The 256,587-nt window shown below is 54.8% G+C and overlaps 7 protein-coding genes, 1 long non-coding RNA gene and 1 other non-coding gene across 24 annotated transcripts; 6 read left to right on the forward strand and 3 right to left on the reverse strand.

Annotated features, from left to right (window-relative positions):
* Positions 1-1,591: 1,591 nt before the first annotated feature.
* CSNK1E (casein kinase 1 epsilon) lies at positions 1,592-33,193 on the forward strand. Of its 7 annotated transcripts, XM_090272432.1 has the most exons (12): positions 10,210-10,409; positions 13,741-13,828; positions 22,117-22,227; positions 22,358-22,506; positions 23,897-24,125; positions 24,756-24,926; positions 26,669-26,817; positions 29,940-30,000; positions 30,767-30,959; positions 31,066-31,205; positions 31,839-31,902; positions 32,784-33,193. In XM_090272432.1, exons 2-11 carry the CDS (start codon positions 13,753-13,755, stop codon positions 31,853-31,855), a joined length of 1,296 nt encoding a protein of 431 aa, XP_090128558.1. In that variant the 5' UTR covers positions 10,210-10,409; positions 13,741-13,752; the 3' UTR covers positions 31,856-31,902; positions 32,784-33,193. The 7 variants fall into 7 exon arrangements, with proteins under 7 accessions (XP_090128556.1, XP_090128555.1, XP_090128561.1 ...); XM_090272433.1 differs by lacking the exon at positions 29,940-30,000 and having other exon boundaries at positions 10,211-10,409; XM_090272434.1 differs by lacking the exons at positions 29,940-30,000; positions 30,767-30,959; positions 31,066-31,205; positions 31,839-31,902; positions 32,784-33,193 and adding exons at positions 27,405-27,508; positions 27,607-27,999 and having other exon boundaries at positions 10,209-10,409.
* Positions 33,194-44,155: 10,962 nt separating this feature from the next.
* Positions 44,156-89,060, forward strand: TMEM184B (transmembrane protein 184B). 2 transcript variants are annotated; one of them, XM_090272438.1, is made up of 10 exons: positions 44,156-44,285; positions 67,070-67,319; positions 68,805-68,970; positions 80,363-80,453; positions 80,988-81,063; positions 83,765-83,856; positions 84,736-84,905; positions 85,342-85,536; positions 87,451-87,471; positions 88,354-89,060. In XM_090272438.1, exons 2-10 carry the CDS (start codon positions 67,128-67,130, stop codon positions 88,593-88,595), a joined length of 1,245 nt encoding a protein of 414 aa, XP_090128564.1. In that variant the 5' UTR covers positions 44,156-44,285; positions 67,070-67,127; the 3' UTR covers positions 88,596-89,060. The 2 variants fall into 2 exon arrangements, with proteins under 2 accessions (XP_090128564.1, XP_090128563.1); XM_090272437.1 differs by lacking the exons at positions 44,156-44,285; positions 87,451-87,471 and having other exon boundaries at positions 67,074-67,319.
* A 3,225-nt stretch (positions 89,061-92,285) lies between these two features.
* MAFF (MAF bZIP transcription factor F) lies at positions 92,286-102,947 on the reverse strand. 2 transcript variants are annotated; one of them, XM_090272439.1, is made up of 3 exons: positions 102,665-102,947; positions 94,513-94,578; positions 92,286-93,948 (listed from the first exon to the last, which is right to left on the reverse strand). In XM_090272439.1, the coding sequence occupies exons 2-3, from the start codon at positions 94,546-94,548 to the stop codon at positions 93,508-93,510; spliced, it is 477 nt and encodes a 158-aa protein (XP_090128565.1). In that variant the 5' UTR covers positions 94,549-94,578; positions 102,665-102,947; the 3' UTR covers positions 92,286-93,507. The 2 variants fall into 2 exon arrangements, with proteins under 2 accessions (XP_090128565.1, XP_090128566.1); XM_090272440.1 differs by lacking the exon at positions 102,665-102,947 and adding an exon at positions 102,597-102,653.
* Positions 102,948-113,941: 10,994 nt separating this feature from the next.
* On the forward strand, positions 113,942-160,902 carry PLA2G6 (phospholipase A2 group VI). Of its 5 annotated transcripts, none has more exons than XM_090272441.1 (17): positions 113,942-114,042; positions 123,513-123,771; positions 137,212-137,427; positions 138,463-138,646; positions 140,095-140,282; positions 141,456-141,552; positions 142,678-142,860; positions 146,690-146,798; positions 148,010-148,171; positions 149,874-149,952; positions 151,989-152,152; positions 152,378-152,528; positions 157,451-157,587; positions 157,990-158,144; positions 159,204-159,371; positions 159,887-159,960; positions 160,123-160,902. In XM_090272441.1, exons 2-17 carry the CDS (start codon positions 123,563-123,565, stop codon positions 160,265-160,267), a joined length of 2,421 nt encoding a protein of 806 aa, XP_090128567.1. In that variant the 5' UTR covers positions 113,942-114,042; positions 123,513-123,562; the 3' UTR covers positions 160,268-160,902. The 5 variants fall into 5 exon arrangements, with proteins under 5 accessions (XP_090128567.1, XP_090128570.1, XP_090128571.1 ...); XM_090272442.1 differs by lacking the exon at positions 113,942-114,042 and adding an exon at positions 114,076-114,154; XM_090272443.1 differs by lacking the exon at positions 113,942-114,042 and adding an exon at positions 117,097-117,289.
* On the reverse strand, positions 118,843-120,707 carry LOC150011032 (uncharacterized). Its single transcript, XR_016510633.1, has 3 exons — positions 120,392-120,707; positions 119,399-119,530; positions 118,843-119,055 (listed from the first exon to the last, which is right to left on the reverse strand). It is a non-coding gene; the product is annotated as an uncharacterized LOC150011032 (long non-coding RNA).
* Positions 160,903-161,352: 450 nt separating the features above from the next.
* Positions 161,353-189,143, forward strand: BAIAP2L2 (BAR/IMD domain containing adaptor protein 2 like 2). Its single transcript, XM_090272446.1, has 14 exons — positions 161,353-161,857; positions 162,984-163,059; positions 163,582-163,668; positions 164,139-164,200; positions 176,664-176,735; positions 176,961-177,077; positions 177,912-178,058; positions 183,797-183,952; positions 184,297-184,435; positions 184,598-184,835; positions 186,982-187,410; positions 187,681-187,888; positions 188,427-188,470; positions 188,659-189,143. The coding sequence occupies exons 1-14, from the start codon at positions 161,807-161,809 to the stop codon at positions 188,732-188,734; spliced, it is 1,902 nt and encodes a 633-aa protein (XP_090128572.1). The 5' UTR covers positions 161,353-161,806; the 3' UTR covers positions 188,735-189,143.
* On the forward strand, positions 174,263-174,398 carry LOC150011034 (small nucleolar RNA SNORA21). Its single transcript, XR_016511008.1, has one exon. It is a non-coding gene; the product is annotated as a small nucleolar RNA SNORA21 (small nucleolar RNA).
* A 1,988-nt stretch (positions 189,144-191,131) lies between the features above and the next one.
* SLC16A8 (solute carrier family 16 member 8) lies at positions 191,132-195,430 on the forward strand. The gene is made up of 4 exons (XM_090275328.1): positions 191,132-191,345; positions 192,052-192,195; positions 192,400-193,233; positions 195,114-195,430. Exons 1-4 carry the CDS (start codon positions 191,132-191,134, stop codon positions 195,428-195,430), a joined length of 1,509 nt encoding a protein of 502 aa, XP_090131454.1.
* Positions 195,431-197,587: 2,157 nt separating this feature from the next.
* On the reverse strand, positions 197,588-211,887 carry PICK1 (protein interacting with PRKCA 1). Of its 4 annotated transcripts, none has more exons than XM_090272450.1 (13): positions 211,652-211,887; positions 211,253-211,350; positions 210,068-210,179; positions 208,092-208,220; positions 205,849-205,915; positions 204,650-204,739; positions 202,318-202,371; positions 201,813-201,875; positions 200,968-201,101; positions 200,539-200,631; positions 199,653-199,703; positions 198,931-199,075; positions 197,588-198,439 (listed from the first exon to the last, which is right to left on the reverse strand). In XM_090272450.1, the coding sequence occupies exons 2-13, from the start codon at positions 211,291-211,293 to the stop codon at positions 198,171-198,173; spliced, it is 1,248 nt and encodes a 415-aa protein (XP_090128576.1). In that variant the 5' UTR covers positions 211,294-211,350; positions 211,652-211,887; the 3' UTR covers positions 197,588-198,170. The 4 variants fall into 4 exon arrangements, with proteins under 4 accessions (XP_090128576.1, XP_090128573.1, XP_090128574.1 ...); XM_090272447.1 differs by having other exon boundaries at positions 211,599-211,887; XM_090272448.1 differs by having other exon boundaries at positions 211,491-211,887.
* Between the last annotated feature and the right edge of the window lie 44,700 nt (positions 211,888-256,587).

The raw sequence follows: 256,587 nt of genomic DNA on the forward strand, positions 1-256,587 counted from the left end.
ATAAGCCTATTGGATAAAGATGCAGGGAACACGGAGGATAAAAAGCCTCTGAGTGCCCCGACCCAGAAATAACCATGAACATTTTCTTTCCAGGCTCTTTCCCATGCAAAAAAATTGTGTTTTAGGGGCAGTCAGTGCTGACAAGAGAAGACTTGTCTTTGGGTGGTGACCACACAATACAATATACAGACGAAGTATTATGGAATTGTACACTTGAAACCTCTGTGATTTTCTTAACCAGTGTCACGCCAATCAATTCCACAAGAACTTCAGAAAAATTGTGTTTTGCTTTTAAGTACAACTGTAATCCTGCTGTCACCACATATTTGTATCCTGCTTTTATTCTCTTAATATTTTAACATAGTTCCTCATATTATAAGCTGTTTGTAAACACAGCTTTTAAAGGTTGCGTAATATCCCGTCGTGTGATTGTGCTGGTCACCACCACTACCTCATCCCCCACTCCCTCCCCCACCCACTCCTCTCCCTCCCATGGGGTGCTGGACTTTATACTAGTTCCAATTTTCACCATTTTTAAAGAATTCCACGATGAACACGTATTCTGAATTATTTCCTTAGGATAGATTTCCAGAAATGGAATTCCAGGGTCCAACGGTGAGCACATTTTTAAAGCTCTTGGCTAGATGGAACCTAACTGCCTTTTCAAAGAAGGAGGGCCCTTTATTTTTGCCAACACCAGCAATGAAGATCTTTTTTAAAAATTCTTATTTATTCAGTTTTAGAGAGGGGAAAGGAGGGAGAAAGAGAGGCAGAGAAACATCAACCAATTGCCTTCGTACGCCCCCAACTGGGGACCTGGCCCGCAACCCTGGCATGTGCCCTGACTGGGAACCGAACCTGAGGCCTTCCAATTCGCAGGCTGGTGCTAGGTCCACTGAGCCACAGCAGCCAGGGTTCAACGCAGATCTTTGCTAAATATAAACAACCTCGGATAATCCAAAGATGGAAACAGTTTCCTGACTGTAGGTGTCAGGTGCCGGGGTAACTTTCCCCGACCACTCAGGGCTGGAATCTCACTCACCTCTTGGCCACCCTCCCCCCACCCCCCACCCCGGGTTTTCTCAGCAGAAGAAGTGGGACGTTTGTTCTGTGAGAAGTACTGGGACTGAGGTACAGAGAAGAAAACACTCGGAGAACCAGAAGCTCCCTCTGTCCCTGGGATCATCCCTGACCCCAGGTGATTTGAGCCTGGAATCCCCGAACCCAACGGAACTATGTAAACTGGGGTAGAGGTTGCGGGGTGGGGGTGGTCGGGATCCCAGCTCTTTCACGGCTTCTCAAAGGGGCCCTCGCCCTAGAAGAGTAGGACCTCCCGGCTCAGCCCGCCCACCCCCGAGGGCAGCCCTTGGAGGCTCCCTTTGGCGGGCACGGCTGATGGCTCGGCGCCCGGCTCCCGTCGGGCATGCGTGTCGGGTGAAGTGTCCCCAGCATCTCACCCCGCAAGCACGAGAACCACGAACCCCCGCGGGCCAGGAAGCCGAGGCGTGGCCTGGAAGCCGGGGGCGGGGTTGGGACGGTGACGTCACGGCACCGCCCCGTCGGCGGGTTCCCTCCTCCCAGTGCGCGGCGCCCCGGCCGAGTCCTCACCTGGACGGACAGGTGTGCGCGTCTCACGTCGGAGGCCGGCCGCGAGTGGCAGGTGAGCATCAGCAGGAACCCTGTCGGGGGGCTGGGAGGAGGGTCCGGGGTGGGGGGGTCCTCACTCGACGGAGAGAGGCAGCCTGGTTGAAGCAGAGTGGTCAAAGGGAAGGAGCTGACGTGGGTCTGTGGGGGTACCGGATGCTCCCCAAACTCCTACCACGTCCATGGTTACAGTCAGATTGTTCTGAAAGCGTAGACTTTGGAGGATTTGAAGGATGGGAAGTGAAAGAGGAAGAAAACAGCAGGTTTCCAGTTATTTCAACCACAAATTTATTATTTTTTTACATATCTTTTCTTCGTTGTAAAAGTTATAAGCACTGATTGACTATTTGGCAAATGGAGGAAAGTAGGAAAGAGATCAGAGATCAGCCATGGTATTTCCTTTCAGTCTCTTCTATGCAGAATCATTTTAGTATAATTTTATCGTAGCGTATTTACAATTTGGGGGACTTGCTTTTCCCTCCCCATATTGTGTCGTAAACATTCTCTCGTGTTGCTCTTAGTCACTGTGTATGTGTAATCGTTATTTTTATGGCTGCATAATGTTCATTCGAGGGATGGGCCATATTGGGCACCACTCCGAACACTTGGAGGAGGGATTCAGGGATGAAGACAGGGAGGTGTAACAGGAAAAACGTGGGCTCTGGGCCTCGCGGGCCGAGACTGCCTCCTGCAGCAGTGGGATCTTGGAAGAGAACTTTGCTCTCTCTAAGCACCGGCTTTCACATCTGGGAAATGGCCACGTAAAGTGACTTCCCCCCGGTGTTCTGAGGATTAAGTGAGCTAATTTATATACAAAGTACTCCCCCTACTCCCCATGATTCTGGCAGAGAAAGGGTCTCTTCTCCCTGGTCACGCTGACTTCTTAGTGATCTGTTCTGGGTCTCGGTCTCCTGCGGCAGACGCTGCCCACTAGGGCAGGGCCCACCCCCTGGCCAGGCCAGGCCAGGCCGGCTCTGCACCCTGTCACCAAATTAGTGGTCATTGCATCTACATTCGGGTGCCAGGCTCTGGGCTATGAGCTTCATGTACATCTATCTCTCTTCAAACCTCCGGAGGTGGGTGTTACTGCCACCCTCATTGCTGAGATGAGGAAGCTGAGGGTTAGGAAGCTTCTCCTAACTTGCCCCACCACAGAGCCCAGAAGCAGCTGATAAAGGATTTAAACCCAGCTCGTTGAAGCAGAGTCTCTAACACCATTACCTCTCAAGTAAGAACTTATTGCAGGGCTAGATCCTCACCTCCCATCTGTAAAAATATTTTTGAGCATGCATTTTTGTATTCCAATGTTTTACTGTGCTAATGTGTGCATTATACAACGTATATCACAATGGGATGTTTGGGAGATTAAGATTAAAAACTAAGAATACAAGTTCTGATTTTTCCCCCCACATCCAGTGGATCACTTAGTTACCTTCCTGAGTACAAGCATCTACTTTGGAGACAGCTCCCTTAGTGGTCACCAGAATCCCCTGGGTGTTTCTAGAGTGAGTGAGCAGGCTCATGGTGTCCTGAAGGTCAAGAGGACGCATTGAGTGGGGGCCTCAGATATGTGGGCAGGTCCCAGCTGGCACACACTGAGGAACACAAAGGCAGACTAAGGCTCATGCCCAAGGCAGGGTGAGGCTCCAGGGTGGGTCTGGAAGGGTAAATTGGAGTCTTTCAGAACCCTCATGAACATTAGGTCAGATTCTCTTAAACTCACTCAGCATCGGGTTTCTACCTGTAGAACAGGTGGAGTGATCTGCAGCTCACAGGACTGCTGTAGAATTAAACAAGATCCCGTCCGTGGTTAGTGCCTGGCGCAGCAGCTGGCACACCAATAAACGCTCGCTTGCTAGTTCTCTGCCTTCTTCCCTTCCACGTGCAAAACTCAAAGTTGTTCCGAGCAAAACCAGTAGATCGGTCCCACATTCAGGTACTTGGGATTGGAGACCTTGCCTGCCTCCGCCTTCCTCCCCAGGGTGTCACTTGACTGGTCTCCCCAGAGTGGCCCTCTCCCCCAAAACATCTGAGGTTCCTCCCATAGCGCACTCCCTCAGGCTGTTCTTCCCAGCCTTCCATGTTCCAAATCTGCCCACCTTCAAACTCTGCCTCTGTCCTCTACCAGCTCCCCCATTTCTCTATAGAAGCAGCTGAGGGGCAGTCTGGTTAGAAGGGGGTGCAGGGACTTATCTGGATGCTGCGTTTGTGTAGTGCTTCATGTAAGGTTAAGAGGACCCCATGCCTGGCTGGTGTGGCTCAGTGGATTGAGTACCAGCCTGTGGACCGAAGTGTCACTGGTTCGATTCCCAGTCAGGGCACACGCCTAGGTTGCAGGTGTGTGAGAGGCAACCACACAGCGATGTTTCTCTCCCTCTTTTTATCCCTCCCTTCCTCACTCTCTAAAAATAAATAAAGTCTTTAAAAAGAAGAAGAAGACCCCAGTCATGCATGAGACAGAATGTCCTGGGGAGGGAGAGAAGGATGGCTTGCCACCCCTTGATCCTTTCAATGACCCCAGTTTACATGGGTCTGTCCATGGCACTCACTGTCTAGCATGTTCTCTTTATCATTATTAGTCCATCTGTGTGTGTGTGTGTGTGTGTGTGTGTGTGTGTATTCAGCCTCCCCACGTTGATCAGCACCTCCTGGCAAGCAGGGTCCAGAGTGGATCTCTCAGGCCCTTCAAGGAGCTGGCATCAGGAAATGTTTGTGGGCAGACACGTGACGTGGTGAGAAGGTGATGAATTGCACCAACTATGCTGAGTTCAGAGGTGGCTGTTGTGGGAATTGGGATTATTAGCCGTGGTAATCACCTTCATTCCCGTGGCCCAGCTAATGAGTGGTTGTGTCTTGGGAATGGCATTCCGTGGATTCCCACAGGATGCAAGGAGCAAGTGTTGGAGAGTTGACAGTGGGGCAAATAGGGAAGCTGTGCCCAGGAGAGGGGTCAGGTGAGCCTAGAGGGGCAACAAGGTGACAGACCAAGTTGAAGGAAGGAAGTGGTGGGCGGGGGAGGGTATTGGAGGCAGGGTGATATGGCCCTTTGCTGATGCTGGGGTATGTTTAGTGCTCCCGGAGCCTGTGGAGCATGTAACAGGTGTTCCTACCTCCTCTGGGAGTTGATTTCATGTAAGAAGACCAGCAGCATAGGGACTGCTGATGGAGGGGCTGCCCCAGTGCGGGGGTGGGGGGTGGGGGGGGCTCTGAGAGCCCACTGTGAATCCCTGAGACCCAGTGGTGGGCGGGGGAGGAGCCACGGGCCTATCCCTGAGCGATGGAAAGTACAACACCCTGCCTCTGCCCCCAAGGCCACACACCCAAAGCAGAATTAGTTAATTGTACCAATTGGGCACCCACAGGACCACTTATAGAAGGGTTTCTTTCTCTTAGAGCTTATGTTCAAGAGCATTAAAAATAAACAAGTTAATGTTTTGAGCCTATAATAAGTGCCACAAAGGAAATAGGGCAGGGCTATCCAGCAATGGGGAAGGGGGCCCACAAGATTGTGTGGTCAAGGAAGGCCTCTGTGAGGAGGTGACTTCTGAGTTGTGACTTGAACCATCCATAGGAGGCAGCCATTGAAGAACTGGGAGGAGGTAACTCTAGGCAGAAGGAACAGCAAGTGCAAAGGCCCTGAGGTCTGATGAAATGAAAGAAGACTGGGAGGAAGCAAGGTGCGAGATGAGGTCTGAGAGGCAGGTAAGAGCCAGGTCATTGCAGCGAAAGAATATGGATTTCACACAAAGGACAGAGGAAGCCATGCTAGTGTGTTTTCAGTAGCAGAGTGATGTGATCTCACCAATGGACAGGCCTCTGTCGTATCTAAGGGAAGGTAAACACACCGGAGGTGGCTGGGCTCTGAATGCAGCTGGGAGGCAGAGCTGATGGGAAGTGAACATGTTTTGAATATGGGGGTGGGGGTGGGGGGAGAACTCTTTCCCCCTGAACCTAGATGTGTGTGACCTTAGGATCTTTCTCAACCGAGTACCTAGATATGGAATGTATGGGCCATTCCCCATCCAGTCCAGCTCTCAGTTTACAGATGTGGAGGCTGAAGAAAGAGCTTGGGCGGTCTCCTTATCCAGCCCCCCAAAGAGGGGCTGTGAATCCTCCAAGTCCCTGCAGAGATTCAGTGGCTGGGCTGGCGCTCCAATGCGGCCTCCTGGCCCCTGGTCCAGGTCCTTGCTACCCTGCCCTGCTGCCTCTCCGCTGAAGATGGAGGAGGAGGGAGGACCCACTGCTGGGGAATTATCTGACCAGATGTGACAGTATGGCGAGGTCACCCGGGAGAGAAAGCAGCAGAGCCTGGAGAGGCTGGGGCACTGCTGGGAGACAGGGCAGTGCCCTGGGGACACACAGAGGGGGGTGGGGCATCATGGAAGGGTCTGGGGGCATGGAGCTGAGCCCTCCCCATGCACGGAGGATGCACCAGGGCGGCATCTTCAGGCTGGCAGACTGGGGAGGGCCCCTCAGAGCAGAGCCAATGTGGGCCACGAGTAGAAGCTGAGAAGAGGAAGACCCCAGAGCAACTTCCTGCAGGCGCCTCCTAGAGCCAAGGCCATGGGAAAGACAGAGGGTGAGCAAGGCCAGCTGCTCCCCTGGGCCGCGCAGGTCTGTGTACTTCCAACCCACTCCCCCTTGAAGGGACTGGTAGAGGCTCCTGCAGGGGAGGGTAAAGCAAGGAAAGAAGAGGCTGGAGATGCAGCCTGTGGTGCTAGAAAGACTCAAGTCAGGTGGCCCAGATTCCACTTCCTGTCTGCTGCTCAGGCTAGGAATAGTATCGACATCTTCCTCTTCCTCGGGGCTTCTTCTGGGCTAGGCTGTTTTTGCGGGGATGACCTCTGTATTATCCCCACTTACAAATGAGGCTCAGGGTTTAAGGAGCTCCCCTGGGGTCACACAGTTAAACAGTGGGGGAGTCAGCATTCGAAGGTAGCTTCTTCACCACCATGGGCTCCTGTCTCAGGCTCCTGCTGTGACCTTGAGCAAGGCTCCCTGGGTCTCAGTCTCCCTGCCTGTAAGATGATGCAGTTGGACTGAAGGAGCCCCGTGGGCCCTTGTGGCTCTCAGCTGGGGCCCAGAATTGCTTCTCCAGAGAGGGGCTCGGGAGCCTGATGGAGGGGGATGGAGACTTTCTTAGAACTGTTCTCCACGAGCCTGGGCGCCATGGTTCAGTGCACCGTCTCTGCCAGGCCACTACCTTCACTGAGGTGGATGTGAGAGTTGAATGAGTCAAGGCAAGTAACGTGTCTCTTAGAGGGCCTGGCACATAGTAGGTGCTCAATAAAATGGTAGTTGTTAATGTTTTGTCAGAGAGAGTGGAGGCTGTCCCTTCACAGTTCATCCATTCACTCATTCAGCAAATATCTGTTGAACACGCCCCATGTGCTGGACACTGTGCTTGAACTGGTGACACAGCGGTGCCCCCAAATAGCATTAGCTCCCTGCCTTCATAAAACTTACATTCTAGGGGGACACTCAGACCACAAAAAAAAAAAAAAAATATATATATATATATATATATATATATATATATATATATACATACATATTCAAATGAGTGCCATATAGAATATGCCAGACAACGTGATAAGTGCCAGGATAAAAATGAGGCAGAGAACTGGGGAGGCAGTGCCCTAGGGGCCTAGGGGGGTTGGAATCTTACATTAGGGGAATGAGAAGGCTTCCCCACAGCCTCAGGGACTAGATCATGTAGGGCTGGGTTAAGGACCTGATGTGCGTGCAGAACATGACGGTGCCCACAGTGACCGAAATCTTTCTCCCCATCACTGGCTTCATCTGTGATATCCTCTTGATGTGGCAATTCCAGGGCTGTCCTCGAGATCCCCAGCTCAGTGCTCTGGGGTGCCAGGGAAATAGGTACAGACAGGGGATTGGAAAAGTGCTTAGGGACTGTTCTGGATCCAATGCAGAGCAGCTAACACCCCCCCACCCCCGGGCAGGACCCATGCTGAGCTGAGACTTCCCTGACACCTATCTTTCCACTTACGATGGCATCTTCTAGGTGGGTGGGTGGGTGTGGAGGGTGGGGGTTAGGGGAACCCTAGCTGGCTACATCCTTGGGCTTTAAAGTGGGGGGCTGAGTCCCTGAAGGAATCATTGAGAAGCTAGTCTGGAGAGAAGTCAGGCCTAGAGGCTGCTTGAACTTGGTAAGATTTCTTTGTCTTAATTCCGCAGATGGCTTCTGTGTTTCTTCCTCGAGCTGAGCTGCAAAGCTCTTTAGAAGGACTCACAGGTTGGTTTTTGAGGGGAGTAGAAAGGAAGATAACTTGGGCCCACAACACCGCTAATCGGGGGTGGGGTTTGGGGAGCTCTCCCCAAGGGCGATGGTGGGTGGGGACAGCAGAAGAGAGCGGAGAAGCAGGTCTCTGTGGGGAGGAGTGAGCCTTAAGACTGGTTGGCCCAGGGAAGTGACCAGGATCTTCAGTTCAACCCAGGTGGTGGTAGTGGTTACAAGTTCTGGAATGGGGAGGCCAGTGACGAGATTGGGAGAGGAAGCTGATGGTTCCTGTGCGCACTTAGGCGAGCGCCATTAGGAGCCTCAGGTTCCCTCTCTGTAAAGAATGGAGTGGGGTTTAATCTGTTGTGGGTTGAGAGGATTAACTGAGAAAACCACCTCTCCCTATGCCAGGTGCTCAGTAGGTAGTGGAGAAGTACTAGTCTCTTCCAGACAGGGAGGGCCCATAACTGGGAAGCAGGACCCAGGTGGGGAGGTTGGGGTGCTGAGGATGGGGGGCACAGGGGTGCTCTGCACCCCTGCTCAGCATGCCAGGGTCTCTTGGCCCCGGGGCCCCAGGACACTGGAAGCGGAGACCCAGGATTCAGTGTCAGTGAGGGCAGGATGCAACATACGGCAAAGGGAAGGGCATTGGCAGAGGAGTGTGGTGGCTGGCCTCTAGGACAGGGTCACACTTGGGGACCTCCAGGGGATGAAGGGAGTCATAAATATGGGTAAAGCAAGCTGATGTGAGGAAACGAGATGGGACCCTTGGGCAGTGGCCAACGAGGGTGGCTGCTGCCAGGCCAGCTGAGTGCAGCCAGGGCCCAGTGTGAGTTTGGGCCCGGGGTTGCCAGTTCTCCCAGCGCTTCAAGAAAAGTAGAGAATATGGACCTGTGATATGACGTCTTTCTATCTTAAAACATTGGAAACCAATGAACAAAACAGAAGAAATGAGAGAAAACACCAGTCAGGCCAAGCAAAGCCCAGCACCTTGGCCAGTGCCCCTGCCCCTTGCTCTGGCAAAGGTGGCACTGAGGGCAGGTCCCCAGGGGACTGACTGCTGCCGACCTCTCCTGAGAGGCTTGTCCTCCCTCTCCTGTCCTTGGATATGAGCTCCTACTAGACTCAGCTTCCTGGGGACCACTGGGAGAACAAAGCCATCTTGCTGTGCTGTGTGGTCCCGGGCAAAACCCTTCCCCTCTCTGGGCCAGTTTCCTGCTCTGTGACAGACAGCCTGGTCTGTGGGGCTCCCACCAGTCTGGACAGTGTGTGACTAAGTCCCTCAGGCTCAAAGGAAGATGCGGTTATTATGGAAGTGACTCTTCCAGGGGGCCATGCTTCCGGGACTGGGAACAGTGCACAGTCACAATCGTGTGTGAATGGATGTGTGTCATGCTTTGGAGCTTTGCAGGGACCAGCATAAATACCATTGTTTTAGTAACTGTCCTGGGACCTTTCATGGCTACTCTGGAGGCCGGTGGGTAACCCGAATTAATTCTCCCAGAGCCCGGGAGGGAGGGTCCTGAGTCCCTCCCAGAACTCGGGACCCCGACTTAAGCGTTGGAGGCAAAGCAGTGTGTGGTGTCCTTCACTGAACAACTGAGAACCAAGAAGGGCTTGAGAGTCTGCTGTGTGCCCCTCACAGTTTGAGCTGCAGGAAGGGAGCGGAGGGGTAAGGAAAAGGTCTCTGCCTTTGATTTTCCCACGGGGGGAGAGTGTGGCTGAGCCCTGGCTACCTCTGTGGACCTTTTGTCAGCCTCATTCCATTTCTTGCTGTCCTGTCAAATCTTTCGCCCCAGAATCCGTCTGGCCTGTCTTGGCCACACTCAGAGCCCGAAGTACCCCAACTCTCTAAACATTGTCCTTTTGCAGTAACGCATATCCGCATATCCGTTGGCCTTTGGTAGGGCCACTGCTATGCTGTGAGAGGAGAAGAGAACCAGGCGGGGGGCCAGGGGGCGTGAGAAAGGTTTTGGGTCTAGAACACCCCAGCTTTTTGTGCGCCCTCCTCCCCACCCCACCCCGTTTTTTCAGGACGTCAGTGTCTGTGTGTGCTCTCTGGCCCCACCCGGAAGACCACGTTCCTGCTAGGCGCTCATCGCATGGTTGGGGGGCCGTGTTTCCCTCCTGTGCCCCCCCAGCGCCCCCAGGAGCGGAGGGCGCGGGCCCTTTAAATCCTCCGGGGCGGCAGCGGGCCGGGGATGACATCAGCGGGCGGGCCCGGGGCTCAATGGGAGCCGACGGGCGCGCGCCCGGGCAGGAGCGCGAGCCGGCGCGGGGGCGGGCGGGCTGGAGGGCCCGAGGAGGGAGGCGGCGGCGGCGACAGCCCAGTGCCAGAGCCCGGCCGGGGCTAAGCGGAGCGCAGCGGCGGCAGCTGCGGCGTTGGTGGCGGCGGCGCTGGGCCGGGAGAGGCTGGCACGCCGGGTGGCTCCGTGAATCCTCCGGCATCCGGCCCGGCGGGCCGCCCCCGCTCGCAGCAGCCCCCCGAGCAGCGGCCGGGCACCGGCGCCTGCCCAGCGGGGTAAATATTGGGGGACCGAGAGCTCGCAGAGGGGCTCAAACTCGGGGCGAAACGGGGCTCCCTCCGCCTCTTTGTTTTTGCGCGAGAGAGAAGGGAAGGGAGGGGAGGGGAGGGGAGGGCAGGGCGGACACCCGCTTGTTAGTGCTCGGGAACCGGCGGGGGGAGGGGGGCAGTCCAGGCGCCGCCCGCTCGGCCGGGAGAGGACAAAGGCGCGGCTGAGGCCGAGCAGGAGAAGGAGGAGGTGGAGGAGGAGGGTGGCTATTATTTTGCAGGCTTGCAAGGGGGAGCCCCCACCCCACGCCCCCGTCCGGCCTGCCTTCCCCCTTCCCCAGCTTGGACCGTTCAAGGCCCCAGCCAGAGGAGGTGGCCACCTGGGGTTGTGACTTGGGGACGTGGAGGGAGGGGGTCCGGTGCGGGGGGCACTGACACTGTTGATAGAGCTTATCCGCCAGACCCTGGGCTTCTGTCTGTTTCACCGGACAGTCAGTGCCTCCCCTTCTCTCAGGCTCCGCGCTCCAGACCTGGGGACCAGCAAGGCTGCGCCCGCAGGTTGGACGGGGGCGCTTGGGGGCCCTGAGATGAGGGGTATGTAGTCACCCAGCCACCGATTCTGTTTTCCTTTGTGGAGAAGCAAGAAAGGGGTGGGGGTTATTTGTCAGATCGGATTCTCCCATTTCTGCCTGTGAGAAATCCGTGTTTTGCGAGTCTCAGTGGAACAGAAAACTGCGCGCCTGGCTATCTCTGGAGAGAGGATTCCCGAGCTCCTCTTCACGCCCAGACTCGAAGTGGGGTGGGCCCTGTCCCCAACTTTCCTTTAGTTTTCTTGAGTATTTTACTCTTGGCGCAGCCTTCCTTGGGGAGAAGGGGATCCAGAGTATCTTAGTTGCAACCCCAAATGCCTGTGTTTGGGGCTCCTTCGCCTTCTGTCTAGGATGTTCCTCCGGTTTTTATTCTGATGGTCCAGTGACAGGCCCTGGCTGGGGCGGGGGACAGAGTGTAAAATAACTGTCCAAGTGTGTTACTTGGCAGGTTGTCTAATTATTGTAACTACTGAAACTCTGGAGTCTTCATGCTCACCTTAAAAAAAATTTTTTTTTTTAATTTAAATACTTTATTTCCCCTGCCCCTGCCCGCCATGGGAGAAGCAGCAAAGAACTGGAGAGCCTCTCCCATTCCCGACTCACTCCCTTCTCCTCTCCTCTTCGGGGAGGTGGTGCTCGGACAGGCTGGGCCCTCCCTGGGGTCTGGGCGGCCGGCACAGAGCGGTAGTGGCTCCTGCAGGGTCTGTGTTTGCACTTTCTCTTCTCTCGCCTGCAGGCAGCCCGGCGAGTGCAGAGGGGCCGGGGGTCATGTGCGGTGTATTTATGTAAGACACCCAGACGGAGGGCACGGGTATTTATATAACCCGATGTGGGTATTTATGTAATATAGGATGCGGGTGTATTTATGTTCCTTTCCGAACCTGAGGCTTTCCCGGCTGCCATGTGTGGTCTGAGTCGGTGTTGGCGGAGCACAGACTGGGGAGGGTGTTTGTGTGTGTACACACCCACGCCTCAACATCGCCGTCCCCCCCCCCCCGCCCCGCCCTGCAGCGGGGCTCATGGGGTGCGCCTGCTTGCTTTCTTTTTTGGAGCATACACATGGGATGGTGTGGATGTGAGGTGTGTGGCGCGTGGGTTTCCTGCGATTGTGGGGTGTGTGTGTACAGCTGGCAGCCCTGGCACCTCAGCTGCGACCTGCCAGGCATGTACGCAGAGGCCCTTGGTAAGGAGCCCAGAGTCGGGCCAGCCCTGGGGTGGCGGCTACTTCCTTGTGGCCACTGGGGAAAGGCTGTTGTGGGCTCCCTGGGAGCCAGGTGCCGGGGCTGGCAGTGTCTCCTGGGCAGGAGTTCTTGGCGCCTCGCCCCTGCCCGGTGCAGGGCTCCCGCCTGACCATCTGTGGGCTAGATCTCTCTCATCTCTCTTTCCTGGTGCGTCGGGGCTTTGGGGGCTAGCACTTGGCACAGGGAAGGGGCCGATCCTCTGTGCCTGGCACAGCTCCTCTTTGAAAAGCGTTGAAAAAATGTCCTTGCTTGTGAGGGTGCGAGGCCACCAGATGGGGAGGCAAGAACCCTTTGTGGGTCAGAGGTGAGGGGGCTGCTGCTGACTTGCTGGAGTGGGATGGGGTGGGGTGGGCAGGAGGCATCGCCTCTCTGGGCCTGAGTTTCTGGCCTGCAGATGAAGACCCCTCCTGATAGTTTTCTTGTAGACACTCCGAGATCTTAAGGGTCCTCCATCCCTTTCCCAGTTTCATAATCCACTGTTCCCTCTCCCCCGAGAGTGGAAACCGCTTCCTGGCTGTGGAGTTTCCTCCTCTGCTGGCCAGGAGCCCAGCACCCAGACCCCTGCCCCAGGCCAGAGCAGAGGGGTCTCTGCCAGGGACCCTGATCTCCCATGGGCTCAGACACCAGGTTGGGGCACAGGACAAAGGGAAGCTATTCAAATCACCACTTTCCCCCCCTCCCACCCCGCAAGGATTAGAAGCTGGAGGCCAAGAACGTGGGTTTGATCCCTTTGCTTGTTCAGTTGCCCTCTTAGATGATCCGCCTCAGGGTCCTAGTCTTGAAGGAGTCCAGTCCATCCAAAGAAGTATGTCCAGAGCAGCCTGTGTGAGGTTCTTGGTGTCGTGAGGTTGAGAGGGGGATGACGGTTCCTGCAGGGCACACTGCAGGCTGGCGAGGTCTGGCCTCTGGGAAGACCAGACCAGGCCGGGGAGGACTGGCCTCTTAATTCTTGGCACTAGGAGCCTGGGGTAGGGATGGGACCACGGCACTCTGTAATTTCTGAGTCCTAAAGGGGCTGAGGAGTTTCTTAAGGACCTTGTGTTCAACTTGTTCTTCCATCCCGGAAGGTTGGAGTTTGCGGATAGTTGCCATGGTAGCAACCCCAGGCTGGTCAGCTCCTGTACCCCCCTCCCCACCACCAGTTTTGTCCTGATTTCCCTTTTAGGGTCTTGTACCGTTGTGACTGGCCTGCCCCAGAGAGGCTCCCGTTGCAGGGTCCCAAACGAGGGTCCCCCAAAGTTTCCTCCCAGGCCTTGTCTCCAATTCCACCTTATGCCTGGCTCCGCTGACACCTGTTCTAAGCCTGCCTCAGCCATTGCCCACATGTGGAAGCTCTCGGGCCACCTGACACCTGGTTGCCCTCGGGCCAGGCGAGGCCAAATCCCTTCCTGGATAGTGGGAGGGAGAATGCTCGTCTCCCAGTTCCGTGTGGCTTTGCCTGGCCTTGGTGGGAGGGAAGGGACCAGCTCCCTGCTTCCCTGACCCCAGTGTTTCTGCTTCCCTCCGCAGTGAGAGTGAGTCATGGAGCTCCGTGTGGGGAATAAGTACCGCCTGGGCCGGAAGATCGGGAGCGGCTCCTTCGGAGATATCTACCTGGGTAAGTGTCCCTGGCTGCAGCTCAGTGGCGCTGGAGCCCCTGGGACGACTTTGGGGATACGGAGGAGGAAAGATGCTGGGATTCCAGGCTCTGAAGTTGGAACTTGGCTCTGGGGCTGCGGTGGCATGTCTTAGTCATTTTCTTTCAGGCCGCCCCCGCTGGGGATGGAAGCAGCGGGAGGGGACGAGGCAGGCTGAGGGGCTTCTCATACAGACAGGGCAGGGTTCCTGCTTGCTGCAGGCTGGGCAGAGGTGGGGTTTTTAGCTCTGGTTCCAGCTGTGGGAGCCCTGGGTCTCTAGCTGGGCGTGGGAAAGCTCGGGCTGAGTGAGCACCCCATCTCCTGTCTCCTGAGAGAAGGATGCTGGTAGGCAGAGAGGCCGGGGCTACTGCTTGCTTCAGCCCAGTGCCCGCCCTGTGGTCCGGCCTCTTGGAATTCAGCCCAGGCAGGCTTCGGAGTGACGCAGGCTCCCGAGTGACCTCGGGGGAGGCAGGGGTCTTCACTCGTAGGATCTCTTTCTCTCCGGATGTGCTTCCTGTTGAAAGTCTGAGTTTGCATTCATTTTGTTGTTTTAAACAAATCACTCACATCTCACCCCTGTCCTTGCCTGGGAGTAATAAAGAGACTCATGCCTTCCAATGCCACTTTCCAGCTTCCCACTGGGCATGGTCAGGAGGCAGGGCCCTTGCTTCACAGTTGCTGGTTTGCAGTGGAGGTTTTGTATTGGTGATAGTGACCTGGAGTTACTAGAGCAAGGTGGCCACCCCCTGGGTTTGTCCTCACTCCTGTCCCTGTGTCCTGTCCTGGGGGGAGGAGACCGACCAGTCAGTGTGCTGTGTTCATTGATTCAGAACTCTGGCGGGGCAGTCCCTGCCTTCTTGGGTATGAACTCTGCTAATCAGCGAGCCACCCCCTCGCCCACCAGAGGTGACAGGGAGGGGGTGTACACATTCTCTGAGCACATACTCTGTGCTGAGCAGGACCCTGTTTGAACGTGGTCTCCTGTCACAGCAGCTTCTAGAGATGGCACTGTGCTGTCCCCACTTTACACATCAAGAAACAGGAGCATTGTGGTCAAGTTGCCCCCCGCCCCCGCCAAGGTTTCTCTCAGGCACTAAGGAAGGCAACCTTTGTGCCTGCAGCCCTCCACGTGAGGGACAGAGCGTAGAAGATAGCACGTGGAAGGGGGACGACAGACAGACCTGGGTTCCAGGCCTGGCTTCGTGTGGCTGCTCTGGGCTCCAGTGTCCCTACCTAGAAGGTCTGTGTGATGATGATGCCTGGCTGACCAAGGGCTGTCATGAGGCAGAAATGACATGGCGTGTGGCATGGGAAAGCATCGTAAACTGGAGTGCCAGCCGGATGTGTCGCGTGTTGCCGAGCGCCTGGGAGCTCACCCTCCTGTAAACACCGTCGGAGCTCAGGGCAGACTGAAGGAGTGGTGCAGGCTGGGCTTGTTGGAAAGGGTTTTCTGAGACTCCCAGCTCCTCCAGGGACCGCAGGCATTAGGTTGTTTCCACCCTCTGTCCCTAGTGCCCAGCATGGGGCTTGCCCAGGGTGGGTGTTGAGTAAAGCTTCTCAAGTGGATGAATGAGGAAATGGTTGTCCTGTGCGAAGGAATATGAAGTGGCCTCCCTCAGGGCAGGCAGAAGGAGGTTGGGATTTGGGGGCAGGTCTAGGGGCAGGTCCCCCCAGTCTACTTCTCATTTGCTGTGTGGCCCAGGATAAGTCACTTTCCCTGAGCCTCATTACTCTCATGTATGAGATGGGGGTACCCACATCCTAACTGTTTGCGAAATTGGGCTGGGTATCAGGGATCCTCTTATCATGGAGGTTCTTGGGCTCGAGACTGAAGCCTGGAACCACCAGTTTGAGGCCAGAGGGCACAAAGCGGCAGCTTTGGGTACAGACACACACCTGCTCCTAGACAACACCCAGTGCAAGGCCTTCTTTTTATCAGAGGGAAACTGAGGCCCGGAGAGGGGGAAGGGTAGGCCAAGGTCACTCAGAAAGCTGGTGTCCTTGGTCCGTGTGGCAGGTCCTCCCTGGGGGCAAGACTTCCTGTTTATCTAGTAGTCATCTAGATAGTTCGTTTTAAAAACCAGGGCTCGTTTTATTCCCGTTGTGCAAGCTCTGAAGTAAATCCTGCCAGAGGGTGGGTGCTGGCATTTCCTTTACGAGCTGTCTGCCCTTGAGCCAGTGATGACCTCTGCCAGCCTTGGCCTCCCCATCTGTAAGATGGTGGTGTGAGGCCTCCCGAGTGGTGAGACGTAACGAGATCACAGTGTGCAAACCACTGCATGCACGTGGCCCAGCACTGGTGCTTTTTCTGTTGTGTTCCCGTCCCTTGGTCTGAGCTGGGTTTTGCTACTGTCAAGGCTCTGGGTCCTCTTGGGCCAAGGGGGAGGGAGGGAGCCAGGTCTGCTCTGGCTGCCCAGTCTTTGCCAGGTGCATGGGCCTCGGGGGCCCCAGTCTGACAGTGTCTGGCCAGCTCCTTCCTGGGCCCCTGACTTGTTGGCGTGGGGACAGTGGTGATTGTCGGGCTTCCCCAGCTGGCCTTGCTGGCTCCCTTTGTTCAAAGCTCTGGCCACATTCTTGTCACCAGTGCCAGCGCCAGGGCCTGATTCCAGATGGCCTCTGCAGGTGGGGCTGGGTGCGGCCTCCAGGCCCTGCTTTCCAGGACCGGTTGGAGGTGAAGGCACCGTAGGGGCTGCTGCAAGGTGCTCGGCTCCTCTTCAGGTCCGTTTCCCCGTCTCCCGGCAACATCGTAAGGGGACATCACAGAGTGGGGCCAGCCTTGTTAGGGCCCCACGTTGGCTGCACAAGGGCCAGAGCTGGCCAAGCCTGTGCCCACTCTGCCAACCCCTGGCCATGTGCCCTTGGGAACTTGAGGTCTTTTAGTCTCTGGTCCTTGTTTCTAAATGGGGAGGCAGTGGTGCTCCCCACCAGGTGGTTATGGGGGTACTTTGCCCTCCACCTCTAGTCCAGCCAGCTGCCTCATTGTGTCCACGTGTCTGTGTGGGTGTCTGAGCAAGCCCCGGTGCGAAGCTGGTCACCCCTCCCCACCTAGGACTTCCCGAGCACCCAGACCCTCCAGGGCTGGCCAAGTCAAGGCCTTCTCTGTGTCCAAGTTGGTTTTCCAGACTGGTCTGTCGCCCCCCACAGAGCCCCTGTGTCTGCCTGAGGGGCTGCCCTGCCGCCCCTGACCTGGCGTGTTTCACTTAGTCAGTGAGCCTTTGCTCCTCCCGCAGGCTGTGAGCTGAGCCCCTCCGGCGGGGCTGCCTTGGCTGGCCCAGGGCCCCGTGGGTGTCTGTTGCTTGAATGGATGAGATGCTAGGGGATAGGAACAGAGAAAAAAGCAGGGGCTTTGGGGCATGGTTTCAAATCCTGGCTCTGCCGCAACCAGTTCTGTGTGACCTCAGGCCAGTTAGTCAACCTCTCTGGGCCTCAGCTCAGCAGCTGTGAGGATTAAGGGAGAAAGAGAAGGGACTGGCAGTGTCTCAGTAGAAGTTAGAGACTGAAGCAGGTCCAGGAGTGGTGGGACACCACCCGAGGAGGCAGCTGTGACAGGTCTCCAGCACTTTGTGGGAGTCAGAAGATGGCCTCGCAGTCGGGCCCTTGTCCCGGAGAAGTTGCGTGGCATCTGACCTTTGGTGTTTCAGTTCCTACAAACAGTAGTGCTTGCAGGATGGCGAAAAGAGTTCAGGGCGATAAAGGGCTCCTACCCTCCCACTCCCCGCATGGAGGAGGGCGCCCTCCCCAGCACCCCTCCTCCCTGCACACAGCTGCTGAATCGTAATCGCTGAAGGCCCTGCCCCTGCCTGGGTGGGGCCACCATCAGCTGGGGTCTGCACAGTGGCAACAGCCTTGGGCCTCCCTCTAGTCCTCTCCAGTCCCTGCACTAGTGGGTCTCAGCGAGGGGGGAAGGGGATTTTGTCCCATGGGGGACATTTGACAAGGTCTGGAGACATTTTTGGCTGGTTCTACTCAAGCAGGGTTGCTTCTGCTGTCAGCTGGTGGCTAGAGGCCAGGGATGCCACTGAACACTCCCCAGGGCTCAGGGCCACCCCCACAGCAGACTGTCAGCAGTGTCGAGGCTGAGAAACCCTGGGATCAGGCATCTGCCCTTGGCCCCTGGAGTCTCAGGCTAAAGGCCGGGGTCTTCGCTCAGCATTTGAGACCCAATTTCTCCCCTGCTCCCCTCTTTCATTGTCATCTTCAGCTATAATTCAGGGTTCACTGCACCCCTCCCATCGGGCCTTTGCTCAGGCTGTGGTCGCTGTCTGGCACAGTCCTGATCAGGCGTCAGGATCCCTTGTAGCCTCCTGTCCAGCAACGCTCTCCTCTCTGCTCTTCCTTTCCGTCCACTGCCCGTGCTACACATGCCTGGGGCACCGGAGCTCATCTCTGAAGCCCAGGGGTTGGTACTGGTCATCCAACCTAATGTTTTGTGAGCACTTTACAGAGCGCCAGGCACGTGGCTAAGCCTCTTGACACTTCAGAAGATCCTAATGAGCTAGACATTGTCATCCCTGGTTTCGAGGTGGGGTGCCTGGTTAGGAGGTGGTGGAGCCCGCACCGTTAACCACTGTGCTCTCCTGCTCTCGTGCGGGCAGGGAGAGGGACATGGCCAGCCAGTGGACTGCAACCCTAGCTCCCCACCCTGCCACATCCTCACTGTCTCCTGGAAACGCGTGCGGCTCAGCCCCGTGATGAGTGTTGATGTGTCAAAAGCACTGTATAGTTTGCAAAGCCCTTTCTGGCCCATTGCTCACTGGACATAGTCATCTACTTCATTTTTTTTTAATCTGAATTTTATTTCATGTGGCTTAAAAATGAAAACACACGAAACCGAAAGCCCAAACACAAAAACATGTTAAGTGAAAGAAGCCAGTCGTAAAGACCACATATTGTATGATTCCATTTCTATGAGAGGTCCAGAATTAGGCCATCCCTAGAGACAGAAAGTAAATTAGTGGTTGCCTGGAGCTGGGCGGAGGGAGGGGGAGGTGCAGAGGGACTGTCTGCTAAGGGGTACGGGTGTTTTGGAGATGATGAAAATGTTCCAAAATTGATTGTGGTGTTGGTTGCACAATCTTGTGAATATACTAAAAACCACTGAATCGTACACGTCAAAGAAGTAATTGTATAGTGTGAATTGTATCTCCACAAAGGTGTAGAAAGAAATGATAGCGCATAACATAGTATCCAGTGAGATGCCCTTCCCTCCCCGCCCACCCAGATGGGTCCAGTTATTACTGGTTCTCGTGTTTCCTTCCAGTGTTTCTTTATGTAGCTACAACCACACAGAGATACATTTTATTTCCCCATCTTTTCTTTTTCTTTTTTTAAACCGAAAAGAGCATGTAGGATACAGTATTTTGTACTTTGCTTTTTCACTTCCTGTGTCTTTGAGATCTCTTCACTTCTGCACAGAGAGCTTCCTCATTCTCTCTCCATTGTATTCCATTTTATGGACGGGCCATTCTTTATTTAACCAGGCCCCAGAATGATGGACATTTGGGCAGTTTCCAAGCTTTTGCTGTTGCAAACAGCCTGCAGTGGATAGCCTGCTCCAGGCCTTGTATTGCACCGTCAAGAGTGCCCAGTAAACTCCAAAGTGGGAGCTGGGTGGTGCCAGGTTGCCTCCTGCGGGGATTTATGGGTTCTTGCTTGGACCACCTGGGGAGTATTGCCCACTGCCCTGCAGACCACAGCAGGCATACAGGTTGTCGGGGGGACGGGGGGGTAAGCAGGGCTTTTGCCAATCGTAGGTGATAAATGGATCATTTTGTATTTTGCTTACAAGGAAGCAGAGCATCTTTTCATATGAGTAAGCCATTTTTATATTAATGATTCTCTGTGGAGTGTCTGTCCAAATCCCGTACCCTCTTTGCTATTGGGTCTTTGGTCTTTTTCCTACCAATCTGTCGGAGCTGGTTATGCTATACTAGCCATGTAACAGTAGCTCTCTGCCGCTGAGAAGGGTTACAAGTATGTGTTTCTTAAGACTTTGTTTCTGTGTTTTTTGCCATGGAGAAGGGATTCCTTTTTTGGGAGGATTCCTTTTGGGGGAGGATTCCTTTTTTTTTTCTTTTAATGGCTTCCTGATTTTAAGTCGGATAAAAAGCCTTGCCTAATGCCAAAGTTAAAAGACCATCCTCCATTCTAACATTTTATTATTTTTAAAAATTTTGCATTATTTTTTTTTTTTAATTCAATGTTAAGTAAGACAAAAGAATACATATAAAATATGTGCATGGTGTCAGGCACCCTTCCCACCACCCCGTTGGGGGAGGACCTGCTGTCACCGTGTGAAGACCCCGGCAGTCCCCTGTGCTGTCCTCTGCTTTCCCTGCGCAGAGGTAACTGCTGTGGACGTTTTATTTTATTTTTTAAGATATTATGTATTTATTTTTATAGAGAAGGGAAGGGATGGAGAAAGAAAGGCAGGGAAACATCAGTGTGTGGTTGCCTCTCTCGTGCCCCCAACAGGGGACCTGGCCTGCAACCCAGGCCTGTGCCCTGACTGGGAATCGAACTGCAACCCTTTGGTTCACAAGCCGGCGCTCCATCTACTGAGCCGCACCAGCCAGGGCTGCTGTTGACATTTTAAACTATTCCCTTTGGTCACATGTTTATATCCCTAAACTATGAATATTTTTTGGTATTTTGAAATTGAGACAAACACATTCTTGTCTCTTCCTCTTTTTGAAAAATTGAGGTGAAATTCACCTAACATAAAATTAACCATTTTTAAAGTTTACATTTCAGTGCCATTTGATACATTCCAGTGTTGTGCAACCGCCATCTGAACCTGGTTCCAAAACATTTTTATCGCCCCCAAAGAAAACCCTGTACCTATTAGACAGGTGTACTCCCTACTTTCCCCTCCCCTAGCCCCTGGCATCCACCCACCTACCCCCTTTCTCTGTGGATTTGCCTATTCCAGACATTTCGTATAATGGAACCATGCAGTATTTTGTCCTTTTGTGTCAGACGTACTCACTCAGCATAATGTTTTTAAGGCTCATTGATGCCGGGGCGTGTGTTAGGACTTCATTCCTTTTAATGGCTGAATAATATTCCACTGCATGGATGGACACTGTTTTTGTTTTGTTTATTTTTTAATCTACACATCCTTTGATGGCCATCCGGGCTGTCACCACCTGTTGGCTCCGGTGAACGGCTCTGCTCCTTGCTTTCTTGTACTTGGTGTTGAGGTGGGGCAGCCACCTGGGTGCTGTGTGCAGCTGCCGTCCCTGCCTCGTCACTGCCCTGTGGCATTCCTCTGTACGACCGCGTCACCATTCAGCCGTTCTCCTGCTGACTGACGTTGGGGTTGTCATTGCTGCGTCCATTCTTGTCATGCCCTCCTGATGCTCAGGTGTCTGAAGAGCATGTACTTGGGAGCTGGCTGCTTGGTCCTGTTTGTTTTTTAACTAGATAAATGCCAACCTGCTTTCCGAAGGGGTTGCGCCAACACCCCTCCTTTTTTTTTTTAATACAAGCTTTGGGTCTGCCTGGGCTTCCTCCTGGTGTGTGGTGTGGGCCGCGGGGACTTCCCGCAGGCGGCTGACCAGCTGTTGGCAGGACATCTGTTGCACAGCCCACCCTGTCCCCTGATTTGAGGTGCCAACTTCACCTTCTCCTAAATTCTCCCAGGGGATGTGTCCTCTAGACTTTTGGTTTTGCCTGTTTGTGTGCTAAGTCCACACTGTTTTAGTTCCGGCAGCTACGGTCACAGCTGGTCCGCGAAGGAGATAGCCTTCCCACTAACCTACCCGTTACTATAGCTAAGGAAACTGAGGCAGGGCGCTGTTCCAGTTTGATATTCTGTGTCCGAGCCTGGCCCTGCCCCTCCTCTCCTCCACAGCCCAGTGCCCCGCTGGCCTCGCCTCTCTCCAGCTCAGCGGCCCCCACCCTTCAGGATAAGGTTCCCCTTATGTGATCTGTGAGCCTTCTGTAGCCTCGCCTGTCCCTGCTGGAATCTGGCCTTTCTGCTGCACTGGCCTGTGGTTCTGTGAAATGTCCCTCATCCCTCACCTCCTTCTCCTAGCACGGTCCTGCGGTCTGCTTGCCCCACCCACCCAAGCTGGGGAGGGGGGCCCTCTGTGCCCCACAGCGCCCTCTGCTTCCCTCGGTACAGAGCCGAGCCCCCCGCCACCCTTCCAGCCTTCCCCCGAGGGCCCTGGGCCAACCCCTCAGGTACAGACACGAGTTGGCGCTGGCTTAGAGCCGCCCGCCCAGCGGAGGGGACCCTGACCCTTGCTTCGCCCACCCCTGGCAGGTGCCAACATTGCTTCTGGTGAAGAAGTTGCCATCAAGCTCGAATGTGTGAAAACGAAGCACCCCCAGCTGCACATCGAGAGCAAGTTCTACAAGATGATGCAGGGAGGAGGTGAGGGCCCCGACGGGCCTGCTGGGGACGGGGCGGGGGGCGGGGGAGCGACGGGTGCAGGATGAGGCTCTGGAGGCCGGCCTGGGGTGGGGAAGGACCTCCCCTGACAGCCCCACTTCCTGGCCTGCAGTGGGAATTCCGTCCATCAAGTGGTGCGGGGCCGAGGGCGACTACAACGTGATGGTCATGGAGCTGCTGGGGCCCAGCCTCGAGGACCTCTTCAACTTCTGCTCCCGCAAGTTCAGCCTCAAGACGGTGCTGCTCCTGGCTGACCAGATGGTGAGTCCCCCTCCGACCCACCCCGGCGGGGGCTGCGGGCCCTGCCAGGCCCGTCCTTTCCCTTCCAGCCTCTGCCTCTCCGCTGTGCCGTGGTCCCCGGCTGCTAGCCCGGCCTCCTGCCTCTGGAGGGTGCCTCTGGGGGACACAGGGCAGGCCTGGTTCCTGGACCAGGGGGCTTCAGTACAGCTCCCCAGGCCCGATGTCAGACCTGCTCTGTTGGGCTCCAGGAGTGGGAAGGGCCTCGGACTCAGCCCCCTGGTGATTTTAAAGCCTGTGATCACACAGACCCAGGTCCTGTCCCACTGCGGTGACTGTAGGTGAGCCAAGGCTCTCCAAGCCTCAGTCACCTCAGGGGAGAGTCTCCCCTCTGCTGGGTCGTCGTGGGGCCACGTGGGATACTGTGTGGTGGCTAGGCCAGAGCCCACACCCACTGACCAGCAATCCTTAGTTCCTAAAGCCCTTTGTAAACTCAGGGAGGACAACTCGGAAAACATAAAAGCATAGACTTTGGAACCTGAAATGGTACGTGGGGACCTTGTTGCACAGGGGTCTGGGCCTGTGGCTGGCCTGTGGAACGTAAACGTGCTGCGATTTTAGGCTAAATGTGCTCAGAGGAGGGTGTGCAGGTTCTCGTAGGACACAAGACTGCAAAGGGTTAGGACATACGCAGCCATGCCAAACGGAACCTTGGATTTACAGAAGACTGAGGCTGAGACAGGGGCTGGCCTGCCAGAGGACCGATTGTGTGTGTATGTTAATTTAGGGGGGTTTTTTTGGTTTGTTTTTTAAAAAATTTTTCAAAGAAGGGCCTGTGTGTCTGCTTGATTTGGGTGTACTTTGGAAGCCAGGGGATAAATCCTGTCTTTTGTGCTTCATCTCTACCACTCTTGCCAAGTTTAGGCTTTATTGGTGCGCCCTCCTTTCTTTCCCTTTAATCTGGTTGCCGGAACAACCTCTGTAATGCCTCTCTGACTTTGGCTCCCCAAGTTTTGTGAGGGTGTGAAGCCAGGCAGGAAAAGCTTCTGGAGAGGCCTCGATGCCTTTCCAGGCTTTATTTCTAGGTCTTGCCACTAGCTTTCCCAGTACCCTGTTCTCTCTTCCTGACTCACAGCAGACTTAGTGAACTCATCCTTCAGAGTTCCTCTCTAATGACACTTCCTCCAGGAAGCCTTCCCTGACCTGCCCCTCTAATCACCTTACATAATGGCCGACATCTTTCTCCCCCTGCTCAGGGCAAGGACCACATATATGGTTTCCATCTTGACAGCTCCAGCCCTCAACCCCCGCATCGTCCAGGACCTGGCACACAGCACTTGGCGAAGGCGCTTCTAGGCTACCATTGCTCCTGGAATGATTGCTGAGTGACTTACTGTCCCCTCTCCTCCCCCAGATCAGCCGCATTGAGTACATCCACTCCAAGAACTTCATACACCGGGATGTCAAGCCCGACAACTTCCTCATGGGGCTGGGGAAGAAGGGCAACCTGGTGTATATCATCGATTTTGGCCTGGCCAAGAAGTACCGGGACGCCCGCACCCACCAGCACATCCCCTACCGGGAAAACAAGAACTTGACTGGCACTGCCCGCTACGCCTCCATCAACACCCACCTGGGCATCGGTGAGTGAGCGAGGCCCAGGGGCAATGTGCACCCATGGGCCCCTGGCCAGGATCCTGGCTTCCTGCAGCCTGGCCAGCCCCCCAGCTTGCCACAGAGTCAGGTGTTCCCCTTTCAGAGAAGAGCCACAGTGTGGCGAGCACACTCACATGCTTGACTTCGCTACAGCAGCCTTGGAGAGTGGACGAGGAAGTTCCCCCATTTTTATAGGGTGGGAAACACAGCTCATGGGGGTACCCCAGGTTGCTTAAGGTCGTGCGGCTCAGCAAGTGCCAAAGCTGGCTTTGACCCCAGCCCTATCTGATGCCATAGCTTGTGCCCTGTCCACAAGGTGGGCCAGGCAAGGACGCACCGGGGTGCCAACTACATGGCTGTCAAATGGATGAGTGCCTGCCCTGGGAAAACGAGACCTGGAGTGGGCGAGAGCGCTAAGCCTCTGGTTCCCTCTTTGCAGATGAGTCATCGAAGGCCCGTTTGTAGCAGGATGCAGGGAGCCAGTGTGCGATGGTGCTGGCTACACTGGGCGGGCTGTTGCCCCTCCGTCAGGGAGCGTGTCCTGGAGGAGGGGGTCCTGGCCCCCCTTGGCCAGGAGCCCAGGTGGCCCCTGCCCCTCACTTTGTCCCTCTGTGCAGAACAAAGCCGTCGAGATGACCTGGAGAGTCTGGGCTACGTGCTCATGTACTTCAACCTGGGCTCCCTGCCCTGGCAGGGCCTCAAAGCGGCCACCAAACGCCAGAAGTACGAGCGGATCAGTGAGAAGAAGATGTCAACGCCCATTGAGGTCCTGTGCAAAGGCTACCCCTGTGAGTACCCAGCCCGTGGGGAGGGTTAGCCGGGGATCCCTTTCTCGGGGGAAGGTGAGGCCGCGCAGTCCCTTGTAGGCTCCCCTGGCCCCTGACACCAGAACGTCAGCCACGGGCTCTCTGTCACAGCCTGGGCACAGCGGGACGCCTGGCTGTGAGGTACTCCGCGTTCCCCTACCCACTCTCCTGCCTCATTTCTCAGAGCTAAGTGTTAGGAAAAGTAGTCTTTCCTTCTCCTGAGTCTCCTGTACTTTCTCACGGCCACTTCACTTCTGACACTTGGGGCCACCAAATGTGTGGCTGTTTACCCCCCACCCAAGCAATTGTCTGCGATGCCAGCTGGGTGTCCTGTCGTTTAACTCAGTGCTGACACTGTCTACCTGGAGATGGAGTCAGGTCCCACAGGTTACAGCTCAGTCCTGCAAGGCTGTTCCTTCCACACTTTTCAGATACCAGTTGCAGGTCCTCCTGTGTTCTGATCGATTGGCTATAACTGAGGTTGCCATGACTCCCTCCCGAAGTTTGATTGATTTGCTAGAGCGGCTCACAGAACTCAGGGAGACACATCTACCACTTTATTAAAGAGTGTAATAAAGGGCACAGATGGGCAGCCTGATGGAGAGATGCACCGGGTGAGGTCTGGGAGGGTCCCAAGGGCAGGAGCTTCTGTCCCCGTGGAGTTGGGGTGTGTCACCCTCCTGGTGTGGATATGTTCACCCACCTGGAAGGTCTTCCAACCCAATGGAAGCTCATTTTACAGTCGTGGTTAATTATTAACTTCATTTCTAGCTCCTTTCCCTTCTCTAGAGAAGCTGTGGGGGGCTGAAAATTCCAAGCTTCTAATTATGGCTTGGTCTTTCTAATGCCCAGCCAGCCCCTACCAGGAGCCCACGCAGGGTCACCCCATTAGCTCAGAGTCATCTCATTAGAACAAGAGATGTTCCTAATGCCCTTACCACTTAGAATTTACAAGGTTTTGGGAGCCCTATATCAGGGGCGGAGTCAAAGGCCAAATATTAGAACAAGGGATATATATTTTTTTAAGGTTTTATTTATTTATTTTTAGAGAGGGGAAGAGAGGGAGAAAGGGAGAGAAACATCAGTGTGTGGTTGCCTCTCACACACCCCCATCCGGGGACCTGGCCTGCAGCCCAGGCATGTGCCCTGACTGGGAATCGAACCAGTGACCTTTTGGTTCGCAGGCCAGCACTCAGTCCACTGAGCCACACCAGCCAGGGCCAAGGGATATTCTTATCACATGGGAAATTACAAGGGTTGGAGGAGCTCAGGGGCAGGGACCAATATATATTTTCTGTTATCTTACAAAGGCCCCCTTCTCACCGCTGACTTTCAGAGGAGGAAGTGGAGGTCTTCCTCCCGTGGCTTAGGTCATGTTGAGGGTTTCCATCAGGCTCTTGACTGGCCTTTGAGTTTGTGGCAGCTAGAGTGCTTGCCCAGAGCAGGCGAGGAGCTGTGCACTGGGGTCCCACGGCACCAGCTTGCTGCAAGGGGACGCTCGCCCGTGTCCACAGGCCTTCGGTTCCCTCCTTCAGAGGCTCTGCTCCCAGGCGAGTCGTGGTTTCACAGCCATAGGGAGGACCCTGGTGCTGTTCTGCCTTGCTCTTGCCCTAGATTGAAAGTGTCTGTAGGGACAGTGGGTGGGTAGGACAGCTGCTGGCTGCCGGGGGCCCTGGGAGCGTGGGCCTCACAGTGGCCTGTTCTGTCCCTGGCACCCCCACCAGCTGAGTTCTCAACATACCTCAACTTCTGCCGCTCCCTGCGGTTCGACGACAAGCCTGACTACTCATACCTGCGCCAGCTCTTTCGGAACCTCTTCCACCGGCAGGGCTTCTCCTACGACTACGTCTTCGACTGGAACATGCTCAAATTCGTGAGTCACCTGGAGGCCAAGGCGGGCTTGGGGGACTGGATGGGGAAGGCCCTGACTCCAAAGGCCAGAGTGACCCTGTGGTGGGCGGGGCTCCCCAAAACCGGGAGCTATGAGCTGGACCGTGCGAGCGACCTCACTGGGGTGCCAGAGCCCCCTCACTGCCCCCACTCCTGCCTCATCAGTGCCGACAGCATGCACCGCCACGGTCAGCGGAGCCCAGGCAGGGCGCTGCTTCCCACCGGACCCAGGAGGACCTGGCGGGGCCTCCGGTCCCTCCTAGGCCCCCGCAGCCAGGCGTGGATGGCACTGGCGGCCCCCACTGTCATGATGGCTGCCTACACCATCCTGCTCTTACTGTTCTGCACGTCCCAGGCGGCTGCCTGCCCTGTGGCCCCTCTGGCCAGCCTGGACCCATTCAGTGTGGTTTCTTTCTTCCTGGTCATGGGACCCTGGGCCTTGCTAGGCGGCTATTCTGTCTCCCTCTTTTAAGAGACCTGGGGGTGGGCTGGGGCGAAGCAGTCGTCAGCTGTACCCGGAGCTCTGGAATCTGAAACTGTATGACTTGTTTCACGTCTCTTCTGGAAAAGGGGGCTTCCTCGAGCCAGGCTCAGCCCCGTGACAGCGAAGCTATTGCACTGCCCTACCCCCACCCCTGTCCCTGTGCTGGGCCCACGTACTCACCCGCATACTGGTAAGGATCCTCCGAGGCCTGGCCCTTCCAAGATTTACTACTTGGCTGGGTGAGCACAAGAGGCTGAGCCTCTGCTGTGCCTTCTCTGTCCCTTCCAGGTGCCCGGCGCCCCTGGGCACCCAGGACCCTCCAGACAGGCTGGTGGAAGAGGTGGAGGAGGTGGAGGAGCTGCCCCCCCAAAACTACTGGCCTTTGGTCTGGACCTCAGGGCCCCAGTTCTGATAACACCGGGTGTGCCTGAGCCCATCGGGGCCGTGACTGAGGAAGTGTTTGTTCCTTGGCTGGTGGGGTCAGTGGAGAGGGCATGGCGGAGGAGGACCTGCCAAGAGGTTCTTGGGGACGAATCGGCTGCCTGATGGACAGAGCCTGAAGGAAGGATGATGTTCACCGCGCTGGAGGGGCCTGGGCTTGGGCCCCGGGAGCAGCGCCAGCCAGATCCTGTCCGTGGCCTCTGTATTGAGCATAAACTCATTAAACGTCCCCCACCCACACCCCGCCCCTTCTGGTGTGCCTCTTCTTTCATCACGGTGCCCTCGGCCTGCTCGGCAACTCGGGGTGCCCCTCGTCTCTGGGTCTCAGACGGTGGCCTTGGACAGCTTCCCTAAGAAGTGGCACAGAGGCTGGGCAGAGAACAGGAGTTTGCGGGCCGGAGGACCCCACGGAAAGGGGTTGGAGTTGGCCACTGGGGCACCTTTTCACCCAGACCTTCTAGCCGGGATGTGGCCAAGGGCCCGGGGCCAGCTCTGCTCGCCACAGAGCACTGCTAAGGGGGTGTGGGCGCGGGGCCCTTGCTCATCGTGGAGAAAGTCGTTCCAGACTCTGCTGCTGGGCTGGGCTTGGCCCTTCTCTCAGGGCAGCTCCATACACGGGCTCTGCACTGTCCTAGCCTGTGTCATTCTAGATGGCAGCCACTGGCTCCGTGTGGCTGAATTTTAATTATTAAAATTAATCAGAGCTCAAAATATCATTTGTCAATTGCATTTGCTACATTTCAAGTTCTCAGGAGCTACAAGCAGCTGGCCAGTGGCTGCCATATCTGGCGAGGCCGACATGAACGTGCCCATCGTCACCAAGAGTTCTGCGGGACAGTGCTGCCCTCGGGGGCTCCTCACAGAGCCTCTCCTGGGACCGTCCAGCCGACAAGACTTCATCTCAAGCCAGACCGGGAGCTCCCTTCCCACCCATCACTGGCTCTGGAGTCAAGCTGAGCAGAGGGACTGACAGCTTTATCCTGCGCTGATCTCTGACTTGAAGGCCATCTGACTGGATCAGTGAGCGCCTTTAAACCCGTTATCGCTGTGGTGAGCTCGACCACCGCCAGGCACCCTCTGGCAGGACATCTGCAACACGAGATGGGGACCTAACATGCCTTTTACCGGGAAGCCAGGACCCTCCCGCACCGCCACCCCTGCAGGAAGCCTTTGTCAGCAGACGGGACGCCATGCCGGGCACTGCAGCCTAGACCGCTCTGCAGGAAGGATCCCATCCTTGACCGAGAGCTTCCCTCCTTGGAGCAGCCGCCCACATGATGCTCAGTATCAAGGCCGTGGAGTCGCTGGACACTGGGAGCCTGGGCTGCTGCTTGCAGCCACTGTTCCCACAGTCCAGCCAGCCGGCCAGGGAGAAACTTGACACAGCCAGGGACAGGGGTCTGCGCAGCACAGGCGGTGACTTTAATGTTTACCTTGTTTTCTTACGGGCAAATAAAAGCCACGGGACCTGCCTGGTATGTGTTCCTTGAGGCGTCGCTTGGGTTGATTAGAAACATGGAGAGGAGCTTGCCTTCTGCCTTGGGGCTGGCCTTGGCCTGAGCCCGCTGGGGTCACAAAGGGCAGGGGCTGTGCACTCTGAGTGAATCACGTTGCGTCCCCACCCAGGGAATGAGTTCTTACCTGCCAGCAGGAGGGTTCCCAAGTGGGTGCTACAGCTCGTCCTCAGCTTTTGCTGTGGTTCTGGCTGAGTTACTCTCTCTGCCAGCCTGTAACTGAGTGGGTGGGGCGCAGGGAGAGGCCTGGAGGCCCGGAGGTGGAGCCTTGGTGATTCCTGGCCTGCCTGCCTGGACAGGCTTGTGGGTGGGAGGACTGGGGATGTTCATTTCTAGACTGTCCTGTGAAGTCCTCTGGGGTTGCAGAGAGCAGAGCAGGCTGGGTGGCAAAGGCCTGAGTTCCCACTCAAGCTCTATCCTGAGCTGTGTGGCCCCAGGGAGGTCTTGAGGCCTCTCTGGGCCTCGGTTCCTCACCAGGATTCAGGGATCATTCTGATCCCCGGCTACTACCTCCCAGAGTTGCGTAAAGACCAGGGCCACCCCCACTTTCCAAAGACAGCAGGGCCTTCTCGGCCAGTTCCCTGGGAGACACACGGGGTTGCAGGAGCTCGCACCCCGTGGCCCATGAACGGGCCCCAACTTAGCCCACAGCTCTCTCCTCCACAGATGCGGCCTCCCTCATGCCAGTCCCCTGCCCTTCCCTGTGGACGACCGCAGGACCAACTAGGTAACGCGGCCAGGCGCTGTCCCCATGCCGAGCTCCTCTCTCTGGCTCTTTCCCTTTCCTCCTGCACTGGGGTGGCAGTGGCTGGATGGCAGAGCCTCTGGGGGCTCACACACCCCTTTTTGCCTCAGCCGGCCTGCTCGGTGTCTTTTTCCTCTGTGGGGCTTCTAGCCCATTCCTCCTCCAGCCTCCCGAGCTCCCATCCCAAGGCAGGCAGCGTCTGTGGTGGTGGCCCCCCCAGGGCCTGCCAGGAGCCATTGCCAGGGGCAGGGGACAGGCAGCTCTTTGGAAAGGTCCCCTCGCCGGGAGGCCTGGTTCAAGTCCTGGCCTGGCCCTGGCTAGCCCTGTAGCTCTCTCTGGGCCTCCGACATCTGCCCTGCTCTGCTCTGCTGGGAAACCCCGAGGAGCCGAGGCCTCTCTGGACACAGGGGTGCCCTTGGTCATCCTGAGGGCGTTAGCCTTCCCAGCCCTGACTGGCCCCATGAGCCCAGAATAGAGTGGCCTCCCTCCGCCTCCCACGTCCTGCTTCCTCCTTCCTCGGGGCAGTTGGTGGTTCTCCTCCTCTGTGCTGTGTGATCACAGGTTCTTTCCAGGCCTCTCGGGCTGCCTGCTCCGGGGAGGAGGTTGGACCGGAGGGTTTCTGCGGAGCCTCTTCCCCAACATGCCTCCCTGGCCCCCCTCCGCCTGCTCCGCCCTGCGGGGATGCCGGACCCCCGAGCACTCTGGCCCGCCTTCCCGGCTGACCAGGCCTCGCCCTGCATCCCCACAGGGTGCAGCCCGCAATCCGGAGGACGTGGACCGGGAACGGCGAGAGCACGAGCGCGAGGAGAGGATGGGGCCGCTCCGGGGGTCTGCAACTCGGGCCCTGCCCCCCGGCCCGCCCACGGGGGCCACCGCCAACCGGCTCCGCAGTGCTGCCGAGCCTGTGGCTTCTACCCCAGCCTCCCGCATCCAGCAAGCTGGTGAGCGGGGGATCGCGGGCGGTGGGCGGGCCCCGGGGCGGGGGACAGGGCCGCAGGGGCCCCGGACACTGAGGGCGGCTTTGCCTTGCCCTGCCTCACCCTCCAGGCAATACTTCTCCCAGAGCGATCTCACGGGTGGACAGAGAGAGGAAGGTGAGCATGAGGCTCCACCGGGGCGCTCCAGCCAACGTTTCGTCCTCCGACCTCACCGGGCGGCAAGAGGTCTCCCGGATTTCAGCCTCACAGGTGAGCTGCCCTCACTCCAGCCTTGCTGTGCCTTCCAGCCGAGCCAGAGACCCCAGGCATGGAGTCAGGCCCCGTGGTTCTGTTCCCCGCCTTGGAGCAAGCGCCTTCTGTTGAGCAGGGACTTGGCCTCATTTAATCCAACAAGGTCTGAGTAGCCCCACTGAGCAAAGTCAGAAGTAACTTGCCCGAGCAAGAGGTAGCGCTGGGATCCGGCCCGGGGTGGGCAGCAGGGGGCTCACAGGGGAGAGGCTCAGTCCCCGCCATTAGGAAGCCTTTGCAGGTCCCCGTTAGCACAGGATAAAGGGCTGGGCGGAGCCTGTTGGTGGCCCCACTCAGGCGCCACCTAGGAAAGTTGGGAAAGGGGAATCCTGGTTGCCTAAGGACGGTGTCCTGGCAGGGATGGGTGTCCGGCAGCCAGGCCAGACTCCTGTCCCAAGTGGCCTGGAGTGGCTGGTCTGCCTCTGAGCAATGCTTCTGCCTGCACAGCAGCGACATCCCAGGGTGGTTGAGATCACATGGCCCTTGGCTCCAGGCCTCAGTGGGGGTGGGGTGGAGTGCCACAGTGCGGAGAGACATGCCACATTGCCGATGCCACGGCTTTCCCCCTCCCCATCTCTCTGCCTTCCCTCTCAGACAAGCGTGCCATTTGACCATCTCGGGAAGTGAGGAGGCCACCATCGGACCAGTATTTGCTGAGGTGAGTTGATGTCTGCTGTAGGCACAGCCCCACCAGCTCTGAAAACGCCTGTGGCCGGGGGAGGGGACCAGTGTGTGTTGGGGGTGGGGAGCGGGGTGCAGGGAGAGCTGCCGGTGCGACCAGGGGCCCCAGAACCAAGGGTCTTCAAGGAGTTTAAAACCTCACAGGCTGCCTGTCTTTGGGTCAAGGCTCCTCTGAGCAGGCCTGGCACCCATCTGTTCGTTTCTGCTAGAGAGCCCTTTCTCTGTCCCTAGACTAGTCCCCACACCCTCTGTGCCTTAACATGTTCTGTGAAGTTGGTTCCTAGCAGAGACTGATCCTGAGTGTCTGCATTCTGACCTCCCTGGGGCACTAGACTTGTCTTAGCCTCTGGTCCGTTAAACTCTTAATTCATCAAAGCACTTAGAACAGAGCCACATACTCAGGAGTTTATCTGCCTTCAAAGAAGGCCCTTGGCCTTCACAAGCCCAGGAGCCGCCTTCTGACCAGCATGAGCCTCTTGGGCCTTCCATGGCTGCGTGAGGCCTTGAGGAGGTGTATAGCAGCTCTCCACTCTGGGTCTGGCGTGGGGAAGGGGCGTTGACAGATGGGTCTTTAGGGGTATGTGGGGGGAAGGTCTGAGCTCCCTGGGGAGCTTGGCCTCACACCCTCGGAAATTCATTGCACAGATAGAGCTGGACGCCTGCCTGTGGCATGTGTGTGGCTAGGTGACTACTCACCAAGTGGACAGAAGAGGGAGGGTGATTGTGTCCTTCCTGGGAAAATGGAGCACCTACTGTGTGCCCTAGAGGGGGACCAAGCCCAAAGACTCAGGAAGAAGACAGGAGCTGAAGGGGGTCTGGCAATGTGCCTCTAATTGGTCTTCTTTCTCTCATTTTTAGTGTCTTCACTGTATTTTCTTTTAAAAAAACAACCAAAAGATGGGGGGAAAAAACCACTCAAAAAAACAAAAAAGAAAAAACCCCAGCACAAAAGCGACGATGGATTTTTGTCTCTTTTCTTTTTCTTTTCCTTTCTTTCTTTCTTTCTTTTTTTTATTTTTGCCAATGGCAAGAAGATGAGATGCCCTCAGCACCGAGGATGGTGTCCCTTCGCATTTCCTGCTGCCTTCAGGCTGCCAAAGGCTCCCCAGACACGGAAGACTACCCCAGCTGGGTCCCCATCTCCCCCGACGCTGACATGACAGGGCTGGGAGGGGAACAGCGCAGCCTTGAGGGTCTTCCTGAGCCATCAGGAGGTGGCCTGAGGAGCTCAGGAGTGCTGTGGCCATTTGGTTGGTTGGGGGCAGGTCCCACCAGGTGTTCTTGAGCTTCAGAACCACAGGAGACAAGCACAGCCCCCACCCCCTGAGGTGACGGTGGCAGACTTTCTGTGTGGGCCTTCTCCAGTGTCCCCCTGAGCGTTTGACGTTTGAGTCTCTTTGCCTTTCCACAGGGACTTGAAGGGTTGGGTGGCAAGGTGGTGGGGGCCGAGGTTCCCTGTGCGTGTGTATGTCCGTGTGTGACCTGTATCTCCCAGGATAGCAGGGGCCTGCCCCACCTGTCCGGCTGAGTCTGTTCTCATCCCCCCTAACAGGGACGCAGGTGGGGAGCAACCTCTCCCTCAGGAAGGGTACCAGAGTGTCCTTGCCACCACCAGCTTCTCAGACTGTCGTTACCCTGTGACAGCCCTGTCCCCGTTTCCTGGAGACTCCTTCCAGAAAACATGGCTCCTGGTTATAAATGAATTCCTTGGTTCTGACCCTCCCCAAGGCCGCCTCTCCTGCGCATCCTGCCTCTCCAAGGGGAAGCCTGGGCAAAGGCTGGGCCTTGGGTTTATCCGTCCCTCCTAGTTAACATCCCTTTTTATTTTTGTTTGTTTTCTCCATGTGTGTATTTCCTAATTTATTTACCTCCATTTTCCCTTTTTTCTTTTTCTTTTTCTTTTTTTTTTTTAATTAAAGAGCAAAGCTTTTTATAACTTTGTAATTTAAAAAATTGAAAAAAAATACTGAAGAACTTTGGGGGGAATTTTGTACTTTTTTCCTGTGTAAATATTGGACTTTTATGAGCTTTATTGTGGTTGTTAATTTGAAGTAATAAAGTAGAAAAGGATAAAGCGACAGGGGCAGCCCTCGGTTCCCCTCTTTGCTCTGGGGTTTCTCCATCCGGGATTAAACCAATGCTTCGGAAACTATATACAAAGCGCCTGGGGGCAGCTTCTGACCCAGGAGGGCTGGGCTGGGGCCTGAGGGTCTGCATCCTAACAAGCTCGAGGCTCAGGAACACAGAATACGAGGTTTTGACGTTTCGAAAGGCTCTTCACAACATTATCTTATCCACACGAGAATTCTTATTAGGTGTGTTCATCTCTCTGCCTTCAGGTGGGAAAAGGTCAGAGATGGAATAATTTGGTCAAGGTCACACAGCTCTACTGGCAGAATCAGGATTTGAACCTCTTGCATTGACCAAGGGGCCTGGCAGGCGAGGGCACTGGAGTCAGGTTTTAATGGTGCCTGTGCCCCAGGTGACCTTGGGTGGTTCCTTCAAGCCTTGTTGAAGGGGCAGCCCTCAGCCAGGAGGGCTGTGAGAGCTTCCCTGGGACATCCTGCACCCTTGGGCATAGCTCAAAACCCCTATAGTCAAGGTCCCTTCCGTGCTGGCATTTGAAGACCCTATGACCCACAGCCTGGCCCAGGCCTTGTAAAGGGTCTCCTCTTGGCCCTCCAGGCGAGGTTTAGGCAAAGGCAGGTTTTTATTCACATCCTTCAGGGACAGGGACATGTTACTAAGTCCCAGGAAGACCTTCCCAGGGTGGTGGTGATAAGAGTCTGATCCCAAATCCCTCCAGACCTCACATCAAACACTTGAGTGTGAAATTACCAACTTTCCCCCCCTTAGGATATATCTCACTAAGGAGGTGCTGTCAGAGTACAGTGCCCAGAAGTAACTTGAAATCCTTCTTTTCTCTGCGTGGTCTTTATTGGTTTTAATTAATGCGTTCGTGCTTCCCCCTTTTTGGTTTAATTTTATTTTTTGGAGATTACATGTACAAAAACAAAACTATAAAAAAGTTATCAGAATCACTAGCCCTGGCTGGTGAGGCTCAGTTGATTGGAGCGAGTTGCTGGTTCGATTCCTGGTGGGGGCACATGCCTAGGTTGAGGGTTCAGCTCCTGGTTGGGGTGTGTGTTTCTCTCTCTCTCCTTTTCTCTCTCTCAATGAGTACGCCAAACAGTCACCAGGAAATGTTGCCCAGGCTGGAAGGGCAAGCATGCCACTTGGTGAGTCATTTCCATTCATGCAACAAACATTGGTTGAGCTCGCGTGGTTGCCAGGGCTGCCAGCTGCTGGGCTGACGTGGGGAGGCGTTCAGGGGTGAGCAGTGGGGAGCACAGGGTTGGAGACCAGAGGGCCACCTTGGCCGCTCTCTGACTTGACCATTGTCTGGGTCTCAGTTTTCTCCTCTGTACAGTGGGGGTAATGATATCTGCTTCAGAGAGTAGTAGGCTGATTTAATTACGAGCTCACTATACCTGGACCTGTTCCCAAGCCTGTGCTCATAAAAATCCTGAGGCAGGGGTATCATGATGCCCATTTTATTTAAAAATTTTTATTTTTAGAGGGGAAAGGAGAGAGAAAGAGGGAGAGAAACATTCGTGTGTGGTTTCCTCTTGTGCACCCCCAGCTGGGAACCTGGCCCACAACCCAGGCATGTGCCCTGAATGGGAATCGAACCAGCGACCCTTTGGTTCGCAGGCTGATGCTCAGTCCACTGAGCCACACCAGCCAGGGCTGATACCTGTTTTATAAATGGGGACACTGAGGCACAGAGAAGGCTGGCTCCACAGCCCATGGAGTGCTCGCTCAGTAGTGGTAACTACATACTTCTTTTAAAAAACTTTCAATTACAGTTGACATTCAATATTAGTTTCAGGTGTACAACATAGTGATGAGACATTTATATAACTTATGAAGTGACCCCTCCGATAAGTCTAGTACCCACCCGGCACCATACATGGCTATTACAATATTATTGACTATATTTCCTGTGCTGTACTTTACATCCCCGTGACTGTGCGTTTGTACTTCTTAAATCACTTCATGTTGTGTTAATTACATAATTCAAACACGGGGTGTGATCTTGGCTTCCAGCGGCTCCCAGGGGACCACTCAGACTAGCAAAGGGCTCATCCCAATTCAGAATCCAGTGTGAACTGGGGACAAAGAAGGGAGGGAATGTGTCTGGTGTCATCAGGAATGTGTTTCAAAGATCTCTGACCTGAAGCTTCCCCGGGGTGGGGGACAGTCATTCGAGCAGAGGAAAAGCCCACGTGCAAAGCCTGGAGTTATGAACTACCTTGATGTATACTCAGCTTCAAGCACAGGGTGGGGGAGAGATTCACAGCAGCTGCAGCTGGAGGACTGACTCACCTGGCCTGCACTGGGGGCGGCAGTGATTAGGGCAGAGGGCATGAGGGGTGGAAACCTGAAGAATGTGACGGGGCACCAGTGGGCAGGGAGACGAGGAAGGAGAGAGAAGGCAGGGACAAGGGTTAGAGAACTAAGGTCACACACCTGGCAGGAGGCAACCCGAGGGGAGGATGATTGAACCTGTTCAGAGCATGGTGTGTTCTCAGCCCGGTGAGGGGCGAGGAAGGAAGGAGGCAGGAGGCCCTGCTGTTACCCGCCTGGGCACCTGGGTGCAAAGCACGGGGAGAGGTGCGCTCTTGGCTCAGAACCAAGGAGGTGTGTCCAGCCAGGGAGGAGCAGAGCTGGGGGAGCGGGGCATCAGGAAGGAGGGCGTGTTCCGCGGCCTCAGCAGTGGGAAAGGTAAGGCTGGCAAAAAGAGGTCCCGGCTTATAATTTAGAGAAATGCACACATGTCAAGGGTACAGGTCCACACAGTTTTTTACCTGTTTCTATGCACCACCTGACATAGGCGACTTCCAGGACTCCAGCAAGCTTCCTCATGTCACTATGCAAGATCGCACCCCCACACACAGGACACCACTTTACGAAATTCAGGTGACCTCTTGACTCTGGGGGAGGTCAGAGCAGGAAGTGAGAAGGGAGGCCTGGGCACAGGAGGTTGACAGGAAGAGGAAGACCTGAGCAGGGACACTTCCCGGAGTTGGTCCACTGGTAGGAGGGGGCCCGAGGGGTCTGCAGGTGTTCGGAGGCCAAAGAACCCTTGAGGAGGGGTATTAATGACCAGACAGCAGGAGGGAAGGGGGAGAGGCAGGGAGAACCCGGGCTGGGACTACAGGAGGGGCTGAGCTCTGAACTCGGTTCAGTCACTTCCCCTGTGCTCATCATCTGCAGAAAATACAAGTCCCTCCCGCCACTGAGCTGCTTCCTCTCCATTTCTACCTGCGTTTTGATGCCTTCCCACAGGGACGCTGGTCTGGCAGACCCCTGAGGCCGGCTCCAATGGGACCCCTCCAGCATAGCTTTAGCAAAGGGGAACACCTCCTACTCCAATGTTCTCTCTCCCTCCCCGCTCCCCTATCCACGCTCTTGTCCAGAGACAGACATAGAAGATACAGAAATAGTAGCTAAGAATGCTGAGCTCCCATGTCGCCCCTTTCCCAGAGCCCCAGAAACACACCTCATCATTTGGAGGAGTAAACACACTCCAGGGTCCAGCCTCGTGGCGCCCGGTCCTCAGACACCTACCAGTGTCCCCAGGCACACTTCTCCGGGGCCCTGCTTCCCTGCCAACACGTAGGTTGGTGAGAAAGAGGTCTGGTGTGCAAGATAAATGTTGCCATGGTGACACGGAGCCACCTTCCCCTCCTCCTCTTCCTCTGGCCTGCTCCCTGCCACCACTTCTCTCACCCTGGGTTACCAAAAGCATCTCTCTGTCCTCTCAACTGTCCTGTGTGAGGCCACATCCCATAGCCCATCGAGGTGCAGGAAGGAGAACATCCAGAGCTGGGCTTCACCAAGGCTGCACGGCTGTGCAGGAGAGGCTGATGCAGTGGGACAGCAGCCCATCCAGCAGCTATGGAGAGGGGCAGAGGGCCCTGCCCTGGGGCACTGCCCTTTTAAGGAGGCCGCCCCAGTTGGGGACCCCCACCACAGATCCCTGCAGACAGGGCCTACAGGTTTCTGGGAGAATCTCAGGTAATTATGCCTCCCAAAGCCTTTCATCACAGTGTCTTCAAAGCACCAGTGATTAAGGTGGGGCCCCTTTGAAGTCATCCCAAATCACTGGCGCTCTGAGCCTGGGACACCCAGGCCTTTTGCTCCCGATCCTCCGCTCCCCTCCTCCCTCTGATGAAAGCTTCTCTGAGGAAACTGGCCACTGCCTCCCCAGCTCCTGCTGGCCTGACCTCCCTTTCCCCACATCACTGCTCCAGGCTAGTTGGTGCAACCTGGGATTTTGTAAGGAACCTGAGACATATTCCTAATGGAAGGAAACTGGCAGCAAATCCTTCTCTTTGGCCTGTTTTCGCTTGCTTGTGTGTTTCAGCTAGGTGAGTTTGAAGGGGAACTCGTCTCTCCTGTGGTCAAGGTACAGGTGTGTGAGTGTGTCTCCAACTCAGGCTGTCTCACAGCCACCTGTAACTCGTCACCAGCCACATCCCTGATTCACACATGCACCTCCAGCTGCACCCTCCAGAATGGCCTTGTTCTGCTTGCTCATGGCCACCCCAGCAGGAGGCACTGCATGAAGTCAGAAGCGTGTTCTCTTGCTGCCTAGTCCCTGTGGGGGCTGCTGCGGGTCCTGGGTTCATTTAACAAACACCATGGGGGCCTCCTGTGTGCCAGGCTGTTTAAGGTGTGATTTCAGCCAAGTATTGATGCCTCTCTGTGCTTCAGTTTCCTCATCTGCCCAATGACAGTCACTCCTGCTGGCTGAAATAATAAAGAGGTTAATGCTTTGCCTGCATATAGTAAATGCTCAATAAATAGTGGTGAAGAAGCAAACACTAATGCCAGCCCTGTGTGTCAGGTTCTAGGAATGCAAAAATGATTAAGACCTAATCCTTGTTTGCCCTCTGTGTGAGAGCCCATTCTCCTAACTCCAGAAATTTTCTGGTTTTTAAATCTACACACACACATACCCCAAGAGACTGACAGAAATAGTGTCCCAATGACCACCTGTGAGTCCTCAAATACAGTTCTGCTTGGCACTTCCTAACGTTCTTTTGTTTAACTTAGTTTAAATGGAGTTTTTGTCCATTGCAACCAAAAGAGTCTAATTCAGGGGAGAAGTTAGTTGGGTCCTCAGCAGTCATGTTCTCTAAATAGCAGCATGATTGTCAGCTACGTGCAAAGTACTGTGTCAACGTTTTTATATATATTGATGGGGAAACTGAGACTCAGGCAAAACCTTGTGCCTAAGAGCATCCTGCTAGGAGGTAATGGAGCTGGGTCTGTGCTCTGTCCACCACCCCACATGCTGCCTCTTCAGGGCACCTGGCCAGGGCTCCCTCGGTATCCTTGGGGACAAGAGGGAGACACAGAGGCTGCAGGTAAATGGATCCGGGGAGCTCTAGGCTCTGAGCCACTCATCAGCTTGCATTGCTGAAGCCTCAGCTCCTTCCCCCTGCACTCCGCTGCCAGATGCTAGGAATGGATTTTGGATGCCAAGAGAATTCAATGCAGTCCCTACCCTTGAGAGGTCCTCAGTCTGGTGGGAAGACAGGTGCTTTGAGATGCATTGTGATACAGAGTAAGAAAAAGGAAGGGAACAAGAAATCATTTCTTTAAATTTTTAAAAATTTATTGATTTTTTTAAAGGGAAAGGGGGAGAGAGAGAAAGAGCGACATCGACTTGTTCCACTTATATCTACACTCATTGATTGGTTCTTGTATGTGCCCTAACTGGGGATCGAACCTACAACCTTGGGAATTGGGAAGACACTCTAACCAACTGAGCTACCTGGTGACGGCTCTTATAATTTTTAAAGAAAACTATTGTTTTTTCTTATTTTGTAAAATAAATTATTCTTTTTCTTATTTTGAAAATATTGCATGTTTTTGCAAACACATTTTGGAAAATACAAAGCAACGGGGTGGGGGGAAGAGAAGGTAATATTCATAGTTCTGTCACTTAGGAAGCCCCACTGTTAACATTTCATTCTATTTCTTTCTAATTTATCTTCTGAGCCTCTTTTTTTTTTTAAAACAACAACAACAAAAACAGACTTCATACCAGGCTGTCACTGCAAATTTATTACTGCTCTTTCAATGTTATTCTTAATCATTTCCCCCATGTTATTTGAAACGTGTAAAGAGGCTATTTTAATATTGAGACAATATGCCATTGTGAGGCTCTACAATAATTTACTTAATATTTGATGAGTTTCAGATTACTTCCATTTATTTATTTTTTTAATTAGGGCGAAACTAATCAAAACAGAATGGGAGGGCTTAAGATCAAGAAGGATCCCCTCCACACCCCCACTCTTATTAGGGTTTTCTGGACCCAAGGGTAGGTAGGACGACGACCATGTCCAGCTTGAAGCAGCTAGAGGAGCTTGAGACCTTCGCCCATTGTCCTTTACAAGATTACAAAGGGTCCTAATATTTGAGGGGGGGGATAGTTAATTTTTACGAACCAGGGGTATGGACTTGGGGGGGATTGCTGGGGGAGGGGGGTGCTGGGTGGAGGGGAGCAAGGGGGAGAAAATTGGAACTGTTGTAACAATATAATCAATAAAAAACATTAAAAAAAAAGATCAAGAAGGAAACAAAAGATGATATCTCGCTTGGTCTTTGAAGGAAGAATAACTGTTTGCTGGAGGTAGAAAAAGGCATCAGTAGCCAGTGGGCAGGTATAAAGGTGACAGGTGGGCTGCAGAACTGTTACAGTTGTCAGAAGTAGGGGGACCTGAACCATGGCAGGGGTCCCAGGCTTGGAGGGGAGACGGGACCAAGGTGAGCAGCAACTTTGCCCCTGGATGGATGTGCAGTTGCATGTTGTAGGGTGGGGAGGTTAGAAAGAGGGGGGAGGTGTTTATTTTCATTTTGGAAAGCCCTGGGGAGAGGATTAGGAAAGGCAGGGAGCAACCAACCAGGGGTCCCACTGCCACCTGTTGACCTGCCATGTCACTTGGGCCAGGTGACTTTTTGCCTTTGAGCCCTTCTCTGGCAATACAAGCCTAAAAATACTCACCACCTGCCTCTGTCCCCACCAGCCTGGGGCCTCAGTAAGTTGAGATCCAAGAGCTCTCTAGATGACTGATGAGCAGGGCTACAAACTTGAATTTGGGTACCACTTGGCCGGACAGGTCTGCAGGGCGCTGTTGGAATCTGTCTGGTTTGTAAGCTTTCTATGTTTTGCCGAAACTGTGGTGATAGCTGAGACAAAGACTTTGCCCTGGAGGGAATTGTGTGTACCACAGGAGAGCTGAGAAGTCATAAACAAATGATTACCAAGCAGCTGATGATAAGATAAGCCTTGTTAACATGTTGGATTAGCCCTGAGCAACTTTCACCTGGATTTGGAAGAGTTTTTCTACAGGACTCTTTATAGAGGATCTTTGTGCACGCTACAAGAACTCTGAGCAGGTTGTACTAAATACTGGGATTATATCAGGAAACAAAAAGGGCAAATGTCTTTGTCCTCAAAGAGTTTATGTTTGACTAGCTGAAGACCGATGGTAAAATAGGCAAACTACATGATGGAAAGTAAGTGATAAGGGGGAAAAAATAGAGTGTCTGAGAGGTTTGGCAATTTTACCAGGGTTGCCAGGGTAGGCTTGAACTAGTGGTGAACATCTGAGCAAACCCTCAAGAAGGTGAGAGAGGGACCATTTGGATATCTGAGGGAACAGCAGTTCCAGCGGAGGGAAGAGCCTGTGCAAAGGACTGGAGCTGAGAGGGCTTGGTTCGTTCCAGAAACAGTAAGGGGTCAGTCAGTTTGGAGGGAAAAAAGAGGATGAATGAGGTCAGACATGCCTGGGTCAGTAGAGTGTCAGACCAAGCAAGGCTTTGCAGAGATTGGTAATGACTTGGGCTTTTACTCAGTGAAATGGGGAGCCAATAGAAGGTTTTGAGCAAAGAAGTGCCATGTTCTGATTCAGGTAAAAGAATCCCTCCGGCTCCAGCTCCTATATTGACATAGGCTAGGGCAGGAGGCAAGGCTGGAAAAAGAGAACAGGTTAGGAGAGCGTTGCAGTAACTCTGGTCAGTTTGGGCTGCTGTAGCAAAAGACCACGCACTGGGTGGCTTATGAACAAGAGAAATTTATTTCTCGTAGTTCTGGAGGATGGGAGTCTGAGGTCAGGGGTCAGCGCCATTGGGTTCTGTTGAGGTTGCTCTTCTGGGTTGCAGACTGCTGACTTCCAGCCCTTGTGGATGAAAAAGCGGTTCTACAGAAATTCATTTTATAGGGTGATCTGATCATAAATTCCTAACTGGGCAGGTCACATGGTAGTCATGGTCCAGGCACAAAACTTCTTTTTTTAAAAAGATTTTATTTATTTATTTTTAGAGAGATGGGACAGGAGGGAGAAAGAGAAAGAAAGGGAGAGAAACATCAATGTGTGCAAGATACATCCACTGGTTGTCTCTTGCATGACCCCAGCTGGGGCCTGGCCTGCAACCCAGGCATGTGCCCTGAATAGGAATCAAACCGGCAACCCTTTGGTCCACAGACTGGCACTCAATCCACTGAGCTATACCAGCCAGGGCTAGACACATAACTTCTTTAGTAAAAGGTTTATCTTTGCCATAAGTAAGCCCTGTCCATTGTTCTTGTGCATTTAGGTAAAAACACCTTTGAAATAAACCTGACCACCCTCAAGGGAGCACATTATCTTAATTCTCCTGTAATACAATCCCTGCTTTGCTTTCTCCCACCTTCTTGTCATCTTCTTTACAGTCTTTTGTTAATTTCAAATTTCAAATGTGTAAAAGAAATTGCAAAACTGTTACTCTCCAAAGCATTTGAGATCTTGCTTCCTGGCAATTGTTATCAGTTATCAAATAAACAAAAAATTCTCTACAAGTTTGGATTTTCTTACATGGACACCTCACGTGGCAGAAAGAAGGCTAGAGAGTTCTTTGGAATCTATTTTCTAATCCCATTCATGAAGTCTCCACCCTTCTGACCTTAATCGCCTCCTGAAGGTCCCACCTCCTAATACCATCACATTGGGGGTTAGGATATCAGCATTTGAATTTGGGGGGGACACAAACATTCAGTCCATAGCAAGAATATTGCAATAATCCTGGGCAGAAACTGAATGAGGGTGGTAGAGTGGAGATGAGGTGGAAGAGGCCAGAGGCTAGACACGTTTTAAGGAAGAGCCAATAGGATTTCCTGCCCTAGTGTGGAGAAGGGATTTAAAAATAACTCCAGGCCCTGGGTGGTGTGACTCAGTGGATTGAGCTCAGCCTGAGAACCAAAAGGTCACAGGTTCGATTCCATGTCAGGGCACATGTGTCCACGGTTGGGGCAAACAATTGATGTATATCTCACACATCGATGTGTCTCTCCCTCTCTTTCTCCTTTCCTTCTCCTCTCTCTAAAAAATAAATGTAAAAAATAAAAAAAATAAAAAAAAATAAAAAAAAGGAAAGAAAAGAAAAACAAAACAAAAACTACAGGAGTTCTGGCCTGGGCGCTGGAAGGATGACGATGCCACTTGCTGTTAAAGGGAGCTGTGAGGGAGCAGGTCTGGCCTGTGTTTGGGAGGAGAGACGGGTTCTGTATTCAGGGGAGAAGTCTGGGCTGGGGCTATGAATACATTTGGGGATCTTGAGCAACATCAACGCCAGAAACAGCAACGGGCTAAGGCGGCTTAATGCCATCTGAAAAACTTTCCCAGTTAGGCCGCCCAGAGCGAGGAGCGGCAAGAAATGCCGCTGCGCAGAGTGGGAAGAAAAAGCCCCTCTGCTTTGCAATTTCATCTGGCATGATTGCGCGCAGCACTCGGCATGCATTCATTTCACAGTTCTACACGCAACCTTCACTCACCAAATAGCCATTATACTGCATTGTTTTATCTTCAAAACAGGTCCAAGGGAAGCACCAGAGAGTGTCTGGAACCGACCTTGGAGCCCCAAACCTTGTCTGTCCCTGCACCCCGAGAAGCTCTGTGGTGCGCAGGGTTAGGGGGTCGGACTGAGGCGGGGGAGGCGACTCTTTGCTGGTTTGCTTGTTAGCGGCAGGAGAACCTGGGTCGACCGCACCGATCGACGGGGAGCTGGAGGTTCGGGGCGCGGTCCCTTTAAGGCCACTCGGGTGATCTCAGCCCGGCGCTCCCCGCCCTTCCTTCCCTGGAGGCGCACTCAGTGCGCAGGCGCAGCGCGGCGGCACTCCACTGTGTCCTGGACCCGCCGGCTGCGGCGACCAGACTCCGGCCGCGGTGCAGCCCGCCCCACCCGCGCGGTCCGGCCGTCGGGCGTCTCTCGCACGCGCCACCACCGCCATGGGCTCGTGAGGTACACGCTCGGCCGGCCTCGGGTCAGAAGCCATGAGGGAGGCGACTGTGGGTCCCTGGAGGCAGGGGGGCTGCTGCTCCGTTTCGGAGAGGCCGGGTGCAGGGGGCGCCCAGAGGGTCGCGTTGACCTCGGGTTCCGGGGCGGGGAAGGGACGACGGAGGCCGGCCTGGCTGAGCCGAGAGGGAGTGTCCGCCAGCGCCGCGCGTCCCGACCTGCGTCCCCTACTCTCCCGGTCGGGTCGCGGGGCTGGCCGTGGGTGTGCCCTGGCCCCTTCCTCGCCAGCGTGGCGGCGCCGGAGTCTGGGGTGTAATTGGACCTGCCCGTGGTGGTGGCTGGGGGGAGACGGCAGGGGACGGACAGCCTCTTTGCCGGGGGGGTGGTGTGCGCCCGGTGGGTGTGCTGGCGCCTGGCACCGCCGAGGGCGTGGGGGAGGCATCCGTGCCGTGTTCGGGTGGCGGTGATCCGGGAGCGTGGGCCTGGCGAGGCCTTTCGGGGTCCTGTACGTGCAGGGAGGTGTGAATGCCTTGCATACAGGGCAGCCTCTCGGAGGGGCACCGACGGGAACCTGTGACTCCAAGCGTATGTGCCTCGAGAGAGACCACAGAGACTAATTCACGGGGTGTGTATCCATCCTGTGGGCTGTACATTTCCTTCCTGGGTGCACTGCTGGGGTCTAGAGCTAGTTGATTATGGGTCATGGCAAGGCATTAGGGATGCCGGTGAACACGGGTATTTGTTCCCAATTCATGCTCGCCCCCCTCGGGAGGGGGCTTGTGCAAAGCCAGACACACACACAACCCCCAGGGCGCCGTGTGCAAAGCAAGTGTTTGCATGCCTCATACCTGTGTGCGGGCTGAAGGCCATGTGTTATTTATCTGATTGCCTGGCGCTTTATGTAAGGCAGGAGACAGCAATCTGTGCCCTGGAGGCCCTTGCTCTGCGGAGTCAGCCAGGCAGACAGGCTCACCTGCGTCTGCAGAGGAGGCTCAGGCCTCAGAGGTGAGACTTTCTTCACCGGTTTGTTTGCAGCGTCCCTTCCCACCCCCCTTATCTGCATGCCTGGTGGGCCCCCGAAGCACATCTCCTCGAAGGGTGCTGTGTGTGCCAGAATTGGGGCTGTGGGGTGGAAGGGCCCCAGCAGCCAGACCCACATGTCCATTTTGTCAGGCCTTGGACACAAACCCATGATGCCCCCTGTATACAGTTGCCTAGGTCAGTGGGGGAATCAAACTTAGAAACAAGTAATCACAAAGGCGTGAAAAATATAAAAAATAGAGGGTGTACAGAATACTTTTAGTGCTGGGAAAGGGCCAGTGTGGCCAGCAGAAAGGACATAACATAAGGGGACAGCTGAGCTGGAGCCTGAAGGGTGACCAGCATTCATCGGATCATGTAGAAACCATGGGTTTTCCCAGTCCCTTCTTCTCTTGGCAGTTCTGCGAGTATGAACCTTGTTATCCTGTTTGGCAGGTAAGGGAGCAGACACCGCGGGAGTGCAGGACTTGCTCGCTCATGGTACATGGCAGGCCTGGATGGAGTCTCCTTGAATCCGGACCTTTCTCTTGCTGCCAGACTGTGCTGCCTTGTAACTTACTGAGCACCTACTACCTACCTGGCACCACGCTAGGGGCACAGGGGCCTGAAGATCAGTGAGACCTGGTGCTCAGCCACTAGAGGCCCCCAGTCTGGTGGGGACATGGACGTAGATAGTGGCCCCAATGCAGACTCGTGGCCCTGAAAGCCAGCGTGGATGGGGCGGGCACTGTGAATCCCCGCTGAGAACCACAGGCAACCTGGGATTCTGGATGTATTGTACGTTGTTCTCACGAGCTGGTGGGTTGTACATGGAACCCCTTCTACAGCTCCCCGGTGGGCAGGAAGAGAGCTCCAGGACAGGATGGGTGTGAACGATCTCCTTGTCCTAGTTCTCCTGTGCTGGCCGAGTTCTCCGGCACTCGGGCTTTTGTCTGGAGGCTGCTTTCTCCCTCTGCCTTTGAGGTGTTGCTCCTGGTTTCTGGTCGGCCAGCCCAGCTCTCTCCCCGAGAGGGGCTCAGCTCTGTTTCCAGCCCCTGCTGTGCTCGTTTCTCCCTGTAAATTCCCTGGAGTGGAAACAGCCTTGGTCAGGCAGAGTATAGCTCTTTATTGTTGTGAAATCCGGGAACAGTGACTGCCCTTCTGGTTCTGCAGGGCCTGTAGACAGGATTTGGTGTGTGAGTTGTGGAAGGCCAGCAGCTGGGCCCGGGGAGAGCTCCGTGTGGGGTCTGCTAGAGGACCTTCACGGGCGCTGAGTACTCACTGAATACCTACTATGTGCCTGGCACTGTGAGAGGTCCGGGTCCTGTGTCCTGCCTTCTGAAAGGCTGTGGTTGGCAGAAGGATCCAGAGGGCAACAAATATGTGCGAGACAGACAGTGCTCCGCTTGTGGAAGGAACAGAGGGCCCTACAGGGGCTGGAGGACAATGGGAACAACAGCTTGTTTATTTAGCACTTACTTTGTGCCAGGCGCAGTTCAAAGCACTTGCATGAAATAGTGGCCAGTTCACCCTCCCACCACCCAGTGGGGTGGGAGCAGTTACCTTCACATTTTACAGAGGAAGCAGCCTAGGAGGTGGAAGCCAGCCTGGTCCGTGGAGCTGAGCTGTGAGCCAGAGGGTCTGACCTCAGAGCTGTGCTCTTCCCCCAACTAACCCTGGGGTGTCCCAAAAGTCTTCATAGAAACAAAACACCCTGGGCCTTGAAGGACAAGGAGCATTTGGCCCCTGGAGAAAAGGGTGTTCTAGGCCGAGGAGCCCCTGGGCAGATGCATGGAGGCTGCAGTGGTAGGTCTGGGCCGGAAGACCTCTGAAGGCCCTGTGAAGGAGTTTGAACTTGACTCATCAAGTTTTAATTGTGTGGTCATCAGGGAGCCCTGAAATTCTCATAAAGGAACTGACATCCTCAGCAGTGTGTTACGGGACAGTATGATCACCTCCCTCCTTCCTGGATTCCCTCCGAGAATTCCAAGAAGACCCGCCCTCCCTCTCTGCTTTTTCTCAGGCCAATGGCATGCTTTTTAGTCCTTGCTGCCTTTCCTTCCTCTTCTTCCAGCAGCTTCTGGTTTTGACGACCCCGCCTGGCCCAGGCAGGCCTTTGGACTCCACTGTTGTGATGGTGTCTGCTCTGAGAGTGGCCTCTGGGTCACCCTGGCCGGGGAGCTCAGTTGGTTAGAGCATCGTCCAGATACGCCAAGGTTGTGGGTTTGGTTGCTGGTCGGGGCTCATACAAGAATCAATCAATGAATGAGTAAATATGTGGAACAACAAACTGATGTTTCTCTCTTTCCTCTCTCTAAAATCAATATATTAAAGAAAATTATAGATAGATAAATAAATGAAAGTGGCCTCTGGGGCTGGCTGTGAATTGGCCACTGTGCTAGAGCCCAAGCTCTTTCTCGATCCCATAGGTCCTCACTGACTTCTCACAGCACGGATCCGGAATGGACGTGGGCGCCTCCCTTTCCCATTTGAGAGCTGTGGGGGCTGTCCCTTGTCCACGTGCCCACGCCCACCAGGCAGAGAGTGGGGACAGAGTGGGAACTGGCACCCGGAAAGCTGGGCTCAACTCCCAGACCCCACGCGGGTTCACTGAGGAGTGCCCACTTTCCCTGCCTGCTGTGTCGGGGGTCTGGCTGTCAGCATTCACGCAGCTGCCCGGGTCGCTGTGCCTCGGTGCCGAAAGGCTGGGGATCTTTGCCCAAGGTCAGGGCTGAAGCACAGCTGAGGGTCCACGTTGGGTAGTGGGGTGGGAGCGGATGGGTGTGGGATGAGAGGGGAGGAGTTGGGGAAGTCTTCGAATTGGGTACCTGGGGAGAGGGGGCCAAGGATTCAGGAGAGGGACAGAAATGGTCACTGGCAGCACAGGAGAAAGGACCACCCCCTGGACATTGGTGAGAGAGAGACATATGGAGCTGAGCAGTCCAGTGACATGGAGAGAGAATTGGGAGATGCAGTTCAAGTTCTTGCTCTTTTTCTTATCCCCGTGGCCTTGGGCAGGTTGCTTACCAGGTTCTAATTTCCATTCTTTAAAAATAGGGGAAAATGACGCCATTTCTTTCCTCTGTAAGATGGGAGTGATAACGGCGCAGCCGCCATGGGACAGTCATGATCCAGTGTCTGCATGGAGCACAGCATAGCATCTGGGACATAGTACGTGCTCAGTAAACACTGGCTTTTATTATTACCTATCAGGCCATGAATTTATTGAAGCAACTGTGTGCTAGCCAGGGTGCAGGGAGCTGCCCTCACGGAGCTGAGTCCAGTTGGGGAAAGAGCAAGCACTGGTGCAATTACAGTTGTCACAGGTGCTCTAAGAGAACATTCTCACCTGGGCAGGCACTTCTCTGAGAAGGTGACATTTAAGCTGTCACCACATGCTCAGGGGAGGAAGCAGGTTCCAGGCAGAGTAAACAGCATGTGCAAAGCAAAGGTCTGAGTTCTTGTCTACAAAATTGTTTGACAATGGGGCTCTGCACCTAGTAGGCCCTCAATGAATGTTAATTGAATGTGATTGTCTTGGCCTGAAAAAGAGCGGAGGGAGCTCTTGTTGGTATGGCTCAATGGTTTGAGCGCTGGCCTGTGAACCAAGAGGTCACCAGTTCGATTCCTAGTCAGGGCACATGCCTGGGTTGTGGGCCAGGCCCCCAGATGGGGTTGTAAGGGAGGCAACCAACTGATGTTTCTGTCCCTCTCTTCCTCCCTCCCCCTCTCTGTGAAAATAGATAAATAAAATCTTAAAAAAAAAAAAAAAAAAAAAGGCAAGAGGGAGAAGAAGGCAGGTGGGAGGAGACCATGGAGAGAAGACTGGTGGCTGCCAAGTTTTGGGTTCTCTCACGCTCCCTCCCCATCATCTCTGCCTCCGTCGAGTGGGATGCAGTGCAGGACCTTAACACAGTGCAGTCTGGGACCTTCTTGGTCTAAGGCCTGGAGAGCGGGGCCCCTCACAGAGCAGTTGAGATGCTGGAATTAGGCAGGTGTCACACCCAGGCAGCATTTGTTCACATTCCGGTGCCGTTTTAGTGCAGCTGAAACCCTACACTCGGCAGAGCATAGGTTGTTTTTCCCGTCTTAGGTTAGTGACGGCTGTGTCTGGCCACAATGCCTTGCACAGCTGAAATAGTTTTTGACTAAGTGAAATGGTTGGATGGGTTAATGTCATTGCCACTCTGGATAAAGGTGGAAGTATTCTTGAGATGTGATGGCTAATAAGGCTGATCAGAACAGGATTGTTTATTTGAACTGAGTTTATATCAGGAGCCTACAGGGCACATTAAACAGCTTTGGGTCTGCCCTAGGCCAGGCTCAGTCCATGGTCTGGGAGGTCTCAGGCCCTGGCTAGGAGGCAGGAAGCCCTGCTGCCACCTCCTTTTCCTCCTGTTCTAGGGTTGGAACCAGAGAGGGAAGATCCCACCCAGAAAACCTTTGTGCCTGACCTCGTCACTTCCAGCTCTGCCACGTTTGAAAAAGTCAGACACTTAGACTAAATGAGCATTTAATGGCAAGTTTGCGTGTTGATCTTGGTGTTTCAGCCTTTGAAAGACAATAAGCTTCTCTGGTTTTGAAAATAGTACTTGTTCATTATAGTGAACTTGGAACACAGAAAAGATTGGGGGAGAAGAATAAAAATCACCGCAGATTTTATAACCAAGAGATAATCACTGTTGAAGTCTGGGCGTGTTTTCTTTCTAGGCATTCTCCTGCGTTATCTCACTGTTCACAGGTCAGAGGCTTTTACCCATGAAATTAAGAAGTTGGCCATAGGTACGAGTGAGAGAGTTCTAAAACATAGCGTCTGCTGCTTTATCTCAAATTCTCTGCAGGAAAGATGAGGCCCCGGGCTGTTTGCTGAATGGCACTGTGGCATGAGGGGTTGGCAGGGCACTGAATGGAGAGTCAGAGAACCCGGGTGATGACCTTGGGTGAGTCACTTGCCCTCTAATGGGGCTACTTGTAGCCTCTCTGCCCACCTTCTGGGTGCTACAAGGCTCAGGTGAGGTCCCAGCTTAGAAAGCCCCCCATGGGGTGGGGCCTGGTTTGGAGGGAGAGAAGGCCTTCACAGTGCCATTAAGGTGGAAAGGGAAGGTGTGTGTGTGTGTGTGTGTGTGTGTGTGTGTGTCTTCTTTTCCAACCTGAAGTCTGTTTGGTGACTTGCCTGAACACTATCTGGTGTCCTTGCTGGAGAGCCATGATCCCTGGGCCCAGGATGGCTGTTTCCCATCCCCACCCAGTAAAGAAGATGGAATGAGATCTCTGGAAGTTACTGCACCTGTCACCTTGAAAGGGATTTTCACATCAGACAGCTTCACGCCCTGGGAGACATACATGCAAATTGGTATCTTTATTTTTCTCCTGCTATAACCTCTGTGGACAGCCTGCCCCCAGGGCGGCCTGTCCTGCTGGCAGGTGGCTAAGAACCCTCACTTTGCTGGTCTGTGCTATTCCCCAAAGCCCTCTGGGTCATCATTTACAGAGAAGCTTTGACAGAAAAATAACCAACCCCAAGGTTGCTGCTGTAGCTGCTGGCAGGGCCTCCTGCTCTCCGCCTCCAGTGGCAATCTTCTTGGGTGCCTGCAAGGCACAATGAAAGCTGTTGGTGAAGGGATATTTGTGAGGATAGTAATATTAATTAATATCGGCATACTGCCCCAGCTGGCCTGGCTCAGTGGGTTGAGCATCATCCTGCAAAGTGAAGGGTCGCTGGTTCAGTTCCCATTCACATCACGTGCCTGGGTTGTGGGCCTATTCTCCCGTTGGGGGCATACGAGAGGCAACTGGTCGATGTTTTTCTTCCTCTGTGTCTTCCTCCCTTCCTCACCTCTAAAAATAAATAAATAAAATCTTTTAAAAAATTGGCATACTAATGAATACAAATATTACTATCCTCTCTGGACTTTGTGTAGGGCTTTGCAGTTTGCAAATTACAGTTCACACACATATATTGTTACATTTAATTCTCCCAGTAGCCCTGGGACCTTGGAATTCCTGTGCCTGCCTTGTAGCTGGATAGACTGAGGCTCAGAAGGGTGAATCCAGGATGCTCAGAAGGAAGCATCCAGGTTTTCGACATCAAATCCCGTGCACCTGGCAGGTGGAATTGCTGCTCAGACTTGGAAAGTTCAGTGTTGCCTCTCTAGCAGCATTTTCAAAATTGCAGGTGTGTGTGCTGTGTACTTTCACCCAGCAGTTCATGTCTAGGAGTTTATCCTACGGATGTGTTACACGTTTGCAAAATGACTTATTTGCAAGGTTCAATGTCAAAGCTGTTGGGGCCCCAGGGGGCCACGGTCTGCTCCGCCTGCAGGTGGGCTGTGGAGCTGGCTCCCATGGACAGCAGAAGTGGCAGGCGGAGAAGAGGGAAGGGCTTTCCAAGGAGAGGGGCCACCCGAAGCACGCACAGAGGCAGGAGGCGCAGGTAGGAGAGTTGAAGAGCAGAGATGGCGCGAGCTCTCCCAGGGTGTTTGGGGTCATGGCCTCACCTCCATGGGGAGGAGGTCCATGGGTTTTAAACAAGTAGGTTGTGTGAACACCTATATTTACCAAAACAGTACATATTTGCATTACAAAGAAAGGTTGATGCATTGTATATTAGTTAGAAAAATGAGAATAGCAATAATCTCAGTGCATAAATATGGTTTGATTCACAGGATTCCCGGCCCCCTCAGGCAGAGCGTAGCATGGGCTGGGAAGGGGCAGGTGGGCCAGCGTCCCTCCTCTCGAACGCTGTCTTTGCTTTGCCAGCAGGTGTCTCCCACTTGACTCGGGACTGACGACCATTTCCTTCATGCGCAGTTGTCAGTAGTTGGGCGGAGTTATTGGGTGTGGGAGGAAGCCCGCCCTGATGGCTGCATTTGTCCAGCTGTCCTCAGTCCCAGGGAGGTCACCTAGGTATTGGGAGACCCGCCTCTGTCCTTCGCCAGCTGCTTACCTGCAGAGTGAGGTGTAGGTGGTCATTCTCTTGGGCACACGTGTTGGGTGACAGGTCTACGATGGACACTGAATACAGGGAGTGTCAGTGTGTTTGCTAGGCAGTAGTGGCCTTGCCACTTGTGCAGGGGACATGGCAAGAGGCGCTTGTCACTCGTTTAGGATGGCCAGACCGGAAACACTTGACCCCCTTGGGGTCTCCACTGCTCTCCCCACCTCCTCTGCTCCCCCACTCCCCACCTGCACTGTACACTCTGGCCTACCCGCTCTCCCCTGGGCACAGGCTCCTTCTCCCGGAGAGACCAATTACAGCTGGGGGTTGTGTCCACCTGCCCCGGGACAAGGGCATCAGAGCCGGCCTGTGCTGGGGGGGCCTGGGTTGCAGAGCGGGTCTGGCCCTTCACGTACTGGTGAGGAAATGCATGTCCATGGACCAGGGTGTCAGGTGAGTAGGGGCTGATCCAGGCCCGGAACCATCTCCTGAGCCGGCACGCAATGTCTGCCGAAAACGGCTTTTCTCTACTATCTCTTCATCTGGGCATCCTTAGAACTGCCCATTGTCAGTATTCCTCCCGATAATTAGGCATATTTCTTGGATGATCCTGCCTTTCTAGCAACATTTTCAAAATTACAGGTTTGTGTGCTTGTATACCTTCACCCAGCAGTTCACTTCTGGGAATTTGTCCTACAGGTGTGTCACACGTGTGCAAGATGGCTTATTTGCAAGGTTTGCCATTGCTGCCTTATTTGTAATAACAAAAGATTGGAAGCCACCTGAAGGCCATCAGCAGGGAGCCGGGACCAGCTTGTGGCTCCTGCACCACGGAATGCTGTGCAGCCGTGACAAAGTGAGGCAGAGACCCCACACATGGATACAGCACAGTGGCCAAAGCAGATGCTGTGAAAGGAGCGGGGACAGGACGGGCGACTGGGATGCCTCTGTGTGGGCAGCTGTCAAGTGCACGTGCTGAGGCCCGTGCACAAGGTCTCTGGGTTTCCCCGGAAGTGATCGCGGTGCCTCTGGGGTGGGGCTGGTGCTGGGACGCTGTTCCCTGGAAACCCTTCGTGCCTTTTGAGTTCTGACTCGTGAATATAGGATTAAAAAAATTAATATAAATGCAGTTATATAAACAAGAACCGTAAGAAATGTGTCCTCACTTCTTGCCCAGGTGCGGGAAAGTCAAGGCTCTGGCCACCCCTTCAAGGCCCAGTCAGCCTCACTTCGGCCCCTGACCACCGCCTAATAAAAAAATATGCGCTTGGGTCTCACAGAGGGGACTGAGTGAGAAGGTTTGGGTGCTTCTTGGTTGACGTGACCCCGGTCCCAGCCCTGGAGAAACACAGCCACTCGCTCTAGGCCCTCCGAAACCTTGCTGTTGGCTGGCTCATTGTTTTAAATCGCTGCTGACCCCTGAAACCTCCCGCTGGTGGCAAAGCGCAGGTCTCTCGAGCCACTCTTGACCCGTCGCCCTTTCCTCCATGTGGCTCGACTTCCGACCTCCGCGCCTTTGCTCAAATCCTGCCTGCCATTCAAGGCCCAGCTCAGTCTCCCACTCTGCGAGGCCCTCTGACCTCCCCCGCTTCTTTATCTGTTCCTCTCTGCTGGCACTTAAGCTGTTTTACATTGTGTCCTGGGTGTCTGATTCCTCCCTGGGCTGTGGGCTCACAGCCCCTGATTTGTGAGAGGAGTGGTGGCTGCCCTCTCCCCGATGGGAGTGGAGGCTGCGGGGGGCGGGGCCTGTTTCACACCCGGGCACCCCGGTGCCTGGCACAGGCACAGGGCGGCAGTCCTCACTGCAGGAGTCACAGCAGTCATGGCTGAGTGCCATGCGCATCTCTCCTTGCATCTGCACGTGGGGATCCGTGAGGCGCAGCTGCTGCGGCCCCTCTTAACGATGAAGGAGCAGGGCAGACTTCTTGTCCCGGTCACACAGGGAGAAGGAGGGTTTGGGCACAGGTCTGGCTGCCGCCGGAAAGACATTGAATCAGTTCTTCTGCTGCCTTCCCCAGATCACGAGTAACCTGAATCCCCTGGGCCCCTGGCCATGGGCAGCCTGGTGCTGTTACTCGAGTGTGTTTTGCCCCCACTGGAGTTAGAGTCTCGTCCCAGATCCCTTTGGCCTCAGCACCTAGAAGGTGCTTAAAGGTAAATAGTTATACTTTTAAGCTTTTCAGGAGGTTTGACTCACTGCGCTGAAGTGCACTGAGCTCAGGTGTGCAGCGCCATGGATTTTTGTGTCTGTGATTGCTGTGCAAACCATGTCCAGAGCACGCGCAGCACGCCGAGGTAGGCACGACTCAGCTCCTCAGTGCTGCCTGGTCTGACCGTCCCATAAACGGAGTCACAGAGAAGGGCTTCTCGTGAGATTCATCCAGGTTGTGCGTAGCAGCCCCTGTTCTTTTTCACGGCTGCACAGGCGTCCACTGTTGGCGTCCACTTTCCCGCCGTGCGCATTTGGGTGAGTCCAGCCTTTTGCTGTTATAAATAGGGCTGCTATGGGATTTCTTGCTCTCGTCTGTGGGGCACGTGCGGACTCATTGGGAACACACTCAAGTTGGAAGGCTGGCTCACCCCACTCAGTACCTACTTCTGTGAGTGAAATTCAGGTTGGAATTCTTCACCGCCGCACCCGGGCAGCAGCCAGGCTTCTTGTTGAAGGGGTTCCCAGGGTCGGGCAGGTTCAGAGGTCTTGGCTTAGACAGTTCGCTCCCGTGGGGCAGTAGGACTCTTAGGTTCAGGGTTCTGCACCTGAAGGGGACGCGTGTGAGCAGAGCTGGTCGGCTTTAGCTGGCTGGAAAGGGGGGTCACACTTAGAGGGGTGCAAAGCGCAGCTAAAGAGGCTTGAGCGTTGGCCCATCTCTTCTCAGTTGGGGAGAAAAATGAGGTGATCGAAATTTGGCCTGGTATGTGTTTTTAAAAAAGATTTCACTGCAAGGCTGAATTTAATGAGCCCTCACTGAGGGCTTTTAGATACTTCATTGTGCCTTTATTCCTGCCCCCCCCCCCTTAGAGAAGGATGGGTACAGGGTTGGGTGATTTTTCTTTCCTGGTTGACAGATTTGTGGGCACTCGGCCCGAGGAGAAGGGGGAGAGATGGGAGCCCTAAAGTGGCCCCTGCGTGTCTGTTGATGGGAGATGGGAGGGGTGTGGGACTGAGAGACGGGACCCTCCCCCTCTGGAGGGCATGTGATCCTGCTTCCCAAGGCCAACCAGGCAGAACTGGCCAGCGGCTGGCAGCTCTTTCCCTCTAATCCCCTCTGGAGAGGGGCCAGGCTGGGGGTTGCTGACCTGCTCTAATGGGGGTCAGCCTCCCCCAAAAGGCAGCCACCCAGAAGTTCCCAGAGGCGAGCAGTCCGGGAGGCAGGAGGCTTGTCATTCCCAGGGGCTGAGCGGCCGAAGTGGGCGAGCGTGGCCAGTTCAGAGTTACAGTGTCCAAGTCAGATTCTACCCAGTGAGCTCTGTGAGGATGGGAGCTTCTCCACAGATATTAATTAAAAGAACACAGATCCCTGCTGGACTGGGTTAATATTCTGGAGACGTGGTGTGAACGCGTTGCCAGCTTAGCTTGGCCAGTGACTGTGTGGCAACTGCCCGAGCGAGCATTTCGTGGCTGAAGCTCAGAAGGGTTTGGATCTGAAGCTAATGGATGAAAATATGGCCTCAGAAGGTTTAAGAAAAAAGAGCAGACAGCCAGACAGGACTGGCCTGGGTCTCAGAGACTGTTGGGAAGGCACCCTCAGCCCGACGAGGGGAAATGACTGAAATAGGAGGGTAACCACAAAGGTAACAGTGCCAGGCCCTGTCCTCGGTGCTTTCCTGCGCTCACTCTCGGGTTGGTGTGACTGCAACCCCTTTCCACAGCCGAGGAAGCTGAGGCAAGGAGAGGCTAGTAACTTGCCCCTGGACACAAAGCTACGAAGCAGCAGAGCTGGGAGTCAAACCTCGGTGGTCGATTCCAGAGCCGGCGGCTCTAACAGCCCTTGGAAATCTGTGCATTCGACAGAATGGCAGGGCAGTGTGACAGACCCCTCTCAGCGGGACCGTGGGCAAACACCTTGAGCCCCCCAAGGCTGTTTCCTGATCTGTAAGTCAGCGTGTTAGTTTCCTACTGCTGCTGTGACAAATTTCCAGACACTCGGTGACTTAAAATGCAAATATATTATCTTACAGCTCTGAGATCAGAAGTCCGGAATGTATGTCACTGGGTAAAACCCAGGGGTGGGCAGGGCAGCATTCCTCCTGCAGGCTGCAGGGGACACTCTGGTCCTTGCCTTTTCCAGCTTCTCAAGGCCGCTTGCATTCTCTGGCTCACGGCCCCTTCCTCAGTCTCCCAGGCTCTCCTCCGTGCTCCCGCTGTCCCTGCCTTCTCCTCACTCCCCCTCCCGGTCCCTCGCAGGAAGACCCCTGTGATTGTTCTGGCCTGCTCAGTGAGCAGATAATTCGAGATAATCTCTGTGCCTCAAGATCCTCAATGCCATCACATCTGCAAAGTCCCTTTTGTCATGTAAAGTGAATAGTCACAGGTGGGGGCTTCAGCGTGTGGGACTCTGCAGGCCATTGTTCAGCCTTCCCTACAGGAAGTGGGGGGCGGAGTAAGGGGCAACGGGAAGTGAAAATAACTCAATAAAACCTGGTGAGACAGGGAGATGCTCCCCGACGCCTGAATCCCAAGGTAGGTGCCCGAGGTCAGTAACTGCTGCACACGGCTTTGTAGCTTCTCTGGCAGAGGCAGGGATCCTCGGAAGGGGAGTCAGCCCGAAGTCCTCCTTCCCGGGAAGGACGGGGGCAGGGCCTGCGCTGGGGAAAGTGAGCTGCTGCCTGCCTCTGAGCTGTTTTCTAGGTGTGGCATGGGTGTCAGGCCTCGCCAGGGCCTGGGTGAATTTCGCTGAAGACCCCTCACTTCCCTGCACCCTGGTTCTGTGCTGTCAAGAGCCCCTCCGGCGGCTGGTTCTGCTCCCTGGCCCCTGGTGGGAGGTGGGGGAGGGGACATTGTGGACCGGCACTCCTCCTTTTCTCGTGAGCTGGGTTGGCAGTGGCGCAGCCTTGCTCCCTGGACCCCGTGGAGCCTGGCTTTCCTGTCCCTGGGTGGACTCCGTCCGGCCTGTGGCTGGTGGCCCAGCGGGGCTCTGTCCTGGCGCTCCCCGGGGGAGAACTTCTTCTGGACCTCTGGCTTCACGTTCAGCTTCACACCACTGTCACGGGGCTTCTGTCAACTGTCGAGGCCACAGGTGGTCCGTCCGTGAGGTCACCCGTGAGGCTAGTTGGCAGCAGCCTGGGCGCACCCCGCCCGAGTATCTGTTACCACGTTTTCTCCGTGCCTTTGTCCATGCTGTTTTCTGTCCCCGGGTGGGTCAGATACCTTGCCAGCATGGCACACGGTCCCTGCCCTCATGGAGCCTGACTCACAGGGTGTTAACGGAATAAGTCTGATCCCAACTGTGGTCAACGCTACGGAAGACGTGCCGCATGCAGACGGCAGTAGGTCATAGGAGATGACTGTCCAGGCGGGTGGGGATAAAGGTGGGGGTGGGGCAAGAGAGCTTTCCACTCCCCGGGACTGGCACAGTGTGGCTGGGGGGTGTCGGAGGTTTTAGTTGCAAGGAGCTGCAAAGGGCAGACGCATTCATTCAGCTGCTCCCTAATCCACTCCAAGCTTACTGAGCGCTACCTCTGTCCAGGCTCTGAAGGAGGTGCTGGGGATAGGGGCTCAGAGGACATGACCTCTGACCTCCAGCAGGTTGTGGGCTAGTTGGGGAGAAAACAGGTTGGCGTAAACTGCCCTACAGAGCTTCTTCCCTCCATCAGTGTTCCTGCCCCCGGGGGCTTCCAGCGTGTTTGATTGGGAGCTTCCTTGTTCTAGAGACAACCAGAAAATTGTTAGACTGCTGGTAAAGAGGCCTCTGTCTTGGCAGACTCACCTTCCTGTTACGCCCACCCAGTGGACCGGGTGTGTCCTGATGGGGTGCGTGGAACAAGCGCCTTTGCCCTCCTTGGCGTGGCCTCCACCTGGGAAGGTGTGTGAGAGGCTGTGACTCAGCCTCCACCCTCTGCCCTCACGCGGCCCGTCTCTCCCTCCAGCCCATGGTCCAGATCCTGCAGCCGGGCTCTGGAAGCTGTGAGGGTGGGCAGGGGCCCAGTGACGGAAAGCCTGCGTTGTGTAGCCTGGGGCTCACTGGCAGGCATTCAGTCACGATTGATTGGTTGATTGATTGATTGATTGATTCTTCTCTTCTCAATCCCTACTGTGTGCCTGGCACCTTCTGGATCCTAGAGATAGATGACTCAGTTGTGGGGGGACAAGAACCCTGTCAGAACTGACCTTTTAGTACCTGGAGTGAGCACAGCACTGCTGAGAGAGAGTGGGAGGCAGTGGGTGGGCCCTTGGGTGATGCTTAGGGTGACTGGTGAGTAGCACTCTCCACGAGGACGGGGCAGAGGGGAGCTTCATGTGCAGGGACCCAGTGTTGCCGGAGCTCAGGGTAGAGGCAGGCGGGGAGGCTGGGACCAAAGGGCCAACCAAGGCCCCGGGCTCTGCAGAGGAGTCGTGACTTGATTCCTGCTTCCTCAAGCAGCAGCCTCCCTGTGACTCTGGAGGGCGGCCCAGGCCCACGTCCCTTCACCTTTCTGGAATCCAGGACACTTGAAATCCCAAAGGTTCTTCCTAAGTCTGCAGCAAACTAATTTTGTGGCAAAAATCTGACCTGATTTGATGCAAAACTAATTATGGTTTTTAAAAATACCTCACGTTTCTCTATGGAAATACTAGGTGTTTGATTTTGGGGTGTTGCCCAGACCCCTCTGGTGCCGTATGCATAACCATATACACAGTCCCATAATCCTTACTAAAATCTGAAAAACCCTGAATTCCTAAACTTACTCGGCCCAGAGGCCTTGGCTACAGCATTGTCTAGCGAACAAACAAACTCAGAGATACCCAGGCACCTGCAGATTTTGGCAGTGTCCCTGACTCAACCTGGGACAAGGCAAACTGGCCTGGACTCTTCACAGCCTTCAGGGTGGTGTGCGAACATGGATGTACGGTATGCTGCGGCCTCACTAGCAAGAGGCAGGACCAAACCTTGACTGTGCTTTCTGCCCCGCAGCCTGGGACGGAGAGGCAGAGACGCAGGAGAGAGGAGCGGGGCCCCAGCTTTCCCATGGCTCCCAGCTCTGCTCTTCAAACTTTGCTCACACGTCCCTGCCCGTCAAAGGGCTTTCTGAGCACACGCCTCTAAGACATAGATATTGATGTGCTTGTAACTCTATGTATGTGTTACGTTACCATTATATACATAATAAAACATACACCAGAAATAGACATCAAAGGATGAGCTAAAGATGAAATAATCTAAAACTTTAAAAATTAGTTTGTTGGTGGTACGAAAAGCCTTCTGGCTTCCCATGCTTGATCATTTTTGGAAATTGTGCTTTCAGGCTCTGTGAGGGCAGCTGGAGGGAAGGTCTGGATCTGCGTTCCCTTGGGTTAGACGCTTGTTTCTAATGGCCGCCCTCCCCAGGCAGGATCCCGGGACACATAGCTGCGCGCAGGAAATGCTTTCTTTCTAAATCGGGTGGCTCGTTTTTCCATCCTGTCCGCTGCGTGTGCAGGAGGATTTGTTGAAATCTGGCTAGTACATTTCCATCCTCCCTGGTGCCAGTCAGATGCTTTTGTAAACTAAATGGAAGGTATTTTATTTTAAAGTTCTTAACACATGAGCCCCAAACCCACTCAAATGCTTTGGAAATTTTTAAACAGATTAGAAAATTGCGTTACGTAGGTTTTTAAGAGTTCAGAAAGGGGAGCTTTTGTAAGTTACAGACCAATACTGTTTTTGGGAAACAAAATCCTACTACAGTAGAAACATTTCTGCATAGCCCTTGCCTAGGTCTCTCTCAGCGAGCAGTGCCTTTCTTATTCCCTCTGATGGCGTGTTAAACGTGCTTAAGGATGTTTTGAAAACATTGCCGGGAAGCACTTCTCTTCACAGTTAATGGCTGTAGAAAAAATAGGCAAATCTGGAACAATTTTTTGGTAAAAGAAAGATGTGTTGGACTCATTTGTTAGGTGTGACACACGTTTTTGATCCCTTTTCTACAAGATAACCAGCCAGTCTTTGATTGTGTGGAAGATTCTGCTGTTCTGCTGTCTAAAGCTTTTTATTATGGAAATTTTCAAATGCACAGAAATAGAGCAAACAGTATAATGAATTTACCTGTCAGTCACGGGATTCAACAGTTAGCAGTGTTTGCGATCTTGTTGCGTATACACCCCCCCCCCTTTTAAAGATTTTATTTATTCATTTTTAGAGAGACTGGAAGGGAGGGAGAAGAAGAGAGAGAAAAACCTCTTGTGTGTGAGAGAGACAGCGAGATGGGTTGCCTCTCGCACGCCCCCAACAGGGACCCGGCCCGCAGCCCAGGCGTGTGCCCTGACTGGGAATCGAGCCGGCAACCCTTTGGTTCGCAGGCCGGCACTCAATCCACTGAGCCACACCAGCCTGGGCTTTCCTCCTCCATTTTAAAGAGTAAATCCCAGGCTTCATGTTATTTTTCAATCTTAAATAGTTCAATATGCATTTCTACTTGATAAAGACTTTAAAAACCTTTCTTATTTTGAAAGACTGTAGACTCACAGGAAGTTGCAAAAATCGAACATGGAGTTCCACATACCGTTCTTCCCCGAAATGGTGACATAATCGCTGTAGGTCAATATCAAAGCCCGTAAGTGGACATTGGTACAATACTAGTAACTGGACTACAGACAGTATTCAGTTGTCCCTGTTTTTGCGTGTGTGTAGTTCTACGTGGTTTTATCACCCGTAGGCTGATGGCGCCACCAGAACCACCGTCAGGATACAAAGAATCTCATCACCAGGCGGGGAATGCCCTGGCTTCCCTCTTTGTAGTCGCACACACCTCTGCTGTTCTCGGCCGGTTACTCCTCTGGCCGCCACCTCCCTAGATTTGCCATTTTGAGAATGTTATATAATGGGAGTCAGGCAGTAAATGACCTTTTGGGACGGACTGTTTTCAGCCACGTCCCTGAGCTCCGTGCGGTTTGCTGCCTGTATCAGCAGCTGTTCTTTTTGGTTGCTGAGTAGTGCTCCGTGGTCTGTGCGCGCCAGCGCGGACGTAACCCGGCCCCTGTTGAAGGCCATCGGGTCGCTTCCAGGTTTGGCGATGCAGGTACAGCTGCTGTGAACATTACAGTATTTTGCGTGAACATAAGTTTTCACTTCCCTAGGATAAAATGTCTAACAGTGATTCCTAGGTTGTATGGTAAGTGCATGTGAGTTTTGGAAGAAACTGCTTTTTATAAGAGACTTTTCCAGAGCGTCTCTACCATTTTGTATGCCCACCAGCGATGTCTGTGAGGTCGTTGCTCTCCATCTTCGCCAGCATTTGGTGTCATTACATTTTGTTTTTAAGTGCATAAGATAACTCACTGTGGCTTTAGTTTGCAGTTCTGAAATGGCTAATGATGGTAAACAGCTGTTTATGCATTTATTAGTCATGAATCCTTCTTGAGGGAAATGTCTACTCATGTCTTTATCTGTCTTCTAATTTGATTGTTTGTTTGTTTTGATTGTTGAGCTTTGACCACTCTTGCTATATTCCAGATGCTAGTCATCTGTCAGACATGTGACTTGTAAATGTTTTCTTCCACTGTGTGGCTTTGTCTTTTCGATCTCTTGCCAGAGTCACGGAGTAAGATTTTACGTTTTGTGACGTCCCGTTTACCAGTTTTTCCTTTTACGGGTCATGTTTTTTGGCGTCAAGTATAGGAACACTGCCTGGCTCTAGGTCTCAGAGAGTTTTCTCCTACGTCTTTAACAAGTTTTATAGCCTTACATTTTACATTTAAGTCTGTGATCCATTGTGAATTAATTTATATGCAGTAAGGGTTTAGGTTAAGGTGTTTTTTTTTGCCTCTGAATGTCTAATTGCTTCAGCACTATTTATTGAAAAAATTATTCTTTCTCCATTGATAAAGACTTTTATTTTTTTTGCCCACCATATCATTATCACACCTGACCAAACTGACTAGAATTCTTGTATGTTAACTGTTTTTAAGATATCTTTTATAAAAAAGGTTTTTTATTTATTTACTTTTAGAGAGAGGAGAAAGGAGGGAGAAAGAGGGAAAGAAACATCAGCGTGTGGTTGCCTCTTGTGCGTCCCCAACTGGGGACCAGGCCTGCACCCCAGGCATGTGTTCAACTTGGAATCTAACCGGTGACCTCCTGTTTCACAGGCCGGCACTCAATGCACGGAGCCACACCAGCCAGGGCTTAAATGTCTTTTAATCATTGGTTTATTAGCATCAGGACCCAATCAGGTCCACATGTTGCATTTAGTTATAGTGTCTATTGAGTCTTTTCCTGTAACAACCCCTCAGCCACCTTTGTTGATAAGCCACTAATTTGTTGGAAAAACCAGGTCACTGGTCCTGGCTGCTGCTTGCTCATGGCATTGTTTCACCTGTCGCACTAGCCTCGGTGTTTCCCGGGTGCGGGTGGTTAGTTCTAAAGCCTCGTTTCCATCCCAGTTCACTTTCTGGGTAAGGGCCCTTCTTAGGTGGTGCTGTGTGCTTCCCCTGCAGGCTGTTAGGAGGCTCGAAGCTGCCGGTGCCCCGTTTTAGGGATCTTGATCTTGACTGTGTGTTCACCTGTGCGGCCTGATCCATCCCTTATCAAACTCCCCATCAGCCTTTCACCTAGTGGTTTATCATCCATTGATGATCCATGTTTACAGGCATCATTTGTACTAGGAGTTGTAAAATGGTCATTGTTACTTTATTATTCTGTTTTCTTTATTACGGGGAGTTAGGTAAAGTAGAACAACTTTCTTGTCAATTACATAGTTACCCTGAAATATTACAGATGAAGCAACTGAGGCTCCGAGAGGTGAAGCCATCTGCCTGAGCTCGCAGGTGGTAGAGTCTGGCGGAGTCCTGCTTGGTGACTGCCAAGCTGAGGCTTGGTCATGCCACTTAAAGACTGCCCCAAAGTCCCCGCCATATTGACACCTCCCCTGACCCCCCGCCAGCTGTGGCCAAGGCAGTTGATGCTGCCTCCAGCTCCCTTCGTGCTGGGTGCTCACCTTGCGCCCTGCAGTGGGGACAGGCCTCCAAGTCGCCCGTCGTGCAGAGCAAGTGTGTGGAGGGGCTGTGAGCTCCCCGAGGCTGAGCCCAGGTCTTCTAGTGCCCAGCACAGTGTCCGGGGGCCTCAGGACACATTTGCTGGAGAGATGATTGTGGCATCGCCCCTCGGGGCTCTCTGCCATGTCCCTGGCAAAAGCTGAACACTCGGTCAGTTAAGAAAATAGGGAGGCCTGCCAGCACATTTCGGGTTCTGAGCTCCATCCTATGCACCCTTCCCACATCAGGGTGCACGAACTGCATTGAAAAAGGGGAGCCATGGAGGTCCTTCTGCAAACCCCTTGCCCGGGGGAGCGAATGGGCCTCACCAGCCAGCATCATCCCTGCCGGGCCCGTGTCCTGCTCACCTGTGAGACCCGGGCGGACAAGAGATCCTTCCCATGTAGGGGCCTGTCCCGAGTGTGAAAGGACGGGACCCCAGTGTCCATACCCCGCCCGCAGCAGCTGCACACTGGGAACAGTTTGTGAGGTGTAGCACCGTGTGCCGTCCTGGGTCCGGGGAGCGGGCAAGCTCTCGGAGACAGCCCTCCAGGACCTGCCATCAGCTGCCTGTCCTGGGTGCCAGCGGCCATGCGCCTGAGGCAGAATATTGCTTCAAGTCCTTTGGGGGAGCCTATGGAAACCCTCCAGTCACTCGGTGCTACCCCAGGGGGCTGTAAAGCCAAGTTCCACGTGACTTTTTCCATCTCTCAGATGGAGGAAATGTGACTGACTTCAAGGTTGTGAAAAAAAACAAGACATTGTTTGGGGAAGTGATGTGTAAACCACAGGGCGTTGCTCAACACCATGGGCATAGGCCAGGCCACGGGAGCCTCCCCGCGATGTGGGCTCCCCTCCCTGGGGGGCCCTCCCTCCCCTGCCTGTGAGGACAGTCTGAGCTGTGGTGGGACAGGCTGACCCTTCCTGGCAGGAGGCTCTGGAGTGTAGGGCAGCTCCCCCAGGCCCGCTGCAGGGACAGCGCGTTCGTAGGACCTGAGTGGGAGCCCGGCTCTGATTGGGGGGCAAGCACCTACCCTCTCTGAGTGGATTTCTGCCTGTGGACTGGATACCTGCACAGGAAAGTGAGAGGACTCTTGAGTATTAAACGTCACTTTGGCATTAAGAGGGGCGCTTGAGTGTGAGCGACAGAGCCCCAGGAAGAAGCTGGGCCTGGAGCCTGCTGGTGTCCCCTCCTGGGGGCAGGATCAGAGCCCGGCAGTTGCCCCTGCTGCTGGGGGAGCTACGCAGAGACCCCCCCACTACCCAGGGACCCTCCGCACTGCCTTTGGAGCAACACAGCCTTTGACACGCTTGCCCTGCTCTGCAGGTGAGGATTTAGGAGTCTTGGTACTTCCTCTGCCCCCCTTTCCGGTTCCCCTTGTTTGTTCATTTAGTTTGGCATGATAAACAAAGATGATGATTTACAACCCAAATCTTCCTTTTTAAGAAATATTTCTGGCACTGGTTTTCAATTCTGCAGCCATCCTTACAGGAGCTATTCTTAGACTTGTCACTGTGTCTCTTGTTAAGAGCTTGCCACCAATCTTTATATAGACACCTCCATTTTTGAGTGTCTTTATATAGATACCTTCTCCATTTTTGGTTTCTAATCTAGATCCATCTTTTGGTTGGTGTGTTAGAGATCATTTATTTTTATAGGAAAATGGAAATGTAAGGGGCTCTCCTAGGGTGAAACTTACAGCTAAGAGAGGACGTGGTGTAGATGGATGATGGCCGAGGATGCTGGAGACACTGGAGAGGGCCAGGGACAAAGCCGGAAAGCGTGGGGAGACAGTAGGGCTATGGGCCCAGGTGCACCCCGAGAAGGCCCAGGGAAACCTCCCATTGGTGCCTGTATGTTCTGTCTGAGAATATCAGCTTAGACTTGGGAATTGTGAGAGGTCATGTGGACAGCCCTCGGGGTTCAGGCTGAGATGGTTGGATTTTGGGGTTTGGACGTTTTCTGGGTCAGGCACCAGAGGCCCTCTGGGACCAGGTGAACCTGTGGGGACACAGGGCCGGTCGGCGCGGCACCTGGGACTTGAGCTCCAGCCAGGGCTCTGTGTACAGTGCCCACGCTCCCCGCTTTGCATCCGTTTCAGCAGCGGTCAGGGGTCCTCGGGTTGCATTGCAGTTTAGTTCCAGAGGCTGCGATGCCAGCAGAGCTCGTCTCCCAGGGCCTCTGCTGCAGGGAGGTTCCGCGACCTCAGGATGGTGTTTACCAGCCTGTCAACAGGTGGCAGCACTGAAGGCGACGCCTTTCAGGGCCGTGGGCACCGAGTGCAGGAGCAGTCAGCCCTCCCAGGAGCACCCAGCCCCTTCATGGTGGTTCCGGCCTCCAGCCTAGCAGTGGTCCCTGTTTGTCAACTTGGAAGGAGAACGCTAACAACAGCTTTTCCTTGGGCGACATCTGGGTTACTTTGTAGCGTGAAATCATTAATTCGTTACCACAGGTACTGAAGTTGCCACTAGGAAGTGCCAGGTGGCATGAGAGCCTGCTGGGTGGCTGCACAGGCCCGGGTGCCGTCCTCTGTCCTCTCCGCCCCCCCCCCCACTTCCCGCCTCACCCAGAACCTTCCTGCACGCGCGTTTCTTCATTCAACTCTGTCCCTTGCTTCTCTGTGACGTACCTCACATTCCTCTTGAAAGGAGGAATGCAAATCAGTAGGTCTTAAAGTAAATGTAATTGACCTTGGTGCTGAGCCGGGTGCTGGGGATTCACAGACGGAAGGGAGCGTGGTCTCGCCTTAAAGAGTGGACGGTCTTAGGAGGAAAAACACGTGTGTCAGGAGGATGAACGTGTGTGCGGGGTGACACAGGAGCCGAGTTAAAACATGGGCAATTTGAAGGCGCACACACTGGGGAGGGCCACAGAGTCTCCAGAACAGCACAGCCAGGTGGCGAGGAGCGGGTGGCAGCCATGGGGGAAACTGGGAGAAATGGGAAAGAAAAGGTGCAGGTTCTCAGAAGTGACCCGAGCGATGAAGCGGTCTTGTTAGACGGGATCTGGCGGGTATTTGCTGAGCGTCTGCCATGGGCCCGGCGCTGCCCTCGGGGGGCTCTGTCTGACATAAGGAGGCAGACGGTTAACTAACGCCTGAGTAAGTGTTGCTTGTCAGATGGAGTCAGATGGGACTGGGTGCTCTGGGGAAAACAAAGCAAGGAAAAGGGTACCTGGGGTCAGGGAGGGGTTGCCATGTTTGGGGGTGCCGGTCAGGGCAGAGACCTAAGAAGTGCTGGGTGTCTGGACAGAGGTGGGCATGCCCAGACCTGTGGCAGGAGGTGGCAGGAGGCCCGTGTGACGGAGCAGAGGGTAGAGGTGGGAACTGCAGAAGACAGATGCAGTCGGAGCCGTGGGGGCCCAACGGGCAGTCTAGTGGGCCCTGGGGAGATGGCGGGGAGCTTTTGGAGCATTGTGAGCAGAGGAGGGGCCGGTCTGGCTAGCATCTTAGCAGGCTCGCCCAGCTGCTGTATGGGGACTGGACAGCGGGGATGAGGACAGAAGCAGACACTGGTCAGGAGCCTGTTCCATTAATTCAGGGGAGACAGGGTGAGGCTGGGACGAGTGTGATGGCTGGGGTCAGGGTAACATGTGGTCAGAGCCTGGGTGCTGTTTGAAGGTGGGCGTAGGGACCCTGCCACTGGCCCCGGGAGGAGGCTGACATTGTGATTTCCTCCCTCTAGGCCAGCTCACTGTTCACGCCCAGGGTTTCTCTCAGGGAGCCCCCTGCTGCCAGGCACCATGACGGTGAGGGGGGCCGCGCTGGCGCCGGATCCAGCATCGTCCACCACTGCGGCAGCCTCACCCAGCGTCTCCGAGATCCCCGAGGGCAGCCCCACGGCCATGGAACAGCCTGTGTTCCTGATGACAACCGCCGCGCAGGCCATCTCCGGGTTCTTCGTTTGGACGGCTCTGCTCATCACCTGCCACCAGGTACTGGGGCCACCAGGAATCCCTGTGCTCAAAGGCCCCCTAGTAGGACCCTGAGAGACTTCTAGTCCAACAAAGTATCAGTTAGGCCAGGCAGGCGATCTGCAGTGGTAAATACACCACCTAATCTCCCGAGTTTCACCTGGTGACTTCTTACTCACAGCCCAGCCCAGCGCAGGTCCCGTTCCATTTTGTGGCTCCAGTGTCTTGCAGCTTCAAGGCACCATCCCTCTGACCACTAGAGGAGGGACGTGTGGGGCAGGCCCTCTGCATAGTCTACCTTTCTAGATCCAGAACTGCCACTCATCACTTCTGCTCGTTTCCATGGGTCACAACAGGTTACGTGTCCAGCCTAAGCTGCAGGGAGCCTGGGGACTGTGCCGGAGCACGTGGATGTTAGCGACCTCTTTGCAGATGAGAAAACTGAGACCCAGAGGGGAAGAAGGGGCGGGGACTAGCCTAGTCACATACAGGTCCATGGACGGGCTGGAGTAGAAGTCACGTCTCCTGTCCCCAGTGCTTTCAGGCCCCTGGCGTGGGCTGAGACGTGCCTTGGCTGCTTGAGGAAAGAGAGGTTTGAAGGTTATCAGCAAAGACGGGAGGCTGAGCCCATTTGGGTCCCCTGGCAGCTCCTCATCCACTGCCCTGTGTTCCCTGTCCCTTCAAGGACCCAACTGCTTCCAAGGCAGTTGGTTCATTGCAGACAGGGAATATTTTGTTCTTTTCCTCCCGAGCCCAGGGCTTGGCTGAGACAAGTGTGAAGTCATGAGAGCTGGGATGGGAGACGCAGGCAGCTGGGATGAGGATCATGGCTAGAACAGTTCTTGCATTTGTATGTAGCTTTTTTTATCCCCTTGCTTTCTAAAAACGAAATTTCACTCCCCCAACTGCCCAGTGAGGCAGGAGCACCACTCTGTGTCACAGCTGGGGAAGGAGGCCATCTCTGCAGCCCTGGAGCCGGGGAGCGCCCCCACCCTCCCGTCTGTCCCGCACCCCACACCATAAGTTAGTTAAGGGACGCGGTGGGGTGGGCGCCCACCTGCACGCCTGTGTTTTAGTTCCATGGCCCAGGACCAGGTGTTCAGGAAGGCGGGGATGGGGAGACACACTGAACTTCTTGCGCCACGCAAACCTGGCTGTGCATGCGGGTCCCCAGGTGCTTGTTACCAGTGGGTTCCCTGACCTGCCCTCGACTCCGATTTGGATGGTCCTCTGTGTCTGTGAGGCTGCCCTTGGCACCACTGCCTGCACCCTCAAACTTTCTGTACCCGGTGGTCTGATGCTCACAGCAGCCTCACACCGGGAGTTCATCGTCCCAGTGTCCGGGGGGGAGTCTGAGGCTCAGGGGTGCATAACCTGGTCACAGAACGAGTCAGTGGCAGAGCCACACGTCCCCCCGGCAGGCCCCCACCTCTGGTGGCGCAGAGGTGTGGGAGATGCGCTGCCCTGACGGACGGGTCTCTGGTGACGCGGCCCTTCTGCCCCCAGATCTACATGCACCTGCGCTGCTACAGCTGCCCCAACGAGCAGCGCTACATCGTCCGCATCCTCTTCATCGTGCCCATCTACGCCTTCGACTCCTGGCTCAGCCTGCTCTTCTTCACCAACGACCAGTACTACGTGTACTTCGGCACCGTGCGCGACTGCTACGAGGGTGAGGACACGTGGGTGGGGTGTGGGCGGGGTGCGGGCCGGGTGCGCCCCCCCCTCCTGCCACTCTCCCCGTTCCCCCTCAGGGGGTCACCTCTCCCTTCTGGACCCCCCCCTCGGAGTCTCCATCCAGGCCCAGACCGACAGGTTACAGCACAGGTGTAGCCAGAGTCTCACCTCGCAGGTTCCCGCCGCGACGCGGCCCCCAAAGCCCCGCCACAGTACCCGGCCGCAGGGCCCGCCCGCTGTGCCTCGTTTCTCAGTCCCCGGTGGGGGGCGCAGGCGGGAAGGACGCGGTCCATGTGTAGGTAGAAGCTCCAGGCCCAGACGGGTCAGGGTTTTCTGGGGCTCCGTGGCACGGCGCTGGCAGGCCTGGGCCTCCCTCCCCACGTGCCTCAGTTCTGAGGGCTTTGTCCCAGGACGGGCCCTGCTGCGCCCCCCGAGAAGGTGACTCACTGCTTTTCGGAGGCCTCCCTGCTGCCTATGATGCAGCAGCATCGCCTGCTCGGGTGCTGAGGGAGTGCCCAGTACAGGCCAGGCCCAGTGCTGTGCTGGGCTGCACAGAGGACAGCCAGCCCGTACCCTGCCTGCCCCCGCGAGTCTGTGCCACCTAAACCGTCACCGCAGGGACAGGCGCTCTCCCTGACCGGAGCCCAGCGGTCCTGGCCTGGGGAGGGCAGGGAGCTGAGACTTAGGGAACAAGTGGGCGTCTGTCCGGGGGAGGCTGCGGAGGAGGATCCGTTCTGGGCTAAATCGCAGGGGAGGGAGGAGTCCCCGTGTGCCCAGTCAGGGGTGTGGGGAGCTGGTGGGCGGGGAGGGGCTTGTGGCTGGAGAGCGCATTGCACCAGGAGGCACGGGCAGGGACATACACAACCTTGCAGAGCACGCAGAGAAACTGAGATCTTTCTCACTGTTTGGTGATGCATAAAAATTGGATGCAATGGAAATTGCAGGTTACAAAAATATCCATGTGGGCTGTGGGTTAAGGAGGGAGACCAGGGGCCTGAGGTCCCAGGACAGGTCATCGGCCTGGCCTGCACCCAAACAGGCCAGCAGGGTTGGGGGGGGTGGGCGGTCCTTGGATTCTAGATCCCCACTGTGATGCTCACTTGCCTCTCACAGTTCTACATTTTCCCGTCTCCTGGGCCTGCGCTTCTGGCTTCTGGGAGAGCGAACAGACGTGGTTTTCCTTGCGCTGTGGCCAGGCAGCTCTGCCCATGACCAGTTACCTGCTTCCCTGACCCAGGAGGGCTTTGTCCTTGACCCTGGGCTTCATGAATATGGGGTGTATGCTCGTCTCCTGGGAAACTGCAGTCCCTGCTCCTGTTACACCCTGAACCTATGCATTCCTGAGGACTCTCAGGGCACAGAGGGTGCCATGGACTCGGTGAGGAACCCTGTGTCCCTCACACACTGCCCACCTTGCCCCTTCAGCCACACTGGCCTTCTTTCTGGCCTGGGCACCTCAGGCGTTTGCCCGCAAAGCTCTTCTCGGGCCGACTACTCCACCTCTTCCTCCTCCTGACTCCGGTGTCCCCTCCGAGAGGCCTTCCGCGGCGCTCCCACTCCCAGCACCCTGTCCACGTCCTCATGGCCTTACTGTGGTTTGCAGCTAAGCACGTGCCTGGTTTGTTCTCGTCTTCCTGAGTAGACCATTGGCCCTGTGAGCTGGGCGCATGGTAGGCACTCACGCGTTCTGGATTTTTTTTAAAAATTTTTTGAGATTTTATTAGTTTATTTTTAGAGAGGGGAAGGAAGGGAGAGAGGGAGAGAACCATCTGATGTGCTATAGATATATCTCTTAGTTGCCTCTCACGTGCCCCCAGCTGGGGAACCTGGCTCACAACCCAGGCCTGTGCCCTGACTGGGAATCAAACTGGCGACCTTTTGGTTCACAGGCTGGTGCTCAATCCACTGAGCCCCACCAGCCAGGGCCATTCTGGGTTTTTTGAATGAATAAAGGATTTTATGGAACACTGCTGTGTGCCTTGTATGCAGCCACATGGGGCCTCGTTAAATTTCCTGACTGGCGTCCCTGCCCAGCTCTGCCAGGTGCGAATGCTGAGGCCAGGTGGGGCTCTAGTGCCTGATGTTCCTGGAAGCAGCAGAGTCCCCAGGAAAACCTCGGGGTAGCTGGGCAGCCGCAGAGGCTGGGGCTAGTGAAGGTGGGGCCAAGAATCCTTTCCTGTTCAGCTGCCAGGCTTGCATAGGTGCCCAGGAGCAGTCTCTGCCTGCTCCTTCCTTCAGTATCAAAAAGCTGTCCCCTGCCAAGGGGGCTTTTCCTGTGTGGTTGAGGGGCAGGCCCAGAAGACTGGGGTTCAGGGCAGAAGGGGGCACAGTCAGGGAGCGTCTGCTTCACCCTCAACTCCACGCCCCAGAGGTGGTGGCAGATGGTTGGTGGCTCCCCCCACTCCAGAGGCCTCTTTGTTCAAGCCCTGCCTGTGCAGCCCTTCTTCCCAGCCGTGTAAACATGTGAAGGTCCTCCCAGGAAGTCTGCATCTCCTAGCAACGCTCTTGTCACCGTGGTCGCTCCCAGGGAGTTTACAAACAGGGCAGCAGCAGCCCTGAGGTCCAGGCTGCCTGAGTGCACCAGCGTGTGGTGTCTGAGTTCAGGGGCTTGCCCTTCCCTGCACCTCTGCTCTGTCCCAGACCCTCTCCCCTTGTCTTTGTACCTGTGAGTGCTGCAGCTGCCCACGGGAGCTGCCCCTGCAGGCTTGGTTATGGGGTGTCCCGTAAGGTTCAGAAAGAGCCCCCCATTTGTTCCACCCTTCCTCCTTAGTCTCCTGAGACCCGAGAAGGGGCAGACTGGGCGACAGAACTCCTACCTCGGGAGTTAGCCAGGCTCTCTGCTGGCCATCAGACAGACATTTTCTTTTCTTTGCTTCTTTCTTTTTTAGGTTTTATTTATTTATTTTTGGAGAGAGAGGAAGGGAGGGAGAAAGAGAGGGAGAGAACATCAATGTGAGAGAGAAATATCTATTGTCTCTCGCACGTGCCCCAGCTGGGGATTGAACCCGCAACCCAGGTATGTGCCCTGACAGGGAATTGAACCGGCAGCCCTTTGCTTTGCGGGATGACACTCAACCAACTAAGCCACACCAGTCAGGGCTGCTTTTCTTTTTAATAAAATTAAAACAGCTAGCATTTTACTTTTATTAAAGTCATGTGCATATGATTGAAACAAGCTGCCCCCAACTCTTCCTCACTTCTAAGTTCACTGCACTTTCAAATCTTTAAACTTTATTTTTCCCTGGAATAACCTAAAAATGTGCTTAACTATTGTTTCTTGATCTTTCAATTTTATGCAGTTTTAACTAGTGACTTCCTACTCTGGAAGGTTTTTGATTTAGGTACTTAACCTCCAATTATACACAACCCACACACAGTTTTTTCTTTCTTCGGCTTTTCTTTTTTTAAAAGAGTTTATTTGTTTTTAGAGAGAGGGGAATAGAGAGAGAGAGGGAAAGAAACAGCATGTGTGGTTGCCTTTCACGCACTTCCACCTGGGGACCTGGTCCACAGCCCAGGCGTGTGCTCTGACTGGGAATTGAACCAGCGACCCTTTGGTTTGCAGGCCAGCGCTCAATCCACCAAGGCACAGCAGCCAGGGCTCTTCTTTTGGCTTTTCAGTGTGACCCAGCACAGTTTTTTCTAAGTCTGCATTTTCTATTTGCGCTATTACGTGTCTGTAAATATTGTTCAAAGCTGAGCCTTCAGGTGTCTCAAGATGACATCTCTTTGTACAACTCTCTGCTCTTCCTCTGCTTACTACGTGTCTTGCTTTTTGGTTTACTGTTTTCTCTGCATCTATCGTGAATTTGTTCCCAGATGCTTTACTGGGTAAAAAGAAAGCCCTCTCTGAAGTGAGACGCATCAGTGACTCTTTCACTCTGGTTTCCCACAGGGCTGTTCCCCCGGGAGCCCTGCCCTTCTGGCTCTGGTGTGGAGGTCCGGCCCCAGCCGCACGGTTGTTGCCCTGGGTCTTCCTTCCATTGTCATCCTGGGAATCCTGGGCACCTCTCCTGTGCTGAACCACCCCCTGGAGGCCATGTTTCCCCTTGTAGTGACTTGTCCATTAGAGTACATCTTCTAGGAGCTGCCTGAGGACAGGGGTACCCAGGAGTTCTGAACATTGTCTGCAAATGTATATTATATTGTTCTCATTGACTAGTTTTCAATGGAAATGCAATTCTAGGTTGGAAGTCACTCTCCCTCTGAATTGTGAAGCCATGTTTTTCATTCTTTTAGCTTCTGGTGTTTTGGGAAGTCTGCTGGATTCTGATTCCTTTTTTTAAAATTGCTTTGAGAGAAAGATCAATTTGTTGTTCCACTTATTTATGCACTCATTGGTTGATTCTTTATTTTTAAAGATTTTATTTATTTATTTTTAGAGAGAGGGGAAGTGAGGGAGAGACACAGCAATGTGCAAGATACACATCAATCTGTTGTCTCTAGCATGCCTCCAGCTGGGAACCTGGCCCCCAACCCAGGCATGTGCCCTGACTGGGACTTGAACCAGAGACCATTTGCATTAAAGGCTGGTGCTCCATCCATTGAGCCACACCAGCCAGTGTTCATTGGTTGATTCTTGTATGTGTCCTGACCAGAGATCAAACCCTTAACCTCAGGGTATCGGGATGATGCTCTAACCAAATGAGCTATCTAGCCAGGGCTGGATTCTGATTCCTTTTTTCTCTTTTTACATAGAACTTTTTTATAATTTAATCTTTATTGTATTTTTTTTCTATTGGATTCTGATTCTTAATTTCTGTATGTGACCTGCTTTTTTTCCTTGCTTTCAGGTCAGTATCTTTATTCCCGGTGTTCCGAAATATCAAAGGAGGCGGGATATTCCTTGTGCAGGCGCCTGGTGGGCCCTTCACTGTGCAAACTCATGTTCTGATTTCTGGGAAATGTTCTTGTATGCTCCTTTGCTAATTCCTTCCCCTCTAGTTTATTTCTTCTTTCTGGAATTCCTGTTAGTAGGATGTTGCACCTCCTGGACTGACCTTCAAATTTTCTTTACAATTTTCTGCTTTTTTGTTCTGGTTTTCAGAAGCTTTTTTTTTTTTAATGACCTTTGATCTTTTCTACAAAAGGTTTTGTTTTCTTTATCATGTTGTAAAACGTCAGGCGCTCTTTCCTGTGCTTTTATTTATTTTTTTAATAGTCCTTTGTGCTTGGTTTGGGAGAGAGCACCTTCCCTTCTCTGGGACGCTAATTGCAGTTTTCTTCTGTTTCCTGCTTTATCTCGGTCTCCTGACTTCCGTGTTTGTCTGCTTGGTCTTTCACTTTTGTGTTGGAAGCTCTCCTCAGCTGTCTGGCGTCCTTGGCCATTCTTCCTGTTTAAGAATGGGGCTTACTCTGCGGGCTCCCAGCTGGGTGACAGGACATGCGGCCCTTCCTCTGCCGTTGTTACGCAGTGGTGGGCACAGGCACCAGATGAAGATGTTTTGGTTCTGGGCCTGTTTCCCCAGAGAGTGATGTCCCCATCACCTGCCTGGGTGGTAAAAACCGGGCAAGCTGAGTTAAGGGTGCAGCTGGGGGACGGGACCTGGACAGCTCGCTGTTCGTACTCAGACCGTGTTTATTTTCTGCGAGTCTCCTCATTGCCACCCTCCGCTGAGCGAGGTTCTCTAAGGGCAGAGCCCTTGCAGCCTGTCTGGAAAGTGGAAGCTCCACAGCTCCGCGTGGGGCCGTGGAGCCAGGTTTTCCGTTCGCACCCTCACCCACGGCCATCAGAACTGCCTGGCGCGTCCAGTTCTAGGGGTTCCTGGGGTTCTCACTGGCGGCCCCCTCCCCTCCCCGGTCAGTGCCCGCGCTGCGTCTTCCAGGGCTCTTGTCAACATTGCTTGTCGCTGCCTCAGGTGCCATCTCCTTGTCCTTGAAGACTTGTGCTTCTCCACCCATTCCTCCTCGTTTCAGTGGCGTTCTGGGGGGGAGGGGAGCGTGAAGATAAACAGCTTGAGTTGGTCTTAGTGTTACAGAGCTGGGTCCCCAAGGAGATGGGCTGGGGGTTTGACCATAGAATGATGACGAAAAGCTTATAGTTCCTGCATCATAGGCCGCAGTCAGGCATTTAAAAATAGGGTGGCAGCCATTAATGGGTAGGAGAACCGTGCAGTTTGAAAGGGAAAGGGGAAGGCCATGTGGTTTGCAGGGATGCTGGGGACTCCATGTGATTTGCAAGGAGGTAGGAGAGAACCACGCGGCTCTGGACTAAGAGCGGGAGGGCACCGCGACACAGGCCCAGCCGCCCCAGTCGGGCTCGAATGATTGGGAGCTGCTGGTAAAGCTGAACGGCATCTGGGAAGCAGGGAAACGGTGCCTGTGACCTTTCTATTCTAAAATTGGCCTGGTTTGGCAGGGGGAGGCAGAACTATGGGTCTGTGGGTGTTTTAAAGAAAGTAAGACTTAACGGCAGAAACCCACCATCAATCTACATCTGTATAACCTTTAAATAAAAAACTCCTTTTCTTCTCACCAAACTCTGGTATTAGGAGTTATGCTTCTGGTGGCGGGCCATCAGGCCCCTCATAGCTGGACAGCCCGTGGGCTCTGCTTCAGTCGCAGCAGCGGTGGGTTCTGTTTCAGCAGTATTGTCATTTTCCAAGGACAGGGCCAGTCTCTGAGAAGTAAATGTCAACCAAAAAGAAAAGAGAGAAAGAGAGAGAGAATAAGCAATAAAACATGGCCTTTGAATCCCCCCTTTGCCCCAAAAAGAAGGAAATGGCTTGCCTAGGGCCCCGCTGCTCACGTGTCTACCATCTGGTGAAGGCTGTCATTCACAGGGCAGGCCAGGCAGAAGGACGAGGGGCAGAAACCAGCCTCTGACCTGCATTTAGTGTTTGGTTGTGGTCAGGGTCGGGGGTAGCTCCTAAAGATAATTCTGGGGCAGCCGTGAGAGCTCTGTGATCAGAGGGGCGCAGGGAGGTCAGAGTTCAGAGGAGAGAGACAGCTTTCACGTTTCACGCTGCTTTATGTAGGCAATTTGCTCAGTAATGTTTGTGTGGCACACTGCAGTTTTACCACATATTTCTCATTATTGTTAGCTCGTTCTCACCTCCCAGTTACCTGGTGGAATATATACTATCATCCCCATATTACAATTGAAAAAAAACCTGAGTAGGCCAAGAAACTTGCCCAAGATTTCCCATTGTTTGCCAGAGGCCAGACACACCCTGGGCGTCTGAGCCCTGGAATTGCTCTGTGCCAGGCTTGGTGAAGGAGCACAGGATGAGTTTCTCCCCTGGCAGGGTGTGAACTCTCGTTAGGGGAGGAGGTTTTGCAGGCCCGGAAGGAACAATTAAAGAGCGATGCTTCATTCACCCAGTTTCAGATTTTGGACAAACTTAGCTCCCTGGAATCTGGCCTGAAATGAAACCTCTTCCTAGGTAGGGGGAGTACAGCCAGGATGAACCCAGCCGAAGGCCGTAAACTCAGGGCCATAAACAGACCTCTAAGGGCCGGTGTGCTGCCAGGAAGACTCATGGCTTAGGCTGTGGTCTGACAGAACCAGGAAGCCCAAGAGCTCAATCGATCAGAATAAAGAAGGATATTCAGAAGAAGCCAGTAGAAGATCTTGAGAGATCAGAAACAGCATACCAGGTGGCACAAAGCAGGATCCACGAAGGGCAGAAAAGCCACGTAGGAGGAGGGAGGAACAGCCTTTGGAGTGGCTCAGAGCCTGGGGTCATTTGCATCCCTGCCACCATGGCTGTAGCTCAGTGTGTGCATTATTGTCTGTGATGATCATCAGCCACTGAAGAAAAGAGGAAAGAATGTTTCGAAGCCCTTATTTACTGAGCAGAGAAGATTTCTGTCCAGACTGGTCAAAACTGAGTTTTCTGGGTTCATCCACGAGTTATCTGAAATATGGACTGCCCGCGTCCTTCCAAGTAATAACCAGGGTGTCCCTATGTAGCAAAGACAGCTGGGCCATGAGGTGGGCTTTAGGTGCCAAAGGTGTGTGGAGGAGGTGACCTGGAACGGCCAGGTGTGCCCAGGGTCACTGAGGTTTCGAACACAGTGCATGGCACAAAATAGGGGTCCGGTGAGTGTCTGTTGAACCAGACAGGTGTGCCTGACTTACCTGTAGCGGGGAACTCATGAGGACTCCTGACCCGGGGGGCTGCTGGCAGAGATCACGGGTGATCCTTTTTGAAGCCTTGGGGGGCCCTAAAGACTATGCTGTTGCAGCTGTCCACTTAGCGGGGAGAGGCCTGGTGGAGAGCAGTCTCTGGACTACAAGTTTCTGTCTAGGCTGCCCTGGGTTAGAGAAGCTGCCGGTGAGGAAAGAGCCTGGAGTCTTGGGGACGGAAGGGCCCTGTAAATTGTCAGCTGCTCAGAACTCCTTTGTAATGTCTCTGTTAAGAGGCTACGCAGCCTCTGATTGCATGCCTCCATTGTCAGAGAGCTCACTACCTTCCATCCCTGAAGACTGCCTGTTAGAAGTTGTTTCTTATACTAAGCAGAAGTCCTAGGATCCACCCCCTGGACCAAGTAAGTCCTGTCTGACCTTCTAGACAAGGTCACTGGCACTTATATGAAGAGAATGATTCCTAATGTCCTCCCTCGAGGCCTCAAGGATCCAGCACAACCCTAATTTCATCTCCCTCCTGGCCCTTCTCTCCTGCTGGTGTGCCTTTGTCTGTAGGTATCTGGGATGCAGCCAGAAGTTTCAGGTCCCTGACTGTCCAGAGCAGAAGAACGAGAGGTGATCCCTTACCTCCTCCTGCATGCTCTCCTCTAGACTGGAGGGCCTTGTCTGTGTGTCTCTTGGTCATTTCTGTGTCCCCAGGGCCTAACACAGAGCCTAGCCCAGAGGCTGTAGTGAATATAGTTACTTTGTCTCTCTGGGGCCTCCCCAGGGGACCAGAGCAGGGACCGCAGTCAGAAGAGTAGTAGGATAGCAGGCTGCTGGCTGAGAACCCCACCCCTCATCTTCTTTGCTTTCCTTCCATGCAGGGCCAGCACATCTTTGTGTTTGTCCCTGGGGTGTGTTGAGCTGTCCATTCTAAACGCCGTTGCTGGGGTCCTGGGGGTGGCTCTGGACTTCCCTGGTGAGGGACTGATCTGTCCAGATGGGCCCTGGTGTGGGCTGGTTGAGTCACTGTGCAGATTCTGTCTTGTCTCCCTTTCTGGAGAACGCATTATTGACTCACGAATGATTCCTTCAAGGGAACCGTCAGCAGATTGGTATTATACAGACTGGCTGGCCCCAGCGCATTTGTTAAAAGGTCTGGAATCTTGAGCTGAAGGATGGATGAAATTGGACAGTTCTGACCAGTTGAACACAGAGCTTGACCACGTAATCCAGGAGGCTGCAGGCTGATGTATGTGGGACACAGGAGAGGCTGTGAGCTCAGGCGCCAGGCTCTTCTGAGTGGGTCGCAGGGTAGCCTGGCTTAAGGCGGGAGGGCAGTTCTGCATGGAGGGGGCTGATGGACTTTGGCCCCTGTGGGTTCTCTGTAGGGTTTTGTGTTTGGGGACCGGAAATCTGATCCCCTCGGGGAAGGTACAGAGGGTGAACTTGAGCACAGAACTGAGCGTAGGCCTAGCCACCTGCCCTGCCACTGTGAGCCTGACCTGGAAACTGCCATAGACCATGTATAACTGGACCCAGCTTGGAATTGACGCATCCATTCCGCTTGGCCTCGTGTGGTTTTGGACAAAGGTTATTAGCAGGCTGACGGCAGACTTGGTCTGATGCCCCCTCCCCACACCCCAAAGTAGTTCTTGTCATAGATGCGTGATCGGGAGCTCAGTGGGGAGGCCTGTAGTCACCAAACATCTGGAGCCGCTTCCATGCCAGGCAGGCAGTGCACAGGGTCCTCAGCCCCATCCAGGATGCTGGCCCCTGGGGAAGGCAGGCGGGTGACAGTTATGGCTGGGACAGCCAGCACTCGGAAAGCTGACCACTATTCTAAGCACATTGTATACTCTCCTCAACCTCACAGCCACCTGTGAAGGTAGGTACTCCTTCTGTCCCCATTGAACAGATGAGGAAACTGATGCACAGGGAGGCTCACGGCTAACCAGTGGCAGACCCATGTGGGAACCCCTCTGCTCTATGTGGAGGGACAGTCGTAGCACAGTGTGGTAGGTGCTATGGGCCATGTTATAGAGGGTGCTACCTGGGAGCTCCCCACCCCAGCTGGGGACATGAGCCCTTAATAGGTCGTAGCTACTGGGAGTGGTGTTAAGCACCCCAGACCGTATTGCCAGGGTTTCATGTGCTCCAGTTCAAGTTCTGTATAGTGTCTGCACATCAGCAGGGCCATCAAGCACTGCCTGGGTGGTGGCCAGAGACTTCTCAGAGAGGGTGGTGACTGATGGGAGTGCGGAGGCACGGAGGCCACAGTTACCTGCTGAGGGAAAGAGGGGCCTCTAGTGTGGTTGGGAAGGAAGTGTGAGGGCCTGGCAGGGACCAAGTCACCCGTGAAAGGCCTTGAGTGCCAGGCCAAGGGGCTGCCCCGGGGGGCCTGGAAGGTCTCTGTGCTGCAGGGGGTGGCAGGGTCAGATGACCCCCCTTTGACCTTCGCCTTGGCCTTGCTCCTTTGCTGGATGCCTCTTCTCGCTCCCTGCTCTTGGCCCCTGACCCTCCTGCACCCTCCCTTTGGGGCTGTCTGCCACTTTCCTCTGACTTTCTCCCCGCGCTCGCCCTCCTGCCTTGCTCCTGGCACACACATCCCTTTGCTTCTAGCACCCTGCAGACTATCACCTTCACTCTGCTGACCCAGCAGACCCTCTGACCAGGAGCCCTTACTGCCTAGTGCTATGTTTCTAACAGCATTTACAGCATACTTCTGTGCTGGTGGTCGCAGGTCAAGTTTTGTGTCTTTGTGGGGGTGTCCAGCTGTGTCCTGATTCAGAATGAGCCGGGGCTGCTTCTCAAGACACTGGGGCTCCATCCTGTGCCCCTCCCCTGGATTTGTGCAGACTCCGCGCACTGCAGGTTGCTGGGCGGATCAAGGTGCCGCCCTCTCGTTCTTGCTTCGACTGTCTCCCGAGGTCCCTCCGGGGAACGTTTTACCGTGGTTTTGTTGTCAGATTGTGATTTAGGACACACACAGGGAAGTACATGAGACGAATGAGAAATTATAAAGCCAATACCCCAGAGCGGGCACACTGCCAGCCCCCCCGAGCCCCCACACAGTGCTGAGTGTCGTGGTAACCCCCCTCGCCTCCCTTTGCAGAGTGCCCAGCAGCGTGTGCGCGTTCCTAAGCAGCGCGGTTGGTCTTCGCCTGGTTTTGGTCACAAATGGGACGTTCTCGGTGCGGGCTCCGTTGCTGCCTGCGCCTGGTTCTTCCACTTCCGTGGCTGTTTAGAATTCTGCCACCTGCTCACCCATCCTGTTGACGCGAGTGGTTTACTGTGGACGCTCTTTCCACAGCCTTGGTCATCTACAATTTCCTGAGCCTGTGTTATGAATACCTCGGGGGAGAAAGTTCCATCATGTCAGAGATCAGAGGGAAGCCCATTGAGTGAGTACAGAGAGGCCCCCTAGGGCCCCCGCCCCACCCCGTTTCCTGGGCCTGACGTTCTCTGAACTGTTCTGGCCACAGTTGTGCCCCGCCTGTGACCCTCTCTGCCTGTGACCCTCTGCCTGAGACCCTCTCTGCCTGTGACCTTGACTTCTTGTGTCTCTCCCTAATTTCTTGAGCAAGGCTATTAATTGGGACTCTGGGAGGGCCTCCCTGGCTCTTCCTCCTTCTCTTCCTTCCTGTCTTTTGTTTCTTTCTCCCTCCTGCCCTTGTTACACTCAGTGCTTCTCAGACTGGTTTGTTATCCCAGGCCCGCCCACCCTGCTCCCTCAGGCTTTACCGCAGTTGCTAACGCCTCCCGTGTCTCCCTGGAGTTGGCCTCAGGCTCAAAGGCTGCCTGGGCTCTGTGCCCCATCCCCCCCGTGCCCTGCTATGCCCCACTTGTCTGGATGTGAGGACGCGTGTGCCCCCAGCTGCACCTTTCCCAGGCCCTGGCTCTCTGCTCACTGTCCCCTTTCCGCTTGTCCCTTCCAGGTCCAGCTGTGTGTATGGCACTTGCTGCCTCTGGGGAAAGACTTACTCCATCGGATTCCTGCGGTTCTGCAAGCAGGTGCGTGTCCCCAGCAACCGCCTGGGTCAAGGGTTGTAGGCCAGGGACCAGGAGCCGGGCGCTCCGACCTGGAGCTTGGGGCTGTGCTGTTCCTGGCTGACAGAGTGGCAGAGACAGGCGGGGAGCCCAAGGACCCTGCCCCAGGCCGCCCTCGGCCCCACCTGTGGAGTTCCCGTCTCCTGTCAGGACCCACTCGCCAGGCGGTTAGGGGTGCCCCTGCATTCACAGGGTGTGCTCCGGGGCAGTGACACGTGTCCTGGGCAAGAAGTGGTCCCACACTCATGCTCCTTTTGACCAGGTCTCAGTGTGTGTGAGAATCAGAGGAAGTGCATGGGGATTCTAGACTCTCAGTTTGAAGACGTCTCATAGCTGGGGGCCAGAGGGAAGGAGGGTTTCTGCATGGAAGACACATGGCCAGACGCGCCTGTGCAGTCTTGTCTCTTCCCCGTCCCCAGCTGGCAGCCAGCGGCTGTCGGCTTTCTCAGCTGCCCGCCCCGTGGTCTGGAATAGCCCGGTGGAGGCAGTGTGGTGTTGCGGTTAAGTGCACGGGCCTGGGTGTCTGCCCGTCTGAGTCTGATTTCCAGCTTCTCCTCTGACTGACCTGGGCCTTAGTACCTTCTGTGAAATGGGCATCATGACACTTCCCTCAAGGGCTGGTGTAAAGAGCCGAGCAGGCAGTGGACGCAGAGCAGTAACACAGCGCCCACTGCCTCCTCCTGGGGAGGGAGTGTCACGGGCCGTGCCCAGCTGGCGTGACCTGACTCGGTCTCCCCTGGGGGTCCACAGGGCCCTCTAGCATCTCCAAGAGGAATCGTGGGGGGAAATGCAAGCCACAGCCAACTGTGGCTGTTGGAGGGCTGGCTTTTGTGCTTCCTCTGTAGGGCCCCTGCGCGCTGCTGGAGGTGCGGCCACACCCGCAGGCGCCTGGACTTCCCAGGTCTCCAGCCAGCTTCCACGCCTTCCTTCCTTAGGGTGTTTCTAAATTCAGAATCTGCCTGCTGGACCTGCAGCGAAAGAGTTAAAACTGTCCTGGGTTCAGGGTGGGGCCTTTCCGAGCCATTGTTTACCGCCCAGGGCCCGTGACTCACCGCCTTCTTCGGTGATTATATTGTGTACAAAGTTTTGATCCCATGATCACTTGCTCAGTTGCCTTATTATAGATTATGCCCAGCCCTGTGGGCTCTGATGTTCCTCTGTGGTTCCTGGAGGTGGCAGGCAGAGGCCGGAACAGGAGAGAGAACAAAAGAAGCCTCGGTCACCCCTCTCCTGTCCTGTCCGTGGTGGTGCGGAGAGAACCAGGGGCAGGCAGGGGACCAGGGCCAGTCACTCTGCCACTTCAGCTTTTCTGTGCCTCAGTTCCCTCATCTGTAACAGTGTGACAGCTGTACTTATGTCATGGGGCTGTTGTCAGCAACAAGTGAGCTGACCCAGGACAGCACCAGCCTCTGACCTGGCCCTTACCGCTGACGGGGTGCAAGGGCTGCTCCTCCCTTTCCATCAGCAGGTGCTGGTCCCGCCTCTGCGGCGTGTGCTGACAGCAGCGTTTCACCTCTGGCCCCCCTTGCACGCCTCTCCTGGCGGCAGCCCCATAGCTCAGCCACTGGGGCTCCCCTGCAAACCTTGCTTCAGTTCTCAGAGCTTTGGGTTCAGCCGCCTACATTTCCTGCTCCAGGGTCCTTGGCTTACTTGGAGCCGCACCAGCTTGGCCTTTTTACCTGCTCCCACCTCCATAGAAGGGGCCTTGTCACTGGGATTTATTTGCTGTCAAGAGAAAGGTGATGCTAGTGATGTTAGGGGCGCCACGAGCACCCCTGGTTTACTGGGGCCTCAGTGGGAAGTTGTGAAAGCCTGGGAAAGGAATTCTTCCGGGGGCTGAGCAGGCTGGCTCAGGCCCTTGAGTGCACGGAGCTGGGACCCTCAGACACTCCACTGCCTTGTGCTTCAGTCCCCGCACTGCAACCCTGTAATGCGGGGGCTGGTTACATCCATCTGCTGGAGGCTAAGTGGCCGCTCCCTCAAGCTTCCGTAGCCGGTAGCTGGCAAGTCCAGAATTCAAACTCGGGTGTCTGAACTCGAGAGCTTTGCTTGGGGCTGCTCCCGGTTTTATGCTCCTGTGGGACCTCTCCATCCCCAGTAGGACCCCCAGCTCCATATAAGCCCTAGACCAGACCCTGAGCTTGGGGCAGGGAGCCAGGCCTGGGGGTGGGGGACGAGGAGGGAGGAGGGTGAGAGGAGGCCCTCACCCATCCCCGCGCCCCGTGTGGCCAGGCCCTCGAGCAGGGCCCCAGCTTTGCCCCCCGCTCCTGCCCCATCTTCCCTGGCCACCTCTCCGCTACTGCCTATCACCAGCACGAAGCCTTGCCCTTGTCCGTCTCTGCCTCTGGGCCTCGGTATGAGTTGCTCCCTCTGCCTGTCCCCTTGTCTCTGTTGTGTTCCTGCTGGCCTCTCCTGTCCCCTGCTCCTCCATCCCACCATCCCTCCGTCCGTCGTCGGACCTTCCTTCGGGTCCTTGTCTTCTCACACAGCTGAGTCACACCATCACCGTCTCACGTTATCTGCTTTCCCCTCCAGACGGCAGTCCCCCGGGGGGGACCCTGGGCCTCCCTCGCCCACTGGCACCCAGTGCAGGCCTCCCTGCTGAATGAGGTGCTGTCCCATGGGTTCTGTCCGCGCCCTGACTCTTGGCCTTCTCCCCCGACAGGCCACCCTGCAGTTCTGCGTGGTGAAGCCGCTCATGGCTGTCAGCACCGTGGTCCTCCAGGCCTTCGGCAAGTACCGGGACGGCGACTTTGAGTAAGCAGCGGGTCCCCTCGGGGAGTGTGAGGCGGGGAGGGGGTGCCCGGGGGGAGGGCCCTGCCCAGAGGCCAGTGCCCAGCTTAGGGAGGGGGTGGCTGCCGACCGCACGTGAGCACGCGCACTCGGGACCTTCCGCTGAGCGGAGACCAACAGGGCCGCAGCCTTCCGCATGCCCCGCTGCACCCCGAGCTCTGAGGCCTAAGCCTGGCAGTGGCCCTCGGCCCCGCTGCTGGCACAGGAGCACGGACCCTCAGCATCCATCACTGTCACGTACCGGCCGCAGCGTGGGGCCGTGGGGTGGGCCCCGAGGGAGCACTGGCTGTGTGTCCTCCATACAGGGAGCAAGAGGGGCAGGGCCCTGAGAGGCTGCTCGTGAGTCCCCAGGGAGACAGCATCTCCTGTGCGAGCTGTCCACACACATTTGGGGGGTTAGAGGAAGTGACCAGATGGCCACATGCTGGCAGGTGCTGGGCATATACCACTTGAACTGTACACGGCAGCACCCCCAGGGCAGGTGAGCAAACCGAGGCTCCAGTGAGAAGAGCTAAGCCGAGCCCCCAGTCACGCTGACTCCTGTCGCCTGACCATCAGGCTGAGCGCCTCACCCCAGGCCACACTGGCTGCCATGCTACTGTCCTCCCCCGGAGCGTAGGCACCAGAGCTGCGGGCAGGCGGGCAGCTCAGACGCGGCCGTGCGTGAAGCAGAGGCAGCAGGCCTGTCCCGGACCGTGGGTGCGCCCCTCGCACCCCTGTCATGGGTGGACCGCTTGATCACCTCTCCGTGGCTCACGGAGCACTGCTGAGAGGCACAGGACGGGGGGGCCCTTGTCCCTCAGAAGGGTCTATCCAAGCCAGAACGCTCCCCTGTTCCCACAGTGTCGCCAGCGGCTACCTGTACGTGACCATCATCTACAACGTCTCTGTCAGCCTGGCCCTCTACGCCCTCTTCCTGTTCTACTTCGCCACGCGGGAGCTGCTCAGCCCCTACAGCCCTGTCCTCAAGTTCTTCATGGTCAAGTCTGTCATCTTCCTCTCCTTCTGGCAAGGTTAGCCTCTTCCCAGCTGCTGTCCCCTAAACCTCACCCCCTTCCTCCGACTTGCCATCCCCAGTGCTCCTGGGGCCCAGGCTATGGGGCCGCCCTTGGGTGGTCCCAGCCTGGAGCTTCATCCGCTGGGCACCCGCTTGTTGAGAAGTCTGAGCCCTCAGGGGCCTTGATAGGAGCCGCGGCAAAGCTTCAGTGGGCTGCTTCATGGATGGGGGGACCAAAAGGACCCCGCATAATCGGTGACATCTCAGTGTTGGTGGCCAGAAAGGAGCTGGGCATATGGGGTTTCCCAGTGGCCCGGGCTTTGTCAGCAGCTGTGGACCCAGCTTCCATCCACCCCAGCGTTTGGCTGGGGAGGGGGCGGGCGGCTGCATGGAGGATGGGGGACTGGGAAGGTGGTCCAATCTGAGCCAGACACCCACACCTGCTCTTGCAGGCATGCTCCTGGCCATCCTGGAGAAGTGTGGGGCCATCCCCAAGATTCACTCTGCCCGAGTGTCAGTGGGCGAGGGCACCGTGGCTGCCGGCTACCAGGACTTCATCATCTGCGTGGAGATGTTCTTCGCAGCTCTGGCCCTGCGCCATGCCTTCACCTACAAGGTCTATGCCGACAAGAGGCTGGACGCGCAAGGTATGAGCCCGGTCCTGGGGATCACCCCTAACAGGAGGGGCTCTGCCAGCCCCACCCAGGGTCCCCCTGCCCCGCAGTGTCCTACAGGTATGGCAGGGTCAGGAATCCCCGGGTTGCGTGTAGGTGTGTCCTGGAGGCTAGGCCCACCTTTTGCAGCAGGTCTGGAGTTCGGAGGCCCGAAGGTGATATGGCGCAGTCTCCTCTTGGGAAGGTCAGGACAGAGATGTTAGAATAGAGAAGTTCCTAAGGGTGTCTGACATTGAATACAGTTTACCCGTTTGATCCTATAATTCTGTCTCTAAGTTTCTTTTTTTTTAACCTGCTTACTTCTCAGAAACAGACTCAGATGGTAATAGCTTTGAGCAGCTTGCTTTTATTTATTTATTTATTTTACACCTGTTGATCTTTTTCTTTGTTAGAACAGAGATTGGAAACTGTAGTTATACATTAGAGCGCTCTAGAGAGTTAAAAGTCCTGTGTCTGGCCCCACCCTCAGAGATTCTGCAGTAATTGGTCTGGGCTTGGGCCTGGCAGGGTGTGATTTCAGAGCTGGGGGGGATGTGGGGGGCGGGGGCTGCCTCTGGCTGCTGCTGGGCAGGGAGGGAGGTCCAAGAGGGACAGAAAGGGGAGTCTGGAATGCCTGAAATGCCCGGAGGCGGCGGGAGGGCCAGGAGGGGGGGGGGGGCCTCCTGCTCTAACACATCCACCCTGGAGCCTGGCTGCTGCCAGCCCCCTTCCCTTGTAGCCGGAGGCAGGAAGCCCACTTCCGTAGGCCCACCACCCATGCCCACCGCAGGCCCTGGGGCGGCCATGCACTGAGAAGAGCACAGAGGCACCAGCCTGGCCTGCGGGCGGCCGGGCTTCTCAGCCCCCACCCCCTTACTGCCAAGTTCTTTCCCCAGTTGGGAGGAGGCCTCAAATGCCTGTGCTCCAGGCCTCTCGACTCGTGTGCCCGACCGTGTTTCCCCAACACACTTGCTGGCCACAGGCTGCAGGCACGGTCTCCGTATCCGACCACACGCCTACCTGGTGTGGGGCACTGCCCGCCATGCCTGCTGCTGCCGGCTGGCGCCCCGCTTGCTTCCCACCAGTGCTCCAGGTGGGAGGACCTGGCGAACACCTTCCTGGTGTTGTGGGCAATGCCCCTAGGGCCTGGTCCCGACAGACCCTGTGCCCTTGAGAAGGTCACCTTTGTGCCTGGAGCCTGGGAAGGTTTAAATGGTTGAAGGAACCCTTTCTGCACGTGGTGGCCCACAGAGGCCCTCAGCGGACACCTGGGCTGTCTTCCCACCCACAGCCCCCCGGCACACCCACCCCTGGTGCTGTAGCCCTGGCAGGGGCCCCCGCCCAGCCAGGGAGAGCTGCTGCTCGCGCTTGCCGCCTGGGCCAGTCCTGGTCAGCCATGCACCCACTAACCACAGTGCTCAGCCCCTCTCGGCCCCCCAGTCAGGCGTGGGTGCGGAGCCGGCCCTGCCTGCCGTGTGACCTGCCTGAGAACCCTCTGCCCAGCCTGGATTTCCTGTCTGTGAAGTGGCGAGCGGTTTGTGCAGCACGAGGCACAGGCTTAGCAGTCCCAGCCGAGCCTGGGGAGAAGTGGGGGTGCGGGGGTCCTGACTTAGGGGCAGAGGCTGAACTCGGACCACCATTCTGGTGTCTACTGTTTGTCCCCCACCCAAGAGAAAGTGGGAGTGCCACAGAAGGAATCATCCCTAGCCAGATATTCCGCCCAGGCCCTGAGAGGGAGCCGGGCTGCCTGGGCATCGGTGGGGCCAAGGGGCGGGGCGCGGGGCGTGCGCTGGCCTCGGTGGTGGGCATGTGGTGTTCACTCAGCTGTCTCTTGTCTTCTCTATTTCTCCTGCTTCTCTCCCCCTCCCCCGCCTGCCCTGCTTTTGCCCCGGGTTTGGCCGCGGGCAGTGCCAACGTATGGTCCTTACGGTAGGTTCTGCTCTCAGTCTGCACGTCTGTCTTGTATGTCAGTCCTGGTCACTGTCATTAGCATGCCTCTCTCCCTAGCTTCTTCTCTGTGTCCCTGTCTCCTTCCCCACGGACACCCCCCGGTGGCAGAGCCCAGAGCACCAGCCTGCCAGGGGCCGCCCTCTGTGGGACTTGCCTGCATCTGCCCTGGTCTTTCATTGTTCTGGGGCACAGTACTCATTCCTGGGAAACCAGGGGCATCTAGCGTGTCCCACAGTAGAAGACATGACATGAAGGTGGAGAGAGCAGCAGTCTGAGTCTGGAGACCAGGGTGAGAGCTGAGCTCATCCCTTACCCCTCAGTCTTGTGGCCTGGGCCGTGGGGACAATTCATCAGAGAGGGAATGAAGAGCAACACATCGGGGCAGGCGGCTCCCACCCTCCCAGAGGGGCGGCTGGGGAAGATGTCTGCTCTGCTGCAGGCCCCACCCTCTGCAACTGCCCGATGGAGCAGAAGCCTGGTCCACTCCCCCAGGAGAGCGGGCAGGGCTGGCACCCCTGGCTCTAGAGCCCCTTCCCCAACACTCCCCCTGCAGTTGACGCTGGGCCTGGCCTGCCCTCCCTGGAGCATTCTGGGCTCGTTGCCTGCATCGTGCTGGTCTCCACCCCACGCCCCACCCCACCTGCAGACTCAGCCCGCTGTGGCTGCTCACCTCCACTCCCTTCAGGGGCGCTTGCTCTGCACCCCAGCCCAAGGGGCTGTTTCTTTGCCTGCGCCTTCTCACATCCGGGACCCTGTTCTCGATCCCAGGAGGGGTGGTTGGATGACACAGTCTCCAGAGGTGGGTCCCAGGACCTTGCCTCTTGCTGCGCCAGCCCCTCACCCCCGCCTCCTCCCCTGCAGGCCGCTGCGCCCCCATGAAGAGCATCTCCAGCAGCCTCAAGGAGACCATGAACCCGCACGACATCGTGCAGGACGCCATCCACAACTTCTCGCCCGCCTACCAGCAGTACACGCAGCAGTCCACCCTGGAGCCCGGGCCCGCCTGGCACGGTGGCGCCCACGGCCTCGCGCGCTCCCACAGCCTCAGCGGTGCCCGCGACAACGAGAAGACTCTCCTGCTCAGCTCTGACGACGAGTTCTAAGTGTGGCGGCTGCTGGGGGAGGATTGGTGCCTTGGCCCCGGGCAGGGTGTGCCCCCTCCAGCCTCATGTCCAGGCCAAGAGGCAGGATGGCACAGCTTTGGCATCGCCCTTTAATTTATTGGACCAGAGACGCACACATATCGCTTCCAGAGGAACAGCCCGTTGCTGCCTGCCGAGGGAACAGCCCAGGCTCCCCCTCGAGCCTCCAGGAGTACTTAGACAAGGACAAGCCTGCACTACCTGGGCAAGGAGCAGAGGATCCTGGGAGCGACTCCCGTGCCCCTGTGGCTCGTCCTGCAGTGGTCGCATGTTGGGACCAGATGCACCCCAGACCCAGACGCCTATGTTGTGGACCAGGGGCCACAGCCTTCTCAGCTCTGTCCCCCAGGCCATTGCCCTCCCCCACGAGACTTACAGCCCCACCCCAAATACCGTGCAATACAGCTCTTCCCTACTTATCCCCTCCCCTATCCCCCTTTGTCTGATTCTAGATTAGCCTCATCTGGGCAGGAGGAGGGAACATTCTGAACCCCCTCCCCACCCAGGCCTGCCTGGCATGCTGCAGGGATCAGAGCCAGACACCAAGAGCCACAGGTCCCACTAGAAGGGTGCTCAGGTCCCTCTGGGCCCCTCTTCTGTTGAGGTGGTCCCTCACTCCCTGAGCCCCTGGGTGTCTTCCCCACGGCTGCCCCTCTGTCTGTCTCATGCCCCTTCCTCCTGGCCTGCTGAGGATGGCCAGCAGCCCCCACTGCCCGCCCCTACTTGGGGTCTGTCTGCTTAACAGCATTTTTGGGCAGAGCCCTTATTTCCTGGTTGCTCACAGGGTCAGGGGCTCCCACCTTCCTTCCCAGGCTGAGCAATCAGAATCTTGGCTGGGTCCTGGTCAGTTGCTGGGGCTTCTCTCTCCCATTTCAGGCGATGAGTCTGAGTCTCCACCTTTCAGATCAGCATCTGGAGGACACAGTTCTGGGGGAGGAAGGGCGGAGGGTCTGGGCCCCAGGTCCACGCAAGGCCTGGTGTCCTGCCTCATTTGGTCCCCCAGCCCATCTCTTCTGTGCCTTAGTCACACATGAAGGCTCCCCCTTCCTAGGCCTTCAGTCTGTCCCAGACACTCCCTGAGGGCTCCCTGTTAAGCTGCTGACACTCGGAGGACCCTGCAGTGCTGGCGCTCACCCCCACACCCCCGTGTACCTGGAGCTCCTCAGGGCCAGAGCGCCCTTGCAGGCTGGCCTTACTTTCCGTGGACACTGCTTGTTTGTACAGGCAGAGCATCCCGTCCCCAGAGAGTGTCTGGGTTTGGGCTGCAGCAGCCCGGGGAAGGGGTAGGGTGAGAGAAGGGCCCTGCCCCGTGGCTTCAGAACGTCACTGGGGAATCTCTTTCCTTTTGGCCACTCCTGGAATGAGCTGTGCCGAGGGTGGGTGGGGGTTCCATCCCAGCAATCTTTCTGGGCACTTGGCCCTTGAGACCAAGCCAGCCCCCTGGGGGGAACAGAGGTCTGCTTGTGGGGTACTGCAGGCTTCTTTCCGGCCCATCGGTACTGAGCCACAGGTTGGTGTGGGCCGAGAACGACCTCTGTTCCTGCTCCCACTATTTTCTTCCACAAATCTGTTTCTCTGCTTCTCCTTCCAGGCCAAAGCGTGCGGCTGACTCCCGGCCCCCAGCCTCGCCCACCCTGGCACTTGCCCTTCAGCTCACGCAGGGAGCCAGTGGCCCCTGGGGAGATGGGCGCTGGGAACTCGTGCCTGACCATGCCACCCCTCCTTCCTAGGATTCGTAACCTACTTTGTCCTTTTTTTTTCTTTTTTTTTAAAATTCTTTTCCTGATAGAGTAGCTCTTTGTACATTAAAAAAAAATACTTGAAAAATTAATCGTATGATGTATGAGAAGACAGAGTCCCCTAGTTTTGTATCTTGTGTATGACTGCCACAAGTTCCGCCAGAAAGTCGCTCTATTTTGGTCTCTGTGACATTTTAAATGCGTGACAGAAGTGAGCAAATAAAGTGAGAAAAATATATATATGAGATAATATAGATTGTATTGAAATCTCCTCTGCCTTCGGGTGAGGTTTTTTCCTTCCTCCTCCCAGCCCTGTGGGTGTGTCGGGGATGGGTTTCGTGGTTGTCAGCAGGGGTGTCTTAGGAAACCCTGGTCCTTCCGCTGGGTAATGTGTAGGTGACGAGGGGAATTCATGTTGTCAGAGACTAAAATTGGGGTCCAGGCCCCCAATGGACAGTGCCTCCCCACATAGCCCACAGGACATGGTGGCAGTCTTGGCCACAAAGGACCCACCCTCCCTACCCATTGACAGCTGCCTTCCTGCAGGTGCCTCTCAGGGAGTTGAAGAGATTTCCCAGGGTCCTAACTCTCTTTCCAAGCTGTCTCCCTGCCTCCCTGAGCCCACCCTTCACCAAGGGTCCCTAGGGGCAGGGCCTGGAGCAGCGCCTGCTGGGCACTAGGCACTGCCCGGACTCACCAGGGCAGGATCTGGCTAAGCAGAGCACCTTCCTGTCACCACCTCCGCGCGGCAGGCCAGGGAGCCCGGCTGCACTGACTTAGGCCCTCAGGAATGCTGCGGGGGCGGGGGAAATTCCCAGGCTCAGCTCACCCTCCTGCAACTTCCGCTGCCTTTTCCGCAGGCCTGAGCTCAGCATCTCCGATCGGGTGAGGATTGTGGGCCCCAACCTGGGGGAGGAAGGCCTGTGGACCAGGCCAGCTCGTGTGGTTTGGCCTTTCCCCAGCTATCATATCCTGCACCTTCTCCCAGCCCCACTGTCTTCACACCCATACCTAGCCCCACGGAAACCCTCACTGCCGTGGTGCACATCCTTGTAAAGGTTTACTCTGTTCAAGCTCATGGCCCGTCGAGTGCCCGGTGCCTGTCACACCTATGCCCTCAGAGTACCTTTCTGGTACAGATGGGTACACTGAGGCTGCAAGAGGCTAATAAGCCATCAAAAGTCACGTAGCTAGAAAAACACACACCTGGATTCAAACCCTGACTTCCCTGAGCAGCACAGTGTATGTACTCTTGTCTGTCTGGGGCCCAGGCTGAGACAGTTGCATTTTAGGCCTGCAGGCTGGGACTGAGGAAGCCACTGCTCCCCGCCTCTCGGTGTCTTCCGGAACACCAGGATGTAGAAAGTCAGACCTCCATGTGAAAGTGCTGGAAAGATTACTCTTCAGTCTGGGAGTTTTCCTGTCTGGGTGGGACTGTGTTTTCACTGAAGGGATGCCCAGGAAATTTAACCCCGCATTTCATTGTGCCCCCGGCTTTGTCTTCCCCAAGAAGGACCCTTGGCTCCCGGATGGAAGGACAGATGTTTTGGCACTACCTGTATGGGTTTCCACCTCTAGCCCACCCCCAGCCCATGCAAGAGCGAGTCATGATGGTGCATAGTTTTTTGTTTGTTTTCTTAATCCTTACCCGAGAATGTTTACTGATTTTAGAGAGCGGAAGTTGGGGGAAGAGAGAAAAACATCAGCGTGAGAAACTGATCAGTTGCCTCCTGTACGCACCCCAACTGGGGACCAAACCCACAGCCTAGGTATGTGCCCTGACCAGGGATTGAACCTGCAAACTTGGTGTATGGGATGATGCTCCAACCAGCTGAGCCACCTGGCCAGGGCAGCATAGTTTTTATTTACAGACACCCCCCCCAAAAAAAAATCCATAGTTCAGGACATATACTTCTTCACTGTGGAAATAGAGAACTTGACTTTATTGAGTCTACAAAATACAGAAGGCGGGTAACTCGCTTACTGTAAGTCAGAAAATAAATAAGTTCTGGGGGCCGGGCAATTTTTTTAAAAACATTTTTTGGTTATTGTTGCCATCCGGCTTTCCCTAAATATAAGATAAAATGTGATTTATTTGCAGATATAAAATATAAAGTCCAGCTCAGGACCATACGCCACTTTTCCCAGGGTGTGGGTACTAGGGCACCAGCTGGAAAGAATAACTTAGATTCGTGCAATAAATAAACAGTGGGGAGGGGGAGAGGGAGGGGAGGGGTGAGGGCTGGGCTTCCTGAAACAATCAATGGCAGTGGTCAGCCCCCACCCCAGGGGGGACAGTCACAGGGAAGAGGTGGGACCTTTCTAAAGACCCTCCACCCTAGGCTGTAGGACTACAGGACCTGTCTTCTCTTATCCTCTTTCTCTGGCTGGCCGGCTCCTTCCCTCTCTTCCAGCTGCATCACCTTCTCTCTCCCTCTACTCCTCTTACCTTAACTCACAGCCCTCTCCCAGGCCACGGAGGCTCTTCCACCTGTTTTCAGTCCCTGTCCACTGTGCCCTGACAACTATAGCTGGAATCTCAAGATAGCCATGGGACAACCTGGCTTTAAGATCCAGTTCAACCACTAAGCATATGTGGCCCACCTACTGGACATATGTTTCCCCACCTGTTAACTGGGCTTCACTAGGTGATTTCCCCAGGCTCAAAGGAGAGGTGGGAGCATCAGCTTCCCAGCTGGACAGTCCCACAAGACAAATACAGCGCCAAACCTAGTGCTGAACCCCAGGAGGATGGGGAGGGGCCATTGGCACAATCTGAGTAAACAGTGCACAAAGTGGGGAATGGCTCTCTTCTCCTCGATGGCTCTTCTCTAACCTAATCCCTTCTATATCCCATGTTCCCAGTCTAAGAAGGGTGAACTTTCAGCCAAGGGAGACCCTCGACCACAACCGTACCCTACCTCCTATCTCATCAAAGTTGCCCTTTCCCAGGGCTATTAGGTCCCAGTTTCAAGGGCTGCACGAGGAAGACAGGCTCTGAGGAGAGAACCTGTGATAACCACAGGGGCTGGTGGCTGCAGAGAAATGGCACCTGGGGACAGAGGTTGTGCTTAGGCACTTCGGGAAAGGAGGGGCGTGGTCTGGGAATGGGGCGTGGTCGGGCGCAGCAAGCACTAGGAGCAGGCGGCGGGGGCGGGGCCGGGGGCGGGGCCCGGGCTCGGAGACGACTTGACGATCGTGATGACGCTAGCGGGCGCCACCAGCGCTGCGGGCCCGCGGGAGGCGGCCACCGAGCGCGCGAAGCCCTGCAGGGCCTCGCACTTGCCGCGCAGGGCGTCGAGCTCCAGGCGCATGGCGGCGTTCTCACGCGCCAGCTTGTCCACCTCGCGCTCCAGCTCCGACTTCTGCTTCTGCAGCTCCTCCTTCTGGCACACGCGCTTCACGCGGCAGCTGGCTGCGTAACCGCGGTTCTTGAGTGTGCGGCGCCGCTGCTTGAGCCGCGTCACCTCCTCGGCCGAGAGGCCGCGCAGGTGCCGGTTCAGCTCGCGCACGGAGAGCCCCATCAGCGCCTCGTCAGACAGGTGCGGCGTGTTCTCGCTGAGCTCGCGCTTGATCTGCAGGCAGCACGGCGGGCGCATGGGGAAACTGAGGCCCAGGGTCGCGCCCTTGCCTGTGGGCCATGAGCCCTGGGCCTGGCACGCATCAGGTACCGGGGACGGCTTCCCGCCTCCACAGCCATAGCCACGAGGTGGTGGCTGGACTCATTCCAAGACCTCAAAGTGGGGCAGGAATCCACAAAGGGAAACGGGGCCAAACCAGATTGTAAATCCACAAGGAGATACCCCAGAGTTCAGCCCAAATTCTGACCCAACGACCAGGCCCGGACTCAGCCAAAGAAACCCAGAAAACCAGCTCTGAAGTTTTGCAGCCCAGGGGCATTGTCCTGGTGGGGAAACAGGTCCAGAGAGGGAGGTGACCTGCCCGAGGGGGACGTGGGGGAATGACCCTGCCTATGACCAGAGCCCAGTCTCCTGGTTTCCAGCCGTGGCCTCATGAATGTCTGACGCCTGCTGAGCTGCTCTTGGGGATTCCAGGTACTGAAGGGGAAGTTGGGATGGGGAGCCCAGCCTGGGCAGGGGCGAGGGCAGGACCAGGGACCACGGGGGCTGCCTCCTCACCTTCAGGGCTTTGCTGGATAAGGGATCCACAGACATGCTTGTAGAAGGTGCCCTCTGGGCTGAGACCTAGGGGAGAGAGGAGACCAAGGTCACTTTTTATCTCCCCATAGCAACTCTTCATCATTTATATCTTTGCTCAATGCCACCTCTTCAAAGAGGTCTGTCTGGCTAAAACACCCCTTTGTGTCATACCATGTAACCCCATTTACTAACCTTCATAACAGTCACCTCTGCTGCAATGATTTTGTTTGGTGACTTGTTTGTGGTCTGTCTCTCTCCCTCCCGCACCTCTTCCACGAGGGTCAAGGCCTTGCCTGTCCCCCCACTGCATCTCTATGCCTAAATCGGGGCCGGGCACATAGTGAGTTCTCGACACATATGCACCAAATGAGTGGACCCCTATCCCCCAGCCATTCTTCCACATGGGGTCCAGACATGTGTATTTTGTTTTATTTTTTAAAATCGTTTCATTAAAGTACAAACTACATACAGAAGAGTGCACAGAAGACATGTGTGCTGGACATTTCACAAAGTCCAACCACACCCCATGAAAACACGGTCAATCCAGTGCCCTCCCTTTCCCCTGCACAGACCTGTGTTTTGGGAAAGCGTCCCCCACCTGTGGGCTTCCCAGAATGAATGTGGCACTGCCCTGACAGGTGCTTGGCACAGGGAGACATGGAGGGTGCATTCTATAGGCCAGTGGTCACTGATCGGGGCTGGGAAAGGGACTGTCTCCCAATGTTCCCTTTCCTTCTCTGATCATCCCCATGGGAATGTGATGGTGGTGAGGGGCAATGGGGAAGAAGGCAGGAGGGTGCCCTGAGACCACATCCTTTCAGTTCTCACTGGGCAAGGGGTGAAACCCAGGTCCAGACCGTGGTTCCCTGAGCTGTGTGCGGGGCCGGCCTCTGACCCATTCTGGCAGACGCAGGTGTCTCTCAGAGACATGGTGGAGAAATGGAAAGGGCGCAGACCTTGGCACCAGACACACTGGGGCCTCTCAGAGGTTGTCCCACTCACCAGCTGTCGTGTTCTGGCACATCTGTTAGGTCAGATCATGTTATGCCTCTCTCAGGACCCTCCTGTGGCCCCCGTCTCATGTGGATTACAGCCAGAGTCACCACGGTGGCTCATAAGGAACTACGTGATATGGCCTCAGCAAATGTCTGACTGTAGCTCCTGCTTCACTCCCCATCCCTCCCTCCGTCCCAGCTACGCCCCCCTCCTTAAACCTTCCACACATGCAGCTCCCCAGGGCCCATGCACTGGCTCTCCCATCTGCCCAGCATCCTCTTCCCTTAAATAGCTGCAGTTTGCTGCCTCACTTCCTGCAGGTCTCTCTTCAAATCTCATGTTCTCACTCCATTTAGAATTCTCAACCCCTGATACAAACACACACACACATGCTCACACACACTCTCCCTGTCTCCCTTCCCTACCTCATGTTTCTCTATAGCACTTCTCACTATTATATGTATTGTAATTAACACCCACATATACTTTACCTATCTGTCCAGGGCCTGCCTCCTCACTAGCATGCCAGCTCTCGACAGCAGAGATCTTGTCTTGTTCACTGCTGTGTCCCCAGTGCTTAGAGTGGTGCCTGGCACACAGTAGAAGCTCAAGGAATGGTTGCTGAATCCTCAGTGTGACTAAGGCCGAGGTGGGGACAGTCCAGGGCTTCTTAGAAATCCCCCTGCTCCTCCGGCCCACACAGCCAGGGGATCTGACACCCCAGAGGGAAGCGAGGACTGGCATAGGAAAGGGAAGTTAGCACTTTAAAGAGATCCCCTGACAGAGGCAGCCACACTGGCCCTCGGGCAAGGAGGGTCTTCAGAGCCGCCCACACTCCTGTGGTATAGCTGGGGGAAACTGAGGCCCAGAAAGTCCCAAGTCAGGACCCTAACCTGTTGTCACAGACACCACCTGGACACCCTCATACACCACCCCCACCAATGCTACCCTTCAATGCAGGCCTCTTAAGTGGCCACCACACACCCCTGGGGAGGTCCTGGTATGTCCGCTCGTCCTCCACACTGTGCTCAGAGGATCTTTGCACCATATGAATCTGATGGTGTCATCACCCAGATGCAGACCTTCGTGGCTCCCTACGACCCTGGAGACAGGGTCCACGCCCACCTGCAAGGCTCCCACGCTCATTTCCCACCACTCCCCACCTCTGTTCTGCATTCCAGCCACGTGGAATTTCTTTCACTTCCTCTCACCCCACGTTTTCTTGCCTCTGGGCCACTCCACACCCTGTGACACTTCTCTCATCACTTTATCTGGCAGACTCCTACTTATCTTTCTGCTCTGGATGTAGACATCGCCTCCTCCAGGAAGCCCTCCCTTGACCCCTAGGACTTGTTGGGCTTTTCCCTGCATGATAATGGTCTACTTCCTTGTCTGCCCACCAGACAGGCAGCTCCACAAGCAGGAACCAGGCTGAGGCAGCTCTGGGTGTGGAGGCCACCAGTGTGGGGCCTGGCAGGGAGCAGGCACTGGTGAAGTGTGGATGGATACAGTCTCTCATACCATCCGTCACCTAGCTTTTCAGTGTCTGAACCAAGTGCCAAGCCCAAGCCCAGATGAGTATCATCGAGAGGAAAACCTCCTGGCTCATCTCCAATTCTTCTTCCTTTTCATCTGCCTCCTTGCTTCTGCATGGCAGGGCTGGTACCCAGATGCCAGGAGGAGGGCAGAGGAGCAGAAGGGGTTCTGTCCTCAGGATACTTAGCCCCCAGGTCAGGCATGGGAAATAAGGAAAGGAGCACTGGATTAAGAGTCAAGCCTGGGTTTGAGTCCCATCTCTGTCTTCCAGGCTGTGTGACCTTGGGCAAGGTACTTCACCTCTCTGGGTCTCCACTTTCTCATCTGTAAAAATAATACCTGCTCTCAGAGTTTTGGTAGAGCCAAGAATAAAGGTCAGTAAGCATTTGAGGGGTCCTGAGAATAACCAAGTCTGTCCAGAAGGGGTCAGGCCTATAACAATCACTGGGGCCTCATTTCTACTCAGCATCTCCCCACTGGCTGGGGTCACACAGAAAAGGCCCCCACCTCCTTGCTTTACTGAAAGGGAGGAGAAGACCCAGAGAAGTCACACTGTAGGTGAATGGCTGTCTCCCCCCAAATCAGGAGAGATCTTCAACCCTGAATCCTGGTCTTCCCAACAGATGTGTGAGATAATGCACAGAGAGGCCAATAGAGCAGTCCAGGGTCACACAGCTAAAACGGGGTGGTGCCCAGGACTGAGGCCATGCTGAGCCACATGCCTCCTCCTAGTATGGCCCTCACAGGGCATCCTCCCTGTGTTTCCCCACCTCTGGAGAGGAGGCTGGACTTACCAGTCTCCAAGGCCACCCTGCTCGGATGTGCCAGGATTTGTGCCGGGCCTGCTGGGGAGATGCAAACAAATACGGATAGCCAGGCCGCCTTGCCAGCTGTTGAGGGAGCTGGGTGTTAAGTGACACAGGCAATCTGGGCGATACAGAGGGACCTGATGGGAGAGGCTAAGCCTGGGTGCTGAGCACTGGGTGCTATGGCTGTTGCAGAGCCTTGGGGGCCTGGCCCCTCGGACAAGTCATTTTTCCTCCCTGGGCTCTGGTTTCCTCACGTGGAAAGTGCGGACAGGCGATTAAGGGAGCTTCAGTGTGTAAAATACAAGAGGCTTAAACAAGATCAGAAGTGGCCAATGGTCTGCCTCTCTCACCATCATCCCTACCCCTGTTCTATATAATGGCTGAAGGTCCCACCCACTGGGCTGGCTGCGATTCTGAGTACTTCTAGGCCCCAGGGAGGCTCTGAACCTGTTCTCTCCTTTCCTTCTTCTCCTCCTGTTCTAGCCTCAGCCCCCTCACCCACATCCTGGATGTCAGCTGAGGCACTCATGTTTGCCCAGGAATGTCCCTAGCTCAGCAAAGTCAGGCGATCACAGAAAAGTCACAAGAAGGGGGAACTTTCTGATAACCTCAGGCTTTCAGCCTTCAGTCCCGGGCCAGGGCCTACTATCACCCCATGGGGCTGGGCCCTCAACCAGGCTGCCTTGGCCAATTGGTGGGTGCACCTTGGGCCTGAGATAGTGGCTGATCCAACCTCCTTGTTCTGTCACTGAGGCAACTGAGTAGCTGTTTGGTGGCAGTGGTGGGATGGAACCCAAGAATCCTGACCCCCAGTTCAGGGCTCTTTCTTCAGTGCCCGACACCACCCACCTCACACATACACACACACACACACACACACACACACACATACACGTGCACACATGCGCACTGCTTCTTCCCTTTGAGGCCAGCAGAACAATCTCCAGGGGCCGCAGGTTCCTAACATTCTTTTGGAGGCATGGAGAATAAACTTACTCTTGGGGGATTGACAGTTGCCCTGCCCAATCTGCAGCCACAAGCTCTCCGACAGTCTCCTCCCTGATCCCCTCTCAATCCATTCCAGGGACATCCTGCAGATGGCCCACCCACTGGCATGGGTTCCTCTCTGGCTGCTGAACCATTTTGCTTCCTCTGTGAGGACAGAGGGAAAAAATGTGTTTTCCCGGGCCTTGGCAGCCAGCACTGGTGGCGCCTCCTCCCCACTGGAAAGGGGAGCAAAACTGGGAGAGCCCAGCACCTCAGGGAAGCAGGAGCCCGGGGATCCAGCTCCAGGTCTGCCACCCGCTCACACTCACTGGGCGACTTCAGGTATGCTGTTCTCTCTCTCCGGGCCTCAATTTCCCAACATGCCAGACCTCTACCAAGCCTAAGGTACCTTCTAGCCTGACAGTCTTGGAGTGTGGAGTGTCAGATTTTGGCTTGGAATGGAGCCTCAGGACCACTAGCAGAGTGGAAGTCCTAGAGAAAGAGAGAGGAAACCAGCGAAGGCTTCCTGGAGTCAGGGGCATGAGAACAAAACCTCGGTCTATCAGCTTTGACTATTCCTCTGCTCAACCTGCACAGCCAGAGACCACTTCCTCTTTCAGCTGAACCATGACCATAGCCGCCTCCTCACTGGCTTCTAGTCTTGCCTGCCTCCATCTTTGGCCCCACCATCTGTTCTCCCCCAAGAGCCATCAGAGGATCATTACTGACACAAACCTATATCTTCAGCCCATTTTAAAACCCTGATCATTACTGACACAAACCTACGAAACTGTGTTCAGCCCATTTCAAAACCCTGTGATGCCAGCCTCTCCCCTAGCTCACAAAGTGACGCCTTCAGGCCTCAGCCATGTTCTTTGTCCACTATCTCCCAGGATCCTCTTGGAACCCGTGCTCATTCATTCATTTAATCGGCCAACACCAAGAAGCACCTACTCTGTGCCAGACCTGGAAAGGCCAAGAATGAATATATAGCCCCTGCCCATTAGGGCTTCACAGATAAACATCACTCACTCCATCTGACAACCTGGCTCACTGATCACCTCCTCAGGGAAGCCTTCCTTCATTGCCCCGGGCAAGTTGGAGCCCTGTTATGGGCATACCTTGGAGATACTGTGGGTGTGGTTTCAGACCACTGCAATAAAGCAAATATTGCAATTAAGCAAGTTGCAGGGATATTTTGGTTTCTCAGTGTGTATAAAAGTTATGTTTATACTATACTGTAGTCTATTAAGTGTGCAATAACATTATATCTAAAAAAAACAGTGAACATATCTTAATTAAAAAAATACTTTGTTTCTAAAAAATACTAACCCTGCCCTGGCTGGTGTGGCTCAATGGATTGAGCACTGGCCTACGAACCAAAGGGTCGCCAGTTCGATTCCCAGTCAAGACACATGCCTGGGTTGCAGGTCTGATCCCTAGTTGGAGGCATGCAAGAAGCAGCCACACATTGATGTTTCTGTCCCTCTCTTTCTCCCTCCCTTCCCCTCTCTCTAAAAATAAATAAAATCTTAAAAAACAATAAATAAATATATTTATTTTTTCCTGTTGGAAAAAATGGCGCCGATAGATTGCTCAATGTAGGGTTGCCACAGACCTTCAATTTGTAAAAACACAGTATCTGCTACGTGCAATAAAGCAAAGCACAATGAAATGAGGTATGCCTGTACTGTGTACTTGCAAACCACAGTGACTTCCCTCTCAGAGCACCCAGCTCCGCTGTGGTTTTGCATTAGTTTACTGGCTCTTCCTTAGCTTTGTCTCCTCTCATCAACTATAAGCTCCCGGAGTGCAGGCTCTGGATCTGATTTTGTCATATTCTCATCCCAGCATTGGCCCATGACAACCCCCATGGCAATGTAGGCTAAAAGCATCAGGACCGAGGGAGCCACAGGGGCCAAGGGAGCCCACATGGGGTCCCAGGTCCTCGTGAAGACCCAGGTGTCATCCAATGGCAGGTTAAGCCTTTCAGTGCTAACTTTCCACCAGTGGCTGAGCCAGCCAGCCACTTCCCCTTGTCCTCTGACCCCCAGCCCTATTCAGGGGTGTTTCCTGCCCAGCTTTGAGGGTGGGCCTGACTGGTGCCTGTGCTCCTGGAGGCCATCTCCTTTACTCGAACCCCACATATTCCTGGACAACCCTGGCCTCGGCCTGGGGCTGTTGGCTCTGCTTTCTCTCCCACAGTTCTCCTGGAAAAAAGTCTGTGTGTCGGGGCTACTGTACTTCCCCCATTACCCCCATCCTGCCACCTGGATGTTGCCTAGCTCCTGCTGCACATGGGGATGCTGAGGTTCCCCACTATGGTAGCAGAACTCACCAGGGCTCAAAGAGTCAAAGTTAAAAGATCATCTGGTTCTTTATCCCAGCAAACTCAGCTGACCACCCTCCATGATTCTGTAGCCCCGTGGGTGGGAAGAAAGGGAAGGCAGAATAGGACCAAGGAACCCCTAGCCCCCAGCCCATCTCTCAGACTACTGGGCTAAACAGAAGCTTTCTGCTGGGCTGATAAAGGGGGTTAAGGCTAGGTTGGACCCCCACCTCTCACACATTAACCCTTCGTGTACCACGGCCACCTCTCCCACTACTTGTTGCCCAGGCCTCCCCAGGATGAGGACTCTGGGAACTCCAGCTGGCCCAGGTCCTCAACTAGCTCCTCAGGTCCGGCCATCAACAAGTATGTCAGACTAGTCCCACCTGTAACTGAAACTACCAGGAGGACAGAAACCAGCTCCACCCCATCCTCTGGGCTCGCCCTCCCATATCCAGCAGGTACAAGCTCCAGAACCCAGACCAGCCAGAGTAGCCACCAAACAGAGCAAGCCCGGGACTCCTTCTCACCTCCCCGCTTTGCTGTGGGTGTTCTGGCCCTTCCACTTCCTCCTGAGACTGAAGGGATGGGTGACCCTGGGGATGTCTGCCCCACTCCCAGCCCTTCCAGGTGGGGTCTTTGATACTCTGCCCCATCCTGTGGCTGCAGGCGCAAGGAAGGGGACCAACACTGAGGTCGCATGGCTCCAGCGCTGGGAAACTCCTGCGACAGCAGGGTCTGTGCCAGTGCGGCCTGAGAATTCTCAGACCCCATGTGACCACGAACGGGCTGCTTCCCTAGCTCAGGTCCCTCTGCTGCGTTACTCATTGGGCACACTCTTTCCAAGGTACACACCGCTGGGACACAGGCCCTAGGGTTCTCAACTGCCTGGGAGTGCTCCGGCTGACTCTGTGTCTGTCTGTCTTTCTGTCTCTCTCTCTCCCTCCCTCCCTTCACAGGACACCTCGCGCACACGCATCAGTCAGGATACTCAGGACGCAGGCCAGGGAACACACACGCGCGTACGCACACACACACACACACAGACGCACGCACACACGCCCGCCCTGCGTAAACAAACCGAGCACGCCCGGCTTGCGGGCAGCGGTCCAGGGACTGTTCTCACCGAGTCACGTACGTGCACACACTGCCCTGGGCCCCGCCTGGGCAGACGCTGACGCTAGGCAGCCCGCGATGCCCCTTCCTGCCGGGCTTCGCCGCCTCCAAGACGGCGCCCCCAGAAGAGGCCCATCACCCCGCACTCTGCCAAGCTTGCTTCTGCCCCTACTTGTTCCCCGGACTTTTGCCCTCCCCCCCTCCCCCCCGCCCCCCCGGCAGCCTTCCGAGCGATGGGTACACTGGAGCACCGACTGAGTCGGCCCCGGCGCCCCGCCCCAGGCACATACCCCGGGCGCGGAGACCCTGCCGCCTCGGCCCCGTGCGCCCGTTCCTGTCTCGGACCCTTCTTCCTCACCCTTCTCTCGTCTCGCTTCTCCTGGCGCCCCTGGAACTCGCAGGTTCCGCTGCAGTCTCTGCTGCTGTTCAACCGGCGCCCTGGTCCGTCTCCCCTCCGGTCCTGACCACGGGTAGTTCGGAGCCTGGCTCCCGACAGCGACGAGCCGAGTTTTGTTGTGGGGCGGGCAGTGCAGGGGGCCGCCGCGAAGTTGTAAAGCGAGCTTCCCGGAATTACTCACAGGATTCCTTTCATTCATAAAAACCCAGTCATGCGGTGACGTCACCTCCCCCACCGCCCAGCTCGGCCAGGAGCGGCCTCTAGGCTCCTCAGCCCCGCCCCGCCCCGCCCATTCAGCCCCGCCCACGCCCAGGCCCCGCCCCTGGATTCTCAATCTTTATTAGGCTGGGTGCATTCACGTGACAGCTTGCGAGAGCCGCGTGGGTGAAGGTGTCATTTGGATCATTTTACAGTCGCCAGTCCCGGGCCTCTTCTTTCGACCTACACTTTCTGCCATGATGATCTCATCCAGTCCCGTGATTTTAAATGCCGTCTACGTGCACGTGAGCTCCAAATTTGTATTTCTAGAGCGAAACAACTTCTCTGAGTTTGACTGGTTATTCAAGTGCCCACTGCCCCTTCCACGTGGGTGCCAGATGGGGACTGCAAACACTCACTACACAGCCAAAATCCGCCTCCTGGTGTCAGGCGTACCCCAGCAACCCACGCCCTCAGTCTCCCCCATTTCAGTTGTTCAAGCCCAATCCTAGAAGCCTTGCTCCATCCCTCCTTTTCCCTTCCTCCCTGTATCATGCATCAGCCTACCTACCTCCAACACCATTCTGCATCTGACAACTGCTACCTACCCCCAGCCCTACCACGTGGTCCAGGCACCATCAACTTACCTGGATAATGGGAGCAGCCTCCTGACAGACTCCCCACTTTGTCCCTAAAGGTTTTCTTCATACACCAGACAATGTTTTTCTCAAAGCAAAGATCAGATTGCTTCACACACTCCTATCCTCTCTCTAGCCTCCCTGTGCACTTAGAATATAAACTATGCCCCTTCCTTTGGCCTACGGGGCCTCTTGCCAGCTCTCCAACCTCACCTCCTGCCCTTTTGCCCTCACCCCCTACCCTTCAGCCACACTGCTGTTCTCGCTGTTCCTCAAACACACCAAGCTCATTCCTGCTACAGGTCCTTTGCACTTGCTGTTTCCCCTCCTGTTCACTGCCTGGGTCTTTCTCATCTTTCAGGCCAGCTCAGATGCCGCTGCTCAGAGAGGCTTGTCCTGACCTCCCCGGCTAAAGGAGCTCCCACCTGTAAACTTTGTTCTTTCTATAACCTTAATAACTTCATAAGGTATTGTTTTGTTTCTGGGTTTGCTTACTATTCAGTGTTTTTCTTCCCCAGTCAGATGTTTCATGAGCGCAGAGCCTTCTCTGTCTTGTTCACCACTGCATGTCTTGTGCCCAGAACAGTGCTTCACACAGAGTAAGCTCTCAGTTGAGGAAATAAATGAGGGGAGGTTCAGAGAGGTGAAGTGACTTGCGAAAGTCACACAGCTAGAAAAATACAAGAACTGACATTTGAATCCAGGTCTGACTGGTCCAGATGTTTGGGGTTCTTCCCGACCATGATGGAGGGGATGTGTTCAGTGCCTCGAGTCCCACCCAGAAGAGGCAGCTCTGGGGGCCAGGTGGGGGAGTATTGAGTTTATTCTTTCTTTCCTTTCTGGTTCCCATCGCCAAGAGCTGTCTCTTCTGTGTAGCTGACATCAGAGCACCTACCTTATTTTACTGCCCAGGGAACAGGACCTCCCAACTACAAGGTCTTTGTGTAGCACCCCGGTCACCAGCAAGTCTTCCCCTTCCCTGGATGTGATGTAGTTTGATTTCAGAGCCTTTGCTATGCTTTCCTGCCTCTGAGCCTTGGTCCACCTGGGACTGTGACATTTATCCCTTATCTCCCAATGGCCTTGGGGTTCATATGCCAACTGGCCCACTAGCTTCCCAAGTGATCAAATGATGAGGCAGTTTTATCTGCATTCAAACAATCCCTCCTCACCACCCCTCCCCGAAATTGCCCACTCACTCTAATTTACATATGTATGAGAATAAGTCATGTTACCTCTTGGGGTACAAAAGTTCAACATCTTAGAAATTGTACAGTTGTGATTCTTGGTTCCCTCTACCCAGCACATTCTATGTGCTTCTCAAGGGCTGAAGCCATAGTAGGCACTCACCTAGTGAACTAATCCCCAGTGGACCACACCACAGCCCTGGACACCATGCTGCATAACCCCGTTGCTGCCATCCCCAGCCAGCCCGAAATGATGCTGTCAGCGCTTTAGCACCCACCCAGCAGGGACCATTCCCCACAGGTCTGTCTCCATTTTTGGTCAAGGTCAGGGAGCATGGCTGCAATGTCATATTTGAAAGTGGGTGCTTTCTGGCTTGAAGGGTTTTTTTATAGGACAGTTTGAGCTTCAAAAGAAATTACAGCAATGATGGATTATAAACTACTGAATAAGTGAAGAGATCATGAGTCCATACTCTCATAAATGAGTGAATGGGGAGAAGGGAAAGCTCTTCCTGCCAGCAGAAGGAACGATGCAATTCGAAAATGACCATTAGGCAACCACCGTACTGATAACGGATTCCAGGGAGAATCATCAGTGGACAAGACAACTCTGATGAGAAGCATGATATTTACATAGGTTCAAAGAATTGCCCCACAGGCAGTTAGTAATTACGAGTGGAAAGGTAGTAACTCTGTAGTGGAGAAACCTGGCAGATACCACCTTTAACTGAGTGAACAAAGTTAATGTCACCAGTAATGGGACTAATGGACACGTCTTTCTCCTAAATGATGTCCTGGAAAGGACATAGCATCACTTCTGTTGCATTCCCGCCAAAAATTCATACCATGAAGCTAATTATGAGGAAACGTGTGACAAATTCAGATTGAGGGTTCTACAAAATTACTGGACTGTAGGCTTTAAAAAAATGGCAACATCATGAGAGACAAAGACAGGGGAACTGTTGCAGATTAAAGGAGTTAAGGAGACATGACCATTAACTGCAGCCCATGATCCAGGATTTCCTTTTGCTGGAAGGACACTATTAAGATAAGTGGTAAGATCCGAATAAGGTCTGTAGATTAGATAATAATATCGTATCATTGTTAATTCCCTGACTTTGATCCTTGTCCTATAAGACAATGTCCTCCTTTTTAGGCAACACACACCAGAGTATTTCTAAACAAGGGCGTATCATGTCTTCACTCTCCTTCTCCAAAGTAGGGGCTATAGCAGGGGCTCTTGAGTTAGCCCGGGGGCTCAAATCCTGGCCTTACCCCTCACCAGCTGAATGTCTTAACCTTTCCCTGCCTCAGTCTCCTCCTTTGTAAACTGGGCTTACTAACAGTGCCTATTTCATGGATTATGAATCAGTTTAATGAGTTCACACATAAGCACTTGGCACACACAATTCCTAGTATGAAAGAAATGATCAGTAAATATTGGGTTAGAGAGAGATGAGCTCTCTGGAGTCCCCTAGGACATTTCCTCTAAGAAATCTGCTTCTTCCCTGGTGAGTGACACAAAGCCGGTGATGACATCACCCTGCAGAGAGTTTCAGGGGTGGAGCTGCCCTCTGGCAGGACAGTCCAGCGGGACTCTAACTGACCCAGCTGGTGCCTCCCTGTTCACCTGCCTGGGAGTCCAAAACATCAGACAGTACCAAGCACCTCCCTTCGGGACGCTGGCCCACGATAGGTGCTTTGCCCACTACTAGGTGCTCAGTAACAGTGATCCCCACCAGGATCTGCAGCTCAGATTGCACCTCTGCCTTCCCACTGTGTGGGGCTTTCCTCACTCTGGCCTCAGTTTCCCAACTGCAGTGAGTGCATGTTATTAGGTCAGTGGTTCTTACACAACCTCAAACCACAGTAAACTTTCTTCACATGAAATTGATTCTGCAGTGTGTCCCACATTGTGAGACAGCTAGAAGCTGGGCTTTGGCAGAGGAGACCTGGGCTAGCTTTAAGATTTCCCCATTGAATGTTCTCTGGAGGCCCTTCCTGCCCTGAGATTTGGTTTCTGGACCCCTGTGAGTGCCTATCCCCAGACCCTTGGGTCTTCCCTGCACCCCTCAGCAGGACAGCGTTCCATAAGCTGGGCCAGGTCCTACGTCTCCTGTGGTCCCCTCTGCTGGCTGACAGTGATGTCAGAAGGATCTCTTTCAGCATCTTTTGGCACCTGACCTTGTTCTGGGTGCTTCCACCCATCCCATACCTCCTACCAGTTTCTTATTACTGCTTATTGCTATTACTATATACTTATTACTATGATTGCGTTTATTGGATGCTTCCTGTGTGCCAGGCACTGTGCTAGCTAAGGGCCTATGACTTGTTGGCATGGTTAATGCTTTCCTGGCTCTTTTCTCTCACTGCTAAATAAACCAACCATCCAAAAAAAATTTTTTTTTGTTTTTGTTTTTAACACATTTCATTGTCTTTAAAACCCAACTTTTCCTTCTCACAAAGCCCTCCCTGCTGAGCAGTGGTGTACCTAGGATCAGCCCCATTATGAAGCTGAGGAAACAGGCTGATTTATGTGTGGGTTCAGGGAGCACCCCTGGTTATTGGGTGTGGTGTGCCGGATGGCCCTGAATCCTCTCCCACTGTCTTATGGGTTAGATATTACCATCGCCATGTTGTAGGGGAGGAAATTGAGACTCTGAGAGCTGAGGAACTTGCCTAATATCACACAGCTCATCCCTGGCAGAGGAGGACTTAAACTCAAGCTGGAGCTGATGTGGCAGCGGTCAGTCATAGCTCCCAACTCCTGGCCACAGCTGATTGGCTTGGAGAGGGTGAGGGGGTTGGGGGGGTTGGGCACAACCTAGTTGGCCCAGTTAGAGCCCTTCCAGGAAGAAGGGCAGTAATTTCTGATGGTAAAAGCATTCCTCGTTCCAGAGAAGAGAATAAGATAGATGTGCTGAAAGACAGAGGCCATGGAGGGTCTGGTTCACCATGACGCCTCTCTAGCGTTTAGCTGGTCATCTCTTCCTCGGATTCTGGGTGATTCTCTGATTGCTTTACAGTCATGTATGCTACTCTGAGTTGGTTTCTGTCACAATCAAGAGAGTCCTGGCTCATTCTAATCCCTTTCTTCTTGATCCCATACCACCCTGTTCCTCTTACTCTGTTGCCTCTTCTGGGAATCTCTAGAAGTATGGTTGTATTGCTATACAGTATTAGATTAATTTATATAATGTATATAATTTATATACATTTTAGGAACCTTTCTGCTGAAGACTGCCTGGCAATATGATAATGTGATTTGTAGTTGATTAAGCATGGATGTTTCTGCCATCGCAAACAAAATAGAACCTTGTTGCCTTCTCAGTGTACAAGTCATTTGGGATTTTCACAACTATTCTGGCTCCTCTCCTTGCCACATGGGAGGAATGCATTTCCCACCTCCCTTGAAGTTGGGTGTGACCATGTTAAATGTGAGCATGAGTCACGTGTCACTTCTGAGCATACCTGTAAGAAGAGCCGGCACCTGATTCGCAATGTGCAGATCCCCTGCCACGATGATCATGGAAGCCCATGTTGGGTAGGAGCCCCCGCAGCCTGGGTTGCTGAGTGACTTCCATAAGCAGCAGCCTCACCCCTCCCCGCATTGGACAGATAGCGTGAACAAAGACATTATTGACCTGTGTTAAGCCAACGAGATTGTAGGGTTGTCACTACAGCTCTCTCTGGCCTGGCCTGCCTCATAGCGTCTGGAACATGATCCACTGGAATTTCGTTTCTTCAGAAAAACCATGTGCCTTATACCCCATGGCTTTTTCACAGCAAGCGATTATCTGTGTATCTGGGGCAAGTTTGTATTAAATGGGAACACAGATATCTTTCATGTCTCCAACCACCAAGAGGGAAGCCATGCACACAGGGGGTTCTTCATAATTACTGGCTGAAGAAACTGAAGCCCAGGAGAGAGAAGAAAGGGCAGGATGAGCACCTTGCACGCTCTGACCTCCAGGAGCCCCACATTGGGCTCCCTTCCTGAGACGAGAGGCTCTGCATGATGGTTGCTGGCACGTGTCCCTGAAATGCCCTCGACCCAGCCTGTCCAAAAGTGCCACCACCCTTCAGAAGCCAGGTTCAGGCCAGCTTCTGGCAAAACTACCCTGGCCGCCTGGCCCGAGAACCAGCCTGTCCTCAGGCCGCGGTCTGTCCTGTGGGGCCTGAGCTGGGGAAATCCTGCCTTGGTCAGGACTGGCTTTCCCCTTTGGGATGGGAACCTGTGACGGCTGCCTCGCAGCTCAAGGTCACCGGCGCTCATTTCCTTCCTGAGGAGGGCACGAGACCCGATGGCCCCCTCATCAAGTCAGGAGCCACATAATCAGTGCAGTCATTACACAGCTGCCTCGTGACCTCCGTGCCCTCCAGTCACCCCTCTCACAGCAGCAGAGGGAATTTTTTTCCATGTCACCTTCCTGCTTGTAACCCTTCTGGGGCTCCCACTGCCTGCAGGGCCAGGTCCTCATCCTCAGCCGACACTGGAGGCCCTTCGTGCCTGGCCTCTGTGGCTCACCTGCCAGCTCACCCACTCACAAACCAGGTTCCAGCAGCGCTCAGCCTCTTGCAGTCCCCCAAACTATGCCACAACCTCATGATGACCTCTGTCCATATGGGTCTTTCCACCTGGACTGTTCTTACTTTCCTAATCCAGCTGGCAAGCTCCTATTCAACCCTTGAAACCCAACATGGGTAGAAGTTGGTAAATATTTTTTTTTTTCCCTGTAAAGGGCCAGATAGAAATAGTTCTGGCTTTGTGGACCATATGGTCTCGGTCATGATTACTCAACTCGGCCATTGGAGAAAGTATGGACATATGTGTGTGGCTGCGTTCCAGTAACGCTTTGCTTACAGAACAGGTGGCAGGCGGGAGAGTTCGCCCACCCCTGCTCGAGAGTCAGCTGCGAGAGCTTCCCGCAGGGCCGGGTCCAACGACGCAGTCTCACAGTGCCCGCTACGCTTCTCACGTTTTGCCGTAACACAAACCCCATCTGTGATATGCTACAGTCGTGATGATTAAATGGCATGGTAGTCGTACCACTGTCTCTCCCTTGGGTTTCTGCATTAGCCTCCTCACTGCTCTCCTGGCCTCTGCCGTGCCTTTACGGTCTATTCTGTAATAGATCTGGTAAGGTGTTAAGTCCGATCAGGTCACTCCTCTGCTCAAAAACCTCCACGGTTCCCCATTTCCCGCAGAGGGAAAGCAACAATTTTAAAGCGGTCCACAGTGTCCCACAGGTCCTGATAGCCCTTTGGCCTCATTGCCTGCTATGCTTCCACCCTCACTCTCCTGCGGGAACACTAGCCTTCTTGTGTTTCCTGAAACAAGCAAGACAGGCCCCTGCCTCGGGGCCTTTGTTCTTGCTGTTCCCTCTGTCTGGAACACATCTTTCCTGGGTTATCACATGGCTTACTCTCTCATCAACCTCAGGTCTATATTTATTCCAGTTTTTTAAACTGTATTTTTTCCCCCATTACCATTTATCCCCCTTACACCCTCTCCCTGATCCCCCCAACGCCACAATCATCACTCAGGTCTTTATTTAACCGTTTCCCTCCTCAGCGAGGCCTTCTTGGCCACCCCGATTAAAACTGCATCTCTCCTCTGTCTTTCCTCCCTGATTTTACTGTATAGCGTATATATCTAGTACACTATATTTTCCTCCAACTTTTTAATTATAAAAATATTCAAACACAGTTATGGAAGGACTAGTGCAATGGCACTCATATGCACAACCCCAGATTCAACACACAAGGCTTTTTGAAAGAAAGATGCTGAGATCATGACATTTCACCTACAGACTTTAACAAAGCACACTCTGTGTCTGACTTCTCTATCTGTTATTATCTATCTGCCCCCACTAGACTGTGAGCACCACAAGGGCAGAGGCTTTTATCTATTTTGTGCGTTGTGGTTCACCAACATCAAGAACATTGCAAAACTTCTACAGTTCTGGGAAAGAAAAGACAAGATAGGTCCTGATTCTGGTTCTGCCTCTAACTGCCAAATGATTCTGGGAATCATTTCCCCTTACAGAACCTTGGTTTCCTCATTTATAAAATGGGGGTAATATTACTACTTCTCAGGGTTGTTGTGAGGATCAAACAGGGTAAGAGTGTAAAATTGCACTGTTAACATGTCAGTTAAATTTCCATCTAACTCCTCGAGGGACTGTAACCAAACACAGGTCCAGCTGCCTGCTGCTACAAAAGCCAAACTCAAGAGACAGGTGCTCGTGTAAGGAAAGTAGTTTATTTTCAGGTGCTGGCCACCTGAAAGATGGGGGACTCATGTCACAAAGCCCATCTCCCTGGGGAGATTGAGGACTCTTGTCTCAAAGCCCATCTCAAGAAATTTTTATAAGGAAGGAGAGGAGAAGCAGAACAAAGAAATCAAGGGAGGGGGTTGCAAAGTTCTCTATGAGTAGACAAGCATGGCCTAATCCGATAAAGCAAGTATGGTCTGGTGTGCGTCATCCTGGTTTAGTCACCCTGGCTTCACGTCATTCTGGCTCCGTGGTTGAAGGTCAGCAAAGCTCCCAGAGCTGGGATGCCTGAAGGTCAGATTTTGTATCTTTTGAAGTTAATTCCTAGGATTCTTACACAAACATGCTGTTTATCTACGAGCTACATATTAGCCAGCATTTACAGAAACAATGTCAAAAGAATGGTGGGGTGGGTTACGAGTTCCCACAGTTACAGGAGGGGACTGGGTCTAGTCTGACCCTCTGGACCCTGGGTTCCTAGAGGGCAGACACCTTGCTCTAGGACATTTGTAGTTGTAGGGCCCAGGACAGCCCCTCAAGAGAAGCTTTCTTGGCTTGAACTGCTCCAGTGGAAAATCCAGTAGAAACCCAGCAGAATGTATTCCCTTGTGCGTATTTGCCCTTCTCTTTTCACTGCTTATGTACTCCACGCTACTTAATAACCACTACACTTCATCTCTTGCTTTATCTACTCATTTAACAGTTTTCACCAGATATACCTAGGAGAGGGGCACTTGACTTAATTAGGTCCTGAGATTCTATTTGATTAATTTCTTTTATGAACCTTTGAGTGTGTCTACAAAGTGACACAGCCTCCCTTGGCTTTTTTTGTGTTTCAGATGCAGTTGTGTGTCTGTATGGATAAACTTGTGGATTCGTCTTGACACAAAGGTGGGTGTTTGCTGAACATTCTGTTGAGCCTACACATTTTCTCAAGTCTGATTGCTTGGTATGCCCAGACCTTTCCAACCCCCTAATAACCACCACCCTAACGTCACTTGTTATGGGTGTGTAGGGCAAGATATTTTACGTCACTTGTTACGGGTGTGTAGGGCAAGATATTTTCACTGAGAATTCTGAGTCTTCGCCCCGTTCTCTCCATGCCAAGCTGAAACTCTTTTTTTTGGTTGTTGTTATTATTTTTATTATTTTTATTTTATTTATCTGTTTTGAGAGAGAGGGGAAAGGAGAAAGAGAGGGAGACAAACATCACTGTGTGGTTGCCTCTCACTCGTGCCCCCAACTGGGGACCTGATGTGCAACCCAGGCATGTGCCCTGACTGGGAATCGAACCAGCGACACTTGGCTCGCAGGCCGACGCTCAATCCACTGAGCCACAGCAGCCAGGGCTTCCAAGCTGAAACTCTCAAGCAACATTTTAATTAGTTTAAGGGAACAGTTTCTGCATCTGTGTGGATGAAGAAAAAGGGTTCTATGGAAGGTAACCTCACAGGATGATATGATCACAAATTCCTGACTGAGCAGGTCATGGTGAGTAGTCATCATCCAGGCCTAGAACTTCTTTAGTGAAAGGTTTTAAGCCGGCCCCGTCCATTGTTCTTGTGCACCTAGGTTAACACGCCTCTGAAATACCAGAAGTAATAACCCTCAAAGGGGGTTATTATGTGCCCTCAAGAGAGCACACAATCTCGTTAACTATCCTGTAACCCAATCCTCGCCTTGCTTTCTCTAACCTTAATTTCAAATGCATTTTTAAAAACCTGCAAAACTGTTATTCTCCAGAGTATTTGAGATCTTGTTCCCTGACATATGTCCTCAGTTTGGCTCAAATAAACTCATAAAATTTATCTACAGGTTGGGATGTTTCTTACATGGACATTGGCAAAAATGCCAACATGAGTAACTCAACCCAACAACGATGGATGCGAAGTCCAGTTCCTTTGTAACCAGTAAAACTCGGTACCAATATTAGTGACTATGGTTAGTGTTATCACCTGTCTAGATTCTTAACTAAACTTTGCTCTATTGCGTTGGCTGCCCTCAGTCTGGGCACTAAAATCTTCAGACAAACGCCCTCCTTTTCACAGGAATGACAACAGCACCTCCAGTTCCCACGTGGACAAAGCAACTTGCAGAATTCATCTCGACCCAGGACGGGGCGGTGATCATTAGGGGATTAAGAGTTGCCCAGGCAGGCTCGGTGGCCGGAGAGGGGTCGTGATCTGCTCGGTCAGAAGCTGGTCTGTGACTAAAGCCCCGTTTCCTTGTTTCGTTCCGGCATGCCTCATTCTCCTCATTACGAACCCTAACAACTGCCCGTTATTGAACTCCCGCTATGTGTGGACCTGGGGACTAATTTACCTCCAACCATCACAGCAGCCCCGTAAGGTACTAGTGTGCTCGCTTCTCAGACAAGCTCACAGAGATCAAGTCATTTGCCCACGTTTCTACTAAAAGTGCTGAGATACTTCCTGATACCGGCTTGGGGTAGGGATGTTTGATAAATGAGTTTTGATTTTTTTTTTCAGCCTAACTATACTTACAATGATTGGTTGTTCAGCTCAAATTCAATTTTAACTAGGCATCCCTATTTTTACTTGCTAAATCTGACAACAATTGCTTGGGGGGGGGGGGGTCCCGACAAATCGAAGCAGGTTCCTCCCTGTGACGCCCTACGTCTCTGCGGGTTTTAGTTTTCTCAGGACGAGCCGTCCTCAGGCCCCCGACCTTTTCCGGAAGCGGAAGGCGGAGGCGGGTGAGACTCCTGCCCCTCACCAACATGTCTGCCAACGAGCCGGCCCGAGAATCTTCCGCCCAGCACAGACATGGCCGCGCGCCACGGGCGAGGATTGGCGGCAACCCAGAGCCCAGCCTCCCTCGGAGATGAGAGCCCCTTCCATTGGGCAGTTATAAAGAGGGCGGTGCCCCGTCCCCGCCTTCCTCGCGCGCAGCGCTCGCGGCGCGGGGGCGGGGCCGCGGCGGCGGCCGGGGAGGCACGGCCCTCGGTGATTGGCGGAGAGCGGGGGCTTTGTGGCCGGGGGCTTGTTGGCGGAAGTAGAAGTGCTGAGTAAGCCGAGGTGAGTGACGGGGCCTCGGAGGCGGGGCCAGGGGGGCCCTTCTCAAACCTCCTCTGCGCCCTAGACTTCGTGGTTCCTCCTTCGCAACTTCCCGGTGTTCGCCGATTCTGAGGCATGTCTTCCATTGACCCTTGTGTGACCCCCTGAGTATCCCCAGGTTCCTCCCTTTGATTCCTCAGCGTCCCCGACTCCCACCCCGTGACCGCTCTTGTCCCCCAGGGACCCCAGCTTCAGTCCCGTTGTACCCCAGTCTCCCCTGTGTGTCTATCCCTAACTTCATGAATCAGCTCCTCTTCCCTCCCCATCCTTGTTGCCTCTGGCCCCACTGGTCACCCCCAGCTTCTTTCCGGTGCCTTTCTAAGTGCTCTTGGTTTTTCTGTCTCAGATGGGATCAGATTTCCTTTTGATCCCCACATCACCTTCATGTGTCTCCCCTGTTCTCCATTGTACTTTCCCTCATTTCCAGGTCCGTGCTTCTCCCTGCTTATGGCCGCTCCTGTTCCTCCCGATTTCACCCGTGCCCGCGCCCCCCCACCATCCTCCCTGCTTTCCCATAGCCTCCTCAGCCCGGCGTCGCCCAGCCCCCCAACCTTCTGTCCACCTCCTGCTCCTACAGATGACCTGGAAGCTGGTGACGGGGTGCAGGTGACCCGTGTGACCCCTGGGTGTGGGAGAGGGAAGGTACAGGGCTCAGGGGTCAGCGCGCCTCTTTTTAATGGATTATCAAACAAATACCTTCACTTCCCCTGAGCTTCTGGATTTTTCCCTCACCTGCCTCTTACCCACCCGACAGGATGTTAGGCAGGTTTGGTTTGGCAACACATGTGCCCCACCCTTGGGCTGAACGCAGTGTTTCTGTTCTTGTCTGTGCCTCAAAACGTTGCTGGAGTTTAGGGGTCATTTTTCATCTGAGTCTTCAGTTTCTTCCTCTGTGATGAGGGGATTGTGTTTCCTGCCATCATGAGGTTGCTATGAGGTTCAAAATTTGAGATAATACAGAGGGCAAGGCTTTGTAAACAGCATGGCCATAGACAGGAAAGGGATAGAATGGAAAAAAACATGGAGGAAAGGCAAGCAGAAGGCACACTGCCTTTCACTTAGTGTTTGCAGTATTTACTGATCAGTTGCTCTGTCAGGCCCTTCTGTTAATCCTTAGCAGGCATTCATGCATTCATTCTTCAGTCCTCATTTATTTAACAGATATCAATGGACTGTTGACTGTGTTCTAGGCTACCCCTCGTGTAGGCAATGTCCTTTCCACTTACTGTAAGGAAGAGAGAGGGCAGGTGAGTTGCTTGAAATCGCACCAGTTGCTGTGGGGTTGGAACTGGAATCTGAACACGGTACTTCCTAACACCAGAGCCATTATGATTGCCCGGCTGTTGTCCAATGCGCAGGGCACTTTTTCTCTTTCCGTGGGTTACTGTCTTGTGAGATGACTGTATCCGCAAAAGGGAATTTCCTTCTCACTCAGCAGAGTGACATCAGCAACAGAGGAAGGAGGAATTTAAATGTGTGCGTGTGTGTGCATGTGTGTGTCTGTTGCTGTACTGAAGGAGATGCCTTGTATTACAAGCTTCACTTTGTAGAGGGTGGCTCCCTGGGAGAACATTTTAATAGGTTCATGCCTTAAATGCCTCTTCTCTTTTCTTGTCCTCATTTTTTCTGGTGATATCATTCAGTCTCAGAGCTTTAAGTACCATCTCTACCCTGACAGCTCCCAAATTTTTATCTCCAGTCCAGTCCAGATCTTTTCCCTGAATGAAAGACTCACATAGCTAGTTGCCCACTATTTTTTTTTTTTAAATTGGTGGGTATTTTTGTTAGAAAGCAGCTTATTTTTTATCTTTTATTTTTAAGGTTTTATTTATTTATTTTTAGAGGGTTATGGAGGGAGAAAGAGGGAGAGAGAGAAACATCAATGTGTGGTTGCCTCTCATGCGCCCCCAACTGGGGACCTGGCCCGCAACCCAGGCCTGTGCCCTGACTGGGAATTGAACCAGCGACCCTTTCATTTGCAGGCTGATGCTCAATCCACTGAGTCACACCAGCCAGGGCAAGTTGCCCACTTTCTTAACACCTGAAACTTAGGCATTTCAAACAACATTTTTAGAGTTAAGCTCCTGATATTTACCACTATCCCTTCCCCACCCTCATCCAAAACCGGTCTCCCCTCACCCCTCACTTTCCCATCTTTAAGAAATGGTAATATTCTTTCAGTTGTTCAGGCCAAAGCTGTAGGAGTATCTTTGATGCCTGTACACTCCGCCTCCAGCCGGAGTGCTCTGTTAAAATATCACTCCCTTTGCTTCTCTCACTGTACATGCCCAGCCTCTGCTATCTCTCCCACCTCACAGGCTTCCTTGCTGTTGCTGGAACTTACCTGGCTTGCTCCAACCCCAGGGCCTTTGCACTTGCTCTCCCCGCCACCTGGAAAACTTTTTATCTAGATATCTGTATGACTTTTGCCTTAATTTCCCTTAAGTCTTTATTCAGGGTCAAGTTCTTGGTGAGGATTTCACTGTTTACCCTATTTAAAAATTAAGGCTCTGTCTGGACATTTCCTATTTCCTGTCTCTGGTTTATTTTTCTCCTCAGCAGCTAATCAGCCTCTAAACCTATGTATATTTTGGTCTATTTATTTTCTTTATTATTTTTAGTCCTCTAAAATTTAAGTTCTAGGAGGGCAGGGGCTTTTTCCATTTTGTTCATTAGTGTATTCTCAGCAGTTAGAACAATGCTTGCCATATAATGTTTTCAGTAAATATTTGTAGCGTGAGTCATAAATGGGCCGCCCTGGACCATGCCACCAGCCCGGAGTTACTGTGTTTTCTGTCCTTGGGAGCTCCAGCAAGGCTTCTAGGGCACTTTGCTTCCAGCCACGGTCCAGCGAGCAGAATGAATGAAACACCTTTTCCGTTTTTGAAACAGCATTTTGCTGGGGCTCATTTGGATGGCAATGCATGGGGACCTTAGCTTTCGGAGTACAAGAGCCTGAAAACCAAGCCTCACTCAACCATTTTCTTTTTAATTTTATTTATTTTTTATAGAGACGGGAAGGGAGGGAGAAAGAAAGGAAGAGAAACATCTATTGGTTGCCTCTTGCGCGACACCAATTGGAGACCTGGCCTGCAACCCAGGCATGTGCCCTGCCTGGGAATGGAATCTGCGACCTTTCGGTTCTCAGTCCGGTGCTCAGCCCACTGAGCCACAGCAGCCAGGACTCACCCGACCGTTTTCAGTTCAGGTTTGTTCCTGAAGGCCGTCTGAGTACGGCTGGTGTCCTGGATTCCAGCTAGCTGGGTTCAGATCTGGCAAGTTAGATAATCTCCTGTGCGTCCGTTTCCTGGGTGTAACATGCCTTCTTTTATGAGTGTTTTCAGGGTTACATGGGATAATTACCTAAAAAGCGTGCTGAGGCGCCCGGTGCTCAGTGGGTGCTGGACGAATGAATGTAGCAGTGTTGTTGGGGTGTAAGGGGACCGGCGCGAGCTCTTTCCCATTGGCCACTTGATTAGGAAAGAGTTATGGACGAGCTAGGGTCAGAGTGAGCATTTAGAGGAACATTTTGTTTTGGAGGCAGCCTTGGAGATCCAGAGGCTCAGATGGTGGGGGAAATACCATTTGCTTGACCTCTGCTTCCTCCAGTCTTTCCTCGTGCACTCATTGAATGCCCACCGTGTGCAGGCCCTCTGTCTAGTGCTGTTCAGGAGACTGAGGGAGAAGGCATGCTTCCACTTGTCAGGTGACACCTCCCATCTGCTCTCCCTGGGCCTTGGTGTCCCCATATTCTCCACAATTGCACTTTTTCTCTCTGATGCGCATTTGTGAGCTTCAAGGCAGCTAAGCAGTGTGAAAACCCTGCCACCTGTAAAGCTCGATGGCCTGTGGGGACATATGCTTCTGTGCTGAGAAGTGCAGGAAGGAAATCTGCAGTGGTCAGCTAAGGTTGGTGCTCTGATCAGACCCCGTGTTCTCGGCCTGTCCTGCCAGGGCAGTGGGCTCGGAGAGATGTTGGCTGTACAGGAGGGTGTCACTGTCCTGTGCCTGTTGTTCCGATCATGGGACATCCTGTCGTAAGCAGCCAGGGCTCGTGAAGCCTGATTTCCAGCTCGAGCAGCTCTGTGTGTGCTCCCAGAGTCCCCACGTGGCCAGTCCTGTGAGGTCAGCTTCCTGGCCTGGCTGCCAGAGGATCCTGTCACGCAGCTCTTGGGCAGCCATCCTGCCCCTCTGGACAGGCCTCTTCAAGTAGGAAGCAGAAGGCTTTAAGTGTTTCCCAGCTTGGAGTATGAATGAGCTCAGCTGGTGGTATAGAAAGCTGAACTTTCCAGAACAGAGCTCAGGGCCACTCCTGGTGCCCAGCAGGAGCCTGAGAAAGGTTCCCGGGGTGCAGGGTCGAGCACCCCCTGAGCCTTTCCTTGGTGGTGACGCAGCTCAGAGTGGGTGGGGATTAAGGTATGTGGTCTCTTACCACCTCCAACGGGGTTAGAGTGGAGGGGGAGGAGGTGCCTCTGAGCCTTTGGCTCCCTCACTAGTTCTCACTCATTCACTCACCAGACGTTTGTTAAATAGCCGCTACTAGGAAGTGCTTGGATACACAAAGTTGGGGGGGGGGGGCAGGTGGGCTGCCTAAACCCGCAGATACACCCTTATCAGCACAGGATAAGGGCTGCAGTGGGGGGTGCGCTGGGTGGTGGGGGGTATAGAGGAAGGGGCACAGAAAGCCCGGGGGACACCGGTGTGGTTCTTAGAGGAGGTGGCACGTGAACCGAGTCTTGGAGGGCAGGAAGGAGCTGTTCATTGGTCTAGCAGTCCTTTATTGAGGGCACCCTCGGAGACGGGGAACTCTGACAGGGTGGGGAGAGGGAGAGCCGGCAGAAAGGCCCGAGCGTGGCATGTTCCCGGAGGGTTCGGAGCTGCAGCGCGGCTGGAGTAGCAGGGCAGGCGGCGGCTGCCCGGTGGGGTGTCACGTTCTTCCCCTGGCAGGTGATGGGGGGCCACTGGACAGGGAGTCTGATTTGCACAGAGGGTGTGTTAGATGGGTGGGGTCGGCCTGGCCCTCAGGGTGCGTATGTACAGAAGGGGCTATAGTATGAGCTGGAAGGGAGAGTGTCGCAGGAGGGGCAGATCTAGTGTCCTGAGTGTTCCCAGGGCGGGGAGGGCATTCCAGGTGGGGCCGGTGGGCGGGAGGTGTGCCCTTTCACTGGGAGGGCTTTGCACTTCCTCTCGTGCCTAAGACCTGCCAGGTCCTTCAGGGAATTCACTGTTGAGGAAGACCAGATATCTGGGGGCTGAGTTCTCCCTAAGGGCCCCCTTTAACCAACCTGCATGCTCCCCCATCCTCTGCTACACTTACTGAGCTTGTCTCCTTGTCTGTAAGTGAGGGTGGCTGTGATGAAGGCTGGCATGGCAGATGCTGGACAGATGGCTCCGTGGTGACCCGTATTCATGGTGACAGCAGCAGTGACTGTAGCCCCTTGTCTGCCACCTGGACCCAGTGAAAATGCTTTTTCCCAGACGGGCCATGTGGGCTCCTGTTCCCATGCCTTTCCACACGTTCTCATGGGCTCTGTCTGCTGGGAAGACCTCGACCCTGTCCCCAGCTTCACAGTACAGCTCAAGAGTCATCTCTTCTAGCCATTCTTCCCCGACACGTCCCCACAAGGGACTGTGTACTTTTTGAGACAAAAACTGGCTTTGGGTTCCCTTGTGGCTACTCATTTTATAATGGACCCGACAAGACACTGGGAAATTCACCCAAGATTCTCTCTGTTGGTTCCAGTTGCCCTCTGGCCCCAGTAAGCGTTTTGTGTTTGTGTGATTTTTGTTTTTGTGAACATCAACATGTCCTTTTTAAATTGCTCTTGGAACACCCACAATTTAAGGCCACTCTGGGCCTCAGTTTCTTTTTCTTTTTTAAAGATGTTTATTTATTCATTCATTTGTTTTTAGAGAAGGGGGTAGGGAGAGAGAAAGGGAGACGAACATCAACGTGTGGTTGCCTCTTGCGCCTCCAACCAGAGACCTGGTCCGCGACCCAGACATGTGCCCTGACTGGGAATCAAACCAGCGGCCCTTTGGTTTGCAGGCCAGTGCTCAATCCACTGAGCCGCACCAGCCAGGGCGCCTCAGTTTCTTTACCTCTGCAGTGGGGCTAGTGCTGCTTGTCCTTTCTGCCTGCAATTCCCCCAGGGGCGCCTCCTCCCCAGCAGCCACTGTCATTCTTCCCTGAAGGCACTGAGCAGGCAAGCTGGGCCTCTGATGGGGTCAGGGAGCAACACTAAGGAGAACTGGCCAAAAATACCCAGTCACACTTTAGGAGACACACAGATGATGGCCTGGAAATTACCTGGAGTAGAGTCAGAACAGTTGCCGTCACTGTCACCACAACGGCTCTTGGGCTTGTGTCTTTCCGCTGGTGGCATTTGAGAGGCTGCTTGAAGCTGCGTCAGGTGCCCAGCAGCATATGGTCCCCGTTAGATGACCCTGGCATCACCTAGATGCAGGGAACCGGCCCAGGTGAGGGTAGAGAGCAGTTGTAAGTGAAAGCAAATGTTGACACCGTAGGGAGGTCAAAGGGCAAGCAGCTGTGGGAGTGATGGGCTGTGCAGCAAAGGAGTCAGCTGGAAGGGACCTGACAGGTTCCGATGGCAGCAGCTCCCCAGCCGGTGTCCTCCCCTGCAGCTGTGCTGGAAAAAAACCTGGGCTCTGAGGTCAGAGGTGGGGGGATGGGAGGAAGGACAGAAACCAAGCATGCGCGGTCTGCTCCACACTTGCCACTTTCCAGGTTGGCCTGTTACGATTGTTCCAGGATGTGGCCCAGTGGTTTTCATTTCCTTTCCTCCATCTCGTGATAACAATGGCCGCTGTTTGTGTGCCTAAAGCGTCCTGGACACTTTCCCTACATTGTGTCATTTCATCCTCCCTCCCAGCCTGGAAGGCAGAAGAGGGCCAGGTGTGCCCTCGCAGTGGTCAGGCTGCTGTCTGTGTGTGGGAGGCAGCCCTGGCGCCAGTCCCGGGACCCCGAGGAGGGGGTGCCTCCTCCGGGGTGGGGTTTCTTCCCTCCATCCAGCTGGACCCCGTGGTGGGTCTCCGCCCTGCACCCGAGTGGGCTCCTGGTGCTGGATGCTGCTGACTCGCCCACTTCCTGTGGGCACTGTCGCCAGTGCAGCCAGGCTGCCCTCTGGGGAGCCTCCCTGCTGCCTTGCGAGGCCAGGCCCCACCCCCAGGGCCCCGTCTCCCCAGGTGCCAGCCCCAAGGGCCCAGCCTGTTCTCCTACTTGCTTTTAAAAAAATGTAATCATTTTCCATACCATTTGGAAAGTAGGGGAAAGAGAAAGATAATTACACATAAACCTAATACCCTTATCTCCTCTCAGTATTTTGGTATGGTTTCTGTCCGTTCCTCTCTTTCCTTTTTTTTTTGCTATACATAAGTTTTACTCAGTTAAATTATGTACGTTATGTTTTAAGCTTCCTATGGGCCAAGTGTAGTGCTAGGGGTGAGTGTACAGAGGTGCAGCACCTGCCTTTAAGAAGCTCAGCCTGCAGAGCCAGCCCTCCTTCCTCCAGCCACTAGCTGTGTGACCTGGGGCGTGTTACTTTGCCTCTCTGTTCCTTGATTTTCTCACATGTAAAAGGAGGATAACAACGGTAACAGTGGTACAGGGTGGTGGTGCGGACGAAATGATTAGTATATGCAAACTCTTGGAACAGGGCCAGGGCACAGAAAGAGGCCTGGGAGCGTTTGGTGTGAATAGTGTTAGGAATTGTACAGCCTGGCAGGAGGATCAAAGGCGAGGAAGGACATTGCAGATAGACAAATCAAGGGGGTGTGGAACAGTGTTGCTTTCTGGAACCGTGCGTGGTTGGGAGCTGACCGGGTGGCACTGAGGGGAGGGGCCGCGCTTGTAGCCCATGAACAGCACGGGGCACATCATGGACTCGATGCCACGGAGCCGGTAACAGGTGCCATGTGCTTTTCCTGAGTTGTTATAACCTTCACCATCACAGGTTTTAATGACCACACGGTGTCTCTAGGGTAAATGTTTTGTAATTTACAGTTGTCCCAATGATGGGTATTGAAGTCACTTCCATGTCTGTGTCAAAATAAAAATCATTATCGTGCACATTGATGCACATGCCTGTCTTCCATTTGGGGGGTTCTTCTCCTGGGACCAACTCCCACACCTTCCCTTGGGGTCCTTCACCTCTTCCCTGGCTGTGGGGAGGGGTGCAGGCACCCCGGCCCCGCTGTCCTTACAGTTCTCGGTGCAGAAGAGAGAAGGAACTTGACACAGGTCTCAGTATCCTCGCAAATGTTCTCGTTTTGTCCTTAGGACACACGAGAGGTGAGCACTGTTCTCATTTGCGATAATTCAAGGAGACCGTGGTGTGATGTACTTAGCTCAGGGCCTGCTGCCTGGTAAGTGTTCCCTTAACGCCTCTGATGTAATGATCGTCATTGACTTGTGTTCCCTGTTCCGATGATTAAATGTGGCCTTTTGTTGTTCCTGTCATCCCTGAAGTTGGTTCTCCTCCACACATGGACCAGGTGTGACTAGTGTCTGCCGAGATGTCCACACTCCCCCAGAGCACCCAGACTTCCACGATCGGTCCTCAGCGTCTGGCACGCTCATTTGGCAGGTGGTGTTCTGGCACAGAGGCAGAGGGCGGCCTCCAGCTAATTGTCACCTGACTTTGGTGACTCTGACCTAGGAAGGCAGAGTGCTTTCTGGGAACTTGGGGAATAACAAAACATCTAACTCTGTTGTCCAAACTGGGGATAAGTTCCACAGCAGAGACTGTGAGCCTGGGAATATGAAACGTAACATTTCCACCCAAACATGTGTTCACTTTTCCTAAGTCCTTTCATTCATGTTCATTTCCGAGAACCTTGGTGCTGCGTTCCCTCAGAGCTCCTTGGGAAACCAGCGCAGCAGGTGTTAAAGGTTTTAGGCAAGTGCTTCTAGTTCCCTGCCCCTGGGCGAAGGCCAGGTCATCCTGGTCCCTTGTGGTTTCCAGCAGAGACGGGACTCTGGTTTTGTTTGTGGGATTGAAATGATGTGTGCCGTGCTCTTTGAGTACCAGAAAGTTGCCTCTCCACCGTACATACATGGGGAGCATCCCCATCGGCGCAGGGCAGGATCACCTGTGTGTGCATTCCCTTGATCAGTACAGCTCCATGCTACAGATAGGGAAACTGAGTCTCCTGGGAAACAGGGTCCAGGGGCAGGACAGCCTGGTCCCCTGTGCACAGCAGCAGCTCTGTGATCCCCATTAGGCCTTCTTACCCTCCCCCCCCCCCAGTGCTGTTTTTCTCTCCTCCCTCCTTTCCAGCCCCTCCAGGCCCAGATTTGGGAACCGTGCTGGTGGGAAGCCATCTGGGTGCCTGGGCAGGAAACCACTGTACTTGGGGAGGTGGCCATGGGAGACCGAGCCCAGCTGACCGGAGACCCTGTTTTCTTCCAGACTGAGGAGGAAGGCAGTGGGCCCTGCCCCCCGGCCCGGCCCCGTGGAAGATGCAGTTCTTCGGCCGCCTGGTCAATACCCTCAGTAGCGTCACCACCTTGTTCTCCAATCCGTTCCGGGTGAAGGAGGTGGCGGTGTCTGACTACACCTCGAGTGCCCGGGTTCAGGAGGAAGGGCAGCTGATTCTGTTCCAGAATGCTCCCCATCGCACGTGGGACTGCGTCCTGGTCGACCCCAGAGACTCACAGAGTGGATTCCGGTGGGTGATGATCTGCTGTGACACACATCTTTCCTTCGATTCCTCCCAGGTCTCGGACTGAAGGTCCCTGGGCTTTGGGACTTTATCCGAGGGGTCAGGAGAAAAGTGGGAGAGGGGCCTGCTCATTAGTGGAGAGAGGGGCTTTCTAGATGCCGCCCCTGGCCCATCAGGGTCCCGGGAGCAGGGGCGTGCGGATAGAAGAGTAGGCTGTTTCCTGATGTGGGATTTGATTCATGCAGACAGAGGGAAGGAGGAAGAGTGGGAAAGCTGAGGAGGGTCAGCTGGGTTAGGCCCAGGGACCTCCTGTGGCCCTGGATCTGTAAAGGGGCTGGCCAAGTTTTGTCCAGGAGAGCCTGTAAAGGGTAGACAGCTGTCCCTTCTCAGGGTACACTGGGTTTGTCATGCGCTGGAAGGAAGGGGTCAGCAGGAGCTGCAGGGCTGTTGGGAAAAGGGGAGAGGAGTGTCCAAGGACCCAAAACGCAGGGTCCAGAGGAGCTTGGGACCCTGCAGGCTGGTGTCGAGTTGGGCTTGTATCAATAGCCCCACTTCCATTTGCGCGTCCATCTGGTTACTTCGTCGTCCGTTCGTCCAGTCGGCAGGCACCGAGCACCTCCCGTGTCTGAAGTCCTGGGCCCTAGGCCAGGCCCAGCTGCTGCTGAGAGATCACAACATGTGCTCTGTGCCTTTAAGGAACGTGCAGTCCTTGTAGGAGGCCACCTGTCCTCCAGGCACTACCCTGTGGGGAGTGCGGTGACAGAGGAGGAGCCCATGGAACAGCGGGGACACAGAAGGCGACCCCTTCCCGGTGGGCTACTCTGAGTGTGGAGGGATGAATGGGAGTCTGTCTGCAGAACAAAGTGGATAAGGTTGTTCCCAACCTGCGGAGGCGCAGAGGGGGGGACCTGTAGGCATGTGGTGTTGGCTGAGTCCCTGGTGCATCCAGGGCTCTGGTGGGAAGTGAGGCTGGAGGGACCCTCTGGGGATCATTCTGATGAAGGAGGCGTTGCAGCAAGAGTCTCAGAATGTGTCAGCTGGGGGCCAGGGGCCAGCCATCAGGGGAAGAGCAAGGCCCCAGCCAATCCGGTGAGGATTCAGGGCGGCTCCACAAGGAAACCAAGGCAGAGGCACCCACAGTGGGCAGCTGGGCGAAGAACACAGTTCCGTGGCCAGGCCAGGCACCAGTTCTAGCACAGCAGGGCTAGTCCAAGCCCTGGCTGCAGCCGAGGGCTGCTGTTCTGGAATGCACAGCTGACCAGGGCGGCGGGTCCCCTCCTTGGAGGGTCACTCATCCTTACTTTTGAGGTGCCCTGCCTTTGGGACTTCACACCCTCCACAGGCAAGTTGTCACCAAGTCCTATGACTTGTAAATATCCCTTGACAGGCTTCCAGCTTTGTCTCAGGAAGCTTGGGCCCCAGTGCGCACAGACTTCCATCTCAGGGGCCTAAACCCTTTGCCAGCGGTTTGTTGCCCACACCTGTCCTGTTACTGCCCTCGGTTGGGCGGCGCCTTGTCGGGGACAGGACCCTCACACTTGGTGCGTTAGCACACCCTCCAGCGACCCGCCGAGGGCAGCAAGGAAGGCAGTGTCTCCCCCCTTGTAGGGATGAGGAAACCGAGGCTCAGGGATGAGATGTGACTCACCCAGGATTGCAGGGAAGCAGTGAGGAAGCAGAGCCTTGGCGTCGTCTGGTTCCTGCTCCATTTCTTTCTGTGCAGCTATGTACCCACGTGTCCAGACAGCATGGGGAGCGTTGCTGGGTGGGCTTTCAAGCCAAGCTCCTGCCTCCTCTTGGAATTCCCGACGCTCCTCACTTGGCTCTGGCGGCTCTTTGCTCTTCTCTCTAACCTGCTCACGTCAGCAGGTGGCATCACCATTGCCTGCGTGGCCGTGCACCGCAGACACCCAGGAGTGATCTGGATTCCTCCGTCTCCCTCAGCCCCGGACCTGGATCCCTTAGCGAGTGCCGTCGGTTTTCCTCCCAGGTATACCCGGAGTCCGCCTCTCCTCCATCAGCTACACTTAGGTCCGGCTTGGGTGATAGGAAGCTCAGCGTGATGGCGGGTAAACAGGATAGAATTTTAGTTTTCTCCTAAGCAGCAGCCATGGCAGCAAGGGTAGGTGTAGCAGCTTTGGTCCTCAGAGTCCTCAGGGGTCCAGGCTCTTGTCCTGTTGCCTCCCCTGTGTGGCCTCCATTCTCCAGAGCGCCTTATGGTCACAGATGGCCACACTAGGTCCAGCCATCACAGCCGCCTTTCCAGAAAGGCAGAAGGGTGCTGTCCTCCTTAGGGACACTTCTCCGAAAGTTACACCCACGCCTTCCACCTAAACGCCTTTGGCCAGGACTTGGTTGCACGCACGCACGCACGTACGACCGCAGCTCACTGCAAGGGAGGCTGCCTTCCGGCCACGTTCCAGTCCCAAATCAGGGGGCCTACTCCTCTGCACGGTGGCCGAGGGTGGCCCTCCCGGCTGCTGCTCACCCGCAGTCCTGCCCTCCCCCCTACACTCTCCATGCTGCTGTCATAGGACCTTAGAGGGCAAATCTGATCGCCCACTGTCCTGGTTAACTCTTCAAGGGCTTCTGTTTCCTTAACGTATCAGCTGAGGAGCATGGCTGGAAAGGGCCCCTCCTGGGGCTTTGCCACTTCCTCTGGTCTCATCTCTGGCCACCCTGTGCTCCTAGCCTTTGTCCAGGCTCTTACCTCTGCCTAGAACACTTGCCCTTCTTTGCTGGCCTCACTTCTACTTGCCCTTCCTGGGCCTTCAGGCTGGAGCAGGTGCCACTGCTGTGTGTTCCCATCGCGCCTCATATCTGTGCTCAGTAGACTGCCTGCTTGGTGACCACAGACCCCATGAGGGTAGCTCCTGGGTCTGGCTTACTCATCCTGGCCTGAGTCCCCAGCACCCAGCAGTTGTGAGGTGGGTGTGACACACTCATTCAGCCTCAACGGTACTTCCTGAGGGCCACCGTGTGCCAGGCCCTTTGCCAGGGCTGGGAGGCTGTTGGATGGCAGGCCCTCCGAGGGGATGAGCGCGAATGGAGAGGGCTGGCGAGCGGGATGCTGGAGGGGAGGCTGTTACAGACAGTTGCCGAGATGGCAGTGCCCAGGCCGGGGTGGTCCTGGGAGTGGGCGCTGCAGTGGCGTGGGCTCAGTTGTGTGGCCCCTGTCCTGGCCACATGCCCTGTGAGTTGCTTGTCCCCCCATTTATCCAGCCCATGCCCCATCTTCACTGAGCAGAGTGGAAGAGGGCGGGTCTCTGCCCTCCACGGGCCAGGCAGTAGCCAGCAGAGGTGGGTGTGTGCCTCGCATTCAGTAGGCTAAGGGGCTCGTGGGCTTGTGTGAAACTCGTCGTGCCCCCCGAGTAGAGCTCACTTTCTTTGCCGTTGCTTTTCCCTCTGCTAAGGAGGGAAAAGGAAGGTTCTTCCCCTGACTCCCGTGCCTGATCACGGTCCCTGCTCCGGGAGCCTGTCCTCAGCCCTCTGTTCTCCCTCGGCACTGTCCCTGCTTCGGTCAGCCCCTCTGGCCTTGGACTGGCACGTGTTTGTGTGCACACCTGTCTGCTCCGGAGGCCGCAGCGCTCCTGAGACAGGACCGGGGTCGGAGTCATTTCTCCCAACGCCCGGGGTAGCGCCGGCCTCCAGGGGTGCACGGTAGATGCTCGTCAGCTGGGTGCCTGAGCCTGTGACCACTGGAGGTCAAAGTGGGCTTGACGGGGTGTTGGGAGAGGCCTTTCTGGGAGAGTTGGGTTAGAGAGGGACCTTAAAGGGTGAAGAAGGTTCCGCCAGGAGGAGTGTGACATGGGACTCCGCAGGGCAGGAGTGGGGAGGGAGGCGCGGAGGAGGACTCAGACCCCTTGTGTTCGGCTTTGAAGCTGGAGGGTTAGGAACCCCTCTAGCTTCATGCTTCTTGGCTGTTTTTTGTTCTAGGATCCTCTTGAGAATTCTAGGGGACCCCTGCTCCCCCCAAATGGACACTCACGCATTTGCATGCAGTTTAACGGAGTTCCCAGACCCCCTGGGGCTTATCCGCAGGCTGCTGCCAGCAGCGCAGAAGCTTCCCAGATGGGGCCGGTGCCTTTAGTCTGGGGCTCGGTCTGGGAGGAGAGAGGAAAGACACAGCCCCACACGTTCCTCTAGACCAGCCGTTCTCAACCTGTGGGTCGCGACCCCTTTGGGGGTCGAACAACCCTTTCACAGGGGTCGCCTAAGATCATCGGAAAACACATATATAATTACATATTGTTTTTGTGACTAATCACTATGCTTTAGTTATGTTCAATTTGTAACAATGAAAATACATCCTGCATATCACATATTTACATTACGATTCATAACAGTAGCAAAATTACAGTTATGAAGTAGCAAGGAAACTAATTTTATGGTTGGGGGTCACCACAACATGAGGAACTGTATTACAGGCTCGCGCGACATTAGGAAGGTTGAGAACCACTGCTCTAGACCTTCAGACTTTTTTCTGTGTCTGCCTTTTACCTCCTTGCTCTGAGCCCAGCCTGGCCCTCCCCAAGGACAGGCCTCCTTCCTCTTGTGTCAGCTTTGGACTGTTGTTCTTTCAGGGAACCTGTCCACTTTCACTTGTCAAATTCATAAGCATAAAGTTGTTGCTTAGGTCCTGTTCTTTTTCTTTTTGATATCTGCAGCAGCTAAAGAGATGGGGCTTTGCGTTTCCTCAGTTTCTGGTTGAGATTTGTTAGGGATGTATTGCTTTTTTCAGTCTTTTCAAAGAACCAGCTTTTGGCTTTGTTTAAGCCAAATGCTGCCACATGTCCACTAACGCCACTTCCCGCCCATTAGCTGTTTGATGAGTGCTGCAGCAGTTGTCAGGTAGATTTCAATGTGACTTATTACTGTCTTGCTGGTGCACTGGCACTTACCTGACAGTGCAGAAGCCTTCCGACACTTCATTTTCGTTTGTCCGTCTGATCGGCCTTTTATGATATTTTTGTGATATATTTTAATTTTAACTAAATATATATGCAAATATGGATATCTGTGTCTATCTGTCTATCCCCCAAGCACTACTGTTGTTGTTATAAACAGCCAACTTGGATTTGCCCACATATTTACCCTCTCCATTGTTCTTTACTCCTTCCTGCAGAAAATGGCTACATATAATAGCAAACTAGACAATGCTAAAAAGGGAGCAGGAAATAGGTCAGAAAAGAGTGGACAGAATAAAGCATGTAGAGACAAAGGCTGGGAAAACAGAGGACAGTAGATGAAAGACACAGAACATATAATGAAGAGATCTAACATACATATAAGTACAGCCACAAAAACAGAACAGAAAAAGAATTGGACAGAAGCCATATGTGAAGTTAGTAACTGTGAACTTTCCAAAATTGTTGAAAAACATTGATTTAAAATACCTTCTTAGCCCTCCTCCACCAGAAAGAAGAAGAAGAGGAAGAGGGAGAAGGAGGAGGAGGAGGAGGAAGAAAGAAATCCACACTTAAGGACCTTGTAGAGGTTCTAAAACATGGCCCAGAATTCTCTGACCCGCCCCCCATTAGGAGGTAATTTACATCCCTTTACTCTTTACTCTGGCTCTGTAACTGCCTTCCCAATAGGCTATGATAGAAGTGATGCCGTCCTACTTTCTGGCGCAAGGCCTTAAGGGACTGGAAGCTTCTACCTCTGTGCTCTTGGGATCCAGCCGTCATGCCACAGGGAAGCTGAAGCACCCCTGGAAATGGCTGTTAGTCTTGGACCTTCAGCCCTGGATAAATTCCCAACCAACAGCTGGTACCAACCTGCCAGTCATGAGTGAGTCATTTGAAGAGTGGATCTTACAGTCAAGCCACACCGGCTAATGCTGTGTGGGACAGAATTGAGCCTTTTCCACTGGGCTCCACTCATGTGACAGATTTGTGAGCTAAATAATTGCTATTGTTTTCAGCCACTGAGTTTTGGGGTAGTTTGTTACATAGCAGTAACAAAGAATGACCTATCGGGGACCGTATTATAACACAAAAACTGCCACATGCGCCCTGTTACAACTGCTGAAGACAGAATGCAAAGAGAAAATATTAAAACTAGCAGAGGAAAAAAGGTCATCTTCAAGGGGCAACCGTGTACACTGACAGCTGGCTTGTCAACAGTGGAAGCCAGACATCATGGAATCACATCCTTAAAGAGCTAAAAAGATAAATAAGGACCAAAGCGAATTCTATACCCAGCAAAAAATCCCCACGAGCATGAAGCTGAAATGGAAACACTTCACTAGTCAAAAAGAGAGAAAGAGGGACTTACAGTCATTAACAGACCTAAACAAAAGGAAATATAAAAGTATTTTCATCAAGCAGAAGGAATCTACTAGTCCCAAATGGATGATCAAAGATGAAAATGCAGGAAAAACATGAAATACCACGAACAGGGTAAATATGTGGGCAAATCTAAATGAATACTGACAGGGTTCATTATTAATATCTTATTGGGTTTAAAACAAAAAGATCAATAAAAAACAGTACATGACATAGAAGCCTGGAGGAGGATAAATGCAGTTAAAGGGTTCTAAGACCTGTTTTTGGGTCTGGAAGATTCTAGAGTACCAATTATACTTCAACAAGGCCAAGGATGTGTGTTACAATCTCTAGAGTTCTATCAAGAACTGTAAAGGGTTTCAGATTTTGCCCTAGTTGCAAACTAACAAGTTAGCCTGACACAGTTTCGTGGACGCTGGCAGGAGACATAAGATTCCTGGATCAAAGACAAAGGGCAGTTCATTACTCAGGGCAGCAGCGGCAGCCAGAGTTTCAGCATCAGTGCCAATTCCCTGGGATCCAGTTCCCACCGGGTGACATGAAGAGGGTCAGGTGACACCTGCTCTTGTTGCCTTAGAAGAGAGAAACCCTGAGTGCAGGGAACTTGAATCTTTTATAATTGTCCATAAGAAATCTGTTCAAGCTTTGCTCTGGAGGAGGGTAGAGGAGAGGAGGCAAACCTACCCCCCACTTCAGAGACCCTAACGCCGTTTTCCAAAACTGTTCACTATGCAGACTCCTTGTACAGGTAGGCTGGAGCAACGGTAGTCAGCGTCTGCTGGCAGGATGCCCAGAAACACAAAAGACTCACAGAGGACTGTCTCCCAACAGTCATCGCTGAAAGATACTAGAGTGTATAACTTCCAAGCTTATAGAGAGGGAAAATGAAATAATAAGAAAACACTCAATCCTGAATTGGAAAAGCATTATGGTAAGTGAAAAGCAGACTCCGAAGACTACATGCTGTATGAGGAAAAGGTAAAACTCTAGTGACAGGAAGATCAGTGTTTACCAGGGGCTGGGGTCAGTGCAGGGGACTTGACTTGTAAGGGAGCATGAAGGAGATTTTGGGCAGCAGAAGTGTTCTGTATCTTGATTGTGGTGATGGTTGTATGACCATATATTCATTGGATGGTGCACTTAAAATTGGTAAATTTTTTTTTTTTTTTGTAAATTGCCTCTCAAAGTTAATGAAACATACAAAAATAAATGATGAGACAAAAAAGAAAGGAATGAAGAAAATAAAATAGGTGGAATAACAGCAACAAAAAAGAAGACAAACCGTAACATAGTAGACTTAAATGTAAATATACCAGAATTACATTCAGTATAAATAGACCAAATGTTTCAAATAAATATAACAGACAGGACTGATAGAAAAAAAAAAAAACAAAAGGAAATGTGTACATCAATGCTAACCAAAAGAAAGCTGGTGAAGCTATATTAAAATTAGAGTAGAGTTTAACATAAAAATCATTACTGGAAACAGACAGTTCATAGTAGTAACTGTTTCAATTCATTAGGAAAATATGACAATTATAAACTAATATGCACCTAATAATAAAACTCCAAAATAAAGTTAAACTTGACAGAATTAAGAGAACTAGATAAATCCACAACCATACTGAGATAGTTTAATATCTTCTACTACTTAAAACAGCAGACGAAAAAGCCCTATAGGATGTAGAACAATTAGTAAACTTGACCTATAGACATATAAAAACAAAAACAAAACCACAATTTCCACTAAGTACAGAAAACACATTCTTTGTAAGTACATTCATATGAAAATTATAAATATTGGACCTACACTGGGCCATAAAGCAAATCTGAATGAATTTCATAGACCTGAAAATAGTTCGATTATGTTCTCCAACCACAATGCAATTAAATGAGAAAACGATAACTAAAAATTTCCTATATGTTTCAAAATTAAGCAAGATGCATATAAACTATCCATGGTTCAAGCAAGAAGTCAAGGTGAAATTAGGAAATCTCGTGACTCAGCGAAACTGTAAATATTACATATCAAACTCGTGGGATGAACCTCTACCCTGGCTATGAAGGAGGCTCTTGTACTGACTTGTATTCCAGCCGAAAACAAATACAAAGGCCAAATGAAATTCAAACAACTATTTGAAGACCCTAGAGAAAACCCAAGGCCAGCAGACGTGTAGGGCCAGGACTTCAGAGGAGAGGGAAGCACGCCAAGGTGAGCCCCACATTTTCACTCAGGGCCCTTTGGAGTCTGGTGCAGGATGTAAAGGCCAAGAATAAAACTGCATCTCGATGCTGCCAGCATTCTTACGAGGCTGGGCAGAGAGGCTGGCATTGAGTTTCCATATGTCCAACACTTGAAAGAATCATAGAGAAGTGAGCCCAAAATTCTGCTTGCAGTTTTCCCTCATAAGCTATGTAGAGCATGATGTCAAGAAACCAAATAGGAAACATCAGCAGGGAGGATACAGAGCTGGGCAGAAATTTGTCAGTTTTTTGGTACTTGGGAAATAGAGGTTGGAGGTCAAGGCCCCCCAAGGTAGAACGACCGTGGTAAAACCAAGGCCCTCAGCTGAAATTTAAAAACTGCTACCCCCTAATAGTAAAGGTTATGACCTAGGAGTGCGGAGAAGCTCAAGACAGACCAAAATCAACAAAGCCCGAAATGCAGCTTTAACGAAACCTTTTGAAGGAAGGTAATGCCATCTATAGTCTCTGTAATTTTTTTTAGTTTCTTAGTTTTACTTGTTTTTGTAATTATTTTATTAATTATGCTATTATAGTTGTTCCAATTTTTCCCGCTTTACCCCTATCCGCCCAGCACCCCCACTCCCTCAGGCAATCCCCCCACTATTGTTTGTGTCCACGGGTCATGCATTTAAGTTCTTTGGCTGCTCCGTTCCCTGTGCTGTACTTACATCCCTATAGCTATTCTGTAACTGCCTGTTTGTACTTCTTAATCCCCTGACCTCCTCACCCATCCCCCACTCCTCTTCCCGTCAGGCAACCATCAAATCGTTCTCCATATCCATGATTCTGTCTCTGTTCTTGTTTGCTTAGTTTGGTTTTTTAGATTCAATTGTTGATAGATATGTATTTGTTGCCATTTTATTGTTCATAGTTTTGCTTTTCTTCTTCTTAAGTAAGTCCCTTTAACATTCCATGATGTCTTGGTGATAATGAACATCTTTAGCTTTACCTTGTCTGCAAAGCTCTTTATCTGCCCTTCCATTCTAAACAATAGCTTTGCTGTATAATCCAGGTCCTTCCTTTTCATGACTTTTAACATTTCTTGCCAGTCCCTTCTAGCCTGTAAAGTTTATTTTGAGAAATCAGCTGATAGTCTTATGGGAACTCCTTTGTAGGGAACTCTCTGCTTTTCTCTTGCTGCTTTTAAGATTCTCTCTTTATCTCTGACCTTTGGCATTTTAATCATGATGTGTGTTGGTATGGTCCTCATTGGGTCCAAATTGTTTGGGACTCTGTGTGCTTCCTGGGCCTGTATGTCTATTTCCTTCACCAAATTAGGGAAGTTTTCTTTCATTATTTGTTCAGATGAGTTTTCAATATCTTGCTCTTCCTCTTCTCCTTCTGGCATTCCTATGATTCAGATGTTGGTATGTTTAAAGTTGTCCCACAGGTTCCTAAGCCTCTCCTCATTTTTTTGAATTCTTATTTCTTTTTTCTCTTCTGGTTGACTGTTTTTTTCTTCCTTTTGTTCCAAATCGTTGATTTGAATCCCAGCTTCCTTTCCTTCACTTTATATTTTTCTTTATTTCACTCTGTGAAACCATCATTTCTTCCTTTATTTATTTATTTTTTTGCCATATTCAATGAGTTCTCTGAGCATCCTTATCACCACTGTTTTGAACTCTGCATCTGTTAGGTTGGCTGTCTCCGTTTTCTGGAGTTTTGTTCTGTTCTTTCATTTGGGTCATATTCCGTTGTCTCCTCAATTTGGTAGCCTCCCTGTGTTTGTTTCTGTGTATTGGGTAGAGCTGCTCTTACTCCCTGTCTTAGTAGTGTGGCCTATGTAGCAAAGGCACCTGTAAATTGTGTGGGGCGGAGCCTTAGGTAATTGCCAGGACCACTCACTTCACCACTTTGTGGCTCTGTTTGTGGTGGGGGCTCTGCGAGGGGATAGTGCAGCTGCCTGGCTTCTGGTGATTTGTCCAGCACTCAACCCATTTCCAGTCACTTCACCCACTTTCAGTAGGCAATTGGTACCCTTCCAGTTGCTGTCCTGGGGGTTGCATATTTTCTAAGACCATGTGTGCCCTTTAAGTGGCGAAGATCCAGCAATTTCTTCTGCCACCCCAACCCTCCCTGGTTTTTACAGCCAGAGGTAATGGACGTTTATTTTCTTGGTGCTGGAACCCTGGGCTGTGTGGTCTGTCCTGGGGCTGGTATCTCTCGCTTCCCAATTTTTATCTACCACATGTGAATGTGGGACCATCAGTTCCACTGCCATTGCTGCTGCCACTGCCGTCATTTCTCCATGCCACACTGCCTCTCTGCCCCTCTCTGCAGCTCTGCTCCTCCTACCCAGATGGATGAATGTGGCTTCTTTAAATCTTTGGTTGTCGGACTTCCATATGGCTTGATTTTCTGATGGTTCTGGTGGTTATTTGTTTTTGAGATCTGGTTGTAATTCTTTCTATGGTTGTGTGAGGAGGCAAAGTGTGCCTACTAACGCCTCCATCTTGACCAGGGGTCCGAAATCTCAGCCTCGTTTCTGGAGCTGAAGTCATTTGAGGCTGAGCTGCAGTCCTTAGGAGGGCCTGTTTACTTGTGACCCACCCTGAATTCCTAGCGCGAAGACTCTCAGGACCCCAACCCACAGGAAGAAGTCATCAGGGCCCTCCCCTTGCAGACGCCTGGCCTCCAGTCCCTGTTTGCTGAGCCTGTGAGGCTGTCCACGCCACTGTATGTCCCTCCAGGCTCACCTCCTGGTTTCCCTAGTTCCTTCATCACTGCCTCACTAGGAATCGAGCGCCGCACACAGATGCTTTCTATATATTGTCCAGTACTTCTGGTTGTCTCCAGTCAACCATCTGGTTCACGTTACCTAGTCTGCCATTAATGGAAGTGGGAGTCCTCAGAGAGACCCCATTTCCTTTTGGGTCATTCGCATCAGCATTCAGAAGCCAGGTTCCCCGTTCCCCATTAGCTGCCTTTATTTGGCCTCCCCCCAGAAACCTCTGCATGGTCTGCACTTGCTGTCTCTGATGTCTCAGATCCCCTTCTTGGTTAAACGTAATCAGGCTTTGGTTCCCACCCTCCCCGGACTCCCATCAAAGTCACACATGCCTCAGTGATGCCAGGTCCAGGGACCAGTTCCAGGTGTCATCCTCTCTGACGTCGCAGCGACGTTTGACGTGGAGCACTCCAGTGTGGAGAGGTTGGGGAGGTGAAGCAAAAACCAGCTCCCTTTCCTACTTGCTTTTTTCTTTCGCACTTCTTACCGGACAGTCTATTTCACCTACTTCCTTATTTTGGTTTTTCTTGACGCATGTTGTTGACCTCCACCGTGAGAACACGGGCTCCTGGAGGGCAGGGCACGTCGTCTGTTTTGTTCATTCATTTACGCTCCATCTAGGACGGTGTCGTGTGCAGCTCCGGCTCCAGCCGAGACGGGCTAGGCCACTGCTCTCTCTGGGGCAGAGCAGGCGGGCCCACCCGGGCCGCGCTCTCTGGGCACCACCTCCGTGGGATCCCGGCCGGCTGCTGGGTTTGGAGAGACCCGGTGTGCCGAAAGCCCTGGTCAGAGCCTCAAGCAGCCGTCACCGGCATGCAAGCCTTTCGGTTTTTAAAGTGCTTTTCCGTTAGCGGCCCCGCTGCCCCGCACAGCTCCTCCATGAGGCAGCGGGACAGGGGCCCTGCGCTCACGTTTCAGGGAGGCCCAGAGAGGGGCGCAGCTACTCCGGGTTCACATGGCCGCTGTCACGGCGGACCCCGGACCCAGGCTCCTCTTTAAATATGAACAAAACTTTTTTTCCCGATGCTGAAAATACTATGAATTCCTTGTAGGAAATTTAGAAACGACAGAAATGGATAAAGAAGAGCATTTAAATTATTATGCTACTATGCACATTTTGGCATATTTTCTTCCAGTCTTTTAAAAAAATACACCTTCGATCACGTATCATATGAAATTTGTATCTGCTTTTATTTTTTATTTTTAAAGAGAGGGCAAGGAAGAAGGAAAGAGAGGGAGAGAAACATCATGTGTAAGAGAGGCATTGATCAGTTACTTCTTTTTTTTAAGTATTTCTTTTTTTACTGGAACTTTTACTTTTTTATTTTGTAACAAGGTTACTTTATTTTTATTTTGTTATTTTTATTATTTTATTTTATTTATCTGTTTTTAGAGAAAGGGGAAAGGAGAAAGAGAGGGAGAGAAACACCTGGCCTGCAACCTAGTCACGTGCCGTGACTGGGAATCGAACCAGTGACACTTGGTTCACAGACCGATGCTCAATCCACTGAGCCACAGCAGCCAGGGCCTGATCAGTTGCTTCTTAAATGCTCCCAACTGGGAACCTGGCCCCCAACCCAGGCATGTGCCCTGACTGAGAATCAAACTGGTGACCTTTCGATTTGCGGGGCAATGCCTAACCAACTGAGCCACACCAGTCAGGGATCCCCGTTTTTTTAATATCTCACTTTCATGGCTGCATAATATACCACCACACATGTACCACGATTTATATAATATTATACTGCTGGACATTTAGGTTAAACAACATACTTACTTCCCACTATGTGCGAGGGGCTGTGGACTTGAGGCTGGGGTTCCCAGATGTGACAGTCAAATTAGAAGGTGGGTATGACAGGACTTGGGTAAAGTAAAATCTAAAAGCACCACATGATGATAGAAAAGAAAAAAAATGAAGGAAATCTTTTCAAATAGAAAGGAAGTCCCTGCTCCATGTGGGGGGGTGGTGTGTGTGTGTGTGTGTGTGTGTGTGTGTGTGTGTGTGTGTGTGTGTGTGTGTGTGTGTGTGTGTGTGTGTGTGTGTGTGGAGGGGGAGGGAAGTCCGCTGGAGTCGGGCAGTGTCTTGTTTGTAGGGACCCGAAGCTCCTGATTCCAGCAGAGCTTGAGCTGAGGGTCCCTGGTGACTCGCTTCTGTCTTCCTCCTTGGTCCTGGCTCCTCAGACTCTTCCAACTGGAGACGGAGGCTGATGCCCTGGTGAACTTCCAGCAGTTTTCTTCCCAGCTGCGGCCCTTCTACGAGAGCTCCACCCACGTCCTGCAGGTTGAGGTCCTCCAGCAGCTGAGCGACCTCATGCGCAGCCACCCCAGCTGGTCAGTGGCCCACTTGGCCGTGGAGTTGGGCATCCGAGAGTGCTTCCACCATAGCTACATCATCAGGTGGGTGGGGACCTCGCCGGGTGGGCAGGAGGACGAGACCCTTGGGACAGTGTGTATGGCAAGGCAGGGACTTGAGGAATCTCTCCATCCTGCCTCAGTTCCCCTCCATAATCTCAGAAGTTGCCTAGAATATCTGATTTACAGAGGGGCAGCATTGCCTCTGGGTTAGAGCATAGGGATGCTGCCCCAAGTCAGAGGGAAGAGCCTAACGTTTCTGGAGTGCCTACCAGGTGCCAGACCCATGGTAGCTGTTTTATACCTGCCGTGAACTTGAATCTTCCCAACACCTGCATGACGTATTGCCATAGCAGTGAGAGGTCATGTGACTTGTTCGAGGTCGCTCAGCTGGAGCGGGCTGAAGAGACTTCAGGTCCTTCCAAAGGTCTGGTTGCCCCTCTGGGACCTGGCACACTTGCTCTCAGGCATCCATTCAGCCGGCAGGTGTATCAGTGGGTGCCCTGGTGAAGGGACCATGCTGGTCACAGTCCTGTTGTCCTGAGGCGGCCACAACTCCTTGGTTGGTCCTCCTCCCAGATGGCTCTGTTCAGCCCCCAGGCCCAAAGCTCAGAACTCCTGGCTGCCCTTTTCAGCTGACAGGCCTGTTCTCGGACATCATGGTATTTATTCTCAGAACAGTCTGTCTGTTTCCTAGGGCAGGCACGGCAGGGATTGTTTTTATTTTTTAGTAGATAAAGATATTGAAGCCCAGAAAGGCTAAGTGAGTTACCCAAGGTTAGTGGGATTTCTGCCTTCTGTGACCCTTTCTCTGCCACTCCACTGCCCACTTCAGGCTGGTGTGGCCCTGGGGCACATCTCCCATGCAGATGTGCAGCCGGAACTAAGAACGTACACATCACATGAGTCACAAACAAGTTGCGGCTCAGCCCTAAGTTTGAACCAGCCAGCCTGAGCGTGGCATGAGGGCTCTGGAGCTCCTAGCCCAGGTCCCCTTCTGCACTTGGGTTTCTCAGTGCCCTGCCCACCTGGTGCCGTGTCCACTTACCTACCCATCCCCACCCCACCCCCCGCCCACAGCTGTGCCAACAGCAGGGAGAATGAGGAGGGCTGCACACCCCTGCACCTGGCCTGCCGCAAGGGTGACGCGGAGATCCTGGTGGAGCTGGTGCAGTACTGCCAGGCCCAGATGGACGTCACCGACAGCAGCGGAGAGACCGCCTTCCATTACGCTGTCCAGGGGGACAGTTCCCAGGTGCTGCAGGTGAGCAGGCTGGGGGCAGGGCAACCAGGACCAGCAGCAACTCTCCGTGCCCATAGCTGTCTCTGGGATCAGGTGACACTCTAGGCCTCTCGCTGTCCCTCCTTGGTCCTTAAGGCCTGAGCTCCTTTGTGGAGGGTGCACCCCCTACCCCGCTCTTCCCTCCCCACGCGTGTCGAGGAGACACATCCTTGGCCACTGGGCTCTGTCAACCCTGGGAAAGTCCTGCAACCCAGCAAACACACTCAAGGCCCGGTCCAGCCAGTGAGTTTAGTTCAGCTCTTCCCGACCACCTCCCGTGAGTTGGACCCCTGAGTGGGTGTAACTTCATACAGGGACCCAAACAAAACACAATTCCATCTGACTCCTTGGGGCCTTAGCACCAGAGGTGTTCCTGTTCGATTTTTGATTAGCTGGGCAGAAAAATAAAAATGAAAATTTTGGGTGAGTAAATTTAGTGATGCTATTGAAAGGCTACTTTAAACATTAGAATGAAAAGACAGAATACCGGACTATTTTATTGCCTAGAATTAGAAGATTCTTCCAAAGCTTACATCCTTGTCTCTGCCTTGGCATCAGAGTGGAACTACATTACTGCAGAAACAATGGATTTCTACCTCATGATCTGTTGTTGCTCTCTGGGAAGGGAATTCACACCACTGTTGAGCTCCACCCTTCCTGAGAACCACTGAGTGCCCAGCGCAGGGCCACAGGCGTCCTGCCCCGGGGCCGAGGCCAAGCGCACTCCTATCAGCAGTCACGTGCAGCGGCACCTGTCCTTCATCACGTGCCTGTCTCCTGCCCGGTCCTGTCCTGAGTGTTGCAGGTGTTCCGGTTAATTCTCAGAATACCCTCTGTGGATGGGTGTCATTACCCTCCTCTCCTTGCTAAAGAAACAGGTTCAGTGACGTTAAGGAGTTTGCCCAGGGAAGGCCACAGAGCTGTGAGTGAGGCCACCCTTATGTGTCCCCAGGCTGCTGACATGCCCAGCTGGTCATACGGGTACACAGGCATCATAACTAACCTCAGGGAGACAGGATTCAACCCTAAGTGAGGCGATAGTAGCCTCCCAGCTTGCTTTTTAACACGGATATTTTTTTTAATTGAAAAAAGATCTGCACATATCAGAAAACATTCAAGCAGGACAGAAGGACATATAGTGGAAAGCAAGAAACACTGCCCCTCCCTCCCAGACCCCAGTGCCCATCCCTAGACACAACGTCATTGTCATTTCCAGTTTCTTTATTCAGAAATTGTCATACGTGCCACAGTCAGCAGTGGCTCAGTCAGCTCCCTTTTTCCGCCAAGGATCCCCTCCTCTGTTGCTTCCCATGGAGTCCCGCTCCCGTCCCCTTAGTGCCCACAGAGAGGCTGCCACGGGGGCACCAGGAGAGGGGCGGGCGGAGGCGTCTCCGCGTTGGGCCCCAGCCCACCTGCGGTTGTGCCGGCAGCTCCTGGGGAGGAATGCATCGGCCGGCCTGAACCAGGTGAATAACCAAGGGCTGACCCCGCTGCACCTGGCCTGCCAGCTGGGGAAGCAGGAGATGGTCCACGTGCTGCTGCTGTGCAATGCTCGCTGCAACGTCATGGGGCCCGGTGGCTACCCCATCCACACGGCCGTGAAGTTCTCCCAGAAGGGGTAAGCACTCACTCCCCACGCGCACCCCACCCCCGCCCCGCTCGGGTTGCTGGGCCTCAGCTCCTTCTCACCTGTCCTGAGCAGTGACCTCTACAGGCTCCAATATTAGGTGAGCATCAGATTCTGGTGCCAAAGGCTGACCTGGCACAAATAAACGTGTAGGGATGTGACTCTCAGTCCGTGAACTCCGCTGTGCAAAGAATGAAACATGAAATTGCTGTATACGTAATGCACCTTCATTTCTGACCGTAAACCTCCTCCCAAACTGGAGAAAAACAACCTTAATCTTCCCTGAAGTCCCCTTTCCAGCTTCCCCAGGTGGCGGTCCAGCGCTAGAATTTCGTGTAACCCCAAGACTCGGAGGGACCGGCCGACCTGGGTCCTCCTCCCCACAAGCCCACCAGGCTGACATGAACCCTGCCGTGCTGAGGTGCTCACGGCGTCTTTGGGTGACTCAAAGCCCAGGAATGGTTGTCAGGGTGGCTCAGGGCCCCGTCTGCCCAGATGAATTTGTCCTTCCTGGTTGGTGGCGCTGTGGGGACGGAGGTCCCAGGCCCATGTCTTAGAGAGCTCTAGAACACTCTCTCCTGTCTCCCCTTCTCCCAGACCTGGGGAACCCTGGTCTCAGGGAAAGTCTTTTCCATGTGGAGGGTGTGTGTGTGTGTGCACGCGCGCATGTGTGTGTCAGGTATGGGACAATGGCTAAAAGACATAACTATCTCAAAATATGACCTAGCAGGTACAATATCTAGGATAAATGAACGAGCCAGTCAGTCCCTCAGTCCCAGGCACTGTGCTAAAATACCCTGTCTCCTTTAATTCCCACTCAGTCCTGTCAGGACTGTCTCCATGTCACAGATGGGCTAAGCCACTTCCCAGAGGTCACCAGTGAGGAAGCTGGGGCTTGACCTCAAGCCTGTCTGACTCTAAAGCCAACACCATTGAGAGTAGTCATTGCCGATTGGAAGGCTTCCTGGAGGAAGGGGTTTGAGCTGTTCCTTGAGAGGCTCGTGATACCCTAGACGTGCCATAGTATGCATGCTGGTTGGTTTCGCTGCGACTTTATTTGCAGAAAGTCTCCCTAACCAGTAGATGAAGCCCTCAGTCATGACCTCTCCCGGCTCCAGGCTACCTCCAGCCTTCCTCCCTGTGCCCGGGCTCCTCTCTCCCCAGGTGTGCTGAAATGATCATCAACATGGACAGCAGCCAGGTCCACAGCAAAGACCCACGCTATGGAGCCAGCCCCCTCCACTGGGCCAAGAACGCAGAGGTGGGTGCAGTCTCGGGGAGCGGCAGGCAGGAGACAGGTCCCTGAGCCCCCGTTCTCAGCTGCCTGAGGAGGGAGGATCCTGAGGAGACTCTGAGAATGGCACTTGGGAGGTTGATCTAACAGTGGGCCCCTGGGCAGACAAGCCCAAGAAGAGAGGATGTCCCGGGGTTGCTTTACTCCTCACTGGCGCGGTGACAGTGTCCCCTCTGTGGTCTTCTCCTGTGTGAACTGGGTGTCTGATGTCCTGCCTCTGGAGGTGTGAGGTCGGCAAGGGAGTGTGGGAGAAGAATCTTTGTACATCAAGTGCCTCATAACCAGAGGTGGTGGTTGATGGTGATGCTGATGCTGGCTCTAGCAGCATCTCCTCTGAGGCCTCTCCCCAAGCCACACTCCGTCCCCCTGGGTGGATGGAGGGCTCTGGAGTTGCATCTCCAGGAAGCATGGCTCAGCAGTGCACTGGCTGGCCCCAGAGGTCATGGCCTGCTCGTAAGTGGGATGGGCCAGGAGGCCTAGATGCCAGCCTCTGCAGGGCACTGTCTTCATGCCAGGAGCTAGCCACCAACTCAGGTCCTTTTGTGTATGTTTTGTCATTCATTGTCACCACCTCTGTGAGACAGGGACTTGCATTCCCATTTAACAGCAGAGAAAACTGAGGTGCAGAGGGGTACAGTGACCCATCCAAGCTCAGTCAACTGGGATGAAGCAGGGCTGCTCAAGCCTCTTGGACTCCGAAGTCCAGGCCTCTCTCCCTGGGGCTGCTGGGTGAGCAGGAATGTGTGTTGCCAAGTCCCAAGAATGGAAGGTGACAGGTAGCAGGGCTGTTTTGGGACAGGGCCCAGAAGGACCTGTGCAGGGAGGCATGGGGTCCTTTGAACTCCAGAGAAGGACTTGGAAGCTCCTTAAAGCAGTTGGCACATCTTCAGCCTTTTGTCCCCTAGTTCCTGGGGTGCTGATGGTGTGACAGCCAAGGTCTAAAGCCACCTGCAGAACTGGGGCCTGTCACCTGGGCCCCCCCGTGGCTGGAGCTCTCCCTCCAAGGGAGGAGGCAGCCGGGCCCGGTGTGGCCAGGTGGCCAGGAGCTGCAGGCGTACCCGCTGACCCGGGCCTGGACCCTGTCCCCCACAGATGGCCCGCATGCTGCTGAAACGAGGCAGCGACGTGAACGGCACCAGCTCCGCAGGCAACACGGCTCTGCACGTGGCGGTGATGCGCAACCGCTTTGACTGTGTCATGGTATTGCTGACCCACGGGGCCCATGCCGATGCCCGCGGAGAGCACGGCAACACGCCGCTGCACCTGGCCATGTCGGTGAGCCGTGCGCGGGTGCTGGAGCACGTCTCCTTCCTCGGTGCCCTGGCACCCCTCGCTCCCACACCTCCCAACGTGACGCATGGTAGGACAGGGGCGTGTGCATCTCTGGCTACTGACTGTGGCCTTGGGCAACTCCTGTCACCTCCTTCAGCCTTGGTGTCCTCATCTGGGAAGTGGAGGTGTCAGTACCCACCTGGCAGAGTTGTCGAGAGGAGGGAATGGTGGACACTTGGTAGCTAAGGGGAATGTCTAAGTGACACATGCAGGACCCGGCATGGAGTGAGCCTCCCACAGGTGTTAGTCCCCCTTCCCTTTGTTACTAGGGCACAGTGTCCATCTGCGTGTTGTCCTTGTCTCCTGTCATCTCCTGGAAGGCAGGGCCTGCTTCCACACCTGGGCAGCCCATGGCTGGTGTTGGTCATGCTTGTTGGTTTCTTACAGAGCATAGTTCCTGCCCTTAAAGGCCCCGCAGTTTGGTTAGACAATTGCAGTATGGACACATTGCATGAAGGGGAAAGAATGTTATTGTGTTACAGACACATGTCTCTGTGTGTGTGTGTGTGTGTGTGTGTAACTATAGCAATACCACATGCACAGACACCCATTTAATAAGTCTTGGAGTGATAGAACGGGCGAGACCCCTGGGACGCTAAAAGAAGTGGATTTAGGAAAACTTCAAAGACATCATGTTTTATACCAAAGGTCATGACTGTAGAGCAGTGTTGCTCAAGAGGCTGACGTTATAAATAACGCCATGGACATTTTTAGTACTGAAGGGCCCCTCAGTTATCCAGGTCAGCCGTTCTCAGACGTCTTGGTCTGTTTGCTCCTTTTATACTCTTAAAGATGATCAAGGATCCCAGAGATTTTTACCTGAATTTTGTCCATATTTTTCATATTAGAAATTAAAAGTGAGAAATTTTCAGAACTCATTAATTCATTAAAAAATAACCATAATTTGCCCATCATATACTAACATAAGTAATATTTTAATGAAAAACACTGGCTGGTTTGGCTCAGTGGATTGAGCGTCGGCCTGCGAGCTAAGTGTCGCTGGTTCGATCTTCCAGTCAGGGCACATCAGAGAAGGAAAACTCTGACTCCAAAAAAAAAACCTCCGCTGCCTTGCGGCATACCTCTTCAGGGGAAAGGCTAGGGGAGTAAACCCCGACAGAAAATCCGGAGCCGGAGTCCCTAAGGCGGTTTGACGTTGTAGTCAACACCGGCAACTCCTGCGGCGCACCTGAAGCCAAGCTGTATCGACTCCGTCTTTCCCTTGGACCCTTCAGCTGCGAAGAGAGGGGGGGTCTGCTGCATGGGCAACAGCAGACCCTCCATATCACCCTGCCCAGGCTCTGTAGCTTCAGCTTCACTAGAGAGGACACTCCAGCGTCATCGCAAGATGTCGATTCAACACGGGAGGAGACAGATACCGTGTCACTCCCGAGTCGGACTGCACAACCATTCTCGGTGGTGCAGATAGACTCTTAAGAAGCTACACCATCATCTCTCGAGACGGACGGCTGCCGAGAATGAAAAACAACTTTTTTTCTAAAACTAGAATAATTGAGAAGGCATGGCATTGTTTTATACTTTGGTGAGTCTCTTTAGTGCCCGGCTCCAGGGAAAGCCTGAATTGTCCTATCTCCTGCTGCATTTATTCTCTTGCGGTCTGTTGTCGGCTATGTTGACGAGTATGAAGAAATTCTGGCCTCACAGAGATATGTAGTTGGAAAAGATATGTAACCTTTTTAGATAATTGTGGATCTTCTGTGATAATGCACTAAAACCTGACAGGGTAGTTTCTGATGAGGTGGTTGCAGTGGGTGCTCTGAAACCATCTCCACGCACTCTTTTTTTTTTTTTTTTTTTAAGATTTTACCTATTTATCTTTAGAGAGAGGGGAAAGGAGGGAGAAAAACATCAGTGTGTGGTTGCCTCTCGCACACCCCCAACTGGGGACCTGGCCTGCAACCCAGGCATGTGCCCTGACTGGGAATCGAACCAGCGACCCTTTGGTTCACCGGCCAGTGCTCAATCCACTGAACCACACCAGCCAGGGCTCCACGCACTTTGCACTCATTAATGTCCCCGGACATCTCTTGCCCTTTGCACGGACCTTTTACCCACACGCAGTTTCCTGTCATCCCTGGAAAATATTGGTCCATTGAGTATGCATAGCTTACAAAAATGTTGACCCATTTCATGATGAAAAACCCACATCTGTAAATATCACACATCAATCTCATCAGAAAAGTCTTTAAATTCCGGGAAGCCTGTCAAGCCCTTCATGGCGTATACAGGTTTTCTGGAATGCTAGTATTTGTTTGAAAGCTTAAATTTTGTCATTGGCACAAAATACTGCCAGACGTTTTTCTTGAAGTGACAGGCTCGCTGCCTGCACTTTTGAGAAAACCTCAATAGCCAAGGCTGAACCGTCATAGTCTGCCTGTCAGTTACCCTTCTCAGGTGAAAATGCTGTTGCGTGCAAACAGGCGGCTCGTTCTGGTCTCGGCTCCAACAACCGCAGAAGTGCTTTTCCTCGAGACACATCGTACTTTGTTCTGCGCAGAAACGTCCTACCCACACTCCACGCTACGGCACAGACATAGGTGTCGGGATTTAATAGAGCAATTCCTACTGCTTCATCCGGGCATTCTTAAGAGAAGCAGGATCGTTAATTGATTTTTAAAAAAGTTTTTTACCGTGAGTACGTTTGGTGCCACTGCCTTGCTTGGCACTAGGACACCGGCGGTCTTTTCCCGCCATTGGTCTTACACCATCAGTGCAAAACTCAGCGTAGTGCAAAGGCGAACTTCGTGGTATTTTTTATGAAAACAGTCTTACCCTCCCCAACCTTCTAAAAGGGTCTCATGCATTCACGGGGGTCCACAGATCGTGCTTTGAGAACCGCTGATGGCCCTCACTGTTTCCCAGACTTCAGTTCCTTGCCCTGCCATCCTCAGGGTTTGGCACATTCACGAACCACTTTTCCAATGATATACTTAATCATTTATGTGAGTTGGCTTGTTTTTAAACTTAAGTTTATTTTGAAGCAAATGTTATATCTCTACCATAAGTGGTCAAACCAGTGCCACAAATAAAAGCTGACCCAAGAAGAACTTCGTCACTAATGTTTAACACACATGTATTTACCTGTGCCCATATAAATCCTAGTGCCGCGTGAACAGCTGTTTGAACAATTGCCATCTAGACACACCTCTTCATTCTCTAGGCAAGGAAACCAGGCCCTGAGAAGGCGGGGGGGTCATAGGACCGGCACTCTGGCCTCCCGGCTGCCGGCCTTGGGGTTAGTTCTGGGAAACCCAGCCAGGCCCCGCCCCCACCCAGACTGCCACTGGGAACCGCACAGTGCTCTGAGCTGGGAGGCTGCACTTGAAAGCTGCCCTCAGGGAGGATACGTGCTCGGTTACCCCCTCAGAAGTGGGACCCTGGACCTGATGGGCAAATCAGCAGCTAACCCTTCAGTGTCCCCACGGTTCCTGGGTCGGGAGTCATAGGTGTATTGCTTCCTGTGAGAAGGAGCTGGTGAGGCTGGAGGCTGGGTGAGTCACTTCCAGTGCCTGCCTGGGTTTTGAAACCCTCACCTAGGGACGCTAAGCCTGCTTGTCAGGGCACCAGCCTTCAGATTGTGACTTTGGAACATCAGATCAATGGCGTAGGAGGTCAGAGGTCCCAGTGCCTTTCCCCGTTTGAGGACTGCAGAGAGGCCCACCGAGTTGGTGGGTAGGGTGGAAGAGGCCGCAATCCTTTTTCTTTTCGCTTTCCTGAGCTCTTGCATATCCACCCCCGTTCACCCCAACAGAAAGACAACGTGGAGATGGTCAAGGCTCTCATTGTGTTTGGAGCGGAGGTGGACACCCCAAATGACTTTGGGGAGACTCCTGCATTCATAGCCTCCAAGATCAGCAAACGTATGTGCTCATCACTCTGGGTCCAGCGTTGGGCAGGGATGGGTGGGGTGCTGGGTCTGGGAAGGAGGGAAACCTCAGCATCCTGTTTGCACCCACCCCCAGTTGCTCCCTGCACAGGGTTTCTAGAAAGACCTGGAAGGCTGAGACGGGGCGCTTCCCTTTCCCAAGAACTGGGCCCCTGGCCAGTAGACGGAGCTCACCAAGGGGCTTGCTTAGCCAGTGTCCTCTCCTTTGTAGCCCCATCCCACCTCAGAGTGCCAGAGTCCGGGGAGGGGGACAGAGAGTAGCAGCAGCCTTCTTCCTCATTCTCAGGGAATTCACTGATGGAACCACTACATTGGTGTGTGTGTGTGTGCCCCGTGCTCACAGGCACGCCACGCTCATTGCACTACACAGGTGTGCGTGTGTGCCCCGTGCTCACAGGCACGCTGTACTCATTGCACTACACAGGCGTGCGTGCGTGCCCCCGTGCTCACAGGCACGCTGTACTCATTGCACTACACAGGCGTGTGTGCGTGTGCGCCCCCGTGCTCACTGGCATGTGCACGCATTGCACTACACAGCTATGCGTGTGTGCCCCCGTGCCCACAGGCATGCTGCATGCACTCCATGCTCGCTTAGTGAGAAATCTTGGCTTCAGGGCTGGAGAAACAGATTCTTCTCACCCGAAGGCTGGAGCCCCCTCGGGGAGGTTTCCGGGAGCGATGGAGTTTGCTGTGGGTGTGTACCCACTGGTGTGTGTGAGCATGCGCGTGTGCATGTGCACACTACTCCCTGTGGCATCGTTTTCAGTCATCCCATTCGACAGGTGGGAGTAAATCCCCACTGGCTGGCTGGCTGGTCTCTTTTGAGCTCCGAAGGAGACTCCATTCAGCATTTCTAAGAATTGCTGAATATTGAGGTGGGAGTCCTGCTCTCTCCACTGGAGTTGGAGAGAAAAACGGAGTTCCCAAAATACTCAGGCGGGGCAACACCAACCCGCTTCTTCAGTTTTCTGTGGTCCTGGCCCCAGGAAGCTGCTTTGGGTGTAACAGACCACAGTCTGCATCCCTGCTGGGTGGGGTCGGGCATACGGGCCCCTCAGTTCCCCTACATACCCAGGCAGCCTGGTAGATGGGAGGGGGCCCATGCATGGAGAGTGGGGCCCCTCACTTGCATGATGACATCACTTCTGATCCTGCACGATCTCCCCCTCCCCACACTGTCACCAGTTGTCACGAGGAGGGCACTCTTAATGCTGCTGAGCACCATAGGGGCCGACCACCGCGTTCCACTGCTCCCAGGGGCCCCCGCGGAGCCGGGCTCCCCAGCAGCACAGCACTCCTCCTCCCTGGGAAGATCTCAGCCTGTGCCGATCAGCTTAAACAACCTAGGTAGGCCCCACCCCCCCGCCCCCACCACGTTCCCTCCATTCTAGCTGGTTCCCAGGCGCTCAGATCAGAGCTCCTCCAAGAACAGGGCCCCAGCATGGAAGCCCTCAAAATGAGCAGGGAGGGAGGACGGACAGGGTTTGTTAGCCTCTGGAGGCAGCCTGCAGCACCTAGAGCCCAGAGGCCAGTAGCTTCCCTGGCTAACGTCCCACAGTGCATTGTCCCTGAGAGGATGCCCTGGTACCCATGAGGTGGGTGCTTTCATGGCCTCTGTGTCCCCTGGGAGCTCAGGGTGGGCCACAAGGGTACTGGTGGAGTTCCAGAACCCCTGGCCCTCTGGCTTCAAAGAGGAGTGTTTCTGCAGCACTGCTGAGTCTCTGTCCGGCCTGCAGCCTGTGTGCTCCCCCGCTGGCCCCTTCAGTGAGCTGCAGGCTTTTGATCATGCAAGACAACCAGCATCTGCCCTCGGGCATCCTTGGTGCCCATGGAGATGGCCCTGTGGAGACTCTGGGTCTCCTGTGGGTTAGTCCACCCAGGGCCCTAGATTGTTTGAGAGTGGGGTCCCTGATCAGGGATTGGGGCAGTCAAAAACCCATCTTTGGCAAGACAGGCTCTTTTTTTTTTTTTTTTTTGCTATTGGGGAAGCAGACACCAGCACTTACCCAGGACAGCCGGGCCAAGCCTGGAGCTCAGGAGAGGCGAACCACCAGCCTGCTAGTCTTTCTGGCTCCCCCTCTCTCCTCCGCCTGCCCATCCTCCTCCAGAACCTGCCCCCCATCTTTATCTCTCAATTTTACAGGCAGTCAGTCACCCAAGCCAGGCTGGATGGTGGGCCTGGGGCGCAGCGTCAGATGGGTAATGCCCTGGACCTAGAGGGGCCGCAGAGCCCGCCTTGCCCCGAGTTAGCTGTAGCCAGATTCCCTCTTCTTTTTCTCAGCTGCATGCCGACACACGTACCACCCCTGCCTGGCGCTCTGTCCACCGCTCTCCTGGCTGGTCTCCCGCTTATCTCGCCCACTCCCTGGCCACTTGCCCTGGTGGGGGGCACCTACCGCCTTGCTGCCTGCTGCCTGCTTTGCTGCTTCTAGACTCCACGCACAGTGGGAGGGCCTGTTGGATGGGATGACGTGGCCCCCGGGCCTGGGCCACTCATTAGAAGGACAGCTCATGCACGGGATGGGCACATGGTGGGCCTGGGGCGCAGGGGAAACATGGGTGGAGCGGACGGGTGCATCTGAGTTGAGAGACCTCCTCAGAAGGGTCAGAATGAGGGGCATCTGAAGAGCGGTTGGAGTATCCCTACGTTCATGGAGTTAAATTCCAAGGAACATCCTGACTCAGCCCTTTTGGCTCAGTGACCTTGGATGAGTCATGTGACCTCTTTGAGCCTCATCTGTAATTTGGGACTAACAGTCGTGGTGACGGTGGGTGTCAGCAGCCCCAGGCGCACATGTGAAGCACAGGACACGGGGGTGCCTGGGCCAGCCTCACAGCTTCGGGGACAGATATTGAGAATCCGGGCACTGGCCGGGCTGGGTCAGGGCCCTTCCCAGAGCAGTGGGCTCCTAGCCGTTCCAGCCTGTTTCTTCAGAGGGGGCAGCAGGCAGAAGCACCTGCTAGGGACAGAGCTGCTCCCGATGCCCTGGGTGAATGGGAGGCACCTGGCACCTGCCGGACCTCTGCCCACCAGCCCTGTGCCCCACAGAGTTGCAGGACCTCGTGCACATCTCCCGGGCCCGCAAGCCGACCTTCATCCTGAGCTCCACGCGGGACGAGAAGCGGACGTAAGTGAGGAGGGAAGGGAGCCACACGTGTGGGGCCTCTGCTGGGTGCCCGCCGCGGCTGGGGGCTCTTGTCTGGCCCACCCATAATCCTGTGGGGCGTCTCAGGTGCTCGTTAGTTCACAGCAAGGAAACTGAGTCTGTGGAGGGCCTGGGTCTGCCCCTTTGTCAGTGGCCGCACGGGCTCTGGGTCACACGATGGAGCTGGCTGCAGACCTGTCCCTGCCCCCGAGGCCCTGTCATGGTTGTGGGGGAGGTGTCTCTGATGGCCCCTGGAGAGACCAGGGCCGGCTTCCCCAGGGTTCCGCCCCACTCCTAACCCTGCCTCCCTCCACGGAGCTGGTGGGCTGGGCTGCTTGCGTTAGCACCTGGGTGGTGGGCGCGAAGAGAAGATGCCCGGGCCACGTCCTGGACGACAGTGCCGGGGCCCAGAAGCTGTGCCCGCCAGCGCAGCAGGCCACCAGGACAGACGTGGTTCCCAGCGGAGGCTCTCTCCACCCCTCCCTTAGTGATGGAGGTGGTTGATGATCTGTTTATTACTACCTGGCATTCCTACCCTAGCAGCCTTCCTGGGGAGGTCTTAGTAACTCCAGAACCTGAGTCCCCGAGAGGTTAAGAGACTTTCTCAAGGTCACACAGAGTGAGTGTCAGAGCAGAGACAGGCCCAGGTCTTCCGAGCCCGTGCGCTCTCTGCTTGCTGCAGGCTCTCTCCTGGCCAGGCCCTCGTGCCAGCCCCGCATCCTCAGAAGGGTCTGGCATGTTTGCCTCACTGGTCAGGCCCGTCGTCCTCCCGTGTCGGCATGGCCTCCCCTGCCCTGCTCTGGGCTGGCAGCTTGTCCAGGAAAGGACAAGGGGCCTGGCCGGGCCTACTCCGTTCACCAGCTGTTATATATGCCTCCTCTGGGCACTGGCCACGCAGCCTGGTCACAACCCTCAGGAAGCCTCCCATCCCACGGGGGGAGAGGCAGTAAACAAGTGATGCCAAAATGATGCTTAGGAGGCAGAAAGTGCCCGCACCAGGGGAGTCAGTGGGGCAGGGGCAGGCCGAGCTGGAGGGCCCTGATGGCATCGGCAGGCTGCTCCGCAGTGACGTTTACACTGAGGTGGAAAGATGGGAAGGAAACCAGAAGAAAGATTCCAGGTTTGCGCACAGACAGTGGCGGCCGCCCCGGGGCAGGGGGCTGGGTCCGCAGGACTGGGGAGACACGTCAGGGCGTGTGGGAGAGCGTGCCACTCAGGAGTCAGCTGACCTGGGTCCGCATCAAGCCCGCATCACCGGCCACCTGCATGGCCTTGGCAGCCCGTAACCTCCGAACTTCATTCCTTCATTCCTCCACAGCCACACACGGGTAACAGGGAGTGTCCACCTGAGTTCCTGTTGGTAGAAGCCCCTCACAGCTCCTGGCACACAGACTGTCCTTCCTCCCTGCCCCTCCTCCTCTGCTGCTCCCACCTGGGGGGCAGGTCCTGATGATCTGTTTATTACTACCCGTCATTCCTACCGTAGCAGCCTTCCTGGGGAGGTCTTAGTAACTGCAGAACCTGAGTCCCCGAGAGGTTAAGAGACTTTCTCAAGGTCACACAGAGTGAGTGTCAGAGCAGAGACAGGCCCAGGTCTGCCAAGCCCGTGCGCTCTCTGCTTGCTGCAGGCTCTCCTCTGCCACCACTCCTGCCCAGCCTTGTTTAATTCAGACTTGAGTGAGGCACCTGGGAGAGGGAGTCCAGACCTGACCAGAGTGGGGGACGCCCAGGCGGCTGCTGAGGTGGCCCCTGCCCGGTGACCTGCCCCCGGCTGCCTCTTACCTTCTTTACCTTTCCTATCACACTTTTCACCTCCTGCAACACATTTATTCCTTCATGACTGCACCCCCCACCCCCAACCCCAAAAGCTCCAATAGCATGGAGCTCTGCCAGGCTTGGTTTCACGTGTTCACGCGGCTGCCTCGGCACCAATGCCCAGGGACACGGGCTTCAGTGCGGGTGTGAAGCGCTGGGCTGTGCTGGAACCTTCTCCCCTCCTGCTGCTGTCCCCACCACAGCCACGACCACCTGCTCTGCCTGGACGGAGGGGGCGTGAAAGGCCTGGTCATCATCCAGCTCCTCATCGCCATCGAGAAGGCCTCGGGCGTCGCCACCAAGGACCTCTTTGACTGGGTGGCTGGGACCAGCACGGGGGGCATTCTGGCCCTGGCTATTCTGCACAGTGAGGGCAGCCCCTGGACGGCGGGGGCGGGGCAGGTTGGGATCAAGATCTGACAACTTCTGGGTAGGAATTGTCTTAAGTGGTCTCTCCTTCATGGAGCTGTCTGGGCTGCTGAAGGGGGTATCGGCCCGCGGGGGAAGATGCAGAGGAGGGTCTTGGTCAGTGCCCCCAGCCACTGTGCTCAGGCCCCATGCCTCTTCCCACCTCCGACCCCCTTGTTCCCAGGCAAGTCCATGGCCTACATGCGCGGTGTGTACTTCCGCATGAAGGACGAGGTGTTCCGGGGCTCGCGGCCCTACGAGTCGGGGCCCCTGGAGGAGTTCCTGAAGCGGGAGTTTGGCGAGCACACCAAGATGACAGACGTCAAGAAGCCAAAGTAAGCCTGCGCAGTGGGGCGCTGGGGCTGTGGCCCGGCTCTGCACCCCTTCAGCTGTTCTCAGGGCAGAGGCTCCCTGTCCTGGTCTGATTAAAGCCGGGGTGGGGAGCAGCTTCTTCCCCTGGAAATGAGGGGCTTCTGGAGGACATGGTGGAAAACACCCTCGACCCATATCTGATGTTTTTCCACTCAGCGTGTCCTAGGGTCAGAGGGGGTCAATTTGCGTCTAGCACACATTCAGGACTTCTTTGCTGAGCTTGGCTCTGCGCAGGCTCTGTGTGCATGCGCGTGAGGGCACATGATGGGGAGGAGGGGGCGTCGACGCCACCACCAGAAGGAAAGGCCTGCCGAGTGGTTGGGAGGTAAGTGAAAAAGTGGCAGCCATGCAAGGCAGTGTGGGCTTAGTTTAAGAGGTTCCAGAGGAGCCTATAGCACTGCTGCTTTGTGGTACTCCCCACCCCAGAATTACTTTATTGTCTCTGTAATTCCTGTCTTGCCTGCCAGACAGCTCCCTGGAGTAGGAACATGTCTGCCCTGTTTTTTCTGTAGCCCCGGCACCTAACACTGCCTGCCCCAGAGCAGGCCATTGAAAAGTGGGAGCTGTGGGAGCAAGAGAGAGAGGGCTGAGGGTGAGGTGGTCAGGGAGGGCTTCCTGGAGGAAGTGAAGTGTGAGCAAGACCTAGAAGGTTTGGGAGGATTTATTTTTATAATAAAGCTTTTTTTTTTTTTTAATTGAAGAATAATATATAGTCTTTTAAGGAAATTTGGAAAACAGAGAAAAAGAGGAAAAGACCATCCATGACTTATTAACCAAAGTACAATGTTTTAACGACATTTTTGTATATTTTATCCTAGATATTTTTCCTCTCTTTTATGGTGAAAAAGAACTTACATTTAGAAAAGTACATAAACCAGATCAGTGAATAAATATAAAGCAAACACTCACATGACCAACTCCCAGGTCCAAAAGCCCCTTGACTGCGTGCCCCCCCCCCCCCCCCCATCGCAGCTCCTGCCCTCTGCTGGGGCAGCTGCTCCCCTGACTGGCGGGCAGTGGGATTTCCTGGCTTTTCTGGACGGTTTTTCCACCTCTACATGCAGTCTTGAACCCCACAATAGGGCCTTGCCTGTCTCTGGGCGTGGACAGAATCATTTAGGTGTTATCCCGTTCCCATCGCTGCTCCGTTTGTGAGCGTGGTCCCTGCTGCTGGGTGAAGCTGGGCTTCATTCATTCTTCTTGCTCCTGAGGTGACGCCCCACAGCTATTTCTCTGAATCCCTTTGACGACACTTGGGTCGCTTCCAGGTTGGCGCTCTTGCAAACAGCGCTGCAGTGAACACCGTGGGACTCGTTTTCTGACCCACGTGTGTACAGCTCTCCCAGGAGCACGTGCCTAGGAGGGGAGCTGCGGAGTCTCAGGAGGCCTGGCCTCCCCTCTCAGGTTCTGCCCAACCACTTTTCAAAGGGCTGGTTTCTATTTTCACTCCACTCGCCATTTTTTGAGAGTTCCTGTTGTTCTGCGTGTTTGCTGATTGTCAAATGCATTTATCTTTAGAGATCTGGGGGATGTAAAGTGTGTCTTGAATTTTCATTTCCCTGATGACTAGGGAGGTTGAAACAGCTTTTCATGGGTTTAAAAGCCCTTTGGATTTCCTCTTTAAAAAAAAAAAAAAAGATTTTATTTATTTATTTTTACAGAGAGTGGAAGGGAGGGAGAAAGAGAGGGAGCGAAACATCCGTGTGTGAGAGAGACATGGATCAGCTGCCTTTCGCATGCCCCCAAATGGGGACCTGGCCTGCAACCCAGGCATGTGTCTTGGCTGCGAATAGAACTGGCGACCTTTTTGGTTTACAGGCCGGCGCTCAATCCACTGAGCCACACCAGCCGGTGCTGGATTTCCTCTTTTGTAAAGTTCCTGTTCACATGTTTTACCTATTTGGGGCAAACTCCGGTTTTGTAATTTGGGGGTTATAAGGCTTCTTAATGATATTTTTATATTTTTTAAAAATTTGCCCTTTGGTGGATACATGGATCTGAAATCTTCCACTCCATGGCTTGTTTTTTCACTCTCTTTAAGGTGTTTTTTTGGTGAACAGGTGTTCTCAATGAAGTAGAATTTATAAATGTTTTTCTTTGTGTGGTTTGTACTTCCTGTGTTTCATTTAAGAACCTTCCTTAACCTAAGGCCGGAAGCTGGTCCTCTGTCCAGTCAGAAAGGTCTCTAGATCTGCCTGTTGTGTTTAGGTCTTTTATGAACCTGGACTTGATCTTTGTGTTGGGGAAATCCAACTTCATGTTTCCCACGTGAATAGCCAGTTCCCCCAGCCCCTGGCTTCTCAGCTGTGGGTGGGGGGTCCTTGCACGGCTCTGTCTGAAGGACAGCCGTGTCCTTCTCCATTGGCCGGATGGCTGTGCCTGTGCACAGAGTATACGGCCCTAATTCTACAGTGACATCCTAAGTCCTGATACCTGGGGCAGCAGGACCTCCCACCTTGACCTTCACCTTCCAGAGTATCATGGCTATTCCTGGAGGCCCGGTAGGGGAGTGGCTAAGAGCATGCACCCCGAAGTTTCCTCTTCTAGAAAAAGGGAATAACATGCTACCTGCCTCCTGGCGTTTTCATGAGGAGTAAAGAAGTTAATATTTATGAAGCACTTGGCACATGCAAGTCTGTGTAAAGGTTAGTTTTTGCTATTTGTGTGTCCATGTAAATGGTAGGATGAAGTGGTTAAATTCTACAGAAAATCAAATCCTGGTGGGATTTTGATTGAGATTTGTTTCTGGGAGATGCAACACTGAATCTGCGGGCTTATCTGGGGGAGAACTGACATCTGAAAGCACTGAGTCTTCCAATCGCAAAACATAGTAAAACATGGCCTTTGTGTCGGGTTTCTCAGTGCCGTTTTATAGTTTTATCTGAGAGGTCCTACATGTCTCTTTTATTCAGGGTACTGCGTGTGTTGTGTGCTATCGGAAATGATACATTTTAAAACATTTCATTTTCTAACTGTAGCTGGTATTTAGAAATACCATTTATTCATTTATTTTAAAATTTTAGTTATTGTAAAATACATGTAACATAAAATGTACCATCTCAGCCATTTTAAGTGTGCAGTTCCGTAGCGTTAAGAACATTCGCATTGGTGTGCGACTAACCTCCCGAAGTTTTTCATCTTGCAAAACGGAAACTTTGTACCCATACACGTCTCCCCATTTCCCCCTCCCCCAGCCCCTGACAACCACCACACTACCTGTGTCTCCGTGAGTCTTACTCCTCGTCAGTGCGTCGCGCAAGTGGCATCGTACAGTGTGTGGCTGTCTCCTTGTGACTGGCTTGGCTCACAAGGTCCTAAGCATGATGTCCTCGAGGTTTGCCATGTTGTAGCGTGTGCCAGCTTTTCCTTCTTTTTAAAGGCTGCATACTATTCCACTGGGCATACACACCACATTCGTCTGTCTGTTCATCCCTGATGGACACTTGGGTCTTTCCCCCATGGCTGGGCGCAGCGCCTGTTCGAGTCCCAGTGCCTGTTCAAGTCCCTGCTCTCACTCCCCGGTGCCTTTTACAGAGTGGTTCCGTTTGCTCATATTTTGCTTAGGATTTTGCATCCATGTTCATGAGTGAGCTTGATTTCATGAATTTCATATACCTTTCCTTATTTATAATTGACTTGCCATATTTTAAATCTACCTTGTTGTTTAAAGTCTTTACGAGATATTATTATTGTTTTCTGAAATGGATGTTTACTTAGATTTCAACAAACCAGATCTCGGGGCGGGGGGGGGGAGCCCTGATTATGTCGTACAGCCTTTGCCGGCTGCAGCGGCATGCATCCTCCCACCACGGCCGATCCAAAGCTACCAGCAGTTCAGCAACCGGCTTTGAGATTTAGCAATAGGCTCTCACAAGCCAGTGTGAACTGGCTCTGGCATAGCATTGGGTACATATGTGTGTGTGTATACGTGTAGGTGCATACATATGTGTATTGTGTATGTGTATGTACATACGTGTATCATTTCTTTGCTCTACACTCTTTCCTGCATCTTAGACTCTATCGTGACCATGTTTCTTCTGCCCAAAGTACATTCCTTTTTATGACTTTCCTGCAGAGAGGGTCTGCTGGTGGTGCGTCCCTCACTCGCAGAATTCTTTAAAAATAGGTTTACTTCACTCTCATCAGATGAAAACTGTTTTATTTCACTCTTATTCTTGTTGGGTACAGAATTCTGGGTTGGTGACTTCCTTGTAGAACATGCACAATATCATTCTGTCACCTCTTAGCTTCCATCTTTGCGCTTGAAAAGTCAGTTCCAGTCCGTTACCCTTTTGAAGGTAACTGGCCTTTTTCCCCTGGGTGCTTTTATTTGTTTATTTGTGTTTAGTGTTCTACAGTTAGTTGTATTATGTTATATCTAGATACGAGTTCCTTCTCATTTAGCCTGCATGGGGTTTGTTGGTCTCCTGAAATCTTTGGGTTGGTGTCTTTCTTCAGAACTGGAAGCCTGAGTCCTGATCTCTTTAACACGTGCTCATGGTTGGAGCAAATAGGTCCGTAGGTTTCAGAGGGATTTGTTTCCAGGTAAATGGTGGCATACTGCACACACTGTCCTGAGCCTTGTTTTTCTACTCGACCATAAATCTTGGTGCTCAGTGCCAGTCAGTACATGAAGCACTTCTTGGTCCTTCTGCAGTGACACAGACCCCCCTGGGTGGGGGAACTGTGAGGCAGGGAGCCGACCCACAGGTGGACACCTCAGTTATTGCCGGTCTTTTGCTTTAACAAACGATGCTGCCCTTGATAGCCTCACGTGTGCCCAACTCCACACGTGTGGGAGCGTCTTAGGCTGCATTCCCAGATGTGGAGTCCGGGGGCGGGGGCGGGGGGTGACTTCAGCTGTCCTGTCTTCGTTTCTCTCCAGGGTGATGCTGACAGGGACGCTGTCTGACCGGCAGCCAGCTGAACTCCATCTCTTCCGGAATTATGAAGTTCCGGAGTCCGTACGGGAGCCCCGTTTCAGCCAGAACATTCACCTAAAGCCTCCAACTCATCCCTCAGGTTAAAAGCCACGTGTGATGCATCTGTGGGAAGCGACAGGCCCACAAGGCTGCGGGGTCGCGGGTGGGAGTCGTAGGCTTGCCGCTGGGCACCCCTAGCCCCGCCGCACCCCCCCCCCCCCCCCCAGCTGTTGCCCTGAGCTTTTGGTGGCTGCTGACAGGCAGAGCCGGGCAGCGGGCAGGCCTCGGGCAGGCAGGATGAGGCACCCGGAGGCCCTCAGCCGCACCTTGCCTCCCCCCAGGGTGGCGGGGCCTTGTCGGGCCTGCTCCTGAGGAATTCCCAGCCTCTCCCTCCTCCTGCAGTCCTGGGCGTGTGCGCACACACACGCACGCCGAGATCTAAAGAACTCAGGTTTTATACCAGTCCCTTGTCCCGCTGAGCCACCCTCCTCCCCCACCCCAGAGCAGCTGGTATGGCGGGCGGCCCGGAGCAGCGGGGCAGCCCCCACCTACTTCCGGCCGAGTGGGCGCTTCCTGGACGGTGGGCTGCTGGCCAACAACCCCACGCTGGACGCCATGACCGAGATCCATGAGTACAGCCAGGACATGATCCGCAAGGTGAGAACCGCCTCAGGTCAGAGGGGCCAGACCTGCCTGCCTGCTGCAGCCACCCCGTTTCAGCAAACTTGAAGGATTGACCCCTAGGAGAGCAGACGGGTCTTACTGACGCGTTCGTTGGGTCTGCGCTCAGCTGCGGCTTTATGTCACACTGGAGCTGCGTGATCCGTGGTGTCTGCCCAAAGCTCTGGGCTGAGAGTGGTTCCGAGGCCCAATCTGGACTCAGTGGTGCAGTGGCCTCTGGGTTTGGCTCCTGGCTCTGCCTGCCCTTCACTCCAGCCACTGAATGGGGTTACTGACAGTACTGGCCCGGGGAAGTTCAAGCAGACGACCGCCTAGCCTGGAGGCTCGCGGTCAGGCAAGGTACGTCACGTGCAGAGGCTGCGCGCAACGAGGAGGCGGTCCAGAAAAGATCGAGGCGGAAGCAGCGTCAGCAGCAGCAACAACAGCCATCTGCCTTCACCTGTAACAAGTGCGGCAGGGATTGTCACTCCCGAATCGGACTGCACAGCCATTCTCGGCGGTGCAGATAGACTCTCGGGAAGCTACGCCATCGTCTCTCGAGACGGACGGCTGCCGACGGCCCGGGGACTGTCAGGAGGCTTCCATGTGCCCCCATCTGTAAAGTGTTTAAGGACAGTGCCTGACCCAAGTGTGCCATAACCTTGCTGGCTGGGGTCATCACTAAGCTCTGGGTGCAGCCCCTGGGTTGGGAGACAGGGGCTCTGCCTTCAGAGAGGTGAGCGCCCTCTGGGGGCCAGTCCGGGCAGGGCAGGCTTCCTGGAGGAGGAGGCTGCGGGATGAAAGTAAGTGTCCTCCAACATCGTCCATCTAAGCCGGCCCCTATTGTGGATGACAAGCCTGGGCAGGAGTGACTCGTCAAGGTCACCCAGCAGACAGGCAGCAGAGCTTGCTCCAGGGCAGATGAGGCAGCACAGGCAGCGCTCTTGCCGCAGGACGCCCGTCCCGCCTCCTCCCACTCCCCCAGGACCCCAGCGCTGCACCTCTCCCACTCCTGGGGAAGGTCTCCTCTCACCACCCCTGTCCTGTCCCCAACAGGGTCAGGGCAACAAGGTGAAGAAACTCTCCCTCGTCGTCTCTCTGGGGACAGGGAGGTCCCCACAAGTACCCGTGACCTGTGTGGACGTCTTCCGCCCCAGCAACCCCTGGGAACTGGCTAAGACTGTTTTTGGGGCCAAAGAACTGGGCAAAATGGTGGTGGACTGTGTGAGTATGGGCCCCTCCTCGGGCCCACTTCCTTCGGGTCTCAGCCCCCGGACTATGCCTTCGCCCTCTTCTGTGGGACCCTGGGAGGCTCTTGATCCTCTTCAGCCAGCTCAGGGCGTGGTGAGGGCTCCTGATTCAGAATCAGTGCTGGCAGGGACCCTCAGTGGCCACCTACAGTGGGAATTTTCAAGTTTTAGCTGTGGATCCCTTCCCCCAGAATATCAGTTGGACAGAAGCTGCAGGGGGTGGGATGTGGAGGCCTGGTCCCCTCAGCTCCTGCCCCTCCCCCGCCCCATCATGCTCACTGACTCAACGGGGCCTGCTGAGCCACCTGTCAGAACCATAGACAGTGTCCCTCTGCTTACACAGCTGGGACAGTCACTGCTGCCCAGGGAAGGGACTTGCCCAGAGTCTCTCTGCTGATGGGTGGCTCAGCCAGACTGGAACCTGGGGATCCGCGCAGGCTCTGTGGGTGTGGCATGTGCTGGGTGCTCACAGAGACTGCTTCTCACCAGTGCACGGATCCGGACGGGCGGGCCGTGGACCGGGCCCGGGCCTGGTGTGAGATGGTCGGCATCCAGTACTTCAGGTGAGGCTCGGCTGGCCCCAGCCCCGGGCCTCCTGGCCCCGGCCCCTGGCCCCCAGCCCCACCCCCATCCTTGGCATGGACCCTCCCTTTCCCAAATCCTAGCTCTTGTCCCCCACCCAGACCAAGAGTCCTGGGGTGACCCCTCCTCCTCGATTTGGGCAGATTGAACCCCCAGCTGGGGTCGGACATCATGCTGGACGAGGTCAGCGACTCAGTGCTGGTCAATGCCCTCTGGGAGACCGAGGTCTACATTTATGAGCACCGGGAGCAGTTCCAGAAGCTTGTCCAGCTGCTGCTGTCACCATAGGGCCACCGGTCCGCTGCTACCCCCGACCCCACCCCACCACCCAACCCTGCTGGGGAGGTGGCTGAGAGCCAAGCACTGCACCTTTGGGCGGAGCCAGGCCAAGGCTGCTCTGTCCACAGACCAGGCCCAAGAGGGTGCCAGGCTTCCTGCGTGAGGCTGGTGCTGAAGGCCCCTCTCCCGGTCTCTCCCTGCCTTCTGGCACTTTTTGTGATTCCAGACATGGAAAGCCGAGAGCCTCACTGGGGCCCACTCCCTGACTGCCAAGGACAAGTGACTCTTAGGCCCCCCCACCCTTTCGGGTCAAACACTAAGGGCGCCAGGTGTGCCCCAGCCCTACACTCCTCTGGGTCCTCTGGGGGTGCGGCTGCCCCGTCTGCCTTCTGCCCTTTTCGCTGGGGTTGGAGCTGGAGAAGCTACAGAAACGAGTCATCACCCCCCCGCCATCAGCAGGGGCAGCCCACACTCCAGGAGTGGGGTGTCCCATTCCACTTCGCCCCTCAGTGCATGCCCAGCCACCTGCACCCCTCAGAGCTGCCCCACCCGGTCACTCCTGACACTTAAGTTATTCTTCCCGACACAGTGGTTTATCAGTGGGGCGGGGCTGCCCAGGCTGTGAAATAAACGGTTTGATTCCAGTTGCCCAGGTTGTGTGCACTGCGCTGTGAGCGCTCCCTGCCCCCCGCCTCCCCCGCCACCAGCTCCCTGCACCTTGACCTTCAGCCTGACCGTGGTCTTCATGTGCCCACTCACACGGCTGCTCTGTTTTCTGGGCACCCTGGGGCAGAGGGACCTCCTTTTTCCTCCAGGCCCACCTGCCCCACGGTGGAAGGCGATGAGACCCAGACAGGGCAAGGGCTCGGGCTGGTCACAGTGAGTGAGCAAGGCCAAGGTGTGCCCCCAGGCCTATGCGACGTTAGAGTTGGTGCTGTCCCCTGTCCCCTCTCCAGCAGGCAGGGCAGCTGGGCAGGCAGCAGTGGATGTGGGGCCTGGGGCCTTGAGGTGCAGGTCTGCTCTGAGGGGCTCCGGGCAGAGAAGGAACCTGACAATACTGACACCCCGAGTGAGTTCAGCTCCCGTGGGGGGCTCTGTCAGGGAGGGCCCTGGAGGAGGGTGATGAGCAGTTTCGGCCAAATCAGGTAGGCAGTACCCACTGTAGGCAGGAGGAGGGCAGGGGTCCCGGCTGGCCTGGAGAAGCCTGGTACTTGAGGTGGGGGTGACTGAGGAGAGTGGCTGATCCACGCGTGCCCACCGGCCGCAGCTCAGGGGTAAATAATTGAAGGGCAGGTCACACGAACCTGCCCGCGTCACAGGACGCCTTCACTGCCGGGTCTGGTTACGCCCCAGATCGCGTTCTGACATCCCCGGCTGGTGAATAATTAAGCTGCCACCTCCTCCTCGGCCGGCCCTCCGTCTCCAGGTCCGGCTCTGCGGCCTCCTTCACCACACGCTGAACAGTGGGCACTGCCACACCACCTCCAGCGTTCCCTGCCCGGCAAGCACCCCCAGTCTTCTACTCAGCACCTGGGTGCAGCCCACTCCATGGCCCCCGAGATGGACCAGTTCTTCAGGTCCACCATGGCCATCTACAAGGTGAGCGCGTGTGCAGCCCAGCCAGGGCTGGAGCACTCTGTCCCAGCCCTGGGGGACAGGGGGAGCGTGGCTGTGCCGTGTTCTGGCAAAGACGCTGTGGAGCCAGACCAGGCTGAGCTGTGGGCATGGGGGTGGGGCCCTCTGGGGGCAGTCATTCACCCTAGCCCCAACTTGAGGCTCCCGGGAGTGGTTTGTCCGCAGTTACCCAGTGAGTGACAGGCCCTGCTCAGATGGTGCTCAAACACTGGGCCAGGCAGGACAGGGCCCTGCGCAGCTGTCGCTGGGAGCGGGGGGTCCAAAGGGACCCCCAGCCTGGGAGTGGGGCGTTTCTCTCTCTCTGTCTGCCCCCCTCTGTCTCTCGTCCCTCTGCCTCCCTCCCGATTCCGAGCCCCACTAGACCTTGCTGCTTCGCTGCAGAGGGGTTGCTGCAGTCTCCAGGGACATGTACTGAGCACCTCCTGTGTGCAGGACCCTTTCATACGGGAGCCTCGCATCACCCTACCTGTGGGGTAAAAAATAATCCTCTTATTGGATAGATGAGAAAACTGAGGCCAGAGGGGTCAAACAGCTTGTTCAAGGTCACCGAGGGAGGCAGAGGGGCTGCAGGGATTTAAACCAAGACCCAAGTCCAAGCTAAGTCATCTCTACCAGCCAGAGGGCTCTCCCGCCGGCCAGGGCTTGCTCCCCAAAGGCTCTTCCCTGAGTGGGGCATGATCTGCCCTTGCCCTGAGGTGACAGTGTGTGTGTCCCATCTAGTGAGGCCTGGACACAGGCCCGGGTTGACCTGTGCCTGGCTGGGGATGGCGACAGACTGGCAGGCTTCAACCCAGTGGGAGGAGGAGGACCCTCCAGGTGCCTTGTCGGAGAAGCAAGGTCCCACCAGCAGAGGGGTGTGAGCAGGAGCTGGCCAGGGAGGCCCTGGCTGGGAACAGGGCCGCAAGGGATGGCTTCTGAGGCCTGTACAGGGTTCTGGGAGACCCCGGGTTTCTAGGCGGACTCCCCTAGATTCTGGGGTCTTCTCCCTGGGGCTAGGGGCACCCTGCTCCGGAGGCCCAGTGCCTCCCCTCTGGCCATCATTTCTTCCTCTCCCACTGTTCACCCCCCCCCCCTTGCCCCCGGGGTCCAGAGCATCTTGGAGCAGTTTAACCCCGCCCTGGAGAACCTGGTGTACCTGGGGAACAACTACCTGCGGGCCTTCCACGGTGAGTGCCCAGCCGCACACGTCCCCCCAGTTCCCTCCACACAGACATGCACGCCCCCACCCATATTCTCTGCACCCCACACCGGACGGCCATTCGCCGTTTCCCAGCAACACCCCCTCCACCAGTGCTGCCTACAGAGGGTTATGAGCCATCTGCCGGAGGGACAGGCCAGGGACACACCTGGAGCCAAATGCCACCCAACCCCCCCTGAGTTTTAGTTGCTCAGAGTCAAAGTCTGCTTCCCCCCACCAGCACCCGGAGCGCCTTCCTCACCTGCCCCTGCTCCACACCCTTACACCTGTGCCCGCCGCCCCTGATGGGCACACACAGGTGCCTGTAACCCCCGCCCCCCCATTACCTCTGACCACATCACATGCCACCCAGGGCACCCTCTCCCTCTCACATGGACCTGTGCCAGACCCCACAGGGTCCCCCAGACACGCTCTCTTGGTGAAAGGAGGGGTCTCCAGAAGGGGGGGCAGCTGGAGGGGGGCGCTGCACCCATTCCTTCTCTCCGCACAGCTCTGTCGGAGGCGGCCGAGGTGTACTTCAGTGCCATCCAGAAGATCGGGGAGCAGGCCCTGCAGAGTTCCACGTCACAGATTCTGGGTAAGGGGCTTCCCCTTCCACTGTCCCCACACACACCTTTTTGAGCCTGGGGTGCACTCCTCCTAGCTCCCACCCCCCACCCCGGGCCTCCTCCTGCAGTCCAGGCTCCAGACGCTCTGCCTGCCTTCCTGGTGCCTCCTCTCAGGTCTGGGACCTGCCTTGCCCCTCATTCTGGGGTCCCGAGGGGATTGCTTTTATAGTCCTGCCCTTCCAGGAAGTCCTCCCGCCAAAAGCACAGGCCTTGCAGCCCAAGGCCCAGAGTCCAGACTCTCCTTCTGGAGCCAGAGCCCCTCCCTATTGCTCCCTGCAGGGCTGGGACAGGTGCTGCCTGAGTCCCAGAGCCATATGGGAAATCCCAGGACTTTGGTCGGGAAACCCAGCCTCATGCAAGCCCTTCTGGAAGCTTCTGGCAGGAAGAGGGTGGGCAGGGCAGGATCCCCTCATGAAGCCATTGTTCTTTGGGCCTATAGGTGAGATCTTGGTGCAGATGTCGGACACCCAGCGACACTTGAACTCTGACCTGGAGGTGGTGGTGAGTGTTGGCCTGGAGGTCCCCCCTACCCCCCGCCCCACTGCATACCTTCTCAGTGGGCTTCCTGAGGCCCTTAGTGATGCTACAACACCGGCCCAGCTGGGCTCCTCTGGACGCGTTTATCTGTGATGTCTTGTTCCAGGCTGGAGGCTGGGAGGCAGGTGCCATTTCTGTCTCCACTTTACAGAGGGGGAAACTGAGTCTCAGAGATGTAGCCCCTTGCCCAAGATCAAAGAGTGAGTGGAGGAGCCAGGAGAGAAAGGGCTGTGGCCCAGGCACCCCTCCCCACCTCCAGCCCTGCCTGCCACTCTCCCAGTGCAGCCGGGGTCTGACCTTGTCCCACCCGTGAGAAAAACCCTCCCAGCCCCTGCTGCCTGCAGCACCAAATCCGGGATCTTCAGGGAAGACTTGCAGGCCCTGCTGTCCTGGCAGTGCCCTGGGGGCGCCCACCCCCCACTCGCAGCCCAGCCACCCTGGAGAGTTGCACCTGCCAGACGCAGCCTGGTCTTTCCACTGCCAGGCTGCTGTCCTGCCATCTGCTCAGCCTAAAGCCCCCACTCCTGCTATCCTGCACGGTTGCCCCCTCCTCCATGAAGCCTCCCTGACTCCAGGCAGGTTTGGTCCCTCCTCCCTCTGGATCCAATAGATGCTCCCATCTGTTCTCAGCACGTGGTAGATAAGAAAGTGGGCTCTCTGCAGCCAGAGCACCGGCTCCACCAGTCACTGGTTGTGTGACCTTGGACAAGCTACGTGACCTTTCTGTGCCTCAGTTTACCTGCCTGTGGAGTGGAGACAGTTATAATAACTGCGTTGTAGAATTCTTGAGAGGATTAAGTGACATGAATAAGTACACACCCTTCACCCTGGCACCCGGGCCTGTCATGTATCTTGGCTGTGATGATTAGGAGTGAAGGGTACTTCCCTGTCTCTGTCCCTGCCAAGAGTGGGATCTCTAATGGGACATGATCTCTCTGGAGCTCCAGGGCCTGGGAGGCAGACTGGCACCGAGCAGGGCTTCACTGACTGGGAGGAGAGAATGAACTTTGAAGAGGGTGTGGGGCTTGGCCAGAGGGAGAGGAGAGTGGGAACGTGGCATCCGTCGGACAGACTTGAGCAGGAGATCAGGGGCTAGGGCCGCGTGGGGGCAGGGGCAGTGATGAGGGACCTTGGAAGGTCGTGAAAGAAATTTCAATTTATTATGACAGTCTGTGCTTCTCAAATGGGAATAAGGGGAACCCTGAAAGTGAGGGTGCCCTTTGGGGACATCGTGAAATACTCAGCAGTTTGTTTACCATGTCGCCATGGAGACAGTTTTAGCAACAGAAACTGTGTATCCCTGATAAAAGCACCCCCCGGGTCTGACCCCCAGGCACTCTGCGGTGTGTGGAGCACTGAGCCGGTGCCACCTCCCGGGGCTTGGCAGGGAGTTATGGAGTCTGGCTCCCACCGGCAGCCTGGGACCTCCAGTCCTTGTGTTTGATGGCTCTCCGTGTCACTTGTGGAACCCCCGGGCTGGACAGGGACGAGTGTCACCCAGGCCCGCTCTGTAAAAAGAGCTGCCATCTCTGGGCGCCAGTGTCTTGGCTGTGACAACAGGGCAGGGCCCTCGGCCAGGACCACACTGGCTGAGCCCAGCGGAGGCCGTCTCCCCTCTGACTCATTCATTGGACAGCTGCTGACCGCCGCCTGCCAGGCACCGCTCTGGGCGCTGGGGGTCCGGCAGATAAAACCCTGCCCTGCCCCGCCCGAGAGCGGGGCCCGACCAAACCCAAGACGAGCAGGTGTGTGTATATGTGACAGGTTAGGTACGAAGTAGGCCACCGAGAAAAACAGAGCAGGGAACGGGATAGGAAGGGCTGGAGTGGCGAAATTAAAAAGAAATCCTCACCGAGGAAATGTTTGTTGATTTTAGAGGGACAGGGAGGAAGACAGAGAGAAGGGAGAGGAGGAGAGGCAGAGAAACATCAGCGTGAAAGAGAAACGTCGATTGGTTGCCTCCCGTACGCACCCTGACTGGAGATCGACTCCACAGCCTAGGTGTGTGCCCTGGACGGGGATCCAGCCGGCAACCTTTGATATTTGGGACAGTGCTGGGACAGTGCTCCAACCAGTTCGGCCACCCGGCCAGGGCAGGGGCGCAGTTTTGTTTTTTGGTTTTTTAAGATTATTTGTTTGTTTGTTTAGAGAGAAGGGAAAGGAGAAAGAGAGGGAGAGAAACATCACTGTGTGGTTGCCTCTCACTCACGCCCCCAGCTGGGGACCTGGCGTGCAACCCAGTCGTGTGCCCTGACTGGGAATCGAACCAGCGACACTTGGCTCGCAGGCTGATGCTCAATCCACTGAGCCACAGCAGCCAGGGCTTAGGGGTGCAGTTTTTAAGAGATACTCAAGAACGGCATCACTAGAATGGTGACGTTGAGAGAAGGCTGAAAGGAGGTGAGGAGTGAGCCAGGCAGCCTCGCGGGGAAGAGCATTCTGCACAGAGGGCGCAGCGCGTGGAAGGGTGCGAGGAGGCCGTGTGGCTAGCGTGCAGACAGCGAGGGTGAGCCTGGGGGCACATGACCAGCCGCTAACAGGGGCCTTTCCTCTCGGGAAGGGGGCATGGTTAGAGGGTGCTGAGGAAAGGAGAGGCAGGATCTTGCTCAGGTTTGGGATTTCTTTTTTAAAGATTTTATTTATTTGTTTTTAGAGAGAGGAGAAGGGGGGGAGACAGAGAGGGAGAGAAACATCGCTGTGTGGTTGACCCTTGCACACACCCCCCCCCCGAACTGGGGACCTGACGTGCAACCCAGGCTTGTGCCCTGACTGGGAATCAAATGGGCGACCCTTTGGTTTCAGGCTGACGCTCAATCCACTGAGCCGCCCCAGCCAGGGCAGATTTGGGATTTTGAACGTAAACTGAAATGCAGGTCCTGGAATGTTCACTGAGCATATTAAACCTTAATGGATCATGATCAGGCAAACCCATCCTTGAACCTATCACCCAGGCCCAGAACTTTGCAGCCTCCCCAGAAGCCCCTCCATGTGCCCCCATGAAAATCACAGCGCCTCCCTCCCTCTGAAAGTGACCCCTCTGGCACTTCCTGTGTTCCTTTGCATACATCCCTAGACACTAGATTCTGGTCTTGCTCTTTTTTTTAAATTTTAATTTTTAAAATATGTGTTTGAGTCTCTTAATCTATGGATCCCCAGCCATCTCCTCCATGTCTCTCTTTTTCTTACACCTCATCTGTTGGAGGCCCCGGGGCCTGCGGATGGCCAGTTTCCACAGTCTGGAACTTGCAGCCTGGCTTGTGCCTCTGTCCTCAGGTTCCATCCCTCCGGCACGGCTGGAGGGGGTGCTGGGTTCATCCATCGGGAGGCCCGTCCCATCTGCTGCCACGTGGTTAGTAACAGCTGTGGCGCCTCAGTGTGTCCAGACGCAGTCGCACGCTGGGAGTCACAAGAGGCTGCTACTCCGATGCCCTTTCACTTACTAACTGGGATGTGTCTAGAGGAGACATTCGCCTCTCCTTATCTGCCGTTCGTTCCCCAGGGATCTGTCTCATAGGGGAAAGGCAGCATAAAGGCTTGTGCCTCCCTCTACCGCCCTGTCGTCCTCTGAAGGTGACCAACCGGCTTTATCTTTTTAACTAGCACAATTATCTTAGTATGTTTGGGGATCATAGATTTAAACATATTTGATGTGTTTCAATCTTTTGCAGTTATTATTTTTATTTAAAGTTGAAAATGTGCTCTCTCTGAGCAGTGAAGCCTCTTCAGTCTGGCTCCTGAGTCCTTTTGGAATGACCCTGGTAGCTTTGACTTCCCAGCTGTCCCGCCTGACAAGAGGGTCCACCCTCACCTGGTACTTTTCCATAGTCGGGGCACTAAGGGTTTTTACTGCTGCTGAGTTCATTGTTTTTAGATCTTTTCAGTGGCCAGTGCTGTATGTACATACATGCACATGTATATGTAATGTGTATGCATTTACGTACACATAGGTACATACATATGTGTGCACATTATAGATACATGATGAATGAACAATGTCTTTAAAGATAAAATGCTTTATACATTCATACTGATACTTCCCATTCAGATTCAGCCTCACAGGATTTTTCCTGCACTCGTCTGTTCCACCAGCATCTTTGTTCCCCGTCAAGAATCCTAACTCTCCAAGATACGGAGAGAGAAATAATTGGAATATCCCACAATTCTCCACCAGCGTCATCTCCCATGACACACCCACTGTCTCTGAACAACCATTAAGTCACTAACTCCACCACCACCTATATGGTTTCTAAAAACAGTTCACATTTGTTCTGCATTTGCTGTCCCCACGCGTGTCCCACTTTTGAAATCACTGTGCTGTGTCTCCTTGGTCAGCGCTCAGAGCTGTTCCACACCTTTAGCCCTCATTGATCTTTGTTTACAGGCAGCTACATATTTAATGCACTCGTCCTATGACAGTGTCTCACTTGTCATTTTCCTGTCTGAAGCCTGTTCTCTAATAGTCCCCACAGGAAGGGCTCATGTGAACAGTGTTCCCTGAGTCCTGACATGGTAATAATACTTAGTTACACCTGAAAGCCAGTTTCGTTGGGTATAAAATCCTTGGCTCCTTCCTTCCTTCCTTCCTCCCTCCCTTTTTCTTTCCCTCCCTCCTTCCTTCTTTCTTTCTTTCTTTTATTTCTGATTATCTTAAATGTGTTTTTCATCTAACATTGCACGTTGCTATTCATAAGTCTGATTATTTTTTCTATTGTAAATCACTTTTTATTTATTTATTTATTTATGCCTAGATGCCCAAAAGACTTCTTTTTCTTTCTTTTAATCAGTTCTAGTAATTTTTCGAGAATATATCTTGATATTGGTCAGGGTGAATCAATATTCTGTTATGTGGTATACTCTTTCAAAATATAATTTCAAATATTTTGTTTTTAGTTTCAGGAAAAGTTCCTTTGAATTACAGTTTTTATAATTATTTTGTTCCCTTTCTTTGTATTTCTTCTTTAAAAACTGCTATTATCTGTACATTTAGTCTTCATAGCCTATTTTTAATATGTCTCTTCCTTTTGGTTATTTTTACTTTTTTCTTTATTTCTTTTTTTCTCTACTTCTAAATATTATGATTTAATATCTGGAGAGAGAATGGAGCCCATACTAGGAGCCCTATCATACATATAGCTATAGATGTAGAGAGAGACATAGATACAGATTGATGTAATAGACATGGCCGCTCTACTGAGATGTAATTCACATACCACGAAACTCACCCTTTCAAAGCATACAATTCAGGGGCTTGTAGTATAGTCACAGTTTTAAAACTATCCCACTCGCTAATTTTAGAACATTTTCATCACCCTCACCCCCAAAATAATCTCTCCCTATTTCTTTGTCTCTTTTTTATTTAAAGTTGTTTCTTTTTCTTTTATACTTCTCCTCCGGCATTCTTGGCTGCGTTTCTCACCTCCTTGTGTGTTGCCTCATGACTTCTGTTTTTCTTTTTAACTTTCTAATTCCCTCTTGAGTCTTGTTACCCGTTTCTGAAGTTTTCTAATTCATATCCATGTTGTTTCCTTCCTGTCTTGTATCATTTTCTTGATGTCTGTTTTGTGGGCCCGTCTTTCTGCTGTACCTTCATTGTCTCTAGGGCTGTCTGTCCTTCTGATTCCAGTTCTCTTTTTTCTCATAATCACTCTGATTTGACATCAGAGATTTTCTGTTACTCATTTTTGTGTGAAATTCGTTTTTATCAAGGGAAAATTTATGTACAATAAAACACCTCGTTCTTAAGTGCTGAGCTTGATGAGTTTCGACATCGCGACCCCTGTGCAGGCCAAACACGATTTCCATCAGGCCAGAACGTTCCCTTTGTTCTTTTCCTGTCAGTCCCACCCAGAGGCAACCTCTGCGTCGTTTCTCTCTCTAGAGGTTAATTTTGCCTGTTCTAGAACTCACTGTGAATGGAAGTGTACAGTATGTATTTCTTCGTGTCCTGCTTCATTCACTCGGCATAATGTATGTAAGTCTAACTCATGTCATTGTACGTATCAGTGCTTCGTTTTGTTTGATGGCTGCGTGTTCCGTTGTATGAAGAGACCACAATTTGCTTATCCATTTTTCTGTTGCTGGTCATTTGGGTTGCTTCAAGTGGGGTTATTAGAAATAAGGCTGCTATGAACATTCTTGTACATATGTTTTCATTTCTCTCGAGTGAATACCTAGGAGTGGAAATTACGGGTCATAGGGCTGACGTATATTTAGCTTCGTAAACTGTCAGAGAGTTCTCCGAAGTTCTTGCACTAGCCTGCACTGCCCCGAGCAATGTTTGAACGCTGCTGTCGCTCTGCATCCTGGCCAATGTTTGATGCAGTTTGGCTTTTTTGTTCTAGCAGTTCCCATGGGTGTGGGATGGGAGGCCTCACTGTGGTTGTATTTTGCATATCCTGATGACTAATGACTTCAAAGGGCTTATCGGTCATTTGTACATCTCCTTTCACGAGCTGCTTGTTTAGTCTTTCGACCATTTTTAATCAGGTTACCCTTATTGTTGACGGTAACATGGTAAATTTTTTAGGGAGCCCAGTTTGGCAATTTTTAAAAGTGGTTTGTGCTTGTCTCCTACCCAAGAAATCTTCATCTACTGCCATTGTAAAGCTAGTTTACTGAGTTTTCTTGTAGAAGCTCTATACTCTGGGCTTTATGTTTATTTCTATGATCCATCTCAAATTTATTTTTGTGTATAAAGTGAGAGGGAGTCAGGGTTTGTTCTCTCCTGTACAGGTATCTGATTGTTCCAGAACTATTTTTAAAAGATTTCCCCTTTCCCTATTCGATTGACTTGGTGTCTTGGTCAAAAATTGATCTGTCTTATATGTGTAGGTCCATTTCTGAATTCTCTACCTTGGCTCATCAATATCTTTGTCTATCCTTATACCAATATGACACTGTACTGATTATTGTAACTTTATAGCAAGTCTGGAAATCAAGTAGTCTAAAAATTTTGTTCTTCTTTTTCAAAATTGTCTAGTCCATTCAAGATCCCTCATATTTCCATATAAATTAGACAATCAGTTTGTCAATTTCTCTGAGAAAGCCTGCTGGGATTTTGATAGGGATTATATTAATCTACCAACAATGGTCATCTTAACAATAGCAAGTCTTTTGATCCATGAACATGGGATACCTCTCTATTTATTTCTCTTTTACTTTTTAAAAAATTATTTGTTTGTTTTGTTTTATTTATTTACTTATTTTTAGAGAGAGGGGAAAGGAGAAAGAGAGGGAGAGAAACATCACTGTGTGATTGCCTCTCACTCACGCAACCGAATCATATGCCCTGACTGGGAATCGAACCAGTGACACTTGGCTCACAGGCAGACGCTCAATCCACTGAGCCACAGCAGCCAGGGCCTATTTATTTTTCATAGCACTGTTTTGTCATTTTCAGTGTAGCAGTCTTTCATATCTTTTGATAGATTTATTTTTAGGTATTTGATGTTTTTTGAAGCCATTCGTAAGTGACATTTTATTTTATTTTTTAAATATGCTTTATTAATTATGCTGTTACAGTTGTCTCAATTTCTTTTCCCCTTGTTCCCCTCCACCCAGTGACCCCCCTCCCTCCAATTGTCCACCCCCTTAATCCATGCCCATTGGTTGTGCATATAGTTCTTCTCAACATCTTCCTGTCTACTCCGTTCCCTCCTACTATGCTTCTTAATTCCTGCACCATCTCCCTCCCTTGCCCCTCTTCCCCCTCCCTGCTGACCTTCCCCCAAAATGTTCCCCATACCTATAATTCTTTTCCCACTCTCGTTGCCTACTTAGTTTGCCTTTGTTTCAATATCCTAGCTTCTGTTGTTGGTTGTTGTGATGCAGTTTTCCTTTTAATGTTCATAGTTTTGATCCTCTTTCTCCTAAATAAGTCCCTTTAACATCTCATATAACAGTGGTTTGGATCTGATGAACTCCTTCAATTTTACTTTGTCCTTGGAAGCACTTTCTCTGCCTTTCTATTCTGAATGACAGCTTCGCTGGATAGAGTAATCATGGTTGTATGTTTTTGCTTTTCATTACTTTGAATATTTCTTGCCAGTCCCTTCTTGCCTGCAGAGTTTCTTTTGAGAAATCAGCTGATAGCCTTATTGGGACCCCTTTGTATGTAATTCTCTTCTCTCTTGCTTTTAAGATTCTCTCTTTATCCTTAATTTTTGACATTTTGATTATAATGTGTCTCGGTGTGGTTCTCCCTGGGTCCAGTTTTTTTTGGAACTCTGTGTGCTTCCTGGACATGTAAGTCTATTTCCTTCCCTAAGTTAGGGAAGTTCTGCTTCATTGTTTTTTCACATAATTTTTCATTTTCTAGTTCTTCTTCTTCACCTTCTGGCAGCCCTATGATTCGGATGTTGGCCCGCTTATAGCTGTCTTATAGGTTTCTGAGCCTCTCCTCACTTTCCTCACTTTTTGTTCCTCTTTCTGCACTGGTTGACTGTTTGTTCCTTCCCTATGTTTCGATTTGTTGATTTGATCCTTGGTTTTCTTTCCCTCACCACTAGTTTCGCATGTGTTTTTGTTCATTTCAGCAGGACTGGCCTTCATTCCTTACCCATTTTGTTTAAGATTTGCTGTGAGGTCTGTAAGCATTTTTATAACCAAAGCTCTGAACTGAGCCTCAGAAAGATTTCCTATCTGCTGCTTCGTTAGATTAGATATTTGCTGTCTGGTCAGCTGCATCACCGGGATCTCTATCATGATCTGTGCCATCCTGACAGTTTTGTGTTACCTTTGCTTCCTGGGCGGGGCTGTCACACCTCCTACGCTATAGGGGGCGGAGCCCCGTGCATTTGTCACAACCGGGGGACCGGTCTCACCACACTGTGGCGTTTTCTGTGGGGGTGGGGGTCCAAGATGGATTCCTGCCGTTCTCTCTCCGCTGAGAGACCGGGAGCCTCCTCCTCCATCCCCACGCCCTCTGGGCCTCACAGTCCAAGGCAATGGGGGTCTTCCTTCCCTGGTATTGAAATCACAAGCTGACAGGTTTGGTCTGCAGCCTGGGGTGCTCCCCAGGTGCTTCTCGCCTCCCCTTAAATACGGGTGTCTGTGCTTCCCGCCGTCCTGCTGCCATCGCTGCTGCCGCCAACAGCACAGCTTGAACTCCGCTCCGGCTTCGCCCCTCCTACCTGTCCAGACAAGCACCACTTGTTTATAACTTCATATGTTGGACTTCCACGTAACTTTATTTTCTGGAACTTCTGGTTATTGCTGGTTTTGCGGTAGCTGTAGTCCTTCTTAGTTGTGGAGGGAGACGGAGCGTGTCAGTCTTGGCCTCCATCTTGGCCGGAAGTCCCAGGAATTAGTTCTGTAAGTAACATTTTAGAATATCATTTCCACTTGTTCATTGTTTGACTTTCTACATTTTATTTCTTTTTTGTTCCTGTTCTTATTGCTTTCGTTTGGACTTATATTTTAGTGGGATCACTCTGGCTCCTGTGCTAAGAATAAAATAGCACCGGAGGACAGGAGCAGAGGCAGGCACACCAGTAGGGAGGCTGCTGCAGTGGCCTCGGGCAGGGCCGATGTGCTTGCAAAGGGCTGCACGGTGGTGGTGTTGAGAAGAGATAAGACTGACTGTAGAACCAATATGATTTTCTGAAGGATCGATGTCTGTTGCAAAAGAAAGAGAAAAGTCTAGGTAACTCCAAGGTTTTAACCTCACCAACTGGAACGGTGGCGTTGCCATTAGCTGAGGTGGGAAAAACAACGTGGAGCAATCTGGGCGGAGGGGAGAGATCAGGAGCTCAGTTACAGACAGGGTAAGTGTGAGATGATCATGATCAGAAAACCAGCCAGAGAGGTGGAATCCTCAGCTGCATGGACGAGACTGGAGGTCGTGGACAAGGTCTGGGCTGGGACACACATCTGGGGGTCGTGAGCGTGTGAACTGTATGAGCTCCCAGAGGTGGGGGCTGCAGCTCAGGGAAGAGGCCCAAGGCCCGAGCTCTGGGTCAACTCCGCGCTAAAGGATCAGGGAGAAAGAAAAACAATAAATAAATCAAAAATTAAAAGAAAAAAATACCCCCTTTAAAAGCACTCATCGGGCCTTTCGCTAATGACCCACTGAGCCGTCAAGGAAGGGCAAAGTGAGAACCCCGCTTTTGGGGGACGCGGCAGAATGCTGTGCTGTTTCGCTTCAATCGATGATGTGACGGGGAAAAAAAGAAAAAAGAAATAAAAATAACCAAGTATATTCAAACAAACAAACAGACAAGGATCGGAGATGAGGGGGAATCAGCAGAAGGCAGAGGAGAAGCAGCCGGAGGTGGGGGTACAGAGGGTGCCAGGCTGGAGGCCGAGGGACGAAGGTGTTTCGGGAGGAGGGATGGTCAGCTGCATCCAATGGTGATGACAGGCCATCAGTGCCGAGAACTGACTTAGCAGCGTGGAGTCTCCACAGCTTTGACTAAAGAATTTCTGTTGGCATGGGGGGGGCCTCCCTGAGGGGAGGGGATTCAGGACCTACCGAGAGGAAAGGCTTTGGGGTCAGCCCACAGAGACGGCTCTTTCAAGGGCGTCTCCCTGGAGAGCGGGCGGAAGGCTTTCTTGGGTTGCTGGAGTGACCATACAGTAGGGCGTGAGGGACGTGTTTGCCACAGTGGAGCTGCCCCCGCTGCTGCTGAGGAGCTTACAGGACATGCTGACGAAGGACGTGCCAGGAGGCAGAGGCAGGGAAGGCAGGGTCCGTCCTGACCCGCCGGGACTTCCTCAGCCTGCCCTGGAGTTGGTGACTTTCCTGTTGCAGAAGCCACCTGCTAATTATAGACAGTTCCTCTCCAGCAAGAGCTCAAAGTCCACTTCAAGTGTCCTGCTCTTAACAGATCCACTCCTTCAGGAGCCTGATGGGGGCTTAACCCAGAGGTGCCCACGCCCCCTCTGATGGGGGCCTCCTGGGGCTGTGTCCCCTTCCCTGTCTGCAATCCCAGCCAGGCCGCGGCCATGGGAAGCATTATGCTTTCTCTGTCCTGCTCTAACGCGCATTTCCACGGCATGACTCGGGTCACGGGACTGGAAGTCTGAGTGACGTCGTATAAGGGAAGGCGGCGTGTTCGGTGGCCGTGTTTCCGGGGAATGGGGAGTGGGATGAGGTAGATGGAATTGAGAGGAAGGCGGAAAGCCCCGACGTGTCTGCTGGCAGTAGTTTAAGGATGTTTGAAAAGCCCTCCTGCACCATGGCCTCCCGGGGCTCTCAGCCGCAGCAGGGCCACCCCTGCCTCCCGTGCCTGCCTTCATGACAGCCCACCTGGTCTCGGCAGGCCAGCTATGCAGTAACGAAGGTGTTGCCAGTGTGTTGCTTTTGTGCATCTTAAATATTTTCTGTGGCCTTCAGGGTGGTTCGGGTGTGTCTCTCCGGGGACCAGTCACCCTCCTGATTAGTGATCCGGTTACACATCTGCCTGGGTGTGGAAGGTCTGCCCCAGCCCTGCATCCCCCATGGCCTTGTGGCTTCTGTCGGGACATTTGGAAGGAGCCCACGGTCTGTGTTCAAGCAGGAACCCGAACTGGCTCCTCAGTGGGAGGCAGGGCCCGAGCAGGTGAGGCGCCTCCTTGCGGGGAGGCCCCGCAGATAGATGCAGGCCGAGACGCCTCACGTCCTACTGGGCCCAGCAGAAAAGGGGCTCCATCGGGCAGGAATGTGTACTCAGCACAGCTCATAACACTCACACGCCCATACGCCCACACCCCACCACATGTGCGCTGGTTTCAGGCGTGGCCAGTCCTGGGGAGACCACACCCAAGTTCTCTTACAGACCAGCAATTACCAAGGCTTTGGAAACAATTGTGGAAGAAAAACTTACAATTCAGAACTTCCATATTTACTAATTTTGTCTGCATCCTGGGAGGAAATGACCAGCATTCCTTTTCTGGGCAATGCCCTCAGGGACAGAGCACCCACGGTACAGCATGGAGACCCCTGTGGCAGGGCGTAGGATCCATGCAGAGGTGGAGGGTCCCCAGAGTTGAAAGTGGCATTGGGCTGAGAGATGCTCACTTTTCTGTGTTCCTTGTGCAGTCTGAACTGAAGGGCAAAGAGGGCAGCGGGAAGGATTTAAGGTCTGATGCCCCAACAATGCAGAGAGCCGTGGACACAAGGGGCATGTGCTAGGTGACCGCCGAGACCCACAGAACCAAAGCTCATCGGGTTTATAAGGCTGGACTTTAGAGAGAATCTGGCCAAGCCTTCACTTTACAGAAGGGGACACTGAGGCCCAGAGAGGGGCAGCAACTTGTCCAAAGTCACAGAGCAGATTGGAGACACACCCAGAACTAGGACCTAAGTTATCTGGGACTGAGCTCGGTAGCCTTCCCTGGCCTCCTGGCTACCCAGATGGTCAGCCGCCTCCCTCTCACCGGTCGTGGGAACACACACCACCCCCACAGCTAAGGCCCGCCCTGAGCACGCGCCCGGCCCTCCGCACAGGTGCAGACGTTCCACGGAGACCTGATCCAGCACATGGAGAAGAACACCAAGCTGGACATACAGTTCATCAAAGTGAGTCCGGCCACTGCCCCTGGCCCCCTGCCCGTCACAGGCAGGGCCGCCTCCTCCCGTCTGACAGTCGGGCACGCCGAGGTCAACGCTGGGCATTGCCTGGCCCCGGGTTCCGTACACGTTCCCAGCTGAGCCCTTCTGGCCCCGTGCAGTGCTCTGGCCCCCAGGCCGGGCAGCCACAGCTTTTGACATGGGGGTCTCCCTCCTCTCTCCGCCCCACCCAAGGACAGCCGCCAGCACTACGAGATGGAGTACCGCCACCGTGCTGCCAACTTGGAGAAGTGCATGTCTGAGCTGTGGCGCATGGAACGGAAGAGGGACAAGAATGTGCGGGAGATGAAGGTGCGAGGGCTGGGGACGTGACTGGCCTCTGGGGGGACCCTCTGACACCCTCCTGAGCTCCGCCAGCCGGCACCAGGCCAACTCCAGGAGCGTGGCTTGCTGAAGCCTCTGTGCTGAGGTCAGCCAGCCCCTGGTGGGCGGGGTGGGAACTCCAGAACTCTGGGACCCTCTCAGCATGGCTCCTTCCCTGTCACTTCCTGGCCCTCCCCAGGTGCCCCAGCTCCCCGCCAAAACCCTAGCACCTCTCTTGCTTCTCCACTTCACTGAGCAAACCTGAGGCCATCAGTCCTGTGCTCCTGCAGGTGGTAGCGAAGGTGTCACCCTCCCGCAGCCCCACTATCCTCCCCTCCCTCCTGACTGAACTGAACTATCATCCTGCCCCCTGGCTGAGGCCAGCCCTCCTCCTGAGTCCCTCCTCCCCTCCCTGGCCTCCGTCTCAGAACCTCCATCTCCCTTCCTCTCACCTCTTCTGGCTCCTTTAATAAGCTCATGTCTCTTTTCAGAATCTTCCCTCCCAAGTAGGGGTTAGTAAGCAGCTCACTGGCACTTTCATAAAACCAGCATCCCTGGGCCCCACCTCTGTGCTGGGCCCTGAGCTGGGTGCTGGGGACAAAGGGATGGGGCAGACACCAGGAGCTGGGGGGGCAGGGGCGGGGCGGGGAGGACCCAGAGCCCAGGCTCAGGAGGATGAAGCTGCCCAAGAGAGGGCAGGCCCAGGAGCTAGGATGGGCTGGGTGTTCAGGGGGGGCCTCCAGGAGGAGGTGGCTGGGTCAGGAAGGACGGGAAGGCTGCGGCCCACCCCCTGCCTCCAGCCAGAATCCCCTTCTCCCCCAGGAGAGCGTGAACCGCCTGCACGCACAGATGCAGGCCTTTGTCTCTGAGAGCCAGCGGGCGGCTGAACTGGAAGAGAAGCGGCGCTACCGCTTCCTGGCCGAGAAGCACCTGCTGCTTTCCAATACCTTCCTGCAGTTTTTTGGTCGGGTGAGCTGGGGCTGGGGGGCAGCTAACGGAGCTGCGTGGGGGGCTGTGCTCTCCTGAGCTGGCTGTGCGCGGAATTTCCCCTTTCCTCCTTTTCCTTCTTTCTTCCCCAGTAGATATTTATTTTGTGTATTTACTTTCCATCTATTTCTTTGTTTATTCATATCTGTGTTTATTTGTATCATCAGATATTCCTTATGCACGCATGATTTTGTTTATTCTCACATTCCTTCACTAATCTGTGCATTTAGTCATTCGTGTATGAACCATTTTTTCATTCCCGTTTGCAGACTCTTGCCATTCACGAAGTCGTTGATTCACAGGTTTATTCAGTTAATTTCATCCTATCACTTAAGTCCTCTATGCACTGGCTTTTTCTGTTTGCTAGACCAGTCGGATTCTTCGTTTCTCGTTGTTTTCCTAACGGGGTTTGCTTTGCGGGTTCAGCTGCTGTTGTTTAGCGCGGTCGGGTTTATGACTCTTGGACCTTCTCTGCCACGCAGGTGCCCCCTGTCTCTCGTAATCCAGTCTAACGCACTTAATTCCCCTTTGTCCGAGGGTAACATTGTCCTCCCTACTCCTCTTCTCTCTCTAAGTGTGTTTTCTGTCACTGAAATATAGCTCATCTGTCCTCTAACAGAGGAGTTTGGTCCGTTCCGTTTCACCTGGCAGCCGACACACCTGCCTCATTCTTTTTGGGAAACTTGATTTAACTGTGCTCACTTCCTCGTTTTCTCCCCTCCCTGTTTTTGTCAGTTTGGCTGAGTTACTATACGTCCCCCTTCCCTTCATTCATTTAGAAAGGCTACTGTATTTTTATTCGTGGCGACCTCACTTTGTGACCCTCGTCATCACATGTAGTTATTTATTATCCTTTCCAGAAAACACTGACCCGCCACCACTCACTCCATTGCTTCCCACCCCCTAAGAGGACACCGGGAGGATTTTCCTGCCCTTCCTGGTACTCTGAGTGAGATGAGGCCTGGGAAAGCTTGTACTCCTCCCGGGATCCTCCCTGACCCTCACTTCTTGGTTTTTGAGATATTTCTCCCCTTGACTTGTCAGACCACTGAGTCTGTTCTCAACAGGACTGTCCTCTCTTTTATTTCATCTGCTCAATTTTAAATCTTAAAGTTGTGCTCTGGCTGCGTACGAAGGTCTTTCTTTCTTTTTCTTTTTTTTAAAAGATTTATTTATTTATTTTTAGAGAGAGGGGAAGGGAGGGAGAAAGGGAGAGAAACAACAACGTGCAGTTGCCTCTCGCACGCCCCCCACCCAGGGACCTGGCCTGCAACCCAGGCCTGTGCCCTGACTGGGAATCGAACCCACAACCCTTTGGTTCACAGGCTGGTGCTCAATCCACTGAGCCACACCAGCCAGAGCGTGAAGGTCTTTCTTACACAACAAGTACTCCTATCAAGTTCATGTTAAGCTTATCACCCCCCTCCCTCAGCTGGCTGAGTGGTCTGCCGAGTCCCCCTCCATGACCATCAGGTCCCCTTGTTTCTTTCCTTTCCTCCTCGCAGTCCCGTTCCCACTCTGGGTTGAGGTGACCTGCAAGGGCTCAGGCTGTGGTGCTGGCAATGCCCCCGGTCTTCCTGTGGCACCAGTTCTTGCTCGGCCTCAGGGACGGAGACCAGCTGCAGGGTGGGCTGCTGGGAAGTTCACACAGGGTGCCTGGCCGAGAGTAGAGGCCGGGCTCTGCCCTCCGGGCCCAACACGCAGGTGTGGACTAGTTGCCTGGAGAAAGGAGCACCTTTTCGTTTTTTTCCTTTTTCATAAAAAGGCCGTCCTCTAATCAAATGCGTGCCTACCAGGCTCTGTCCATCCAGAAGAGACATCTGTCTCTAAATTACAGAATGGCACTTTGTAGTCTAGCAGCAGCTGCCTCAGCCTGTGGACCCTGGAACTCAGGAAAGCCAGCAGCCCCTCCCAGGCCACACTCAGGAGGGACACTTGAGGTTGCCCTATGCGTGTGTCCCTATGAGCTGCGCCCCTTAGACCCCTAGTCTTAGTCCTTGCCTGGGCCTCTGCCAGCCCAGCAGGGGTCAAAGTTGTGTCCGGCCCTTTTTCTGTGAAGGTCCAACAGGGGCCAGAACCTCCCAGCCGCCCTTCTGGCATGTGGACTCGCCTGCCTGCCTGGCCTGGCCGAGCTGTTGACCCCTAGAGAGAGGGTGCTGATGGGTGTGCAGGAGGAGCAGCCAGGGGCCCTGGGACCACCACCTTCCCACCACCCGCTCCTACGTCAATGACTTCGTCCCTGCATTTTCCAATGTTGCCCCCTCCTTGCCAACACTTGTTACTGTCTGTGTTTGATTGCAGCCACCCTAGGTGAGTGTGACGTGCTAGCTCGTCATGGTTTTGATTTGCATTTCCCCGATGTGTAGCGATGCTGACCATCTTTTTGTGGGTTTACTGTCCGCTTGTGTATCTCCTTTGGGAGGAAGTTCCCTTCTGCCTGTTAACCTCCCACATTAAGAAGGAAGCCCGTGCCTTCACTGGCAGCCTCCTGCCGGGTGCCCGGGGCTTGAATGGGCCTGACCCCCCAGGTGTGGGGCATAGGTCACATGTTGTCTGACCCAGGAATGGAACTTGTGAGTCCCCGGATGTAGGCGTTGGTTGTAGCAATTCCCACTTCCGCCAGCAATGTGTGAGAGTCCCTGTTTCCTTGACAACAGTGTGAGCAAACTTTCTGCTCTTCGCAGTGAGAAAGGGGGAAATGGCATCTCAGTGCGATGTTTCGTGAAACTTGTCTCCTAAGTGAGGCTGACGTGTCTTCATGTTTCAGAGCCATTGGCTCTCCTTTCTGTCACGTGCCCGTGTCCTTCCCTCCATCTGTCATATTAGTTTGTAGGAGCTCTTTATATGTTACGGAAATTAACCTTTCTTGGTAATGAGTTGCAAATATTTTTCCAGTGTGTCATTTATCATTTGACTTTGCTTTTTGTAGGTTTTGCCATATTAAAAAATGTTTTTTTATTTAGTCAAATTTATTAGTCCCTTCTTTTTAGTTTATGGGGTTTGTATCATTGTTACAGAGCGAAAGAGGGTTCTTTCCCGTGGCGCCTTGTAGTGTTGGGGAAAACAGGTGTCTATTTACAATATTCCAACCCGGGGAGGGCAGTGAGCACTTCAGCTCAGAGCCTTGTTCTCCCATGGGATCCAGCACTTCCCTTGCTCCCCAAAAGGCTAGAAGCCAAAACCATGCCCAGAAGTTCCCCATTCCTTATCTGTCAGCTGTCTCCTTCAGGATCTGGGGTACGATGTCATCAGCCTCCGTATAACAGTCCAGGAAAACCTGTGCTGTGTTGCACTGGATCACGCGTGGTTCTCTCTCTGCCCTTTCAAAGCCGCATGGAGTTCCTTCTCTGCCCTCCTTGCAAACCATGTGGCTTTCCTCTCCTCCTCTAAAATGCCTGTCGCCTTATTTTTAAACCCCTGACTGCGTCCTGTGATGCAGTGGGCGTGGTAACCAGTTCTGACCATTCACAGAACCGTGCGCAGTCTCTGTGTGCTCTTTCCACACCATTACATGGCCAAACCCCTCCCATCTCCTTGGGGCCTTGGAAGAGCCAAATCATTTGCATAACTGAGACACTAGCTACCAGCCATAGATATGCAAAGGCATCTTAAAAGCTGTTCCCTTCTCCCCATCCCCCAACCCACAGGCTCTGGGGGTTTTGGGGGACCCCCCCACTCTATAACATCATGATTAAAATGGCTTTTCCACTCCATATGTGCTTTTAAATTTTTCGCATGATCTCCTCTGTGGTTGTGAAAGTCTGTCTGGACGGTGTTCGTTCCCAGGTACGTGCCACAGTGCCTGCAGACAGGACCGAGTGCTGCTCACACCAGACTTGGTGCTGTGGCCATCACTCCCAGAACCTAGACCAAAAAAAAAATTTTTTTTAAATATGCTGTGAAGAACCTTATGGTCTCGCTTCGCTTTCCGCCTCTGAAACAAGCTCACAGACCTTCGGTGTGTGGTGTTTTGCTAGTTGTTAACGTAAGGCAACAGGGAGTGGCCCTCGTGACCAACTGGGCTAGTTGCTCCTGTAACATGAGGCTCTGAGCCTGTTTTGCTGCCCGAGGTCATGATGAGAGGTTTGCAGCAGCCGGCCTGGGGAAGGGAGTACTCGTTGGAGGGGCAGGCCTCTCCCTGCTTCCTGGAGGCGAGATCTTGAGCAGTCCTTGACCACTCTGACCCTCTGCACATACGTATGTCCCAGGGCTGTTGTGAGACTCAAATAAGATCGTGCAGGTGAAGCCTTTACCGCTGGGCCTGGCACAGAGTGAAGGCTTGACAAAGGGAAACTTACTCTTCCTAAGGGGACAGTCTTGAGCTTGGCCTTGGGGGAGGGGGCGCAGAATGTTTGAAAAGAAGAAAGGAGAGCCCTTTCTAACTGGAGAGCAGTGTTTTGATTGTATCTGGGATTTCATTTATCGAGGTGACTGAGTGACAACACAGATTGATACTGTTGGAAAAGTTTGATTACATGTCATAGTTCCCAAGAAAAGGGGTCCTGCCATGCCACACAGGGCCACATGGGGAAGCACCAGGGTGCTGGTCAAGGGCGGGAAGGAGTGAGAGGAAATCGTGGCCCAGATGTTTATTATGGTTTCCATGGAAAGAACGGGCAAAGCAGGGTAGGCTAGTGTAAGCCAGTTCGGGATGGCTACTTTGAGTAATTTCAGTGGGCTCCGTGCTAGAGGGCTGACTTAGGACCAGGGAAATACTGGCTCCACGTGTGAGTTAAAGGAAGGGGTTGGGAATATAGATTTTGATTGACTGGTTTGCATACAAAAGGCATGTTGAGGGGCAATTGGTTACTGTCCTTAGGAATCATCTAAGCCCTGGGAGGGGCAGTCTCTCCAGGAATAGGCAGACCCTGGGGATATCAGAGAATCATAAAATACAGAAACTTAAGAACATGATTAATATGCACAGCAGGTCTAACATTAAAGCCCTCCGCTCCCCACCACCCCAAGTTGTTCCCGCCAGCTACTGTGCTTGAGTCCTTGAAGGTCTTCAAGCAGAGTTAGAGGCCCGTGTATTGGGTACACTACAAAGGCAGTGCTTATGTAGACTACAGGGGTACACTGGAAAAACTGCATTTGAAAGTCCTCTTTAGGACACTGCTCTGACTGCCTGAAACAGTAAAGGTACTTATTACTTTAGTTACTGGGAAGTTAAGGGTTTCAGGAATAGCTGGATCCAGGAGCACACATGGTGTCATCAGATATTTGCTGTCGTCTGTTGCTTAGTTGTAGTTTCCTGTGCTGGCTTCACACTGCCTACTTAGCAAACTTCACGGGGTGCAAGAATGTATTTTTCCAGATGGTTCCAGGGTGAGTACTGGGATTGGATTCTTTGGTCACAGTTTTTGGGTAAGTGCCATCCCAGAGTCCATCACTGTAGCCAGGAGGATGGAGCAACCTGAGTGGCCAGCCGAGGTTCTACCTGTACTCCTGTGTGGGGGACAGTGGGTGAATTCTGCCCAGAGGACACAGAGAGGGGGCAAGGGAGCTCCTCAAGAACTGCGGAGCCTTTGACAAAAGAGGGGAGGATTGACGGTGGCCCAGAGTGACACCACCACCATCTCAGCTCCTAACAGCTGGAAAATCTGTTCCTTCCTCAACTTGCAGGGCCCAGGTCCCCAGGTCTATGGTGCCACTTTTGAATCCTCAGGATTCTAGGGGCTGCTCAGATCTGGGTGACCCCTGTGTTCTCACCCCACCAGGCCCGAGGGATACTCCAGAACCGCGTGGTGCTGTGGAAGGAGCAGTCGGAAGCCAGCCGCAGCAGCCCGTCTCGCGCCCACTCGCCAGGCCTGCTGGGCCCGGTGCTGGGGCCGCCCTACCCCTCGGGCCGCCTGACGCCCACCCGCCTGGACATGGTGAGGCCTTGGGCGCCCCCGCCGGTATTTGCGCCGCCACTCCTGCCCCCGCCACCATTCGTGCCCCCTCCACCATTTGTGCCCCCTCCGTCCCCGGCACCCTCCTTGGGGCCCTGGGGCCTGAGGCCCTCAGCCTGGAGCCTCCATCCCCCCAGGGTGCCGCTCTACGCAGCGCCCCCCAGCTGGCCCTTCCGCCCCGGCGCGGCCTCGGCGCCCCCCTGGTGGCTCGGTCGCAGGCCCGTGAACCCCTACGCCGACATCTGGGAGTGGGGGTGGGGGCTGGACTAGGGCGCGCGGCCCCGCCCCTCCCCGCCCCACCCTCCCCTGCCCATCTCCCCTCGCAGCCCCAGAGGCCTCTGGGAGAGTTCAGCTCCCCCCGCAGCCGGCACGGCTCCGGCTCCTACGGCCCCGAGCCCAACGAGGCGAGGTCCGCGTCCCAGCTGGAGCCAGACCGCCGGTCCCTGCCCCGGACGCCGTCCGCCTGTGAGTACCCCCGTGCCCCAAACGCAGAGGGAGGGCTGGGGACACTGGGTGGGGGTCCTGGGACTGGGGAAAGGAAGAGATTGCGCTGTAGCAGGAGGGAACGAGGGTAGACGCGCGGCAGAACTTCCCACCCACGTGCCATGCGCTCTCCCACTTCCGCAGCCTCGCTCTACACCAGCAGCGCCCAGCGCTCCCGCTCCAACTCTTTCGGCGGGCGCCCGGGAGGGGCGAGCGGCGGGGGCGGCGGCGGCGGGGGCGCCCGGAGAGTCCGCGCCCTCGTCTCCCACTCGGAGGGCGCCAACCACACGCTGCTGCGCTTCTCGGCCGGAGACGTCGTGGAGGTGCTGGTGCCAGAGGCCCAGAACGGCTGGCTCTATGGCAAGCTGGAGGGCTCAGCCGCGTGAGTGGGGGCCTGGGGGCGCGGGGTGGGTTGGAAGGGGAACCCGGGGGCCCCGAAGCCCAGCTCCGACTGAGGCTTCCCTGATGGAGGCTTCCGCCGCTGCCCCCTGGGGCCCCGCACATCTCTCCCCTTTCCCATCTCCCCCTGCTCCCGCCTCAGTCCCCTCATCCACTCAGGGTGGGTAGGAAGAGCCTCCTCACCGGTTCTGGGTGCTAGAGGACGGGGGATGGAAAGGCTCTCTCGCAAGCGCGGAGCGCGACAGAAACCTTACCACCGGCGCACGCACTGCGCACCTGACACCGCCAGGGAGGGGCAGCTTCCCTCTGTAGCCGTAGTGCCAGCCAGCGCCCAGCTCTGGTGCAGGGACGGTGGGGCGCGGGGCCTCCGCAGCCGGCCCGGAGGCGGTGCGGGGACCCCGCGGGCGCGCCTCCTTGCAGTCCCGCGCAGTGGCAGCCGTTAGAGAACCTACGCTGGTCTGTTTCAGCACCGCAGGGGAGGGGGCAATGGGAAGTCCACTGTCGTCGCCAGCAGGCCTGGGCGAAGGAGAGAGGGGGAAACGGGGAGGGTGGGAGCTTGCTGGGGACGGGGAGTGCCCCCACCGGGCTTTGTGGACAGGAGACATCTGTGGAGCCCACTCCCACTCCTGCTGATGGAGAAGGAATGAAGGACAGGAGTAGGGGCGTGACTGCAGAGGGGGCGGGGTCAGTGCATGCGGGTGGCCTGTGGGCCAGGGGATGGTGGACAGGAGGGCGGATGAGGCGGCGGTCTTGTGGGTAGGGGGGGGGTCCTGTGTGAGTGGACGGACAGATGGGTGGGAATGTGGGGATCATCATGGGTGGTTGGTATGGGGGCATGTACGGATGTGGGGAGCATGCACAGGCTGATGGGTGATCGGAGGGATGCACGAGTGGGTTGATAGGTGGGGGCAGGCGGGTAGGCAAGTGGTGATGGATAGATTAGTGGATACACTAATCAGTGGTCCGTGGGAGGCTGCCCACGGGGATCGCGGGTGGGTGAGTGGACAGAGGCACAGGTGACAAGGACAGGATGACACAGGCACACAGGTGTGTGGACAGATTGGTGGATGGCAGGTGACCACATGGGTCAGGAATGGAAGGACAGGCTGGCGGGTAGACAGATGGCTAAGCACAGGGGTGGCAGAAACACCTGCTTTGCAGATCCACCCCAGAGGACAGCAGGGTGCCACCCTGAAAGTCCCCGCAGCAGGTGTGTACCAACTTCCTGGGGACCTGGGCTAAAGAATACCTTCTAGACCTGTGCTCTCAAACCACTCTCCTGGGACTTCGTTGATCTTTCTGGGACTCACGGGTTAGGGGAGACGGTGGCAGGTTTTACCATCGGCAGGCACTTGCGGGCAGCAGAAGGAAAATGTGCTGCTGTGGTTTTATTCCGTCGGTTTGAGTTGCAGTAGCGTCCAGTTAGCTTTAGGTAAGAACGTTGTTGGTTGGGTTTTGGAGTCAAAGGCGGCTTTTTGGAGGGCGTTTTCTCCACTGCTCTGCAAGAATCTGACGGGTTCTGCGCAGCCGTGAAGGGCTAAGGGGTGTTGACCGTAGTGCTCTCCCTCAACCCCGGCTGCTCTGAAGGTGTAGTAATGAGCTTCCAGCCAGGCGAAGACTCCAAAAGCAGGGTGCCAGGGTCACCAGAACCAGGGGGTGGTGGTTGGGTTGAGAAGGAAAGAGCACTGGTTTGGGTGCCCCTTCCTCTGGACCCCTGCCCTTTGCCATCACCCTGCTGTCATCTGTTTGTGGGTCCATTGTCTGGCCAGGCTAGGAGCCTCCAGGGAGCAGGAGGACTGTGTCTGACTTTCTGGGTCCTCACGTGGTGGGTGCTCAGTGAACAGGGAATGCAGCAGTCACCCCATGTCTCTGACACATTGCTTTCCTTCTTGGACCTCCAGTTCCTCCTCTTAAGGGGCCTCAGCCCTTGGTGGGACATGATGCTGGACTGGTGGCCTTGAATGCCAAGAAAGACCTCCTTTAAGGGATTAACTGAGTTGCTGTTGGCAAAGTCCCTGGACCAAGGCGGCACCAGCAGCGCCCAGTGATTGCCTGAGGGGCTCTAGCAGCAGTGTTGGGCCTCTGTTGTTGGGCCTTTTGCTAACGGGACCCTCTGGTCTGCCCTGTAGGAGCGGCTGGTTCCCTGAGGCTTATGTGAAGCCACTGGAGGAGATGCCTGTGAACCCCATGAATGCCTTGAGCCCCATGAACCCCATGAACGCTCTGAATCCTGTGACCTCCATGAACCCCCTGAATCCTGTGACCTCCATGAACCCCATGAATGCCCTGAATCCTGTGACCTCCATGAACCCCATGAACGCCCTGAATCCTGTGACCTCCATGAACCCCATGAATGCCCTGAATCCTGTGACCTCCATGAACCCCATGAACGCCCTGAATCCTGTGACCTCCATGAACCCCATGAACGCCCTGAATCCTGTGACCTCCATGAGCCCTATGAATCCCTTGAACCCAGTGACCTCCATGAACCCCATGAACGCCCTGAACCCTGTGACCTCCATGAACCCCATGAGCCCCATGAATGAGCTACCTTCCAGGTACCTGGGTAGTCAGACCTGGGGCAAGGGTGGGGACTCCAGTGGGGGGTGACTCCACCCATCTGGGGGGGGGGGGCGTCTGTGAGTTGCAGTCCTGAGTGGGCCTAGCCCCCTTTAGCTTCTGGAGAAAGGGCCCCATCTCTCTACCTGTGAGGGTCACTGTGTCCATCCCTCTGCCTCCTCTCAGGACTCCCTTCAGCCAACAGTCTCCCATCACCCAGGGGCAGATGAGGCCTGACCCCTTCCCTCCCCTCCTTTCTCTGGACCTAGGTCCTACCCGCTCCGGGGCAGCCACAGTCTGGACGACCTCCTGGACCGGCCGGGCAGCTCCACAGCGCCCTCGGAGTACTGGGATGGCCAGCCCCGCTCCCGAAACCCCAGCCGGGTCCCGAGCCGCGCCCCCAGCCCTGCAGCTACGCCTTTACCTGGCAGCCGCCGAAGTAGCATGGGCAGCATGGGGGTGTCCAGTGACATCAAGGTGAGCCCTCTCCCCCGGGCTGTCCCCACCCTGTGGGCAGGGGGACTGGAGACCAGGTAACCCCTCTGCTTTGCCTCTATGCCTGGCAGGGGACCCGGCCACTGAGCCTTAGTCCGCCCATCTGTGTAGGGCGAATGGGATGGGCCTCTGACTCTGGGGTGGAGGGTGGGCCATGTGTCCACCTCAGGGACTGGAACCCCAGGTGTCCTTTGGGGAGCCCTGGAAGAGGGCTGTCCTCCCTGCCTCCAGGGAGGGCCAACCAGAGTGCTGAGGCAGAGCCTGGGCTGGGGCGGGGCAGGGCGGGGTGGGAGCACAGGGAGCACCTCCCCATGGGGTCCCACAGTCTTGTCCTGGGAGCCCTGGTTAGCCCTGGAGGAGGTACAGAAGTCTGGGCTTCAGAACGCCAGGCCTGTATTTCCCAGAAGCCTGGCACAGCGGGGACCTCTGGTCCAGTCCTCTGCCCTCCTGGGAGAGGGAGGGGCAGGAGCTTGCTGCCCCTTCCCCCCCGAACTCGGCCCTTCCTCTGTCCCCATGGCAGAAACTTATGTCCTGGGAGCAGCACCCCCCAGAGCTCTTCCCTCGGTAAGTCCTGGAGCAGGACGGCCATGGGGGACTGGGCCGGTGGAGGGAGGTAAGGGGGTGCTGAGGGGAGGTGACGTGACGGGGATGTGAGGCGGGCGTGGGCACATGGCCCAGGGGTCCAGCCTCCTTCCCCGGACCCACAGCCAGCTGGGGACCTGGGCCCCTCTCCTTGCCCTCTCTCCCCACAGGGGCACAAACCCCTTTGCCACTGTCAAGCTGCGTCCCACTGTCACCAATGACCGCTCAGCACCCCTCATCCGCTGAGGTGCCTTCCTCCGTCAGGGGTGTGCGGTTGTCCCCGCCACCTGCCCAGGGGCTGCCCAGAGCTGGCAGCAGTGGCGGCAGCAGCAGCAGCAGCAGCAATGGATCCGAGAAGCCGGGGCCCTGACGCTGGGGGTGGCGCCCGTCCCTGACCGCGCCCCCCAACCTGAGCAGCCCCAAGGGCCCTGGCATGGTGTCTGGGGCCTTCTAAAGACAGCAGGCAGAATGGGGGACAGAACCGTCCCTTCCCCTCCAGGGGCCCCAGGACTCTCCCTGCGGGCCTGTCATGCCCCTAGCCTCTTGCCCCTTCTCCACCCCAGCGGGGAGGGGTCCCTGACACACCCCTCCCCGCCCCGAACAGGTCCCATTTAACTTTTGTAAACAATGAGAAATAAAGCAAGTGGACATGGCAGCAGCGCTGGTGGTCTCTGACTTGGGGACTGGGTGGGGTTGGGGATGGAGACACCCCACGGGAGAATGGGGTCCAGGAGCCACTGAAGGGCACTGGCAGTTGCCTGGGAGCCTCACTCACTCCGAGCCCCTCACGTGCCTCATCTTAAGCATCTCTAGGTCTAACCCTAACGCCCTCACCCCACACCCCCACCTCCGGCCCCCAGGAAATGAATGGTTCCCCCTCCAGAGGAGGGTGGCAGTGGCCAAGGTCCAGGGCCCTCAGTAAGTCACCTCCGGTGGCCTGGGACACAGCACCCTTTGTTCTAACCCTCCCTGCCCGCCAGTCCCAGGCTCCCCTGGATTAGCCTTATCCAAGGGAAAGCCACAGAGGCCCCCCTGGAATGTGGCCTGGGGGTCAGGGGCAAGAGAGGAATAGTGGTGACTCAGGACAGTGGGCTCTTTCCAGGGCAGGGCTCTGCCCCAGCACCACGAGGACCCCCCCAGGGAAGGGCTCCGTGTGGCCTCCTCCTGAGGCTCTGGAACACAGAAGGGCCTCCGTATCTATCCAGCTCTCTGTGGCAGGCCTGGGGCTCCAAGGTTGGTTTCTGCCCTGTCCCTTCTCCCCTCCTAGGCAAAAGCCTCTTAGAGGGGTGGGGGTGGGGGCGTGCTCTAAGCCCGAGGCCCGGGGAGGCCCAGGGAGGCAGGTTGTCAGGCTGAGAGCCCGGCCAGCAGCTGATCTGCAGGTGGGCCTGGGAGTCTGGCTGCGCCCCCAACCAGGCGAGGCTTCACCGGGAGCCAGTGGGGCAGCCCCTCCCTGCAGGCCTCAGATGTGAGGCTGGTCACCCAAACCCACAGGACGGCTCTGGTGAGTGTGGGCAAGGGCTGCCAGGGGCCACGCTCTTGTCCCATGATAAGGGGACAACAGGCAGGAAAAGCCAGACCTGGTCCTGGTGGGAAAGGGGCGGAGTCCCTGACACCCACAGGCCCCTTGGCATTGCCCAGTGCCAGGAGGGAGACCCCAGGCCAGGAGGGTCTGCAGGAGGGAGGGAGGCTCGTGCCCAGCTGTAGGCTGGTCCATCCGGCCTCTGAGGCCCACCCTCCTCATCTATTGTGGGGGCACGTGGGTTGCGGTGTGCACCCCCAGGCTGAGCTCCAGCAGTGTTAGAAGCTCCAGAGCTGGTTTTTGCACATGTAGGGGTTGGGGAGGCTCTCAGCAGCTTAGAAGGCAGAAGGTCTCTCTCCTGGTGTCCCCTCAAAGGTCCACACCTGTCCAATGGGAGCCAGAGCTCCAACCCCCAACCCAAGATTCCCTGCTGGCCTGCAGTGATCAATCTCTCATCTTACAGGTGGGGAAACTGAGGCTCAGCGAGGGGAGGAGACCTGTCCAAGTCAGGGCAGATCCACAGCTAAGCTAAGCTGGGATCAATTGGAACTCGGCTTCCTCGGCTTCTGAAACAGGCTAATGCTCTGCTATAAACGCCTCCTTGTTTTTTTCCCCCATAATATTCTAAGGACAGTAGTCACTCCTAATCATTGAGAAAAATTAGGACCGTCCCCCAAGGCCAGGGAGGTGAACAAACCCCACCCACTTAGCCCTCGTGCCTGGTTTCTTTGCCCAGAGACCCTCAAACATGCACACTGGGGACATGTTGTCCCTGCCCACGCCTGCGGGCACACCCCGGCTGCCGGGCTCTTGCACCCCAGCACCCTCTCTCCTGCACCCACTAGGTCCTGAGAGCAAGGGGTACCATCCAGAGGAAGCCTTCCTGACGTCAAGCCGCAGGTGGGAACGACCCTATTTTCCCCTCATCCTTCCCTGGAGGAGGGGGGATTTGGGGTGAGGTTCTTACCGTTTCCCCTCCTGGCTTCATTCCCTGAGCCTGGCTCATGTGGGTAGGCCTGTGCCTCGGTTTCCCCACACTGGGTCTCCATCCCCCTTCATTGTCTGGGTTACAGACGCTCACCGCTCCCTTCTTGCCTCCTCTTCCTCCAGCAGAGACAGTGGCTATGGGCGCCGGCGGCCCCCGGCGGGGCGCGGGGCCCCCCGACGGCGGCTGGGGCTGGGTGGTGCTGGGCGCCTGCTTCGTGGTCACCGGTTTCGCCTATGGCTTCCCCAAGGCCGTGAGCGTCTTCTTCCGCGAGCTCATGCGCGACTTCAGCGCGGGCTACAGCGACACGGCTTGGGTGTCCTCCATCATGCTCGCCATGCTCTATGGCACGGGTCAGCGCCCCCTCCCCGGGCTGGGGTGGGTGGGATTAGGGACCAGGAGTTGCCTGATCCCCGGAGCATCCACGGGGCTCCTGGAGACGGGCACGGAAACCCTTTTCTTCCTTTGGAAATTCTGGCACCTGAGAGAAGGGAGGGGAGGACAGAAAGGGGCAGGGGCCGGAGGTGGAGCCTGCACGCAGGTGGCTGCCCTGGCAAGCTTGGCCGGCGGCAGGGCCGCACTATTCCTGCCAAAAAAACCCACACCTGCCTATGTTACAGGTGAGGCAACTGAGATCTAAATGAGATTCCTGCTCCTCCAAGCCCTAACCACCTGTGGAGATGGGGGCGGTGCTGGAGTTACCCGGAGAAGCAGTTGCCGGGTGGGGATGAGGATCGGGGGAGCCTGGGGAGCAAGGCAGCCCACGCCAGGGTCCCACGCTGTGAAATAGGAAGTGGGGTCTGCCCCTCCTGCTTTGGGTTCTGTGTTCTCAGGAAGGGTGGGGATGGGGGGCTCTGAGTCCCCCACAGGGCACTGTCTCCTTGGTTTGTCCTAGCCAAGCTCCATGACCTTACCAGACACTGCTCTCTCTGGGTCCCTGAACCAGGGTGACCTTATCCCCTTGAGCAGTCGTCCAGGGCTGGGAGGTGCAAAGCCTGGAGACTGTCCACCAGACAGGAGATTGGACCAGCCTGAGCAGCGACTCTGCCCTGCCCACAGGCCCGGTGTCCAGCATCCTTGTGACACGCTTTGGCTGTCGCCCAGTAATGCTGGTGGGTGGGCTGCTGGCCTCCGCGGGCATGGTTCTGGCGTCCTTCGCCACGCGCCTCCTAGAGCTATACCTGACAGCCGGAGTGCTAACAGGTGAGGGCACCCGCTGCCTTCCTCCCCCGCGCGGCTGTGGGTGGGGATCGGGAGTCCTTGCTGCTAGCACTCCTGGCCTCAGTTTCCCCACGAGGAACTGTCCTCCAAGTCCCTCTGCTCAGTTCCCCGGGGAATCTGTCCGCTCCCTCGTGCTATGGGGTGGGGCCCCCTGGGGAGCCTGGCACAGCGCCGCTTTGTCCGCAGGCCTGGGCCTGGCTCTCAATTTCCAGCCGTCGCTCATCATGCTGGGGCTGTACTTCGATCGGCGGCGGCCTCTGGCCAACGGGCTGGCGGCGGCGGGCAGCCCCGTGTTCCTGTCGGCGCTGTCGCCGCTCGGCCAGCAGCTGCTCGAGCGCTTCGGCTGGCGCGGCGGCTTCCTGCTGCTCGGCGGCCTCCTGCTGCACTGCTGCGCCTGCGGCGCGGTCATGCGGCCGCCGCCCGGGCCAGTCCCCGGCCCTTCGCCTCGTACGGACAGCGCCGGCGACGCTCCCGGAGAGGCGGGGGCGGGCCGCCAGGGGCTGAGACGGAGCGAGGCGCCCCCTGGCGGCAGGACCCGCCGACGTCTGCTGGACGTGACCGTGTGCGCCGACCGCGCCTTCGCGGTGTACGCCGTCACCAAGTTCCTGATGGCGCTAGGGCTCTTTGTGCCCGCCATCCTCTTGGTGAACTACGCCAAGGACGCGGGCGTGCCCGACGCGGACGCCGCTTTCCTGCTCTCCATCGTGGGCTTCGTAGACATCGTGGCGCGGCCAGCGTGCGGCGCTCTCGCTGGCCTGGCGCGTCTGCGGCCGCACATCGCCTACCTCTTCAGCCTGGCCCTGCTGGCCAATGGGCTCACGGACCTGAGCAGCGCGCGCGCGCGCTCCTACGGCGCCCTTGTCGCCTTCTGCGTGGCATTCGGCCTGTCCTATGGCATGGTGGGTGCGCTGCAGTTCGAGGTGCTCATGGCGGCCGTGGGAGCCCACCGCTTCCCCAGTGCGCTGGGCCTGGTGCTGCTCATCGAGGCCTTGGCCGTGCTCATCGGACCGCCTTCTGCCGGTGCGCCCGCAGGAGGAGGCGGTGGCGCGGCGTAGTGCCCCTAAACCAGAGGGAAGCCCCCTTCCTGTAAAATGGAACTTCCAGGGACGACCCCTCGGAAGAGACAGCCTGATGGGGCGGACTCCCCTTCACATGGCCTAGTAGCCCCCTCCTCCAAGCCAGTACCACCAGCTCTGGGTGGGGATGGAAAAGACAGAAAAAGTGCTAGGAAGAACCCAGCATTGATAGCTGCTGGCTCACTGGGTCATCTCCAGCAGCTGGCACAAAGTACAAATCCTTACTCTCCTTTTGCAGATGGGGAAACTGAGACATGCAGGCCTAGTAAAAGTTGCAGTCCCAGAATTAGAGTCCTGCCCGGCGCTAAATGCCCACACCTGATCTGAGTGCTTTAGTCTCCCCAGCTTCTAACAGTGACTGGAATAGGAACAGTGTCTTTGGGGAACCAGCCCAGGGGCCAGGAGCAGAGTGGGGTTGCTCAGTGTGCTCACATAGAGAAGGAGGTGCACTGGGTTCTTCCCTGGGCACTCTGCACTCATCATCCCTTAGAAAATCGTCCTGACAAGGGTGATCGGGGAGGGCTTCCTGGAGGTGCTGGCCTGAAGGCAGCCTCAGGGCAGGGAAGGCCCCACAGGAGAGGGCACAGGGTATGTTTGGGGAGACAGTGTTCCTACACAAGACAAGAGCTAGGACTGGAAAGATGGGGTGAGGGACATTAGGGTCTTCCCGGGTTGTTGGTGACCCCTAAAACAGCAGGAAGCCTGCCTGTGAGCAGGAGGGAGCTATGGTCAGCGGTGGGGATGGAGCAATGGCAGGGAGAGGTCACCTTTGCTGGAGCCCAGTCTGCACCTGAGATGGGGTGAGCTGCCCATCGTTCCAGGGCTGGGCTGGCTGAGTGTCTCATCAGGCATGGCCATCTCACCTGACCCAGTGGGAACCACAAAGCTCCCAAACCTGTGTGTGGAAGGTTCCCAGCCCAACACCAAAGGCCACAAAACTAGCACCCCAGAGGCTCAGGGACCCATCTTTTATTTTCTCGTGCAACCCTGGGGTGGATGTAATAGGCAGAGAAGGCAGGTGTATGGGTGGGACAGGAACCAGGAAGACAAATTCGGTGGCATGATGCTCAGAAGGCCTCAGGGGGCAGCTGGCTTAGGGGTCACTGGGGCAGTTCCCCAAGGCCACAGCGGTGCAGACCGAGGGGTCACAGCTTGGTCTGGACAGTCACAGTTGGGAGGAGCCCCTGGAGGGGCCACACTTCAGGGGAAAGTTTACAATTACTGTAAAAGATTTTTCTGAGAATGACAGTAAGATGTGCCTGGGATAGGAAACTTGGAAAATAGAGAAGAAAATAGGAGTGGCGACCCACAAACCTTGTCCCAGCCGTGCTAATGAGCCCAGTGTGGGGTCCCGGGCCTCTGGGAGGGGCAGGAGGAGGTCGGGAGGGGGGGCAGTGGGAGAGCTGAGACAGGCCCCTAAATATTAAGTGGAAAGAACAAGAGTTGGGGCCCCCAGGAGCGGGGCTGAGCCCAGTGACCCTTCCTTCCCCACTCCCACCCCAACTGTCCCCAGCTGGACAACTCGCAGGTGCACGTGGGGGTTGAATCTGAGCGTAGAGGGGGCGCCTTGTACGCTGTAAGGTGCTGCCTCACTGAAGGCCCCGTGTCGCCTCAGAAATGGAGGTCCAGGGAAGTGAGGTGACATTTTTAAGGTCTCAGACGGCAGAGCCTGTGTGGGTTTTATATTTGTGAAATGGGAATCAAGACGGGGGCACCGTGTGTCTTACCCAAGAGCTCCCCCAAATCAAGGGTACTGCCCTTTAGCTGAGGATTCGGGGGGGAAGGGAGTGTCCCCCATGCCCTTACCTCCCATTTCCACCCCAGGTCGCCTGGTGGACGCGCTGAAGAACTACGAGATCATCTTCTACCTGGCTGGCTCTGAGGTGGTCCTGGCTGGGGTCTTCATGGCTGTGGCCACCCACTGCTGCCTGCGGGGTTCTCGGGACTCCCCGCCCAGCCCGGGCAGCGAGGGCGGGGCCAGTGACAGCGAGGCCGCTGAGGCCCAAGGCGACTCTGAGCCGCTGCCCAGCGAGGAGCCCGGGGGCCTGGAGGCCCTGGAGGTGCCGAGCCGGTCGGCTGGGCCCCCAGAACCCGAGGGCGCGGCCGAGACAGAGCTAGGGCTGGCGCCTGAGTCTGCGTAGTGCGGGGGCACAGGCAGCGGGGCCGGTGACCTCAGATACAGGGCTTCCCCTCTCCGAGCCCCTGCTGCTCCACGGGGGTCTGGCACACTGGAGGCTGCTCAGGGGTGGTCCGCCCTGGGGTCCAGGTGGGAAGCTTCCGCCGTCACGGCCAGTGGGCCATGGCCGGCCCCGTTCCCGCCAGTGAAGCCGCTGTGCCTGGACAGAGCCTGAGCCCGGCGAAACCCAAGTTCATAAAGCTCTGCTGAAACCCAGAAGATTCTGTTCTGGCGCCTTCACCGCGGCTTTGATCGGGGAGGGTGTTGGGCAGGGGGCGTCTGAGGGGCTCTTGCAGGGCCCTCTGACCTGGCAGGCGATGGGAAAGGCCAGAGGTGGGGGAAGGGGGAGGGCGAGGTGTTCCCAGCCTGGCAGCACCTGCCCACGCTCGGGTGGAGGCTGCTCGCGGGGAGGGACCCAGAACCACCGGAGAGAAGAACATGGGCCCCGAGTCAGGGACCCGGTTGAATCCTGGCCTGAGCCTCAGGCTCCTCCTGTGCTCGAGAGTGACAGTGACTCCACCCTGTGGCGTCCAGGAGCTTGGAGCCAGTACCTGCCCTGCTGCCCCCTGCAAGGTGTCCACCCCCTCACCTTCCTGAGAGGGGCCTCCCCCAGTTGAGCTCCAAGTCCCCTCTAGGATACAACTCTGGCGTCCTCAGGCCTTTGGCCTGGACACATGTCCCTGTGGACACCACCGTGGTCCTGAGAGCTGCCCCTGTCACCTGTTTCCCTTCTGGGGGCCCAGGATGTCTGCTCTCCTGCACTTTGATGCGGTGCGGGGAGCCCCAGGTCACCCTGCCTGGGAGACTCCGTACGTACCGTCTTCCCACAGACCTGATGCCCCTTTCTTTGCTGCCCTCCCTCCAAATCTTGAGTGTGGGGACCAGGCCCCAGTGGAGAAAGCAGCCTTTGTCCACCACTCCGTCCAGCCATGCTCCCCAGCAGAGCCCACCTCACCAGGGAGGAAAATGAAATGAGGCCGGCCAGCAGGAGGGGACGTACCCCGCATCCGCCACCCCCCCGCCCGCCCCCCCGCGCCGCCACAGCGGTGGCAATGTCTTATTTAACAAACACTCCAAGAGCACCGACGCTGGGCCAGCCTCTGGTCTCAGCCCTTTACAAATGGTGACTCATCTAATCCTCCCAAGGACCCAGTGGGGTGGGTGCCATTATTAGCCACAGTCACAGAGGGACACTGAGGCACAGGGAAGCTAGGGAGTGGCCCGGGGTCCCAGAGGCCGTGACTGGAACCTAGGCTGCCAGTTCCAGTCTGTGCCCCAGGCCTCCACGCTGGCCACCCCTTCAAAGGTGCCATGGCCTGACAGCTCTGAGGGACCCATGTAGACCCTGGTGACAGCCTGTCCCTCCCTTCATGGTCCCAGTCCTGCCTGACAATCCCATTCAGGTTTCCGCCCATGTAACTCATTGTCCAACACGGGCTCTTTTGAAAGTGAACAGGGCTTGTGGGGAGGGGCATATAAGGGGACTAAATGGTAAATGGGGAAAAAGTACAATAAAGGTTAAATCAAAAAGAGAAAGAAAGGGAGCAGGGCCACTGTCAGTGATCACACTGGGACCACAGGTGTGGACTGGAACTGCTCAGGTGAGGCAGGACACCCAGTCACCCTGTGCCCACCACTCTGCAGACACGGAGCACTACAGGGCCTCCTCCAGGCTTTGCCCACAGCCTGGCAGAAGGGTGCACCTGGAGTGGCCAGGACACCCCACCTTTCTCCTGTTAGGGGCCTCAGGTCCTCCTGACCCAGTGTCTGTCCTGCCTGTCCCCAAATCAAGGTTTAGTTCACAGCCAGAAGCCCTGAAGGATGGAGGTGAGGGCGGGTGTTGTCTCTGCAGAGCAGAAGGCCTGGGAGGCGGGGGGAAAGTAGTCTTTTGTACCCAACGAGTCTGTGCTCAAAGCCCACTCTGTCTCTATATGAAGTGTGGCCTTGGCCTCAGTGTCCCCTCTGTGAGTGGGGACAGCAGTGCTAATGGGCAGAATTGCTGTGAGGAGGAGGAGGAGCAGTGATGGAGAGGAAGACAATGTCAACAGCCCCGTTGCTCATCTGCCCTCGTGATCAGGGAGGTGGGAGACGAGGGCGGAGGTGTTGAAAGGAGAGGCAGATCTGAGGCCACTGCAGAGAGCCCAGCTCCGTCTGGGTCTGTTTATTCAGTACAGGCCCGGCACCCAGCCCTTCCCCAGGAAAGGGGCTGAGCGGGCGGAGTAAAATAAATAAAGGCCACCGAGGTGCGAGTGTGGACTGGGGTGGGGCCAGCCTGGGGCGAGGACAGCGTGTACATGAGACACGGGCCCCAGCCTCGGCTGTCCAGCCCGGCCCCCCACTCCGGCAGACTCCAGGTGGGGCCAGCAGAGGTGCCCACGAGGAATGGGTCCTGGACTTCTGCCAGCGCCAACGCCTCTTCCTTCCTGCCCTCTCTTTCCTAGGGCAGGTCAGAGACCAAGCTCTCGTTCTGTCTGGGGAGGCGGGGAAGGAAGGTGGAGGGGCCAGTGTCCAGGTTAAAAGTCACAGCCCTAGTGCCTCTCCTGGGCAGAAGCCTGGGTTCGCTGCTGGGACAGAAGGGCAGGGACGCAGGCGCCCCAAGCCAGCAGACCTCTGTATGCCACCCTGCCTCGCGGCGGCCCAGCCTCCCCTCCATGCTGCCGTCCTCCTGCTCACCCTACCCCCCAGAACTGCTTCCCATGGCGCACTCAGGAGTCACACCAGCTTCCGCCCTGGTCCAGGGGCCCGGCAGCCCCTTGTGCATCCCTGGACGGCTGCCCGGCGGCCGTGTCCCCCTCGTCCTCCTCGTCCTCCCCGTCAGTGAGCACGTCCTGGCTGGGGCCGTAGGCCAGCGTGGTGTGCGCCAGGTCCACCTCGATGGGGAAGACGTCGGCATCGCGCAGCACAGCGTAGCAGTCATTGTAGTACTTGGACATGGTGGACACGAAGCGCTGCAGCTGGAACACGATGTCCTGGACTGGGGGGGGACAGGGCGGAGGGGCACCGTGGGCTGAGGCGGACCCTCCACACCTGCCAGGACCCGCCTCCCTGTCTAGGCTTCCCTCGTGCACCTCCTGGGCCCTCAGACACTGGGAGGGGGGGCAAAGCAAGGGCTGTGCAGTCCCCCGCAGAACCCAGGTCTCCATTCCAGCTGAGGGAACGGAGGCGCCCTGCTGAGGTGAAGGAGTTGTGGACCGTACCCCAGGGAGCCCAGTCCCACCCAGTCCCACCCAGTCCAGGCCCCGGGAGGGGGGTGTGCTCCTGCCAGGGCTCTCTGTCTGGGTCTGCTTCTCAGCAGTGAGTGGCCTGGCTGGGCCCTGGGAGCTCAGGTAGGTGCTCTCCCTCCCGGGCCTGCTTTCTCAGCTCTGAACTGGGGCAGACAGTACCCAGCGCCCCACACCGAGGACGGCGTGGGACTCACTGACGCGCAGCACGACCCTCCGGCCCGACGCCCGCCCAGGCCCTCACCGTGCTTCTGGTCCAGCAGCTCCATCTTCTCCAGCACGTCCTTGCGCATCTGCGAGAAGCGGGCGCGGGCCTCCTGGCGGCAGCGCAGGATCAGGCGGTACTCGTAGTTGCCTGTGCTCACGCGGTACAGGGGCTCCCCCAGCGCCTGAGACGGGAGGGGGCGCGTCAGAGGCCCCGGGTGGGGTGGCGGGTCTGCTCGGGGCCCAGGGGACCCCTGTGCCACAGCACTGTTCAAAGCCACCAGGCGTCTTCACTTCTGCGACGCCAGGGATGGCTAGGAGCACTTCACAGTTTTGTGAAAAAACAAAAGCCAAACCCTCGCCACATTAAATAAATGAACGTTCCGCCATAAGATGGATCCTGGTATCAAAAATATTCCAAATTAAAAGAATAAAAAAGGCCTCTTAGGAGTGAGGAAAGTCAGGTTTTCCTTGCAAGAACCTCACAAAGTCGGGGGGCGGGGGGCAGCTGTTCTGGGGGTGGGCACAGGGTAGTCCCACAGCGAGCTGGCCAGACGGGCGGGGGTAGGGTGGATGGCCCCAAATCTTCAGGAACAAGAGCCTGGCCAAGCCCCCTCGGCCTCTCCCAGGTTGGCCTGACCCACCTGGTGTCCCGGGCAGAGCCGGGACATTTTGGAGGCTCTGTGAGGCAGGTAGGGGAAGGCTGCACCCCCGAGCCTTTCCGATCCCAGGCCGTGTGCCCCTCGCCCCCGTGACACTCACAATGCAGCTGTATTCCTCATCGTCCATCTCCTTCACCTTCAGGCAGTATGACTGTGGAGGACAGGGGAGGCCCGGCTGTCAGCGGGACTGCACCTCCTGAACACCTGCCCTGATGTGCCACACGACCCTGAGGCCACCCCGGGGAGCAGCCATGCCTGGCCTCCGGGCCTGCAGGCTCTCAGCTGGCAGAGGCCAAGACCCATCGTGAGGCTGGCCGCCGTCCTTGGGGGCACCGAGGCTGGAGTGCCTCGCTCAGACGGGCCTTGCTCGGGGTGGGCCTGGTGGCAGCAGACAGGAGGGCACTCATCTGGGAGCGGGGAAGAGCCTGAAAGGCAGTCCCTCATTTACCAAACTGAAGTCCCAAGAGGTGCTCTGGGAAACAGGGCCCAGGGTCCCAGCAGCTTGGGAGGGCCTTGCAGACGCCTGCTGCAGCCGAGCCTATTAACGCGCTCAAAAGTCCTACAGCAGAGGAGCCGCGGCCTGCTCACAGGAGCCTCTCCCCTCAACTCCTTTGGAACCCCCGAATTATCATTTAAACATAAAACTCATGAACATCCCTCGGTACCCACTGCATAACCACTGACCTATCCTAACCCATTATTAAAAGTGACCAAGAAGTCCTCAGGGGTAAGAGGTCCAGGGTGAGGACTCTGCCCACCCGAGGCTCCCAGCCTCCCCGAGGGTCTGAGCAGCCAGGGCGGGGCCTAAGCTGCTGCCCAATTCCCCAGCGCCTCCCCAGGCCCTGGTTCACATCCTTGATCAGACGTGGCAAGTCCTGGCCCCGTCCTGCTTGCCATCGAGTGGCCAATAGAAGCAGGCCACTCTGCAGGTGGGCTCGCACCCCAGCGGGTCAGACCAGTGCCCCCAGATGCTGCAGACCACTCACCAGGTACTCAAACTTCACGTCCAGGTACTTCTTAATGGTGAGGCGAGTGTCTGGGATGGCTTTGTTGAGGTACGTGTTCAGATCTGTCAGCATCTGGAAGAGGAGAGGGGGCAGATGCCTAGGCCCCCACGGGCAGGGGGCCAGGCTGGCCAGGGTGACAAGGAATGGCACTGATGTGTCAGTCTCCTAGTGCACGCAGAGTGTCAGAGCCCACAGGTGCTCCCAGGTGGTCTTATTCACTTCAGAGATGTGAGGACAGGACAGGCCCAGGGCGCCCTGAGATTCGGGGGTTGAGCCAGGGTCACAAACCACCTGGAGGTCAGCGCCGAGGCCAAGGTGCTCCAACTCCAGTACAGGACCTCTTCTGCACGGCACGCTGCCCCCTCCCTCCCCGCCCGAGCTGACACATGGGTGCTCCACATGACCTACTGGCTTGATGGTTTTCAGCAGTCGGATGCCAAATTTCTCGATGCTGCGGTGGGCATCAGCAAACTTCACAAAAGCCTCGCTCGCAGCTGGCTGGGGCTCCCGCACTCCGATCACGGAGAACACGTCCCCAAAAGCTGCATGACAAGTGTGCCCTGAAGGTGGCCCTACCTGGCCCTTAATGGAGAAGCAAGGGACTTGTGGGGGAGGGGGCAGGGGCACGGCAGGCCAGAGGCCAAGGTCTGTATGGGGTCTATATCCCAAGAGCCATCTATACCGCAAGGGATACCCCTAGAGGACCTGAGAGCTGGGTATGTACCCTGAGGAAGCTGGGGCTCCGGCTCAAAGGAGCCGTCTATCCTGCTGAGGGAGCTGGTCTACACCCTAAGGGAGCGGGGGGAAAGGCGGGGCCAGCTGTGGAGGCAGCGGTGCGGTCTGAGGGCAGAGCACCGGTCCTAAGGCCAGCTTTGCCCCTTAGGAGCTGTGTGACCACTTCCTCTGCCCAGGCTCTCCTTTCCCAACTGGAACATGGGGTTAAGTGCAGCTGCCCCATCCAGCTGAAGGCCTGGGAGGGAATGGACCACAAAAAAGAAAGGGCCTCGTGTGCTGCAGGTGGCAGTGCAGGGAGGCGGGATGGGGCTCAGACGAGTGGCGGCCCACTGAAGACCAGCTGGTCAGGATGCTCGCCACCGGCCCCTGACGTCGCCCCCTTCACACCTAGATGCTGCCCTGCCCGAAGCCACCCGGGGTCAGAAGACGCGGGGTGGCTGCCTGCGCACCTCGGCCACACCCTTACTACATGGGGGTGCTGAGCCCAGGGACGGGCAGGGGTGTCGGGGTGCCCTTACCCCGGTGCGTCTGTGACAGCTCATAAAAGGCTCGTAGGAGGTTCTTGGTGTGTTCTGTCATCCCTGTGGGAGAGACCACACAGAGGGGGATGGGGACATGTGGCGGGGACCACACAGGCCCTGGATGCAGCCTCTAACCCTCCACTCCACCCCCGAGGCTGTGCTGTTCCCGGGCTCACTGACATCTCCCTCCGCCCACCAGGCCCAGCCCCAGCCGCCAGGAGCCCTGTCAGACGGGAGCCAGGACCCCACGGGGCGGGAGGCGGACAGGCCTCCTGTGGCTGTGTCTCTGGGAGAGCCTGCCCTCCAGGACTTCCCTATGTTTACACATGCTCTTACTTGAGTTTTTATGAGTATGTATTACTTTTGTAATCTGAAAATGTAAGTCTTAATACTTTCTAAAAAGGATTGTTAATGGCCACAGTCCTAGAATTTTGGAGGTTGGCATCCCTGCCCCCACGCGGTCCAGCCCCCCTCGCGACTGCTGGCCAGGTGTGCTGCCCACCTTTATAGAGCTCAGCAGTCCGCTCCAGCTCCTCGAGTCTCTTGACAAGCCCGTCTGTGGGGATCAGAGAGAGGAGGGGTCAGTCGGTCTCGGCAAGCCACGGGGGCAGAGTGCGTGGGGCGGCCTGAGCCAGGCTTGAGGGCAGAGGAGCCCAGAGGACAAGCAGCGTCAGCACAGGACAGGGTCCGTGTGGGGGGTTTGGCACCTGAGAGGCAGCTGGGTTCGGAGATGTTTTGCAAACAGCTCAGAACACCCAGGCGGGAGGCAGGGTCCCCCCAACACTCCTAAGACTCGGTCCAACCCAGAAGGCTGGGGCACAGCGGAGGGAAGATGGGCGACGGTAACACAGGCACTTCCCTCCGCAAGGCCAAGGCCAGCCTGTGGGTGGCTCCCCATGGCCCCCCGAGCAGCCATGGCCCCCCGCACGGCTGACACAAACCCTGCCCACAGCCTAGGGGGACGGTGGTCAGGATGAGTGACAGAGGCGACGCATATCGACAATCAGTGTCACGCAGACTCACTGTGGCCCCCAGCACAGGAGAAGCAAACGTGCCAGCCCAGAGAGCGGAACAATGTGGGGAAGGCGAAATCCTGGAGGGGCTCCGAGATGGGAAGCTGCATTGGACGGGGCTGTATCGAGCACCCGCTGTGTGCAGACACCATGCTCGGCCCAGGAATGACTGGGTGAGTGAGAGCCACGCTGTGCCCCTGAGGCTCACCGTGGAGCAGAGGGGCCAGGCAGTGGCCAGCCAGGGGCTGGCGGGGACAGAAATGGCTGTGAGGGGTGGGGTGCGGGCAGCTACCTCACCTCGAGGGCTGGAAATGGGGGCAGGTGGACTGCCAGGCCTTTCAGACACAGAGGGCCAGGCAGGGAGCAGCCGTGCTGGGCAGGGTTCCCCCAGCAGTGAGCGCCAGCCCCGACTCCGGCGGGGGTGAGGTAGCCCCCAGCCCCCGCGGAGAGCACCAGCAGCAACTGCGGGCCGGGCCGTGCTGGCGGCTGCCGTGCCCCCCACCCTCGGCCAGGCCTGGCCTCCCCAAGTTCCCGTGCTCTGAGCCAGGACCCCTCAAGGCTCTCACCACACCTCCCAGTCCTTCCTCCACAGGAGCATTTGGGGCAGAACTACTTTGTTTTACAAAAAACAAACACACAAAAACAGAGGACAGAGAGGTAAAGCAACCCGATCACAGGCACACAGCAGGGGGCTGTCCAAGCTGGGGTGCGCTCCCCCCCAACCAAGTCTCCTGGGTTGACCAGGAGGGAGGAGCAGAGGCCGAGTCTGGGCCTTTCTCTGGACTGTCAGGGGAGGAAGGCTCGGGCCCCGAGGCCAGGAAGGGGGCACCATGAGGTCTCCGTGAGGCTGTGGTGCCTCAGAGCTCTGGCGCCTGGCCAGCCCGGCGGGGAGGGGCCCCGTCAGCAGCATGCTGTTGTTTTTAGCAGGGTCATGGGACGTCATGACAGCTTCCATTTTAGAAACCCTATTTAAGGCTGGGGAAATTGCAAGGTTTGAGGGGAAAAACACAACCGCCAGTTCTAATTCCATCTCAACGCATGGTAACTACAGTAACAGGGATTTATAGACACCCGGAGGCCGAAAATAGCAGCCTCCACTTTAGAAGCCTTTGGGAACAAGCTCTGGCCCCACCCCCACATCCCAGCCAATGAAGCCATGTGCCCAGCTGTGCCTACAATTTATATAGGTATTTATATCCACCCCCACGTACAGCAGAGATGCTGCTGTTTATAAACTCAGGCCGATGACGGCAGAAGCAGGACCAAGTGCTTCGCCAGCCCCCCTGGGGGGAGAGCGTGCGCGCACGCGTGTGGGTGTGACGTGCGCGTGCACCGCGGTCTCCCCCCCACCCCCACCCCCACCCCGCAGCGCAGGGTCTGAGCCGAGGGCGGCAGCGCCACCTCCCGGCGGAAGGCAGCGGCGGGGCCGGGCGGGGCCGGGATGAGGGCGCACGCGGCACTGGCGCAGGGGCTGAGGCCTGGCTATGAGGGCAGCTGGCGCGGTGGCAAAGCACCAGCCTGGGGAGCCGGAAGGAGGCACCTCCCCACTGTGAGTCTGTCTCCCGGTCTGTGGCCCGTGCCTATGAATCCTCGGCTGGAGGTGGGGGACACTGGCTGTAAGGTGGCTCAGCTGACCTCTGTGGACAGCACCGTGGGAGCCAGACAGGCCTCCGGAGATTCAAAGATATGGTGACTATCGTCCCCATGGGAAGAGGCCAGGGCCAGGCCAGAGGGACCCACAGTGGTTTGGTGGCAGCCACAGCGCCCTTCCCCCCGGGGCTGAGACTCTGGGCTAGGGCTGGGTGGGAGGAAGGGACTCACCGTTGCACAGGATGGCCCGGCTCAGGCCCAAGGCATCTGCGGTTCCCGAACTCATATTCTCCACCAGCCGATGCTTGACCTTCTTCAACACTGGGAACAGGTGACAAAGGGGCTCAGTGAGGAGGAGTCCGCAGCTGGGCCCGCAGGCCATCCCTGCCCCACCTCGTTACACACACTGGGGACCACGCTGGGGCCGGAGGGGCTGACGAGGGGTTTGGTGTGGGGCGACTATGAAGTGGGGAGGGTCCCAGTGGGGGGTACTGGGCCCAGCCCCATTCACGCTCTATTTCAGGGACGTGAGAGAGCCTGGAAGGAGCCAAGGGCCTGGGGCCCCAGGGGGCGGCTCCTCACTGAGAGCCCAGATGCCACAGCTGCAGGGGAGTCAGAGCCTCTTCCACATGCAGACCCACGGTGTCCCGGGTGGCGGGGGGCGGGGGGGGCGCTGTCAATGACAGCGGACCGGGACCCCAGACGCAGTTAGTGGAGGCACGGCTGCGCGCTTAGTCCCTGGAAGGGGCCAGGGTGGGAACAAAGGGTTATGGAGGAAGAACCCAAGGACAGACTCAGTCAGTCCTTGGCCTCTTTCCTTAAAAATCAGGAGGTGGCTCTGGCCCTAGGATACAGGAAAAGGGCACTGGACTGGAGCCTAGGGACCTGGGTGCGCATTGACCCAGGGGACACAGCACTCTCTAGGGGTCTCAGGCCTTGAGCTGTATGAGCTATATGAGGGGGCTGGTCCAGAGGACCTCTCCTGCTCTCCACTCTGGAGTCCTAAGTATTTCTAGAACCAGCCGCACAACAGAAGGCGCCTTGTCTGGGGCATGCTGGGCAGGGAGCTGGCCTGAGGTCCAACCTAGACCTTGAGCTCTCCTGTGAGAAGCTGGGTGGGAGAAGAGGCCGAGGTGGAAGGGGGTGTGCAGGTAGGCTTGAGGTGCCAGGCCAGGGCTGGGGCGCCCTCCCTGTTGGAAGGGTGAGTACCTGGGCTGTGGTGAGCTGAGGGGTTGGCCTACAAAGAACAACCCCAGAGCAGCAAGGTCCCAGAGGAGGGGCCCTCCCCGGCCTGTGGCTCGGCTTGGCCAGAAAAGTTAGAGAACACGACCACGTAACTACTGACACACTGTCACAGAGGCAGCCCAGGGCTGGGGGCGCGGGGGGGGCGGGGGGGGGCCGCCGGACGGCGCTGCTCTGGCCCCGCTTACCGATGTCCAGGGACATGCCCTGCTTGGGGTCCGCCTGCAGCTTGTTGTAGTGAATAGTCACCTCCCCCTGGCAAAGCAAGGAGGGCAGGGGTGAGAAGGAGTCTCCAGGCCCCCAGCCCCTCCCCCGGGGAGGCCTGTTTGCCCCAGAATCTGCGGTCAGGAGAGAACCCCAAATTCAGCCCTGCCAGACTGAGGGCTGCAGCAGGCCCTGTGTGGCGAGCGGTCCCCTCCCAGGTCCCTCCCTCTCTATATCCCAGGCCCCGGGGGCTCAGCAGCAACAAGGGCAGACATGGTCCCTGCTGTCACAGAGCCTGGAAGTCTCGGACACCCTGCGCCCCAGCCAGGTCAGGCGTGCTGCGCTCCCCCACCCTCTAAGCCTTCGCTGCATCGTCTTCCACTGCACAGAGGCCCGCCTGCGCTCTGAGCCACCCGCAGCCCTGCGCCCCACCGTGCACGCCGTGACCGTGGCCGGCACTTTCCCTGTGCCTGGTGCTGGAGTGCCGAGGAGCGGGGCCCGGCACTGGCCCCAGCCAGCACGGGAGGCCAACGCAGGGGACAGTTGCGGAGTCCAGTCCTGGGGGCTGGAACAGAGGAGCGACTTCTCCCCAGAAGGCTTCCCTGACCCCGTGAGGCACTGGTCACTCTCACCCTGGCAACCCTAACGGCCTTCTCCATGGGGCCGAATCCATTCAAATACAAGACAGGATTTCAAAACTGGGTCCTGAAGGGAAACTGAACTAACCCGATGTGTCAGATCAGGGCTGGATGCGACAGGCTCCCCAAGAGCGTGGCACATGTGCTGGGGCCACTGACAGCCACTAAGGGGGAGGGAGGGAGCACTGTAGTGGGGTCAGCCCTGAGTGCCGACCCGGCTGGGTGACTACAAGCAGACCCCTTCCTCCCTCTGGGCACCCACACCTGAGAGTGGGAGATCCCTGCGTTAAGGTCAAGGCCGCGCGCACACACACACACGAGGAGCTCCTTCCTGTCCCCACGGAAACGCGAGGGGCTGAGGCGAGGCACGACCAGGAGGGTCCTGGTAAGGAGCCACGGTGAGGTGGGAGGGGAGGCCCCAGAAGGGCACACAGGCACCCTGGTTCTGACCCAGGAGGAAACACCGCCTGCCACTTTCCGTGATGAGCTCCTCGGCCCAGCAGGTAATGCCTGGGACGGTAAAATCCAGACCAGGTGGAGCAGTGTCTGGGCTCTGAATGACCCTTGTCACTTCCTTCTGTACAAGGGAGCCCTGAGCCGCAGCTCCCATCTGCCCCTTGGCTAAAGGGGCTGACGTAGGGAAGGACAGACAGGGTTGGACTCTCCGCCCTAAAGGCAGGAGGAACGGGCACCATGGGTAGAAGAGGATAAAGGGAAGAAGGCGCTGGGCTAAGGCAAGAAAGAGGGGCTGGCAGGGATGTTGGTACCGGGTCCTTGAGACCCGGATGGAGGAGGAGGGGAGGAACAGTTAGGATGCAGGGGTCGAGGGAGCTAAAACACTTGGCCAACTCAGTTTACAGTGGGAACCCTTAACTCGGAGACTTTTAAATCACCCTGAGGCTCTGGGACTCCCCCACCATATTAGTGTCCCAAGTTACTAACAGCAAATCTCCAGGAAGTGGCGAAAGGGCTGCGTGCTTGCTCCTGTGAGGGTTCTGGGGTGCCTTGGCGGGAGCAGCGGGGGGCTGGGAGGGTGGGTACAGCTAGGACTGGCAGCTTGACTGTGGCCGGGGAAAAGAAGACCAGCAGCTGGACCGGAAGCCACTCCAGAGCCAAGAGGAGTCCCTGGGGGGTCTGTGAGCCCAGGCGGACCCACTGGAATGAATGTTCCTACAGGGATGGGCCAGGGAGGCTCCACTTCCCCTCCTGCCCCCTCTCACGCCCACCATGGCTCAGCTGACACCTACTGGGTGTCTATGACCCAGGGGAGTTCACCCTGGACTTCAAGCTTCAGCTCCAGCCCTCACTGGGGACACAGTGGCTCGCCCTGAAGCTGGATTCTGAGCCTGGTCGCTCCCCCAGGAGCTCGAGGACAGGGACCTTCAGTTCTTGGTGTCCAATCCCTTGCCAAAGTCCAGCACAAGGCCAGGAGCATAATTCGTACTGACTGAGCGAATGCAGGAGAAGCCAAGGGAGGTGGCAGTGAGGCGCAGACCCCGGTGCTGAGGACGGCGGCAGTGACAGGGCCAGTCTCCCTGCCAGGCCTGCTGGGGCCTCCAAAGTGGCTTTCCTGACTCAGGGCCCCTTACCTTCACTTCCTGAATCATCTTTGCCACCTCCACCTTAGTTTTTCCTTTGATGGACCTGCCATTGACACCGGTGATCTCATCGCCAGCTGCCACGGTGCCATCCAGGGCTGCCGGGGTGTTGTCAAATACCTGGGGGTGCATAAGGAGGGTGGGGTCGGGGAGAAAAGGGGGAACAGAGAAGACACCTGCTGAGAGGCAGTCATTCCCTTCACCCGCCCAACACCTGGCTCAGTCCTGGCCTCTATCCTCCGGTCTCTTAAGTGGTGCCAGGGAAAAAGGGTAGAGACGCCCGAATGGACAGAAATGCATGACCCCACATTCCTGGGGTGGGGGGGCCGAAGGTAGATGCAACTGATGAGACTTGCCCTTTCCAATGTCAAATACACCAAACCTCACACACCCAGCTGAGCGTCACTTCTTTGATGGGTTTTCTAACAATGCTGCTCAGAGCTGACCGACCCTGATTTAGCCAAAAATGAGACGGGCTGAGAGGAAGCAGAGCGGTTTTGGAGGGGAGAAGCGAAGCAGGCGCCTGGCAAGGAGACCAGGCCTGGGGAGGAGGGCCTCCCGAATACCCCCTGGACTGAAAGAGGCCAAACCACTCGTGAAGGCAACACCTGAGCCGGCAAGACTAGGTCCCAGGAATCTCCATCTTCAAGGCCTAGAAGTGACTCCTTTGCAAGATCCTCAGAGATCATACTTTCCCTTCTGCCTCCAACGGCTGCTCAGCTGTCAGAACAGGTTAGACCAGGGTAGAATCCAGGCCAAGTTTATGTCTGAGGTGGCAAGCTCCCTTCCAAGGCTACAGAAGGATCTCTGCCTGTTCCCACTCCTGAGCCACAGCCGACAGAACACCACCATGCAGCTCCCTCTACAAGGGACCACAGAATTCTTCATTACCGCCGGCAGATCACCTGGGAAAGTGAACAACTGCCATAAAAACAGAAGTGCCCTGATGGGTGTGGCCCAGTGGGTTGGGTATCTTCCTGCAAACCAAAAGGTTGCTGGTTCGACTCCTGGTCAGGGCACGTGCCTGGGTTGTGGGCCGGGTCCCCATTTGGGGGTGTGCGAGAAGCAACCAACCGATGTTTCTCTTGCACATCGATGTTTCTCTTCCTCTCCTTCTCCTTCCCTTCCCCTCTCTCTAAAAATATATAAATTCTTTAAATAGTAGCAGCTACTGTTCTCTGAGTACCTATTCTGTGCCAGGCATCATATTACGTCATTTTATTTAATCTTCACAACAACCTGAAAATGCACATCTTTTTTTTTTTTAATAACTTGTTTATTTATTTATTTTTAGAGAGAGGGGAAAGGAGAAAGAGAGGGAGAGAAACATCACTGTGTGGTTGCCTCTCACTCGCGCCCCCAACTGGGGACCTGACCTGCAACCTAGTCATGTGCCCCGACTGGGAATCGAACCAGTGACACTTGGCTCACAGGCCAATGCTCAATCCATTGAGCCACAGCAGCTAGCGCCTGAAGATGCACATCTTTACATATTTTATATCCCCACTTTCCAGGTGAGGAAACTGAGGCCCTGGGAGGTTAACTGATTTGCTATTAACCAGGAAAGCTTGCATTTGAACTCAGGCCAATGCCATTCCTAGTCTTTTCACTACAGTTCACTTGTGCCAGTACCAAAGGTTGCTGGTTTTGTGGGTTCACTAAAGACATTTTTATTGAATGTCCACTCTATGTCAGGCATTTTACCAGGTGCTGGCTGCTGTGAAAAGCAACCTGAGACCCTGCCCTCACAGTACACAGTCTGGAAGAGCAGCTAGATACAGAGCAACTAGAAGAGGGAAATAACAGAGGAAAACAAGGGCAGACCTACTGGGAAGGGGTGGTCGGAGCCTCTCTTAGGAGGTCAGACCTCAAGAAAGAGAAGGAGCCAGCTCTGCAGAGGGGAGACAGGAACCCACCTTTGTGAGGCCCCTCCAGGACCTCACCCCCAACCCCAAAGCACCCCATACCTGGACGATATAGAGGCAGGGACAGTACTGGGCCCCTCCTCCAATGCTGATCCCGATCAGGTTCTGAGCATCCTTCTGCAGGGTCACCTTCCCAGGCACAGTGGGGATTCCGCTAGAAAGGGAAACACACGAGGCTGAGTCTCCTGGAGGACGGATGACTGAAGGGGACAGGCCTTCTAAAACCCCAAGAGGTTTCAAATGCTGCACAGCCCTTTCTTTCACACTTGGCCGAAGAGACAGCATTTTGTGCTGAAACGTGCACAGCTCCTGGACTCGTGCAGATGTGGGATCACATTCCAGCTTTGCCATTACTCAGCTCTGGACTTGGGTAAGTTACCCTCTCTGCATCTCAGTTTCCTCATCCATAACATAGCATGGATAAAATGGCTACTTTATCAAAGTTCTTGTAATAAAGTGCATAGAAGGCATTTAATTTCAACCCAGTTCATAGCAAGCATTCCATAAAAATAGACCCCCCCCCCTTCCCTTTGCTACATTCTACCTCTGAGGTTTGAGTCAGACTTGTCACCTTCCCAGGTACGTATGGCACATTATGGTCACCTCCTCTGGGAAGCCTTCCCCTGTTAAACTATCCATCACCCACCTCTCAACTGCTTTACTCAATTACCTCTCCGTTTTCACTATAAATTAGCCCTTACTTGGGCTTTGTGGTAAACATTCTCACTTATTCACTCATTCATCCAAAAAAAATATGTGCTAATAACCTACTGACCTCGGGCACCTTATGAAGTGCCGAGGACACAAAGGGCACTGGACCCAGTCCTTGCTCGGAGGGAGGATACAGTCTAATAAGGGGACTAACTTAACTTTTGAAAACCTGTCCCACTAATTGCCTACCTTGGGAAGGACAGTATGTTTATGATATTCCTATTCATTCTTCCAAACCTGGTTCAGCTGCCATCTCCCGTGTAAAGCTTCCCCTGCCACCCCACTCCGCCTGCCCTGCTCTCCCGGGAGCCAGGGCATTCTCCCTGCACTGTAATTGTCTGTTATCGCGCGCACGGCCCTTACAGAAGGTGAGCTCCTGGAAGGGAAGGGTCCGTTCTGCTACAGTACGCGACCTTATCCACCGCGGAGAAGCAAGGGTCAGTGCCGCTGGAGAGTAAGGGGATCTGGGCCCTGGGGCACCTGCACTTTGGGGGCTTGGGAGAACAAAATACTCACAGTTTATCCTCTTCGATGTCATAATCCAAGTCTGCAAACATGGTTCCCAGAGCTGAGGTGAGCTGGCCAACTGCCCAGCTAGGCAGCGGAACAGAGAACTGGATCCGGGAGAGAAAGGAGCGTAGGGCCTGGGGAACTGATGTGCCTACATGCCAGCTCCAGTCCTGGTGACCCCGGGCCTCCTCCTCCCCTCGGGACGGTGGCGGGCGTCCCCGCCGTGTGGGTAGGTGGTTCTTACTGGGTACGGGGTGGGGGTGGAGGGCTCCAGACCAGGGCAGCTAGGTTCAGATCCCAGAGCCCGTCCCACGGGTCTCCAGGCCCTTGGGAGGTGCCTCTGTAAGCTCACCGGAAGCGTTGATCCCACGGTCGGGTCCCAGCCAGGCTGGCACCTGAACCCACCTGCCGTTCCACCTGTCGGCGGCCGCGATTGTCGCGTCACTTCCGGCGGGACGCGGAAGTCACGCCTTCCCCTTCTGGGGATTTGCCCCAAACCCTGCAGGCAACCCTTCCCTCCCTGGCTCCCGGGGCTCCCAGAACCAGGAAAGAGAACAAGTATTGACGAAAGCTCATCGTTGGCAGGAGAAAGCGGAAACAGAGACAAGGTCTGGCCTGGCCGACAGCGCTCAACCCCTCCCCTTGTCCTGTGGCCGCCGCCATCTTGGTAAGGGCAGGGTCCGTCCCAGCGTCCTCAGCGGGACGCCGGGACCACGCTCGCCGGGCGGTTGCCGTGGCAACGGAAGCATCCTTAGGTGGGGAGACTTTCGGCTACGTTCAATGACCTACAAACACTTTTACATTTTCAGTGCCCCGTCTAGGGTGCTGTGACTCCTCTATGAGAATGACAGTGCCCGAGCCAGCTGCCTAATCCCAGTTTTGCAAAGCAGGAAACTAGGTGCCAGAGAGGGGAGGGATTTTGTCCAGAGCCACCCAACCAAGATTTGGTATAAGATCCAGATCTTTGAGACTGCAACTTCGTCCAGTGCCCTTTTCACACCTGCACACCCGTGTTCAGCGGATCTGCTTGTGAGGAACTGGACAAGTTCTCTTCCCTTTCCTTTACGGGCCTCCTTTCCCCAGATGCAAACTAAGACCACTGAGGCAGATTCTTTGCATGGGATTTGGTGAAAGATTCCTCACACCCCATCTCCTTTGTTAGCCCCGAGTCACAGCTCCCCTGGAGTCCCACTGAAGGTCAGGAAATGCCAGTCGTGCTTCCCAGCCAAGGAGTCCGAATCTCTTCCCACCAGCGTCTGCTGCGTGGCAGCTGTGTGGACTGTCTCCTGGAGGGGGGCTGGTGCTCCTGCAGCCACGGCCCTGGCATCCACCTCACCCAGGCAGCATGGGCCCAGGGCTGTCCAGCTTCCTTCCCTAGCTGCCCTCCGGGGCTTTGGATGAAGGAGTGATGCAGAAAGATGATTATCTGAATATTCCATGGCCTGATGGGAGCCCCCCCGCCACCTCCTTAGGGAACTAACCTGAGTCTCAGCAGGTGTGCAGAATGCCACGGTAGCAGCGACCTTCTCACATACCCACTGCTCTGCAGCTCAGATCATTTTCACAGGATTTTAAAGTTTGCCATGACCTTGTCTCTCTTCATCTGTACCAACTTTATAATCCCTTCCATAGGATGCTAGGAACTTATCAACAGGTGTCACTGTGACAAACAAGAAAAAGAAAAGTCGTTTTGTAATGCCTGTTAGAATGAAAACATTATGGCCCACTTTATATTTGTCAGTGGAGAGGGTCTCCTGGGTCAGACCACAGATCATGGAACCTATGCCAGCCAATTAAGGGGGTGAGCCTGGGGCCCTGGATTTATTTGAGGGGAAAAAAAGTTGGAGTACCTTGTTCCATCACCAAAATAAGCATTTCTTGTCCCCCCAGTGGGACAGGAAGTCACTGAGGGGAGGTCTTGTCCTTCGTATCTCCCACGGAACCTGGCACAATATCTGGTTGTGGATGAAGTGCATAGAAATAGCTGTATATGAGATGGGACACTCTCTGGACCCTGGAAGAGAAGTCATGGATGGGCAGAGAGGGAATGAAGTGACAAGAGCCTGATCCCTGGGAAACCAGGCCAAGTACAGGTCCTGATCTTTGGAATTTTGATTTTCAGCAAATGGCAATTTTCAAACCTAGGAGCTTTAATACAGTCTGCAGCTCCACCACCCCAGGATGATCCAAGACCAAATCTGAGCTCTGCTAGTTTTTAGCTGGGGGATTTGGGGCAAATCACCCTTTGCCTCTGAGCCTTGGATATCTGTAACATGGGGATGATAAGCCCTCCCAAGAGAGAAGTTACAAAGACGGAGATTAAAGGGAGAAGTGGGCGTGAAAGTGCTGTGTGTTCTGTACACAGGGGTGGGCCTGTTCAGGTCCACCAGCAATCCCTGGCACAGAGGCCCCAACATGAGGAGGAGCCAAAGGCCAGGAAGGCTTCCTGGATGAAGTGACATCCTAAAGGAGGTGCTGGTGGTACCTAGGCCATGAAGAGGGGCTGCATGACACAGCCAGAGGGCAAGGTGGTACCGGCGGGGAGGGATACAAGATACAGTCTCTGTCCTCAGGAAATCACTGTAGTAAGGGGAGGGGGATGAAGACAGATAGTGGAGGTAGTGACTGGTGATGGGGTCACCATTCAAGTCCTAGTTGGGAGCATGGGGAGAATTGCCACCTTTGCCAGAGTCACAGGTGAGAGGGGTAAACAAGAGCCTCAGAGGGAGGTTGGAGCACCTTCTTCAAGATGAGTAGGATTCTAGGGGTTGAAATTTAGGTAAGAACATCCATCCACCTCTAGAAGGCTGAGCCAGGGTTGGTCCTCAGACCCTCACTCTCCAAGCTTACTCCTCCTTTTCCCCCGCTCTGCTCCTGAGTCTATCCAGGCAGGAGGGTGACCTCTTACCTGACCTGGCCCTGCCACTGAAAGCTGTGTGACCCCGGGCAAGTCTCAACCCCTCTCTGGGCCTGGGTTCCCTCCATGATTCCTCCCTTGGTTCCCGAACCTCAAATTTTTTTTTTTCATTTTCCCTATAGAACAGCAGTTCTCAACCTGTGGGTCGCGTCCCCTTTGGGGGTCGAATGACCCTTTCACAGCTGTCGCCTAAGACCATCAGAAAACACATGTTGTTTTTGTGATTAATCATTATGCTTTAATTATGTTCAATTTGTAACAATGAAAATACATCCTACATATCAAATATTTACATTATGATTCATAACAGTAGCAAAGTTACAGTTATGAAGTAGCAATGAAAATAATTTTATGGTTGGGGGTCACCACAACATGAGGAACTGTATTAAAGGGTTGTGGCATTAGGAAGGTTGAGAACCACTGCTCTAGAACATCCAAAGAATAAACCTGCCACCCTCTGCCAGGACAACCCGATCCTAAGCTGTGCTCAGAGTTCCTTCCCATCCAAAATACCATCATTTGGGAAATGCAGGCAGCCGCAGCTTCATCACCCAGGCATCCTTGAGGAAGAGGAGCCTGAGAACAAAGCCCAAGCCAGAGCCAGAGCCAGAGCCAGAGCCAGAGCCTGAGAGAGATCCAGCTCAGGAGCCAGCCGAACCTCAAATTTAATTGCAAAAGCTCACCCCCCCCCAACCCCATATTCCTGGGGACGTGCTGCCACCTAGTGGCCACTTGGAGAAACACCCCTGGGACGCCAGAACGACATGAGAGTTCTGCCGGCTTTCCATTCCTGTCCTTGTCACCACCCCGCCCACCTCAGGGGCCGGCTGTAGGCGATGGAGGAGGCTGGATGTGGGCGTGCCGCGCTGTGCTGGGCGAGCCTGCCATTGAGCACAGCTGTGGCCCCAGCGCAAGGCCTGACTCACCACAGCTTTGCAGCTCCTGTAAAGGTCAAGAAACCAGGGGCTGGTGGGTGGAATTTGACTCAATTAACCATCAGCATAGAGATCTAGAGCAAGGGCTTTAAAATCAAACAGAGCCCTGGCTGGTGTGACTCAGTGGATTGAGCACCAGCCTGTGAATCAAAAGGTCGCTGGTTAAAAAAAAAAAAAAAAAAAAAAGTCGCCGGTTTGATTCCCAGTCAGGGCACAGGCCTGGGTTTCGAGCCAGGTCCCCAGTTGGGGGCGTGCAAGAGGCAACCCGATCTATGTTACACTCACATATTGATATTTCTCTTCTCTTTCTCCCTCTCTTCCCCTCTCTCTGAAAATAAATAAAATATTTTAAAAAAAATAGAACGGATAACAGTAACGCCGGCAGCCAATACTTATAGGGCATTTGCTATGCACCAGGCCCCATGCCCAGGTGCTTCCATTCACTGTCACCTGCAAACCTCACCACAGCCCTTAGAGGCGGGGCTAGTCACTCGTGCACTTGTTCATTTGATACATAGTGCTGAGCACTTACCGAGTCCGGGCCATGAGAATACATCAGAGAATGAGAAAAACAAGGCCTGGCCCTGACTGATGTCAGTGGGAGAGGCAGACGATGAACCTAAGTAACACCTCCCACTTTAGAGCATCAGGTGAGGCCCCAGGTCTAAAGGGGGAATGCAGGGGGAAGGGGTGCAATTGTGGACTCGTGAGGAGCTGGTGGGGCACTGCTCTCAAAGGCAGCTGTGTGCCCACAGAAACGCCATTTGACCTCTCTGAATCCTGGTCTTTATGGCTAAAAATGGCATCATAAGGGGTCGAGTGTTGGTTTTTAGTTTAAGTCAGTCCAGGACACTCCCCTGCTCGGACTCCTCCAGGGTCTTCCCATCACCCGCAGGATCAACCCAGGAGATCTGGGCCTGACTGCTGCCCAGCACGTGGCCCACCCGTCCTCCCTGGACACACTGTGTTCCCGGCCTCTGGCTGCTTGCTGCTCCTGGGACCTGCTGGCGTGTTTCCACCTCAGGCCTTGACTCCTGCAGCTCCCTCTGCCCACAGTGACCTTCCCCCAGGCCTGCTCACTCCCTCACTTTATCCTCGCCTCTCCTCACAGGTTACCTCCTCCAGGAAGCCCTCCCTGAGCACCCACCTCAAGTACAGCTCGGGCTCATCTCTGTCAGACACCCGCTCATTCCCACCCTGCCCAGCTCAGAGCACAGTTGGGGATTTTGCATTTGTCTGCTTGTTTACCAGCTTCTTGTCTGCCTCCCACCAGACTGGGAGTTCCCTGAGGGCGGGATCCTGTGTGGGTCACACCACTGTCACCAGCACAGCACAGCACACTGCAGAGACTTGGCAGCAGTCAGCGAGGCCTCCTGTGTCAGAATCAGGACCCCGGACTGCGCCTGGCCTTGGGCAGCCACAGGAGAGCAGCAGAGGGGGCCACAGCAGTCAGAGCTGTGAGCCAGCTACAGCCACTGGGCAGGTGGAGGTGGAGGGCATTGTCTCCCTGCCCCCCATGTCTGGGGGAGTAGGGGCAGAGGCGGGGGACTGGAAAACTGGGCTGGGGAGGCAGAAGGGAGCCCTGGCTGGGTGGGCCAGCCCTGCGGACGATGGGCCAGATTCCCTAGGGAAAGGGAAACTTGTCCCAGTAACTAAGGCAGCAATGGCTGAGAAGGGAACGTGTGTTGCTCAGAGGCATTTGCATCCTCCCAGAAGCCCACTCCCAGCTTTGATGGAGCCCTTGGGCAGCTCTCCCCTCTTTTCTCAACCGCCTCCTGGGTTGCCTCTGACAGAGGTGGGATGTGGGCTTCCATGGGGCCCCTAGTCCCCCCAACCACCCCCAAAGCAGCTCTATTCCTGGCTTTGCTTGGCATGTAATGGGCTGACCCCTGACCTCCCCTCCCCCTCGCCTGGTGCTCTGCCCTCTGGGTTAGGTCAGTGATGAAAGCTGGTGGGAGCCTGGGGGCGGGGGGGGGGGGGCGGGAAGGGAGGACAGTGCCCGATTGTTCTGCTCTGGCGGCCCCCATGCTGTCTACGGAGCGGCTGGCTCTTGGCTCGCCCCTTCTTTCTCGCCCTTTTCTGCACTGACTCTCTCTCCATCATTCCCCCTCTTCTCTTTGTCTAGGTCAGGGGTTCTCCAACTCAAGTGGGGCCTCAGTGACCAGGCAGATGCCGGGGCACCTCCAGAGATCAGGAATCAGACACGGGGCTGGGAGCCTGGCGGGACCCACACTGGGAAGGGCCCAGGACCGGGGTTGGCAGACCTTGGGCACCCCGGCCCTCTCTGAGCCCCTGCCTGGTGCAGAAGGGAGCCTCGGGATGCTGAGGGCCAAGCCAGCCCCGCAGGACACTGAATGTGACACAGATGGGACTGTCCTCTTCCTCTTTTTCCTCCGGTCTGCCATGCCTTCAGTAGCCACACGTGTTTTGTCCCATGGGTCTGGCTGTCCATCCCAGGCCGGAAACGACCACACTGGCCTACTGATAGAGCCTTATGACAGGCCCTGATGTTCAGTAGAGCAGTGCCCCTTCCTTGTACTCCTTCAGGAGCCTCGGTTATTCTAAGTGCTTTGCCCTTTCTTATGGCTTTTAGAGCCATCTTCGCAAGCTCCACCAAAAGCCTGCGGGGGTCAATCAGGACCGAATTTAATTAATCTAGACCTTAATTTGGGAAGAAGTGACATCTTTAGGATATTGGTTCTCCCTATGCAAATTAGTGGCTCTCTTCTGCACTTATTTAGTCTCTTTTTACGTTTTATGAAGGAAAATTTGGAATGTACAAAGTTGGAGAGAGGAGGCTAATGATGCGGCTGTTTTACCCACCACCAGGCCTTACCAAGGGTCCCAGGCCGCTCCGTGCTCAGCCAGAGCGCTGCCCATTCCTGCCCGGCTCCAATCCCAGCACTCATTATGTTGAAGCAAATCTGTGGAATCCTCTTTCATGTCTTCCAATAATGCTTCTTGTTTAACTTTTTGTTTTCAAATAATTAAAGAGATTGACAGGAAGTTGCAACCGTATTACAGAGGGGTCCTGCGTGCGCTTCAGTGGTGACATCTCACATCACCATAGAGCTTTACCAAGGCCAGGACACTGGCATTGGCCTGTTTGCAGACCTGATTTAGACTTCACTGCTTTTACATGCCTTCATTTGTGTGTGTGTGTGTGTGTGTGTGCGTGTGTTGTGTGTGTTCTGTACAATCTCACCACCTATAATCAACACCATCAAGAGACAGAACTGTCCCATCTCCACAAAGACCCCTGGCGCTTCTTGCTGACAGCGACACCCACCTCCCTGCCCTCTCTTCCCCGCAGCCCTCCAGCCCCCAGTCGCCTCTCCACCTCCGGACTTTTGTCACATCGAGAACATAACACTAACAGACCACACAGCACATAACCTTTGGAGGCAGGCTTTTTTCACTCACATAATTTCCTCAAGCTCCATCCAGGTTGTCGCGTGTATCAATAGTCAGTTTCTTGTCATTGCTGAGCGGTTTTTGACGGTCTGGATGTCCTAATTTTTTTAACTGTTCACCTGCTGAAGAGCATGTAGGTAGTGTCCAATTCTTGACTATTATAAATAGAGCTGCTATGCACAATCATGTACACATTTTCATGTGACTATGAACTGTTGTTTCTCTGTAATAAGTGCCCAGAAGTGTGGGTGCTGGGTCATATGGCCCATGTATGTTTCATTCTTTAAGAAGCTGCCAAACTATTTTCCAGAGTTGCCATACCTCGGTAACGTTTTATGCTTTCCTCTGTAAATATTTTGTTAGATTTAATTTCTGTAAGTATTATAAAGGAGGTTTTTAAAAATTATATCCTGGTGTTTTTAAATGCAATTTTTATTAAGATCTAATTTACACACCATAAGATTCACCATTTGAAAGTGTACAATTCCGTGGTTTCTAGCATATTCGAAAGGTTGTACAACTATCAGCACAATCTAATTCCAGAAGTTTCTCATCACACTGAAAAGAAACCTTTACCCGTTAGCAGTTCCTCCCCACTCCCTCCTTCTCGCCAGCCCCTGGCAATCATTAATTTGCTTTTTGTCTCTAGGGATTTCCTATAAATGGACTCATACAGTATGTGGCCTTTTGGGTCTGACTTCTTTAGCAGAGTATTTTCAAGGTTCGTTCCCATATTGTAGCTACAATCCGTTTTTTTGATATGAGAACATCCTCTATTTCTGCTGAATGGTCCACGGTTCCAAGAAGTTGCCTGTAGATTAGTTTGGGTTTTCTCTGTAGACAATTGTATCATCTGCAGATAATGCCGGTTTTGCTTCTCCCTTTCCAGCCGTTACACCGTGTTGTTGGTTTCTCACGTCTTCCTGCCCAGCCTGGGTCCCAGGTACAGCGTCAAGAGACGCACGGACGAGGGCAAACTCGCCTTGTCCCTGATTTTAAGGAATGGGTCTGTTGTTCCTTTAAGAACTATGTTTGTACTGGTTTTTGTACATAATATCGATCAGTTTAAGGAAGTTTCTTTCTATTCCAAGTTTGCTCAAACATTTTAATCATAAAAAGATGTTGAAAGTTATTGCCAATGCCAAGACTTTTCCTCCTTAATTTATTAGCATCATTAATGCCATTCATAAATTTTTGAACATAAAAATACATTATTAGAATAAACCCAATTCTGTCTGATGCCTATATCCTTTTGATTCATTGCCAGGTTTGTTTTGTTAATGTTTTATTTGGGATTCTTGCATCGAATCTCATGAATGAGACTGGCCTGTGATGTCCCTTTGAAAGCACTGTGTGCATGGAAAAGGCCATCTCAGACCTAAAGTGTGTCCCTGAGTGTTTCATCCCTGTCCTTCTCTCAGGGTCCCTCTCACCCTCCCCACACACTGCTTTGGCTTGAGGGGTGCTTCTGCAGTGGCAGAGGCTGGGAGGTACCACCAGGCCCCCGAGGCACACAGGATGGGGGCTAGGGGACCCGGACCTTGAGCTTTGCAAGGACCCACAGAGCCATGTCAATGCTGCCAGGCCCCTCGTTGAAGAAGGAAACTTAACAGAAATCTTCCCCTCCCTTCTTCTAGGGATGGGGGTATCCCTCCAAAGGAAGTGGCTAAAAGGGGGCCAGGGTCAAGGGTTAATGACCCCATTGTGCTCAGGGCTGACGGATGGCCCAGCTTGTCAGTGGCTGTGGCAGAGCATTCACAGCCCCAGGGAGAGCCCCTTCCCCCTCCCACTCCCCATCAGAGGGAGGGGTCCCTGCTGGTCTTTGATGACCACTGGGGGCCAGCCTCTTTGGTGGGGTCTGGTCTGCTGAGGCCCAGAAGGCCGCCCCCATCTCCTCTGCTCCACACCCACCCTGTTCCCTACCACAGGCGGCACAGATCCCAGGCGCCCACCTCGGGCTGTCCCATGCCGGCCCTGCCCCTCTTGTGGACAACCAGGTCCTCAGAAATGATCTGACAAAGCCCGACTCTCCCATGTTTTGGATGGGAAACAGGCTGTGACTTGGTCAGGGCTCTCCTCAGGAGCAGGCGCTGGAGCTGGAGCAAGTTATAGCCAGGTCCTGTGATTTCCTGCTCAAATGTGTCCACACTGGGCTGGCTTGATGCTGAGGTGAATCAGACGCAGTCCTCCCTCGAGGGGCTCCCAGGCTGGGGACCGGAGGCACATGAACAATAAAGTGTAATGAAGTGTGGTAAAGTCGATAAGCACCAAGTACTATGGGTGTCAGAAGAGGAACCCCTAGACCAGCCAGAAAGTCAGGGAGGTTTCCAGGGAGAGGTGATGCTGGGCTGACTCTAAAAAAGCGAGTAGATGTTAGATCAAAGCGGGCAGGGGCAGCAAGGAAAGGCATTCCAGAGAGAACAGCGTAAACAAAGAAAGGCACAGAGTAAAACCCACACGGTATGTGTGAGCTGTGGCAGGTTGGTGGTGAAAAATGAGGCCACGCAGGTTGGCAGGGCCAGGTTTCCAGGACCTCGCATACCATGTTGATATTTAGACTTTAGTGACCCCTGGGCAAGTCACTTCCTCCTGAACAGCCTCCCCAGGCAGGCCGTGCCCTGGGCTGCCAGGTCTTAGCCACCAAGTGGAACCTGGAGGACAGGGCTGGATAAGCACAGACACACCGCCACCTGGGGTTCTCTGCCATCTTAATGTCATCAGGCTGGGATGGGGCAGGGTGCACATAGGCTGTTCTGAGTCCCAGAATGTTGAAAATGACATGGTGGCAGAATGGTGAAAGAGGTGGCTTTAGGGTGAATGAGTGACAGGAGACCTACTTTCGACAGCAGCAGCGTCCACAACAGCAGGGCTGAGCTACTTCAGCTCCAAATGGCCCGACGGGGACGTCCTGTTACAGGGGAAAAGCATCCTGCCCTGGCTGGATTTTCTGTTATTTGTAGTCAAATGCATCCTTGATTCCAACTCCTTAACTCAAGCTGAAAATATACAAATACACCCCAAGATCTTAAATGGCCACATAAGATTTTCCAGGGAAATGAGACTTTATTAAATACAGGATGTACTCCATGCCTTCATTTCAAGTAACTTTGAGATTTCAAAGTGTTTATTGTAGAAATTTGGAAATACCATAAAATACAAAGCACTTAAAATTTAAAGTCAAAATCCTACCACCCAGATACAACTAAGCTTAGCGTTTTTCTGTTTTCTTTCAGCTTTTTTTCCTATACTTTTAAAATGAAGTAGAACTCACAGCATATAGTTTTTGTTTTTTATTAAAGTTATATATATGCATATATTACATCCTGGTGTTTTATTGAAGATTATACCAAAAACATTTCCTATGTCATTAAATTGCTTTATAAGCAGTATTTTTAGTGGCTGCATCCCATTCTGTCCTAGGAACGTGCTATGATTCGTTTGCCCAATTCCCTGTTGCCGAATAGGGAGGCGGTGGCCAGCTATTCCCTATTTGACAGGTTGGAACAGACATCTTGGGGCACAACTATTTATTTATACCCGGTGCGCTATAACAAAGTGTCGTACAAATGCGGCCTCCCTCTGTACCAAGTCATTACAGCAGCAAGTGAGCCAGGACAGCGTCCAGCGGTGCTCTGAGAAGCAGCCACTTCCTGGTGCCCAGAGCTGTCCTGTGGTTATGGCAGTGGCTCTGGGTCCTCCCTTGAAAGTAGGCTGCCACTGCTATCCACAAGGCCACCGTAGCAACTCTGGTTTTTGTTGGTTTTGTGCTAAGAATACTTAAGACTGACCCTCTTCATCAATGTTTAGGTTTTAGCACCCATTTCCCCGGGCCTGGACAACGAAGCCCCAGGGACACCCTGGCTTCAGCTGGCAGCATCCTCCTCCAGCCCCGACCGCCTCTGCCCACACCCAGGCTGCCTGCACCCCTGCCCCTTCCCAGCCCCGGAGCCGCTCTTCCCTTCCCCACCCCCCTTGTCAGAGCTCCTGGGGCCAGGCCCGACCCTGCCCTCCAGTACCAGCTTTAGTGAGATGTGATTCACATACTGCACAACTCACACATTTGAAGTCCACTTTCAACGTCTTTCATATATTCATGGAGTTGTACAACTGTCACCACAGTCACTTGAGAACACTTTTTATCGCCCCAAGAAAGAAACCCTGTACCTTTTAGCCATCACACCCCTACAATCCACCACCACTGCCCCACCCACCCCCGTCCCAGGCAACTGTTAATTGACTTTCTGTCTCTATAGATGGAGCTATTCTGGACATTCCAGACTTCCTTTCTTTTACCTGAGTTTGCCCGCCTACAAAATGGGGTTGGTAATGGTGCCCCCTCATGGGCTTTGTTGGGAGGACTCAAGTAAGTTAACACAAGGGCTTGGGATCGTGTCCAGCACAGAGTAAATGCAATGTGACATCTGCTGTCTTTACTGACACCATCTCTGGTGGCTGGGGCCCCTCCCGCCACCCGCATGCCTTCCACTTTCCCTAGGAACCCATTTCGCTCTTGTCCAGATCCCCAGCCCGGACCTCCCTCCTAGACTCCAGACCTCCCGGCGTCTCCATCCAGACAACCCAGCAGCCCCTCAGCTCAGTGACCTTCTCCCCAGGCCTGCCTGTCCTGCTGTGTCCCTCGCTCAGGAAATAGAAATGACCTTCCATCTTGTCACCCAGGCCAGAAACCTGGGGTCGTCCTTGACACCTTCCTCCTCCTGTGCCTGCCTCCCACATCTGGGCCATCAATCTGGACTATGTCCCCCCACCTCTGCCTCCAGGCGTCCTGCACACACTGCATACAGGTACCAGTGATGGAGTGTGACTACATGCAGGACACCGAGTGAAGCCCCACATGTACTTCCCTTCGACATCACGACACTCCCACAAGCAGGTGCTGTGACCTTTGCTTTACAAATGAGGAAACTGAGGCCCAAGACCTCACAGCTGGAGTTCACCACCGTCACAGGATATACTGTGGGCACAGATTGAAGACAATTACCAAGTCCCTGCTGTGTGCCTGGCACTGAGCTGGGTCCTGAGAAAAGAGGAATAAACCAGACTGACATCGATCCAACTTGTATGACCTTCCTAGAACGCAAATCTGACCCCTTTAAAATCCGACATGGACCACCTACTGCCAGAAGGATCGAGTATATATACCTTCTCAGCTCCCCCAAGGTCCTCAGCAGCCCCGCCTCACTGCCCCCTGCCCCTCTCTGTCTCAGCACACGGGCCTGGTGGGGCCTCTCCGTCTGTCATTCACCTTATACCCAGCCTCACCTCCAACCCCAATTCCTTTTCCACCCTCTCAATTTTCTTGCCTGGTGAACTTTTACTTGTCTTTTGAGGCTACATCCATGGTCACCTCCTCCAGGAAGCCTTACTTCCTCAACCTCCCGGCTGGGTAATGATTCCCAGGGCTCCCTGTCTTGCAGCACATTGGCTCTTGACCGATTTGTCTCTCCTCTTGGACTGTGGCTCCTTGAGGGCAGGCCCAGGGTCTTATTCTTAAGTCTCCCCCTCCCTCATCCCACCAGCACCCCCATCCCACCCATCACCAAGTCGACCGACTTCAGCTTTTCCTCCCTCGGCCCCAGCACAGCGGTTACAGGTGAGTGCACCCTGCTAGCGCCATGGCGGTGCACAGTGAGCAGTCGTTCTTCCCTCTCACGTTTCTGCAAGTGCAGGGACAGCGTGAGACGGAGGATTCAGTGAACATGTGGAGCCTTAGGGTTCCCTGGCTTCCAGGGTGGGATTCCAGACAAAGGGGCAGGAGTTGCTGTGAGCTGCCTAAGTCCCGGCCCGAGGCCCCGGGGCCTCTCAAGGGGTGGGCGGGCAGTGGCCTTGGAAAAAAATGACCAGAGCTAGAATGAACTCGGTGACCCCAAGTCCTGGCTGTGTAGACTCTCTGTGCCTCAGTTTCCTCATCTGAAAAATAGCATCGTCAACCCGTCCCTGCCTGTCTTGCTGGGCCGTTGGGAGGGCCAGGGGAGGGGACCGTGGACAGAGATTGTCTTCGCGGGAGCAGACGTTTCAGTATCTCCCTGGCTGGCTTGCTCTCCCGTCGCAGACACACTCCATTCGTCCCCGAACGACTGCCGTCCATCTGGTTCTGGGCTTTGGCTGGAGACTCCGCGCCATCTCGGCGCTGCCCACGCGGCTGGGCGCGGTCTGGGGGAGAAGCACAGGGTTCGGTCCCGCTGCAGCGGCCGCCCGCTGAGCCACTGGGACAGGGGACACTTACCCCCGGGCCGCCGTCTCCACCTCCAGAGCACAGACCCTCACTGCCGCCTTGGGGCTGCGGGATCAAGCAGGACGGTGGGTGAGAAGGGACCTGGTCCCAGTGCAGGGGGTGGCCCGGGAGCAGGCAGGCGCCCCCCACCCCAGCCCCGTCCCAGGGGACAAGGTGCCACTGGACGGCGCACGGAACCCTGGCCGCCCCACCGTGTCCCTGCGGACCTCGCCTCCAAGATGGCCGCGCGGCCACGAGGCCCTTCTGCTCCCAGGGCGCCTGCGGCGAGCGAGGGCGCCAGCGCCGGCCACGGTCACTGCGCTCGGCCCAGGGGTGCAGCGTGGGGCGGGAGGCGCTGGGAGGAGGGCGTTGGGGTGGGTGGGGGGCCGGGGAAGAGCCAGGCAGAGGGGCAGGGAGAGGAACAAAAGGTCTCTTTGTGGAGCGGGCCGGGGAAGAGCGCGCATTACCCAATGCCCAGAAGCCATGTTGGTAACAAGAGAACCATTCTCTGCCTCGCTTGGAAAACAACTTGGAGCAGAGAGAGTCGGGGAGAGGTTTAACCCCATGGGCGCGGGCCACGGGAGCCCCAGGCCGCTGGGGGAGCTGGGGGAGCGCCGAGGGCGCCCTTCCCCGGGAGCTGGGTGACTTCCTGTCTCCTGGCCGGTCTGCGTCCCTGCGACCCGCGGCCCGACATGGCCGCTTGGCCGAGGCCCCGCAGCCCGTGGCCCCAGGGACTGGAGCCATGGCTCCCACTGCCTGGGCCTGGGCACATGTGGGACCCCGGCTTGCTCCAAGTTCTGCGACCTGGCCCACCAGTCTCAAGGGGCCCTCCCTGCATCCTTCCCTCTCTGGCTTCAGGTCCTGGGGTCCCGGTTCCAGGGCCACGCAGCCTCCACTTGCCTGCTGTTGCTAACAGGGAGTGTATCTCCTCCCGAGGAAGGCCCTTCCCTCTTTGTACAGTTTTGTCCGTTAGAACGTTTTCCCTAAAATGTAATTAAATCTCTTTCATCCTCACCCAGCTTTCTCCCCTTCCCCCACCTCCCACCACACGCCCTGGTTCTCAGGCTCCAAGAGACGGCGTCCGATAATAAAGCAAACGATGCTAACAGAAGCCACTGTGCTCTACGCAAGTCAGTATAGTCCCTTGGTGACCTCTGCCACCTCGGGCCAGCCTGGCTCAAGCGCACCGCTGTCCCTCCCTCTGTGGACACTACCTGTTCAAAAAGCACCTAACACGGGGCTACACGTGGGAGGCACGCCATGAATAAAAGGTAGTAGGTCGCTCTCAGTAGCAGCAGAAAGAGGTCCTTCCACTCTTCCTTCCCTCCCTGCTTCCTGCCCTCCTTCCAGGTTGAGCACTGGCCCGGAGCCCGGCCTGGCCCCAGCTTTGGGGTACAGCAGTGGTCAAAACAGAGCACTCCTGCCCTCGGGGAGCAGATGTGCTTGTCAGGGAGATGGACAAGTAAATATACAAATGGATGGCAGGTGGCCACAAGCCACCTGTGATGGCAAACAGCAAAGGTAAAGGCAGAGAGTGACAGGAGGGGTGTTACTTTAGAAACAGTGGTCAGGAAGGACCCCCAGTGAGGGCGTGACATTTGACAAAGATCTGGACGAAGAGAGGAGGACTACCTGGGGCAGGAACGTTCCAGACAGTGGGGGCAGCACATGCAAAGGTCCGGAGAGGGAACGTGCTGGGAGTCTGCCAACAGCCAGGAGGCCAGAGTGGAGTGAGGGGAGTGAAGGGAGTGGGGGCCAGGCCATGTGGGAACGCTGGAGGGGCGTGGGTGTGAGGAGGCCCGTAGGAGCTTGGAGCAGGGGATGGTGTGGTCCCATTTCAATAAGGCCTCTCTGGCTACTGTGCACGGATGAACTGTAGAAGGCCAAGGGCAGAGCTGGAGACCTGCCAGACTTCCATCACAGCCCTCCAAACACTGCATGCTCCCCTCCCTCGCAGCCTTGCCTCCCAGTTACCTGCCCTTTGATTGTATAGTCAATCCTTCTTTGAATAAGAGTTGACGGCACCCCCTACTTTTGCTAAGAGTGGGGCCATGTTCCTTCAGGACAGGAAGGTTCCTAAAGAGAACAAGGTCACCATCAGGATGGTTCATAACAGTGGTGTTGCCAGCACCTGAGGTGGGTCCCCTCAACCAGGGACCACTGGCGAACCCTGCCCGTGGACACCCTGGTTGAAGAAGGAAGCCCCTCTTTGGGCACTTTTTAAAGCTTCCCAAAGGGCTCTCAGGACATTCCCACCCCCACCCCCCTAGCCCCACTGTGCTGTGACATTGCAAATGGCCCAGGAAAGCAGGGGATTCCCTCAGTGGCCCACCTCCACCTCTGGCAGTCCCCCAGCCCCCCAGAGCGCCCGTTTTCCTTGTCTGTGAAACCGCACGCACCTCGAAGCTTTGCTGGGTGTGTGCAAAGAGGGCAACGCATCCTTCTGGGGCAGAAACGGAGGCTCTGGGGCGAGTGATGGCTCGTGGTGACCAGAAGGGAAGGGCAGCGCCTCCCATGCCCAGGGCCTAGGCTCTCCGATGCGCTCTGTGTTGCCAATGTCCCTGTGGGGCCGACTGGCCAATGGGTAGGTGGCGAGGCCACGTGGCCCGGAAGGACACAAGCAGAACAGAGTTGGGGGTTCCAACTGAACAGAAAGGAAACGTGCCCCTACTAGGCCCCAGCCCTGGGCCAGGCACCTTGTGGCAGCTGAGAGAGACCCCTGTGTTCCTGCCTGCTCCCCCCCACCCCCCGACTTGGGCCCTTGGGCGTCCCTGGCGTCTCAGGCCTCTGCGTCCTCATCCCTCCTAGCTCCCTAGGGTGGTGGGAGGATCAGGCGAGGTGAAGGTGCGCAGGTGCTGGGAGGGGTGGGCCTGCGGGAAGGAAGGCTGTTACTGGCAGCGGTTAATCTGCAGTCACTGGGCTCTTTCCGGGTTCCAGGCCTGTGTGCCATCTCCCCCGTGACCTGACACCGTGGCTCTGTGCAACAGGCTGTGCTGCGGAGGGGAAGAGACCATGAGAGCAGGAGAGAGAGGAAAAGAGGTTGAGGGAAGTGCGGGGAGAGGTGGCCAGGGCACAGGGCAGGGAAGGCTTGCTGGGGGAAGCAGTGGTAGTGTATGGATTAGGGGGGATGGGCAGGGTTTGCAAAGCCACCAGCTGGGGGAGGGCTTGTAGGCGGAAGGACCGGCACATGGAAAGGCACAGAGGAGGGAAGCCCCTGGAAGAGGAGAAAAGATGCCATCATCCCCCTGGCTGGGGAGGTGGCAGGAGACTGGAGTGGGAGCCGGGGGAGCCCCAGATCCTCCTAGGGCAGAACCCCAAGTCCCACCTCCACCTCCTCAGCCTCAGGCTTAAAGCTCCAGGTTTCCACCTCAGCCTCTGCTCAGGCCCTGCTGTCACCTGGCACGCCCTCGTGGAGGAGGAAACTGTAGCCCAGCGGCTGTCAGCCTGTGGGTCGCAACCCCTTCGGGGGTCGAACGACCCTTTCACAGGGGTCGCCTAAGACCATCGGAAAACACATATATAATTACATACTGTTTTTGTGATTAATCACTATGCTTTAATTATGTTTAATCTGTAACAATGGAAATGCATCCTGCATATCAGATATTTACATTACGATTCATAACAGTAGCAAAATTACAGTTATGAAGTAGCAACGAAAATAATTTTATGGTTGGGGGTCCCCACAACATGAGGAACGGTATTAACGGGTCGCGGCATCAGGAAGGTTGAGAACCACTGCTGTAGCCCATGGAAGGCTGGGACTCACCTGCCACCACACAACCAGGACAGGGCCGAGCAGATTCTGAAGCCAGGAGTGGCTGACCCCACGCCTCCTGGTCTGAGAACACTGGCACACAGGGGTGAGTGAAAGGAGAGAGGCCAGGCCCGAGGCCAGTGACCAGAGCATGGGCAGCCCTGGAAGGCAGGAAAGATAACCGGTAGGGACGGGAAGCCTAGTATGGCCAGGCCTGGGGAATTTGAGGGGCAGATGGTGGGTGGAGGGCAAGGCAGCAGACTTGAAATGGTGGCGGGAGGAGGAGGAGGAAAGGGAACTGGCCTCAGACCTGAGAAGGGGCAGCCGGAGAGGTTGGCGGGGAGCTGGCAGACGTGGGTTCCAGAGTTTCAGGGCACCCAGGAGCTGCCTCCAGGGGTTGTGCTGAAAGTGGGGTTCAGGAGGCGGTCACATGGGTTGCGCCCAGTGGAAAGTCTGCCGGGGACAGTGCAGGTCACGCGGGAAGTCACCCAGTGTGGGCCCGGTGCCCTGGTCCACGTCACACACTTGCTGGGTGAGCATAGGACGGAAGCCTCGAGGCCCTTCCACGAGACAGGCAGGGGAGTCACATGGAGGGCGGGCAGCCAGGCCACAGCGCCTTCCGGTGGCCTCCCCGCCTCCGCCCCGCCCCTCGGGATCCTGCCACAGCTCTTGGAAAACAACTGAGGAAATCAAGTGGAAACACAAATCCGCCACCCAGTCCCTCCTGCTCCCTCAGGCCAGAACCCCCACCCCAGTGAACCTCGCGGAGGGGGCTCAGCCACAGAGGCGTGCCAGCCCAGCAAGGTTGGCCTTGGCCAGGCCCGGTGGCCATGATCATGTGTCCTGGGCTTCCAGCGACTGAGCCTGTGACCTCAGCAGTCCCACACAGCCAGCCCCACCCCAAGAGGACCTGGGGTGCCAGAGCTTGAGCTACTCCCTCCCTTTCTTCCCCTCTAGACTCTGGGGTCCAGGGCCAGGAACATTCCAGGTCTGGCTCTGCCAAAGATGAGCTGCTCACTTTTCCCCTCCATGGGCCTCAGCTTCCTCATCTGCAAAATGGGAGCTATGGGCCCTGTCCACTCCCACCTCACAGTCCGGGTAAACTCAAGGAACCAGGGAGGACAGTACCGCATCAGCGGGGAGGTGGCAGGTCCACAGGTGCCCACTGTTTTTTACAGAGGAGTTGCCTCCCAGGTTGGGAGAGGCAGCTCCATTCCTGGGCCATGAACTCCCTAAGATTGCTCAGCTGTGACCAGGGGCGCCCTTCCCCAGCCTGCTGAGCACCACGGCCCCAAGTGCCTCCCAGCCCCTCTGCCAGCCCCCTGACGCGCTGCTTCCCCTCCTGAAACCCTGCTCTGCATCACATCCCCTGCTCCGTCTCCAGGACGCAGCTCAGAGGTCTCTCCTCCTGACCTGGGAGAAATGAGCAGCACCCACTGCCCGGTACGCCCCGCAAAACGGACACATCATCCGTGCGCCGTTACCCACCGCAGCCTCCCCCGCAAGTGTGTGAGCTCCATGTGGGCGTCATCCTGGCGTCCCTGCCCTGTGCTCAGCACTGGGTCTAACAGAGCAGAGCCCCGGTGCTGGGGTGGAGGTGCGTGGGGCGGTGCGCATGAGCACGCACCAACGTGCGAACGTGAGCATCACTATGAGCGCTGGAAAAGCTGGCTTGCGCCATGACCTGCAGCAACGTGGCAGGGTCAAGGTTCATGGCAGTGCTCCCCCATACTCCACACGGGACCCCTTCCTCCCCCAAGCCCAAGACCCCATGTTCCTGGCTCCACTCAGCCTGAGGGAGCACCTCGGCTCCTTGCTAACAAGTTCAAGGGCAGCTGAGTCAAGTCCTTGCCAGGGAGCAGCTGTGGGTTTGTGGGAGTGACGTGACAGAGGGATTTCTGGAGTGCTGCCGGGGAGATGGCTGTGAAGGAAGGGGAAGGGACATGGCTGGTTAGGACGTGGACAAACTCATCCAGACATCAGACAGAAGGGACAGAGTCCCAGGGAGGGAACAGCGGATGTGAGCAACATTTTAAAGGGAAAACTGTCTTGTCCAGTGATGATGATGATGATTAGCCATGGGGGGATTAAGGGGAGGATGAGTCAAAAATGACCCGAGGTTTCACGCCTGGGTCGACGGAGGAGAACAGTGGGACCATTGATGGGGCAGAGAAGCCGGTGGGAGCTGCTTTGGGGGCAGGATGGTGACTCGGGTTTGGGACACAGGCTCACAGCATTTTCGGCTGCAGGCAACCTCAGAGATCATCTAGGTCACACGAGAGGAAATAGAGGCTCCGTGAGGAGCAGCTGTTTGGTTGGGATGCCACATGGGTCAGTGTCAGGGCGGAGACTGGGGTGGGGTCCTGGCCAGGGTCAGTCCCGCACCTAAAACAAGGTGTGAGGCCTGTGCTGGGCTGGGCTCTGGGGCCCCAGGGGCACGTCAGACCTAACGCCCACCCTCAGGGGCTCACTGTCCCGTGGGAGCAACAGACATTGGCCACAATTACAACCTGACCAAGGGGTTCCCACAAGGCATGGAGGGGGGGTCCCGAGGGCCAAGCCTACCTTGGGGAGGCAGGAGGAATAACAAAGGGATAATAGCCCCCGTGATCAGAAGTGGGGCTCTCTGTGCCAAGTGCCTTTTGTGTGATCCTTCCACCCACCGTATAAGCTGGTTATCATCATTGTCCCCATTTTACAGGCGAGGCTGAGAAAGACTGAACAGGTCGCCCAGGATCTCGCAGGTCTGACGATGCCCAAACTCGTGTTCTTAACTAGTTCACTCCTTGGCATGCTGGAGCTGAGGCCTGATGAATGCCTAGGAATTTTCAAAGTGACGGGGCGGGGGGGCGGGGGGGGGGGGCACCAGGCAGAGGAACCATCATATATCAAGGCCCAGAAAGCCACCATTGGCAGGGTTTGAGGTGTCGGTGGTCTGTAACCCAGGGCCTCCCATGTGGCTTTCCCTGCCTACCACCCTGTCCCAGGCCCCTCACTTCATAGGACCCTACCTGCTGTACCCCCTACTGGTGACCTGATGGACTTTCAAGTAAAGGAGCTGGTGTGGGGAGGAGTGGGGGCTTGTCCCCTGACCACGGGGAACTGTTATGTTGCACAGGCTCCCCCAGGCCTTCCCAGCCCAACCCTATCTTCCCCACTGTGTCATTTTCTCATCCCAGGAGTGATCCTGCAAAGGGACTTAGCCCAGAGGAGCGAGGGCTTGGCCTGAGTCACCCAGCTGGGGAACAGCTGAGTCAAGCTTCAAACCTACGGGGCCTGGGGTCTCAGACAAAGGCCTTGAGCTTGGACAAACCAGAGTGCATCCTCTGTGGTACTTCTCCACCCGGGCTCCCGGGCTCAGATCACCCTGGGAATGAACCAGGAGAGAAGGAGGGCTGAGTGCTGGGGGCTACAGTTTATAACCCACAGCCCCAGAATCAGCTCCAACCAGCTCGTGAGAGCCAAATGTTAAATTCTCTGGAATTTTCCAATGCTGTTGATGTCACCTTGGAAGCCTGAAATTGGCCCTGATTGGAGATTTTATGTTGTGGAAATTGGCAATCCATTTCTCTGGGGCCTTCCCCTCCCCAGAGCTGGTTGTTAAGCATTTACCAGCCCATCTCCTAGTCTTGGGCTCTTAGGGGAGTTGTTCTTGCTCAGGATCCATGAGCATCTCTCCTGCTTGCCACACATGAAAGCCCAAGCCTTTCCCATGGGCTCTCCAGCCCCAGCCTCAGCCAGTCTTTCCGGCTCCCTTCTGCTCCCGCTCCAGCCACGCAAAACCAGGTAATACGTGTTGAATAGGCCCTTGCTTTCCAGCAGTCACGCCTTTGCTCCTGCTGTTCCCTGCTCCTGGAATGCCCTTCCCTCCTCTCTCCCTCCCGAAATCCTCCCCAACCTGTAAGGTTTATTCATAACTGAGGCCCAATAAATGTTGTTTGACTAAGTGGGAGTGGGTTGGATCAAGGCCCTGCAACCAGGACTGAACTGGGGTCTTGGTCAAGACTGGGGCCCTGGACAACCCTGAATCCATCCCCCGACTCAAGACAGAAACACACGAAAACCCTCCTGCCATCCCCAGCCTGCTCATAGGCTTGGGGGGCGAGGGTGTGTTAATGGAGGACAGGCTGGTGGCTGCCCTCAGGAATGGAAAAAGCAGGAACCAACTCAAATCCCCCAGGTTATTTGGAAACTAATTCCTTCACTCCCTGTTCAGCCTTTGAACTCCTCTTCATCCGTCAAAGCCCAGCCAGATGCTACCTCTGACCACAGGCCTTGCCAGGATCATAGTTCTCCATAGCCCCTTACCCCTCTGCCTTGTGCAGGCTCTGGTGGTATTGGGTGGTGCTGATCTGTCTGCGTGTCCCCCGCCTCACAAGACCACAGCCAGTGAGGAAGGGCAGGCCCTTATTTCAGGCTAAATCCTCAGCCTCGTGCCCCATCACTGTCTTGGACAAGGTATCCCTTCTCCCTAGGCCTCAGTGCCCCGCTCTATTATCTAGACTTGAACTAGGTAATCTCCAAGGACCTTCTGCCTCTCACACTCTAGGATTCTGTGAATATATAGCCTTCCCCTCCCCCATCAGTCTAACCTTCAAGCCTCCTTCCCTGGTCTCCCAGCCTTTCCGTGGGTGACACCCCTTCCTCAAGCTGCCTTTACCACTAATGGCCACCCCACCCCCACCCCCATGGCAGAGCACTCATGCCTCAGATCCCAGGTGCTCTTTACTCTCAGAATCTGGGTTCCTCAGAAAGGGCAGAAGCCTTGCCCATCCATCCCTGGCCCTGCCCACAAGCTAGGCATATGGTCACCACCCATTAGTGCCCATCAAGGGACTGTGATGGAGCAATCGGGGCTTGCAGGGACCCTGCCGAGTCTCAGAGTCCCCGTTCAGACAGGCCCAGAGCTGCCTGTCCATCACTGCGGGGGCTCCCCCTCAAGCCCCCAGGGCAAACAGCCACATCCAGGTCTCTGCCTGTTCTATTCCCACCCTCAGAGGGAGTGTCTGTGTGGGAGTCTGCAGGGGTAGACAGCCGCCCCTTCCTCCCCATTACCTATGGGGGATGCAGGTGACTGTGGGGCCACTGTACCCCCTCAGTCTCTGCCTCCTCCTCCATCTCCAGAGCACAGCCATCTCCCGAGTGCACATGCGCACAGGACGCCATGCACAGCACACACGCACACGGAGCGCCCAAAACCACACATCATTATCCCCCTGAGCTGACATTTGGAGCACAGGGAAGTGTCATTTATGCCATCAGGTGTGTTGACCCCAAGGGACCGTGTGAGGTGTCAGAAGGGGCTCTGAGTCTCTTATCAGTCCTGAAATCCAAATACCAAAGGCTGTTCTCTACCCTAAGGCAGCACCTTGCAGGAAAGAATTGACTCCAGCCTCCTACCCTAGCCCCGCCTCTCAAAGTCCCAGAGCTCCTCATGGCTCTCATGGCGTCACCTCCTGCAACAGCCTCAGTGCCTCACCATCTCTCACATGTGCATGGGACAGAGTCAGGGCCCGGGGTTGGAAGGAATGGGGCAAACTGCAGGGTGGAAGGAGAATCCAGTGCAGGCCTGTCCATCCCAGAAGGCTCCATGGGGCAGGTGGCTCTGGGCAATGCAGACATGATGGTTTAGATCCCAGACTGATCCCTCCTCCCTTGGAAGCTGGATGATCTTCAGCAAAACCCTAACCTCTCCATATCTCAGTTTCCCCATCTGTAGACCAGTGGCAGGAAAGAGCGCCTACCTTATAAAGTTGTGACCAGGGAGTTAACAGATGCCACACTTCTGTGTCAGGCTGGCAGTCAGTGCCCAGCATTAGCCAATGCTGTTGTAAGTATAGAGGAGGGGTGTCCAGCCCTCCTTCCACCTCTCCTGAGCACCAAAGGCTGTGCGCTCGCCTATGCTGGCTGCTGGAAAGACACCCAAGGTCGTTGCCCTCAGTAAGCTCATGAAGGAGGCGGGAGGGTGCAGACTGGGAGAGATCAGCCTTGCAGCCCTCCCCATGACGTGTGTGCATGCACATGCATCTGTCTCTGGGTGTGCCGGGGGAGACAGGCAAGGGGTAGTGAGGGACCAAGCCCTGTTGAAGGAGGGTGGGGAGCTACGAGAGGCACCCCAGAGAGGGGAGGTGTGGCCTCAGAACAATGAAGAGGAAGAGGAGAGCATTTCAGGTAGAAGGAAGGAACAGCCTCAGTAAAGGTGTGGATGGTGGCCAGTGGCCAGGGAGGGCCAGCTGCAGACACCACCAGCTTCAGGGCCATGACTCCCAGCAAAGGCAGCTGTCCCCTTCATTATGCACAGGTCCCCCAGCCCCACACAGGGTGCTGCCCCTGCTTTTCATGCATCTGCACCTTTGTTCATGAAGCCCCTTCCCTTACGTGTCATGGGGTCACCGGCTCTAAGAAGTATGTGAACTTAGCGTGCTTTACTACAATAACCAATGCCCCTCTGTCGCACCAGCCCCGAGCCCTGCACACGGCGGGGCTAAACAGAGGCTAGTTAAATGAATGAATGAATGACTGAGTGAGTGAGTGCGTGAACAAGAGAATGAATGAACGAGTGAGTGAATGAATGAATGAGCGAATGAATGAATGAGCAAATGATGAGTGAGTGAATGAATGAATGAGCAAATGAATGAATGAACACTGGAATGAGCAAATGAATGAATGGGGTGACTGCCTCATCCCTCTAGACACAGTGATTCACCTGATGACTGCCACCAGCCCGTACCCGTGACCACACTGTACAACCCGCAGGAACTCTGTCTGACACACATCCAGCCAGGCCGTCACCACGTGGAAAGCTGCTTTCTCTCCCTGTCTGCCCCCTCCCCATTCACCCTCCCACCCACGCACCCCTTCTCCCTGCCTGGGGCAGCTGGTGGGAGGGTGGGGGCTGGGGCGGGGCAAGGCCAGAGGGGCCTCAGAGGCAGCAGTGGGCAGGGGCTGGGGGAGGCTGGGAAAGTCCAGGCTGTCTCTCCTGGGGGGGCGGTGGGCAGTGTGGTGGGGTGATCGCAGGGATGAGGGAGGGAGGAGGGTCGTCGGTCCCGTACAGCTGCGGTCCCCTCCCCAGCAGCCTGCCTGGGTGCAGAAAGGCCTCTTTGTTCTCCGCCTTTAAAGGGTAAGAGAAACACTTATGCATGGCAAATTAGCCCAAAAATGTATTTCTCTAAAACACCCAATTGTCCCATCAGGCCTGCAGCTGCAGGCAAGTTCCAGGGAGCCGGGGAGGGGGCGGCTTTGGGGTGACCCTGGGGGACAGGGAGAGGCGGTGGGGAAAGAGGGGCCACCTCGCCTTCCCGCCTCTGCGCTCAGAATCTCACAGTCACAGAAGGGCACAGGTGGGGCGGGCCCTGGGGTCAGGGAGACCAGCCCCTCGGGGTTACAGAGAGGGAGACTGAGGCCCAGAGGGGTAGCGTGACTACGGCAGCCAGGGTGCTAGCTGGCAGCAGAGAAAGGGCTGGTCCCAGTCTCTTGCACTCTTTCATCTGTACCCACTGCCTTGTCGCTGCTGGAAGGGAAGGGACCCTGGATCCCCAAGGTCAACCAAGCCAGCGGCCCTGGGCATGAATGTGAGAGAAGGAAACTGGGTGGCTCAGCTCATGAGCTGCCCGCCCTGGGTGTCCATGCCCAGGAGGATGGACAAGGGCACCAGCCAAGCTGCACCTGCTCCCCGGCATGCATCAGGCAGTCAGGGAGTCATGCCGAGGCACCCGAAGGGGGTCCTCCACCAGGAGCAGGCAGAACAGCCCCCTGGTTGGGATGTCGACTAAATGCACGTGTGCAGCAGAGTCAGGATTCTATGTGCTGTTTCCTCCCACAGTTGCCAGAGCCCGCTTTGTGTGGGCCCCCAGCATCTCTGGGCTCCTGTCCCCAGGGACTGCCTCGTCCCATGGGAAGGCAGAGGAGTAAACAAACAATGATCACGAAACGGAGAGGTGAGGTCCAAACCCAGCGACACAAAACACAGAGGACGGGACATTCAGGAGGGGTTCCTGACGATGGCCCCAGGGCTGGGCCCTGAAGGGTGAGTCTCAGAGTGGCATGGGGGCCATCCCAGGCAGAGGGGACAGCACAAGGACAGGGCTGCGGCTTTTGAGTCCACCCCTTTGACATCAGAATTCAAAGCCGTTGAGTTAAGAGAATGTATTGGGCATCTTCAGAGTTCCAGCCCACGGAGGAGACAGAAGAGGTGGCGCAAGCATGTCGTGACCTGGGAGTCTTGCCAACCTGACGACGCCAGTTTACGACGTAGAAAAAACACCGAGATGGCCAGAAACAGTGCCAAAGAGGGTGCAGAGTTAGGGCTCGGGGACCCTGCGTTCAGGTCCCAGTCTGTGCATCTGTGCGACGTGGTGATGACGTCTGCCCAGGAAGACCGTCAGGAGAAGACATGGGAAGAGCCAAACCCGTCAGCTGTCACCGCATAGGTTCTTAGGAAGCGTGAGTCCTGGCCTCCCAGCGAAGGCTGGAATGAGAGAGATGAGAGGGGGGTGGGGGAGGGGAGACTGTGAGAGAGAGAGCGTGTTGTGGCTGAGCGTGACTGTATGCGCGTGGAGGCGTGTGAGTGAGCAGGTGGTGTGTGTGCGTGCATGGGCGGGTTGGGTTGTGCACATGTATGAGTGCGCATTGTGCTTGTGTGCAAGTGCATGCATGAGTGTGTGAATGCATGTGAGTGCACGTGTGTGAGTGCATATGAGTACGTGAATGTGCGGTCAAGTGAGTGCAGGCACATGCGTGTCTGCAGCGACAGGATAACACATGAAATGCTTCCTGGGAAGGGTGATGAAGGGGCCAAGCGGCCTGCAGAATGACCTCTCAAGGTGGCTGGGGGGACCAGAAAGGAGACCAGGCCCCTTGGAGACACCGAGCAGGAGGGAGAAACTGCCTCCCAGCCTCCTCTGGTCCAAGCTGGCACCAGCAGTTGAGCCAGACCCTGGGGAGGAGCGAGGCTTATCCATGAGTCTCCAGGGCTTCCGCTTCCCTCCAGGAGACACCCAGGTTCCTCAGCAGGGTCAGCCACACTGCCCACGGCTGGCCCGTGCCCCGCTCTCCCCGCTTCTCTGCCCGGGCCAGCCTGCTCCGCACCCTGCCCCTCAGCCAGACCAAATCCCCTTCTCAGACACAGCACCTTCCCTCCACGCTCCGTGATGTGCCTGCCTAGTCAGCCTGGGGAATCCTGGGTCAGCTGCCAGGTGCTGGTCTCCCCCCTTTTGTCCCTTCCCCTGCCTTCCTGCACCCCAAAATGTTGTCTTGTGCTCCCACATTCATCTCTGACAGTCCTTATGCTGTGCTGTAATTTATAGCACTGTGATCGCTAGACCCAAAACTATGGTAAAACTTGTCAAAGAATGCGTCTATCAAAGTCACCAGGAATTGAAAGCAGGGACGCAGGTCCTCGCACACCAGAATTCCTAACAGCAGTACTCGCAACAGCCAAAAACAACCCAAGTGTCCACTGACAGAGGAGTGGATAAACAGATGTGGTCCATACATACAATTAAATGTTGGTCAGTTTTGCCCTGGCTGGTGTGGCTCAGTGGATTGAGCGCCGGCCTGTGAACCAAAGGGTCGTCAGTTCAATTCCCAGTCAGGGCACAGGCCTGGGTTGCGGGCCAGGTCCCCAGTTGGCGGCGTGTGAGAGGCAACCGACTGATGCTTGTCTCCCTCTCTTTCTCTCTCCCTTCCCCAGTCTCTGAAAATACATAAATAAAATCTTTAAAAGTAGATAAATATTAGTTAGTTTTAAAAGGAAGGAAATCCTGACACCTGCTACAATGTGGGTGATCCTTGAAGACATCATGCTAAGTGAGAGAAGCCAGACACCAAAGGAAAAATAGTACATGATTCCACTTATATAAGGTACCTAAAGACCCTGGCTGGTTTGGCTCAGTGGATTGAGCGTCGGCCTGCGAGCTAAGTGTCGCTGGTTCGATCTTCCAGTCAGGGCACATCAGAGAAGGAAAACTCTGACTCCAAAAAACCTCCGCTGCCTTGCGGCATACCTCTTCAGGGGAAAGGCTAAGGGAGTAAACCCCGACAGAAAATCCGGAGCCGGAGTCCCTAAGGCGGTTTGACGTTGTAGTCAACACCGGCAACTCCTGCGGCGCACCTGAAGCCAAGCTCTATTGACTCCGTCTTTCCCTTGGATCCTTCAGCTGCGAAGAGGGGGGGGGTCTGCTGCATGGGCAACAGCAGACCCTCCATATCACCCTGCCCAGGCTCTGTAGCTTCAGCTCCACTGGAGAGGACACTCCAGCGTCATCGCAAGATGTCGATTCAACACGGGAGGAGACAGATACCATGTCACTCCCGAGTCGGACTGCACAACCATTCTCGGCGGTGCAGATAGACTCTTAAGAAGCTACACCATCGTCTCTCGAGACGGACGGCTGCCAACGCAAAAGGTACCTAAAGGAGTCAGATTCATAGAGACAGAAAGTAGAACAGTGGGTGCCAGGGCGAGGGGTGGGGGGAGAACGGAAAGTTAGTGTTTATTGGGGACAGAGTTTCCGTTTGAGAAGATGGAAAGTTCTGGAGATGATGGTGGTGACGGTTGCACAAAAGGTGCACGTCCTTAATGGCACTAAACTGTATGCCTAAAACTGGCTGAAATGGTAAATTTTATGTTACGTATAATTTACCACTGTGGGAGAAAAAGTCACCAAGCACAGTTTTTCAAAGAAGTTCTTCTTAGATTTTAAGGAACAGGTTTTTTTTTTTTTTCCTGTGTAAACTGCTGTTAATAATTGAAAAAGACAAAGACACATCACGGACGCACTTCAGGTCAATGTGGGGAGGGACAGGTACACAGGGAGGTGCACCGATGACAGTGGCTTCCATGACTAGGTTCCCTTCCCTACTGCCTCTGGGATGACCACTCTGGATGCGTTTTTCCCCCTCAACAGCCCCCACCTCAGCCTGGGAATCTTCTGAGGTGGTGGGGGAGGGGGGAGCATCCCAGGGAAGCACAGAACGACCCAGCAGGGCGCAAAAAGAAAATACTAGCTTTCTTTCCATTTTTATTTTTACTCTCATTATTTTGAAACTTCTACTTTGTGTGCATGTAATATAGCAGTACATGTATATAATTTATAAATAAATAAACAAACATACGCCTCGAGATCTGATTTAGGAACAGATGTGGGAAATTCTTTTTTATACCCTTCACTCTGCCAAACTCAGGAACCACACACATTTTAATAATGGCCTCAATAATCAAACCTGGCTGGCATCCCAATTCTTGTCACCCAAACTCAGGAGCCAAACAGATTCTGATAGTCAGGAATTTTTATACATGTTTTGGGCCTTTGGGCCCCCATTTTTTAAGAGGTTTTATTTGTTTGTTTGTTTGTTTGTTTATTTTTAGTGGGGGAGGGAGGAAAACACTCAATGTGAGGAGCATTGATCAGCTGCCTCTCACACACCCCCAGCTGGGGACCTGGCCTGCAACCCAGGTACGTGCCTGGACCGGGAATCAAACCGGCAACCTTTCATTTCACAGGCAGCACTCAGTCCCTTGAGCCACACCAACCAGGGCTGTCCCCCCGTGTTTTTACAGAGAAAGATGTGCAATCAAAAAAGCCAGAGGCAGTGGCCTAGACCATTAGAGCGGTGAAGTTTCTTGGCGCCATTTAGGAGACAGGAGGAGAGAGACTGTCATTTTCACATTGCCCCCTGGAGACACCATCCCTTACCCCCTTTCATAGCTGATGAAACTGAGGCTCAGGGCGGTTCATTAGCATCTCCAAGGTGAAGGGGCTAGAAAGCATCAGAGCCAAGACTCAGCCCACCTGGGCCTAACCCCAGAACTGCACTCCTTCTGCTGGAGTTCCTCTTGGCAAACCGCGAGGAAGAGCTTGGCAAAGGCAGCTCTGGGGCCAAGCTCCCTCTTTATCGGCAAGTTCTGGGCCTCTCTCCCACCACACACATCCACACACACCCCGGCTGGCCAGTTCCTGCCCACCACACAACTTAGTTCAAGGTGGCCTTCCCCCAGCTGGGCGCTCCCCTGGTGTGTCCTTCCCTGCTGGCTATTTCCTGCAGCAGCTGGAGGAGCAGGGGTCCCTGAGGGCTCTCCTCTGTGGCCTGGACGCTCGGCCAGGGGCCGCATCCACAGTGACGCTCAGAGAATGGTTGGGAGGGAAGGGACAGAGGAGCCCTCACACTCAGCCACACTTGTAGGTGTGGGGCTTGGGTCCCTGATGGCCCTGATCCCCTACAATGACCCTGACCCCAAGGTAAGTGAACGTGCAGCCAACCCTCAGACCAAAAAGAAACCCCAGAGGGTTTTTTTTTTGGGGGGGGGGTAGAAAGAAGAGAAGGAAAACACAGAGAGGACAAGAGGGTGGAGACTTTGAAGGGGCACCTTCTACCCACTGAGCCTCTGGATGGTGAGAACAGAAAAGAACCAAGAAAATAGTGGCAATGGGCCTGGGAGCAGGCGACCTTCAGATCCCACCCGATCTGGCCCCTGAAGACCTGGGCTGCCCCCACCCCATGAGACAAAGGATGGCCCTTTCCTCCCTGACCACAGCCTGACCTCAGCTGTGCCCCCCTCTGTGCCCACCATTGTCCTACCAGGGGCCCCAGCTCTTCGCCTTGAGCCAGTCTGCTTCCCGAGGCAGGTGCCTATGAATGGTGCCGTTTTGGGGCTATACTTGGACAGCCTGAGAGGAAAGGTGTTTGGTGCCTGGGGGCGGCGACCACGGCCCCCAACCTGACAGCCTCACTCCCCCACTGCCTCCTGAGGGCATCCTTGGTGAGCCCATGGACTGTTCTAGGGGGGTACTCCTGCAGCGTCCCCTGTGGCCAGGCAGTGGGTCATGGGCTCTTAGCTGATGGGTCATCCAGGGTTCAGAGGCCAATTACGTGGGCATGGCCAGGACCCTCAGAGGCTGAAGAAGGGGCACCAGCATCTTGGGGAAGAAAGGATGGAGAGGGTGGATGATGGTGTCATCTAAGCCCCATCTTGAGCTTGCCATGTACCCCTAAACACACTTGCAGTCCCAGACACACACCCCCAGACACACAGTTCCATCCACACATATATACCCACAGGCCCAAATACATCCCCTTGATATCTTCCCAGCACACGCACATGCGCGCACACACACATGTGCGCGCACACACATGTCTACACACATACACGCATCACCGGATGAGGCTTGTGTGCACAGGAGAGGCCAGATGCCCTGGACGGCTCGCTCTGTACTACCCTGCCTTTCCCTTCCCTTGCCTCCCACCCTGGCCATTCTTCTCCACGTCAGCCATGTTTCCCAGCCCCAGACCAGCCCCAAGGATCTGTTGGAAACCCTGAGGCTGGTGGCCTGGGTCTCACACCCTCCAGAGGCCAACCCATGCCCGGTATCTGACTCCCAGCCTCCCACCTCACACACATCACACTCTGGCCTCCTCCCCAAAGCTGCCCCCTGTCTCATCCCCTCCCTGCTTCCCTTCCCGCGCACCCTCAAGCTGCCAGCTATGGCGACGACTTCTGGAGGTTGGCCTCTGCCGTGGAAAACCCTGGGAGCTGAGCCTTTAGGGAGCGAGGTGCAAAAACCACACATTCAGGAATTGAGCCCCAACTTAAGTCTCCTGATAGTCAAAGAGACAGCCTCAGACCGAGTCCTGACCCGATCCTCACTGCGCTCTGAACGCAGCTCAGCCACAGGAGGAGTGTTAACTCCAGTAAGAGACTGCCCATCAAATGTCGGTGATAGCCTGAGCCTTGATCCTGGCCTGGATCGAAGGCCTGACCCTGACCCCAGCCTGGGGCCTGACCCCAGACTAAGCCACTATCCTAACTCCAGAATAAACCATCTCTGCCACTGTCTGCACACGGAGCCCTATCCCAAGTCCTGGGCAGCCCTGATCCTGACTCCAGAGTGAACGCGGATCTTGGCGCAAGCTTGAGCCCTGACCTTGACCCCAGCTGCAGCCCTGACCCGAAGCCAATCCTCGCAGAAAACTCTGTCTTCCTTCACATGAGGAATGGCCCACCGCCTTTCCCAAGGACAGAGACCCAAGTGAAGCCTCGGAAGATCTGGAGAACGTGCCGCAGGACCCACGGGGCAGCCTCTGCTGTGTGGCAGAAGTGCAGGGACTGTCATTCCCATTTCATTGGTGAAGAAACCGATTATCGGGGCAGCTTAATTGTTCCCTGTGGTTCCAATGAATAGAACTGAACCCAAAGGCAGAAGCTATAGGGAGACAGATTTCAGAAAGAATTTCCCAAAAGTCTGGCCGGGCAAGAACAGAACAAGCCGCGTGCAGAGAGGGAGCTCCGAGTCACTGGAGGTGTGCCAGCAGGGGCGGGTGACTAGGCTGGTGCTACAGAAAGGCCCGCAGGAAGTGGCGGGGAGGGCTCAGGGCCTCAGAGGGCCCTCCGGCCCCAAGATGTCCAGGGACTTCATGCCTCACTCAGGTGCCCTGAGCTCCGCCCCTAGCCCAGCCCAGCAGCCAGAACTGCAAGGGCCCCAGAGACCTGCCATCTGACAAGGGAGAGGCCCAGCCCAGCCAGGTGGGGCCAGAGCTCCACCCAACCCTGCTCAGGCCCCTCCCCCACTCCCCACCGCCACCGCGCCAACTGTGTGGACTAGGCGTAGACGGGAGACGAAGCCACCCTGCCAAGCCGGCACTGCACCTTTCTGGGGCAGTGCTGGGCACTCTGTCCCAGTCTGAGTCCTCACTCTGCCCCAGGCTCCGAAGTCCAGACCCAGGACTGGGGGGACCGCGCCGCTGTTTCCGAAATGCCAGGACAACCGTTCCCCCCCAGCACGCCCATTTTGCAGACCTTGGACACCAAGATGCAGAGACGCTAAGCAGCCTGCCTTGGGTGGCACAGCCAGGCTGGGGCATGCCGGGGTGCAGACCCCAGACCCTGGCACCTGCCCCACTCGGCACAGCCCCACATCTGCCCCAGGACGGCTGGAGGATGGTTGGGGGACCTGGTGCCAGGCGGCAGAGGCTGGGGTGGGAGGCTGGATGGCCCCTTGCGCCACCAACCCCCCGCGCACCCCAGCCTGGCTCCATCCACCCGGCTGCCCAGCTGCCGGCACATCCGCCCAGGCCCGGACATCAATCCACACCAGGGCCCTTGCTCCCTCTTTCTTTTCTGCCCTCCTCTTCCCACCCCAACTCAAGTCTTTTTTTTCCTTCTCCCTCTCTTCCAACATGTCATTACAGTAGAAACAAAAAGCGAGGGGACAATGCGGGCATTGATGGCAGCCCCCTCCCGGCCCCCTCCCCCCGCGGTGCGTGCCAGCACTCTTTCCACCCGCCCAGGGCTGGAACCGCTGCCAAAGGAGCCGTGCTAATAAACAAGAGGAACCAGATAAACCAGGAACACAATAGAGGGATTTGTTGCACTTAGAATGGTGGGAACAATGTCAACGTCGCGCGCAGCTGCTTCTAAGCCCCCACCCTGCCAAGTCCTGCCAAGCAGCCCCCTCTCTCCCCAGCCCCTCTGATTTATGAAAGGTCAGAGGGCATCATGGCTAAAGGGCTCCTTCCTTGCATCCCTCGTTAACCCTTCAGACACAATGGTCCCTTCTCTGGCGGGTGGGGGCGGGTGTCATGCATAGCACTTCCTGGAGCATCCTGGGGCTTGCTGGTGGCGGCGCAGAGGGAGGTGCGGGCCCCAGATGCCTTCAGTCCGGGGGCTTCGTCTGGAGTGATGGCCTCGTGACAAGTGGCCACCTTCTTAGAGACCCCCAAGGGTGTGGCCAGAGCCCACAACTGCGTCTATGAGATGGTGACTCGGGCAGCTGCCCAAGCTGCGCATTCCCTGGTGGGTGCTGAGACCCTTGCTAGATGCCAGGGAGTGAGGATGAGCAAGACATAGTCTCAGATTTGGGGGAGCACAGGTGATGGGCGTGTGCGAGCCCCGGGAAGTTGTCCTGGTGCTGCTGGGGCGGGGAAGGTGGTAGAAGGAAGGGCCAACGGGGAGTTGCAGGAGGAGGTGGGACTTGAGCTGAGGAGGCGGCACAAGCAAAAGCAGGACAGTTCCCAGCGAAGGTCAGAAATCAGACGCCCTCCCCTACTGTTCACTGCAGCTTCTCCATTAGCAAAATGAGGATCCTGAAAGTTCCTACCTCACAGGGCACTTGGGAAGATTAAGTGATGCAGATAAGGTGCTTAGATTAAGTGATACAAATAAGCCTGGCATACCGTAAGGGTCAGTAGGTGTGGCCATTATTATTACTGTTGTTGTTGTGGAGGCTTATAACCGCCCTGAGCTGCATACCACAGTCTCCACAGATGGGGTGACTGGGGCTGGGTCTCCCCTTGGCTCACATAGCTGCATTGACACAGCCAGGATTCCAACCCTGGGTTCCATACTCCAAATCCAAATCTTCCCACTCAACATGGACGCCCAAAACTAGGAATCTGGGATTGAGGGTCAGAGAAGTGCTAAGCGACCTATTTGGGAGCTAACCCCAAAATAGGCTTTAGCATGACTTCCCTCTTTTAAAAAAAATCACATAGAATAGTCATTAGACTCTTCACATTTAAACTCAAACTGGCAGAAGGAAGATGCATAGGAAAGTCTCCTGCTCACCCACCTCTCACCTCTGCTGAGCAGGGGACACTTGACAATACCCTAACCATCCCTTGATTCCCACAAACCACTCCACCAACTCCACTAGGGCTAGGCCTCTTCTGTGGGTACCAACTCTTTCTCCAACAGAGAGAAATAATTACAATCACTAAATTCCAATCCTTTAGGAAATCTTATTAGCTTTAGCATTAAAACACACCCAGAAAGTCCAATCTCACTTCTATTTAACATTATACTAGAATTCTCAGCCAGTGCAATAAGGCAAGAAAATAAAATAAAAGGTATACAGATTGGAAAGGAAGAAGTAACACTTTCTTTATTCATAGGCAACAAAATCATCTATATAAAAAATCCTAAGTAATCTACAAAAAATCTACTATAAAAAGTGAATTTAGCCAGCCTGTGAACCAAAAGGTCACTGGTTCGATTCCAAGTCAGAGCACATGTCTAGGTTGTGGGTCAGGTTCCCAGTTGAGGTATGTGAGAGGCAATCACACATTGATATTTCCCTCCCTCTCCCTCCCTCCCTTCCCTTCTCTAAAAATAAATAAAGTCTTTTTTTTTTTTTAATGTGAGTTTAGGAGGCTTACAAGACACAAGATCAATATACAAAAAATCTGTTATATTTCTATATATTATACTAGCAAAAACAATCAGAATTAAAAATCTTTACATATTACTTAAAACAAAACCATAAAGTATGAAATACTTAGGGATAAATGTGAATAACAAATGTTTGACATAAAGACACTAAAGAGGGTGGCAAAGAAAGGACCTGACCTAACTAACTTTGTACAATGGTGTTTTTAACTAGATACTGTAATTCTAAAGACAAAAATAACTGTTCTCAAGTATTGTATGCTAGTTGGTAAATTTGTTTCTCACGAAGCATAGCTTAGCAATTCTGACACTATTTTATATGTATACTAAGTTTAATGAGACAAATGGGTAAATATATTATTGATAACAAGAGCCGGGTTTCTCACTGTCAGAGAAAGAAGTTACAAATATGCACTGGGGGAAGTCTAGAATAAACCCTGTAATGCTAGAGGTGGAGCTTAATTTTCCTCTCCTTCATTGTGAGCCATACTTAGTGACTCATTTCTAACAGAGAATAAAAAAGGAAAATAGTATCTTTGCAGGGAAGGATGTGGCCAACACCACCTTAACCGAGTGGCCCAGGTTGACATCACCACCGATAAAGCACACCAATATTATGTATCCCTTAACATGATGCAAAGAGAAGGGCATATCCCCATATGCGGTGCTCCCCAAAACCCATACCTTCCGTCTAATAATGAGAAAACAACAGAAAAACCCAACTGAGGGACATTCTACAAAATGAATGACAAGTATTGTTCAAAAATGTCAAGGTCGTGAAACATAAGGAAAGACTACTGAGGACCTGTCACAGATGGGAGGAGACGAAGACACGACAACTAAATGCAATGTGGGATCTGGCTTGGATCCTGGAACAAAGGAAAGGACGTTAGAGGAAGCCGGGCGAAGGAGACACAGAGACTCTTTGTACTTTCTTTACAACTCTCCTGTAGGCCTCAGATTATTTCAAACTAAAAAGTAAAAATAAATAAGTAAGTAAATAAATAAATCACAGAAAGCATTTGAGATCCTGTTCTCTGGCATCAAATACAAAATACAAAACACTTAGGGATAAACTGGGCAAAAGAGGAAGCCTATAAAACACTACTGAAATTAATGATATAAATAGATGGAGAGATATACCACGTTCATGGATTGAAAGACTCAATAGTGTTAAGATAGCATTTTTCCCCAAATTGTTCTATAGATTTAATCCAATCCCAATAAAAATCCCAGCAAATGCCCTGGCTGCTGTGGCTCAGTGGATTGAGTGCCAGCCCGAGAACCAAAAGGCTGCCCGTTCGATTCCCAAGTCGGGTCACATGCCTGGGTTGTGGGCCAGGTCCCCAGTCGGGGGCATACAAGAGGCAACCACACATAGATGTTTGTCTCCCTCTCTTTCTCCATCCCTTCCCCTCTCTCTAAAAGTAAATAAATAAAATATATATTTTTTTAATTCCAGCAAGCTGTTTTGGAGAAATTGACAGCTGGTTCTAAAATTTTGAAAAAGAACCAAGTTGGAGGAATTATATAGCCTGATCTCAAGACTTATTATAAGGGCACAATAATCAAGACAGTATGGCATTAGCATAAAGAAAGACATATAGATCGATGAAAAAAATAGCCCAAGAATAGGTTCACATATATGGCCAACTGATTTTCAACAAAGGTGCAAAAAACAAGACAACAGGGAAAGGAGAGTCTTTTCAACAAATGCAAAAAAAAAGCTCCAAGCAGATCAAAGGCCTCAATGTAAAACGTAAAACTATAAAACTTTTAAAAGAAAATAAAGGATAAAATCTATGCAATCCTGGGCAAAGATTTCCTAGATATAACATTAAATTCACAACCCATAAAAAAAACAAATTGATAAATTGGACTTCATCAAAATTTAAAATTTTTGCTCTTCAAAAAACATCAAGAGAATGAAAAGACAAGCCTAAGACTGAGAGAAAATATTCTCAAATTGTTTATCTAGTAAAAGGCTATAATCAGAATACATAAAGAACTCTCAAAACTCAATAATAAGGAAACAAACCACCCGCTTTTCTAAATGGCATAAGATTTGAAGAGACATTTCACCACAGAAGTCACCCAGATGCCAGAGAAGCACCTGCAAAGATGCTCAGGATGATTCGTCACCAGGGAAACGCAAATTAAAGCCACTACACAGGAGCTCTGTAGCTTCAGCTTCACTGGAGAGGACACTCCAGCGTCATCGCAAGATGTCGATTCAACACGGGAGGAGACAGATACCGTGTCACTCCCGAGTCGGACTGCACAGCCATTCTCGGCGGTGCAGATAGACTCTTAAGAAGCTACACCATCGTCTCTCGAGACGGACGGCTGCCACCGCCGACGACGACACAGGAGACACACCACCCATTCCTGGGCGGCCATAATTAAAGCCTGACCATCGCAGGGGCTGTCCAGTGTGTAGAGTACGTGGAACTCGCATGCACTGCTGGCGGGACTGCAAGAGGTACGACCACTTTGGAGAAAGAGTTTGATAGTTTCTCCAACAATTAAATATACGGCCGCCCACCACACAACTCAGCCATCCCGCTTCTAAGTAATTGCCTCCTGGAAATGAACACGTATGTCCAAACAGCAGTTTGTACCTGCACGTACATAGCAGCTTTATGTGTAATAGACAAAATCTGGGAACAGCCCGTAGGCCTAACAACAAGTGAATGGATAAAAAAAAAAATGTGGTTGATCCATATAACAGAATATTCTTCAGCAATAAAAAAGATAAATTATGAATACACACAGCAACATGGATACATCTCAAAACAATCATGAGGAGTGAAAGAAGTCAAACCAAAAAAACGGAGTATATGTGGTATGATTCCATTTAGATACTAACCCAGAAAATGCATGCAGATCCCTGGTTGCTGGGGGGCAGGGGGCGGAGGGAGGGATGACCCAAAGGGCAGGAGGAAAGTCTTGGGGTGATGGATCCATTAATTTTCTAGGTGACAGTTTCACGTGTGTACACAGACAGGTCAAAAACTCATCAAAGTGGGCACTTCAGATGTGTGCACTTTATTCTATGTCAACTATTCCTCCATAAAGCTATTAAAAATAACGTTTAAACAGGAGAAACAAACATGTTCAGCTATCCACCTGCCAACTCCTCACTGCCGCACTGGGGCCACCCTGGCCGTCACTGCTGTCCCGTCCTCGGCTTCCTGGTCGCCCGGCTCCTGCCTGGCCCCTCAGGCCCTTTCTCAAACCCTTCTCTGACCCCATCCCCTCCTGCATGGCCCCCTGCCCATGCCGCTCCTGTCCCTTGAAAGCCCCAGGCGTGCGCCCACCAGAGGGCCTATGCCCTGGCTGCTCCCTCTGTCTGGAAGGTCCTTTCCTACTTGCCCAGCTGCCAGAGCAACTTCAGGCCTTCACGCATGTCAGCTTCTCAGTGAGGCCGGCCTCAGTTGCCCGCTTAAAACTGGGAGCCACCCTGCTTTCTACTTCTGACCGCACTTCACCCACTCAGCTTCCCCGCCCCCCCATCACGCCACGTACAATTTACTTATTCTGAGTTTCATTTGTTTCTGTAACTGGTTGTATTTTCCTTATAGTTCACCAATGTGGTCCAAGGGTCCATAGTAGGTGTTCAATAAATATGTGTCCAAGGACTGCTTCATGAGGCCCAGGCACTGTTCTAAGTGCTTTCGCAGGTCAGAGGACCCCCAGAAGCGGTGCTTCAAGCTCCCCACTTCACAGATGGGGAAATGGAGGCTCAGAGAGGCCCAGCAACGCTAGGGTCGCTCCAGAGCCTTGCCCGTAACCAGTGCGCTTGGCCACCTCCTCCCCAGTGCTGGAGCCACTGGGTCACGGCTTCTGATCTCACCTGACTCTACAACCGATTCCTCCCAGCAATGGGAGTCCCACCCCCCGGCCCCACCCCAATTCCAGGAGTTGAACCACATCTTAAAACAACAGAAATGATAACCCTTCCTGGTTTTCCCCAGGTGCTCTCTGCCTTGGTCTGAAAGGAGGACAGAAGTCACCACGGCTGGCTCAGCCCCCTCACCCTGTCACTCAGGCACTCCCTCGTTCACCTGCTCCATGCACAACCCGCCCGCGCCAGGCCCCGTAAGGAACAGAGCGCCTTGGCGCTGGTGCTACCATTGCCCTCCAATAGAATCGCTGAGAGGGACTTGCCACCTCCCCAGCGCGTCCTGCAGACATGGAAGGGGAACAAGGCCTGGGTGGCACGGGGGCTGCTCCACTGGTTCCCTGCTCCTCCCCACCCCCTGCGCTTCCAGAGCTGCCCGCTGCCTGCTGCCACGGCTCCTGCCTCTCCCCACCGCCTCTGAGCCAGGGTCTTCCTTTTGTGGCTCACCCTCACATCACGACTCTTGTCCCTGAACACCCCTCCCTGCAGGCTGAGTGCCCTCTCCTGCCTGCCAGCCTCCCCACTGCCGCCCACCTTGCCAGCCCCTCAGGGTCCGCACTGTCACCGAGCCTGCCCTCCCTCTGCCTGCTGCCCTCCTGGGAGGCGCCCCCACCCAGGTCCAGTCCTGGGCGGGTGCTGTCAGGGGACCCAGTGAGGAAGGGGCAGGGTGGGGTTGCCGGAGAAAGCCTCCCGGCTGTCCCGGTGTTCACACTGCTCCCCGCAGGTCCCCGCACGCCTGGTGCCTTGTGGCAGACCTTGGGAGTCAGGTTCAAGTTTTCACTCGGCTGCTCACTGCTGTGACCTCGGGCACACCCCTTGCCCTCTTTGGACCTCTTGGTTTTATCCACTGAAAAAACGGAGCACTTGTAACTAGTAAAGTCCAAGTTCCTTCCCAATTTTGTAAGGCTGTGGTTTCTGAGAGCACCCAGAAAGCAGGAGCAGGGCGCACCCCAGGAGCTCGAACAATGATCCCAGGGTGGCCTGCTGTCCTCGCCAGAGCTCTTCATAATCGGGGGGTCTCTTTCCATTTCAGTTCTGCCAGGTGAGGGCGGAGGCCCCCGGGGTTCCCACCGTGCAGAAGAGGAAGCTGGTGGTCAGAGAGGTGACGAACCTCCCCAGGACCACGGTGTACACAGAAGTGATAGAGCAGGGACCACCGCCAAGCTGGCCTGTCCTCTGCCCCTTGCCCCCCACTGGCCCTGCCCTGAGCCAGGCTCTTCCTGGGGCTCTGCGTGGGTCAGGCAGCAGATCAAGTAGGATGGAAGAGCCGCTCCTTGCTCCCCTCACCCAGCCCTCCCCGGAGCCGAGTTGATCCCCTCCCCAAGCTGGGACTGGAGTGACAGGGTGTCGGCGCTGGGTGACAAGGACAGACCTGGCTCGCGCTGCTCTGTAGTCTCCACATATGGCTATGGCGCCTGTCCTGATACAGACGGTGCTCCATGAATCGTTGCTGAGTGAATGGCTGGGGGCGGATGGCTGGCAGAGGCTGGCCCTTGCCATGGACTGGGTGGCTGTCCCACCACCACTCTGACCCTGTGACCCCACAAATAACTCCAGGGTCCCTTGGGTGCAGGCACAGCCCCCCAGCTCCCTGCCCTCCCTGCACCGCCGCCACACTGCTCCAGCTCACTGGAGGAGAGGAGAAACTATTTTTTCGAAAGCCAGTCCTTCGTGGACTAATACTTAGGTACCACGCAGTGAAAATTAATTACCAAAAACTAATCATGCTCATGGAAATTGCAGCGACGTCAAATTGTTACACAGATTTCTAGTCTGTGCTTAACTACGGACTGCACCTTCCCCTCCAGGGATGGTCCCCGTCCACAGACCTCACTTGAGGGGGCTTCTCTAGACGTCTTCATTTCAGGGGCTAGCATTGCCCCTCCCACCCCCACTTTGACGACCCTCACCCTGCCACCTACAGAGACCAACTGGTCACTGGTTCCGTCCCAACGTCTCTCCCAACCACCGGTGCCGAGATGGGGTGTCCCACGTGGCCCTGCCATCGCTCCTGCCCACAAGGGTGCTCTCACCAGCGAGCGCTGGGGGGTCAGAAAGCCTAACGGTCCGCCCTGCGGACGGGGGTGCTCACTCATAGCGATCTTCTATTTCTAATGCAAGGCTTTTCTCCTTTAATCGCAACAACTCTGTGATGTTGCCAGCAGCCTCGTTTGTCACAAATAGAGATTTAAAACCCGAAGGGACTCGCCCAAGGTCATCCACCCCGTGAAGGTCAGAATCAGGAGTCCACCACAGGATTCCGGGCAGTTCTGCCAGCCTCGGAGCTCTGAGCGTTCGTCTGCAAATGCAGACGGTCAGACCTTGCAACCTTATGACCTGACAAGGTTAAATTTCAACCAAAAGCAACACAAATGGTGGTGAAGTGGACTTTGTGAAGCTTAAAGCTAAACATAACCAAGGTATAAAAATATAAATTTTTACGCCCCAAATAACACAGCATGAACAACCATAAAGCAAGGAGAAATTGAAACACTTCGGAAATAGACAACTTTAACCCGCTTCTCTCAGTCCCTGGCAGATCAGGTGAACAACAGTAGGAATCTAGAAAGTTTGCTGACTGTGCAGTTGATGGAAACCCCAATGCTCATGTATGCACATACTCAGAGGCACCCCAACCAGCGACCCCATCCTCCATCTAGAGACAAGCTGCTGTGCCCTGAATTGCTCAGACCAGACAGACACATTCAGACGTGCAGGTAGCTGCAGGCTTTGAGGAACGAGGGGATGAAGACATTTACACCCAACGGTTTCCACTCTCTGGCCAGTGGGGCTGGGAATGAGTTTCACGTTCCTCTTTCCGTTTCTCTGTACTCTGACGGGACCGCAATGACTGTCTCGTGTACGTGTTTTTTTACCTTGTTCTGTAAGTTTAGGGTACGTAGGACTCTGGTTAGGTGACGGTACACGTAACAGGTTTCAGGCAAGTGAGGTCCGCCCCCCATACTCCTCTTCCGGAGGGAAGTTACGAGGCTGCAGTAAGAAGCTACTACCTGGAAGCCCCAGGCCCCAGCGCGCACTCAGGTGTTGGCGTTACCGCCTGTTCCGGGATCGTTCACTCCAGCCACGGCCGGATTGGTTCTCAGATCTCTCCTCCTCTCCCCTCACCCCCACCCCCGACCTTGGCTCTGTCCCAGCACAGGTCCTCGTCATCTTTCCCCGTGATTAACACCTCGGCCTCCGAACTGGCCTGCCGGCCCCCAGCTTCCAGTCCCTCCCAGCACCTCCGTCCACAGCACCAACCTGATGCTTTGACAGTGAACTTAAAAAAAGAAGTCAGACCACCCTGTTGATTGGAGCATTGTCCTGTGACTAAAAGGTTGCGAGTTCAATTCCCGGTCAGGGCGCATGCCTAGGTTGTGGATTCGGTCCCCAGTCCAGGCAGGTACCATCCCCGGTCCGGGCATGTATGGGAGGCAGCCAATCGATGCTCCTCTCTTACATCGATGTTCCTCTCTCTCCCCCACTCCCTCTCTAAAAGCAATGAAAAAAAAAAAATGTCTTCAGGTGAGAGTGAAAAAACATATATATAAAAAGTCTGACCATGTCCTCACCTCCTCTCTCTTTCTTAAAACTTCTCCATGGCTTCCGTTATCCTCAGGATAAAATCCCCTGCCAATATTTCCAGTGTTACTGGCCCTTCCCCTGTTCTCCAGACCCTAAATCCAAAAATCCTTGCATCCCAAGTAGTGTGCATGGCTCCCCGGTCCCCCATATGCTTTCCTTTCTCTGTACCTTCCCTACGGAATTTCTTTTTACCTTAATGACCATTAAGCTGCTTTTCTCTTTGTTCAAACACTTCTTTCCCTTTAAATCTGACCCAAATGTCATCTCCACTGGGAAGTCTTCCTTGGTGGCCCTGGCACAGCTGCCTTCGCCGAGCACCCTCAGCTGCTGGATCACAGAATCATTTCATAAGACCCTTGTAGGTCTCAGACTGACCCCCGGCGTAGCAAGCATAGTGACATGCACCCTCGTCACAGACTAAATATGATCGTTTGGCTATAAACAAACTGTAAAGCACTTTTGTGGTTTTCCTTTGGCAATTTTGATTCATTTCTGTTTTGCTATTTTTCTTCACACACTTTGAAACTGGTGTCAATAAAAATCGTCTAGGCTTTATGGGAACTACTGTAACGACAAAAATCAATAAAATATACTTTAAAAAAAAACAAAAAAGTCTAGTCCCTGAGCCTCCCCTGCCAAAGGTCAGGAAGACGCCCCACCCCACCCCACTCCCGGTGCTGTCTGCACCCAACGTCGACGATGCTGGGTGCAGTGAATGTGGCGTTTATCTACCTTTCCCCTCCTCAGGACCATGAACTTCAAGGTCAAGGGGCAGCTCCCGATTTCTCTCCTTGTCCCTAGTGGTCAGCAGACAGTCAGCGTGGAGGAGGCACTGAGGGATTCCCCACGCAATGGGTAAACTCATAAATCCCTCTGAAGATCGATCTTTGGCCTCTAGAAATCTAATACAATGCAACCCGTGTTTATTTCTGTATCTGTCACAGTGTCTCTAAAATATTCCTATAATTTATATCTGTTCTCTCCAAAGAGCTCTGTGTCATGTCACACTGTTTGTGACCAGCGTGATGGAGTCCAGAGCCTACTATGCGCCCATGTGTTGCCTGTCCTGAGCCTCGTGACCACTCCATGAAATAGACCTTACCGTCCCTAATGACAGATCAGGAAACTGAGGCTCAGGGCAGGGAACCAGCTTGCAGATAAGAGGTTGCAGAATGAGGACATGAACTCAGTACTGTCCAGTTCCCTGGCCGCTGACCTCCCCCCACACCCGTCCCTCGCTGGCCGCAAGTCCCCTGTCACCATCACTCCACACTTACTCCTGGTCCCTTCCTCTGCTTCCAGGCAAGACACAAACCTCACCCCCACCCACACACTTCGCCCTGTCAGCAGTGCGGTTGTCTCCACACCATCACTCGATTCAGTCCCGGAAATGTTTCCTGAGCACCTACTATGTGCTGAGCAGTATGCTGAGAACAGCAGCTAAAATAACGAATGTCAAGGCCACCAGGCTATGAGCTCCTCAAGGTCGGACTCAGCCCAGAGCAGAGAGACAGTGAGACCTCATCGGCCCACCCTTCACTTTGAATATATTGGAGAACGCCACACTCAAACACCCACGTGCCTCCCAAGCCAGGCAGGGGCCCCTGGGCTGCCTGCCTCATACCCACCTTGAGCCTGTCCCTCTGGGCTCAGGGCGCCAACCACCCTAGACCCCTAGGTGGGGTTTGGAGAAGAGCATGGGGACAAGCCTAGACCACCTGCCATCCTCCTCCCAGGGTATCAAGACCAGAGGGTCAACACATTCATGCGAAGGGGGGATCCCAAAGTGACCCACCTAATAAACCCCCATGATTGTAGAGCAACTACAGTTTGTAAAAGGCTCCACCTCCTTTTTTTCGGTAGATCCTCCCCCATCCCAGCTAGGGGCAAGGAGTTACCCAGTCCCCTTGGCTCCTAGAGGTGGCGTTCAGGATGGGACCCAGGAAGCCAGGTCCCAGCCCAGGAGAGGGGCCGGCAAGCTCTATCCATCTCTCACGACCTCAGAAAAGCTCTTCTTTTCTGAAACTCAGGTCCTCCTCTGCGCCACAGGGCGTGTGGCTGGACCACCTCTAACATCCCTTCCGGCTTCAACCTGCCCACGCCTCCCATGGTGAGGAAGGCTGGTTATGTTCCCAAGGGGGAAACTGAGGCTCGGAGCTTTCCAGAGCTCCCACAGTGGCTGCACACTCTGTCTCTGCACCATGCTGTTGGGGGAAGGACACCACATTCCAGCAGGACCAGCCCGATGAGTCACCACATGTGGAAACGATGCTGGCTCGAGGGAGGTTTGGGGGCCAGGACACTTGCCCCCACTGAAACCACAGCCGAGGAGGGGCAGGGACAGGATTCCTAAGACTGGCCCAAGGGGGCACAGGCTGCCAGACACAGATTCAGACAGTGAAATGGTGCCCACGGTGTGCCTTTCCGCCCAAGGGCCCTGGAAGCCACCTAGACCTCCAGTAATATTAATAATCACAAGAGAAATAACAGCAGCGCTGCGCGGTTAGCTTTTGTGCCAGGCGCCTTACACTAGCTGCCTCCCGACAAAGCCGCCAGGTGAGTGCGCGGTGACCCCGTCTCACACGTCAGGGCCGCGGGGCTCGGGCGGATGGAGGGGCGCTGCCCTGGCCACGGGCAGCAGAGTCTCCATCCTTTGCACCCAGCGCTCTGCCCCGCAGTCCAGGAACATTCCTCTGGCGCCTGGGAGCCCTCAGCAGAGCAGCCATGTCACTGGGCTGAGAGGAGATGACTTATGGGTAGGTGGGTACCCTCTGGGGCCTCAGCCCACACATCCCAAAAACCAAGAATTTGACCTTGAGCTTCTCTAAGGCCCTTCCTTAGGCTGTGACATTCAAGATGTCCCCGAAGGCCTGCAGGGCCTCATGCACAGGCCACAACCTAGCTGGCATGGGCAGGGGAGGCTGAGCCTTGCAGTGGCCGAAGCGTCCTGGTGTCCCCACGTGCAGGAATGTGTCTGAGCTCGCCTGGAGCAAGACCACTGGACCCTGGCACAGAGGGCACCACTCGGGGGCCCAAGCTGGCCTCCACAGCGCCAGCCTCAGGGCTGTGCCCACGGGGAACATTAAGGAACAACGGCAAAGATGGTGGCGGACTAGGGGTGCCCCAGAGAGCGGGCCCATCTGCCCGCCCTGACAGGCCCACAGCCTGGGCTGGGCTCCAGGCCTCAGGGGACACGGTTACGTGGGGGTGGAGGCTGCAGACATCCGAGGAAAAAGGGAAGACTGGATGGGGAGACCCTTGGTAAGAGAATGGCAGGAAAGGGTCTCCATCCTGAGCGGGGACAGGGACGCATCTGTGATGGAAAGCAGGTCTCCGGTGGCAGGGCGTGGGCCCGCCAGCCAGGGCAGGCTCCTGTTCCCAGCCAGACCCTGATGCCCTTCCTTTGACATCTCTGCCTCAGGCCTCTCCCTGCCTC

The sequence above is a fragment of the Furipterus horrens genome, unplaced genomic scaffold, assembly GCF_987537825.1.
Source record: "Furipterus horrens unplaced genomic scaffold, mFurHor1.1.pri manual_scaffold_4, whole genome shotgun sequence".
NCBI lineage: Eukaryota > Metazoa > Chordata > Mammalia > Chiroptera > Furipteridae > Furipterus > Furipterus horrens.

Bases quoted from the DNA above. Each gene is read 5' to 3' on its own strand.
- MAFF (XM_090272439.1), bottom strand. From the start codon at position 94,548: ATGTCTGTGGATCCCTTATCCAGCAAAGCCCTGAAG. The intron at 93,949-94,512 runs GTGAGGAGGCAG...TGCTGCCTGCAG, and splicing joins TATCCAGCAAAGCCCTGAAG to ATCAAGCGCGAGCTCAGCGA.
- CSNK1E (XM_090272430.1), top strand. From the start codon at position 13,753: ATGGAGCTCCGTGTGGGGAATAAGTACCGCCTGGGCCGGAAGATCGGG. The intron at 22,507-23,896 runs GTGAGTCCCCCT...CTCCTCCCCCAG, and splicing joins TGCTCCTGGCTGACCAGATG to ATCAGCCGCATTGAGTACAT. The intron at 24,927-26,668 runs GTGAGTACCCAG...CACCCCCACCAG, and splicing joins CCTGTGCAAAGGCTACCCCT to CTGAGTTCTCAACATACCTC.
- PLA2G6 (XM_090272441.1), top strand. From the start codon at position 123,563: ATGCAGTTCTTCGGCCGCCTGGTCAATACCCTCAGTAGCGTCACCACC. The intron at 149,953-151,988 runs GTAAGTGAGGAG...TCCCCACCACAG, and splicing joins ACGCGGGACGAGAAGCGGAC to CCACGACCACCTGCTCTGCC. The intron at 152,153-152,377 runs GTGAGGGCAGCC...CCTTGTTCCCAG, and splicing joins GGCCCTGGCTATTCTGCACA to GCAAGTCCATGGCCTACATG.
- PICK1 (XM_090272450.1), bottom strand. From the start codon at position 211,293: ATGTTTGCAGACTTGGATTATGACATCGAAGAGGATAAACT. The intron at 208,221-210,067 runs GTATGGGGTGCT...ATGCACCCCCAG, and splicing joins CCTGCCTCTATATCGTCCAG to GTATTTGACAACACCCCGGC. The intron at 199,704-200,538 runs GTGAGTGGTCTG...TGTCCTCCACAG, and splicing joins ACGTGAAGTTTGAGTACCTG to TCATACTGCCTGAAGGTGAA.
- BAIAP2L2 (XM_090272446.1), top strand. From the start codon at position 161,807: ATGGCCCCCGAGATGGACCAGTTCTTCAGGTCCACCATGGCCATCTAC. The intron at 176,736-176,960 runs GTGAGTCCGGCC...GCCCCACCCAAG, and splicing joins TGGACATACAGTTCATCAAA to GACAGCCGCCAGCACTACGA. The intron at 187,411-187,680 runs GTACCTGGGTAG...CTCTGGACCTAG, and splicing joins ATGAATGAGCTACCTTCCAG to GTCCTACCCGCTCCGGGGCA.
- TMEM184B (XM_090272438.1), top strand. From the start codon at position 67,128: ATGACGGTGAGGGGGGCCGCGCTGGCGCCGGATCCAGCATCGTCCACC. The intron at 85,537-87,450 runs GTATGAGCCCGG...GGCCGCGGGCAG, and splicing joins CAAGAGGCTGGACGCGCAAG to TGCCAACGTATGGTCCTTAC. The intron at 87,472-88,353 runs GTAGGTTCTGCT...CCTCCCCTGCAG, and splicing joins GCCAACGTATGGTCCTTACG to GCCGCTGCGCCCCCATGAAG.
- SLC16A8 (XM_090275328.1), top strand. From the start codon at position 191,132: ATGGGCGCCGGCGGCCCCCGGCGGGGCGCGGGGCCCCCCGACGGCGGC. The intron at 192,196-192,399 runs GTGAGGGCACCC...CTTTGTCCGCAG, and splicing joins GACAGCCGGAGTGCTAACAG to GCCTGGGCCTGGCTCTCAAT. The intron at 193,234-195,113 runs GTGCGCCCGCAG...TTTCCACCCCAG, and splicing joins CATCGGACCGCCTTCTGCCG to GTCGCCTGGTGGACGCGCTG.